The sequence below is a fragment of the Anopheles marshallii genome, chromosome 3, assembly GCF_943734725.1.
Source record: "Anopheles marshallii chromosome 3, idAnoMarsDA_429_01, whole genome shotgun sequence".
Lineage (NCBI taxonomy): Eukaryota > Metazoa > Arthropoda > Insecta > Diptera > Culicidae > Anopheles > Anopheles marshallii.
Window position 1 is genome coordinate 30,169,574 of NC_071327.1, and position 285,887 is coordinate 30,455,460.

The 285,887-nt window shown below is 42.1% G+C and overlaps 31 protein-coding genes and 1 non-coding gene across 32 annotated transcripts in view; 16 read left to right on the top strand and 16 right to left on the bottom strand.

Moving 5' to 3' along the window:
- Nucleotides 1-17,889: 17,889 nt before the first annotated feature.
- LOC128712465 (uncharacterized) lies at nt 17,890-18,200 on the bottom strand. Its single transcript, XM_053807357.1, has 2 exons — nt 17,995-18,200; nt 17,890-17,893 (listed from the first exon to the last, which is right to left on the bottom strand). Exons 1-2 carry the CDS (start codon nt 18,198-18,200, stop codon nt 17,890-17,892), a joined length of 210 nt encoding a protein of 69 aa, XP_053663332.1.
- Nucleotides 18,201-23,130: 4,930 nt separating this feature from the next.
- Nucleotides 23,131-24,596, bottom strand: LOC128712171 (actin-like protein 6B). Its single transcript, XM_053807066.1, has 4 exons — nt 24,386-24,596; nt 24,195-24,328; nt 23,914-24,135; nt 23,131-23,844 (listed from the first exon to the last, which is right to left on the bottom strand). The coding sequence occupies exons 1-4, from the start codon at nt 24,594-24,596 to the stop codon at nt 23,131-23,133; spliced, it is 1,281 nt and encodes a 426-aa protein (XP_053663041.1).
- A 470-nt stretch (nt 24,597-25,066) lies between these two features.
- Nucleotides 25,067-40,249, top strand: LOC128716115 (adenylate cyclase type 10-like). The gene is given in 21 exon segments (XM_053811035.1): nt 25,067-25,079; nt 25,151-25,245; nt 25,315-25,546; nt 32,800-33,225; nt 33,282-33,482; nt 33,550-33,769; nt 33,836-34,267; nt 34,338-34,662; nt 34,664-34,921; nt 35,036-35,304; nt 36,399-36,889; nt 37,207-37,347; nt 37,422-37,575; nt 37,645-37,774; nt 37,853-37,877; nt 37,936-38,201; nt 38,265-38,425; nt 38,501-38,778; nt 38,843-38,981; nt 39,047-39,812; nt 39,993-40,249. Coding segments are annotated over 21 exon segments (5,241 nt in total). The 3' UTR covers nt 40,212-40,249.
- Nucleotides 25,600-27,228, bottom strand: LOC128716117 (juvenile hormone epoxide hydrolase 1-like). Its single transcript, XM_053811037.1, has 2 exons — nt 26,472-27,228; nt 25,600-26,231 (listed from the first exon to the last, which is right to left on the bottom strand). Exons 1-2 carry the CDS (start codon nt 27,226-27,228, stop codon nt 25,600-25,602), a joined length of 1,389 nt encoding a protein of 462 aa, XP_053667012.1.
- LOC128716116 (juvenile hormone epoxide hydrolase 1-like) lies at nt 27,539-28,993 on the bottom strand. The gene is made up of 2 exons (XM_053811036.1): nt 28,237-28,993; nt 27,539-28,173 (listed from the first exon to the last, which is right to left on the bottom strand). Exons 1-2 carry the CDS (start codon nt 28,991-28,993, stop codon nt 27,539-27,541), a joined length of 1,392 nt encoding a protein of 463 aa, XP_053667011.1.
- On the bottom strand, nt 29,528-30,970 carry LOC128716119 (juvenile hormone epoxide hydrolase 2-like). The gene is made up of 2 exons (XM_053811038.1): nt 30,220-30,970; nt 29,528-30,153 (listed from the first exon to the last, which is right to left on the bottom strand). The coding sequence occupies exons 1-2, from the start codon at nt 30,968-30,970 to the stop codon at nt 29,528-29,530; spliced, it is 1,377 nt and encodes a 458-aa protein (XP_053667013.1).
- A 13,348-nt stretch (nt 40,250-53,597) lies between the features above and the next one.
- On the top strand, nt 53,598-55,341 carry LOC128716094 (cytochrome P450 307a1-like). Its single transcript, XM_053811015.1, has 3 exons — nt 53,598-54,066; nt 54,152-54,943; nt 55,007-55,341. The coding sequence occupies exons 1-3, from the start codon at nt 53,598-53,600 to the stop codon at nt 55,339-55,341; spliced, it is 1,596 nt and encodes a 531-aa protein (XP_053666990.1).
- A 5,113-nt stretch (nt 55,342-60,454) lies between these two features.
- On the top strand, nt 60,455-70,530 carry LOC128716058 (ubiquitin-conjugating enzyme E2 R2). Its single transcript, XM_053810981.1, has 5 exons — nt 60,455-60,631; nt 64,494-64,580; nt 64,653-64,885; nt 64,965-65,079; nt 70,417-70,530. The coding sequence occupies exons 1-5, from the start codon at nt 60,455-60,457 to the stop codon at nt 70,528-70,530; spliced, it is 726 nt and encodes a 241-aa protein (XP_053666956.1).
- Nucleotides 70,531-107,035: 36,505 nt separating this feature from the next.
- On the top strand, nt 107,036-109,256 carry LOC128715985 (protein Wnt-1-like). Its single transcript, XM_053810906.1, has 6 exons — nt 107,036-107,320; nt 107,392-107,512; nt 107,740-108,005; nt 108,239-108,385; nt 108,460-108,581; nt 109,055-109,256. Exons 1-6 carry the CDS (start codon nt 107,036-107,038, stop codon nt 109,254-109,256), a joined length of 1,143 nt encoding a protein of 380 aa, XP_053666881.1.
- Nucleotides 109,257-117,213: 7,957 nt separating this feature from the next.
- LOC128713563 (CREB-regulated transcription coactivator 3-like) lies at nt 117,214-142,469 on the bottom strand. The gene is made up of 16 exons (XM_053808424.1): nt 142,356-142,469; nt 125,079-125,183; nt 124,053-124,179; nt 123,833-123,993; nt 123,489-123,721; nt 123,254-123,413; nt 122,776-123,168; nt 122,167-122,214; nt 121,353-121,592; nt 121,153-121,283; nt 121,000-121,078; nt 119,687-119,749; nt 118,085-118,126; nt 117,748-118,009; nt 117,605-117,619; nt 117,214-117,335 (listed from the first exon to the last, which is right to left on the bottom strand). The coding sequence occupies exons 1-16, from the start codon at nt 142,467-142,469 to the stop codon at nt 117,214-117,216; spliced, it is 2,295 nt and encodes a 764-aa protein (XP_053664399.1).
- A 5,880-nt stretch (nt 142,470-148,349) lies between these two features.
- Nucleotides 148,350-150,226, bottom strand: LOC128712466 (uncharacterized). Its single transcript, XM_053807358.1, has 3 exons — nt 150,144-150,226; nt 149,234-150,071; nt 148,350-149,162 (listed from the first exon to the last, which is right to left on the bottom strand). Exons 1-3 carry the CDS (start codon nt 150,224-150,226, stop codon nt 148,350-148,352), a joined length of 1,734 nt encoding a protein of 577 aa, XP_053663333.1.
- Nucleotides 150,227-151,685: 1,459 nt separating this feature from the next.
- Nucleotides 151,686-155,458, top strand: LOC128713921 (transcription factor TFIIIB component B'' homolog). The gene is made up of 5 exons (XM_053808793.1): nt 151,686-151,962; nt 152,041-152,715; nt 152,782-152,933; nt 153,006-153,196; nt 153,262-155,458. Exons 1-5 carry the CDS (start codon nt 151,686-151,688, stop codon nt 155,456-155,458), a joined length of 3,492 nt encoding a protein of 1,163 aa, XP_053664768.1.
- A 421-nt stretch (nt 155,459-155,879) lies between these two features.
- On the bottom strand, nt 155,880-157,744 carry LOC128712467 (uncharacterized). The gene is made up of 3 exons (XM_053807359.1): nt 157,659-157,744; nt 156,758-157,595; nt 155,880-156,686 (listed from the first exon to the last, which is right to left on the bottom strand). The coding sequence occupies exons 1-3, from the start codon at nt 157,739-157,741 to the stop codon at nt 155,880-155,882; spliced, it is 1,728 nt and encodes a 575-aa protein (XP_053663334.1). The 5' UTR covers nt 157,742-157,744.
- Nucleotides 157,745-158,797: 1,053 nt separating this feature from the next.
- Nucleotides 158,798-160,397, top strand: LOC128713718 (cell cycle checkpoint protein RAD17). Its single transcript, XM_053808581.1, has 4 exons — nt 158,798-159,758; nt 159,834-160,024; nt 160,092-160,213; nt 160,277-160,397. The coding sequence occupies exons 1-4, from the start codon at nt 158,798-158,800 to the stop codon at nt 160,395-160,397; spliced, it is 1,395 nt and encodes a 464-aa protein (XP_053664556.1).
- Nucleotides 160,398-160,796: 399 nt separating this feature from the next.
- On the top strand, nt 160,797-165,304 carry LOC128714655 (structural maintenance of chromosomes protein 3-like). Its single transcript, XM_053809530.1, has 6 exons — nt 160,797-160,811; nt 160,891-161,005; nt 161,138-161,277; nt 161,800-164,192; nt 164,262-164,493; nt 164,582-165,304. Exons 1-6 carry the CDS (start codon nt 160,797-160,799, stop codon nt 165,302-165,304), a joined length of 3,618 nt encoding a protein of 1,205 aa, XP_053665505.1.
- A 545-nt stretch (nt 165,305-165,849) lies between these two features.
- On the top strand, nt 165,850-166,442 carry LOC128714141 (protein JTB). The gene is made up of 3 exons (XM_053809016.1): nt 165,850-165,905; nt 165,990-166,223; nt 166,286-166,442. Exons 1-3 carry the CDS (start codon nt 165,850-165,852, stop codon nt 166,440-166,442), a joined length of 447 nt encoding a protein of 148 aa, XP_053664991.1.
- A 29-nt stretch (nt 166,443-166,471) lies between these two features.
- Nucleotides 166,472-168,307, top strand: LOC128712468 (glutathione S-transferase C-terminal domain-containing protein homolog). The gene has a single exon (XM_053807360.1). It carries the CDS (start codon nt 166,472-166,474, stop codon nt 168,305-168,307), a length of 1,836 nt encoding a protein of 611 aa, XP_053663335.1.
- A 558-nt stretch (nt 168,308-168,865) lies between these two features.
- Nucleotides 168,866-170,095, bottom strand: LOC128712470 (ribosome biogenesis protein NOP53). The gene has a single exon (XM_053807361.1). The coding sequence runs from the start codon at nt 170,093-170,095 to the stop codon at nt 168,866-168,868; it is 1,230 nt and encodes a 409-aa protein (XP_053663336.1).
- A 1,123-nt stretch (nt 170,096-171,218) lies between these two features.
- Nucleotides 171,219-173,298, top strand: LOC128712471 (peroxisomal multifunctional enzyme type 2). Its single transcript, XM_053807362.1, has 4 exons — nt 171,219-171,873; nt 171,961-172,475; nt 172,543-173,140; nt 173,219-173,298. Exons 1-4 carry the CDS (start codon nt 171,219-171,221, stop codon nt 173,296-173,298), a joined length of 1,848 nt encoding a protein of 615 aa, XP_053663337.1.
- A 1,395-nt stretch (nt 173,299-174,693) lies between these two features.
- LOC128712472 (peroxisomal multifunctional enzyme type 2) lies at nt 174,694-175,301 on the top strand. The gene is made up of 3 exons (XM_053807363.1): nt 174,694-174,700; nt 174,831-175,016; nt 175,090-175,301. Exons 1-3 carry the CDS (start codon nt 174,694-174,696, stop codon nt 175,299-175,301), a joined length of 405 nt encoding a protein of 134 aa, XP_053663338.1.
- Nucleotides 175,302-177,128: 1,827 nt separating this feature from the next.
- Nucleotides 177,129-204,258, bottom strand: LOC128712272 (phospholipid phosphatase 1-like). Its single transcript, XM_053807167.1, has 6 exons — nt 204,168-204,258; nt 184,582-184,736; nt 180,925-181,083; nt 180,766-180,836; nt 177,370-177,667; nt 177,129-177,296 (listed from the first exon to the last, which is right to left on the bottom strand). Exons 1-6 carry the CDS (start codon nt 204,256-204,258, stop codon nt 177,129-177,131), a joined length of 942 nt encoding a protein of 313 aa, XP_053663142.1.
- A 10,564-nt stretch (nt 204,259-214,822) lies between these two features.
- On the top strand, nt 214,823-216,055 carry LOC128714820 (N(6)-adenine-specific methyltransferase METTL4). Its single transcript, XM_053809699.1, has 3 exons — nt 214,823-215,065; nt 215,126-215,819; nt 215,904-216,055. The coding sequence occupies exons 1-3, from the start codon at nt 214,823-214,825 to the stop codon at nt 216,053-216,055; spliced, it is 1,089 nt and encodes a 362-aa protein (XP_053665674.1).
- A 77-nt stretch (nt 216,056-216,132) lies between these two features.
- LOC128713435 (UDP-glucose 4-epimerase-like) lies at nt 216,133-221,029 on the bottom strand. Its single transcript, XM_053808295.1, has 4 exons — nt 220,875-221,029; nt 216,540-217,365; nt 216,281-216,473; nt 216,133-216,206 (listed from the first exon to the last, which is right to left on the bottom strand). Exons 1-4 carry the CDS (start codon nt 221,027-221,029, stop codon nt 216,133-216,135), a joined length of 1,248 nt encoding a protein of 415 aa, XP_053664270.1.
- A 1,801-nt stretch (nt 221,030-222,830) lies between these two features.
- On the bottom strand, nt 222,831-227,900 carry LOC128714361 (store-operated calcium entry regulator STIMATE-like). The gene is made up of 6 exons (XM_053809235.1): nt 227,729-227,900; nt 226,331-226,475; nt 226,114-226,235; nt 224,238-224,425; nt 224,055-224,171; nt 222,831-223,244 (listed from the first exon to the last, which is right to left on the bottom strand). Exons 1-6 carry the CDS (start codon nt 227,898-227,900, stop codon nt 222,831-222,833), a joined length of 1,158 nt encoding a protein of 385 aa, XP_053665210.1.
- Trnaq-cug (transfer RNA glutamine (anticodon CUG)) lies at nt 224,585-224,656 on the top strand. The gene has a single exon. It is a non-coding gene; the product is annotated as a tRNA-Gln (tRNA).
- Nucleotides 227,901-229,130: 1,230 nt separating the features above from the next.
- LOC128712473 (guanine nucleotide-binding protein-like 1) lies at nt 229,131-231,147 on the bottom strand. The gene is made up of 4 exons (XM_053807365.1): nt 231,048-231,147; nt 230,608-230,960; nt 230,399-230,545; nt 229,131-230,315 (listed from the first exon to the last, which is right to left on the bottom strand). Exons 1-4 carry the CDS (start codon nt 231,145-231,147, stop codon nt 229,131-229,133), a joined length of 1,785 nt encoding a protein of 594 aa, XP_053663340.1.
- A 499-nt stretch (nt 231,148-231,646) lies between these two features.
- On the top strand, nt 231,647-236,151 carry LOC128714129 (GATOR complex protein Wdr59). The gene is made up of 5 exons (XM_053809004.1): nt 231,647-233,518; nt 233,591-233,889; nt 233,959-234,091; nt 234,729-234,758; nt 235,591-236,151. Exons 1-5 carry the CDS (start codon nt 231,647-231,649, stop codon nt 236,149-236,151), a joined length of 2,895 nt encoding a protein of 964 aa, XP_053664979.1.
- Nucleotides 236,152-236,521: 370 nt separating this feature from the next.
- LOC128712474 (uncharacterized) lies at nt 236,522-237,379 on the bottom strand. Its single transcript, XM_053807366.1, has one exon. It carries the CDS (start codon nt 237,377-237,379, stop codon nt 236,522-236,524), a length of 858 nt encoding a protein of 285 aa, XP_053663341.1.
- Nucleotides 237,380-238,001: 622 nt separating this feature from the next.
- Nucleotides 238,002-239,028, bottom strand: LOC128716032 (replication protein A 32 kDa subunit). Its single transcript, XM_053810955.1, has 4 exons — nt 238,952-239,028; nt 238,655-238,867; nt 238,152-238,578; nt 238,002-238,083 (listed from the first exon to the last, which is right to left on the bottom strand). The coding sequence occupies exons 1-4, from the start codon at nt 238,962-238,964 to the stop codon at nt 238,002-238,004; spliced, it is 735 nt and encodes a 244-aa protein (XP_053666930.1). The 5' UTR covers nt 238,965-239,028.
- A 4,349-nt stretch (nt 239,029-243,377) lies between these two features.
- On the bottom strand, nt 243,378-244,481 carry LOC128712475 (uncharacterized). Its single transcript, XM_053807367.1, has 3 exons — nt 243,580-244,481; nt 243,453-243,460; nt 243,378-243,385 (listed from the first exon to the last, which is right to left on the bottom strand). The coding sequence occupies exons 1-3, from the start codon at nt 244,479-244,481 to the stop codon at nt 243,378-243,380; spliced, it is 918 nt and encodes a 305-aa protein (XP_053663342.1).
- A 1,422-nt stretch (nt 244,482-245,903) lies between these two features.
- On the top strand, nt 245,904-247,007 carry LOC128712476 (uncharacterized). The gene is made up of 3 exons (XM_053807368.1): nt 245,904-246,805; nt 246,925-246,932; nt 247,000-247,007. The coding sequence occupies exons 1-3, from the start codon at nt 245,904-245,906 to the stop codon at nt 247,005-247,007; spliced, it is 918 nt and encodes a 305-aa protein (XP_053663343.1).
- A 34,065-nt stretch (nt 247,008-281,072) lies between these two features.
- LOC128712477 (odorant receptor Or1-like) overlaps nt 281,073-285,887 on the top strand; it is a 7,763-nt gene continuing 2,948 nt past the window's right edge. Inside the window, exon 1 of the mRNA XM_053807369.1 lies at nt 281,073-281,191. Within this exon, the coding sequence (XP_053663344.1) occupies nt 281,073-281,191 (119 nt within the window). The remainder of the gene's footprint in view (nt 281,192-285,887) is intronic.

The window sequence follows — 285,887 nt, forward strand, 5'->3', positions numbered from 1 at the left end:
AACCTCGGTCGCTGTTAACGATTGTTCGATAAAAGAAAAACGCACCGCGAAAGAAACCCATGACGTGCCCTGTACGAATCAGATTTCGGCCAAGCTTTTCCGTCTTCGCAGCTGCATCCTAATCTGGTTGATCCAATCTTTCACGAACGAACAACAAACTTTACAGACAATGAACGACCATCGGTAGGCGGGGAGGAGTTTCCGCTCTTATTTACCCATTTTAAAGCAGCGGCGAACAAATGGAAAAGGCTTTGCGTAATGCGAAACATCGGAAGCTCATGGCTCGTACCCATCCTGAGCCGGGTCGGCTTGTTTTCTTTTATTTATCCCGGGTGAAGAAAATGGGTAGGAGTAGGAGTTTGTGGACCGATGGTTTCCCTCCACCAATACCAGCGCAAAACCCACGGATGCGAAACAAAACAAAAGCCCTCGGTACGTCGGCCACATTCAGCTGATGACAACAGATAAATCATCACATAATGGATTTCATTTTATATTTGAAAAGTTTTCCAGAATTTTCCCCCCATTCCGGTGAACCCAGCCATCCTGGCCAATCCAATCATCCGGATGGGAAGGAAAGGTACAAAATTATTGTTTTATTCATATTTCTCCGTTTATATATATTTTTCTGCTCCATTTTATTCTCTGTTTTCTATGGTTATTTACGTTTTTCTTTTGAGTCCCAAGCCCATGCGCCATAATCGGATTGCACCGTTGCTTTTACACGAACCATTTGCCTGTTTGCATATTGTTTGGATCACTATTGTGTTTTATCACTTTTTCTTCATTCATTTTACGCTCACCATCACAACAAGGACCGTATCAGATCCAGACAATGCCATAAACTTGCAATGCCATATTGCATTAGATGTTATGGTAAAACAAAACAAAACAAAAATATGCGTCCATAAATTACATTCATCTTTCGTTGTGATTTTACAAGCGAAGGAGAGAAAGTAATTAGACACAATATCGCATCATTAAGATCTGCTGAAAAAAGGTCATCTGAACGCTGTAATAAAGTGTGATCTTAAAGGAATTTTATTAGAATTAGCCTAGCTAACGGACCGAGCTACCACCGATGGATTAGCGGTAGAGCTCTTCAAGATGACCCCGACGAAGCTTACCGGCATAATGTATCGGCTGATTTTGGAAGGTTTGGGATCGAAAAAATGGAAACAAGCTGTTGTACACGAAATGTCCTGCGAAAGAAGGACGACAAACTGTACCGAGCCAACAATTCGAGGCCATCTCAGTATTAAACACCGCCTTGCGTCCTTTGCTACAGATTTCTTTAAAAACGATTGAGTTGGGTTTTAATGGAGAAAAATCCTCTGTTCTGCGGCGGATCATCTAGAAAAGCGGAGAGAATCACGTTTTCATCGACTTCAAGGCGGCTCCCGTTACCATGGATCAGAACGAGCTTTGGAGGGTTGGTCCAGCACGAAATCCCACTGCAATTAGTGTAGCTGTTGGGGACTACAATGGATGGAGGATTGTGCACAGCGGGTATATTGTATATGCTGTCGGAATCGTTTGAATCCCACAGGGGAATAAGGCCAATGAACAGACTCTCTCGTTTGTTATTCAACACAGCGCTGGATGGTGTCATGTGAAATGTCTCTCCAATTTCTTGGTTTCGCTGATGACATACGCAACATCAGATGGACGTTTTCAACGGACGTAGGAGCGGATTTGAAACGGAGGCTCCTAAGAATTTGACTAAGGATATTCAACAGTAACGCAAGCTCTTAAGAAATTGACTACGGATCAACGCGTCGAATAAAGTGCAATGGTCCAATAAGATCCAATTTCCAGAGATTCTCACCATACTAGACCCCGATTGGGAAGTAAAGCATCGATTGATGGAGATGATCTCGAGGTAATTATCAAAATCAATTATCAAAGTCTTATAAAGCAAGATTTACGTCCCAAGATAAACAAACTACTTAAGCAGCGAAATCCGAGTGCACATTGCAGTGGATTATCCTGCGTACTATTCGTCCCACAAACTCTCACGATTTTCAAAGCTCTAACATGACACGAAATGTACCATATATCGCATGCTGATACTTGCAGTAGTTATCTGTGGGACTTTCTGGCAGAGATTTCTAATGTACTCGAAGACGGTCTTTGACGGACGGTTGAACCAACAATGATCTCATTTTACAACAAATAGCCACTTTAAACATCTATAAGTGCGACAACTATTAAAAATTGTATGATATGCTATGAATTTAAATATGTTGATGCTTTAAATATTATTCACTAATCAACGCTATTTATTTCTATTCTATCTTTCTATTCTATTTTGCATATTCTTAAGCATGATTTTCGAAATATTTCGGAGCATATCCTAAATGCAGCCATGCTTCCAAGACAAAAATGGAAACCAAAACTGACGTCTCAAAAATTCTGCAACAGATGTAAACTACGTAACGTAGCTGTTTTAAAATGCTGATTAAATGTTGTAAGTCATGACAACATCGCACATTTTCCATAACACTTGGAGCTGAATGTTCCACAAAGCTCCAGGATGAAACTCGCAACGTAATCCAGAACTCACCTACGGTACGGTATGAACGAGTGCTAAACGGCGAAATAAAGTACAGTACTATGCCTTTATAAAGGCTCCAAGTTTAATCGACCACGTCAGCATCATAAGCTTAGTAAGTACGGGCCTTCCGCCTTGTATTACTTTAGTGGCACGGTCAGGCTCTCTCTGCACCAGATGAAGTTACTTTTTGGTTGTACTTCAATGCCATTTTCCCCCAAACGCACCACTGCACATACATGTGAGCTTCGTAACCAATGAGCCTCGTCGCATGTTCGTTACTTACGCAGCTTTACTTTTACTGTGACCATGTATCCTCTCGTAACACGTCACATTACCCCGCCTGGCAATATGACACCCAAAATTCCATCCTGAACATGATGGCGATCCAGCTTTGAACCAAGTAACCAGCAAAAAAAATGGAAAGAAAGCTAAAAATGTTGTAGAAAAAGTTTTCCCATCTGCCCGCGTTACAATCGTCCCGCAGCATTGCCTCGAATGAAACATCCACCGGGTGCTGGTGTGCCTACAGAGCTGCCGTTCGAAAGAGGAAGAACTAAAGCCTCATAAAACCGACCAATGATGTCATTACTAACCATAACTTCATTTGCTGCCGACATTTCCGTGCGCATAAAACTAAGCACAATAAACGACGCTCGGTTCCCTGGTACCCCGGGTACGGTCAGGATAGTATATTCCGTTGGACGCTTGGACACACTTTGATGGGGTGGCCATCAAGCGGAGGACGGCCATGGCAGGGAGGAAGGAAAGTAACTCCAAAGCAACTACACACACACACGGATCACCAACCAAAGATGCCCACAACGGAGCGTGCTATATATATTTTGTATCTGCGTGCCACAAATTCCCAACAGTGTAGAGTCCCTGTACACTAAAGAGGAAAGTTTGAGAAAACAGGACGTTGTTTTTTGTGTCCATTCTCTTCGTTATTACTTCGTGTTATTGAGTGGTAAAAAACAAAATATCCACATCGAAACAAACCAACCATGCGTCCCCATTCATCGCCACTGCCAGCATTCGATCAATCGTCACGAATTTGCGTCGTAACCGGAACTCCGCAACAAAACTCCAACGGCAACCCTTTCTGCCGTTCATGCCTTTTTAATGTCGATGCAATGCGGTTCGGGCCCGCATCGCAACAATAAATTCTGCAACAAGTGTGCTTTTCCGTGCCTTCCAAGTGGAAAATGACGGCAGAGGAAAACAAAGCGTACGCCACACCAAGGTATGATGATGCAGAGCAGCCACTAAAGGAGGGCTTTAATGTGAGCTTTCCAGTACGTGGAAACGATTATGAGGGAAAAATAAAGGAAAGTTAGAAGACAAACAAGACCAACCGCAACCAATCGAAAGAAACGGGAACCGGGAGCTGTGGTATAATTCGTACACATATCGCTTCACTACCACCGCGTAAAATGGGAAAAGAAATGTGAAAACAAAGCAAAGAATGTAACCATAATTAACCTCCCGCTTGGAGAAAAAAAAATCACCCGTCCAACCTGTCTTTGATTGTTTTCCACCGCGTGCAAAAACTTCGGTCCTTTTAAAGGTTGTTTCCGCGATTATAATTTATCGCGCGGCACCACGACACCGGAAGGTTGAAGAGAAAAATCAATGTTCGCACGCTTTGGGCGCACTCTCGCCGTTATGCTTGCCACTTAACGACATTAAATTTACGATTTTGAGGAGTGCCTAACGACGATGAGTGCGGAAGAAATTTGCTCCTCTATTTAACATTGGAAAATATTTGTGCTAACTTTACGGCGCAAGTGAACAAGAGAGGAAACGGGTTTGGGACGTTGCATAAAAAAAAGAGCTGTCGGCCCCGTTGATCCTAACGCGCGCGCCATAAACTTCATCGTTGGCATTCTTTCACTATTTCTGACAGATCATAATTTTGCGCAAATTTCGCTTCTGGAGCGGAAGCAAATAAATTCTCCCCAAAGAATGTGTACCATCGGCGGAAGGAAATGCTAAAGTTTTTTTAAATTAAAAGTGACATGCATGCTCTTTTCACGGGAACGAAGAATGGCGAGAAAGCGTCCGAGAGCCAGATACACACCTGGTATTCTACGAATTTGCAGCAAACAAAAAAACTTTTTCAAATTGAATCAGGTACCACTTCGGTAAACAAATTGAATGGACGAATGGACTAAGGAAAAATAGGTCACATTTCAATTTTTCAATAAACAATAAAATTATGACTAACAGTATACAAACCACTATGACTCAAGTAGAATGTGAGTGAGTAATGGTTGCTACATTTGCTTCCAAAACGGCCATCTTCAACCGATAGACATTGTGGAATGGTGGAGCTTTTAATGCAGGACACTGACAGCACAATTCATAAGATTCACAAGGGCAATTTTCACTTTGAAGTACGAAGAACGTGCCGTACGACCACCAAAAAAGTTTGAAGACAAAGTAATTGAGGTCAACATTGCAACTAATAATTCTGCAAGGGTTGATAACTCTTCCACTGTTTCCCATTGCACTAGTTCCATGTCGAAGGCTCAGCTAAATTTCCGGGATCAATAATCTGCTATATTGCAGGTGAAACCAAATGGATCTTGTATAATAATACGACAGGACCAATATTGGAAAAGGAAAAATACAGGAAAGGAAAAGGAAATACAGGAAAAATTGGACCAATACAGGAAAATTATGTTGTCATTAGGAAAAGAAGAACGCTTACTGAAGTATATTGTGAACTAGCAATACTTCGCATCCCAATAGTGTTGTGCTTGAAATAAATGTATTGGGATGAGCCATTCGTATGAATCTTTAGTGATGTGCTGACATAAACATGACGGACAAGCACATAAATGCAGGTTATAAATCATGGACGACTCATGATTCTTTGGAAAAAATATTCAAATTTAATCATTCAGCTCAAAGATGCATTCAGATACATCAATCTGAACCAGATTTACCCAACACTATATCCCAACTATCATTTAAAAATTATAAACTTCGCATATGGTGGGATCAAATTGGGGTTATTTACTACGAGCTACTAATATCCAATGAAACCAGCACAATCTTGTCAGCTAATGCACAATGTTTATAGTGCGACTGAAATATGTGTCCACTTTTACAACAAGTTTTTCTTGTAGGAAAACTTTAAATTTTTGTGTTTGAAATGAAATTACCCACAAAGTGCATTTCATACTAATGAACAACCCATGCTGGTTCAGAAGAAATGTTCATTAAAGCACCAATGTAACCAATCAATGCGGGTTGACCGGTGACACGATGGTAGTTGATAAATATTATTCACTGTGAAAAAAAAAAAATATATCCATTCCTCGATCAATATCGTATCAAACACATTTAAACAAGAATGTCCATAAAGTTTGTCGAATCGTTGTTGGATTCATTATACATCTACGCTCACAAAAAAACAACAGTTCAACTGCTGCACCACACGCTACGCCGAAAAGTCAGCAAAAAGGGCCAGAAGGAGTAAACATTAATGGTAAAAATATGTTAATTAATCAACACGGAAGTAATGCCATGTACGGTAAAGGTAGTTCGATTTGCATAGCGTACACATTTCCATATTGCTGATGCAGTTCCAATGAGTAGAATTTATGTAAGATGCCTCCGAGTTGGGGTCCATAATTCATTCGATAACAAAAATTCAGAAAGAGCACCTTCCTACACACTAAATCGTTGCTTGTTACATTATGTTAAATATGCAATCTCACACAAATTCTCACAAACATATTCAACCGTTCGGATTTACCTTTTGATTCCCTTCAACCAACACCAAACCACGAAGTATCTAAACCACAGCAGATAACTTTTATACACCACCTGTTTTTTTTTTTTGTTTGCTCAGTTACTATACTCCTGCAAATCTGATACAAGAAAGCAAAAGTAAACACACGACGAACGGCACGAAGTTTCCAACAATCAAGCAAGTTAATGTTTAATGTTTCATACAAACTATCCACACCGTACGGACAGCCACACTGCCACGGAACCAGCGGAAGCACCGGGACCGAAACGGGCAAAAACTTTTAAAAGCCCGATCGTTTCACCACAGATAGCAGAACTGGACTGGAAAAAATATGAAAACTAATCTACGATCACCGTCGTCGTCCCGCGGCCGCCCGTCACCGTCCCCTATCGCACCCCACTCACTTCCACCCAGCCCGCCAAGGGTGACTCCGGACACTAAAATCGGGCGTACCTTGTTGCACAAGCACCAAACGAATCGGGCTAGGCTTTTTTTTTGGCGCGATGCGCGGGTTAGAAGGCCAGTTTGTGGGTGGTTTTTGGGAGAAGAAAATCGTTCCTTCTCACTCGCCCACCAAAACGGACGCACGGAGGCGCAAGCAACTATTTCACCCTGTTTTTTTTTTTTTGGCAGGAATAAAAAAAAACTTTTGTTTACAATTTGCCAAACAACCGACTGAAATGGGACAGGATCATCCATGGTTCGCCTACAAACAAGGTAAAGGGGGATACACAATGGAAGGTGGTGCGGAAAAGCTTTCATTTTCCGTCAACCTTGATGTTTCTGCAGGCAACAGCAACATGGAGCACCCCCAAACACTCCGCCTCCACTCGCAAAGGGAAACGGACTATGCCTGTGTGTTTTCATAGGACTGTGTCTGTGTGTGTGTGTGTGGGAGGGAATTATTAGTTTTTTTTTCTTTCTACACTCAAAAATAGTTCATCATGCAGTGATTTATAAATCCAACCGAACGAAGCGAACTACGTGATTGGCTTTTCGTAGCCATTCGGTAAGTTTCATTCAAAGCGGCTTCAGTTGAATAAAAAGGCTAAATTGATTGTCTTCCGCCGAACCGAGGGTTGCGCTGCAAATCAAAACTTGTTTCGCAAAGATAGACACGTGGCGTTTAGTAGCATGCAACTATCAATGCGCACGGCACTGCTGGATGGTGGACGCGGCTGTAGCATGCAACTTTAATTAAAACGGGAAAATTATACTGCCCAATAAAGTTAAAGTTTGTGCCTGTACGTGTCTTAGGGCGAACGTTTAGTTATCATAATTTTAAATTGCATTGCGAAATTTGAGTAATAAATGAAACCCAGCAAAAAGGGGATTTTTGGAAATGGTATGCGTAAACGTAGAATATAATTTATAATACACAGAAGGGTACTAGTTGCATACTCCATCGAATTATTTGATTAACTCATTCTAAATTACTTCGGTGTAAGCATATAAGTAAAGTTAAGCTATTATTAATAGGTTAGATCACTTGAACTACTAATAAACATGATGTATTTAAATTATTACATCTTAAGTTTTCTGTTATTAAATCTCTGTTTTTCTCTTCAATTCTCTTATCTATTCTATTCTCGTATCTCTTCAAATCTGAATTTAATCAAAGTTCAAAATATACTACAAAAAATTGAAAAGTAAAGTAGAAATTTTGAAGAATTAGCACTCGACCTTAAATTTTTTTTCTACCGTGTAATGCGAATCTCCATCAATCCATTCTCGTTTCATATGTTTCTGTTGAGTCGTTAACCTAGCTTAAGCCAGCCTTTGCTGTCCCCTGACTTTAATCGTACATTACGAGCTATCAGCTGTCGTCAAAAAGCATAGTTAAAAAAGGTTTTTGATAGCTTAATTTTACAATCGATTAAGCACATAACAATTTAGCAAAGTAAAAACTAATGCAATGACAAGTATTACACCATCAAATTTATGGGAAAATTTAATCAACTTCATTAAAATTAAGAATTCCAATGGCACACCTTCATCAAATTATTATAATTCCCTATTATATTTCCTACTAACGTTAGTCAAATAATTAAAACCGGAGCTTTACGACAATTGGTGCTTAATTGTGTGCACTAGTCATTTCCTCGTGTAATAACTGCAACACCCAAAACTCTCGCTGACATTCCATGCGACGGGGAAAACTTTTCCCGGTACCTTATAGGATCAAGCAATATGTAACAGTCTCCGCGTGTTCCTCGCGCTGTATTCCACGCCGCTTATCATCATTGGACCAGACGCAAAACAGCCCGCAGTCAGAATGAAGTTTCCACCGACATCCGGGTAAAACATACACTGTACGTCTTCCGTCAGCTGGCAAGACTGCTTCCAACCGTGTACACCAAATCAGCCGGAAACCAAAAACTTCCAGACAGATAACAAAAAAAAGCCCACGAATCCCAGCCGTCACGCTCCATTACATAAGCGTTTATACCATGAAGAAAAAGCATCTGGCCCAGTTTATGAAGTGGCGTCGCGAAATGTCGCCAACGGAAATCCGAAAGTTCAACGACGTCATTAGGCCCGAAAAAAGTGGAAATTGGAAAGGAAGTCACCAAACAAAAAAAAGAGGGAAACCCATCCATCTCCCCCCGTCAATTGCTGAGCAGCAGGCTAATCAATACGGTAATGTCCTGGAATCATGCGACACCACGCGGCTTGGTTCAACGGATTATTGTACAACTTAAAAAAGCCCCATAACTCAGCCTTTTCTGATCTGGTGGAACACGGCTCAGTTACATTACTGCTGGTCCATCATTTTCCTGGTGAGTGTCTTACTCCACCCAACACTTCACATTTATAACCCCTTTTTGTTTACATTACCCGGGTTTTGCTAAAAATATACAAAGTACAGTTTAGAGAAAAGAACAAAACAGTTTTCCACCACAAAACTATTCCTACACGACAAAAATTTACAAACACCGATTGCACGTACCGTGTTACGTCGCTTGAGCGGCATCGTTGTGGAGTTTCGTTGGTGTTGGTCGCTTCTGCCGTATGATTCCTCCCTGTCTCTCGGGCCTTTTGTGAATTATCAGAAACAGCGGGTTGAAGGACCGGGGTGCCCCTGGTTTTCACGTCGTTGGCGGTTGATACCGGTTGGCTAATTAATCAACCCGTCAACTGGACCACTTCCACCCTCGGTTGCTTCGTTCTGGCCAGGTCGGGTATGCCAAATTTGCCTCAAGGCTTCTGCCGTAATCCTATCCGTGACAGCTAAAATACTAACACGCTCGCCTACTACGTTACACTATCGATTCGCGACGGAGCGCGAAAAATGGGCGATCGAAATAAATGAAATTTATATAGCACATTCGCCACCCCAACAGGCACGGTTGGCAGTTGTTTTGAAAAATGCCGAATTTGTTTTTCGTTGTTTTGTTTGCAAATTAGCGTTAAACTTCCGTGCTGAACAACCGATCTAGACAGAACGAAACGACGAAAACGCGGAGCGGGGGTCTGGGAATTTCCAACAAACCCCTAGAAGGCACGCTCGATGACGGTTCGTATTGATACACCGGATTGCCTATCTACCAGGCGCTTAAAAATACGATCAACAACACTAATCAGATCACAGCAACCGTTAGTTGTTTTTTTTTTCCTTTTTCAACCACTCGCTTACTCGAGGCACAATGATTACAATTTGTTCGACGATTGCCCCGTAGGATAAATTTAGATAACCGGATTTCGATCGCTTTTTTAACACTGCCACGTATAGCTACGTCGTTTTCTGCTTTCGCTTGGCTTTAATTATTTTACGCTTTAGTTTTGGGCCTCGGAAAAACTTTCAAGTGCTCCAAGCGGTACCAACTTCTCAGTAGTTTAAGAAACTTCTCTACTTCAATCAACCGCTGTATATTGCTCTCTCACTTTAGCCAAGTGCACATACACGCACGCACACACACCTCATTGAAGGGTAGCTCGATTTCTGTTTATTGCAGGTAAATAGCGACCGGTCGCCGTTCGTAGGGTAACCTGATGGAAAATTTTCCTTCAATGGGGTAACCATGGATTCGATTACAATCGATGGCTACTTCGCTGTTTGCTGCTGCCGAAAGAGGCCATCACCCAGCCAAGGTGAAGCACGGGCATCATTGAGCGTTCAGTTCCAGTGTGTTTGAAGATAAAACTAAGCATCTAACAAACGGTGTGAACAATCGGTATGGAAAGCAATTAAAAGGTGTAAAAATTGTCGCTTTATTCAATGCGCTCACATGTGTATATAATACTTAGGTATAAGAATGTACAAAAATTGGTGTCAAAATATCATCATCGTTCTTCGCGGGGTATAAATCAAACTTTCAATCTTTCTTTCATTTAAGGCACTCGTTCCAATATTGAAGCGTTGTGATGGAGGCGCTTCGCCGTTCTGTTGCTTTGCGCTTTCTAATGTAGAAAAATTCATCAGCCTTGAAATACAGTGCCGAACGCTCACTGGATAGGACTCGCTTGTGCATTGCCAACGCTTGCTCATCGTATATGCGACGGATTAATTCTGGTGTGTCTTTTAAGAATGAGGATATTGCAGGATGAAAATATCAGCCAGCCTCGTCCAGCAGTAGATTACATTATTACGACGATGTTATTACGTTGAGAATGCAGATGTACCAGTAATGAGCCTGTAGCGTACAGCAAAATTAAGTTTAATTACGCTAATGGCCTCCGGGGACGACAGGTACGTACGGTCCAACGCACATAAACACAGGAGAATTGCATAGGCACTTTTTCGTGCGTCTCAAGCATGACGCGTGTTATCCAACCTATTCTTAGCTATCACTTCAATCCTGCCCTTTTGTCCTTCTTCTTACCGATAAATTAATTTATCTGTCTTTGTATTGTCTCACTAGAATAAATAAGCAGTCTCTGAGAAGTGTGTGTGTGTCCCTGGTTTCCTTTCTCGCACTTCCGCACAAGGCACCGATCAGACCGAAGCCGATACAAAGCTAGCCGCCCACATACCTACCAAACAGGATCGAAGAAGCTACTCATGTCCCCTAATCTATCCATGCGTGCTATTAACCTTGCTGCCTACTGCTAAACCTTTGTGCCTGCACCTTTTTCTCTCCTCCCCCCGGAGCCATTGGCGATCAAACGGAATCGAACGGGATGTAATGCAGCCGTCTAATGAGCAATAAGGGCAACTCCGGCAGACATACGCTCACCACGAACAGGACCGGGCTGAAAACGAGCAGCAAACCGGCCCAGATTGCCATCATCCAGACCGTGTTGGCACCTAGCAGCGATAGTGACATTATATTGTTCAGCAGTTCACTTTGATCCGGTCGCCCGCCCGGTGTACGTTCTTCCAGCGAAAGGCGCAGCCGATTTGCACGAACGGTATGTTTATGTGTAGGTGTGGCGAATAGATGTGTACGTAGAAAGGTTAATATCTCGGCACTTTCAAGTAGCTGTGTCGTTGAAGCGAGACTTGTCAGGAAGTAGAGTTTAAACCGTTCCTCTTTACGAAACTAGGAACGCCACCTGTAAGTTGAAAGATAAGAAAGGAAAGAGAAAGAGTGAGAGAAGGAAACGACAGGATTAGAAAAACAGCAAAATCAGCACATGATAATGGGAGGAGTAAAATGTTTATGGAAATTAAAGTTTTTAATTAATTCACTAACACGTATCACCGCGCCGAGAGTGAAAATGCTTAACTGCAAATTTTAATTGGAACCACTCTAAAAAACTTCAAGTAAACATGGTAGAGATATGATCTTTTCTTACATATTAGCATCTTTATCTTCATGAATTGCACGTAGAATAGAGTAAAAAATACACACCTAGTGTATTTTTGTTAAAGATAATACCATACACATGTAGCTAGGCAATATTTTCACCCAAAACAGTCCAATGTAATCGTGTCTGACGGATATTTAATATCTTTGCCTTAAAAAACATCCCTACCCACATACATAAAAATTCTTCCTTTTGCATAAAGCGAATTTCCATCGCCCTGCGAGAAAGATCCTTCAAAGACACACCACACTTCGAAATCAATACCGTAAGAGGATTCTTAAGATGGCCTCACACTTCTGGAAGGAAGAGAACTTCAAGTGATAAGGATAAGCACACCTTGTGCTGACACATCCGTAAAATGTCATCTACTGCTAAGAAAAGGTAGCTTGCGTGAATGAACTCGGTATTCTATCATCTTCATGCCTGCTTGCTACAGCTCACTTTTCACAAACCACTCTTGGGCCACAAACCAACCATAGAATTAGGGAGAGCTTTTCCTATGGCCCCGAAGCGAACAGACATGAAAAATGGAAAAGTCATCAATTCCCGTCGCCCGGCATTCTGGATTTTGTACGTGCTGTCATTCACAGTGACCCGGCTATCCGGTGTCGCTCTGGGACACTTATCCTCCAAAAATTCCCACTCCCCACCGCAAGTTGGCGGGACAGCAATTTATCGGACGGAACATCTTCGTTCGGGTGAACCATCGCTATCACCCGCGTTATGATGGATTTAACGTGCACGTTTCCCTGCCTGAGAAACAGTGCGTGTTTTCGCACGTACATCTAAATGGACCACAACTGACAGCAGTTTAGGTGCTTTCTATCATGATTTCGTTGGTTGGGGTGTTGGTGCAAAACATGTAACACGGTCCACCCGTTCACTCGGGCTCCGTTTCGAGATGTTTGTGTGCGCATTTGATTAATCATCGCGTCTGCTTGCCACGGTCTTTCATGGATCCAATAGTTACGCAGCTCGACCATTGCTTACCCTGACCTGACGCGACCCCCCCCCTCACATAACGTGCGGATGCTGAGGGGAAGCGACACGATTGCACGCAGCACCACCACATTAAATATCAAAAAAACAACATCTCTACGCGTAGGCTCCCGCGTGCCATTCATACGCAGTGGTCACTCATTATGCGACCTTCACCAATCGTCGATTACTGTCTGAACAACGGTGGCGGTGGTAACGACGGTATGCCGCTTGAGAAACTTGACCAACTTATGAAAATGAGGCGCCACGCAATTAAAGCTTTTATTGCTGCTACGTCAGCTCAGTTTCAATGTCCCTAAAAATCCTCCAAATAATTCACAAAAAGCAGTCCGCTAATAAAACAGAGGAAAAACATGAGAAATATCAATGGTATCCTTGTGGCTATCAATGATCCTCTCAGACGATCAACCCGAAAACTAAACGTTGGCTACATTCCATTAAAGCTTGAAGTGAACCACAAACAAAACCCATCACAACAGTTGGTTAGTTATGCTAGACTTGTTCTACAGTCATTGAACCGTAACTACCATGAAGGAAGGTGTGCGCTCAAGCTTAAGAACTATAAGCCTTTACACCCATTGCCTAATGCTGCCGTCTCGCGGAGAACAGCTAATCTGCGTCACGCATTCACGACCAAGAAACAGCATTCAGCACGAATCACCTTGGAGGACTTCCCCCGATTTTATTTTTGATGGCCACAGCAGGAAGCTAGTTTGACGAGTTCTGTGGGAGATTTGAAATCAAATGACATCAGTTTGGTTTGGCTTTTTTCGGGGTGGAATTTCCGCACATTATTCATAACATTATTTCCCGATGATTGTACCGAAAGCAACACAGAAACCCTCTTGCCGAACGTGCCAATACAATAAAACGGAAAGTATATAACGCTACGGTTGATCCGGTACGGCGCGCGAACGCATCCGCATAGTAAATTACAACAATAATAGCGCCAAATGGTCGAAATCTTTACGGAATCGGGAGACACAGATGACGAAAACCTGTTCGTATAATGCAGTGGTAGGCAAAGTCAGTTGAGTTTATAAAATTTACAGCATAAACTCATAACAGCTTCGAAGATACCAAGGCGGAACATTGAGAAACTGGCTGGTCTGGCCATAATATAACACAACGATACTTCCACTGTTTCTAACATGTATAATGTATAATTATTAAAAAGTAGTAATAATTATAATTATTAAAAATGTATTATTATTAGCTCAAATAATATAAATATAAAGCTATCGTATAATACCTTTGGACAAATAGTCTCTTAACCAGCAACAAGAGCACAAAATTAGGAATTAATGAACAAGATCTCAAACAGGAACAACTCTAACAAGATGTAATTACTTAATTGAAGGTTAATATTGATCATTTTATCATTTTGGCCACTATTGTTAAAAATTGAACATTTTTCGCTAAATTTCCCGAAATGGTAAACAATTTTAATTTTCTTCAGTTAACAGTCTGCCGATCCCTGACATAACTGTATACATATACTGAATTCGACCAACGCGAAATATCGGAGAGCAACGGTTTTCGGTGTTAGCGAATTTCATTCGCACATACTATGTCGAAAAACCACCTTTCTATTTCTGTTCCATTTTTGCTGTCTTCTTGGTCGACAGTCAGCTTTAGTACACGGAACACAGGTTTGTTTTCTCTTCCGACCAAAATTAACAAACGTGAATAACACAACTTTTCATACCTTTTAGAAAAGGTATTTTTTAATATTTTTAAATTATCTGTGAACTTTCCAAGTCGTCACCAGTCGATTGTCGAAGCCTTTGGAAATACACTTTTCTTACGGGACTTATTCATTCCAGATATCTACTGCTTGGGGATATTCACATGGCTGGTAGCAGTAACTCGGTGAAAGGGATCCCAATGGCATTCGAGAATGACGTTCACATATGTAACTTTACCGCTGTAACCCAGCTTGTAACGCACCCGGCGGTGTTGAATTATTAAAATTCTTAATTGTTACCACATGACCCTCGTGGGACACATCGGAATACAACTCCACCGGTACCCCCAATAACTTTGTCGGCTTGTGAATATGAACAACGTACAATATTTATGGCCACCCTTCCATTCACAGACCAATCGATACATATTCGTCCTTTCTAATGAAAAGGACAGCCAGCCGTTGTGGTAAATTAGTAAGTTTCCCAACATTTTATACCACTCCCTTTCGTTTCGAAAGGGAGCATTACTTCTTCGCCAGCCTTAGCCAAACTGTTATCTTCCACAAGCTTTTTCACGGAACTGATTCTATCCAAATGCCAGTGACGATGATATAACTTCAGTAGTCGTTTCGACGTGGCCCATTCAATGCAGCCAACCGGTACACAAGCAGAAACCGATCGTCTTTCGGGAAAGTCATCTAACCACCATCCAGAAGTAGTGGGGGTCTTTTTGTCTCAATTTAGTCTAAGAAACTGTTGCACTATTTCAAACACTTTAGAGCATCTTCAAATACGTACTTCTGGAAGTTGAACATGAGATATTTAGCCGCAATGAAGCTTCTTCTTCACTGAGGATGAGCCAATGCAACCGGATCGCAATTGTGTTGCGTTCTTCTCACGCTCAGACGATTAACGCGATCACCACTGCACCGAGCAACGCACGCAGCTCTCTTATCTCCCTGCACTGATCGTTTGATATTGATGATGGAGTTCCAATCGATCGCTTCCCACTAACGTTTCCTATGAGCAAACGACCGCATACATTGATTTCAAACCAATCGTAACACTCGAGCTGCCTAGTAGCTTGCGAGCTCTGACATAAAACCACCGTCCACCGTGAATGGAGTTCGATTCGATTACACCACACTTCCCACTGACGACTAGGGACTGTAAGTCTGTTTGGTTGGTAGAGCGTGGGCTCGGCTAGGCCGCGTGCTGCTCGTGGCCAGTGTCGCGAAACAACTGAACCTAACCTGCATCACCATACCATCGACTAAGCCTTTCCGTGTGCCCGCAGCGGTGGGGAATTTGTGAGTTGTGTGCCAGCCCAGCACAACGCAAAAAAGGTTGCTGTCCGCCGATATGATCGCCAGTATTACGCACACCGTGACGCGTATGATGAGGACGAGAACTGGTTCTCTACATGGTTCCGAGCAAAACGAGAAGAACGCAACTTGGAAGCAACGATCGCTACGCGTACGATCGCACGCTGACCATGTTTGTTTTGCTTCTTGTTGTATGCCTTTACCACGTTCATATGTAGTGGTTTCGTTTGGATTTTTCTCCTCTCTATCTGCCATTTCTTTTATCGCTATCTTTCGTGATTTTTCTATTATTCTCGGTTGCTTTTACTCCCATTTATATGTTTCCTTTTGTTGTTTACAAACAATCTTAGGCGAGCGCTCTTTTTTCTCTAAGTTGTAGAATAGATATTAATCAATTATAATTCACTCACATCCAATGTGATGTGAGAAACAGGTTTGTGTTATATTTAATATCAATAAAACGAAGCAAAGAGAAGAATCGACAAGTAAAGTCAAATCAATCTTATTTTTAGAACCAGCCCAGCTCTTTAATCTATCTCCATCAAGCTCATAGTTAACGATCGACATCTAACGCATGTCAAGCTGATTACTTCATCCACAAAGGAAGGCTCTTAAATGCAAAGCAAAAAAAACAGCACATCACTCAACAGAGATTCAGTACCGGGCCCACCGGTTGAAGGTAAACCGGTAAGAGTTGAAGGTCTCCGGGCATGTAGATGAAAACATTGTAATTGTTGTGGAGGGAGACAAGTACAAATGCATGTTGGGGCGCGATAAAGACGTGAGTCGGGAGCGTGTCTTGAATTAAGGGAAAAACATGCCATTGCTAGTAGTATGCGGTGTGATGTACCGGTGAACTAATTAATCATTAAAGAACTACACGTTCCATCCGAGTTAAATGGATGGACGAGGAAAAACGCAACTTGTTTTCTTTGGATTGTTTTGTTGTTTGTTAGATAAACGCTTTGTTATGATTTTTTTTTTTAATGTACACCTTATAATTTTTAATATTTACATCAAGTCCAAAATCTTTACCCTGTACAATCAATGTTGCCGGATATAGATGCACAGGATACTCGTTCATGATCAGTCAAACGAAAACACAAATATGTATAAATAAATTACTCAACTCTTTTTGAGTCTGGCGCAAGCAATAAGGGAAATTTAAAATCACGTTTTACAACTGTACGAAATTCACCACAAAACCCACATCGTGTTGAGTTTGAACAGAGAGCAATGCGGATTGCATACCGTTAGGCGCATTACAGAAGCTCACCACTTCGTGGGATGGGTGAATCTAATTGACATTCATGAATATAAATGTATCATTAAACCAAACATGGACTCTTGCACTGTATTATAACAAAAAAATCATTGAAAGTTTGTAATTCCTTTCAATGAACAAACTGACGAAACCTTCCACAGCTGACAGCGAAACTATAAACGGTTTACACCCTTATCCTTAACCACTTCCAATACTCTTTCAAATGTTTGGATTAATTTAAAGATTCATACGGATCTCCACAGATTATTAATTCTTTAAGTTTTATGAAACATTCGAAACTCGACAAATGATTTAAATGACTCTTCACTGAATGACTCTTCTAATACAAATCACGTTGCATATAAAAAAACGTGAGTGAAGATGAAAAATCCATTCAAAAAATATGTTGCAAGGAGAATTGGCAATATTGCAAATTAATCAATCCAGTTTGCTATTAACAAAGATTTATTTTACAAGGACTCCTAGAAGTCATAATTCATTGATTGGTCTAATACCAATACTTTAACGGAAACGTAGTCTCATCAACTACAAAAACCGGCACACAAGAACTAACTTTAGATCCGTTGCGCGCTTTACATCCATTCGTAATCCCCTTACTGCACATTCTCATAAAACTGGCTACTTACATGATGTAGTAGTAACTATCCCGATCGGCCGCTTTATGAGTTCTCATGGTCCCATTGACTCCTCCGCCAACAGAACCGGATCGGCTGCCGGGCCCACCGCTACCACCCGCCGAAGACGACGTCGCCGAAAACGAGGGGCTCGCCGTTGATGGTTTCATTGACGTCATGGCAGACACTTGGCCGAACAGATTTCGCAAGTTGTCCATGGTCAACCAGTGTTGAATAATGTGACGTGTGTGATGATGTTCTTCTGGCGAACTCAGGCGTGTAGGCTCGAATTTGGTTGCGTGGTGCCAACGAGACGGTCACTCAAACAACTGTACGACTATTTCCGACGCAATAACAATAAAACGACCAATACTGAACTATTCTCCTCTCGTTCGCTGGCTGATAGGCCTGATGACAGTCCTTTGTGTAGTTCAGGTTTAAGCTCTCTTCAGATGGGACGCAGCAATATGCTACTGTGGTACCACTTTCCGGGTATGATCGACAAATCCAAGCGGGGTGCACAGAATCTTCTTGTTTATCAAGTGTGTTCCGTGTGTGTTGTCCGCACTGGGAAGCAGCAAAAAGAAACACACGCACACTGGGAGACAGCTTCAGCAAAACAATCTGCAAATAAGAGCAAAGAAACGCATTATTGTGTGAAGACGCGCCGGCCCCGGTTCGTATGGTGGGGATGGTTCGTGGAAGCCCGTTGTGTTGTGTTTGATAATTCAATTTTGGAGGCCCGAACAGGTCTTATCAGCGCCGGTCTATTGCGCGACGCTGGTACGGTGGGAGTTGGGGCACCGAATGCCATTTATTTGTGTCGCTTTGTGCGATCTTCACCCCGCTAACTTCTTGTTGGGGGTAAACCAAACCACCAAACATGGTTCGAAATGGACTGTTACCAAGGCCACACAACATACTGCAGTACAATGCGGGTCAATCGATTTCGATAGTGACGCTCCTCCAATTCTCGAACTTTTCTTCATGCTTTAGACAGCTATGATGATTGGTTAGATTGAATTAAGGCAATTTGAAGGACCGAATTGGTACATTATCAACCTTTCTTTTGATTTTTTGTTATAGAAATCAGTGTGCCATAATTCTTTAAATGAAATATATTAGATTACGAATTTTCAACATTTCCGTTTGGTAATTCAATTTAGCAGTTGCAAGAATCTTTACACCCTTTGAGTGAAATTGTACAGTAAAAAGCACTTTACAAATTTCGGTACCTTCTAGTACGAAGCACGGGAAGGTCAATCTGTTTGCTGTTGAAATAAAAACCCTACTCTTAACACTCTTCTACAGCTATCCAACCTTACCACTCAACGCCGGCTCTAAGCTGTGCCCTTTCGTAACCAAGAAGCGGACAGGCTAGTCAATGAAAACGTCCCACTCACACGCATCAAAGTGGGCAAAGTCGAAGTGGCTCATTTTATAGTTTCGCTGCAACGTTTGCTGCGATCGAAACGGGGTACAAAGTACAGCGCGTCCGAACACAGACGCGAACGGGTGGTTTTCACGGTGACCCTGTTCAACTGGGTGAAGTGGACGGGGGTTGGCAGTGTACGGCCAGAGACATACATGCTGCCAGTTCTCATCCTTCTTCCGGTCAGTTATATACCGTGTGTTCAATGGCGTTCGTTGAGACAAATCGCTCAAATGGCGTCAAGTCGTTCACTTTGCGCTGCCCTTCATTGAAAATAGCTTTACCAACAGTTATCCGCTCTTAGGATAATAAGATAGACGTGAGTGAGGAGTTATTTATGGGCTTTGTGATAATAAACTCATTTGAGGTTGCCAAGCTCCACCAAATAGCCGATAAGATCAGAGATAAGATCACAAAATTGCCGATTATTTTCTAAGACTTTCGGTTCAAGTTTTTGTTTCCAGACAATGCGATAACAGACACCACGGAACACCTACAAGAGGAACAAAAAACGAAAGTATTAAAAAACAGGTTTAAATGCGAAACCGTACAATTTAAAATCCTATTTGGATTGGGGATAAACCAGGGCTCGACAAAGCATAAGTTATGTGAAATTTTGTGCATACAAACTGAGCGTTAGTAAGCTAAATAAAGGTATTGCTTTAAACAACAAACCATATCACACATTACAAATTAACTAGAAAAAATGATAAAAAATGCGTACTTTTGTGAAATAATTATTCATTCCATCTTTCGAACACTGAAGCAGCCCTGCATGTGCGTATGTTTGTGTGGGTATTTATCTTACGAATCAAAACAAAAACATTCGCTGTCTCTGGTTTTCTTGCGCATTCCTTTTATCTTCGAAGAATTTATCACTTCATTCGCTTCTTTGTGGATTTTTTTTTTGCTTGCGACGTGGTTTATTTCCACTTGAACTCCACATCACGAAATGCGTAATTGTTTTCTGCTAATCCACTAAAATTGCAACCCCCAAAACAAAGCCATAACACATTTGCTTTGGCCGTAGCATGCCGGCAAAGCGGCAAGAATTGGTTGATGATGGGGAGAACCAGTCGGCACATTTATTATCTCTTTTATGAGCTATTTTTGGCACACGGCCTACTACACTGATGCTGGTGGTGGTGCCGTTCTGATCATACGATGGTTTCCATGTTGTGTTTTACCATAATCTCATAAGCAACATAGCAACATTCTTCTCCACCCATCATCATCATCATAATCAGCACCATTCAATATTTGGCAAACGGTTTGAAGAAAACATGGACACTTTTCACCGGAACGAGACAATTGCCTTATCATACCCTACCCGAAGAGTCCGCAATATGGGGTGTGGAATTTTCTAATCGACAGTTCCGAAAAGCATTTCAGATTTTTGATGACTTTTGACAGATTTTTTGTACGTACTTTACACAACAAACAATAAAAAAAACCTACACGCGTCCATTTCTGCACAAGCGTTACCGCTTCATCTTCATGCGTAGCCCACCAGCTCAGGGCACAACTTTTAATTAAATTTACACCACCACTGGTTGCGACTGTTGAATAAAACCCACCTTTATTCTGGAGTCACCGTCACTTTTGTTTCACACAACGTACACGAATTGCTGCTTGTTTGTTTCGTAGCAAAACTTTTTCGGGGTTATAATTTTTTTTGCACACTTTAAAACTGACGACCGTCGGAGTAAACGTACCCAGCAAAGCGTGAAGTGCGAGCGTGTTGTGTTTCGGAACAGTGCGAGAGCAAAACTGGAATTGAAAAGCTTCCACCAGTGCACTGGACGGGGCCCTTTATACTGTGGGAAATACATACAGTGCGTTGAGCAGTAGTTTGTACCAAAGAAGGCTTAACTTTTGAATGAAAGAAATGAATTTGATTAAAAGTAAATTATTCGTAGGATTACACTTTACTCGTCCAGTGATAGAATTTTAAATCATTTGGTGAAATCTTCTGTTTTCTTGAAAAATAGTTTTCCACAAAAAAACGATGCTCACTGTGCGAAATTATCCCTCCCTCACTGTAAATGCATTAGCGAAGAAGTGGTTGTGTGTTTGCTGAGATAGACGCACCCACCGTGGAGCGAGCAGGATGGAAAACAAACAAACAAGCTATTCATACACTAGTGGACATCAAAATTCGGACAAGAGAAAGATTTGTGCTATTGTTGATTTCAAGTTAAAAGTTTACAAAACACGAACTGCAATAGTTTAAGGTAATGAAAGTAACCATACTTTAAAATTAAATGAAAATATTTTTTTATATAAGCAGAGATAATGAAAAAAAGCCAAACATTGGAAAAACACTCAGCAAATAGGTGATGGAAAATTCCTCAAGAGCACACAAGAATAACACACAAAGTGGACCCTTTACCAAATTCCCTTTTGCTGTATCTTTCTCTTTGGTAAAAAAGAATAATGACTTCTTTTCGGGTGTCGCTTGTACTGCAGCATGGTGGCCTAACTACCTGTGTCCGCTATGGAAAATTTCCAAAACTCGTTAATGTCGAAAATGTTACCCTTGCAGTTTGGAAAATTATCAGAAGCGTAACAGACTTCTGGTTTTGGGGTGTCTTTTTAGAGCACCGGTTGTTCTAGTCCAAAGCCTAGAGTTCTAGATGTGCGCATCCGTTTTTGAATTGGAACCATTTACCCAATCAAAATGAGTTCTAATTGATATGAAAAATATGCAGTTCACTTCAGTGGAGATCATGCTTTCTTGTACCAGAGTTCACAAAAGATCAAAGCTAGTAGAAATGGGATTTTTAAATAGTTTCCTTTCGAATGTTTGATTTAAGCTGGATTTTCCTAGGTTCTATTGAGTTCCGTATGTAAATCTGAAGAATATTGGGAATGTCCAAGGAACACAAATGTAAAGTGCTGTACAGTATCGTTAGTGCCTCATAGAAATAGTACGCCGTAATCATTCCGAGCATCTCCAATAGTAATAGAATTCAACAGCCTTGTCTTACAGACCGGTACAGCAGGAGCTCCACGCGAAAAGATGATTACTCGTCCATAAACCACCAGTTCTAACCAGTTCGAAGCAAACCTGAATACCCATTCCTACATTTGCTCACAGACGCCACAGGCTGATCGTATGACCCCTATAAAAGTATCTACAAACCGATCGATCGCTCTAAGATGCTACGATTTCATTAAGTGCCGGGTGTAAAAAGTGCAAACAATTTTAACTTCCAACGACGGATAGATTTCCCTGGTCAGATGCGCAATAACCCGCAACCGGCCAATGTTTCTTCACACGCCGCTCGAGTGGGTGAAGTGATTAGAGGTGGATGACGAGTGCCACTCGTGGGATCGATTATCAAGCATCCAATCAAATCGTATCACAGTTGCTGTTAAACGCGATTACATTCTCTCTGCTCGTCCCTGCTACTCTGCTATTTCAAGAATGTGATGTATTAGTTTGTATACTTCTTGCTTTAAATGTTGTACATCTTACACTGTTCAGCGAGAAGTGCACGATGCTATCAGATGGAAATCTTTGTGAGGCAAACGATTGGAACAATTGAACAAGAAACAACTTTAGCGTTCGAGGTCATGCTCTACCATACTGGCAATGTTATTATTTTGCAGCTTGTCACATCGAGGAAGTTGAAATGCGTGGATTACACAATATGTTTGTTTAAAATAAAAGAAAATTCACACGTTTACGGCTCCTTTGCCTCTCTGAGCGCCTAGGGACACTTGCGCTCGACCTGACTTTTGCCCGATTCTTCGTACTCCTGCGAGGAGATCCACATCTGCTGGAATGTACCGATGCTACCGAGAATCGAACCTCCAATCCATGCACCGAACCTTCGCTCGACTGAACCATTTGCCGAAATCATCTTCAACCGTGTGTTCGAGGGTGCTCGATGCTGCAGGTCTCGGTTGAGTCGTTCGGCAAACCCAGGCAGCAAAGAATTGCCACCGGTTACCACCACTGAACCATATAACGACAAACGAACGTCCGCATCGCACATGCCCACACTTGCCGAAGCCAGCTGGCCAGCACCCAGCATGTTGTGATCGAACAGACTTTCCGCTAGCTTGAACCGTTCCGGACCGAAATCCTGATGGTAGCCGTTCGGGAATTCGTAATGTACGGCGGGTATTGCAGCGGCCGTGCGCTCATCGTACGGTGTTTCCAGTACCTGCACCGCGGACATTTGAAAGTCCTGCAGCAATCCCTTGAGCATGTACTGTTGCCATGAAGCGGTCAGCTTTTCGGGTAATTCCTTCGGAGTAAACCGAGCCGTATCGCGCTCCTTAATGACGTCCTTCGATGCGATCGCGTACGTTGGTGTGAGGTCGATGTTTTGACTTTCGAGATAATGGCGGCACTGGAGGGAAAGGTAATCGCCGCCGAGGGGCGATTTGACTACCGCTTGGCTCAGAACATATCCTTCCTAAGTGAAACAAAAACAAAGATATTTGAACCTTACAGAAGATACCGTTTAACATTTAAACAAACGCACATGAACCGGAACGGCCGAGGTATGTGTTGCACCACTATCGACTACCAATGCGGTAGCACGACCATTTGCAAACGCCGCCAAAACTGCATTTTTCACGAGAAAGAATGCCGGAACGTTGTACTTCTCTAGCATCAGCTCGGTTAGGCGCTCACGATTATTGCGCACGTTCCAGGCAGATTCTGAAAATAGTACCGGATGGTACATCGATTCCGATTGTACAACCTACAGAACGATCGGTCTGTTAATTTGCAGCTTTAGTTGGATTGGTGTGTAGTTGTTACCTTGGCGTAAACGTAGTCAATGACCTTCTCGAACAGATCCCAATTTTCAATCATTCCATCCTTCATATACGATTGAATTTCCATGTTTGGCCGTGCGACATTGATGTGTGTTGTGTCGACGTAATATTTATTGGCTACAAAGAAAACATGCTTTTAAGGTATTGATTTCATCCAGAGGACTTTTTCGATGCATCGATGCGTACTGCTCCCTATGTTGTTGTCCGCCTTCGTCTCCAGATCCGAATTCATTACCGGATCTGCCGGACCAACGCCGACAACGGAAGGGATGTCGGCTTTCGGTGTGTCATCCTGCGCGTATCCTACACGCAACGAATGATGACCAGGGTCAAAGACGAGCGCACCGATTTCATCGCCACCGTACAGCATACCACTGCCACTCATCGTTCCGTTGTAATTTGCACAGTGTAACCTTTTAAACCTAGCAGAGTTTGCAATATAAAATCACGACAAAATTAGGGACATCAACAAAACGCAAACAATTCCCGGCGTCACTTTTCGTTTTGACAGCAGGGAAGCCGACTTGACAACCGAAGTGACAGCTGGGTTGACACCCGCGTATTTTATGGCTTGCGCGGAATTGTTGCTATAAAAATGTAAAATAACAAACATTTAATTCCTTCGTTATTTCTTCATCTATTATCAACTTTGTTCAATTTAGTTTGTATTATAACACGCTCTATTTATGAGAAACAACAAATTACTACGATATTTGGAGTTAAAATCAAGCTAAAGACTCTGTTGTGCAAATTTTGTACCTAGTATGCATAGATTTTTACCTGTGTCAATTCTCCACATCAAAGTTCGTCGTCTCGTAGCAAACAACATCGGTGTATCTTGCCGTCCGAACCGCAATGCTGGAATTAAGTATGGCCATTTGTTTACTATTCTAGTTCTACTAAAGATAAATCATAATATGTACTCTTCGTTAATTGTAGTGCCTTCATCTATAGTGGATGTCGGATCAGCCCGACTGAAGAAAGCGGTTGACAAAGAACTGTTCATTTCACGATGTCGAAATCGATTAAAAGGGGTAATGTGATCTAATGCACTCAATTAAGAGAGATTATTCGTTCAAGTTCAATTTGTTTTCTTTCTACAGAAAAAGAACTTGAAGAAATACCTTCCAGAGCGGTTCAGCTTCCTGTATCAGTTTCTATGGAACCAGATGCCGTCCAACCTGTACGAGAACATCATCGGAAAGCTAAACAAATCGCACCAGCAGTTCAAAACAAAGGTGATCAGTTCGATGGTACCGGACGAGGTGCTTTACAGCCCGGACAACTACAAGACGAGCCAATTTATGACCGCGATTATGTTTGTCGATGTTTCCGGTAAGTAATATTCTGTGCATTACTTTTCTTTTATTGAGTTATCACCTTTCACTTCAACGCACGTAAAGTCGGTTCACGAATTGAACGATATCCTTATAAAGCACGTCGGGGAGTTGCATCGCGGCAAAATGACCTCCGTCGTTGTAGTGATTACTTTGCATCAAGTTCGTAAAATGTTCCTTCAATATCCAATCGGGATATTGGAACAATTCATGACGAAATTTGGCACATGCCGCCGGGACATTGGTGGGAATGTTTTCGTACTCTTTCGCCAGCTCTGCTGCATTGAAAGATTCCGCATACAATCTTTGGGATGTCGTTATGCTGTTGGTAAGGTAATAGATCATCACGTTGTCTAGCAGTGCGTCAAGCGAGTAGTGTCGTTCTAGACCACCATCCTTCCGGTTTCGATTGGAAGGGTCGGTCCATGTTGAAAACTTTTCCAGTATGTAAGCCGCTAATCCTACTGGGTTGTTTTGAAGTACTGTGCCGATCGTATCCGGTTTGGTAGCCTGTAGATGCATATAGCCTCCCTCGAGAATCAGCTCTGCAATTCTCGGCCAGGTAGGATGGTAAAACTCGATGAACTGCTTTTCAATGAAATAACTCGGCACCAGGTTCGACAGGACCATTTTCCCCATGGTAAGAGGGCTTTCGCTTGCCACACACATATTGAGATGAACACCTGGAATGAAAATTGATCTTAAAACGATCTCTTGGACCATAGACTCCATAGTATCCTCTTCTTTCCCAGCACAACAACCTCAAGCGGTCGAGGCCTGCTATTTCTGACTTTCTTAGACTGTATTTACCCGTAGCCGGATAGTCTCTCCTGTGGGCGGGAGTTCGGTCCGGATGGGTTTTTGAACCAGCACCGCTACCAATGCCGGCTATCGGGTCGCCCCGGTCCTCATAGTATACATACCCAAAATGTCCTTCTCAAACATAATGGCCATCAAATTGCCAATGATGGCACCCCAATCTCCGCCCTGGATGTAAAACCTTTTGTATCCTAAGCGTGCCATTAAATTTTTCATTATTACCGCTACTTTGGACGCACTCAGGCCCGGTTTCGGTGATCCCTGCGACCATCCGTACCCAGGCAAACTCGGTACAATCACATCGAAGACGTATTCTTTGTCACTTGTTCGATTGCTCAGCATCGGAATAATGTCGTAGAACTCGCGCACCGATCCAGGCCAACCGTGCAACATCAGCAACGGTACGAATCGCTTCGGATTGACGACCGTTTCCGTTTTTTCGCGTATGAAATGAATATCAAGTCCCTGAATTTGGGTTTTGAAGTGCTTAAAGCGATTCAGGTACGCTTCCCGTTCATCCCAGCGGTCCAAATAATCGGTACGCCAGTACTGTACGATTTCCCGCAAACGATCACTGTTGAATCCGTACTGAAATGCGGTATCTTCGAGTGGGACGGTTAGCGATGGGCCATCGTGTAACTGTTTTCGCAAACGTTCTATCACTTCCGGCGAATACGATACGTGAAACGGCACTATCTCCAAACGGTCCCCATATGGGTCACCACCCTCCGGACCCCAGTATTCGAAAAACTCAATATCATTCGGTACACGTGGCGTCTCGGACAATTTATCGTAGAGTCTGTAGCTGAGTGCGATAAGTATACCTAGCAGAACTAAACCGACGCGTGCTATTAAACCCATTGCCGCTGCATGGAAGCAATCCGAAATGCTACTGAACTCATTCGACACCCTGGCCCGGAGGATTTTTGATAAATGCAACCTCTTATCAATAGGAATTAGATAAAACCAGTTATTGTGGATCATGTTGATAATGTGTAAGGCAGTGTAAGTGAGGGGTTTCCAATCTTGGGGTTCACCTGAGCTAGTTTGTAACAGGTGTATTCATTCTGCACGAAGACTAGCATAATTTTTAAAGCCATTTGGACATTCAACATGAAAAATTGTACGTATAGAAATATTTATTTTATGTGCCACATCTTACAAAGTGATCTCAGCTTGCCTGCAACACTTTATTAACAAACTGTACTAAATCCCGATATACAACTACCGGCAGCTCCATTACCGAAAAGTGGCCACCTTCATCGAAGTGATTGCTCTGTACAAGATTCGTATAATGGCCCCGCAAAGCCCAGTCAATCGTTTGCAGTACATCATGTTTAAATTTCGCACACGCCGTCGGTACCGTGTTGGGAATTCGCTCAAGCTCGCCGGCAAACAGTTCCCGCCTGCTAAACGCTTCCATGTAAATTCTTTGCGATGTAGTAATGCTATCGGTCAAATAGTATATCATAAGATTATCCAACAGAGCATCGAGACTGAAAGCCCTTTCAAGACCACCGTCCGCAAGCATACGGAAGGCCCGATTTGTTTGTGTGGAAAACTTCTCCAGGATGTAGGCCGCTAGTCCGACCGGGTTGCCAACTAGTACCGCACCGATTGTGTCCGGTTTCGTAGCCTGAAGGTGCATGTAGCCGGACTCGAGCAGGATTTCCTTGAAGTAGGATTGGAGTGGGAAATAGTATGGAATGTACCGCTCCTCCAGGAAGATCCACGGAACCAAGCTAGCGATCATGGTTTTCCATGTTGCCAGGGTGCCGATTACGCCACAACCAGACTGATGAATTCCTGTTTGGAATATAGGTGGTGTTAGAAAAGAGGCATAATGTCTTGCGCCGTTCCTTGGCTTACCGATGACGTTCAACGGAAAGTATGTCCCCATCACATCCGTAATGAGCGCACCCCAATCACCTCCATGCACGAAGAATCGTTGGTGGCCTATGCGTTCCATAAGATTCTTCATGATGATCGCCATTTTTTGACCACCCAATCCTACCCTTGCACCTCCTTGTGACCATCCGAATCCGGGCAAACTCGGTACGATCACCTCGAAAGTGAACTCCCTGTCGTTGGAGGAATCGCACAGCAGAGGAATGATGTCGTAGAACTCTCTGACTGACCCAGGCCAACCGTGCAGAAGCAGCAAAGGGAGTACTGTTTTCTGCCCATCGGCATTGGGTAGCACGTGGATGTAATGAATGTCCAAACCTTGAATTTGCGTCTTGAAGTGTGGGAAGCGATTAAGATACGGTTCACGCTCCGCGCTCCATTTCGGAAGGTAATGTTCGCGCCAGTAACGTATTATTTCTTGCAAGCGATTACTATTAAACCCATACACAAACGCACCAGCACCTTCAAGTGGAGCAGCTAGACGAGGCAGATCTGTTAGCTGTCTGATAAGCTTCTCTATCACTGATGTGTTGTAGGAAACGTTGAATGGTCGTATTGAAGTGTCTTCCCGATAAGTCGCTGCATCTCCAGGCCCCCAGTATTCGTTCAGATTAAACGTTGGCACTGGTAATGGTTCAGTAATCTGTCGATAGTATTGATATCCCGTCAAACCGACACATCCGACAAACAGGCAAAGAAATTGTGTCCCGAGACCCATTGCTCAAATGGTACTGGTGTGTTGTTCCCCCAATTGTTCTCGGTGTGTTCTCAACGGCCCGAGTGGGGTTCTATTTGCGGAGCACAATAATGCAGCGTCATCGCTCAGAGGTGTGTTAAGATAAGGGTGAGAGAAGTTGTGATAGTTAATTGAACCTTGCTGAACTTACTATGGGAGGAACCAGTAACAGTGGTTGGCCGCAATCAAAATGATAAAATGGTTATGTTCCGAAGCATGATTCCATTTTGTCGTCCGTCATATATCGAAGCTTGGTCCCATAGTGTAACCTTTGCTCATTGAATTATGTTTGTTTGTATTCAAAGCAAGATAAGAAACTTTTTTATCAGCAATGAGAATTAAAGGTGAAACATCGGCTTCTTTCAATCCCTATTTCATTCGCATTTGTTCATGGTAAAAGGAACTGTTTATTTCTACCTTTTTTTTATATAGTACAACAGTGGCACAAAGATAACTTTATTTCTAATTAAAAAAACACCAAATTATCCCTGCCTAGTGCACTTTACGCAATGTTGCTCACTTTTGAAGCGAGGCAATAAATGTAACAAAGTCTTTGTACAACACTTCCGGCAGCTGCATAGCCGCAAAGTGACCGCCATCGCTGAAATGATTACTCTGTACCAGATTGGTAAAGTGATCCTTCAATATCCAGTCGATTTGTTGCATCAGCTCGTATCGGAACTTTGCACAGGCTGCCGGGACCGCGGTCGGTATGCGATCAATATCTTTCTTCAGTTCATCGGCTGCAAATGCTTCGGCATAAATTCGCTGCGAGGTTGTGATGGTATCGGTCAGATAGTAGATCATCACATTGTCCAACAAGCTGTCTAGCTTGAAATACTTTTCCAACCCACCATCGGGCAGATTGCGATAGGCCGGATTGGTCCAGGTGGAGAACTTTTCCAGAATGTAGGCCGCCAACCCGACCGGATTGCCCTGCAGTGCCGTGCCAATGGTGTCTGGTTTCGTTGCCTGAATGTGCATGTAACCGGTTTCTTCGATAATGTCGGCGAATTTACTACCGAGCGGGAAGTAATAATCAGTGTACTGTTCATCAATGAACAAAGATGGACGCAGAGAAGCCAGGAATGTTTTCGGGTACGAAAGAGCGGTGTTGACGGAACACATGTTAAGATGCACACCTGAAACGGGGAAACAATTCATAGATAAGTCAACACGATCTGCACTCTCAACATTCGGATATTTACCAAGCACATTGCCCTGGAAGTAGGTGGCAATATAATTTCCGATTAACGATCCCCAATCACCACCCTGGATGTAGAACTTTTCGAATCCAACGCGACTCATAAGATTTTTCATCACGATTGCCACCTCGGAGGGACTGAGACCCTTTTTGGCGCTGGCCTGCGACCAACCGTACCCGGGTAGACTCGGTACGATCACTTCGAACACAAAGTCTTTATCTTTCGATTTGGTCGTTAGCATCGGAATAATGTCATAGAACTCGCGAACCGAGCCGGGCCATCCGTGGAGCAGGAGCAGAGGTAACACCTTCGTGCCGGCCGGAACTTTCGGTTTCACGTGAATGAAATGCATGTTGAGCCCTTGAATTTGGGTATGGAAGTGTGGGAATTTGTTGAGTAATTTCTCCCGCTCGCTCCAGCTGTCCAGGTACGTGGTTCGCCAGTACTTGATGATCTCCTTCAGCCGGTTGGTGTTAAATCCATACTCAAAGGCAACTCCCTCGAGCGGTGCCGTCAGTGTGGGAACATCGTTCAATTTTGTTCGTAGCTTCTCGATTACAGGGGCATCGTATGACACCTTGAACGGTTTAATGCTGGTATCCTCTTTGTACTGCTTCACATCTCCCGGGCCCCAGTATTGTTTTAGGTTGAGTTCTGGGACTGGCAACGGTGCAGTCAGTCCACGGTATTGCTTCAATACCACGGCAACGGTGAGGGATATCACCACGAACACAACTCTTATCATGAAACCCATCATGCACGGACACGAACTGAGGGATCTTTCACCTGGAATGAGGATAAATGGATAACTATATAGCACGGCACGCGATGAACGCCGCCTTTGACCTGCTATTTTCGTGGATAAGACGCACTGATAAGCTGATATGCGTTTTGAGAAACTTCGACCCAGGTGGAATAAACGATAAGCGACAAATGATAATGCTGCTTATAATGGCGATCATGATGACATTGCTTGAAAAATGCAACATGCAACACCATTTAAATCGTCTGTATGTTATGTAATGGCACACAACTTCACCGCACAATAATGAAGTTATTGTATCTTCGAAAATGATTTCATTCTCGATATGACTCAGCAACCTACGGCATGTAACCGTGATTTATCAAACATCGGGGAAAAATAAACAAAACAAATTCACACTGCTGAGGGTGTTTTCGTTATTCTTCCCCACTTAACTTATTGATAGCAGCTGAAGCGATGCGATGGCGATGGGCTTTGGCCTTGACAACGGGAATATTGTTTGCCACCAACAAAAGGCGCGCCACGGTTCAGCTATGAGTTTCGCCGAATGATAGTTTCGCTCGAAACGCACGGAGAATAACGTGAACGCACAAACTCTCACTCAAAGCTAAAAGATAGCCAAAGCGGCAATTTGACCCGCGATAGCGATCGTTTCGTTCTATCGAATGAAAAGAGGCGCGAAACACCGAAACACCATGCTTACCGTTCCAGCTCCGAAGTGGTAGTAACAAAGCAGCTCGCTTCGTACGCGTTTGCCGGCATTAGAAAAATGATTGAGGGTTGATCGAAAAGTTCTTCGCGCATGTCGTTGAATGTTATGTACTAATTAAATGTGGTAAAGTTTTGTTATGTGGATTGAAAGAATTGCTTGACTATAATAAGTGAAAATTTGGTTGAAATAATTGTGTTTAAACTCTCGGTTTGTATTTTTTAATATTATTAAAAGTTTATTTTTGCGATTCCTTGAAGTATTTGCGTAATATTTAATAAAATTTAATAAAATTACATCAATTTTAATATGAGTTAGGTTTGCAGTGGAATCTTTCTGTTTCACCTACCGTAAACATACAGCCGAGATTTAACCAATACACTGGCAATCTCGGCATGGGAGAATAATTTGCGTTCCAGCTAATGTTTCGAGTACGTTGATATTATGCAAATTGAATGAGCAATCGTTGCATCGATCAGAGTATCAGATCCACAAATGATTTGTAGTTATTCACTGCTTTCTTATGCAAAATGGACTTATCGCAGTTGTTTTTGCACAAGTCATTGCGAGGCTACACCAATACTGTCTCAATTGTGTGCGATGCGTAACCGCACAACGCGGTTATTCATAGCTTATGCTTCTTTGATTGCTTCGTTCGATTGCTTCGCCTTGATCTAACCTCCAATTTTTCACTCTTCTCAATGTCTTGTTGATCGAGGCAACACTTCTTCACGGTGGGATATGAGTCCGGGGTTAGTTCCCATGGGATGCCCTTTTCCAACATCTGAATATGTCCACTTCCACTAAGGCATCTTCTAAGCGTCAATGGCAGGTGATTATTTTTGTAGGCCACAGGAAAAGCTTATTTTTGAATAATAACACTATCGACGATCATGCCTTCATCAAAAAGGATATTCCGGAATATCACTGAGTTGTTCTACGTCATTTTTGCGACGATATCAGCTTGGTCAGTCATATGCGCTGTACAATATTTAGGTCATTTAGAAAACTTTTACTTCATCAGTGTACAGGGAACCAGTCTTGCTCAACATACAGACAAAAGGAAAATTAGATGTGTTAATGTTAATACCATCCCTTTGACTATTTCCAGGTTTTACCGATCTTTCCGAGCTGTACAACAATCCGGAAAACGGTGGAGCATCCAAGCTGTCACAAGTCCTAAATACCTACCTTGGTGGGATCGTGCATGAAATATTAGGCCATGGCGGAGACATTCTTAAATTCTCCGGCGATGCCATCCTGGTGCTGTTCAAGGCAAACACTTCCGTATCCTTACCCGATGCGATTCATCGGGCGATCGACACGGCAATCATTATACAGCTATCCTATGGCCGCTACAAGACCGACGTCGGTGTTACGCTGCGGATCAAGGTCGCAATTTCGGCCGGTGAGGTGCACTTTTCGCTGGTGGGAGATGAGACCTTTTCCCATTACGTCGTTGCCGGAGAGCCTGTATGGAAGGTGAAGCTGGCGGAACGGATGGCACTGGCGGGTGACATCATTGTGACTTACTATGGTAAGGAAATTGCTTTGCTGGAATGCATTTATTTTGGTTTTGTACAAAACTTCCAGCATGGAGCTATATTCACGACAATGAATATGTTTGGGTGTCGTGTGCGGACCGAATGCATCTTAAAATTAAAGGTTTCACCAGCTATTGGCGATCGACGAAACGTTTAAATTTTGTGGATGCTTCCTACCGGGAAGATCAGGATGGCGAATGCCCTTCGGAGCAAGATGAAGCAATCAAAATTGATAGTGAAATGCTTGCCAGTAAGTTTCACCACATCCCAAACTTTGAAGATGTCTCTTTCAATGTTTATTTTTTATTCTATTTCAGTTCGTCCTCGTCTTAAACATGTAACGCCACACGTTGTGTCATCGTCATTGCAAAAGTTCCTCATCAAACCCGTTCTGCTTGCAGTCGAAAACAATGAACCGCTTGAGCTGCTGACCGAAATGCGACAAATTGTGACGGTGTTTTTAAACATCGTACTCAAACCCCGGGACGTCGTTCCAATGATCGAGGAAATTAATTCCATTTTTACCACCGTTTGCAAGTACAAAACTGCGAGTTTAGGTGTGTGCTCAGAACGAAAGATTTATTTTTTTCCTCTCAATTTTAGGATCGTCGAAGGCTATGAAGGAATCGTCAACAAACTTTCACTGTTCGACAAGGATGTAATGTTTCTAATTATCTTTGGACTGCGCGGGCTGAAGCATGAAATGGACAGTCAAATCGCGTTGCACTGTGCGTGTGAAATACAGGAGACGTACGCCAAAAATCCTTCGATCATTTCTGCCTCGATTGGGATTACGACCGGCATTGCGTACTGCGGCATCGTGGGACATACAGTGCGGCGTGAATATTCTGCAATTGGAGTTCACGTCAACAAAGCGGCCCGTTTGATGATGGCTTATCCGCACAAGGTGACGTGCGACAAGAGCACGTTTATGATGAGTAAACTGGACCCCGCTCATTTCACGTTGCAAGATGCAATACAACTGAAGGGATTGCACAACGTAGGACCTATCTATGAGTTCCGGGAATTTATTGCGTAAGTTTTGTTCGATCGCTACTTGGAGAAGTAAGATCAGTCTACTGAAACTAATCGATTTCTTTCACAGAGAACGCGAATTGCTGAAACCGATGGTATACAACTATCCATTAGTCGATCGGGATCAATTTGTTGAAATCTTTCAAGAAATGATCGACGATGGTATGGTGATTGCCCAACAATGCACTCGGGCCGACTTCTCAAACGATCAGTGGATTCAAAATTGCCTGTTAATACGCGGCGAAGCGCAGATGGGGAAAACTCGTCTAGTGAATGAGTTTTTCTACATTGCACTACGCAACAAACACATAAGCTCGTTATGCTTTTCGCTCAATCTGAAGGATTCGAAGGTAAGCGAAAGCGTTTTGCAAACTCGAACGAATTACGAATACTCTTCTCTTTCTCTGCTAGAAACCATACTCCGCGGCTAGCCTTTGCATCACCCGACCGCTTGGATTCACCGAAACAATAACGACCGTTACGAGACAAAACCGCATGAAGTTGTACCTACGAGAGCACAAAATGGAACAACATTTGTCGCTTTTGAACGAAATTCTAGGTACGAATTTCAGTGAAACGGAGGCAACGGTCAGTTTAAACCAAACAGAGAGAGATTCTGCTAGAAAAGAATTGTTCCGGTTTCTCTGTCAAAAGGTAGGGCTATAGCGTTACGCGTTACATGTGTGCTACGTTTTGCATACCTACTAGGCGCATAGGTGCGTTTTCGAATTTTAACTCTATTCACGTTTGCACCCTAATTTGGTCTAGACTTTTCAAAACCTTTGGGTGCTGATAATCGACGATGCTGAGTTCATAGACGACGAATCGTTCGATCTGTTTGACGTCATCTGGGAAATGCCACAGATCATTACCGTGCTAACGGTGGGCTATCAGAAGCGCCTGAGCCCGATGCGTGTTCGCGTTCTCGACAGCCCCAATGTGTGCCAGGTAAAGCTGCCGCCCATAGAAACATTGCTACACAAAGCAGTCGCTTGCCAATTTCTGAACGTTAATGCTATTCCGCTGGATCTGGAACGGTAGGTAGGAAGGATCACGCAAAGGTTTGTGGGCGGGTGGGTGTGCACGGGCGCTAACCGGGTTTGGTCGCGTTTGAATGGGGACGTACATCACGTGTCGACAGTGGGCTCGTTGTATAAGAAGGCATTTGAAAATTGTTTTGTTTTCATCTCGAATCGTGTTTGTGGAACAGCTGGACAGCAATTCGCCCATGTGCTGGGATCACGCCGCACGTGACGGTTCGGAACAGTGTATACGGTTGGCTTGTTTTATAATCGCCTATTTACCTCTTTCTGACCCCCGGGGCAGAAGGGAACTCATACAGACATACAGAGGCACGCAGGCAGGCAATGCAAAACGGCCGCAGAGTCTGATTGGCAGAAAGCGAGAGGATAGTTATTGAGAACGTGAACGCATAGATTTGCACGCAATTAAAAACGGATGCGCGTTTGTTTCGTCACCATCGGTACGATCAGGATGCCCCCGAAGCCTTATGGCATGCTAGCATCCTCACATAACATTTGCACTAGCAAACTAGTTCAATTTGGTGAAGTGTGAAGATTTCACCGGTAGACGGTTCATAACAGAGTGCAACCGTCACCGTTACTTGAGGCATATATTAGACGAGCCTGAATGCGCACTTGGCGGTGCAATGGAGCGTTGCAGTTTGATCGAACTTGACAAAGCACCGTTTTGGTTATTAACATAGAACCGATCTGGTAGCGCAGCGCGTATTAGCTAGGTACAGTTACGGTTTAGGCAAATGAGATACAGCTGTTGTTTTGCACTGCAATATGCAAAAGGTGGCAAAAGTGCACTATTGATGAGGGTAACCCGGTCCGTTTTTATTGTTCTGATGTAAGTGACGCATGTTCAACAAGGAAACGAAAGTTGCAGCTGTCAATACGAGATGCGTTGTGCAATAGGATCAGGAAAGTCGAGATGTGCGTAAGAGCCCATTACATGCACATAGGGGTTTGGACAAGGATTGCTGTTGTATAAGACTGGATTGGTAATGTGTGACGATCGTGATGTAACCGTTCCCTCTTGACGTATACAGTGTTATTCCATCCACCAGGAAGTAGTTACTAAAGTATTTAGTTCCACTAATTAGGCTGCTGCACACCATCAGCAACGGGAATCCGGGATGGATCAACACATTTCTGCTATGCTTACGCCAGAGCGGTACCCTGCGCGTGAAACGCACTGGCTACTGTGAAGCCCAAACCGATGGCTATGTATTCTGCGATGCGTCGTTCCTGCAGCGGGACAGCATCAAATCCAGCACCACACTGCGGCCAAGCCTTTCCGACTGGCGGCTGTTCGAATCGTCGTTCGACGTTGGCGACCCTCTGCTCTATCCGGTCGACCAGACACCTTCACTGTTCAACAAGATCGTGGACGTGGCGTACCTGACGGATACGGTCGACACGAAGGATTACCACACCTCCCGCAATCTGGAAGCGTTTCATCTGATGCTGTACGATTCGCTGTCCGCATTCGAGCAGCTGGTATGCAAATGTGCCGCCTTTTTGGGGCAGAAGTTTCTGCGCGCCTCGCTAATGTACACGATGGCAATGGAGAGTGAATGGGATGTAGCAATTGGTAAGTATGTTGTTACGGTTTTTTCCGGCTGATTTTGTGTGGGGTAAGACGAAAACTTCGCGGAAGTTGTGCAGGAATACAGGAGCAAACAAGTACGCATAAGAGGTACGCTCGTTTGCAATTCGTCTAGCGTGCTGAATGCAGATGCAGTAGACGGTAGAGCCCGGGCTACAAATTCGTTTGGGTAGAGCAATTACCATTGCTGATCCGTTTGGAGTACCCGAAATTTTCTAACTACACCAGCCGTTTGCGACCACCGTAATGTTTTCCCTGCCAAATTTTTTCCTTCCCCTTTTCGCCAAATTCTCTTGGCAAAGCAATGAAGAAACTGTTTGACCTTCAAATCCTGTCGTGCGCGATCGGAGACTTCAGCGACGGTTTCCGGTTAGCGCAGAGGAATGTTAATAGCAGCTGGTTGGGGCGTGGTGAATGCGCCTGCATCGCCCTAGACGTAGATCGTAAGTATTCGTAACTCGTGAAAGGCATTAGCAAGTTGTTGAAGATTTCCTAAATGTTGGTCTATTTCTACTAGGAAGTTGCAAAGATTTGCCGAAGTACGCGGTCTGTGGGTACTCTAAGTTCAATTCGAGTGAGTTCCACAGCACGGTGTACAATTTGGTAACAGTGGAGCAGAAAAAGCAATACCACAGCAATGCGCTGGAGTTCATTGAAAGTGAAACTAAAAAGTAAGACATGCTGTGTTGTTGAGAATTCCGACAATCTTGTACTGAGCTGGGTTTTCTGTAACGTTGCAGATGTAACTCGTGCGGAGCAGTGCCGTTCAAAAATTTAATGAGCTGTGAAGAAACGTACGAAGTGCAGGTTGGTTGTCAAAGATCGGATGAACCGGATGCCAATGAAATGTTACTTCAGCACAGTGCTAGTGTAAGTATGGTAGTGTAGTGTACCCAAAACACTTGTTTGACTACCACTAATTGTCATTTTTTGTCCTCCATTCTGCAGCGTTTTTCGTTGTACTCCTCTCAACGTAAGACAAAGTTTCGTGGTCGTGACTGCTTGTTGCTGATAAGGTTTATTTCTTTCAGAATCAATGATATTCGAGTGCTTCAGACGGAGGCGGAGTTCAACACGACGTGGACCGGTGCTCAGCTATGGGGCATACAATTTCATCACCTGCAACTGTAACATGATTCTGTACAGTACGTTCAGTGAGATAGTCCTCCATAGCAAAGGTGCGGGATTGCTGGAGAAATGTGTTGAGGCCAATATCGAATGGGCACGGATATGCATTAAATTATCCAACATTCCTAAAGCGATCTCAATTCTTGAGGATGCCAGTAAACTGATGACGGTGAGTAGTCGTTGTAGTTGCATAAAGAGAGGGAATGTTTAGAGATGATGTATTTTTTTATAGCAAATTGATACTTCAGAAAACGTAGCTCTCGTTACCTACCTGAAGGGTCGACTCTACACGTTACAGGCGAAGGGAAAGTATTGTTTGGAGCAGTTTGAGCGCGCTCTGGAATTGTATTATCGTGCCTCACTTACATTAGGCATGAGTTTTCCACGTCATCGGTAAGCTTCCCAAAAATTGTGGGCCCTACATCGGTTCTATAATAACGTAATTTTCCCTTCTTTTTCTGTAAACAGATCTTTGGTTCGGTTGAAGAGCAGATATTATTTGTCGAAGGTGAAACAATATCTTGATCCTGACTACAAGGAAAAGTCTTCCACCAGCAAAAGTCTTTACTATAGCTTGATCGTATCGCAGATCGCTAGCTGCTTCAATGGGATGCATAAACTGTTCGTTAAGTTGCGCGATTGGGATCGTGCAACGTTAGCTGCAGTCTGGGGTTTGAACCATGCCCTGCGCCACCGGAAGAGTAGTACAGTTTTGGTGAAGTCATTTGCCAACTTTTTCCATACAGGTAAGCTTTCCCGCTGAAGGGAATTTCAACAGGAAAACTAAACCTCTGTTTGGGTTTCTTTCAGCCTACCATGTTGGATTCTCGGAAAGCACTGCCTGGATGCAGGAACGTTCATTGCAGATAGTGGCCGAAAACGTGCATAGGATTGATGCGGACTATCTGGATGCGGTGGTCCGCTATTATACCGCTCTGTTTCTTTGCCAGTAAGATCGTTTTTGGTGTGTTTTGTTATCCCAACTATATTACACTGCTTTATCAACCACTTCAGAACCATTCGTTCGAAGAAAATTCTATCGATCGAACTTGGCAAGGTTGTGCTGCACATAAACGATAGGCTGCAGTACCAATCGTGCGAATGGGACATCATTCCCATTCTCTGCGAGGTGCTGCTCTCGAACCGGCGCATCGGTGAAACGGTACAGACGCTTTGGACGCTGCAGAAGCTCATCGTCCATCAGCAGTACCGTACCGGACAGATATGGTATTATGCGATCTGTCTCGACGTTCTGCTCGATACGAGCTGTTGCATCGAGTCGTACCGGCGGTGTGAGAATTTTTACTTCAAAAACCGTGAATCCTTCCGGGCGCAACGGAACGGCTTTGCCAGTGCGCGATTGTTTGCCAACCTGTGGCTTTGGTGCGTCCGGTACGGTGCGTGGGTAGCGGCCGACAACTGGTTGGTGCTGTTGCGTGAAAATTTCGTGCTCGGTGTGCACGATTCCACGATCAACATTAACACGGCGATCCGCATCGTGGAGGGTATGGTGCTGACGCTGATCAACCACATAGAGGCGCGCAATACGGCCCAGATACGGCGGGTACGAGCCAGCATCGAGACGCTGCTGGGCAGCGTGAAACAGGCGCTATCCATCAACCGGAATCACGTGGCTCGTTTCGAGCTGATGCGCATCTACTACCGGCAAGTGGTGGACCCGGATGGTGGTAACGTTCGCCGACGGTTGGGCGCGGCCGCCAAACGGGCCCAGCGCAGGAACGATCATCTCTGCCACGATCATATCCAGCACACGGCCAAGGTTTGTAGACGTTATGTGACGTGGATGCGGCGTAATGTCTTAGGCAATGTCTGTTACGTATTATTAAGGAGCTTTCCTGTGTCTCTCTCTCCTTTCCATTATTTCCCATACGATTGTTGCGTGTTTTCTCCTTTTTTTCCGGCCCTACTCCCCCCTACACAAACACACTCACCAATTCAGTTTTGGCACCGGGAGTTACCGCCGGCGCTGGAAACCTTCTGGCTGGATCACGCTGCCGGAAGTGATCGTATCGACGGGGCGAGCCGAAGCCAGAGCTTTGCTGCCGGCACACTGTTTGACAACAGCAACGAGCAGCTGTACGATTATGGGAGCTGTATAATGAATCACGAACGAATCTACCCTTTTTCAATGCCATTGCCAAGAGCTCGGTTCCGATGAATGAATATGCAATCGGGTTGTCCGGAAGATGTCATGCCCGAAACCATCACCCTAAACCGCGCCACAACCCTCCCTTCTATTGTGGCATGCCAGGAGACGGTGGTGAGGGGGGGAGTGGGGGGTGGTTTCGTTTGCTTATGTGAGTGTGGATCACGGTGCGGATCGCGCAGAGTGGGAGAATAATTTGAATTTTTATCAATGCGTGTGTGGTGCTTAGCTGATTGAGCAGCGGGATAGGATGAAACCAGAACGGTGGACGAATTGTATCCGTTGGCGTTGGTGTTGGTAACGGTTCTACCGGAGCCTCCCGAACCAGCAGGCCGAAATTAGACATTGCCAGCCTCCAATGTCCCAGAATTTGCGAAGCAGTGGTGTGGCGATAAATTTTCATGAGTGACAAGCAGCAGTCTCCGCATTTCGTCCGGGGTTTTGTTTCTTTTATTTCGCTTCCTTTCCCTACTCTGCATTCTGTATGCATGCGTTCTTCTTCGTCGATTTGGCCGCTTTGGTGTAATTATTTATCTTTATCCCTTCGACCCCGTAAATCCGCGTGATCCCCTAGTTCCCGCGCTGGCTTATCATCAATTGGGTGGTTTGAATCATAATTAAATGCAAAACAAGAACTCACCCAACACCGTTTCAGCTTGCACCATCGTCCGTGCTCGTAGCGCTCGATTCAGTCGGGTTATGCGTTACGCATGACTCCCGGGATGGTTCTCCAACTGTGCGCATTAGCCATACGGCACGCAACTCGCTTTAGGTGTCGCGCAAAGTTTAAGTGCGTATATATTGACTTTGAAAATTGTAAAGCAGCATCCATTTCTTCCCCCTGGGTCCGGTTGACCCCTATTCCCCATGCTTCTCCTTCCGCGATCCCAACGTAAAATATCGCCGACTTGAGATACTTGGGAGTTGACACATTTGAACGTTTTTTTTTGGGGCCGTTGTCAACGCTAACCCATTGAGTTGGCGCCCGGATGTGTGTGTGTGTGTGAGCATGTGACTTGAATTGGAGTGTAGGTTGTATAAATTACACCTGGACCAATTGAGCCCTTCACAATGGTGTTTCGGGGCGATATGTAAGGTACATTTGGCCTTGTCCTCTGGAGCGTCCCTACTTCCGCAGTCAACCCTAGTGACCGTCGAACACTTAGCCTACTTTGCCCAGGCAGGTAGTATGCGTGTGTGTAAGCTGCTTACATCAACAGCAAATCACGCGGAGATCAACGCCATTAACGCACCCAACTGCGATCAAATTAGAATCGTTGAGCGCGTCTTTATAGGGATGTGATTTGTATTGTTTAGAATCGTCCCAAACCGGATGCATACGTACGCATGCACGCGCCAAGTGCGTCCCAAAGTGCCACAGCGCCACCTCATTTACTCGTTCATCATATTCCAAGGATACTACTCACGAGCCGGATCGGGTACTGGAGTGAACTCTGGCACAACATAGTGGCGGGTAACTCGCTGCTTTCCTTCCCGCACTCTGCATGCGTACCATCTCCGTCATAGTAGAACCAACCCTTAATAATAAAGCTCGCAGGCAGTGAATAACACACCAACCAACCAAAACAAAAAATCGAAACAAAACGGAAGGAAGTGTACGCGCGTGTGCGAGACCACTTCGAAGCTGCATTGAATTATTTAAATGCGCCTGTGGTCTGATCAAGGATTCAAGGATTTCTGAATGAGTTACTCCTCCAGATGTGAGGTATAAGCGTTGGGTAGATAAAGGGGGTGAGGCGGCTCGCGTTTGCGCTGATCGCGATCGTACATTCGTGATCCGGATCGTGAAAGTTGTGCTGCTGTGTGCATTGTTTGCGGAAGACTTGCATGATGCCATCGCTATGGAGGAGGGTGTCGTACAGTATGAATGGCGGCACACGGGTGAGGAAATAATTCAGCAACCAGATGCAACCGTGCCTCCAAGCGGCTGTTGTCATCTTTGGTGCAAACGTTCCCTGGCCGACGTATGCTGTTCCTTTCGGAATGGATGTAATGGAAGGTTGGAAGCCTCGGAAGGCTTCCAATAGAAATGAAATTAAGCTTATTGTTCAATCGAGAGTGTGGTTTACTATCAACCTTGATACTAGCGATTATACAACACGTGCTAATGTTACAGTTGCATGTATAAACAAGCATTGATTTTGATCGTACGTTCTGTTGGAATCATTAAATCCCAAACGACGTTCCTATGTAAGTGCAAAAAACTCATGATCATGGTTTACAACGTACCACGTGCCAGGAAAGTAATTCTTGAACTGAAGGAAATGTAGCTGAACCAAGATCACTGTATGCGAACTGGCGAAGCAATGTTTATTCTGGTTTGCTCTACTATAACGCAATCCACGAGATCTTCGGGAGTTGTTCCAATTACTGGACATGCAGGTTGTAGGTGAGATTTAATATAATATACGTTATTTGTTCCAAATAGATCGATGTAGTACGTTTCTAAATTGTACAATATACTCAAGACAACATATTATTATAACACGGATTATTGATGTCTAGGATATCATTTTCTGATACTCTCAGACATCTTATTCATATCACTAACTTAATGAAGTTACACGTTTGAAGCAATCGTCGAAATGCATACGAGTTCTCAAAAAAGTGGTCAAATAACTAGCAAAAAGAGGGTTCTTTTCTATTTATCAGAACAACGACCGGACCTGACCGTGAGTTAATGATGAGTCCCATCAGGTATATCCCCCCAGATTATATAAAACACTTAAAATGCGTAACAAGAAATTCAGAAATTGTCTATAAGTGGGTTGTTGTTTATTATTTTTAATAGAGACTTTGAGCTGGGCTGCTTCATTCGCCTATTATCTATAAATGGGTTCTTATATGCTCTAAAATATGATAAACGTTTGATAACTTTTTAGTTTTTCCTAAAAATAGGGTATCTTGGGTTTGATGTATCTTTTTTAGAACATAATATTTAATCTTGAGATGTCGCGGGTTTCCGATCCAAGTTCCGATCCGTTCCTCCGTTGCAAGAGTTGACTATCCGGCGCTGGTTAAATAGGCCTAGTATTCAAAAAGTAGTTCTCATGAAAAAAAAGTTGTCCAATTTGTGAGTTTCTACAGCCAAAGCTTTGGACCGGACGACAGGACCGGTACAAAATCCCAACCGGACCAGGCATTATCTGATTATTATGCTATAGGTAATCAAAATCAAAGAATGCCAGTAATATCAAGCCTAAACCAGACCTCTTGAGGTGTCTGATGTCTAACGTTACCACGAATTCGAATACGATACAATATCCTGCGCACGAGAAGAAATGTCCGGATGGGATTTAGTATCGGTCCTATCGTGTGAAGTCATTAGTAAATCACTGGAAATGATTATGAAGTTATTTTCAACCAGTATTGTTCGTCAGCAGTGAAATAGCTTTTATTGTAAAACAGTGGTAATTCCTATCTTCTATTGTCGTTTTATACAAGTAAGTATAAGCAATAAAACAAGCGGCCTATTAAAACTATCTTTACTCTAGAAATTGACGTCAGCTTACAACGGACCGTTGGAGGTAAGCTCACGAAACCGCGCGCTATTCAACATCGGTTACATATCCTTTTTTGCTCCTTTTTTTTGCAACACGTTCTGTCAGCTTTGCCTTTGCTAGCCCTAGCTCAATATCAAAGTTGTATAATCGTGTGTCAATTAATGCAGGCTCTGGCCGGGTCGGGTTTTGGGTATGCGATCGTGGCAAAGCGAGCCTTCCCAACACACTGAAACCCCGGGAATGGCAAGCAGTGGCCAGCGCTATCAGCAGCAACATCATTGTCATTTAGAATAAGTGTGGCTAATTTACATCCTTATGCAAAATGTATTTTGATTCCTGAATCGAATGTACCACCTTCATCATCGCTTCACCGGTTCTATCCACCCGGTTGCCCCGTCTCCCGATAGATACCCCGCGTCCAGACCGTTTCGACTGTCGGTCACTCTTCCAGAACACGCAACGGGCACAGCCACAAGGGATCGATCAATTCTCGAGTTGACGACGGTGGTCGCGTTTTCGGCCCATATGTTATGGGGGGTTGTTTGCAAAGGGAAGTTTGGGGCTTTAGGGGCGGATTTCATGATCTTGACGGGTGATTTCTTCGAGTTGTTTCTTGTTTTTTTTTTTTCGTGAATGAGAGACGCCACTAACGGTTTAGCTAGGTACCGGTTTGCGGGTGTCCCGTGCCGACCGAGCACGTTCGTCGGCTCTGATCTTACAGCAAAGCTAACGGGACGCGACGGATCCAATGATCGGCATCGACGTGCGCGGCACACACGCCCAATCGCTGCATTCGAGGGTGCATTTACCGCTTTCGGCGTAAAGTGAGCCGCCCAATCCAAGCACTGCACCTTCATCCTTCATCTTCCCCAGGAAAAAAAATCAGTATAATGCAAATGTTTGTAACGGACTACGCGGAACGCAGAAGCGAGATAACATTAGCTCCCGCATCTTCCGTGGCACGTTACGTAGAAGTAGTGGATTATGTTTAATCGACGGATTGTTCGCGATCGTGATCTTGATCGTTGAACAGGGGTTTTATGTAAAACACATTAGCTACCCTTTGCCGTTACGAGTAGACCGTTGTTTCCAACATTGAATAGTAACTGTTGTTGTTGTTTTTTTTTGCTAACGGCGAGGGCGAGGTTGACATATCGGAACAATACCGTTTTCGGTCACTACCGTTATGCAAGTGCCGCGTGACTCATTGATTACGATGGAGGATGGATGCGACCGATACCGTTCCGTCAACTAAGACGAAAAAGGGTACACGCGCCTACCACAGAGGAAATAAGAATAAATAACATGAGCTTTCAAGAAGATAGGCGAAAATGGTAAATTTCCAACAAACAACACGTAATGGACAAGAATCGAGCGCCAGAGGTAGAAACGCGAGATAAAAGCGAAACGTGAAACTTATGCGAATCCGGTGTCGGATTCGGATGAACTACCGTCACGCTAAACGTATACCGGACCGACCGCTTCCAAGGTGAAAAGGACGAAATTCGGAAATGGTAATTAAGAAAAGAAGTGCAACTCACCCTGGTTCGATCGGTCGATACGCGGGATATACCGGGTTTTCGGTGCTCGGGTGCATTCGGGTGAAAGTTTAGTACAACCAGCAGTACAAATGCTAATCAACACGTGAGTGGGCGGTTACCCATCGGGAAGCATTATCGAACGCTGTATTATGCTAATGCAATGCGGTACGAATGGGTCTGGTTTGTTGCAGGCGAAGGAGAAAGCGTCCATCTTCAGTGTGTTGTTCGTTGTGCGGTAGTGTTTTTCGTAGCACCGTACTGGGCGGCGTTACAATGACTTCCTAGAAAAACGACTAGTGATGGAATGGGCATGCAGATTCGCTTGATGAAGTAGGTGGTTCATATTCAACAGCCAATGGAAAGTGTTTTCCCATTGCGATTTGTGTGTCTTGTAGGCCAGAGAGCGATAAAAAACAACACACATTCAGTTCGCGGGGTGTCCATGGCAAATGATCGGCAGTAAGAACTGTGTTGTTTTAGTTTAGGCCAACAAATGACGTTGTTAGGGCTCTACCTATTCAACTCTAACCAGAGAGAAGAAGTGTTTATAGTGTAAAAAAACTACCAACTCTAAGTATACACAATGTTTGGATATCGAATATTCGATATCTTTTGTCATTCTATTTCTGAAGTGTGTTCCTACAGCAGTATAGGCCGTAGATCAGCAGGGGATCAGCAAAGAGAATTGTAGGATGTATTTTTGTTGGTTAGTTTATGGTCCTTGGAACTAATAGACTAGTCTGTTTGTTCTCGAAATGACTATCTGACCCTTCGCTGGGGCTATACTATAAGGACTTCCTCTTCAACACACATAGAGGAGAAGAACTATTCTAAGTGGCAGATAACTGTCATAAGGTTCATGAAATATATGATGTTTGAATATCCAATTCCCAACATCATCTGTTATGCCAAAAGCAACGTAGATGGGACAGTGATGTCCTAATGCGGAAATCTTTGATCCCAATTCTAACACCTTTATGATGTTAATTCATTCATCATTCCTACAACGGATCATCATTGAGATTGGGTTAAGAAACTTCATCCGGAAAGATACTTCGTATCAATGTTCGTCTATTCTGGTGCTGGTCCAAACTGATCAAATTAAGACACCAGACCAATCTAATCAAGTAATCACAAAGCGACGTCGAGACCGGAACTCTTGGGCTTTATCGTCTGTACATTTCATTTCAAGCATGGCAACTTAAAACTCATGAAATAGAATACCCCTTGAAGTTCATATTGCTTTTTTATCTACCAATTAGATTTTTTTACACCTCTGAGACATTGACTTTGTCCAAAACTGACGAAACCCTCTTAGCCGTGTTCGAGAGGAAGATGCTCAGAAGAATGTTTGAAGAATGCCCCGTATGTGTGGAAGGACAATGGAGGAGCCGCTGCAATTACGAGCTGAATGAGTTGTACGGCGAACTTACTGTCGTACAGCGGATTAGACTCGCCATGAAAATGATACCGGACGACCCAGCCCGCAAAGTCCTTTTAGATCGTCCATACGGACAGCAGAGGCGTGGTACGCCCAAATTGCGATTGGAGTGATAGAGTTGATGCGTCCGCCAAAAAGGCCGGGATAATGGATTGGTAGACGAAGGCACTCGACCGTGAGTGGTTTAGAGGACTGCTGCAGCAGGACCAAGACCGCTAAGTACTTGTAGCGCCGGATAAGTAAGTAAGAATTTTATTCGACTTGACCTAACAACTTACTAGGTCCTCTGCATCTTAAATTAACAATCTACTACTTGGTCATATGTACAATATAATACCTCCCAAGACTTACTTGACACAACTTACTGAATTGCGTAGAAGCTATCCAGGAATTGATAGCTAAGTCCTCTGATGCTGTAATACCATAAAGAAACAGAAACTACACAAAGCTTACTTTTTAGTTGACACGATGGGTTAGATCATCTCGCTCAGAATCCTTATTCTCGCAGATCTCTATGTAAATTAAGGTCGATCCGTATCTATTTCAAATTCTAAACAACGATCAATTGTTAAGTGATTTACTATTACGAAACTCACTCGTCTGTAACCACAGCGTGTTTAGATCATGTAATCCGGTTAAAATACAGACATTTATGTCGTTGTTTTTGGTTCATAGAAAAGGGAATAAGTTATTAAGTAACACAAAGAATTTACCGACTAAACCAAAAAAGAATTAAGAACACCAAGAAAAAAAACGTAAGGAAAACGATCAAAGAGAATCCATTTCAGCCGATTCGGTAAGAATAAGATCTGCATTGATTGTCTTTGACAGTGTCAAACCATGTGCCATTCAAATGTTTCGCATACGATCGCATGCTAAGATCATGCTGGCATGCTAATAGTAACACGTTTATCCGAGTGTTACGTGAAGTCACTCTGGTAGATGGTAGATAGCACCACCGTTTAGTGTTGTCATGCATCGAGCAACGTGGTTGTGGGTTGTGAACATAACTAGCCTAAGCCGCCGGGATCCTGAAGGATGCTGACATAACGAAGCTAGCTGATAGCCATGTGATTATGTAGATTTCGATTCGTTTCGGGGGCGGCAAGCGCATGACAAAAGCGATTACTAGGAGACGCTTTTACATGCGTTGAATGTTTGATATGACTTTGGAGTTCCGGACGGGAAGTTAAAGGTGCCACTAATACCCATCCATTCACGCTTATGTGGCACCATCAGCGTAGCCTGAATGTGGACTGGAAATGGTATAAATAAAATATAACATGCCATAAATTATAGATAAATACACTTATCAGACGTGCATACTTGCGACTGTAGGTCAGTGTATCACGTAACATAAGGTAATAAGAATTACTTTATTATGTAAGCAAGGAAATCTATAGTCTATTTATGAGTATCTTAAAGAATTATCTTAAATTGGACGTTGAAGTTTGTTAGAGAGTGCTTTATCAACAATAAAGTATGAGGTTTTTGTTGAGTTCTCAATTTCTCTGTAATTTCGAAGGTCCTCGGAGGCTATAATTTCTGAGAACGTGGCCTCTTGGATCGTTTACATACGGAGAAGAATAGGGAGAATGCTGCTTATAGTATTTTACTACAGCTCTTTTACTTCAGCTTCATCTCTAGGCTTTCCATTTCAGAATATTGTACAATCATAAACAATTCAATCCGTAAAAAAACGTGGCCCAAAACGAGATATTTCTCATCGCAAACCTCATAAATAGTTCATCGATAAAGTTCAAAACAAGTTCTCACGTGAAATCGTTGCGACCAAAACAAAACTGAAACAAACCCAGAAAAACCGATTATGAAACGAAACGAATCAGTATGGAGGTAAACAAGACACAACCACCACAACGAGGGGAAAGAAACCATAACCCGAAGAACAGAACAGAATTAGGGCGAGAGAGCAAAACAAAAGTGACAAAACAAAAATTTCCCCAAGATGGGATGATGGGTGGGGGGGAAGGAACCCGTCCCACAAAAAAAAACCCACATCATCACACGCACATGGTATTTAAATCGCATCCAAAGCGAACACCTTCCAAAACCATTGCGCGGTTCGAACTCTGGACCAAAGAACCAGCTAACAGATCTCCAATTTTAACCGGCGACGCAGTTACCGGCCCAAGGGGCCCAATTTATGGATTGGGGTTTTGACCCAGCGCACCCCACATCTGGTTGTTGTGTGTGCGGTGTGGATGCTTGATTCTTGCCACCCTACCCGCTTCTTACCACCCTACCCAGTGGAGGTATAGGTCAGCTCGGTAGCAGTACGGTACCGTGGCGCGCATCCCCGGGCAAAGGGTTGCTGTAGGGGGGCTGCATGTTTTGCGCTGGTGTGCGTATGTCCATTCCGGTGGCCAGCCAACACCAACTCAAAGGTCAACGATATGCAGCTTCTAGAAGCCAGCTGCCAGCCCGGTACAGCACACCGAACGGAACACCTGAAGACGACCTGAATCCGTTACCGTGCATAAGCCACTCATGCAAATGTGGATGGCGTTAGTTGTTTTTAGACCAAAAAGGGTCATTTGATCGTTTTGTCTGTTCATCCCTAGAGAGATCTCCTCTTCAATCCCGATTGCACTCTGGGAATCCGTGCTGTAAATGTGGCCCTCCATAATTAAGTTGTGCTCCTGATCAAACGCTCGTTTCCATAGCCGTACTCACGTACTGCCGGCATAAGACGTGCGGGTGCAACCCGTGCTGTAGGGTTAGTTTCCGTGTTTGCATTTAGTTGCACGGGGCGCGGGGCGAACCATCATTATTGGCATTATTGATTTAGCGGTGCCCTCAAAACTGCACACGCGACACTACCCATCGGAAAGAGGTCGACACCGGCCAGAACTTGACTTGGATCGTTTTTCTCGATCTTTCGCTTTTAGTGGGGTGAATCAGATGCAACAAGCGATACCGGATTCGCCCGGCTGGCATCTCCGGGTTGGAGTCCCGACGAGGAGGTGGTGCCCCCTGGCGGTGAATATATGTATAATCTTATATGAAGTCGCGGGGCCGAGCTCATGATTCAGGCACACTTTCTCCATCATCTCGATCGTGTCGGTTTCGGTGGGCGGTGGTGGTTCGGGAGGACACTTTACACCCCGAGCCGTGTCTCGTAGCCTTCTTTTTTTTTGTAGCGTGAGCCCTTTACATCGGACGAACGTCACGGTTTGTGGGTTGCCGGATTTTGTTCGAGCGGTTCATTAATAATGGACGAATTTTAGCTGCTGGCCATACGATTACCGGCCGGTTGTGGCCGGTGTTCGCTCCGTACTTTGTGGAGAGTAGACAGAGTAGGCACTCCCTCCTTCCACCGCCCTCCGCTTGTGCCCTCTAATCCCATATTATCTTACCCATGTGTCATCACGGATGCAAATAGGTTAGGTTCAGTGAAAACAATTCCACTGACCGTTGGCCGACTGGGGACAGCCCACAGGCCTGCTGAATCAATCTGGACTGCGTTGCACCCGTTGCATCGGCGCCAGTGGCCAACGGGGTTAGTGGAAAAAAAGCTTCAAACACACACACACACACCGGACAACTTTCGACGACGGCGCTTCAACGTGTTGAGTGATATTCGATCCTCCGATCCACTCCGAGCGGAATGGAACAGCGAGAGGGGTGACACAGCGGTGGAAGGGGTGACGGTAAATCACGGTTACATACGTGCGGATCTGTCGTCGTCAGCGGTCAACAAAGCGGTTCAATCAGATACGGAAGCCGGACCTCATTTTAATTCTAATAAGCGTAAGATCGTGCTGGTACCGGGTGAGGAGGTGCCGGGACTGTCCGTTGGGTACGTGCCGCAAGAGAAAACAAACTCCAGCTAACCGATTGGATTGGTTTCGGTGTTGAAAGTAGATCACACCGAAAAAATATTACCTTTTCAACCCCAACAGCGCCCAAGTACTGCACGGTGCAGTCGAATGGAGACGCCTGGTTGCCCGTACGGTGTTGGAGCATTTTGCGGTTGAAAATCACATGTGCGTCAGGTAGTGTTCAGAGCGGGGCGAAAACCGTGGAGAAGGGGAGACGAGGGGGGGATTGGAAAGCCAACATCCAGAACCGTTAAGAATGCGCGTAACGAAAGAACACAACCGATTACACGCTCAAACAGATCGATTTGATTGTGGAAAATGGGGAAGGTGGGTTGAGAGGTTTTGGGACGCGCTGCCCCTTATATGATTTTGGGTGATCCTCAACCGTGGTATCGATCGCAGTGAAGGGGACAGAGGCTACACAAACAAAAAAAAAAACCTCGCTCACTTTACATTGCAAATTCCCAACTGTTGTTCGTTTGGATTCGCAACAGTTACTTTCGATTTGCATGTGCAACGGAGTATTTCAAGCGTCATGGCGACATAAAGTGTTTCGCGACGTGCATAGAGAATGCTGTCAGTGTGGGTATCATTTCTCCGCTAACTGTGCATTCGTTCCGTCAGTTTGGCATAAAGTTCGCCCACATTGGATTGGGGACAGGTGAAGTCAATAGAGGCACTGCAAGCAAACAGTCGCCAACAAACTGCTGACAAGAAGGTTATTGGATATAAATGGTGGAGAAAACGTCTAATAATTCACTTTTAATGCTAATTTTATACATGTCAAATCCATTTACTGTAAGCTTGACGTTCATACGATGATAATTAGTTAAAAAATAGTACATTTTGTAATGTTTTGTGAATTTACATCATGAATTATAATATTATTTAATGTTATTTATTTCTTATTTATTTGCCTGTGACTGCTGATAGACATTGATTCGTTTCTGAATTAACATTCCAAATAGTTTAACCAAACAATATACATCAGCCATGTTCCATGTCCTCAAATTGATAACGAAGAGTGAAGACTTGCAATAATTGGAAAGATTGCATGATCTTGGAAGATGTTACCCATGAATTTGCAAGGACTTGTCTGGCAGTAGCATACCTTAGAATGGCTGTGAAAGCTCAGAAGAGCTCTTTAACTCGATGAGAGACCCTAGAGACTCGATGTCTCGATGGATGGTTACGACATGTGTGTAAGTTGAAAGATGATATTGTTTCCAAAATAACAATTGTGATCCGGTGACAAAGGTTCTAGTTCGCATTTATCTCAAGAGTCACGAATTAATTATTGCAGGGATTGCATCAGCATTCTCCAAAATTTGGTGCAGAGAATTATTCCTCGAGTTTAAAGTGGCGGAATTTGGGCCAAATTCAAAAGTCTGGAAAATGTTTACCTTTCTAAGCCAGATTAGTCAAAGTATACTGATTGGATATATTACCTATCCAACATTAACTCTGCTCTGTCCTGTAAATTCTATGGTTCAGTCTTCTATGAGGAGTCTTCTTCTAAGAGCTCTTCAGAGCTTTGATAGCTATCCGTTTTCTGGTTGCTTTGTTGTCGCTTTCAGGCTTTTTGGTAAAGATAGTTCTTGTAAGGTATCATATGACAGAACCTAGCTGATCGATGTGCCAAGTAGATAATTATTTGACGTAAAGTTATTTTGGGACGTTGGAGGACCCGCAACAATGAGCAGCTCTATGAACTGTACGGAGAACCTACTGTCGTACAGCGGATTTGACACGCCAGGTGGGTCACGTCATGAGAATGACACTAGATGACCCAGCTCGTAAATTCTTTTTTGGGCCGTCCACATGGAGGCGTGGTACGCCCAAATTGCGATTGGAGTTACGGCGTTGATGCGTCCGCCAGAAAGGCCGGAATAACGGATTGGCTGACGAAGGCGCTCGACCGTGAGCGGTTTAGAGGACTCCTACAGAAGTTCAAGACCTCGAAGCCTCCTTTATATGTTCTTTATTTATACATGCTTTACCTTAAAAATGGTTTGTGAAATCGCATTTCCACGTTATTCGACATCCGGTTATAAAACAGAGTGGCCTTCTTTGCTTTAATTTCAATAATACCCTTGACAAGAATGCAAACTGATCGTCTGCACATCCTTGTTATATTTGTTTGATGTTACACAACGTGCTGCAAAATGTCGAGAAACACGAGAGTGTGGACCTTCGGGTCATCCTTTTCCATTAAGTGCCTTGATATATGAAGTTAGTACCCAAATTATGCAATGCTTCACAATTCATCTATTCAATCAAATACTCATTCCAATAGATATTTGATGAAGTTCAGGGTAATGTGATATTTTCCCTGCATTTGAACACCTTAAAAGATTGTAAACTCTATCCATTCAAAACAAGACTTCCCCGGCGGTGTGCAGTCTCGAGATCAACAAGTATGTCCGTATTGGGACGCCGAATTTTTGGGTCGACCGAATCCATAATGCATCGTTGATCGACTACAGTATCGGTGCCCTGCAACCTACGTCATCATCACCGTCACCGCGCCCGAAATTCAATCGCACCGTAAAAAAGTCTTACAATTTCCGGCACCCACCGTACGGTACACAGAAGTAGGTTCCGGAGGAAAACATACCAGCAGAGAGCAACAAAAAAAAATGGTCGATTGGATGTGATTGGTCCATCTTAGTAACGCTCATGCTCGCAAAGGGGTTCGTCCTGCTCGTTCTTTCATCCGGCCGTGAAGCGAACGGAGCATCAATTTGCATACAATCTTCAGTATAAAAGGGTGCCGGATCGATCGAGGAGTGTATCAAATCGATTCGAAGCCTACTGCCGTGAACAGTACCTCGATTGCAGCTTCCCGTTCTCGGAGTATCTCTCGAGATCCTGTGTCTCCGTGCGCTTGTTTTAGTTTTTTTGGTTCGGTAGGGAGTGTTCGTGCGCGTGTATTACAGTGTTTGTGCGTACGTGTTGTGATCTGTCGCTTTTGCACCCGTAAAAGAAGTGCTGATCGTACATTTCTCGTGTAGAACATTGAGCCGTGTGATCTACAACTTCGTACAGCAATGGATCGTGTAAGCGAAACGTGGTTGAGCTCTAGCAGCACGGCTTACCTGATGGTGAGCTGCTTTCTGCTGACACTGCTGATGCTGCTGCCCGAGCGAAAGCAGAAAGTGTTCGTAGGCAGTGAGGTGCTGCAGGCACTCCGACAGCTGATCGGCAGTGTCGGAGTAACGTTCGGATCGGATGGTGTGACGGAGGGCGAGCTAGACAAACCAGCACCCGGTCCCAAAAACTATCCCATCATCGGTGCGCTGAAGGAGCTGAACGGGTACGAGGTACCGTACCAGGCGTTCAGCGAGTTTGGTCTGCGTTACGGCCCCGTCACGGCATTGCGCCTCGGTTCGGTGAATGCAGTGGTCGTGAACGGGATCGACAGCATCAAGGAGGTGCTGATCAACAAGGGTCAGCACTTTGACAGTCGGCCCAACTTCCGCCGCTATCAGCTGTTGTTTTCCGGCAATAAGGAGAACTGTAAGTAGTGCACCTTTCACCCGTTGCGCTGCAACTGTGCGACCGTTCAGTACAAAGTGTCGCTTCTCTTCCTCTCTTCCTGCAGCACTTGCTTTTTGCGACTGGTCGGAGGTACAGAAAGCCCGCCGTGATATGCTCGTACCGCACACCTTCCCACGTAACTTCAGCGGTCGGTTCGAGGAGCTGAACACGATCGTTGTGGACGAGATCGGCCATATGCTCGGCACGGTACGTGATGCTACCACGATCGAAATTAAGCCACTGGTGCTCGCGATCTGCGCGAATGCATTCTCGCAGTACTTTGGCAGCCATCGGTTTGAGGTGGAAGATAAACGCTTCCAGCAGCTGGTGCGTAACTTCGATCAGATCTTCTACGAGGTGAACCAGGGCTATGCGGCCGACTTTCTGCCCTTCCTGCTGCCACTGCACCGTCAAAACCTGCGCCGCATGGACCGTCTGGCGGAGGAGATACGGACGATCATCCTCGAGACGATCATTGGCGATCGGTATGAGCGGTGGGGCGAAGGTAGCGAACCCAGCGATTACGTTGACAGTCTGATCGAACACGTCAAGGCGGGTCGCGGTCCGGCCCTCGAGTGGGAGACGGCACTGTTCGCGCTGGAGGATATCGTCGGTGGACATTCGGCCGTCGGCAACTTCCTGGTGAAGGCGTTCGGGTATATCGTGCAGCACCCGGAGGTACAGCAGCGCATTCAGGCCGAGGCAGACGATGTGCTCGAGCGGCACGGTCGGCAGGTGGTCGAGTTAACCGATCGTGCCGAGATGCCGTACACGGAAGCGGTTATCATGGAGGCGCTACGTTTGATCGCGTCCCCGATCGTACCGCACGTGGCCAACCAGGACAGCCAGATTGGAGGTAAATATTTCTTTTCGTTTTATAAGGCGGTTTGCACTTCTAAAACCAAAATAAATATTTAAGGTTTCACCGTGGCGAAGGATACGCTCATCTTCCTGAACAACTACGATCTCAGCATGTCGCCCCAGCTATGGGATGCGCCGGAATGCTTCCGGCCGGAGCGGTTCCTGCAGCAGGGCCGTGTGGTGAAGCCGGATTTCTTCATACCGTTCGGTGCCGGGCGGCGTTCCTGCATGGGCTACCGGATGACGCAACTGCTCAGCTTCTCCATCATTGCGAACCTGCTGCGAGCATACACAATTGCACCGATCGAGGGACAGGATTACCGTGTGCCGGTTGGGTCGCTGGCAATGCCAGAGCAGTCCTACACCTTTAACGTGTCGGCACGCAGCTGCTGAACGGTGGGCAGACCGCCAACACCACTATTAGCACCACTGCTATTCCTGCTACTAGACAGCCCATCCTCAATACTCAAAACACCGTGACGGATCGATTAATCAAAGGGCAGTAGTGGAGACCAGGGATGGTCTCTTCCGGGAAAGGATGCCCATTTGCGGATTTCTGCACTATCGACGACACAGAACTGATTAGTCGTCGAGAGGGAGAAAGACTCGCTGAGGTTTGCTGATGCTCGAGGTCACGGACAACTTGAGGACGAGCCACCAGACCGGAGTTGAGGTTGAATTGTGGAATTTTGTTAGTATTTTTTTTTTACTTTTACTTTTACTACTTCCACTCCACTGCGTGTATTTATATTGATCAAGTGTGTATGTGCGTGTATATTACGAATATCTGAGCGGTACCACAGCAGGTGCACTCTAAACAGCGCACAAGTGCTCCGCACGTTGCGGTATAGTGCTCATTTTTTTTGTTCAATTGCCATTGCTTTGCTGTGATGTAGTAGAGAAAATGCTTCCTCCACGCGTAGGAAGATTGTGACGAATTGGGGAAACATTACGAGCTTAGGAAGAGGAATCGGTAAGGTTAGAATAGCAAGCTGCACAATGTAGGACAGGTCGGCAGGCTAACCCGGCAAAATGTGTCCTGCGTCTTAGCGACAAAACTGATTAGCGTGTAAGAATAGGCTGATGAAACGGAGTGACTGAGTGTTGCAGTGCGTCAAACAGAAGTTGACTCTGCTGCCCTACACACCACATGTGCATGGCCCCATAGAGCGCACCAGTAAGAACCAGGGTCAACTTTCTCTAGATAATCCGGTATGACTGCCAAAGAACTTGTACGGCCTGCTTGACAAATCCATGATATTGTTTCCGTCACAGTAGGAAGGAACGATTTGGTGCACATTAGGAAGGAAATTAATTTACGGAAATGGGCGAAAATCTTCTCACGTACCACAGAGAAATGACCGTGGAGGAGCAGTGGAGTCCATCTGTAATGTTACTTCAATTAGGAAATGCTAGATCAAATGTATCATCTTTAGAATAGTAGAAGTCATTTCAATAATACATATGCTACAACAATTAATTCGCATGTTTTGTGTTTTTATTATTATTCAATTGCTTATTATATTGTTACTTAACTTTTCTCCAGAATTAAAGCCTTAACAACTTAACATAAAAGGGTCATACAATTATAGAAAAAAGGTTCTTTATCATTCATCATGTACTCCAGATCGTCTAATTCTTCACTCAATCTAACATGGTGTGTGCAATTGATAATGTTCTCACAAATTGCATTCTCATTTACAATCTTTCTTCTTCATTGATCAGCTAAAGATCTTTCTTCCAGCAGTTAAAAATTGCAAATGAAATTCATTGAGCAGCTTCGGAGTTCATGGAACCTCTAAGCAACACTTAATCAGCATTGCTGTTACAATCATCGTACAATTAACGCTTCAATCACCTTTAAACCGTATATCGTGCAGGCAATCCTCGAGATCAGCGGTTCCTCTTAGGCCGACTCCACCCAGGCTGTGGCCGCCGCGGTACCGCGGAAAACGCGTATAACTTTCGTTATATTGACAACGAAAGTCTTCGGCTCTGCTCGGCTCGGCTCAGCTCGGTTTGGGACGGCTTTCAAATCTTCCGCGGCAGATTGTCAAATCTTCCGCGGTAGGCTGTAAAATCTTCCGCGCTTGCTGTTCCGCAGTTGTTTGTGTTGTACAAACATCCGCTGCGTATCCGCGCCAGCGCCTTCCGCCGAACACCGTCGAGGTGGCATACAAGTTGTTGCCGCGGTACTGCGGCGGCCGCGGTCCGTGTGAAGGCGACCTTATACGTGGAAACCTTATACGTAGTTTTTGGAAATTTGACAACTGAGGTAATTTACAGTGCATAATCTAAGCAAAACAGTGAAAAATTGGTCGAATATGACTTCCTTTGTCGTTTAAAACATGTGTTTTTAATTTATTTTAATGTATTATTTTTAAAAATTGCCTGATGTCCAAATAAATTAAGTGCAGAAAAGAAACGCTGTACGAGTTACGCAAATTTTGCCGGGTAATAGCGGTCCGCTATAATAGCATATGTCGCAGATCGCCTGCACTAATATATTTAAAAGTCTAAGGCCGTGCTCTGGGATTTGTCGTATACGGCTAAAGTTTCCACAACGAATCTAAACTCGTTGAGAAAGAGCCAAGACAGGAGGATTTACCGTCCGACTTGGCGAGAACAGTCAAACGCTAGTTCTTGTTGAGCTCTGGTTTGAAAGTCGCTTTATTAAAGATTTATTCTAGTTTATATACTAATTTTCTGCTGACCGATCGTGGTCAGCAGTTTTATACAATTTTCAGTTTTGCTTAACTTAATGCTCACCGATCGCGGTCAGCATTTTTATCCTGCTCGATATCGTTTATTTTTTAAAGTTGTCTTGCATGCATTTTGTTCCGTCGATCGGCCGTGTTGACCCAATCATGCGGTGCTGTCGTCAACAACGACCAACGACAACGACATGTTTTACGGGTGCTCTAGGAGTTGTCGTATACGACAAGCTGTCAAAGCGCGATGTTTAAATTTTTATTGACGGTTGAACGGATTTGTTTTGATTTTACCCCTTGAAACGCTTGTCAGATGTTTTAAACACTCAAGATCCACATATGCTAGCTGTGCGAACGACAAGTTTTACGTGGTTTATAGAAAAAACAAATTGATTTGTATGACGACATATGTTTTACCAAGTCTGATCGGATTTCAGAGCACATCCATAGAGCGCCATACGTTTGTATTTGTCGTTGGTCGTATACGACAAATCCCAGAGCACGGCCTAACACTGAGTATCCTTCATATTCATGAACGAATCTGAAGTTCATTCTGTAGCTGATTTACGGTACCAATGACTTCAAAACAGCGTTGAAGTTCATATTTATTTTTGGTATTTGGGTGCAAAAAAAATATAGACAAGTTATTTCAAATTTGATCATATTTTGTTTCTTATTGCTCTTTCGACGCGAAATTGGCTGATAAAAGCTTAGCAAGATGTCGTAGAGGCAATTTAAAATCATTTAAATTTCATGCAAATCAATGAAATTGAGTGTTATCTCAATTATCAGATTAAATCCGTCTAATGAAGATAAATATGGTGTTTGAAAAAAAAACAGTTTTGTTGAATTTTTAGAGATATAAAGTTAATTACAAAATCGGATTTACATAACTTCCAGTAAATTTGATAGAAAATTTAAATGACAGCGCATTCATGTGTCAAAGCTCAATAATGTTACTTGGGGGGAACTAGTTCGGTGCGGATTACCAAGCGCCCATCACTAGCTCCATTGTTGTCAAAATAAAGCGATCAAGGAGCACCTACATTCGAGAGTTTTCTCACAACACATTTTACTTTTTTACCTGTTCAGCAGAAAGAAAAACAAATTTCCAATTTCGGACCAACCAGCTCGCGTAGTCGCACGTGCAGTGTAGCAAAATTAATATTGCCCATCTAGAGGAGCCAGATTATTCGTTGCTACCGTAGGCTGTCTAATCGTTCCGTGCTGTGCTGTCCTCTGTGTACGAGTGTGTGTGTGTGGTTGTGTGTGGTGTTGGGCCACATTGTGTTCGAGAACAAACAGACCAACGGGGTACGAAAAATCGAGTGTTGCTTCCTTGTGGGAGGTTGTGCGCGTTTTTCTTTTGTTTGTAACTTTGCTCTCAACGCTCGTTGCTGTTGTGTTGCGACTTTCGAGGTCGCGTACCATTGTATATGAGTGCGTGGTGTGTATCCAAAACCTACCCAGGAAGTGTGCGTGTGCAACAAAAACAGTGTGCGAAGCGTAGTAGAGCTGCGTGCGTGCGTGATTGTGTGTGTGTGTGGACGGGGTTTGTGCAATCCTTTGCGAAAAAGGGAACGTTTTAAATTAAAAGGCATCGACGCATCGAACTAATCAAAATTTACCTGTGTGAACGCTATCATTCAGGTAGCCAGTTGGATCGATCATCCCGCAACCCCAACGTTTGCTACGTTTTCCATCCGCGAAAACAGGGCTTAAGAAAGACTCGTAAAAGGGAAGGAGCAGGAAAGCGTGACGTACGGGTGCAGAGAGAAAAAGCGAGACATAGCACGATCCAAGTCAGCAGGTAAAATGTCCGCCATTGTTTTTATTTTTATTTCGCACACACACAGATACCAATTCGGATTTTATGCATCGCGGTACACAGAATGAAACGATTTGAACAGCTTCCATCCCAACACCCGAGATGATGACGATGATGGTGATGATGATGGGGTTTTCCGTTGTTCAATATTTCGCCTTTTCCACCGAGCTACCTATATCTCTGGATGCATTTTTCATCGTAACCTTGAGCTCAATGAAATTTGCAACGTTTGCAACAGCATCTGAATCATCGAAAAGCGACCATCACCATCATCAATGCTAGCATTTTCTTACATTTTCCACTCGTTCGATTGTCATCCCCGCACTTCACCCAAGTCCCATCCGTGCACATTCCCCGTGCAAGAACGCGTGTATAGTTGGTCGTGTAGAAAAAAACACCACACACAGCTCTTTGTCCTATCCGTCATGCGAAAATCGTCCATTGCTGGGTTGGAAAATGTGGTTAAATGGCACAGCGTTGCAAAAACAAAGCAAAGCAAAAGCATTGTGTACCGTCGTAAGTAATACCACTCTCCATCTTCTTGCGACATTGATCTCGTTTTAGATAGACACAAGGAAGACACAAAATACGCGGTCATCTTCGCGCTGCGTCACCAATTGGACGGGTTCAGCGGATCATAAAGGAAACAAACAAACGGATCGCGGCCCTACACACACAAAAACGGGCGGAAGTGCATCGCGCGTGCAATTTATTTCGAGAGTGTGAATCCATCGTGCAGAACTAAACTGCAGCTGTTCGTATCGGCGAGCTGCGAAGCACACCGCGTGTGAAAACACAAACAGTCCGATCTGTGCAGCGGTCACAGCGATAAGTGCCGAGTGTTTGGACTGGCTTAAAGCGGTTCGGTGCAAGCGATAAGAAGGAAGGAAGGAGCATTCCTTTTCCTTTGGAGCATCTTTAGCTTCGTTCTTACGTGAAAATCGTATCACACACACACACATCCACGATGTCCGCCACACCGTCCAGTTCGGCTGTCCGTGCCCTGTCGCTGGAGTACAAAAGCCTGCAGGAGGAACCGGTCGAGGGCTTCCGCGTGAAGCTACTGAACGAGGATAATCTGTTCGAGTGGGAAGTGGCCATCTTCGGTCCACCGGATACGCTCTACCAGGGCGGCTACTTCAAGGTGAGCCCAGGGAAGAACGGGAATGTTCAAGTGATCGCGGGAGTGAAGTGATCGTGTTTTTGACACAAAATACAACACAAACTGTGACACATGGCACCAGAGTGAGAAGTGTCGATCGACGTTAAGGTCCTCTGTGTTGCAATCGAAATGTGATGGTTTTGAGAAAAAATAACCCAAAAAATACTTTCTTAAAATCCACATGTGCGCCAATGGTTCATTACGCAGCGTAATCTTTCACCTAAAATGAATTTTCTTCACCATTGTGTCCTTCCGAGCGCGATCGATGATCGACAGGAAATGATTTTATACTTCCATTCTGTGATCTTGAACGCTACTCTCGGGTCCGACACACGGAACGGTTAGCCAAAAAAGGCAATCATTTAACCGAACAACCGAAGAGACGGCTAGATTAATCGGCTGCTCATACGCGTAAGTTTCATAAAGCATGTGAGTTATGCCGCCAAACCACTAGCGTTTATAGTGTGTGTGTTTGCGGTTTTTTTTTACTTTACACCGATCACCATCGACCATCGACTTACAATTTGATCGTCGGCGAATAATCATGCACGATCGAGTGATCGAGCTACTACGAGTGAGCAAATGAGCGACGCTGGGCTGGTTGCACCGAAACAACCTTGGAGCATGGCGTCGAACAACGTTGCGTTACTGACGGTCGTTTATCTCCGTCGCCCTCCTCCAGCCGTTCAGCCGCCACCGCACCTATGATCGATACACACGGCGAGGGCTCACGGTAGCGTATATACCACCGTTGCTTCTTCGCGACTTGTGTAATGGCTCACGGCTTCCCACGGCAAAGCAGCGCCGTTTGCTTTTAGGTGGGGTCAGTTCGGGTTTATGTTTTGGGTTGGTAATGGTTTTATGTGGCTTTCTCGTTTCGTTGCTTCACCACCAGCCGGAGGATAGCGTTAGCGCATTTCAATGCTATATGTTTTTGCCAAAGGAAACATTTTTGTTTGTGAGGTAACCGAAAACTGGCTTGATACGATTCAAAAGGCGCCTGTTGATTTCACACCTGCCGAATGTTAGAATTATAAGTAGTAAACATTTCTTTAGCAGATGAGTAGCTATTTAAACTTTGTTGACAATAAAATGAACTCCTTTGGCAGCTACATCAGATGAGCAGTGTGATTCTTCTGACGATAACCTGCTAAATTGGTGAACATCAAAGAGAACGCACCGTTTGACCCAGAGTAAAACCAATATTTTTCCCTTACTCTCTCCGATAAATTTGCTGCCATCGTATGTAGGATTTCAAAAATCACTATTACAAATTAAATATCAACAACATATTGAAGAAAAAACCGGTATTAAAAATATATTTCGATGGGATTTCTGACTAAAGTAAAGCTTTTTTACATTGATATAGGAATGGTGGTTTGGCCACTTTGCTTACATCATCCACTACTACGCCTTTAAGATAAGAAAACTATTGCGTTCTTTGTCAAGATGCAGCTGGACATTGTAGGGCGTATTGTAACGATAATGATTGCTCTCCACTCCCTGGACACTGCAACAGAGATTAAAGTTTGCTTATAAATTAGAACTTTTTTTATAAGTAAGATAACTTTTGCCTTATTTATAAACTGATCGGACCAATCCCCCGTAGCAAGGACTGACTACCCGTCTTCGTGGCAATATAAGGCGATACGGTCTGGCCGAGGAGGATGTCGGAGGAAAACAAAAAAAACTTTTGCAGAGCACGATTTGTTGTGTACAACGCATGTAAAACATTTACAACAAAATTATTTTTCATTTACATTTTTCGGTGCTATTTGTAGGTGTTCCGTTGTATCGTTCCTGCTGTGAAAATGCATTACAAACATGCTGTGAGACGAACCACTGCGAGACACAGTTCAGTTTGTTTATTGGATCGATCATCATAAGGCATATTGTAACACCATCGATAGCAATACACCTGCCATCGATTTTAGTGCTGATGTGCCAAACTCTTAGTGTTTGACGAAAAAAAAACAAAGAAACCTGCTTGAAACATGCAAACGGGACTTGTTGCACATGTAACATTCACGCGGGGGTTTTCTTTTTTCCCCTCTCCGCTGCACCCAGTGCAGCATATCGTGAACGGCAGAATGGGTGGCCAGAGACGGAAGTGTCACATATTTAATCACACGATTGCCAACACTAGCGTTGTGATTGTCCACTTCCGTTACCGGTCGCTAGAACGGGTCGTCCGATCAGTCAGTCAAAAAATGGTCTCTCTGCTGTTGTTCCTCATCTCCCGTGTGTATCGGTTTACTCGCCCGCTAGCGAACGAACGAAGTACGCGAGCCCGCGAAAAAGGGCCTATTTTTAGCGTGTTAATTGATTATTCTGGTTGGCAGTATTTTACCCGCCCTTCGTGTACCTTCATCGGCCGTTTGTTTCTCGGCTCGGTTCTATTCCTACATAGCCCGCGGATTGACGTTTTGTCATCAGCATATGCATGTGAATGCATGTACTACCCCCCGCTGCACGTAATGCACTCCTACATATCCGGAACGGTTGTTTTTTTTCTCTTCTCATTCTTGTGTAACGTTTGTTCCTTTTTTCTCTGTTCCACCCATTAGGGGTAGTTCGGTCGTTCCAATGTTTATTGGAGCAATCGACAATAATCGATCGTGTGAACACTGCGGTGTTGCTCCATGTACGGCAAGAAGCTGAGTGTCTATCGTAAACCTATCGCGTCATACTGCCGCTTATCTCTGTACGTCGATGAAATCGATGCACCCATGCATCGCTGTTTGTTTCCCGAAAACCGTGTCATGCAATGCCGGTTAAGGTTCCCGATTGGCCTTTGAAGTATGGAAAGAGCGTCGGTATTTTGTCGCTTTTTGCAATCAAGGTCCTTCGTTTCGCTTACGGATGCGGTCTCTGGATTGGGGTTTATAGAACGGACGGGGGTAAGCTGATAAGAAGGAACACGTCAAACATAAACAATTTCATAAACATTACATTACTTGTCTGTGAGGTGGTCTCTTGTTGCGTTATGATAGATAGAATCCAAATGATTGAATTGAAGTTGTGCTTGTTGAAGTAGAAGAGAATTAAACCATATCTATTTGAGGCTTTATAGAAAAAAAACAGTTAATTAACTGAATCTTTTTTGCTTTGGTGTCCAATTTGCAAAAGAGCGTTTTCCGAGTAGTGAGCGAATCATAAACAATTTAAAGGATTTGCATTAACGAAACAGACAATAATTGTAGTGATCTTTACGGGTCGATCATTCTCATGGTGTTGCACTATTCAAGACAAGACAGCGAGTAAGAAGAAAATGAAGGATGTAAGAAATATAATATTCTTTGTTATTCGTTTTTGTGACTTGCAAAATTATTACAACTTTTACACCATTACATTATTATCTTCATAATTTGCACAATGTTCCAATGTCCAATGATTTTTGAAGAACATTCTTGATCTTCCCAAGAATTTAAAGAATTATCAGAATAAATCCATCGATAGGATTCATACTTTATCACTGTAACAGTGACACATTGACAGTCTGATTAGCAAGCTCATTAATCTAATGCAGTTGATGCAACGTCGGTTCATACAATCTGCATCATACCATCCATGCTACACTGTAGTCGAAATCTTATCAACGATTCGTAATACGCGTCATTCAAGCTGTCAGTCTTGTGATAGAAAGTTCGCACGTGTGCGAACTTTGTGAGGGGCCATAACCGTAGTTATAGACAAATGTTCGAGTTCCCTATCACTACTCGTAGCATGAGAATGTGTAATGTGGGATTTCTATTATGGTTCGATCTTATCACCATTGATGATGGACAGTTGATTGAAATGGCAAAACATCTAATGTGAGTGCTTTTTTCTTATTTCATTTAAGGCGCACATGAAATTTCCACCGGACTATCCATACTCTCCGCCATCGATAAGATTTTTAACAAAAGTCTGGCACCCGAACGTGTACGAAGTAAGTATATGCGGCACTGTGATCGTTAAATCGTTCGATTATTTATAAACAATTTGCTTTGTTGATTTCTAGAACGGTGATCTCTGCATATCGATCCTACATCCACCGGTTGACGATCCGCAGAGTGGTGAACTACCATGCGAACGATGGAACCCGACGCAGAACGTACGAACCATCCTGCTATCCGTGATTTCCTTGCTCAACGAGCCAAACACCTACTCACCAGCAAATGTGGATGCGTCCGTCATGTACCGAAGATGGCGAGATTCGCACGGCAAGGACAATGAGTATCCCAACATAATTAGGTGAGGTTACGAGCAAAAAGATGGTTGATGATATGGATTATACAGTGTTTTCTAAAACGGCAAATGTATCTACTTTTAGACGACAAGCGCAAGCTGCCAAGGCTGAAGCCGAAAAGGAAGGCATCATCGTACCACTAACGCTAGAAGAGTATTGCATCAAGTCGAAAACGAAACCTACCGGTCAGGAGCCTCAGGTGAGTTTCCGTACCATGCAACATCGTTAATAGTATAATCCCAATACTGCCAATCAAATATTTGCACGGAAATATGCTTGAGTTACCAGTTACCATTCATTATTGCATGATACGATGGTGAGCAAAACTAGAAACGTCGAAATCTATACGCTCATGCGCTAATCTCGCTGCTGAGGATTTTATATTAAAGCTTTTGGAGCAATAGATGCATTCCTACCTAAGAGGTTATCGAACATATAATGAATGAAAAAAGACGTGATCAAGTACACCATACTAGGTCCAGGTGCGCTTGTTTTGTTCGCTCGGTACAATGGCATATTTGTTTCTTGTGCATATTAATACGTTAGTGTAATTGGTGTTCTACCCGGGAAACAACGATCGTGCTACGTTCACGTTTTGCTTTTGTTTTGTTTTCACTTTTCGCCTACCACAAGGTCAAATTGTAATCAATCAAACGGTAGTTGACCCGGTAGAAATTGAATAATACATACACCTGTCCAGGGACGATCATACGCTTTGCTCGAAATTGAGTTATTCATTTTCATGTGATTTTTTGTGTGATAATTGCAAAAATGGTTAAGTTTCTTACACCAGGTAATATTGGGTTTTAAAGACGATAAGAAAAATACGGTAATGAAAAAGTTTTATTTCATTTAAACAATAAAAATATAATATCTCTTCATATTCGACGAGTACTGTTAAAACAACAACATATCCAGTTAACATTCCAATCTCTCCAACTATCCAAGTTCAAGGATGTAGGCTGACAGATACTTTCCAATAGTTGTATTTGTATTGTCTACAATTGGTTCGTATTTACATCAGCTCCTTCATAATGTGATTGATTTGCTTCACAGCAGTCATGTTTGTTTGGTCCATGCGCTGTTGATGATGCCTTCCGTTTTAATACCGTAGCATCATGTTACTGCAACATTGTTCTTGATTTTACGAGACCACGGTAAAGCGAAACTTTTTTTCCCCGGAGTCCTCTTAACGTCCCGGTACCCCCATGCACGCAACGTCAGTCGTCGGGGTGTGTGAATCGGTTTACAAATAAATCATTGGGCAAATAATAACTCAACTGTTGTTTATTGAAAATCGAATCGCGTACATCGTTATTATACTTTCAGCTTTAGCATAATCTTTCTTTGACCCACCCGCTTCCTGTAAGGCCCGATTTGTACTTAGACTTTTAGTTGTGGAGGGCTAGCTGGAGGTAAAACATGAGGAAAGACTGAGAGGACATAAACGAGGGCTCCTCTCGGTCATTATCGTGAGGTTGAATGAATGGGCCCAGACATGTTTACGCGGTATCACAATATCAATATTGGTAGAATGGTGTAAGACGCTTACGTTACCGTACATAAGATCGATTACGTGGCGTGGGACTCGTTATTTGATACTGCAAGAATGTCTCCAACAATTGCGGGAGCAGAATGTCAGCAGCGAGAAAATGTTAAGCTTACCGTACATACAACATGCTTTTCTGCAAAATCTCTCTATCTCTCGACACTTGTGCTATTTTCTTCAGACAGACAGTGAAAGCAGTGAATTCTGCTTAAAACACGGTTTTCCTTCTTTTACCACGAATTAAAAACAACGACCATTCGGTGTTGCAGAAAACGCACAAACGGACGACGGCTGGTCAATAACAATAATCGTTTCCACGTCTAGGATTGGTAATGCTACGTTTGCCTTAAAGACGGTCGAAAAAGAATAAATGTTACTATTCTGGTAGTCGGAATCACAAGGCTCGCCACGTTTCCCGTTTCCATTAAGGCTCCGTTTGTTTGAATGTAGGCACTCAACAACTTCCTTGTTGACTACTGTTTCTGATGGTTTTTTTCTCCGATGGAATATTTATATAATGCGAGTTATATCGTTTTTATTTCGCTTTGTCTAGCGACATAATTGTACTTATCGATTAACGATGTTCGATGGAACACACTGGCCAATTACCGTTTGAATAACCCAAAATCTATCCAAAATCAATCCCATGACTACCGATTGTAAATAAATGAGCACTTTTGATGCTAAATCAAGTAATATGTGGGAATTAAAGACACTAAACAGCTGCGAGGTATTCATCTCATTCCTATAATCGAATACATATTTTTGTATTATATGATACATGATAACAGTTTTAAGCTGTTTTTGCACATTATTTATGTCTTTTATTGATAACTTTTAATAATACATAGAAAATGTCATCGGTGTGCTTAGTCCTTAACGTCTTTCCTTATAAGAAATCACAATCAAAGAGGAAAGGAGAATATTTTTCTATATACTATAAAAATTTTTGAATAAGATTCAAATTTTGAAACAAAATTTACAAATCGTTTGATTGTATTCCACATTCCATAGGATAGAATTTTAGAACTTCCTTCGTACTAGAAGTGTTTCAATGACTTTCTGTGTTGTTGTACACACATGTACTGTATGCGCCATTGAAACCACCATCAGTCATCGATGCTACCATTTATCCATCCTTGTAAGTTCCAAATTTGGAAGGTAATAAATTTACCTCTGGTTAGCAAAAACCATAATCACCAACCCGAAACGATTGCGGCGCGATCCCATTGCATCTTAGGCTGTTTGCTTTTAGCCTTTGAACTTTACGAATCAACCATCTCATCCGTCTCGGCTGTTTGGCGAACATGTTGTTGAGGCTCGGTCAAACGAGGATGATTTTGAGTAAGATGATGATGATGATGCATTATGCACTATGTAGCCATTCATCTCTTCCATGAAGAAAGTTTGATCTTTCCTCGTGTACATGATAACACAGCGTAACTCCTGTCTTTTCGCTAATTGTGATCCGTTTCTGTTCGCTCGATTCGCTAAACTGGCACCGGTGTCAGAGCACTACTGGGAAGACTATAAATCCGGATCGTCATAACAGGCGGAGCGAAGGTGCAGGGAGCATACAGTTGAAAAGCTGAGCTTCTACACGAATATCGGGACCTTCTACTCCTGCAGCCGCGCGTGTACACAGATTCCTCGCGAATTGGAAGGAAGTAAGTGGCAACAGAAGCTCGGCAGTGCGAAGCGCTCATGAAGAGCATGAAAAATGGCAGTATATTTATATTAATTATAGAAATAACTTCTTCTGAAAAATATCTCACGCCACGCCAAGCCAATGGTGATGGCCAAACGAGAATTACGTGTGCGTGTGTGCGGAAAGAGTTGCTTGCGTTGGTTGTTTAGCCTGTTTAGCCGCTCGATGCAGCGGCACATTGGGTGAAGGTGGCAGTATGTGGTACCTCTGCAAGCACTAATAAGATTTGTTTCCACACATCACTTATCGCGAGTTTTGCCATTTCTTTTCACATGCTTAGTGTGGGATATCCTTATGGGAAGAGGTACCATAAGGAAGTGGTTTATTTTCTTACCGTCCTGGGATTGCATACATTTGATTGATTTAATTAAATGTTTTTATTATGAACATATTTATATAAATCCTGATTTAGTCAATTTAAACTATTGGTAATCTAAAAGCCTATTGTGGAGAATCAAGAAGCTTTAATAAATTACTGAGAAATTTATATCAAACCTTCATATCAATATTACAGTTAAAGTTAACAATCAAACGAATCACTTTGAATGTAATGTTTAAACTTTAATAATTTATGTTTGCCATTGTTCTTAATAAGTGCATACGGATTGTTTACATAAGAATCCAAAATAGGACGTAATATATCAATGCTAAATAATGAAGCTTCTATATTAATGAAAAAGTAGAAAATTGACATCTTGTACAGGTATTGGTGTTATATTTTTAACCTTTTCATTTGAATCAATATTGCAGCATAGTTAAACTTTGAAATAGACACAGCAAGAAGCACCCCAAGAAAAACGCCGATGAGATCTTGTACTGGGGGAAAGGAAAAAAAGTCTTACCAACTGTTATCGCGCTCCTACAGAAGTGGGTCGTGCTGTGAGGATGCATGCAGGCCATTGTCATATGCGCTGAAATCAATCTCATTCTGCTTACGAAGTTGCCATCATAAATTACCCTATCGTAAACTTCCTCACGCCCCTCGATGGGCAAAACACATCCTCTGCTTTTGAAAGAATCCCCTGTAAATCGTAAATTGGAATCAACCAACCACCGCCATCGTTCCGAATGGCAACAGGAATGCGAATGTGGTTCCCTCGGTTGTTTTTCGCAGTGGCCAACACATATGCACGTAGTGTGCTTAAGAAGAAACATACACATTCCTTCCGTACTCATCCTGCACGGTACCCAGTTCCCTCGTCTGTACCAGATCTCTGCTGCAAATGACTCCCAAAGGAATTATAGAGTAGAGCAGCTAAACCCCGAGCCGCAACTACCGAGTCTGCCCCGGGGGTTGTGAATGGTCCCACCTCCCCCCTCCCTCCCTGTCCGTCACCGTTTATTCCATTCCATTGTAGCCGTTATACAAATAGCTACACATTTATTAGTGACTTTGCCAAGCGTGCGGGGTAATATTATGGCTTGCATTTTCACGCATCATATGTCACAGACGCGCGCGCCCGTACTGTGTATTATCGTGCACCGGTTTCGGGTTTTGTTGTCTCCTCTGGGTTTGCCTTTTCCACTGTTGCAAATTCACGGTGCCCAGTTTCTTTTTGCACCACACGTTTCGTTTAACTTCCTCGGGAGCGATTTCTTCCGATGTCAGGAAAAGACGCGAAACTCTGTAACTTCGTTTATTTTTTCATGGTTCTCACACGGATGAATGAAGGTTGGTGGCCTTTGTTGGTTGGGTTTGGAAAAATGTCCACTCATTAGTAAAATGCGAGAACGAGAACGAGTTCTGATCCGTTGCCATTTGCATGCCTTTACCACAGGTTCATGTTTGATTGGTTTAAATTGTTTGTTTTGTATCAGTTTTTAAGATTAAGTTTGAGTTTTGATTCGACCAGGAAAAATTCGATTTCAGGTGTTATTTATTAATTAGACATAGTTTTGCAATGCTGTCTCATTAGACTTTGCCTAGTTATTTGTCCGTTCCCACATAAAATAAAATACGGTTAGTATGTGTCATTTTGCTCAAGGAAATTTGTGTAGTAGAATGTATGATAACTCAAAACTCATAACATTCATACGCCAAATTCGGAAAACTTATTCAGATGATGGGATTAGAAGAGTATCACGAGCTAATTTGCTAATTAATCATGACAATGCCCATCACTCCGACCGACATCCGATTTCTTTCTAGTAGAAACGTTCACAAATTAGCACGATAATTTGAAATAGTTCAATATGCTTATACATCATACAAAACTAATTTAACACAATAGTAATAATGTTTCTTTTGCATTTTTTCTTTGTTTTTTTTTCTGGTGCAGCTCGATATGACCGACTTCTACGATGATGATTACGATCTCGACACGGAGGATGACGATAACGCATCGGTGGAATCGTACGCCGACGGTGATGACAGTGGCAACGGTGAATCCTAACGAGCTTATCCTCGCAGACGTAAGGCAGCATCAGCGAACGCGGTACAGTAACCAAACCCGTCACACAAACCATCCCACTATTGGCGACCAGCGGAGGCGTGATGATGGGACACACATTGTTAGGTTAAAGATTGTCGGGTATATGATAGTGACGAGAGATGTGGGGAACTTCCCCTCTTCAACTCGAGGGATGTGAGAGTTGCGTTATCAAACACTCGCCGGAACCCGTCGTGCCACGCTGTCGTGGGAAATGTTCGTATTGTTGATGAGTGCCAGCAGCCCAGATTGAGCCAGATCGTGGCATTGTTTGTCGCTAGGCCACTTTATTGTTTTGCCCGCAAGAGGAAGTAGTGCAACAACCATCGTCACCCGCACGGAGAGAGTGGTGTGGAGATGGAACCCCCGGGAGATCGCCGGGAAAGTAGTATTTAAAAAAAGGAAGAAAACCCACGAGAACTGAAAGCCCTGCTCAAATCAATGCAATCATCCATTGGCGGCGTGATTGTAGCTGAAGAAAGAGAGAAGCTTCGAACGCATATCTCTTGCGTATGAAATTATGTATTGAGTGATAGTGTTTTTTTTTTAAAGAAATTATGCTTCTGTATGCGTGGAAAAACGGTAAAAGAAAGAAACAGACAGAAAGAATCGAAATTATGAACAGAAGGATCGTCAACGCAACGGACACACGGAACGCGTAAAGCTAAATTTTTGTTGTAAACATTAGCACTATTAATGCAATACCTCCCCTCCCCCCATTAAAGAAAAAGAATAAACATTTGCGTATAGATTTTTTTCTTCTATTTGTTTTTTCAATTGCTTAGTTAGCGTACAAGCTCATCTGATTTTTCTTTTCGCTTGTTGCTCCACTCGTATGACGTTTAGAAATCTGATCGCGCGAGAAAGGAAGATGCTAGCAAAAATGCGAATCAAGGCACGAACGATGTTGCTTGCGAGCAATACTTTAAGCTTAACTAATTACGTTCAATTACTGTCCAATAAGTGCAGGATATGGAACATACGTGAGGGTGTAAAGGATGAGAAAATATACGCAAAACACAGGTTGGGCCCGTCACATCTCTCCGTAACATCTCGGCTTGCTGAACGCGAAGACGAAGAGTTGCGCCTAACAATGTTTTGTTCGAAAGGGATATGCAATAGTTTGTAGTTTTACGCAGACCGAGAGAGAGAGAGAGAGAGAGCGGGACCCGTAGAGGAAAAACGAATTATGATGCAAAATGTAATGGAAAAACTGGAAAACCACACTGCGTATTATTAATGATATAGGAATGTAATAAAACCAAGCCCTGGTTGAGTTTTTTAAAGCCACCTGAGCCAACCGCAACATCATTGAATGCTATTTTCGAAGGTGGAATTAACAGGTGGTAATTACATACTTTACTATAGAAGCGTTTAGGAATCGACAAATTCGCGATCTCTGAACCCCTTCGGGGAACAATAGGTTCAGTCGGGGGCAATTCTACAGGCGTACGATATCTAACTAGCGACAGCGTTCGTTTCTTTATTTATTTAATTAAAATTTGTTCATTTAGCTTACTTTTTATATTTTAAAGTTATCTCTTTTTTTCAAAACGCTCATTACAAAAACAAAATAAACGTCCAACATCTCTTCTAATCGCGACAGTAGATTGTAAATACATATATAAACAATGGTAGAACAATTTTTGTTTGTGTGTGTGTTTTTCTTCTTCGTTTATCAGCTGTTTCGTTGCTGTTTTATTTTGTTGTTTCGCTTACTGAGAAGAAAGTTTTCCTTTTTGTGATTTGTTTCGATGCACGTCGATTTATATGTATGTCCTAAGCGGATATCACCGGTTTTGGAATGGGTATTATAAGTGATTTCTATTAGGTTGGACGTTGGTTATTCCTTTCTTCGAGTCGAGCGTTTTTTGCGTGCCAATTGCAGTAAGATTTTCGCCACAAATGTCTAATAGCACACCCTTGCCCGACTGGCGAGAGAGACAGAGACGGTTAGCGTAGTGTAAACAACCAACAAAACAGAGGAAAAATACGAACTTACATACATACTTACATTTATCATAAAACCTGCTATACCAGTATGTTAAAAAGGTTATGAAAGAAATTGGGTAAAAACAAATTAAATTAGCTGATCGTGTTAGAACCGTTTCGTACCGCCAATGTGCGCCAATCGAAATGAACAGGCGGAGCTTGCGAGAGGCGGGTAACTCTTCCGGGGAGACTTTGAGGGAACCTCCCAAGATGAGGAGGGCTCGTTATAACATACCAAAATACCAAAAAGCAATACAAAAAGGAGTACCCAAACTTTTTGAGGTTGATACAGAACGTTGTTGCTTCTTTCGGTTGTTTCGGCTTTTGTTTTGGCTTTCGGACCATATTCGTCTCGAAAATGGGATGTAATTAGAAAAGGGCAGATGCGATAGAAAATACTGGGACAAAAAAAACAACAATAAATCTTAGATTGTGAAAACATAAAAATGCGCTTACATGGCGGGAATTTATTCTGGAGAAATTGGTACATTAACCCCACTGCCCTGGCCGGTGCACGTGGACATAGGTGCAGTGGAAGAGTTGTGCGAAATGTGTAAACAAAATAAACTAACAAATTTATCACAAAAAAATACATGCTTGGTTGGGAGATGACAAACCAACAACCGTGCAGAAAATAAATGTACTGTATAAAATACTTTTCTGTGTCTATGTTTTAATGAAGAGAGATGGTAAATGAATGAGCATTCGAATTCGTAATTAAATAACATTAATTAATAGTTTACAAATTGCGAAATATTGAATATTATTTCAGTATCAGTCTACATTGTTTTGATCACGGTTTGGTTAGTTAAAGTTATACAAAATTACGTATAGCTTCCATTTATTTTTATTATTTTTTAGATTTTACTTTAATTTACTTTTAGTTTGCTTGTTTTATTAATTTGTTATCATTGTTTTAACATTATTCTTTTATTTATTTATTACAGTCTTTGTTAGTCTTTATAGTTAGTTAGCCATAGTTTCTTACGTGAGTTATTGTTTGCAAGCGTATTAAATTTCCCTTTTCTGTGAAACATGTTACTCAAATGCATAAGTTGAGTTAATAAGTAAGAACTGAAGAAAACATTAAACAATACTAATTAAAACCTGCGAAGCTGTATCCACGGTGGCGTACCACCGTACCGAAGGGATTAAGTACAACTGCAAGCGGAAAACATTATTTTTTCACAAGATCGCTACTAGGGCCCGCGGTTCGTTTCAAGCCGTTTCAACTTTGGTGCATAATGTAAACAGTGAAGCGAACGGGTATGCCCTTTTAATTAACCTAAGCTGGAAAAGAAAAACATACAGGCCGCATTCAAAGAAAACCCGCCCGGCACACTGTGGTACCGTCGGTGAAAAGTTGTTACGGTTTCCATGGGGTGATGGAAATCGAAGCAGGCGTCAAAAGCGATGCCGCGCTTCGCTTTGAGGTGACTCTTGGTGATGATTGCATCACACGTTGATGTAATTTGTGTATCACGAGAAAAGTGCAATTAGCATTGTGATGCATTTTTAGATTTTTTTGTACAACCTGGTAAGTAGTAATACTAGGCTGCAGGGCTACATTAAAAAGCGTTTTGCGTGACCTGTTTATCCTTAAGTTCAACACTCTTTCGTCTTTTTAAAACATAAAAAAAATCATTTTATTTTTAATATAATGTAGGATAAAGGAAGTTAGTGCTTATCATTCTAATTATTTTCTATTTAAATTTCATATGGTTTAATTTATATTTCGTATCTTTCTAAATTTCTTCATTTGCATCATATGGTTTAACATCTTGGTGATTTTTTAACCAATTTGTACGCTCCTGTCTGTTAAATTTATCCTTCAATCTGTTTTTATCTTATTACACAACCTAGCTAATCAAGGAATTCGATTACCGGACATCTTTCTCAGTGCTTTTCCAATTTAAAATTCGAAGAAAAGCAACCACCTACCCCCTTGATTTCCCTAACCGAAACATTTGAGGAACAATGCCCCAAGGGTGACCTTTCCAGGTCAGCTCCGATTGCAATCGATCTATGGATCGATCTTATCGTCAGGATAAACATGCAACCCCATGCCAAACAAACCAAAACCACCGCAATGCAAGAGGATCAGGGCGTGCGAATGGCCGCGGTTATAATGCGGACAGAAGAACCAGAAGGAGAGCGAGCGCTCGCCAAATGTTTACTTCTACCGCAAGTCCCACCAACCGAACGGGTGGGTCGCAACCAGATATACCACATTAATCTCCATTACTCAGCACTTGAAGCCAATCGAACAGGTCGAACAGAATCAATCCCCGATGGTGCCGTCCGCTCAAGGAACGATTGCGTTCCAAGAGACTCGGCCCAGTTTCACCCGGAGTGAGTGTATTTGTTTCGTGTTCCGTATGTAGAATCTGCCATCTGTCTGGGGCAGTCCAGGGTGCTTCGGGAAAGGTTGATGGGTTTAAAATAGCACCCCGAAACTGACGAAAGTTGTTTATTGCGATGAACTTTAGCTTTCCACTCGCGATGCGATCGGTGAGACGGAGTGAAAATCCATTACGAGATTTTTATCGTACCCGCCAACGTTAAACAGATATCATCACCATATGTGGATGGCACCGTCGAGAACACCGGAGACACCGGGAGCGGTGTAAGTCGATGTGTGTGGCGCTGCTCCGTTCGCCACACTCAGTTATCAGTTTTCAGTGTGAGGTTCAGCTTCATTCATAAACATTCAACCGTGGAAAGCGTGAACCAATTGAAGTTTGGATGAATGTTTCGTTAGAATGGAGAAGGATTTCCTGTAAAATGACCATACCACGAACGTCCTTTCCGGCACCATCAATGAGAGAAGTATTCCCGAGGAAATACCAACAAAATGATCCTTGCGGTGCAAATCTAGCGTTGTAGATGGTAAAAACGGATGATAATAAATATTACTCACTTACTTACTTACTTACTTACTTACTTACTTACTTACTTACTTACTTACTTACTTACTTACTTACTTACTTACTTACTTACTTACTTACTTACTTACTTACTTACTTACTTACTTACTTACTTACTTACTTACTTACTTACTTACTTACTTACTTACTTACTTACTTACTTACTTACTTACTTTGCACTACTCATTGGATTACATTATTTATGTTACATCTTTTTTCCCCATCTTCTTTTACCTTTTCACGTCTAACGTTTTACTTTAACCCACAAGTAGGTGAAGGAATCATAAGGATTGGGGATGTTTTTAATAACACCATATTACTCATGATGGTTTCAAATTATTTAATAGTTTGCTAGGCTTAGCCGCTCATCACTACCACCAGAGGATTAAATGGTGGAGTTCACTCCATTCGGTATGCATAAAAAAGACCTATCTCATAAATCGTACCCACTTTGGGAAATTTCGAACTACCTTGGTGGGTTGACTATTTCCACCCATAAGACACTGTTGCGGCTCTTCTTCAAACATTTTGCATCCTTGCTGAAACCGGGAGATATGGTTCTCCTTCTGATAGCTTTTATCCCGAACGCTGGGGTAGTGATTAGTTTAAGATCTATGCAGACCATGAGTGTGTTGACTGGACGGATATCATCCTCCCAATCCACAGCCACTGTTGACCACCATAAGCCTTAAGCCACATAACAAAGGACCACTTAACCGTTCGCTCGTAAAAGGTAAGCACCTTGCAGCACTACCGTATACGCCAAAGGCCTTTTGTTTTCTCTTTGTTCTATTATTAATTGCTCGTTGTGACGACGGTAGTATTTTGCTGGCTTTTTTGTTACGCTTCCGTTGCAGGTTGAACGGCTTTATCGTTCATTCGGAGCATCTAAACTAAGTTAAATCTGGAGACGAATAATATTGTCTTTTAGAGTGTAGCATTTAACCAATACAGGCATTAATTTCATGGTCGTTATTAACCAAGCTCAGAGCTGCTACAAAGCTCTATGCCCTTCAATAAATTGTAATTATATCATTTATCTCACCACATTGCCTGATGATACTTAACCAAACACATCACCCATTCAAAAGGCGAAAAAGAAAATCCTGCATCGTTTGATCTTTGCCTGCAAGTGAACATCAATTACCAGTTTGCTTTTCTAGCGTACCAGCGTTTACAACAAACGGGGTTCGGGCACGGCATACAGCCGTAAATAATCGCTGCATCAAACGGAAGTCCGAACGGGAAATCAGTTGCCCTCAGGACGGCAAAGATTTAATGCATCATCGTAAAACAATTTACTGCCCCGTACGATGCTGGATGCACTTTCGGCCCCTTAATAAATAGCCATCTTCGCGTTTGGCGCGGGTTGCGAAGTAGCCAATTGAATAATTCATCCGGTTTCAAGCGCTATGATCAGGTGTACCAGGGATCAACTGCACTGTACGATTCCAACGGAACGCTCAATTGTGAACCACTCATTAGATGGCCACTCTGCAAAGAGGATCGGTCATCGCCGACGTAAGGATCGACGAACGAGATTGCAATAGAAAAAAACCCCTGGCAGCAATTGCAATGTGGCAAAAGCGTTTAATGAATGGTTTTGTGGGGAGGGGAGGAACTGCGATGGTCAATAATTTTTCAACGCTGGGTTAATGTGTCATCAGATCAGGTGGGCGCAATGATAAAACATGGCACTTGGCTACTTATTGTCGATGAGTATCCATGTGGAAGAATCATGAAGACTTTACCGGGCTGAGCGGTACGGTGTCATTTTAATGACATGAGCTGCGGTGGATAGTTGAGCTCCTGCATTGGCCGTCCACACATCTTTTTCTGACAGCCATTTCTGGCTTCCTTTGACTTTCTGTACCCCTAGGTGGATAGTAAGTCGCGTGGATTACGAGCTGGATAGGGAGATTAGTACGGATGGGAACTTAGACCGGTCCTGTTGTGTGAAAGCTAACGCCGCCACCAAACAAACCATTCCTTCCTGTCACACATACAGAGTGAAAAGCCAATCTAAGTATCTTCCACCTCGAATGGCGGCTAGGAGAGGGTTTTGAAGAGAGACCATTCTCAACTTAACGAATTTTAGAATAGTTCAGTTTAACGAATATATTAAAGTTCAGTTATGTCTTATTTTTCCATACAGGCATTAATTTCATGGTCGTTATTAACCAAGCTCAGAGCTGCTACAAAGCTCTATGCCCTTCAATAAATTGTAATTATATCATTTATCTCACCAATTATATCATTTATCCCACCACACCACCACAAAATCCCAGCTCGGGTTTCCCTAAATTATTATTCCTGATAGAAATTAATGATCGACTTCGCTACATATTCTGCCCTCATTTCGCTTATTGGAGTTACTTTAGTTTGGCGACTTGCTTCCCTAACTGAAAACAATAATAATTTAGGAGAAACGGAAACGTGTCCTAATATCTTAATCGAAGTTAAGCGAAACAACATCCATTGTAATGCTAAAACAAGAAAGTAGAAAGTACACTTACTTACGTAGAAATAATATACCTATATAAAAGTGAAAAGAAAAGTTTCCAATTCCATGAAAAGCACGTCTTAATATTTTTGTTGAAAGAAACAAATATCTAACATTAAAATTATTTGCACTTCTGTATGTTAAATTTCAATTTAATTTACAGACATTTTTACATATAAGGATATTGAAAAATACCCACTTCTTTCTAGTTTATTGTATTTTCCATAATTACAGTTTTCCTTTAATTAAATAGTTTCCTTTAATTTAATTAAAGTAATTTCCTATTTCCCATTTAACTTTAATCTCCACCGTCACATTTTTTAATTCCTCTCAAGCTACATTATTTTCTCAAACAATCGCTCCATTTTCCCATTGTTGCACACTGTCCTTTATACGATCCCAGCCCGTTCTATTCGAGTGAAACACACTGTCCTTTCCACAAGAATAAAAAAACGCACACACACACACAATTTTTATCCTTCTTCATTGCATAAATCGTGCCTCTTCGGTGGTGAACGGTGGCCAACTCCTTGCAGCGATCCTTCGCCCATAAGTGGGCTTCCTTTGTCGTTCCCCATTTGCTGTGACGGCACTCAATTATGCGCGCGTTGGTGCGCCTTCAAGCATGCCGGGTACTTCAGCGCGAATAGCGAATGAATGAAATGGATAACTGTACGGTACCGGCTCAGGGCGGCCACGACACGAATCCGGTGAGCAGAATCAAAACCGAGAGACACACAAATAGTTCCTTCCCGCCAACGTAACCGGAAACTCCCTTTCCACAATTACCGCACAAAACGCACACACTCATTCGCATATGTTTGTATATCCTGCAGAAGGTTAATCGCAGGAGGCCATGAACAGGCTAATGACGATGGCGATGGGGTTCTTTAGCACACACACACACACACACACATAAACCGTGAAAAAGAAGGGTTCTTCAATGCTTGCTCTCGAGCCTGGTGCTTATGGTTTTATTGGTTGATTAGGCACTTCATCATTCCCGCCGGCTGTTCCGGGCGGCGGCGTTGTCGCCATCATGCAAACTCTGATAGACAGGGCTGGATACTATCGCCCGGTAGCTGCACGACAGGATTGGTCTGAAAGGATGCAGCGTGCACGAACGGCATCGTAGGATAAGCGTGCCTAGAAGACCACTAAATGGGCCACAAAATCCCGGGAGTAACAGTTTCGCCTCCAGCTTGCAATTGGAGAGGGGAGGAGGAGTATTATGTCTATTGTTGCACCGTTTCTATTGCACTTTGTTGTGAAAATGCACGTGCGCAGGGAAATGAAAATTAAAAATCTGCTTGTGGGGTAAAATTCAGACAGATTTAACTTGTCTCTTTTCTTCTTTCTTTAACAAAAAGTCAGCGCATCTGTTAAAGCTGCTGATGGATTTTAATTGGATGCAAGTTTTTTTTTGTATTCAAATTCATTTCACTCGTTGATGAATTGTTTTCTGGTGATTTTTAAAAATGAAGAATAGTTCATCAACATTTTATACCATTTTTATTTTAATTCCATTTTGTTCACTTATACACACTGCATTACTAGCATATATCAACCATCTTGCAAATCATTCCTCATTCATCTATGTCGTACAAAATGGTGCTCTATACTAATTAAGACATCTTCGTGAAATGTATTGCACCAACCATTGGAAGAGAAAAGACATGGAAAAAACGTACAAAATGCAAAACCAGAATCAAATGGAACAGAAAAGAGGTAGAAAAGATGCAAATAAAGGGCAATAGTTAAACAACAAAACCAAAAAATGAGCACACAACACAAATGGCGGTGCTTATAACGTACAAAATGAAACCCCTACCAATATTCAAACACACTGCGGTGTGCGTTCTAGTAGGCGTTGACTGTAACTTGTAGTGTAAATGTTTCTGGAATGTTTCCGTGAATGACACGCATGGGGAGTGACTGAGGGCATCATTCTTTAACCTCAATTTTAGGTAACTATTTGTAAAAAAAATATATATTTTTGATATATATTTCTCTTTGCTCTTTTCTCTCTTTTATTTTTCTCTTTACTCTTAGTTAAATTGTTCCGGAAATAAATATTAAACCATATATATAATGCATCGGCAGAATGTTTGTACCTTGTAAACAAAAACAATAATACTCTTTCCAACTCTAGAACGCTAGTCGCTTGTTCCCCGACGCCAATTACCTACAATTACAACAGTTTAGCTCCAAATTGTTTCACCTGTCCCGGTGGTCTCCGTCGCAACTAATTGTTAAACGACTTCATTAGCGACCACTAAACGGAGTTGTGCCACAGTTTAACTTTTCTTCTGGCTAACCGCCCTTGGGCAGGGATGGATCGGGTTCAGACGTGCCGTGAGAATAACTACAAAATGGAGTAAAGAACTCATTGAAAATTACTCCGCCGAAGAGTAATTTAAACTTTCAACATGCATTACTAGCCACATTAGGCCGTCTGTTATGGGTTAACTGTACGAAACCATGTGCAGAAGGACATTCTCCGTCGAATGATGTGACAGCAAGTGTTTTGTGTTCATCTTTAACCGATATGTATTATAAAATTATTGCAAAATTTTATATGGTTTATAAGTTTTCTTAAATTTATGATTCATTTAAATAAAGTTCGTTGCTCTAAACCATAAGTTAAGCCTTTCCAATCATCCAATCATGAATGTGTTTTATAAAACGACTCAAATTTTTAATAAAACAATTATAAAAACTAATGAAATTTAAACCAATTGCCTTACACAAGCATCAAAAGAGTAAGTTTCAATTTTCAAGGCTTTCGATTTTCTTCGCCCATGTTATACCTGTAAGTTTAACCGCTCGAAGTGAACTGATGTACTTCGTTCATGTTCCTTTGGAAATCCTACTCCACAAGAATCGGCCCCCGAAGGCAGTAAAGACTGTTTTCCGCTAACTAAAACAACGGCGGCATGCTCAGTCGGTAGTTCCAAGAACACAACGCAACATATTTGTTTTGCTGCTGTTGTTTCGTTCTTTGCATCTACCTTTCATTCCATTTTAACTCGTTTTTCTCGCTTTTTGCATTTTTATATAGACCCGTTTGATCCGTGCCCGTTTAGGTTGTTTTAATTCGTTCCCTTATGCTCCCGATTTATGCTTCCCGTGCATGATCTTCAACCTGGTAGAATGTTGCGCGAGCATCGGTAAGAAAACTGACACAAACCTCCAGCAGCCGCAAACCCACCGGCATTGAAAATGGTTCCTGTGTGTGTGTGTGTGTGCGCGCGCCAAAAAATGGGTGGAAAATGGGGGTTCGGAAAAACAAACCACCAACGAAACACGCAATGCTTCCAGGGCTTACGATGTACGTTTGAGTTTACCTAGTAAAAGATGAAATGAATGGTAATAATAACGCACCGTCGCAACGGAGATTCGGAACGGTCTGTACGAGTACGCCTTGGTGTGGGGGGAGGGGTGGGGAAATATACAACGTGAGCATAAAACGCCATTCGCCTGGAGGCGATTTTTCTTTCCGTCTCTCCGACATATCAGCACAACGGTTTCCCGGTTTCCGTGTTGGCTCGTTCTAGCCGTGGGATAAAGGGATGCTTTTGTACTTATTCCTTGGCCAGGTACAGAGCAAAACAGTGCATGAAACTGACATGGTACTTGATGACATCATCAGAACCTAATGTGTTTTTACTGGATTAATGTGTGCCTATTTGGACTGATTGTTTATTTTTATACGGAACTGACTCCAAAAAAAAATGTGTTGGGAACAATTTACTCGACTTTCCTAGGGCCCAAAATAAGACACCCAAACAATATTCAAGATTTTCTTAATAATTCAAGAGTAGACAAAAGATATAATTATATATATAATTCTAATTCGAACTAATCTGTCGATCTACTAAAAGTGGATAACGTAACACAGTAGTTCAATATAACAAAGCAACGACTTTCACATTCTTGTTCTTGTTGTTTATTTTTAATTCATTATATCAATTTCGAAAGATATTATTGATCTTTGATACTAACTTATAAAAGAAGGAAAATACAAAACATGTACAAATTGCTAATTGCAAAGTAAGGGGTCGTAGAAAAGAATCCATAAACTTGAGTTTAAGGAATCTTAAACAAACAAATAATCAAAATGAATGTGAAGCAACTAACAGAACATTGAAGAAATCAAAAATGATAAAATATACAACAAGAAAAAATATAAATTTGATAATACGGCAAAGATCTGTCAAAATGTAATTATAAATAAATAAATAAGAAATAGAAGTAAAGCATATACAAAAACACAATAACAAAACAAAAAACAATCATTTTGCAGTGCTTTACGATTTTAATAACTCTCGTCAATTTCTCGATTTTTTTAAGCAATACCTCCGGTGGCTTGCCACCACTAATGATCTTATTTCAAAAGCTTTTGAAGTCGGGATCAAATGGGCCAACCCATTTCCGGCCAGAACAATCCCATGTGTGAACGGTTGCGACTCCATTGGACAGTTTCAGCTGTTAGTCTTTGGGAGTCATACACAGGCAAACGAGCTTGTAGCGAAACAGATGGATAACGACCAACGATTCCAGAACACCCTGCTGGCAAGACCAAGTTCGGCTGTCGTCAAAATATGCTGGAGGTAACTGTGCCAGACGTAAATAAAAAAAAATGAAACGAAAGTAAAGCTATCTACTCGGCGGCACACGGATCGTATGCTGAGCACGCGAGCCAGGAAAACGCATCAAAAGAAACGATCGTCGTAACGGCTTACTTTGATTTTGCAACCAGCACGTGCGATCGGATACACCGTGTGTACACGGGATATGCGAACACGGAGAACGATAATAGCTGTTCACATTTGAGAATTTCTTGATGTGTTTTGTTTGTGTGTAGTGGTGCAACATTTAAATGTAATGTTAAATGTAATTTGTGTGCGATTTCTGGCAACTTTAAATTACGGTTTCAATCTCCAAATACAACCGTGCCGCTTCCGAACCGTAAGCTAACACCGTTTTTACAGACAAAATTTCACCTTTTCAAAAGCATTTTTCTCCACGGCAGTTTTGTCTGTCCCCAGCCCTTTTGATTGTCACACCCGTTCGCCATTGTGAAAGGCGAGAAAAAGTCACGTATTCACCTTAACCATTAGATTGAAGATGACGGAGCCTGCAGCCTGCCGCTACCTTGCTTGGTGTTACGTTTGACTTCCACCACCCAAAAAGACACTTTCAGACCGGTGATAGTAATAATAATAAACATACACACACCGACATCCGAAAGCAATAGTTTCCTCCCTTTCCCCTCTCAACATAATGTGCTCTTGCCATGCTAGGCATTCGCATATGAATGGCGGTCATCGACTGAAGCTCGGCTGAACATTGGACGACAAAGACATTCCCCAACGTCTTCAAACCGTAACGCAAACTTCTCTCTGTGTGTCATCATGAGACCGTCTGTATGCAGTTGGGATTTTTTTTAAAGATTAATGTTTAGTTTTGCTTTTTCTTGATGTTTTCTTTCACGTTAGAATGTTGCGCCAACGTACTCCGGTTGCTTTTTCGTTGGATAATTAGAGAATTAATAAGTATTCTTGAAGACTTTGTTGCTAAATTTATAATAAACTCATGTTAAATTCGTTCCCTTCCATGAAATTCTCGTAGATGCGGTGTGGAGGGAATGTCATAATTTGTTTTTCGTTTGCCAGAGCTCTAGCAGGGACTATCTGGAATCTTTTTATTTATGAGAAAAGTGATTTTAATAAAAAAAAAACCCGCTATAACCGCGGAGATCTTGGACACAACAACCCAGTGTTACTTAACTGAAGCTCTGATAGATTAAATGTTCACAAACTAAATTAATTTGATGCAATACTAGAAAATTAGAATGTAGAAACCTAATGTTAATTAAATTAGAACGTAGACAAATATGACTTCGCGATTATTTCTAAAATCTCTACTCGATGTAGGCATTCTGGGTGGGAACGCAATCAACTTTGGAATATTCATTGTTGAACACGAAAACCTAAATAAAAACTAATAACACTTAGTGCAATTCTTCATCGCATTTATTCTATACTACATTCAATAACATTCAATACAACTTCTTCAAGAAATATGGCCTAGCCACATACACCTTCCTTCAAATGGATATCAATTGAAAAGAATTCAAATTATTCAGCACTTTCGCAATACAAAAAAAAACATTCGCTCGCGAAAAGCTTAAACGGAAAAGATACAACGCACAGAAACAAAATGAATGCACCGCGATCTTTAACGATCATTTGACAAATTGTTTTTCTTCGCCATTTACGACGCCCGATGATCGACCCCCATCTATCAGCATCATCAGCACCATCCGCCAGTTCAATCTGTGGTCCTGCGTAGAGCGCGATATAATATTAAAATGCATTATGTGCCGATCCATTCCATCGGCTTCATACGCCTGCAACTCCGGCATTGCAGCCCGTCTGTCGCACTCCATCCACATCGTCCGTCCCGTTCTGTTCTGCACTGTACGGCAAACGCATCTAATCTTCGCAAGCGCGATAATCGCGCGTATCGTGCGAAAACCCGAAGAGCAAACCTCCGTTTGTTGGTGCGGTTGCACCTCCGTGAACCCCGGCGAAGGGAAACGGTTCCAGAAAACGGAGAAAATACGAAGATTTAGCTCCCCCATTTGGTTCTTCGGCACCCCAAAACTACCCCTTTCGGTGCGGGGATCGGCCAGATGGAGCGTTGATACTGAAGAAGTATATTCCCAGCTCACTTTCGCACTCCCGTTCACTTCATCTCACTGCATTACATCTCTTTTTACTCACGCGTCCCCAAGGCAACGGCACAGTGGTTCGGTTACCGCGCTTCGGACACGAACGTGAGATGGCACCTGCGTAAAAGTGTGCTCGCTCCATCCCGTTCCCACTCGCGCGCGCATTACAAAAGGGATGCCGCGGCGCGTGTGAAAAAGAACATCGCTTCGCCACGGAAACCTGAACCGAACGGCAACAAGGAACGAACCAGAAGGCGAACCCGCAAAAACCCAAAACGTGCCCGCTCGGGAAACAACCGACGGTTGTTTTCCACTGGCATTCGAGTCGTTTGGGTGTGCAGTGCCACTGTGCTTACAAAACAATTACCACAGTTGTTGCGGCGTCTGTGTTGTTGCTGGGGTCGAAACTATCAGCAACAACTCCGTGTTCAAGCATCGCTAAAACCAATTGCAATCGGTGAAAAAAAGGGTGTGTTTTATAGGAAAAGAAAAACTATATAAAAGTGAGTGTGTAGTGCGGTTGTTTATGTCCCAATAGGTTGCCAAATGTGTTGATAAGATATACAGCAAAGCAGCAACAAAATTAAGCGAAAAAAAACCCGCCAACTTCGATTGGTTGGATGCTGCCAGCTCTGGTGCTCTGACGCGTTTGTGTGCGGTTTTCTTTTATGTTCGTGCGTTGCGAGCTTGTACAGTGTGTGAGCAGCAAAACGGTGTCCAAATGTGCAACACATTTCCTCAAGATTGTGCAAGATTAAGTTGTAACGCGCGTTTTGCGTTGCTACACCCGCCGAAATGTACTCCGCCGGCAGTCGAGTTGAAAGGCCGATCATCGCAAGCATCGTTCAAGACTTCGCGAAAGATAGAAAGGAACCTCGGGAAGGTGCCGGGTTTTTTGCTCTTTAGCTTAATTCTTCCACCATGATCGCCTGCGAATACTCGAAACAGGGGGGGGGGGGAGGGGAACGTGATGATGGGTGTCCCGTGCCGTGTGCCCCAAAGGCAATTTCGCGATCAGTTGCGCTCGGTTCGCCCTGATCGAGTGAAGGAAGGCGCATAAGAAAAAGGGCGCATTTTATTTCGGGTTCAAGTGTGAAAGTGTTATTATTGCACGCGCAGCCTTCGCCGCCAAAGATATTAGAGCCGCGAGTGGTTGGTTTGGTGCAGTAAATGACAACTAGTGCCGCATGAACATGGCTTGCCTTTTAGCACACAAAGAACCAAATTCAAACCCTCAGACAAAGTGAAGCGGACAAAAGCGACAAGAGTTAAAAAAAAAAAACAATCACACCGTGTGACGAATGAATTGGCGGAAATTAATGGTGGCGTGGGATTTTCGACTCACAGCTTTTTACTTTGTGCTGCGATAATGCCCACCCACTCGTTGTCCAACAGCACAAACATAACGATCCGATCTGCTTCTTTCGCATCTGCATCTGTCTTCTGGCAGCAGCGCGAAAAGCGTTCGATTAGAGGATCGCGATATGGTAGGTGTGAGAATGATAAATTCTCGGTCCAAATTCGCTACGGTTCACGCGGGCTTTTAGGTGACTCCAGGCGTGATCTAATTTTGCGTTAATTTCGCACCGGACACTTTTGGTCTGGACGGGTTTTTTTTCTTTTGCGTATTTCAAATCGTTAACCTTTTCCGAAACTGGCCACCGTAAATGATTGGCCACCCGGTGACGACTGGACGAATTAAACTGTTTTCGGTGTAAAATGTGCCACACTAATTGGTGGTTTTGTTGATTGTCGTTTTTTAGTTTTGGTTTTATTTTATGCATTGAACCTAATTTATGAATTGCTGTTATACATTTTGCTTGCATTGTTCACTAAAAGCACATGGTTGGCTAACGTAGAACCATAAAAAAACATTTTAATAATTCTATTTCTTAAACCGATGAACCTGATTTATTATTCAGAGAAAAGGTTTATGAAACTTGTTCTTTCCAAAAAAAGAAATCACAAAAATTTAAATATATTCAACCAACAAACCTCGTAATACAAATTTAAAAAAAGATCACGCAAATTTTACCTTTGATTTTATTTTATTAATACGAGTAAACTTTAAATCTGTTTAATTGTAAATACAAATAAGGTTAAAGCTAGATTTTTATTAGTATAAAATAATAACAATCATATTAATAGCAATTTAAAATTGCAGTATGAAGTTAATGCAACACTTAGCATTGAATTTATTGAAGTATGTATTTTAATTGCACGATTAATAAACATTCGATTTGGATTTTGTGGATCGATAAACATTCAAAACTGTTTAAGAAAAGTCCAGCTTGTTAAGCTAAAATTAAGCTTTTATTGTACATAATAGTAATAATGATTATGAAGAATTGATTTTTTTGTAAACTATTCTGAATACTGGGTTTTGATGAAAAAAACAGCTCTTATAATAGTTTTTATGTGTGCAATTGTTAAATTTTATTCTTCGTCCAGAGCATGTATAATGAAAAGCAGCGTTTATCAGCAAAGTTTTACACGCACGCTTAACAGCAAGATAAAACATTTTGTAACCCTACCCTGCAGCTACATAAATTATCAGTTACTACAGTTCTCATTTGGGTCCAATATCAACCTTTCTTGGCACGATATTAATTACATTATTCTCGATAGCGATAGCTGTAATTAAGTCGAATTATTTCTGCTTCACTGAGGCGGCCAGACGGGCATGCTGGGAGGCTTCGTTCTATCACACCCTTATTATCGTCACCGGTGTACGCTGATTAATTTGCACAATTATCGTTACATTAAGACACCCGTAAAACGATCGAAACCGATGTACGATCATGAGAAGTATGTGTGTGTGTGTAAAACGCGGCACCAACCAACTTGCTGCGGGATCGGCATCTTCGTTTCAGGGACGACAATTAACATCGATTAAGACACATTTCATGGTTATCGATGTTAATTTTTAACCAGCGGTAAATGAAGAAATGCGTGTGAAAGGAAGTGATAGAGAGCTTATCGTTAGGGGTTTTCGATGAAGAAATAAAAAAAAAACAGATGATGAAGGAAAACAGACCTACAAAATCATTGAAGGTGTTTGTAACTGTTTTTGGGTCGTTATTTTTTTCTCTCTCCTTCGCTTCAGGAAAATCTCAAACAAGTGATCGTGTAGTGGATTGATTTTGTTCGACGGGAACAGGACGAGACAGCCAGTGGACGCTTGGTGTATAACACGTCCTGTAAAATGTTATGATGTGAGAGCAAATGTTGACGGTGATGTCCCGTGTGCGTGAGTTGAATGTCTGAATGTGATCGTAACCGTGGTGTCATTTGTAAAAACGGGCTCCTATCGTATCGTACGAGTGTAATTCCGACGGGGAAGCGGTTGGTGGAAGAATTTAGAAATAGCAACAACACAAAAAAACCATCCCACGTCATTAAACCGTGCTAGAGGATAATATTTATTGGTGGTGTTAAGGTTGGTGAAAAGGAGCAAAAAGTGGGAATCAGTGATCCAGTGCACATCCCGTGCCGTAAGGGTGAAGATCATACCGACAGCGTGCTGACGTTCCAGGCAGCCTTTGCGAGCAGTCGAACCTAGCCACCCGGAGCCTAGGAAAGGAACGGTGTAAAAAGGCAACGAAACCAACATACGCCGCGCGTACGTAGAGTTAAAGGTAAGGAGAAGGTTTGTGTTAATTAATGGCATTTAAATTTTCCCCGTTACTATCTCGTACCTTGTAAAAGTGTGTGTTTTGAAGGTAATGGTACGGTGATCGCAAAGGGATTCTCTTCCCATTCCGTGTACCTTGGAAGACGAACTATTGCCCACGAACCTTCTGGGACGTTCCCACCGTTTGAGAACGCACCAAAGGAATGCATCAACCCGGACGAATGGTTCGTCGTGATTTTTTTTTTCTCTCTCCGTTCATCTTATTATTGTTCCCGCCATGATCGTACGGGGTACACTCTACTACCCCTTTTTTTTCTCTCGCTGTCTCTCTTTGGTAAACCCTTTCCACTGTCAGGGCTTCACCCGGAAATCTAACCGATCGTCCCGGGCAGGCGAACGCCAATCGATTCCAGCTCCCGCTCAAGCTCAAGCCAACCCAAAACCCGCTATTTACACTGGCATTATGTTCCCGTGGCCGCGTAATGCACGTTTCATGTCGCGTGTTTTTTTTTTTGTGACCCAACTTTTCTTCCCTTCTGGCTGTTTGGTGGTGACGCGAGGCGTTTGTTTATCTTGCCTTTCTAATATGTCGCCTTACCGCCTCCGGACTGGCCGTGCCTCCTTCCTCCCGGGGGTGGTCACAATAGTGCGGTAGGATTTAATTAGTTTTCGGTTTCGTCTTGCTTTTTAAACGACCATTACCGGGATGGATGCACACACAATGAAGTTCCCAATCTTCCGTGGACACAAAGAACGGGTCCGATTTTGTTGATAAAAAGGATCATAGCGGGTTTGGTTGATCGATTGTTCGGATGGATGGGTTAAGAATGCAACTCTTTTTTAACTGGTACGCTGTTTAAACTTTATGAAGAGTTATACAACTTGATGCGAGTCTTGTTTTTAAAACGGTTCCCACTGTATATCTTACAATATTTCGATGTCCAAACGAAATATAAAATGAATTCTAGAACAAATTCAATGAAATGAATATCTGGAACTCGAAATCACACTTAAAAAATCATGTTTAAAAGGATGTCTTCAATATTCTGTTGTGTATATTTAAATAATTTGTTTGAGCTGTGAGTATTTGAGAAAGTTTGGATACGAACAGCCTTTTTTAATTATCAGGATTTATCCTATTTATTATCATACTTAGGTTTATTTAGTAAGTTTAGTTGAGTCAGTTATTCTTCTTTAATTTTCCTCTCTTTATGATATTTATACTAGTTTTTCTAAGCGATGTAATGGAAGTGATAGCCATTCGATCGATACCCAAAGGCACAAACAGTGTTTCTTTGTGTGACTCATCGAAAGAATCCTGCAACGAGGTGTTGCAGGTGAATCATTCGCCAAGAACACACTTTTGCATTCCGCTTCTTCAATACCACAATATCTGAAGCACCTTCCATAAAACGTTTAGTGTATTTCCGACCAGTCGTACGCTCGACGGCCGGAGTGAATGGAGCGATGCGAATCGACAATCCTTACCATTCCGCACAAACACACACACACACACACTCGTATCCTCCAAACATCTCACCGGATGGAGTAATTTTTCATGCATCACTGCATGTATTTAATTACCATAAATCCCAAAACTCATCGACCAACTCCGCACCTACGGTTTTGTTTGGTCACCCCGGACCGCCGGCGAAATCCCCAACCTCGCATCCACAATGCCCAAAAGCTACCGCTAGTGGAACAACGATAAAAGCAGCGCCCCGGGAACGGGAAAAATCCCCCCCTTTCGGCCTCCACCGGAATAACAGCGGAATGAGCGGTTTTATGCTGTAAAAATATTAATTACCACATTTATTTACAGTAAATTAAGCCACAAAGCTACGTTTTATGGCGCATTCGGTTGAGTTTTCTGTGCGGTGATGATGAGAGCTCTGGCAAAGGTTTGCAAGGGCAGGCATCTTTCGCGGGGAATGGGTGATACGGCGAAGTTCTGCCCAGACCAAGGGCCTCCTTGGTTGAGGTCGGTTTCCACGGGTGCGACAAAAACGTTGACTCGAGTTAAATCTCGCTGGTAAAAGGGAAGAACAAATTGATCGGCCAGAGGTTTCACCACGAGTTGCCCGCCTGTTTAATGAAGGTAACAAAGTGGATAACGGCAGGTCACCAGCATCAGCATCAACCCACTACAGTGATGTGCCTTCGGTTGGCTTGTGCCAGGTAGTTTGCCGGGGAGTAAGAAGCCCGTACGGATCTTACTGCCACGCTAGGTTATCTGTTGTGAGCAACAGTGGGCAATAGTTGTGCGACAAAATGTCCAAACTAGTATGTCCTATGTTATATTTTGGAGAACTAAATGTCAATAGGGTTTTAGAATCCATCACCATTAATGGTTAGAGTACATATAAAACGGATATTGAGAGATTTTCCCTTGTTCTGTCTATTTGAATTAAAAGTCAAATACCTCACGGGTCTTAATCAACAAATGTTAAGTCTCTTAATGTTAATCGCATTCAACGATTCTGGGAGCCACCATAATAATATTCATCTCAGCTTCCTTTTGTGATTAGTACATTGTTGGATGTAGTAATTTCAGATGGTTTTCAAACTTTAGACATCAAATGGCAATTCTTACAGCAATATTGATACATTTTTGGGTGTTGTTTGAACATGTGTTTGATCGTGTGGGAATTTGAGAACAATATTTGTTAATTTGGATCTATTCTGAATGTATGTTGGAGTTTGGTGTGGACATATCTACAGGTTTTTCACATCGGTTATCCTATGCTATATCTTCGAATTGTCTGGATCATTAATGAGCTACAAGCCCTTAAAGTTTGATGCTCAGTTTTCAAACTCAACCAGCCATGAACTATAGAATACCTTAAAGATTTTAATGTAAACTCGCTTTTTTCCAATAACATATATCATGTGAATATAAGCATCTAAGCAATAATAATTTCCAATAACCGATGAAGGCGAGTGAGCGATTTCAGTTCTTTTTTTTGTGCTTTCGTTAATTTGCTTCTGCTTCCGTTAAAATAAAAAAAATTCTAATAAAATAAGTAAAATCTTTAATCACACACCAACTCATTTCTATCCCACTGTGCCCTTTATCTTGCTGAAACGTACAGATCCTGCATTGCACTCCCAAACGCCAACGCCTATCGGGAACTCGACCGGACTGCCGAGTCGGAAGGAAACTAACATGCCTCCCGTGCTGCGTATGATGCACCCAGACAGTTTGATGGGTTTCTCACGGTCAGCAAAATTTCTGCACACAACAACCTTCACCCCCACAACGCCACCCGACCAGCACCACGGCCAATACGCAACCTGATACGGGCTCTGTTGCTGTTATTGCCTTGTCGGGGCAGCTGAAAATTAGCATGTTCATTACACCAATCATCCGTCTCTCAAGCAGCCGGTAATGAATGTTTAAGGGTGAATCGGATTGCTCTCGGCATTATGATTGTCATTACCGTGGCTCATAACCGAAGCTAAACGGGGTGGATGAATTTTAAAACGAAACCCGCCACATACACTATCCATTCAGCGGATACCGCTTTAACGCGGTACGCATTACGGATGATCTTAGCGCTAATGGCCAGATTTTAATGATCAATTTATGTAGGAAGCAGGTTGTAAAACTGAAACTAATTATCACTTCAGTGTATGCGTGCATGTGTTCACAATATTGCACCATCAAGTAATGTGATGACTGCTCGTCCTAAAAGAAACAAAGGGAAAAAAGAAACTTGTTATAATTTGTTTTATTTACTTATTGTTTAATATGAGGGCATTTAGAGTCAATCAAAATTAATTACATATTTCAATACTCTTGCCGTAATCGGGTGAAATGATCACATGATCTTTCGAATGACTGAAAAATGCACCCAAGATCGCTTATCACGCTTCCAACTTTGCATCAAATTTAGTTTATGAATGTTTGTTAAAATGTGTGTCCTTCTGCAAGCATTCCATAATTCATTTAGGATTATTTTAAAGATTAACCAAGGAGGACAAAAGGATTATCTCCATGTCTAAGTGCTACCAAACTTCAATATAGATTTCATAACGAACAAAAAATGCTTCACATTCCAAATTGAAGTTTTCCACATTGCGTGGATTATTCTCCTGTCTGCCATTACACCACCCAAACAGCGACAAATCGTCATCATTGGAAAAGGCAGGAGCAGAAGAAAAAGAGCAACCATCCAAACATCGATGAGCCGTCAAATAGCGTACCAGGGGCCGGTTCAGAGACTTATCAGGAAAATGTGTTGAAATTTATTTCCAAACTCACTGACTGGTCTCTCTCCCTCTCTCTCTCTCGCTCCATTCTTTCTCCTTTTCAGGGTGATTTCTTTCTTCGAAATCCCCCCGAACACCGTACAAGATGCTGCCGAGTTTTCCACCGCTGGAACCGGTACACACCGCTGACTGGGTGGGCCTAAATTATGGCCGAAAGTTTTGTTTGTTTCGAGTTTTATTTTTACGATGTCTGGTTTGTTCGGCAAAGTTTCCATATGTGCTGTGTGGTGCCGATGTGCAGCTTCTGGAAAATGAGCCGCCAGTCCAGCACCGGGCACTGCACGCAGTTCCTGTGTTTGCCTTTCCGTGTCGCTCCAGTCCGTTCGGTCTTCGGTACAAATTATCCGACACCGGTTGTGGTGGGATTTTCCACCCTGTGATACTTACCCGGCTTACAGTACAAAAACCTTCGGCCAGTAGCTCATTTTTCGATAAAGTGGGGGACACATAAGTGGGGGACCTTTGGATGTTTGGGTGAAAGAAAAAAAAATGCAGGAAGCAAGGAAAAACATAATCGTGCGGAAAAAGTGTTATTAGTTATGCTATTGATCGTGTAAAGGGTCGAGACGATAACGATTGCAGCACTTAGCTTAATCAATCTGCAGATTAGACCGGCTTAGGAAGTTTCGTTGGGAAGAAATTGCTCCTTGAAGCACTTATTTGTTTCTTTCAATCAAGCTAATATGATTTGATTTTTGTTTAGTAGGCTTTTTCGTTTAAATTATTCCAGCACGTTCATGTTTCTTTGTTTCATACCTAATTTATTATGCATTATTATTTATTTATTATGTTTTTAGTTATTTATGTATTTCTATTGTATTTATTTTAATCATACAATTAACATTTTTGGTCTTATATCGTGATCTTATTTCTGGTTTTGATACATTTTAATTATTTACATGTTTTTCGCTTTTTATATAGCATGGTGCCCTTTCTTCGTGTAACACATAAGACAAATTAGTAAAATCTCTTCATCAATGTACGAAAATTTAAGAAAATTCAAATGTCCTCCTAACCAGAAAGGGAGATTGTAAACAAGCGTTCAGCAAAGTAATCCAATTCACCAATTAATAAATATTTTACGGCTGCTCTATAACTAATATAAGGACCCGAACTTCATATGCTGATTTTTCGTTTAAAATTATAGATATTTTCCTTCTGAAAAATCATCATTTGTCAAATAATTAACCAAAGGTTGTTGTTTACATGTAATGAATTTTTCAGCTGGTCTATAATAATTTAGTTATAGTGTATGGGAACTTGGAGCTCTTTGGAACATGAAACGTAATAAGGTATTATCTGAAGAAAATTATAACATGAAACAATTTAGCTAACCTTACCAATCGCGATAGTTTAATGGAAAGTAAAAAAGGTACAAAACATGTAGAAAAGTAATTAAATTTAATTGTTTGATTGTTAAAATGAATTACAAATCATTTAATATTAGTAGCTAACCGAGTATGCCCGGTATCAAGCAATTTGCAACAAGGAAATGATTTGTAAAATTTGTATAAAACTTAACACGATGTTGATAATAATATAAAAATAAATAAAATTAGTATCCCAGATATTTTAAAGTATTTTTGAACAGATTCTCTTCACCTTTATAAATTTTACGTAAAAAATATAAAGATCGTTTTTGCAACATTGGATGCCTGGTTAGTATAGATAGTATGCTGTTTTAAAATAGATTTGAACTGCAAACCTAAACAAAATAGCACAAAGATCGAAAGATTTTGCACGAGACGCGGCATCCGTTAACATCTCCCGGTGGCAACAAGTGCACCGCGCTCAACTCCCCGGGATGCGACTTAATCGTACAAGTGCATCTGCTCGGGCCAGATCGACCGCCTAGACACGATACGCGACGCGTATGCATTCACGACGGCACTAATTAGCTCTTGGTCGATGAATAAATTTTGCGCCCGTTCTTCCAGATGGGCAGTGGTTGTTTGTTTGCGCCGCTTGCCCTACGGCCCTGGTGACATATGGACGGAATGTGCCCCCCCCCCCCCTCCCCTCTCTCTTCTCGCCAACAACCCCCGCTGTGGGGGGTTTGCGGAAAATGTATCGATGTCACCGTCAGCCTCTAGAGACTGTATTCGGCATGTTGGCTTTACTACCTATGCACATCTCTAGTACTCCACCACGATGCAAACGCTCATGAATATGCACGCCCGGATGACCCTTCCCAATGGTTATTCTTTTTTTTTTTGTCGCTTACCGAGGGCAGTCTGCAACGAACGGCAGGAAAGGAAACGCGGAAAACAAGGGCCACAGAAAAAGCTTCGCGTAAAAGCAAACGCTTTGCCGATGCTCATTCGCGGCAGACTTTCAAAAAGCTACTTAGGACACTGCTCTCAGATACTGCCGATCGTTGCACTTTTTTCCCCCCCTGACTTTCTTTTGCAATCGCGTCAGTCAAGTGTGCGCATCATTACTCTTCGTCTGTGGGGTGAGAGACGCTTGACGGAAGGTCTCTTCAGACACTTCTGGGTTATTGGCACAAGCATCGCTGTAAACCGGGGGGGGGCTATCGGTTGAAGGGGGTTTTTATGAATCTTATCGGTGATTTGTGGTGAATTGAAAATGATTTAAAATGTGCAATTTTGCACACTTACATCGGTTTTGTTGGAAAGTGGGACGGCAAGGAAATCATATGTTTGTCGCCGACAAACCGTGCTTTATGGCACTGGGTGTAAAATTACCACAGTATAATTGTCAGTACCGGTGATAAAATTACATGCTGAAAATTTATCGCTTAATTTCTGGCATCATTTTCTGTGTTTGGAACAGAACTTTCTAGGAACAATGTGCACCGTTCCTTTTTTGGGGAACATCGAACAAGCGATCCATTCAAATTAAATTAAGAATCGTGGACTATGGTGGTTTGTGGACCGAATAGGTCGTTGTGTGAATAAGATTTTATGCCACTCTTGCCATGGATGTGACACTCGTCCTATATCTTCCAAGTCACTTATCTATGTGTATCTATGTCAAAAAGACACTGTTGTGTGTACTATAGTCGACTAGGCCCTTATTAAACTGAAAAAAATAAGTATCAATAACGCACATTTTAAATATTTGCGACTCGATATCTAGTCTATTCATGAGTATAATTTGAATTTTGTTCACCAATAGGCGCATAACTTAAGGATAAGTTTTTAAGGATAGTTTTTATTACCATTATAAATCATCGAAAGATTAAAGAAGAGAAATGAACCAAAGCAAGAACAACAGTGAACAAACAAAGCAAAAGGCTGGATCGAGCCTTAGAAAGTGTCCCAAAGTGATCAAAACAACCAAATGATTTAAGATAGTACAGTAATATTGATTGCGACTAAGAAACTAACATAAGAACTTGTTTTATCGATCGCAAGCAGAACAAGACGGTTTCGGTAGCAACATATGCTACCTGTTTAGATTAAAAATTGTTAAAAAATATTTTACACAACGCTATTTCCTGGCTTTTTTACTACGCAAGGTACATGAAATTGCTATTTTATTAGCATTTTTTGTAACATTTTTTTATGTCTAACTTTTTAATAAAAAAATCAATAAACAAATTATTCTAAAACTTTTCGATGTAAGGTCCTTTGTTCAAACTATCCTTACAACTTGCCGTAGAGACATACTGTTCGTTATGGTCTTAACGATTTAGATATCAAGGACATTATTAGGTGTTAGACACACACTTAACACTTTCCACTTACAGTTACACTTACATACCAAAGAAAACCTTGAAACTACTGGGGGTATGAGTTTTTGGGCAAATAGACTAGGTTATATAGCAATGACCTAGTCGTGTTTCGCACTTGAAGACGACTCAGGAAGACATGCGCTAAAAAGAAATATTGGATTATTTAAAACTATATTAAACATGAACTTATAAGCTATTCAAACTGTATCTATGTGGTCGGTGCGGGTTCTAATATGTATAATATGTCTAATATGTCTAATATGTTTAGTAAGTATCAAGTTGCTTCTCGTCTACAACCGTTAAAATGATTGTGGAATGTGAAAAAAAAGCTGCTGTGCAGTCAAAATTCTGATCAGGTCTGAAGTTAATAGAACAATATTTAAACGCAAATTAAATTAATTAACTTCACTAAGACTAACATTCCATTGGCTATGAAAATATGATCAAAACATTGTATTAATAAACGGTGTTCACAGATAGGGCACAGTTGGTGTCGATGATTAGTCACAAGAAATACATTTGAAAGGATGTGTTTTTGAAAGAGACTCCATATTTTTCAGCCGGAATAATTGCCAACTGACCGGGCTCTGTCAAACATTAGTATATCCCACTATTTTGAATATTTATCATGAATATTTTTACTAAATCATCTAATAATGGCTTATTAAAAATGTTCGATTTAGTTCACAGCTGTAATGATCGACATCAAACTGCTGGTTTACAGTATGCCCTATATGGCCTTGTACTCTTTACGACATCTCCGTCTCGCGTATATCTTCTAACGACGCACTTTGCCGTAAGTGTTTTTTGCCCCAAAAGTTCTATTTTTGCACTCACGTGCACAAACCTTGGCTCATCTCGCACAAGGAGTTCTACTTCACCCCACTGGACCGAGTGGATCGGATATATTATTCTTGCCATTTCAAATCATTTCGTGTTTTTTTTTTTTTTGGTATCCCTCCTTAGCTCCCCCCTTAGTCCCTTCCCTCACGTCTAAAACGCATTTGTTGCTGGCGATTGAAGAAAATCAGGTTTCAGGCTTCTTTTCGATTCGGTTCCTTCCCTTTGATCTGCGCCCCACAAAGCGTTCCGGAAGGGGTTTTTTTGATGCAGGATTTGATCGCACAGCATCCACAAACCGGCATCTAAATGGCAGACAGCGAAACAGGCGGCAGCCAAACCGCTTCCATATCCGGGGGCAATATTGCTGTGATAATTTGTGTTAACGATCGCGGCGGCAGTGGATATGCGCGGTCCATTTCGAAATATTTCTCCCGCCGCTGCTGCCTGTTCCGGGGTGTACATCATGGCGGTGTTGATTGGATATCGACAAAACGCATGAGGAAGCGCACGAGAAATTGATTTCCCGGCCCGATTTCGTAAAATGGCAACAAAACAGCAACCGTATCGATGTTCTTGGCCACACGCGGGCTTCTCTGGGTGGACCACCGGGGCTAATTAGTTGCGTTCTTTCATTTTTTTGTTGTTGCAAAACGATTGACCATGCGCGTCTGAACAGGTTCCAGCGCAAAATGTCAACGGCACCGTGACACGGTTGGCACAGTTTTGTATTGAAATTTATGCGATTCCTTGCTTTCGGTTTTGCCGGAACCCGGTCGGGACGGGACCAGGTTGGGCAGAAAATTTTTAGCAGCCGCAGGTGCCATCGAGTAGAAGGTAAATTAAGATGTATGGTTTAAATTGAAATGGTCTCCTTTTTTTGCCATGCGTCGGAACCAGAAACAGGAATAAGTTTTTCTCCGACTGCAACATTGTACCAAGGGGGTTTTTTTTATCTTGTGTCACTCAAAAATAATGACAACGGCGAGGAAAAGTAATGGTTATGATTGGTTGAATTTATTTGCGATTAAAAGCAAACTGTTTCAAATTATTTACGATTAATAGCCAGTTGATATTATGACGAAAATTCATCAAAATACGAACATTTATTTTAATGGTATATTTTTACGATAAAATGTCGCATAATGTGATTCTTTATTAATTATTTCCATGTATTGTAATCCCCTCGCTCCAATCCATCCAAACTAGTGATGTGCATAACGAGTAAGTGAACGAGACTGAGTGAGGTAATTCTAATTTTGACAAATAATCGTTACGACTCACTTGCGCTTATATTTACTCGCGGAGGTAAAAGTCACAAATGAATTATTTTCGTCACCACGTATAACAGTGTGTGGCGTCTATCAACTGTCATGGCTAAAACATCACACACATTTCATTTTCTTTTCTGTAATTTATATTTTGTTGTCCTCCTGACTCCTTTGTTGTCCTTTTAATGAAAAAAAAGAGCTCTGTAATGTAACTCTCTCACTCATTCTGAGTCAATTCAGCTCAGTGAGCTGTTATTACCTTCACTCTAATAATCATTCACTCTTATCTAATCGTTTGAACTAACACCTATTAATGTCGTTTATATATTTTATATATTTTTTGCATTATTCATCCTATTTTTGTGTTACTTTTTCCATAATTTGCTACACCAACAAAACATTTCTTATTTTCTTTATTTATTTATTTCTTAATTGTGACAAACGATACAGTGCTTTATTTTCGATATTTGTTGTAAATATTCGTAAGAAAGGTATGCTCTTTTCACGTTTTTATGCAACAGAATCAAGTTGTCAGATTCATCGTCTAAACTGTGGGTTGTGGGTCAATCCGTGCTCTTTGTTACTAATGAAACAAAACACTTATGGTTACTGTATATTGTAATAATAGTAAGTTATCATATTTATATTATGTACATTCTTGTGTTACACTCTGCACGCTGCAGAAGGCGCCAAAAGATGTCAAGAAGGCGTGTCCAAACGATACAAATGCCTATTGCAGCTCTCTAACTGCCATCGCATCGATTTGCGATTGCTGATTGGCAAACTTTGGTTTACGCATTGAGAGTCCTTCCTAAAATTAAACACACTCCATTCCATCTTCCACGATACTCCATCGTGTTCGCAATGTGTTTGTCTACAGTACTTCCGAGCGAACACACACATTAACCAACCCTGGTTTGGGTGGCCGGGGATTTGGGGGGGGTTTGCACTAGTAGCATAAGTAGCCGCAGTAGGAGCGAACCGAATTTAAAAAAAAAAGCACAAGCAAATTACGCCCCGACCGACGTCAGCGTCTCTCGGTGATGGAGAAATATTTTTATGATTTTGGATAATCGTAAATATAAACAAAGCACACCACAGCAACTCCGAAACGTTCCACGTCCGGAACGGGTTCGCATTGAGTAGCGATCGGTGCAGATTGTATGCTAGCGACGAAATGAAGCAAAACGCTTGCAACAACCCTAACATCAACTTGCTAAGAATTACGGATTTGATTGAAGTCATCAACTCGAATGCCTACAGCAGCACAACATTCAAAAGTCTGCACCACCGTACCGTGTACGAGATTTGCTGCAGAAGGTTCGGTCCAGAGCTTCGGGACGACGAACCACCGGCTCAATTATCCTTGGCAACATTTTCACCGCATGATGCTGCCCTGCCTGGCCAGCCTCTGCCGTAATTATTTAATCACTTTGCCGTATAGAAATTATTTAAAATTAATTAACATTCATTACAGCGTTTAATTAACGGACTGTTTGCGGAGGCCGGGGTTTTGCGGAACAGAGCCGCCTAATGGAGCTGCTGCTCCAGCTTAATGCTTTCTGAGCTTAGCATCAATGCGCACTGTGGCAGGCTGTAGTGGACATAATTCCATTTCTTTTCACTCCCCCCCCCCCCCATCCCTCCCTCCCTCCGCCCCTTGGGAAAAGTGCACCGTAAACTGCAAATGCGTGCGTTTTATCCTTCTTAAGCCGCTTTGCGCTGTCGACAAGCATTAAACCGGGAACCGGGTCGTGTACCGGGTCGTCGGATAGGGAAGATAAACAACGCAACGTACTAGTGGCCACCCTCAAAACATTCACAATGATGATGATGTCGATGATGCTGTCGATGCTAATTTATGAAACATTGCTTATAAATAAGCCACAAATTAGCTCATTATGACATCGCACCGATGCCAATCAATGGGCAGGGAAACGGTTTTGGCACACGACACGCACGGGACGCACGTGTGCACCGGGTTGGTGTGCACCGTATGGCTCTATGTGTGTGGTGGTCAACCGATGCACTTATGCTTATGGCAGAAGGGAGGCACTAACAGTTAACGAGCGTGTTGTTTCATCGGCCCGACGGAAAACCTCCCACAATGCATCGGAAATCGTTCAAAATGGTTGATGCCGCTTCTGATGCGAAGTGCACATTTAATGCATCGTACGGATTAACGAGTCAAGAGTGCTGTGTGTGCGTAGCCATTAAAAGCTATTTCCAGCCTATCCCGGCACTGTGGATGGGATGTTGGGAAACCCCGGTATGGAACCGCTATGATATATGTTATGCACACTGGAAGTTGGAAGTTTGCAGTACAAACCATGTTCAAATCGGTTCAATCAGCATAATGTGGAACAGTCTGTGTGTGTTTGCTAATTTTCATCATAAACTTTTCCGTTTAATGTCCGAGTGTTGATGTGTTTGCTTGCATTCAAGCGGTTGACAAGGTTACTAATGAACAAGGAGTGTACTACGATTTTGGGTTTTGGGGATTTGGATATGATTATGAAATCATATTCTTAAACCACCTTAAACGATTCAAGCAGAAATTGAGTTCTTAGAAAAATAAATAAATACAAAACAAGTTATTCAATTTACTTTAAAAAATATTAATTTTCGTCTTTAATTCGCTTCACATAACAACTCATGATGATATGGAAAATTAGATAGTTATTAACACAACAGTATCATTAAGTTAAAAGACTTGAAGGATAGCTAAGGCGGTCTAAAAATGAAGAACGAGAGAATGTTGTTTATTGTTTTTATAAAGACTTTGAGCTGGGCAGCTTCGTTCACCTCTAAGAACGAGAGAAAAGTGATTTATTCCTCTATTCCTTCCTTTTGAAGGTTGAGAGAAACGAACAAGCACCTGGACAAGATGGATCTTCGTTACACGGCTTGTTTGCTTTAAACAGCATTTTATCTTCCAGCTTAAATTACACAAGCTTGCCAACATTAGAAATCTTATCATTGTTTTGTGACAAAAAATACTTCTTAATTAACTTATTTAAGGTTTTTTTTTGTATAAAAATTAATTTAGTATTAACAAACCATTATCGAGAATACACAGTAAATTGATAGACCTCTTGTTCCTGTGTGAGCTAAATTAACCAATGATCCGGAATGAACCAAACCAAAAAAAAATAATACCATTAAGCGTAATGAATTAACAATTAATTATTCCCTAGAAATTCTCAAAGTAAATTCTTCGCACAACATCATTTCGTCTGTTCAGTTCGTCACTTAAAAACATCTCCCTTTACAATGGAAATGCTTGTTCTTCAATGTTGACAAGCTTACAAGTTAATTATCATCTCACAATTGAACCTCACCAACCAGGGATTGTTTGTAAATCCTGCGTTTATCCGAATGCCTGACTACGAATTTCATTCAAAATTAACCACCATAATACCCCGTACCACCTTTTCCTCGCCATTCTCCCGCAAGACCCTTCCCATGGACACAATAAAACGGCCCTAATTTGTTAAACAATCCAAATTACCCTCATTACATCGACGCCTCCTTCAAACGCGAAGTACAGCATGCAAACATGGCCCAAGGATAATGGGGCGCCCCATCCTGGGTTCAGTTCTTCAGATAGGGTGGAAAATAGAGAGAAAGAGAGAGAGAGAGAACTAATGCAAGGAGAAAAAAAAACCTCCTCACAATAGAGACCCTTCCGGGGAGGGCCGTGATTTGTCGACATGGCTCGCGGCTTTCTGCCAATTATTTCGCAAATAATGGAAACGCTTCCTAAACGGTTGTTGTTGTTGTGTGTGTGTGTGTGTGTGTACCAGCTTTTGTTTTTCTGTACTCCATCTTTCATTTTGCTCTCCCGCGTTGGTGAAGTGTAATGTATGGAAAAATGGAAACGAAAACTGAACGCCCCCTCCGGGCGCGAGCAGTGCCAAACAATATGCGGGCAGAGCATTCGAGAGATTTCTTAAAATCACAATCCACGCTTATGGATGTTTCCTTGTTTTGTTTTCCGATCCCTTCGCGTTTTTTGCTTTCCTTTTACAACATTGTTTATGCTGCGTGGAAGAACGCATATTATTTGTGTATGCGTGTGGTGTTGTGGGGCGTTTTATGCTGCGCCATGCATCCCGCGATATGTTTATTCGTCCTTACCCCTCCGTGCACCCGCTTGTTGCCGGAACACGGTACCATGGATTTTGGTGGATTTTAGCCGCCTAATAATAACCGAGCCCACAGCACAAACCGACATAAACTGAGCGTCATAAAAATTTTTGCCTGAAATCTGATATTTTATTTCTGCCACACAGTGGCCCATCCATCTCGACCGAGATGAGATCGCCATGGCAACCGAACAGAACCTTGCATTGAGAGCCTGTGTGTGTGTGTTGGTTTTTTGGAGATTGTTGTTTCTGTTTTTCATACCTCGTGTCGTTCGTCAGTTCCCTTATTTGATCTTATCCTGTACCTTTTTTCCAAAACGATGCAGTGAATGTGCCAGTTTATGCGTTGATGTGTAAGTTCGTGTTCATTTTTTTGTTTTTGTATTTCTTCCCTGCTTTAATTTCATAAAACCAAAAGTATAATTTAGCAAGTAATGTTTAGTTATGCCGCTTATGTGTTCAAATTTAATTAGAAAGAATGTCACATTTTTGTGACATTTTTACACACCACCCGTGCCCTTGGTGACGGGAATTTTGCTCCCAATGCACATCGAACACATCATGTTTAATTTTATCAAACATTTCTATCTATTTTCGCAATGGGTTTCATTTGCAGGAAACGAGTCACTTAATCACACCAATGAAATATCATTCCATCTTTCTTACTAATCGTTGCAGTGTGATCAACGGTTGCATGTGAATGCACCGATCACAGCCCGCTGGAGAAGCACTTACAGTCTTTCCTTCGAAAACAGTTTCAATCAAAATGAATATGTTTAAAATTATGTACAACCCAGTTAAATTTTAATAAACTACTTTACTTCACAGTTTTCGAATAAATTCAACGCCCTACAGTATGCAATCCTCGTAACAATATGACTTTATTTATGTTTCGTCAGCAATTTGTTTGTTAAGTTTTACCGATTTCAAGCAGATTGATGACGATTTAAGCAAATTTAAATTATCAATCCTTTCTTCGTTGAATTCTATGCAATCTATGCAACTCTATTCTTCTGTTTGGGTAATATGCAATTTAATTCATCTTTACCATTTTTAACCTTAAGCATACAAGACCACAGTTAAAATAGCAGCTGTCAATATTGTACCAAACATTCAAATACTCTCCAAAAGCATCTCTCATGAAGACCCTACGGTAGATCACGTAGCAAACCTCAAATCCGAAGTGACTTCAACGGTTCCAATTCTTGCCAAAAGACATCAGTGTTTAAATATTCATATCCACCCGCAGCTGCCATCAAATATTCCCATCTCTTTACGCACAGCATTACATTTCTTGTACTAAGCCCCATTTTTATCACAGAAAACCACAACCACCCGAAAAGCTACCGCGTATAAATACTTTATTAAACGCTTCGCTTGCACAACGTACTCGTCCGGTCCGTTTTCTGAGCCTGTTGCATAAATCATCGCCACCGATTGACTGGCAAAAATCGTATCGGAACTGGGTTGGGAACACCCACATTTAGTGATGGTGGGGGGTTTTGTGACTTCAATTTGTGAGAATCCGGCATGCATGCAGTAAACATGAGTGTAATCGACACAACCAAACAGCATCTGGTGCTTGCGATGTTTTCAGGGCGGTTTATCGTTGGCTTATCTTTGTGCTAGAAAACGCTTCACATCCGTGTTCGACACGGGGCGCTCCAAAGCCTAGCATTACATCTGGTGTCTATCGTTACGTTTGAATCGCTGTAAGCGCTTGCTAAACTGATTCTACAGCCTGCACATGCCACACCGCACGATGAGTTTATTCCTTTCGGCTTAGCTTCTAACCTTTTGCTCCCAACATGCTTTGTCGAAGCGACAAAAGGAAGCGCACGTGTTGTCGTTTACCCCCTGTCTCACGAAAGGGCCAACAAAACTACCGCACAAAACCAAACCTGCGACTCAAGTTTAGAATCGGGAAGTATATATACGATTCGTTCCGTTTTGTCGATGTGTTTTCAAACATTGCCCGATCCTCTTTACGCAATCGAGAGCCAAAAAGGAGAGCGAAGAACATCTTCATATCCGCGAAACATCCAAGCAACCACTCTCCCCTCCAAGCGAACTGACAACATCACCGCACACACTATTATCGACTTTACACGCGCGCAAGTTGTCGCCGTCGTTGTTTGTCGTCAAAACGCTGAACTGATATTTTATTTATTGTCACCGCGCGGCAGTACGTCTGCCCTTTTTTCGTTTTTGTTTGACATCCATTCCCGGGACCATGGGAACCCTTAAGGTTTAAGGCGGGTTCTGCTTGTTTATAGCCCGTATCCCAAAGTAACGCCAGCTTCGTTCACCACCTTTGCCTGGGTTCCATTTTAGGCGCCGGCAATGTGACACGACTTACCGGGCCCGCACCCCCCCTTGGGCCAAATAAAACCCACGCACCGTATCCTTTCTCGTGCGTCTTCGGTACTCGATTGTTTTGCTCTGCCTATCTTACTTGCACGCTGGCAGGCAAACAGCACGGGAGAACCCGTACAGCCGAGCACATAAAACACATCTAATCTGTCTAATGTTATTACGGCGTATTACGTTCTCCTCCCCGGAGGGTACAGTCCCGAACAGTTACACGGAGAATCCTTATTTCTGTTTTCCCCCATGGGTTTTTTTTTGTCTTCTCTGCCCTTCTAGCCTGAAGAGACAGCATCCCTAGTGTTGTTTTGTTTGCTGTTCATAGGCATCATAGGCTCGATTTCTCATTTCATCACGATTCAGGGCAGAGGCCTAATGGAAGGGTGGTGATGTGGTTTGAAGATATTAACATCTTGGTTTGATAAACAAACTCTTCATACGGCTCATTACTCTTCTGTTTTTACGTTCAGTAATGCAGATCAGTCCATCATTTGAGCGTGTAGGTATTTTGAGTGTTTTCAATACGGGTCCCAATACTCTTACATAAAACACCCCACATTCTTAACTTCACTGGTTTCCATATTTCGTTTACAACCTTTTTTTTTGCTTAACACATTTGTTAACTATTTGTAATTCAAAATTATCAAAAAGAGATATTTTCTTTAAAGTTAAATTCTGTTAAATGTGATCGTTTTAGTTGGAGTCTGATTTTGTGCGTAAAGAAAAAAATTCATTTCTTTTTCTCCCAGCTCTTCCTTCATAAGTAGTCAGTTAAATAAGTATTAAAATGCAATTGTATACTTTTAGGCGTTTCCGTACCAAAGACACAAACCATTGTACTTCACAAGTATGGGTAATAATTGGGGAAATTTTGTTCAGTAGAATGGATTTGAAATGAAATTAACAAACCAGTGGAATTATACAGTTTAATTTAGTAATAATTAAATAACAGGAGTTATTTAGGAACCTTATTAGAAATCTTAGAAACACATTTTTTCATTATATTTGCATAAGATAATGTAGGACATATTTTTGCATTGGTTCGAACTTTATTTTTGCAAAGAAAAATGCAATCAATAATTCCCAAATAAACATTATTCGTTTAATTTAAATATCCTTTATTAATAAATTTTGCTTCAACTGGACAAAAGGGAAGCAATTTCTTCTTCATGCTTTTACTATTCTTCATGAAAATGATATGGAATATGATGTTGATTTTACGATGCTGAAATAAGATTTTTCATATTGTAAAAGTTCACTCTAATGTTCATTTTTTCCGTTTTTTCTAGCGCTTACTGAGCAAATTTTCAATAACCATTCATATTTATTTAGTGCCATCAAACATTGATCCTTCGAGAACATTTCCATCGTCACCATCGTTGACTCGTCGCGCACCTTACCAGCCCATTTCCGATTCATTTCCACCCAATCATTCGACGCCCTTTTTGCTCCCTGGCGGATGGTCAATTTTTGATTGCATTTTTACGACCAAAAGTCAGCGAAGGTACCGTGTGTCGAACGGTTTTATAGGATAACCATCTGTGGTTGTAGCCAACCAACTAACACGACCGGACGGTGAGGTCGTTTACGGGCGCACGAAAATGCATTTGGTTTCGCTTTCCAATTCTGTCCACAAGGAGAAGAGAAGGAGCGAAAACTTTACGTTGCAAACCAGCAAACGCTGAGCGAAATGATGAACGGAACGATGTTATTAAAAATCGCTGCACGGTGATTTTATCCCACACCCTATACAGTGCTTCCCGTTTGTACCGCTTGGACGGGGTTCACCCGACGAAACCGAGCGCCCCGTTACGGGTGGCAATTCATTAACTTTTACGAACTTAAAATCCACCGTCCATTTGGGCACGGCTCGCATCTAACGAGCGTCGTATAACGTCCCGTTTTTCACAATTTTCCCTTCATTTTGACAGGATTAACACGGAATCAATTCATTCACCCCTTATGCGGCTCGCAACGATGAGCGGCGGGAACTAGAAGGCCGTCCGTAATCCTCGCCAAAAAACCAATCTACCCGACCCCACTACACGACCATCGAACGTCGAACTGCTTCAAACCATGGTCCAGCAAGCGGAGGTTCGTTCGTTTGGCTTCCGGCTCCCACACTCCACGTGCCATCTGGCGGCGGACCATGTCCTACCGAGGCGAATGCTGCAACTGCTGCTTTTGCTGCTGCTCTACTGCAGCGGGTTTGCCGATGGTAGCTGGTGGCGCATTGCCGACCTATCGCTAGATCCAGCACACTTCCATCGGGACAATCGGAGCTATGAGCTGTGTGGCGATACGACCTTTTTCACCGAAAACCAACGGGACACCTGTTACAACAATCCGGAACTGTTGAAGGTAAGGTGACTTTGGTGACCATTTGTTTCCGCCACGTAGTTAGTACTGCTACAGCGTACCACTTCTTACAGGTGATCGTGCATGCTGCCAACACAGCGAAATATGAGTGCCAATCGTACTTCCAAAACAATCGCTGGAACTGCTCGGCGAAACGCGGTTCCGCCATTTACTACGGGAATTTCGACGACAAGGGTAGGTGTAACACAATGCTAAAATAACATCTGATCTTTAAAGTTATTGGGAGTTATATGGAGTTGCTCCATCAGACATCATAAAACAATTGTAACATATAATCGAACAGGATAGCATGATTCCACCGATCTTGTAGAAATGATTTTTTTCTTTTTGATAGGTTTAGATAAACTTGACAATCATTTATGCTGTATTATATTACTGATCGCAATTTCATCCACTTGCAGGCAACCGTGAGACTGCATACTTAAGCGCAATCAATTCTGCGTCGCTTGCCTGGACGATCACTCGTTTCTGTACGAAGGGTGAACTGACAACGTGCCAGTGTGATCGCATTATACGCAGCAAGCACAGCAACAAATGGACCTGGGGCGGTTGCTCCGAGGATATCAAGTATGGCCTCAAGCAGGCACGCACGTTTACCGACCCGCAGGAGAACCGTACCACGAGCTTTGGGCTGATGAACCTACACAATAATGAAGCAGCACGACGAGTACGTAAGTTTATGTGTCTCATGTGCTTGAGGTAACGATCTGGTTGTTTTTTATTTGATGAACATCCATTTAAATATCGACATTGATCGTTGTAAATATCGCTGACTTAGTTAATAACGACAATGAATTCTTATTGCGTAAAAAAAAAATTTAGAATGTCTTACATTTTTTCTATAAACAAAAATCGATAAGTTCGTATAAATTGTATCTCTTTTTTCTTTGTTTTTGTCAGATATTACGGTCTAGAATGGAGAAAGTGTGCAAATGCCACGGAATGTCCGGATCGTGTACGACGCGTGTCTGCTGGCGACGACTACCCTCCATGAAGCTGATCGCCGACACGCTCGGTTCGATGTTCGATGCAGCGGCACAAGTAAAGGTATCTATTGCACCTTTCGTTCCGTCACACGTAGAGCAATACTACACATTTGCTGATTAATCCTTTCGCTACAGCCAGTTGAAAAGAATAGCATTATTAAGAAGTTGACGCGCATGGATCTCAACTACAAGAGGGTGAACAAGTCCGATTTGGTGTATATTGCGGAATCGCCTAACTACTGCGAGGAAAATGAAAGGTGTGTTGAAACCCCCGTTTCTTTAAATGTGTATTTGTTGATATAAGTATTGTTGAACTTTCTAAGCAGCAAAACGCACCTAGATGCTTATTTTATTCAAGTCGTGTTATTATTTTTAAATATGTTCTTCGTGTTACTCGATATTAGAGAGAATATTAAGGTTTAGTAGTAGTTCAGAAAGCATAAATAAAGGCAATACGTAACTTTGCTTTAAATATGGCAAGCCGAAGTGTGTAGAACTCATCGATTAACACATTCAACGCCAGGTCTCTCATTTGTCAATATTAGCTATTGATCGGAATTTATGATCCTATTCCTCGTTGAATTAACAAATTAATTATTAATTATAGAGATTTTCCTAAACCACGACACATAAAACGTTTCATACAAGAACATAGGTAGCAACAAATACATTTCCATAACAATCAACTGGATTTCCTCTCATGCTGTACGTGTCCTCTCTTCTCCATTAGCTTGGGCATCTTCAGTACACGTGGCCGTTTCTGCAACCGAACATCGTACGGTATCGAAGGATGTCGGCTACTGTGCTGTGGCCGAGGCTACCAGACACGCGTACGCAATGTGGAGGAAAAGTGCAACTGCAAGTTCGTCTGGTGCTGCTCGGTCAAGTGTGACACATGCAGCATGCGCAAGGACGAACACATCTGCAACTAAAAAACAAAACTCCCTGTGCACATCACGGCGCCGTGTTCACATTGCCGAAACGAGCTGCCGCAACACCCTCGCTTCGCTTTGGCAGAGCTAGAATCACCGGGAGAACACGTACGAAGCAGTACGATGTTACGAAGGAAACAAATAATAAGAAATGTGTAACTATTTATTCAAAACATCGAGCCATTTACATCGTCCACATCCAGCGACATCATCGATCATCATCGTCACCATACTCATCGTTCGATTAATTAATTATCTCTTGGATAATGGAACCTAATTAATCCATTGCACAAGATGCTAGTGTGACAACCAGACAGCAGGGGGAGATAAAAAAAAACAACGCGCACATCAAAGATAACTTTTCCCCGATCATGAGTGCATTTCACTCATCCATTCGATGTACGATCACTCTAGGATTCCTAAGTACATTAGTACTGGTGTACATTAGTTACTACACCTGTCGAACCACCATACCGACCAAAAAAAACCATTGGAATCCACCAGAAAAAAATGAAGAATTCGCTTACAAGAGTCTCATGTGTGTGCGCATCCTTTCTTCACCTATCCCCGGCTGGTGTTACAGTGAAAATGGGTAATAGCATACCAGGAGAACGCATTTTGAATTTCTGTGATTTGATTTTAGAAGAGCTTTTTTATTTTATTTAGTAATAAATCGTAGCCAACACACCCATGCACACACCCACACACACACTCGCCAGTAAGGTGTTGAGTGTATTTTTAGCTTATTGTTTCGGTTTACTTTAGTGTAAGAAAGCAGCGTAGTAATAACCATATTCAAACAAAACCCCTCTTATTCTGTTCCCTCTACGATTGGCAACCGATTCGTTCACTGATTTCAATACGGAAACAGCTCCCAAATATTGGTATTATAATAAACTTTTGGAGCACGTTTTTTCAAACATAAAACATAAGCTGTGGCGATAAAAATTACCGTTCTTGTCTCTACTGCCATTCCTCTCTACGTAGCACCACCCACTATCGGTATATGCAAATTGGGAAAAATCGGTGTCTCAACGGTGAATCCACCCCCTGCCATTTTATTAGCGTGTTCAGGTCCGTTTTTGTAAGCTATTTTGTAATGTAATGTAATGTAATGTATGGCCCCAACAACCAACATCAACAGTAAAATGCAAACAACCGCAAAAGAAAACACTCTCAGTATGGAAAATAAAGTAATTGCCCTTTCAAACAAACCAATCTACACTTGAGCTGTGTTTACTTTATGTTGTGCTTTACGTGTAAAATCACTTACTTTCGTCGGTTTTACCATCGTTGCAGTCACCGGGTAAGTTATGTACTGTGTGGTAGGAAAGATTTCAATTATTGAACAAGCAAGGAACATCTTTAATTGCATATGAGCGATAAGTGAGCAAGCGGAACTATAAAAAAAATAGTAAGCTTTATTTATCAACTTTATCAATCTAAATTCCACATTTTCCCCCTTGAGTAAACTCTTTAACAGAAAAAAAAAATATATATTTCATCAGTGCAATCATATTTGCCAAGGCACAATAAAAGAAAATCTCAATTGAAAATGTTATCGTTGAATAACAATTAATACCTTTATTATTTGATGGATAAAGAGCAAACCAAATAAATTACCCAAATAGTTGATGATGATAACATAATAATAGTAAATAAGCATGTGGTGAGTGTACAGTAGATGAGAAAGGATAGGCATAATAATGACTATTTCTTTAAAAACCATGTAATTGAAACAAGAAACAAAAAATGTTTATTCCATTTTTTTTATTATTTGTGATAAGTAGTATTTTACAGGGCTTCCGATGATTTTTTTACCATATCCAACATCGCTTTTCTAGATTTTTTTTGTGTTGTTCTTGCTTCTTCTTCTATTTCATAGCACCCGCATTGTTCGACGACTGTTTTCTTTGCACTACCTTGCAAATAATTGGGTTGAATTTATTTATCTGCTTTCATCGTGATTTTTTTTTATCTATCACACACTTAAACACGCTTAGATGCAGCTGTATACGTCCGTTTTGGTAAAGAAAGTGCATTGGCATTGGTTGCGCTGCTTGTATGCGTTATTTAGTATTTCATTGTTTCTATGTCTCGCATAATGGAGTAATGGTTTAATGCTGTTGTTGTTTGTTTCGGTTCACTTCTATTCTAATTAATCACATAATTCAGCCATCATATTGTTGACGTCAAGTAGGATGAAGATGGATAAAAAGTGGTAAACTGTATGAAATGAAGCGAACGTTGCATTGGTTCTGGTTTTGTAACTATTTTTACATGTTCGTGGATCGCTAATTTTTGTTCCGATTTCTTTTTTGTATTTTTAACTTTTAAATTTGTAACACTGTGCGCGATAAAAATACACAATTGTAGTGTAAATGTTCAAATGACGCTGGATTGGATAAAGATTTTTCCGCACATCACACCACGAATGTTTTTTTTTCTATTTTGTCCTATGTCTTTTTACTCTTGTTTACTGTTCGGTGCATTCTTCTGCAAACGCAACCACATTCATACGTACACACATCCTAATTGACTGTTCTATACAACGCATCCTTGCATTCGAAGTGCATCGATACTCTCCTCTTTTTCTATACAGTAAATCGTCCAAGTTACCATGGCAACGGTGGATGATCGATACACCATATGAAGGTGTATCACACTATCCTTTGTTATCGAACTGCGTCTTCCTTTTTTCAATTTTACTCCATTTCTATTACGAAACGTTTTCATTTTGATTACCTCACATAATTTCTTCACATTTGTATTTTTCTTCCTTCTCTTCCGAACCGTTTTACAGGTAACAAACACACACATACACATGCAACACTGGATACTTCTTACACTATAGAAACAATTACCAGCTTTGTTTTTTGGTTGTCGTAAAATCAGGTCAACGTGCGTAAAAATATTCTTTAATCTTAATCCAATTTTCCCAATTTGCCTAAAATCTGTGTAACAAACATAACCGTTCTACTAGCACTAGGAGCGTCTCGCTAGCACATATTATTCAGATACGTTTCATCACACTGAATGCGTAAATATGTGTCGCTTTAAAAATATGGTAAAACGCATACTCTAAAACAATCGTGCAATCTGCACTTAACCCTCGAAAAGCATGCTCACATACTCCTTTACATCCATTTTATCGAAAGACACCAAACACTACCTACAAAACACACATTTAAAATGTGCACCCACACAATTAAACCGTGTGTTTTAACATTAAATAGTTATTTGATGGTGAGTTTTGTTTCTGTGTTGCGCAATAACTATTAACATTTCATGTGGGGGCATTCGAGATTTCCAAACCAAAAACTCTTTCAAAGTTATAGGGGAACTTTAAAGTTCTGCAAAGTAAGGCATCGGAGTGTGAGTGAATCAGACGGTCATTGGTGGTGGTAAATGGGACATCGGTAAATGGTACTCACTGCAATCAGTATCGCAACTATCAAAAAGGAAAAAAAACTAGGGATTTAATTCCCTTTATATTAGCATTAAAATTCTATCTATTTGCACTCTGGGTTTCGTTTCGTTTTTTCGCTCCTCTAAATTACATGTGCTCTCTTCTAGATATCGTGTGCTTTTATGTACTTTCCAACGTAATTTAGAATCTGTACAAAAACGAAAACAAACAAGGTACATACTCACATACTTAAAGCAAATAATTTACCTATTTAGTCACCTTCCGTCCATAGTTATCTTACACACTTACTTTCCACATTCTCACTTTCATGCACTCATCACTGTCTAACATCATCGTCTAGACGCGCTACACACATTTCACAGATTGCTTCTACAAGGCGCACACTACTTGTGTTGGCTTGTGCGAAAGCTGTTCCTTTACTTAGTTCATTCGTTATGTCAGTTTTTATGTTCTCTATCGGGTTTCAAGTTGTGATTAAACAAAAGATTGAATTCTTCTCTTTTAAATTGTTTCGTCTATTCTATCTATTTTAGTTTGCATATTTTGTTTTACCGCTTGTTATATTTTTGATAGATGCTCGCATCGAAAACAAAAAATGAATCTTAGAATAACAACAATAACTCAAAATAATAACACATCAGACCAAAACAGGTTATTGTAAAATTTAAAATTTTTCTACAAAATAATTTCATAGTACAGAGTTTGGCACATGTAAGAATGGTGGCGTGTTAGTGCAACTGGTTCGATTTGTATGCACATGATTAATTCCGAAACTCGCGTTTATGTACAAAACAAATGCAGATGATAAAGAAACAAAACAAAACTCAGTATTGAAAATATAGTATACAGTCAATAACCGAGTTACGCGTTTCACAACTTACGCGGATTCGGAGATGCGTGATTTTTAACAATTTGACATTTTACGGAGTTTTGTATGCAAAATTCAATTTAAAATTTGTAAATTTCAAATAATCTCAGAAATAAGTTACATTTGATTATAATAAAAAAAATCATAATATTTTATTGCAATTTTTGAAATAAACGTATAAATATCAATTCTGAATGTGAAGTATGCGATAAGTATTCCCTTAATACGACATATAAACGAAGATTTAGAGAAAACACGAGATACGCGGATTTTTCTAGAACGCATTATACGCGTATCTCGGGTAACGATTGTATTGATTTTTCATTCTTGTTTGAAACAACACTACCATTTTTTGTTCCCCGAGATCGATAGGGTTGTTTGTTGTGTGAACTAACGACCAAATGGTGTAAACTTTTCGAATACCAAATCAAACTAAGTATCTCATAAATTATAAAATCTATTCAACAACACTTAACTTGCTGTCCCAATCCAAACACGCTTGTAGATTTTGTTTCTTTTGGTGAATTCGCCTGGGTTCTGGACCCCGAAATGGGATTGTTGTTAAATCTCATCTATACTGCCTATAATGTAGGACCAATCTGAAAATTTATGTATGTGTTCTGTAACGTTAACATCTCAAAGGCCATTCTTTGTCCCTTTTGCTTCGGAATACATCCCATAGCTGTTTTTTTTTCAAACCCTTGTTCTGTTTCGTCATGAGAGATTATATAAATATTTGCGATTGAAGGTTAGAAAAAGAATTAAATTAGCAAACTGGTTCACCAGTTCAAAAGCACATTGAATTTCATCGCTGTGCGACAGTAAGATAGTAACATGCGTTCTTCTTAGTTGAAAAAAGTAAGCGTTGTCTGCAGTACAAGTCACAAGTAATAGGGGAGAGAAAGAGAAGGCGTGGAAAGAGGGAGAGAAAGGCAGAGTAATGAAGAATTTTTAAGACGTTATGAGACGAGGGCAAAGATTTATTTTAGCCTTGATAAGTATGCAGTAAGTTTTGTACAGAGTAGAAAGGTTTTCACTTATTCGTCACGCATTAATAGTTGCTCTGTCATCACTGTATAATTACCATGTATTAAAACAGTAAATAATAAAACCCATGTTTTCAATCACAAGATAGTGTGACAATTTCCATTACTCGAATGATGCCTTAGTCGCAAGCGAGAGAGTAATAACACGGACATAAAGAATCGTTTTAGGAACACTGAGTTCTTCATAGTGAAACACAGAAAATGCGCAACGTGTACTGGACAAGGGAGAGATATTTATATTATTTACGATGATTCCTTCCCCTGGTATACACTTTCAAACATTCGAATTCATCTAAAAGATTTAAGCATGTTTTCTTGCTTTTTGTACTTCAACATTATCTACTTAATCGACTGATCCATGATCTAACCGACTGATCCGTGGTCCAACTTCGCGCAATGGATTTTGATTTCGTTATTTCCGGTATCAGGGTGATCGTATTGATCGTGATGCATACTTGTTTGCTGAAGCTAGCATATAACAAATCATCTCGCAATCGATCACTATCGTAAGTTTTTATTATCATCGCTTACGGGAGAAGATTGGATAAAGCTAACATACAATTTCCGTACAGTTTGATATGTTACGATATTTTTACATTCAAATTATTCCCACTTTCAGCTTCCGTTACTGTTTTTCATCACAACACCAAAACGGTCACTGCGCGCTCCGTAATTCGCAATATCTATCTATCGTTCGTTTTTATTCGTTCTTTGTGATTCTTGAATTTTGTCATTTCTATCGTTTTCCCTTTTCCGGGCAAAATTCATGCACAGCCGAACGCTCTATTATTTCACTATTAAGTTATTTACCGTTCATACAGGAACGCAATAACGAATAGCTTCAATAGTAATGCGTAAAAATCAAGCATTTGTGTTGCATTTGGAGAGATTTCTGCTCAGTTGTTATGACCTGCGGCCCACACTTGCTCTATTTCCAGTGAAATTTGTTAAGTATGATCATCTTCCATGTATTGTTCGGGTACCGGATATAGTTAGATCTTTATCCTTCATGTTAAAGTAAAGGTCTCTCTTCACCATCCATTTTTATTGTTCACAAACTTTATTATCCTTTTTTCCATTCGTTTTTTTCTCTATCTGCTGTTTTCGTTTCCTACCTAAACTTGCATTAAACCTTAGCTACATTTTATCCTAACTTATCATCCCGTTTTATTATCAGTAAATAGCACAATGTTTTTCGTTTTTAACTGCTAAGAGACATTTAAAACAGAGCATTACACAGAGAACATTACTGTCGTTTTTCCCCACCAACCTGCAGCAATCCACTCCTCTTGAATAATGGGGTTACTTTCGTATGGTAAAAAGATTTACATCTACTCGAGTGGTTCCGTTTTTTTTCTTTCTTTCCATTCCATCCGATGATGTTTCCCACCTCGAATTGAAACATGATTTTTATTAGTATAGACTAATGCTGTTATTTAACAAATCCCTCTCTACCTGTTTCCTTTTGCTCTTTGTTATTGAGAGCTAGCACTTTTCTTAACTCTTCACTCAAATTCGATCACAAAACACGATGAAACATAATAATAAAAAAAAAACATTTCGTCAAATTATATCGTCATGCAAATATCATTTCGAGATAATGAATAACGGCACAAGATTTTAACGAGCAGTTTTAAATTTAATCAAATGAAGCGTACTGTTACAAATCGTAAAATCGAGCATCTGTAGGGGGAGATATTTTCAAAACCCGCATTGAAACGAATTTGAAGCAAAAAAAAAGTACAATAGCCCATGGATCATGCCAATGATTTTTAATCAAATTTTGTGCTACATGACAATTAATTATGCCTACCCTTTAATTCACCAAGTTTTGGCGTTAATTTGAAAATCCCCTTCTTACCCGTTAAGGAAACACAAACTTCAAAAGCTATGTGTTTGCCATTTATCAAAACCAATAACATTATCCATTTGATAAACGTAAAATAAATCCAGTTATTAAAAGCTCCTCCATAAGGATAGTAAAGGAAATGCAAACAGAATGAAACAATTGTTAACTTCTGATGAAATGTATTTCCACATCTTCTAATAGTTTGTTTGCCAACATGAAACAAAACAAGTAACACAAATCTTTTAACAAACCAACGTTAACAAAGAAAACTCATTTACGTTTGAAATCGTAGCATAAATCAGAAAAACCATAGCTCGGTATGCGAAGAACATTTTTCAAAATTAAAAGCTCATTTAACCCATCCGGTATTAAGATAAAACAGCTTAATGTCAACTAGTTCTAAAAATGAAAACATCTAGGTAATGTAACATGTCAATGCGCGTATTGTAGGCAAAGGTTTAACTGAACCTTAAAACATAACCATTTACAGCTCGCTAACGCTAGAGATGCAGGTATGCTAGACTTTACAATCAATTCGCATCGTTTAATTTTACATTTTGTCGTCCCATCTTATGTTTTACCACGTACGCGGTCAGCCTCGAATAACAGCTATCATCAACTATTTCCCGCCACCCACCCAACCAACAGTGATTTCTATGTTTTGGTTTTACGCCCAGTACTGTGTAACGTTGAACTGCCGATCAACAAACAACTATGCGGCTAACGGACACATATTCGATAGGCCCTGCGCATGTTGGTTCGCTCTACTGTAAGTCTCGTCGAAAACTGTCCTCATCCATTGGGTCTATCATCGTGCTGGTGTCTGAAAGCATTTGAATGCTTTGAAAATCCATATGACCAAGCCCAAGATCAGCTTCAAAATCGTCTAAAAGAGATAAAATGAATGACACACGTTAAACTACATATAAACCGAATGTGAAAAACGAAACAACCAATGGCGAATGAGCACAAAGCTCACCCATTAGCAGTTATTTTGAAGTAAGCCGCACAGAACCGAGATATGGATATCTATCTAGAATACTCCTGCTATTTGACGTTATTTGAAGGATGACATGAACTACTATTAACTTATTAAAGCAAATATGAAACATCCTTTGAAACATAATTTGATCTAAGTTATGACGGATTACTTACCTCTGGTCGAATAATCTGTAAATGAATGAAGAATGAATAACAACCATTAGCAAGTTAGCAGATGAGATATGCAGCATTCGTGAAATTTCACATTACTAACGTGAATAGAAACACAAAAGGATATAGTAAGTAAGTATATATACCTGTAAACACGATCTCCGGTATCGTTGGTGTTTGCGGCTCGATAAGCGATTGTGTGTTGGGCAGGCTTAGTAGAGGTTCTGTCGTTCCATTGAACATGTTGTTCATGTTGGTATTCTGCATATTCTGCAAATTCTGACAGTTGATCGAATTAAGCTGGTTTGTCTGCTGGGTCGTAGTCTGCTGTATTTGAGAATGCCCATTACCATGGCCGGTATGAGTTCGTATACCAAGGCCATTGTTCATCAAGTAGGGTTCATCAAACTAAAACATGAAAGCAAAAATATTATCTCAATGTTTTACCTAAAATGGTAACATACAAGAAACAGAAAAACTTACCCCACTAAAGACCATTTGATTTGTAGTAAAATCGGTGTCACCCTGTCCGTTAGCAAGCGATGAACGGTAATAAAATAAAACCAATGCAAAAGAAAAAAAGAACAAATTCTAATCAGTAATTATTTTCAAAAAACTTTCTATAAACATACACGAAATGAAAATGAACGAACAACCGTAAGCCGTAAACAGACTAGAAAAATACTGAAACTAAACAAGATATATGATACATGACCAAACAACGATAAAGAGGAATATGATAGTATATGAAAAAAGAATTGAAGAAATTTTAAAGTATCGTCTACCATAATGACACTGAGTATGTTGGTGCAAACTTATCAGCGAATGAAAGCTACCGTCGCATAGAAAGCAAATAATATTAGAACACGTAACAGCAAGCAAACACCTTGAAAAGGCAAAACTGATTCAAGAGAATAAAAAGTCGATAAAACTAAAAGACATCAAACAGATGTATGAAGAGAAGCATATCACGACAGAAAATGTTAAATTGGAAGAATAACAACACACATGCGTAATTGGACTTAATAATGAACAAACCTATGGAAATGAAAAACAAATAATACATATTACTTAAACTACAAAACGTATTATTCTTTATCATCCTGGACAAGATGAATCAGAATGTAAAAAGTTGCTTTTTTTGCAATTTTAAGCCGATAAGAATATAATTATCTTAACACAGTCGCAACTGACAAAGAAGCAAAATCGATAGTGAATGCATTATTTTGTTTGTTTGTGGATATGTTGCCAATCATTGGTATAATGGTATAATATATACTCGTTTTGAGAGTACTAAATGAGTTATCTTCGGTTTCGATAATTTAAGATTTTTAACTTAATTCGTTTGGCGTAGAAATGACGAAATTATGTTTTGTGGCTTTATGAACTAGCTACAAAACAACTCAATGTTATGATGCCTACAACGTTTTGTAGGGTGTAACGTAAGTTGTCGATTCTTAAATCATTGATTAATTCATGGAGTCCCACCAGCTTAAAGCCGCTAGATAGATAAATCACAATCATACAGTGATGAAAAGGAAGGAAATTCGAATAGATTGCATATTTCAAACTCGATGATTTCATAATCTAAAGAAGCAGCACCTGATATAGAAGGTGGTATATCATAGACAAGTAAAATATGTGGGTGTGCTCCAACTTGAATACTAGGGCAATGTTCCTGCTTTGGTAGACTCAATTAGGAATTGGTTAATACCAACTACTAAAACTTTTACCCCTACAATGCTCTAACATGATTTATACTTTTAAAAATATTTCCAAACTTCATTCATACTTGAAAAGAGCTTATCCAAAAATAAAAAAATAATATGTAGCAGAAAATAGAAGGAACTGGCACGTTGAGTTATTGTTGCTAAAAAAACTGACGAATTAAGTTAAACACCCGGGATAATGGAAAATGTTGCATTAAATTTACAGCAAAGCAAAATGCTTAACTAATAAGGTCACAAGTGGAGCGAAGAAAAATACCACAATTAAAAAACGCAGCAATAAACTATACGTTAAACTTTACATTCTATAACTCTCATGAAAAAAGAAGTAAGTAAGTGGAAGAAAAAAGTTATCAACCTGCACTTGCGCGGTTAATGTACATCCGGACTCTACTAAACTCTGAACCAGCGTAGTCCAGTCCTGAGGTAAGATGATGCAGAACGGTTGAGCGCGGTTTGATGTTTGAGTATTGTATTGTATTTGTTTTGTTTTTATCGTTAGTGGTTTCGTTTTGTGTTATTCAAATTGCAATAGTTTATATTTCGGCGATCACAGGCGTTTTCGAAATGAAAGAGGGGGAGAAGGTAAACAGTAGCGTTGCGTTAATCAAGCGTTATTTAGTACATCGTAGCCAAAGATGAAGAGCTTCACAAATACGTCGGAGTAGACAGTGAAAAAGACAAACTCAAAACAGAGTATGAAAGATATAGTACACAGGTGGGGAACAAAAAGACACAAAACAGTGTTCTAGTGTAAGAGGACTAATTATTTAATTTTAACCTTTCATCTTAAAAACCGCATCAACACTTTCCTGGAGAATAGTTGCGGAAGCAAAAGAATTGATTTCATGGTACTATTTCTCCTTTCTCTTACGAACCTTTAAAATGATTGCTAATTAATTGGGTTACTAATTCTAAAAGGAAGTTGTTCTATTTCATTCTCCACTCTGTTAATCTGAATAAAAAAATGTGCCTTATATTTTCATAAGAAGTGACAGTTTATAGTTGAATTTTATCATAAATAACTGTAGTATGTTGACAATAAAACGGTGTATTCTTATATTCTGAGCTATGTTATTTTGCTGGTGATTATTTTCATAAATGAACAATCTATTTAATAATATAAATAATCAATAAATGTATTGAGTGTTCAAAGCTTATAGTTTAAAGCAAATCATTTCTTTTAGTAAAACTTGTATTAGCACTACTCATTCCGAATCATGAAAACCTATTCCTGTATCTTGTAGGCATTATCCCGTAACATTTCTTCTTCTTCTTTGTTGACATCTCTTAAATTAACGGCAGGGGAATGAGTGGAAGGAAAATGATAAAGCAGTTATTTTAAAAGAATAAGAATAATAAAGAGTAACTCAAAAAACGATATATCCGTAAGAAAATAACAAGACAGCACAGTATATTTCCAATCGATAGAAGAAGTAGTGTGATGAAGATGTAAAATCTAACGAAACGAAAGAAACCCGTAACAATGACAATGGTAATGATTATATCTATACACGCGTGTGTAGATGAATAGAGTATTCAATTTGGCAATGGAGCACAGACGGAGAGTGGAAGATGGAGGATGCATGGATCAGATAACTTAAAATTAACCACATTTACATCCGATAGTTCATGGTAACTGGTTCCGCAACCGTTGAATGTCATACTCACCAATGTTATGTGTTCCAAATACTGTGGTAGGGTGTTTTGCACGTAAACATCATTAGGCGGATATTTGTCGTAGTTTGGTCTGCAAAAAAGAGTACAGGTAAGCTGTGTTACACATACCGATCTGTAGATCGGCTTGTCTTCTTGCAGACTTACCCATTGTTGCATCCCACGGTATGGGACACTGGACTACAAGGTGCACTGGAATTGGAGTCGGGATTATTCACTAACGCAAGCCCAGGACTTGAACCGGGACTAGGTCGGGTTCGGTAGTCAGACATAATTTGCTACAATTAATGAGGATGGTATATCGTTAAAGTTATATCATTTTTGAGAAAGCAAGCGAATAAACATACCGGGGACATATTTCCATGAGATCCGTACAGTATGCTTTCGGGAGAGTTCTGGTTAGGTGATGCCAGACCGTCTGTGATCTGCGTGAAGCTATCGTAGTTGATTTGATCTAGGGTTGGTATTCGTTGCTGCTGTTGCGCTTGTTGTTGCTGCTGCTGTGGAGACTGTGCCTGCGATTGCTGGTGTTGATGCTGCTGTTGCACTGACTGTTGCTGTTGGTTAGTGTCATAAGTATTGTTGACCTAATGAGACAAAATATAGCGTGCAAGAAATTGTTTCATTAAACGGTTACTGGGGTTTCAATTGGAAAATCAATTTTATGAACATCTTAAACTGATGAAAAGATAAAATAAAACAATGTCCATCGCATTGTAGGTTGATGTTGCAATATATTGTTATAATTCATTTCATAGATCAGAATACACTGACGAATTTGGAACATTTCTTTTTAGCAGAGCGTATATTCGACTAGCAATTTCATTAGATTAGTTGATATAAAATTTAGCAGATAGCGCAGAATTTGCAGAGCTGACTTTCATTCTACTGTGCGTGCGTTTTATGCGTTCTAACAAATTTTCCTTTTGATTTAGTTCACTATTTCATACGGTATGTTTGTTTGACATACCATTGTGAAAACAAGTAATAAAAACTACACAATAACATCAACACTTATATCAATCAAACAAAACATTTACATTTCAATTGAATTTACGAACAATAAATATTTTAATACATGAAACGGAAAATTTGATTGCGAGATGGAGAAAAGAAGGATTCGGTATGAAAATAAAAAAAATAATAAATAAAATTATATACCTTCGACATAAACGAATATCTATTACTATCTGGTACAGATAAAAAAGGCTGCAAAAAATTAACGATGAAAGAAAAAAAAACAATAGTAAATATAACACAACACGTTCACAGGCAAGCTGCAATTGAGAAGGAAAGATAAATGCATATGTGTATGTTTGTGTATGTGTGATTATGGAGAGAAATAGATGATTGGGGTGTTTATGTGTGCTGTGAACAATGATGAGGAAGCAACAGTAAAATCATTACCAAATAAATGTTTCGCAAAGTGAACAGGTGCAGAACGGAATCATTAATGGTGAAGAGATATTACACAAAGATAGAAGCAAGAAAATAATGGTTAGAATCAGTGGTAAAACAGTGCAACAGAAGAAGCACTAGCGATATAAGAAATAAGACTAGAATGTTGGGTTGTTTATAAACATGGCTAGGTGACTCACTACATCAAATTTCGAAAAATTTCCAAATTCTTCACTAGAAACCCATTAACAATTTTGATTTTAAATTGTTTTCATCGCTTCGCTGTACGGTAGGAATGTATTTAAAGTGATTCTTTGACACTATCTCAATTTTCCGCCCAATTATCCCAATCGAACGGTCCGCATCGCTTACCTGACTAGAGATGGTTTGCGGTTTGGTTTTCTTCCCCTTGATACCATTATTAAGATTTGCGCCATTGTTGTGATTAACAGCGTTCACCAAATTCACATTATTGATTGCGATTGGGGCTACAGACGCACTAGGACTACAGCTGATACCGCTACCCGTTGGGCTGACGGAACCACTGTTCGAATGGCTAGTAGGAATGGGGTACCCGCCAACACCGTTGCCACCACTTCCTCCTCCTCCACCGCTACCACCACCACCGCCGGAGCCGTTCCCTCCACCTGCACTGCTTCCGCTGACACCGCCACTGAAGCTGTTGGCCCTCGGATGTGGATGGTGGTGGTGGTTCTGAATAGCAGAGGTTGGTGAAAGCGACGAAGGTGAGGTACCAAGAGGACTCTGCAATCAAAGAGGAATAATAATTACACAGAATTAGTCACATTACGATATACTGAGATTGTATTGCAAAACTATTGTTACTTACCGGACAGTAGCTGTGATTCTGTCCGTTGGGATCGTACTCTTGATCCAACGTTGCCGGATACATGGAGGGATAACCGACGGAAGTTAAATCCGGTAACGAACCAGTGTTGCTCGGTATCGGAATCTGTATACTGTCGGGATGGTTTTGCGATGGATAGATACTATCGCGAAGAAGAAAAAAAACAGGAATTCATTGCAATGCTTTCTCTGTTACGATGCCTGTGCAGATGACTCACTTGATTCCGGGTAACCTCGGCAGGGCCGTAGAGGAGCGTGACCGTATATCTTGCGTTGATCCATTGTCGTGATGATTACTAGGATGGTGGTGGTGATGATGATGATTATGATGATTGTTGGTCATGTGGTTGTTGTGTACTTTCGAAATGTGTTGAGCATTTGAAATCTTTCTTTGCACTGTTGGACTTAGCGTTAGGGGTGTGTGAGTGGTAAGAAGGGTGCCGTCCTGTTGCTAAAAATAAACCAAACAGCAAACAGCGGGGGAAAACCCCGCCACAGTTTGCCAAACACAGCGTTAGCGCACATTTATTACACAGCTATTGACATATTGCATTAGAATTACCTGATTTTGACAGAGACTCTGATGAATTGCCGAATCCGAGATCGAACGGTGCCAGTTGTTTTCCATCGGAGGAATTAAGTGAACCGTACTGTTACCGTACGGTGACGTGTCATGGTTGCGACTCGCCTGCCGATTGCGCATCGGACCGCCGGGCGTTCGACCTGCAAACCAATTAACATCTAGTTAATCGTATATCGATAAATGCATCTAACAAACAAACCTTCTTTACCTCTAGACTCTCTCGTGTGGCTTGGTGTGCTGGTTTTAGGCGTTATTTCCTTTTTCACCTTGATCGTTTCCGGCTGCGAGTACGGTTTCAGTTCGGTTAAGTTAGAACCATCGTCCGTCTGAAATAGAGAAAAGTTTGGCTTTAATTTCTGCATCACAACACATGCTTGTAAGTTGTATTATAAGGTACACAATTAAATAAACTTCCATCAAAAAGTAGAAAGTGGAACAAGACAAAACACTTAGAAGAGTGCACCACGATGGGGAAATCGTAATCGAAATGCTAACACCTTACACTATTCTAAAATGATGTTTCTTCTTTGCTATTCTATGTCACCATGCAGTAAAAGGATGAAAATTTAATACTCAAAAAATAAACACCATGCGCCTCCATCGCATGAACGTCTTGTAAACACTACCGGTCCCCAAACAAAATATGATGAACGAATTGTTGCGTTCAACATATTTTTTTTTACAAAAACCACATACTATTCTAACGCTAACGCTAACGATTTATTAGAAACAATCAGTACAATTCCGTTAAATTATTTTTGATGTTCAATCATCCAATGGTGATGCTTGAGAATAAAATTTATGTTTCAGGAATTATATTTTATTTTGTAAGTTTTCGGAAAATGTAATATCATATTGATTTTGTTAACATGCAGCTAAGAAACATTTGTCAAAAGTAAAAAAATGCTATGCTAAATGGGGATGTCTTGATTTGGTTATAACAAAACAGAAAGGAAGCGTAAATAAAATGTTGATCAGTTGAAAGGAATGAAAAGTATAACTATTATCTACGTAGGAATCAGATAATTCAAACGAAAACACACAGCTAACAAGCCGAAAAACAGAGGTAGACAAAACTTTGGGAGCGAAACTTGTTCACGGCTAATTCTACCCTCTAAAACTACTGCATAACGCATGGAAATGAACATCAACATCAATAAACGAAGGACCAAATAAGCGAAATGAGCCGCCGGTTGGGCATTCGGTAAAAAAAAACGATAAAAACCTTTTCCTGGTACTGTTTGTTTTCATTATTGACGTTGGGCAGGGAACCGCCTCGAAACGTGCCCAGGGTGCCCGTCGTCGGTGACAGGTTAACACTCTTGGACGCCTGGGATGATGTAGGTGACACGCACAACGCACGAACGCGACAAAAGCGGACAGTGTCAAATGGTGTTTGGTTGATGATCAAGAAAAAGGTGACGACGACCATGACGATGATGATGATGATGGGGCGCGCGCGGCAAGGCACGGTCAAAAAGACAAGATGGGCGATGTTTGCCCACGTAGAGACGGGCGCATGGTGACCGTACCCCGGTAACAGAATTATTCAAATTGTTGATGCATTGCGATTTCCATTGGTCGAGTGAGATGACGAGATGGTCGTGGAATTCCGGAAGCCGGCGTGACGCAAGATAATCAAAAAAGGCGAGTAAATAATCAATTATCAAACAGGTGCGGTTGGGAATTCGGAAGAATATGTACGTAAAACAAGACATCAATTGAAAACGCTTTGGGTAACAGATTGTCAACGAAATAGTGACACCGGAACTATCGTAAACACTTATATGTATAGTTGTTGTAGCTTTTATAGATGTAAAAAAGTAAGACCAATGTAAATCACACTAATCACGAAACAAAAATTTCTAAAAATAATGCAACGTTGCAGATTTTAGTTATAACATTATTTGGAAATAAAACATTAACATGATTAGAACTGGCAATTTCGGGACAAACCACAAGCAAACAAGCTCCCTGACGTTGCACAACCTTAATCGTTGATATTGCATTCTTGAACGTCTCCCGCATTTGGCAATCTTAATGCCGTTAGAAGCTGATTAAAATTTCAAAACAGTGCGACGAAACTCCAATTCGGCATAAATCTTTAAATAGTTCATATACCCATCTAACCGCCCAACATAATTATTTGCGGACGAGCTAGCCGCTCACACACAGTTTCATCAGCTTCTTGCTGCCGAGCGATACGACCGACAAGCCTGACAACAGCAGTGTTGACAGATAGTGTAACCGGCGGAAAAACATAAGACTATGGTGTCCTGATCCCCAAACTGTAGAGAAGCGCGGTTTGACATTTTAAAGCATGGCTTAAGATTAATTAGCTTTCAACACCTTGCCGTAACACTAGTGCCGTAAGAAAAGGGGTAAAATTTGCTATCTTCACGCCATTTGCACCACTTTGAGACGCTCATCGTTTATCTCACAACCAAAGCGAGATAGCGGAATCCATTTTCGTCACAAGCTCCCCCAATGCCAGTGCCAGACGCATGTTTCCAACGCAACTTCATTAGCAATTCCATACACCGGGGCTGAAAAGTTGATTGATGTTCTGCCCCGTGTAGCCCCGATGGGGATAAGAAAAACAGCCCCAAAGAGGAGGCAAACCGATGGAGAGTTTATTTTTTGATAATTGGAAATTTCACAAAAAGCACACTTGAATCGAAAACTAAGCAACTGAAAAGTGTTGAATAATAAACTTGTCTACCAACCGTCTTTTTAGTTCTGAGAATCAATACCATTGCTACAAACTCACAGAGGTGAGAATATGGATGATTTTATTCGAGATGAATTTGTTAAATCGAAACACATGGTGGTTAAATCGAAACACATGATAACGCAAGTTTGGACTATATAGGTCTTATATATAGTTTCAGTGCTCACACAAGCCCACTTAACCCACTTAGCCACATGAAAAAGGAAGATGCTTTTTCATATTTCAGAAGACTTTTTCAGCAGGGTATTTGGTCCCGGATGTCATTGGAATGACATCGAGTAACGTTACGATAATTTAGTAATTTCCAAGCTAAGCATTCTTTTCAAGAAGTCCTAGACATCGTAGCTTATAATTAAAAAGAAAATCATTTGAAAATTAACATAAACGAAAAGATGTGATGATGTTTGGAGAAACAACTAAGTTCAATTCACTGTTTATTCAATAGATAAAATTATATTTAAATTTTAATGCAAAACGTTCATGAAAAATGGAAAAAAAATTGAAGTTTTAAGAACAAATATTCTTGAAGTACAGTTGCTAGTTTGATGAATCTACCGCACATTCTTCTTCTATTTTCCCATCAAATAATCCCATGGCATACTATCGGCATTGTATGCTCGGATTACTGTTCCAACATGTAGTTTTTTAGAACTTCGACCGCCATTTTCCCCGTTTACTTATTGTCTACTACTAAGGTGCGTTACTACAAAGCTTCACACCTTTCCACCCTTTGCCGGGAGATCCTCCTCATTTGCCACTGATCACCGATTATCGCATTTCAATAATTGCTACGATACGATCAATTTAGTCGAGTGAACAACCGAATAACACGTTCCGCGTCGTGTATCAACGCGCAGTAATACATAAACATATTAAGAGTACACATTAATTGCATTACCATTATAGCCCCAGTATGGTATGGAACACGTTTGTTTTTTCGTGTGGGAAACTGCGAAGTGCTATTCATCTGACAATGATGGCTCTCGACCGTTAGCAACGCGTTGTATCAGTTGGTAGCTGAATTGAACAGTGTACTGTTTGGAGTAGCACCGTAATCCGTCACAATGTACAGTGAGGCGGCGTTGCAGTTCCCTTTTGTTCCCCACAAATTGGATAATTAAATAACACTAAAGCTGAAAGCAAATAGATGCTTTTCATTTTCCCAACAAAACTCCTCAGTCTGTTTTTCTCGGTATCTCTCTTTCTCTCTTTGTGTCACACTTTCAGAATCTCTTCTATTTTGCAAATCCCTATTATTTGTAGATGGAAAACAGTGGAAAAAACAGGATTTCGCAACAAAGAAGCTTAAAAAAACGCTCAGTTCCCAGAGTGCCAACATTATGCCACTCCATGTTGCGTCTGTTGTTATGGACATTTTTCGTTGCGGTGCAACAGACCCATCACACGCACACAACCGTAGCGCAACCGCGGGAGGTCCTTCACAACAAACAAAACCGAGGGCTCGGCAATATGTTGGAGGGGTTTTTTTTTTGCTTGGTACTCCGCTTACAGGGATACCCGCCACATAGTGTTCAGGTGTTCTGATGCTCAATGTCTACCACACACACACACACACGCCATTATCACAAATGCCTCCTCCATCATCAACACAACACAGCTCGAGGTAAACAAAAACCGACGCACGCGCGCGCTTTTTTGCTTTCCGTTGGCTCGAAGTGCGTCGTGGGTTATGAAGCTTTGTTGCTTCCGTTATAACAGAACCGCATACAGGCTCAACTCAATGAGGCTGTTCTTCGCCTGCTCCTGCTTTTGCATCGCTATACAAATTCAATATTACAGAGAGGGCGAGAGAGTCTGTTTGCGAATCAACATGGAACGCAACAAGAGACGCTTCTTACCACTCAAATGCAAATTATATTATTGACGCCTGTGTGTATCTTCCCGCTTCACTCACATTCGCTCGCAACCGCATTGAGCTGTGTTGGCATGCGGGTGTGTGTGTGTGTGACGACTGGTTGTGACTGTGTGTGGTTGAGTATAGATCGATCGAAACCGTAGATACTTAGCGTGACGAAAAACGAGTTCCACGCGGGCATGAAATGAGTGACACGCGTAACGAATGAAGTGGAACCGCGGTGGACCTTTTTTTCTGTTTCAATACCTTCAATATGGAAATTGATTTCTACCACTAGACGAAAGGTGCCGTTTGCGTACGGTGAGTGTTCTAAGTGCGTACAGGCATGTTTGCTGTGTTGTCCTTAACTTTGTTTACTTTGCTCAACAGGTCAAAGCGCGGTACATGGCCAGTTCAAACAGGGGTTGATGGTATGGTTAAACAACATTAATTAACCATATCCACACACCCCGCTTCTAGTTCTGATTCCGGGTTTTTCTAACACTATAGTATAAAGTGTGCGACACACGCTGCAACTCAGAGACTGTTGCTAAACTTTGCACACTTTATGTTGTATAGGAGTAAAGTGTTTAAGAATATACAAGATATTTTAAATAATTTATCCATATAAGTTTCAGAACTAATTACTTTTTGATAATAACACCACAAGTACTAGGCGTCTCCATCGATCGCGCAAAGCACAGGATCAACAAAATTGTTGTATTCATAGCTAGTTTTCACCATTACACGCACATCTGGTTCAAGTGAGCCACGGCACGAGAGTGATTAAATTATAGACACACACACAAAATTGGTCATTTGTGGAAAATTCACATATTTTTATATTTTGTTCGGTAAATTTTACTCATTCTCTTGCGACCTTACTAGCAGTATTGTAGAGTATTATAGTAAAAAGCTTCCTTTTGTAACATCTTTTTGTTGTTAATCAAGAATTGTTGTTGCAATAATATTTAGGTTCCCACCACTATTAAGGTTCAATAATTGATGATTCTGATTTTGATGTATTTAACCACACAATTTAGCATCACCATTACACAGGAATCGTTAATTAAACAACATCAGAAGACACCCCTTCCCGAAAGCAATTAGCACAATGTGAATCTTTGGTTCAATATTGGCATGGTATTAAACGTATTCGGTTAAAGGCGTGTGTATTTTGATTTTCTTTGTAAATGTATTACTTTTTAAAACAGCCTTATATGAATCTTTTGCACAAATTTATACCTACTAAATGTGGTATGCTTGAGTGAGCATTGCTTAGTTCAACTTCATTTAAGGTCCAGTTAGACTTTAACTGAATATTTGTGCAAAAACATTATCCACCTTTCACCAAAAAAATAAACCAAATTGCCCGTTATTCCAACTCCACTCCATGTCTGATTCAATTATAAACGCGCTGATAACCAAACCAAATGAAAAGTTTTGTAGCAACAGCTGATTAATTATCTCGCCCCGTTCGGTAGAGTCTGTAGACCCGAAACGAACGAGGTATGCAATTAGCATCATTAGTGGATGTTTCGCTAACATTTTACTTAACTTTGGCTTATTAAATCACACATACACACTAACATTTGCGAAAGCCACACGGCAGCTCCACGCCAAACGTTCGGTGAGCTGTGCCATGTAGAAGTCAACCATGAGTGAACAATCGTTTTTCTTAAACATTTTAAATCTTTTAAAGCTTAAAAAAAGATATACAATAACGGGATGGAAACGAAACGACAATACAAAAAATCATTGTCTGAACCAAGGCCCATTTTTCTGTGCCATAAGCAAGACGAAATATAAGCTATTGGAAAGATTACAAAAAAAAAGCATGGATAACAAATGAAACAAAAATTTACCATCCAATTGCGGGACGCAACAAACAATCAACAAAAAATTGTCTAAAATTATAAAGAAAAGTAGTAAAACTTGTCCTGAAATATGTTCTACTAACATATCTTCCGATGGCACATATGAAAACCAGTCAATGAGTCAATTGACATTGTATTGCAGTACATTCAAATGGTGTAGGTAGTATAGCATATCCCCTTAAAGTGTAGCAGTAACGCATGTTTCAAGATGGAATGGTTGTTGTATGAATTTGTGTAGAAAACACTACAAACTACCGTCCCATTTAGTATTGCTGTGTAATGATTCACCGAACGGCGCAGTTTGCTGTTTTGCTCCATTGTTTGTAGATGGCTTTTTTTATGTGTTTCGTGTTTGTAACTGCGTCCTTTCCTAATTGCTCAATATTGCAGAGGGAGAGATAGAGTTCAAGAGACTGAATAAACGAAAAACCTTAGCACTTTTTCCTTCATCCCTTCAAGTGATTCGCCGTCTTTCCGTTCCAAGATGATGGTCCCTCATCCGTCGGGGCGCCATTGATAGTACAGACACCGATCGGCATCTCTCTGTTCACTTGACTTCCCTAGCTTCTTCCAATAGCTCCAGCATCCCCCAGCGCCCAACGGAAACCCCACAGATGGTGGCGAAAAAGTATATAAATAAACACATTGTGACCGAACGTAGCACAACACGCAACGTAAACAATTTTTGTGCCACGAAAGTAGTGTGCCACATACACCACCCGTCAGCAGCAATAGCACTCAGTACTGGGATTCGTGTCCGTGAGTGAAGTATACGCGCGCATACAAAGAAAAGTCCCATCCACTGCACTGCAAAACGTTGCCGGTGTGGCACATTCGTACAGCGAGGTTTTGCCGAACACAGTCGGGCCAAAGAAACACCACAGAGATCGGAAGACGCAAAAAGTCCTGGCCGCAAATTAAAAAAAAAAATGTTCCAACCCCGCTTCTCGGGGCGCCCTCGACGCGAATCGAAGGATCGAACCGAATCAAAACACAAAAACAAAAACACGATCGCACGATCGCAACAAAATCCACCAGCCCGGACTGCGGAACGTCGTGTTCAAGCATCTCCTACTACTTCCCTGTTTTGGTCTGGCCTTTTTTTTGTTTTAGTTCCATGTGCCACTTCGGGTGACGTTGAGTTTCTATTTTGTCTCACCTGATCCGACCCATGCAACTACGGACCGTTCGTAACGCTGCTGCTACTGGCTCACTCTTGAAAGCAAATTTACGTTGGCATTGAGTGAGTCCGCAATGGCCGGCAAGCAGTATCGGTTAGCTACACAAATAGGTTATGCCGAAACGAAGGAGTCGTGAGCGTACGGTTACGGGTTTTTTTGCTATTCTAACACACCGAAAAGTGTCTGTCTCGCTGTAGGGTTCGGCTGGATGACCTAGACATGACTAGAAGTTGATGGTTTGAAGGATATCTTTATAAGGTTCAGGTTACGCTACAATAATTACATCATATCGTGCGAGATACCTTTGAAGACAAAATAGAACCAAAACCCATTGGGGTTTTTGGGAAACCTCGTCTTACAATAGTCTTACACTTGCCATATTCATTAACATATGTAGACACGCCTCTAAAAGTTTGCTAACCTTAATCAAAACAAAAACTCTACGCAAATACAGCACGCCATTTCCTGCTTTGCTGTTGGCAAATATGTAAAAACCAAACCAACGCCTTTGCACTCACAAATCACCTAACTCGCCATACCAACAAGTTTGTCCCAAAAAGTCTGGTTTTCCAAGACGCTGGCAGCAAAAAAAAAACCCACTTTCGTCAAAATGATCAACCTTACCCACAAACAACATCGTTAATCGCATCCGCTAAAAATTGAAGTAGATATCAACGAGACACACCATTCTTTTCACCACACCAAGCCGAAAACTGGATTTTAAGCTGGGCCTTCCACCGTCCAACCGTTCCGGTTCCATCCATTTCATGCTCAACCAAACAGCTCTGAAATACCTCAAGAACTTCGCAACACACCACTAATGTATCGTGCGGTGCCCAACTTAACGCGCCTCCAAACTGCGCCTGCCAGTGGAGAACTTCTTCTGGATAAGCGGACTCTTCTTCCCGGGGGTGTACGGGTGATGAGCTCCGGGGCGGCACAAAACCGGTCCGGTGGATTTCGATCGCTACTAACCGAACCACCGGTACACGACTGAAGGTCAAGCTCGATTACGTCGTTTAGAATTTTTTCGTACTTCCCAACAACAAAAAAATATGACGCGCACGACGAGAAGCCATCCGCGACTTAATGGGCCGAACGGATGGAGCATAGACTGTTTGGGGGGGGGGCTTTGAAAATGGACGATGATGATCACGCACTTTCCGATGACGCGTACCTTCCGCGCCTCTCGAAGGAAGCGAGCGGAACTCCGGGAGATGCGAAGAGCAGGGAATTGGTTCTACCTTCTTTATTTTTGGGTGCAAAGAACACCCGTACTCGGGACATTTACCCTGCGATCGAAGATCGGTGACACTTCCAGCATTGTGCGCTCGAATTCCTGCTGCTGAAGCTTCATCTTTTCCTCCTGGATCTTGATCTTGTCGCGGTACTTTCGCGGGTTCGTCATGTTGCCGGTGCTGCACCTAGTGCCGAGCACCTTTTCCACCGCACTGGACGCAATCTTGAGGCCAATCGAGAAGCCTTTTTGTTGATGAATAGAGAGCGAGAGCAGATATTATGACTCCTAAGGGAGGTATGGACAATGAACACCACACCTCCGTAGCAATTACACTTTCTGTTTAAGAGATTATTCACTAAACAAACGAACAAACTAAGCACAATGCTACTAATGCTGGATGCACCGTTGGCCTATTATGGCTCTTTTTTCACTTCAAGAGAAACCACCGCACAAGTTAGCATTCAACAACACAACAACACTAGCTAAACCATCCAATTCAGTATATAATGAGCGAACCAATGTGCTGCTTGTCAAAAAAAACACACACGCGCTGTCGCGTACGCACTAAGAGAACTCGATCCGCGAAGACGCCACAATTGAATAAAACTCTATCCAAGCCGCCTGCCAGCACTGCCTAGCTGAGCTCAGCTTAAACGGCACTCACGGAACGGAACTCACCAACCGACGGACACACGGTGCTTAAAAGCTGCGCGTGGTGGACGTAACACGCGCTGAAACAACAAAACGACGAACCAGCGAACCGCGAGTGCTCCTACACGACGGCGCGTTTCTCAAACTGTTGCTGTGTGCGGTAAGATCGCGCTGAAACCCGAACTAGACCCGCACCCGGTAGTGGGGAGAAACATCGCCATCGCCGATGACATACATTCTCGTGTTTGTGTCCCTTCCCGGGTGTTGCTTGCTTCAAATGCTGCAATTAATGCGTCTCGTCGGTCGCGATCTTCGGAGCACCCACCGGAGGTTTCCGGATTCCAGACAGGCAGGTTGTGGCCCGATACATGTGCGTATGCGAGGAGGAGTGTTTTCCCCCCACAACCCCATCAACGACTCTCGCAAAACGAGACGGCTATAGACAGAAGAATGAAGGTAAGAACCTTTGCGCGAACTGCGCGTGTTTCGCGCGTACGTTCAAATTCAGGTGTGTCCCGGGCCGAGGGAGTTCGGGGCTGATTTGTTTGTCTCTGCTGAGCAGGTGAGATACGTGAGTGTGGATTTTTGACACATATACCAATGTTGTTCAAGTTGCGCGTTGGCGAAAATGTGGACGTTCCCAGGAAGACCAACAGGATGGATCTTTACCACACCGACAACGGCGAACGGAGCACGAGGGCTTCATATTCACAAGCCGCTGACGCCATTCTTTGCGTGCGCACACGCGGATCAATATTTGAGTTAGTCGTAGCTGTTCGAATCGTGTTTTTTTCTTTTTTAATTTTTTCTGTAAAAAAAAGGTACGATCGACAATACTGGGGTTTAAAGAATTGAAGCTATGCGGGACAAAATATACCTCACTTTTAATGTCACATTTAGGGTGATAAAAGTCGTACAATAAAATAGCATGATCCAATCTCTGTTGTTGTCTTCCAAGCGTGATGGTCTACTAGGTCATGTCTGCCAAAACTGGCCAGACCAGACCTGGTTATAATATGCAGCCGGATATTCATGCCTAACTATTGAGGAACAGTCCAAACGAGTTAAGGTACCTGTCCTGATGTCTAAGGTTCTGATAACGATGCCATTTTAGACATTTTAAAACAGGGAATTTTTGAATTGAAGATGACGCAGAAACAGGCAAACCTCTACCAACGCTTATGGATTAATACTATTTTATATTGACGATTTTAATAGGATTCGAATCACGACTTAAGTCTTAAGGTATATAAAGTACAAATCAACCAAATCATGCGCCGTAATTGATGTATAAACGCAACCACACCTAAGAATTCAATTCTTGATTGATTTGCTGCGGATTGGCCAATGTAGCACACGATTTAAAAAAACCGTGCAACTGAAAAATATGTCAACATTTCTGGAAATCATTCACAATTCAACGCATACTGATGCAACATAAACGTCAATGGCTGGGCCAGCTGCGGCTCCAGGCCAAGGTTTACGATGTTGGCAAACTCGTTCTAGACAAAATCAAAGCCAGGAGGGGCGTGGAATTCTACAACGTGTTTTGGTACACAATCGCACCCTGCTTATTTCCATGCCTTCTGCCAAAGCAAGCCTCAAATACCAAACCCCTCAGTGGTATCAGCTGCTAACTACCTACCGAAACCATTCACGGGACCCACGTCTCAAGCGATAAGCTCACATTTTGCCGATTAATAAGAAAGTGCCAAGTCTCAATCAACAGCATATACACGGACACGCTCACCAACATGGATTGAATTATTGGCAGCGTGAGATGAGATATGAGACGATGTTGTGTTGTGATAGAGGAGGGAGAGAGAGATCGAGAGGATGTGGACGCTTGTTTATTTGATAAGTCCAGCCGTTAAAGAATCTAGCGTGTTCGATAAAAGTCCAGAAATTTACCAAGGAGGTACAGTTGATCACACTCCAATAAGAGACCCAAGTGGAAGGAGTCACGGGAGCTCGAATTCTAATTGCCACCACCGAATCAATCACACCAAATCGAAGTAAAACAGCGACACAGGCAAGAATTTGTATGCACGCAGACGCATTCTTATGAAATGCCATGACTTCCGCTCAACAAACGCAAGGCACACACAGCCTCTGCACACCACGATAAGGCACGATATAATCACGTACAATAATTTCGCCATAAACGAAGGAGGTCTAGAGCTGTGAGTAGTAACACACCCTACTGTTCTGCTGCTAAATATGCACCACCGTTCTCGGAGTGGAACGGAACTGCAAGACCATAAACTAAAACCTCACCACCTCAATCGGAAGGTAGTGGCAGGCAAAGAAGGAATCAAGTTCAAATGGCTATTCCAGCAGTAACGACAAGAAAAAAATGAAATCTCGTTCAACAAATTGATAGCCTTTCCGTATGCCTGACCATACACCATCGCCGTGAGTCATATCCCGATACCCCGGTTTTGGAATCGCACTCGCACCCACTATGATGTATGGCGGGCAATTCGTTCGCGAGGGAAGCTCATAAATTATTAAAATTATATGCACCTGACCAAAACCCCCAAAGTCATCGTGTGTTTCCACTGCGTCACCGCGCTGTGTTCAAACAATCTTGATCCTCGTTAATGCAAACATTATGTAAAGCTCGAGCGAACGGAATTGGGGAGAAATCGTCCAATCTAACGTGTTGAACATTCTAAGCACAAAATATTAAAATTATTCGAGGTAATTTGCTTTGGAGGAACAACGACATTGGTAAAAAAAAAACTTTTATTCCCTTGACACTTTGAATTTGATTAATGCACATCGTAACTATTCAAATGCGCAACATGGGTAGTGTGGTCCCATAAACACGAAACTGCATACTACCGGGACTAAAAGTATGTGTCAAAGTGCATTTGTACAGCCCAAATGTATGCAACACGCTAGACATCTAGGCGCACCTCTAACGAAGATCGATGATCGAAACAAACATAAAGCAAGGACAGAAAAGAAACGTTTTGAAATTTAATTCAAGTGGATTATGTGCTCATTAGAAAGTATCGTGTTAATATGTTTAATCTATTTCCAATTAATAAATTTCTCCACTTCCTTCGGGGCTACAACTAACATTCATTTGAGTGACAGCTAAACCAACCGTATCATACGGGTCTGAAGAGTATCAACATTACAGCGCTGCTATTTTTAGTTCCAACAATCTGCTCCATGACTTCGGACGAAGCAACTTGTGTAGTAATGAGTAATAAAATAATATTTGTTTCACGGTACCAAATACTTCAGCATAACACACCACCACATAACAGCAGGTCAAAGAGTTATGGACACATTTCATTGGCGTGACTGGCTGTGTGACGCAGTCATGTCCAGCCCGTCCAAAACAGGTATCTTAAGTTTCGAAGTATATTATTAGAATGACGCTAGCAACAAAAAAAAAACACGCATTACAAACCGGATTAAGTTCCAAATGCTGCTCGCCCATACCTGGCACGTATGGGGCCGCATCTGGCTACAGCGAAACAAACAACAAAAAAACAAGCGAGCATAATGAGTTCAAACAGCTATGCTACGGTACTTGTGCAAACCGGTTTGTAATTTTGGCGAAGCAGAAAAATCGTCCAACCGTACACGATAGACGATGAATAGACCTTTCTTTCGTGAGGGAAGTGGCTCCACGTGAAAATACACACTTAGCAGATACGGCAAAGACACTGAAGAAGAACGTTAAAGAAATATATAGAGAAAGCATTTCGAATTTCCATCCACTTCACTGGGCGGTCAATGTGGCAAAAGAAGTTTAATTGGTTATAGAGCAACGAAACCACGCAAATATCGTTCGACATCACGCTCGATGGTCATAAAATTCTGCATATAATGATAACAAAATTCTGCGATTGTTTTTTTACGATCAGTGGCAAATAAATAAAACAAGTTATAAATTTCAATGTCGATAAACTTTATACAAATAATTTTTTTTTTATAAAAAGTCACTTGTCAAAAAAACTAGCCAAAGCTTTACAGGGATCAATATACTCGATATTACTAAAATAGTTATGTAACATCAGTACTTGTGGAGCCGGTCTGCACATATTTCAATTTAAGACAAAATGTCAAACATTTCAGGTTTGAAAAATAATTTGTGACGCAAAATTAATCACTACTTTGTCAATAAATCAATTTATATAAATGAAAGTGTACGTCAGGTACGTCAGGTCCGGTACAGAAAAATTGATAAATATGGCCGTTTTACACGATGGCTTTCTGGCTGATTATTTTCTGTCAAATCGCGTTTGACAGATTTTAGCCAACCCGAAAAAAGAGTGATCATTGTGTCAAAGTAAGGATTTTGACAGAAAATAACCAGCCAAAAAGCCCTCGTGTAATACGGGTTGTATCGGATGAACGTTTATTAAGAAATATGATTCAAAAATAAGATTTTAGAGAAGAATAGCTGTTTACTTTTTACTTTTTGAGTTTACTTTTTGCTCTGTAATGTAAAAATTTGTCGAATGAATCAATTTCAATTTTGATATTCAGATATTCGTATCTTAAATTGTATAAAAATGCAGTAAAAATTGCTTAGAGTTTTTAATTAATTTGAACAACAGATCCAGAAGAAATTTTAGAAAATCTTTATAGTTTGATAATAAACCAAAATTTTCCTTTGCTTAAATAAAACCTAATGAAAATAAGGTAAGGTTAACATTTAAGCATTCTAAAACGATTCTTCAAGTGCAACCCCTGCATGAAGCTGCACCCTCATCCCGTTTGTCGCTAATGTCATCACCACCCACAGTTCCGTACCCTCTAGCGTACGTTTACCTTTCAACAAAACGTAAACAACACGCGCAAACGCAACAACGTCAATAGACCCACGACGACCACACGATAGAATTGACAATTTTGGTTTATTTTTTCAAAGAAAAAAAGGCCAGTACGCCTGTACGAGTTTGTGTGCGTGTGTGTTGCCGCTGTTCGTGGACGCTTATCAATGCGTTAAGATGCTAAGCCGAGAGGAGTTGGACAATACAGCGATCATGGAGGATTGTTGCTCTCGCTCTCAAAAGTATAAGGGAAGCTAGTTCTTATCATGCGCTCCAGTTGCTTCAGTTCGCTGCTTGCCCGTCGCCCTGCACGAGATCAAGCTTCGAGCATCATTCAGGTCGTAATCGAATCGAAACGCGCGCGCAACAAACGCCATTTAATTGGCAGTCGAGTGGCACTGAAGGAGGGAAACGGGGAGACGGAGAGCGCGGGAAATGGTGGGAAGCAGGTTTTTAACGCCCCTATCTTGACCAAGTTTCCGCCGCACAGTGGTACCCACTATCATTGCCCAGCTTTTGAGAAATGATGCCGGTTCAATCAAACGGTCCCACACATTATGATTGGCGACGCGCGGTTCCGGGAATATCCGCACCGCACCGAACAAATGCATCCGTTTTGCTTCTCTTACGTACACCAAGAGAGTGCCAACAGCAGACAAGCAGCTGCTGCTGGTGCGGTACATCGCTGTCGCTAAAAGTTGGCCCCCTTGTCAAGCAGCAGGCCCAAGATGTTGTGTCGGAAGGGGTTGTTTGCTCAGCACCAACAAACCGAAACATGGTTCGCACATATACAAGGTTCTAGCACCATATGTAAATATGGACCACACACACATACACGCCTTCCAATTACCTCCCCAGTGACTAGCGACAACAGCAGTTTCCTCCTATCATCACCCACTTCTACCACACCACGGTATGGCTCCATCTTGGGCGAACCGAACAGGGATTGCTGCTTTGTCGCTGACATTCAACTTGGTCACTCACCAAGGGATTAATGCATTCTAGAGCGATGCACCTCGGTCGAACTGCGGCAAGGAGAACAAACGCTACTAGGTTACTTTTCCTTTCAAACACTTCCATCTTTACCGTGCACAGGTGTATCGGAAAACGGGACACACACACTCGCAGAGATCGCAGTAAAGATTGCAATGGGCAGCAGTAGTCTCTTGGCAGGCAAAAATTGTACGTTGGCCGTTGTTTTAGTAGCGGAGCGGTGTGAGACACGAAACAGGGATCGCGATTGCTGCTAAACACGTTATTTATAAATACCGACAGGCACGAACCGTAAGCACTCAGCACACCCGGCCCATAGACTACCTCTCCCTAGCCTCAAATCATCGACAACACCCAGTCCTGGCCCGAGAATTGTGAAACGGGTTACAATCCGGTAACGGCGGTTAATAAAAACCTCTCGAAGCACTGTGCGAACAAGTGTTACTATTTGCACGAACTTTGCAGTATTCAATGTGGAAAGGTGAATCTTTTGACAAGAGTAACTTCTGTGAATCTTTGGTGAAGAATAAATTGAATCATAGGTCACAGAAAGGTCTAGCATCTTCTTAGATCTCCTAATCCAAGATTCAGAATTTCAAATCCAATCCAAGATTACTAGAGATTTGCGAAGATTCAAGAAACGCCGAAAGAGGTTCTAAAAGTTGCGTGAATCTCCTTAATGTAGAATCGGAACTATTTATACGTTTTGCTAAATTCAAACAGATTGTCGAAACCGAAAAAGGTTTACAAAATTCCTACCCAACTTCAACTAACCAATTGAAGATTTGGTTCCAAATGAATTACGCTCCAGATTACTTCATGCCGACCATTTTTCCAGATAAGCCTTTAAAAAGACTCAATTAAAGTCTTTTTAAAGCATAAAAAAAAATTGCACGCACACACTTTGAATATCATCGTGAGGGTTTGCAACAATTTCAAAACACTAACAATAATCTATCGTACCGATCGCATCGCGAACCCGCGAACTGATCGTTGGTAATTAATGCCTTTAAACGATTACCTGATGACGTTAGCATAAATTAACACCGTAAGGTTTGTGGCGGGGATATCAGCCAAGGTATGTTTCGGTATTGTTGATGTTTAGTAGTTAAAGTTAAACAAATTATAGTATTTCCAGATTATGTTATAAAAATAAAATTTCAAGTTGTCTAGTAACAATTCCTATCCACTATATTGGTCTGCGTCCAGTGGCGGGTTTAGCTCATTGTAGACCCTGAGCAGAGTTGGAGACAATTTTAGTTGGGAGCTGTAAGGTTACCATTGAAAATAATGTAATGCATACAATCATAATGCAATAGAATGAAATCTATAGAAGCAATATCGGATGGCCATACCCAAACTGCCCAGAACCATTTTTCGTAGCCATTTACAGTCTGCTCTTGCCTAGAAGTTATTGCATTTGATTCTCGGTTTGAGTTTTGTCAATTGCTTCTGAGTGTTATTATGAATGTTGGTGGCCTGTGGCATGCGTTATCCTTAACCACTTCAAAATATTTTTAGTATCAGAACGTTCAGTTCAGCTTTTTCTAGGATATTCCCTACTGGTAGAATACTGCTGGTCTCGTTTGAAAAAATAATAAATTCAATTTTGTTCAGTTACTTCTTAATTGTTTGGCCGATTGTGTCAACCTACATGGTCTTAGGTCTTCGGATCGCTTTACCTTAAGATACTGTTGTCAGTTACCCCCCAAACCGAACCCCAATTTCGGTACAATAAAGATCAACGACGACAACGCCATCTACCGTGAAAATATTGCCAGTTTCGATGTTAATATTTATTAACAGATGGGTAACCCGGAATAAGGTGACCTTTCACTGTTTGGAGAAGGAAATGTCTTCAAACGATAGTGAATTGTATCTTAGATTAAGCTACCCCATTAGTTGTAAGCAATACGGCCTGGCCGTCCTTATTGAAGATAAAAAAAAATATTGCAGGCACCAGAGTGCTGTTATGACGAATCGTTAAAATCAGTCCTTTCAGAACTGATCAGAATAGTTGGGAGACCCCTGCCCTGGACAACAGATCCTTGGTGGCCATCCAAAAATGTTGTCTAAATGCATGATAATCCATCACGATGTACATACTCCCACTTTGGCTTAGTTCGTTTCCTGGAGAAAGTTAAGATTTAGCTTAGGACCTCATCGGCTCGGAGTCCTATTCAGCTCGGGGCCCCCCGCAACCGCTTAGTTTGCTTACCATTAAACGCGGCACAGGGGTTTTCGAAGACGTACTAGTGTAAAGTGAGTGCCACACCGAATCAGAGAAAGGGTATTTTCAAATTCCATTTCAACTTTCAAATTTCTCCCCAGAATGTCAAAGTAGTTTACTAGTAACTCCTGTAACTATAGTGGACGGGTAATCTTTAATCGGGCCGCAAATTGTTTTTTTTTTATATTGAGAAACGTATAAAATATATTAAATGAACAGAAAAAAATCATACTCAAGTCTACAGAGTGTAATGACTCTGACCGCTTCCATCGAACCTTTGTCGTCAGGGGATGATCCGGGACATTGTTCAATCAGTATCACAGAATTCATCACCAACAATCAAGAAAAGCCGGCTCTAAAACTATGAAGTATAAACGATACAAGTGCAATAGATTCGATGTGCTGTACCCTCAGATGCAGACAATCCTTTTTATGGAATTATTGATGATCGATTCGTTTACTAACGTATGCAATGGAAAGATCTAACTTTCCTTACCAAACGAAAGAGCAAATAGTTGTTGGATGTCTGAATAAAACCGTAACTAAATTGTAGGATAGCCGATTATTCAAGTCATTTTAGTTGACACATCCCCATGATAAAAGGTCAACTCTCTTATCGGTCAGTGTAAACGACCAATCGTTTTTCGTATTGGAGTAGACCGAACATTGAAACAATGGCCCTGTGTTGCGGAAGAAAATGTATAAATTCACACACGCATGCTTTGGGATCCCATATGCACTCAAATACATATTTCACGCTGCTGAACTTTTAAGTCCACGAAATACAGCGTAAGTGAGTGGTGCTTGTATGAGATGATTTTGGTATTTAAAAAAAAAAAAAGAAAAACCAACCACCACACGGGTGGGATAACAAGGAAAACCAAAAAGAAATACAGAAAGAAAACCGTCCATTACAGAAACCCCGTCCATGATTGCTCCTCTCACCTTTGACGTGACGTCCAACACCTCCCGCATGATTCTTTCGAACTCGGCCGTCTCTTCCGCCTGTTTTTGATTGTGCAGCGCAATCTTCTCGCTAAATTTTCTTGGGTTTGCCATTTTTTCACCGATTCCTTTAACCTCGCGAGATGAATTTCCACAATGCCCGGTAGTTGTACCGCGGTCGAGCCACACACGCACGTGCGCGTGTATGTCTGTCACTCCTTTTATTGTTGCGCTTACTGTTATTGTTGCCGTTTCACTTCCGTTCACACACAAACACACACACAATTTTACTCCTTCCTTTCCGGTTCAGCTGTCGATTTTCCACGAGTTTTTCACACCCAACGGAACGGGTTTGCTTGTGTGCGTGTGGGTAAGAAACGCAAATTATTGTTGCAACAGCATGGCGACTGATACCGATGCCTTCTTTGACCGACAGTAAAACAAATGCCTGCGCTGATGCTTCACTTTTTTACATTGAGATGTTTCTCGCTTTTTTTTTCTTCACTCTCGATCCATTTTCCTCCGCTATAGAACGGAAAAACTGATCAAGTCTCACTCACACACACTGCACAAAAAGCACCTTGGGGGACACAAAAGCACAAAGTGCACGAATGCACTCTCAGCAGTGTGAAAAGCAGAAACTCTCCGGCGACGTATCGTATTATTTATTTTTTCACACAACAAACACTGCTTTCATTTCATCTTTCTTATCCTATTTCCGGCTTCTGGTGCTGTGATTTTCCCGGAAACGGCAACTAGAAGCTTTAGATATATTTCTCAATTCTTCAACACACGGTTGCACGCTTGTTTGTGCTTGCGCGGAAAATGATTGCAGCATTCAAACCCTTCGCCAGCACTATACACATCTTTAGAACGCAACGAACTTATACGTACACGCACACACACACATAATTATATATACAAATGGGATGCTGGTGTGAACAACGGCGATGCAGCTAACACGGGGACGATTGCGTTAATAGTGAAAATCGCCTGCTTTGTTTTTCCCATCCATTTTCTCTCGACGATACATTTAACGTGTTGGGTTCCCCAATCACTTTTCTCAGTGCAAAAGGTTCACTGTTTTTCACGCAAAAAAACCACACACACACTTTCTTAAGCTCCACATGCACACTCTCTGGTATTCTCTCGCGACACTTTTGGAGGACACATCTGCTGAGCACAAATGTACCGCGGGCACTACCGTTGCGAGACTTTTATCTATTGCGACATGGTTTGGGACACTTTTTAATCTAACTGCTGTTCACACCGGGGATTTTTTTTCTTCTTGTTGCGGAAAGCTGCGCGTGGCGGAGGTACTTCGTGATCAACCGGGAACTGACACTCGTCGAAACGAAAGCACACATCGGTATTGCATGCATCAACCAAATTCACAATTTCCGGGTAGGGACATTCTCTCGCTGCTTTTCTTTCGCGAAACAAAACGGCTCTTGTCTCACGCGGGTAGCAGAGCTAGCAGAAGCTCATCCTGAAAATAACAAAATAAAATTGCATATTAGACAAACGGAACGAAATGATGAACTCTTAAGGCGCAGATGAAGTAGATGATGCTGTTGGAGGTGTTCGAGGAAACTAATCAATACCCCCAATAACCTCTAGTAACTAGTACTCCCCAATAACCGCTCATGTTGTTGATATATCTCAACCAATTTCCCAATGTTTTTTCTCCAGGATCACTCAAACATTTCTACCATTAAAATTCTTCAAAATTGTAGCTAGTTTGTTAAGATTACTTTCAAAAAATATTCCAAAGATAAATAGATCTCACTGCTCAAGAAAGTAAATCTTAAAACACGATATGACATCTAGTAACTTTGACCACATTCAACAATTTTGACACACTTTATAGCCACTTTTCCTGTTTTTTTTCTATATCCTGCTCCTTTGCCGAGGTATTGTGACAGTACCAAGCAGGAATCCAGCACGCATTCCTTCATTGTTGAGGATGAGTTGCACCACCAAGATTACTTTACGTACAGGCTACTAACAACATAAATCCTCATTATTTATGTATCTACTCACATTGCCTGTGTTTTCCTGAGTATCTGAGTAGAGTTCATTTGACAGTTCAATAGTCGCAATCTAGCCTTTCTTATCAACCATCAACTGTAGTAACTAAACTACCACGGACTACACAATTCTTGCCTATTTTGGTTGATTTGCAACGTATCTCCGGCAAGAATTGCTGAGGGAGAAACCTTAAAAATGCAGCAGAGCTCAAACACCATCGACGTAAATATCACATCCGTTGTCATTGCTCCTCCACAACAACCAATCCCTCTATTCCAGATCAATCACAAGAACAGATGTTGACGTTTGCACTCATGGCCTGCTCTGTTTCTCGTAGGGGTGGGAGTGAGGGGGTGAGAAAAAAGGTGAAAATTACTAACAGAATCAACTGCATACAACTGTATTCGCTACCGGATCGAGTAGCAATGGATAGGGCAGGCAAGACGAAATCATTCAAAAACACCGTCGTGTCACACGTTAAATGAAGACGCAAAACACTCCGTTAGACACCGATCAAATATCGCGCAAGGGACAAGGATGAGTTTTTCCCGTTTAGCAAAGGTGCGTTCGTTGGTATTTTCCCTCCATAGGACACTGGATCGTTAGACTCCTTAGATCGTGTGCGGTGTAAGGAAAAACATATCACGACGATTGCACAACTCGCGCACAACACGCACCAACACGATGGAAGGGAAACCGCGAGCTCGATCTCGCGCGCTCTTAAAGACGCACACACACATGAATGCGCGCGGGCGCGCGCGCGTACTCCGTTCACATGTACCACGTCGTCGGGCGAAGCGATGGAAGTTGTATGTTCCCTACTGTTGTGCTGTATTTTGTACGTGCGGTTTGAAATAACTACTACTCTTTAGCTGCTGAGACGGCCCTGCGTATATCTCGCGCGCACCGTCATTAAAATCTTCGCACACACACACGTCGCAATACGGAAGGAGGGGGTGATAGTAGTTTGTATGTTGACCTAAGCAAGCAGCTGGTGCTGCGTTCGAGTGAATGTGTGAGCGAAAACGCGACTACTGCGCGACTATGGCGCGCGGCAATCTAGAAGAAAAGCAGGCATACGAAAAAAAACACTCATACACGATCTAATCCCAATATGATTTTGAAAAACGATTATACCACACTCGTACCAAGTGCGAAAAGCGCGTCGAGCAGAGAGAGAAAGAGGGAGAACGAATGCATCAAAAGAGAAGGAGAGTAGCGTGAACAGGGGGTGGGGTGGTGTATGGTGAAGAAAAATACACAAACCCCACTGATAGCTGATAACACACAGCCAACGCTCAGTGTTGTAGGAAATCGAACGAATTATATTATTGCTGCGAAGTAAAGGCCCGTGCCGCAACCAGGGACCAAAAAGCTACACAATTCTTTCCATTCTTTTCCACACACACCACCCATTTCGTGTTTCACGCTCACCCTCCTCCTGCCCCTATGCATACCCCTTTTTCACCCTCACCCATTCCGTTTCCTCACGAGTTCAGCAAGCACGGACGCATAGACACACACAAACACACGCATTTAGACGCACACACATACACTTCTGCGCTCTCGCGATGTGGGAAGTGGGAGGCTATTTTTCTTCGCGTTTTCCTGTATCGGTATTTTTTTCCTCCCCGTTAACTTTTTCACACCAGCTCGAATTACCACCGTTTTTCTCTGCAGGAAAAATGATGGCGATAAATGAGCTCGCGGCAGCTTTGTTTTCGTGCAAATACACCAAGGGAAATCTGCAGGAAAATTCACTACACCAAACTTACTGTGATCGAATAAGAAAATGTGGTCCCATTGCGCTACAAAAGCCAAGAGACAGAAAACTAGAGCAGGCTATGGAAATGGGTTAGTTAATCAACCCCCATCACTGAATAGCAAAAGTTACTTTATGTGTTAATGAAAAGCCACTTTCCAACCTATTCTTGATTAATTCAAACGTTTTTAATGCACCCCGATTATTTTTCAGTCCTCCAATCAGATTTTCCTCCTTCGGAACCGTAGGTCACCAAATCACTTTCGTGCGATATGTGTGTGCATTTTTTTATTTCTTCTTTCCTCACTTGTGCAAGCTTACCGAGAAACAAACACCGTACCGAGAAACACTGGCAAACAGTTTACAAACTCTTCGTGTGGTAAAAGTGAATTGGATTTTCCTCCCGATTGGCCGCGGCCGTTGGCTATTTACGTAGCTGTAAATTTTTACTGTTTAGGAAATAGTTTCGCTGTTTTCTAGAGTCGCAACGATTCTTTGACAGTGATGCAAGAGAGTGAGAGAAACTCACACACTACTACAGAGCGAAGGGTGCAAGAGAGCGAACAAGCTGGGGTGCACTGTTGTCTGCCCTAGCTGGTCAAAGCAGTTGACAGTTGAGGAAATGGTTCTATTTATTCGCTGTGTTTACTAATCGCAAAGCGTGACCTTGTTGAAAATGGCTAAAAATACATCTCAATAAAATTTCATCTCTACTCCGGAATATGGTTTATAAAAATGAAGGTATTCTATTCCAATCTATTGACAAATACAGCATGCACTAACAAATACAACATACAATAACTGAAAAAACTTGAGATTAGAATATCGTCGACCCGCACTGGTAGTGTTTATTTTAGTTGGGTTACTCGATGGTTGGCACCTCAATAATTGGGTTGCACTCCCAACCAGCGAGGTTGTCATTTTTAATAAATCTGGTCTACTAAGCATTCTTTTTTTTACCGTTAATACCTCATGCTCGGTTCATGTTTCATTCGGTTAATTTCGCGATTTTCATAAGTATCAAATTACCCTACCATCATCGAATGCGGTCTCACTAGTTTACAAGGCTCACTATGTTGCGTTCTGTTGCGCCAAAGAGCTGTTTGACAGAAAGAAGATGAAATCTCTTGACAATGTCAATTTTGGTTTAAATTATAAATAAAAAATGGCAGCTTAAACATTTATTGAGCTCAGATTATTTCAAATTAAAATCAATCCTTTAAAAAAAAAATTGTAAACTGCATTAAATATTTTGACACTGCGATTATTTAGGGTATTTGGGAATTTTGGGGTTTCATTGAGTGTGATTTTTCATCGGGCCTGCGAGTTATCAGATGTGTAGAAGGAAAACAAAGCGTAATTAATAAACCACATGCTTTGTTACGCAAGGCGTTCTTTGTTGCCTACGATCGTTGTATGACAAAAATATTCGCGTTTAATTGTATTTTAATCAACTAACTAACAAAACACTATGAAATGTCGCAGGGCATCCGAATGGGATAAAAAAAAGGGCTGATCAAAGCGGGAAGTCAACCGTTGTTGCTCGTTTGGAACATTCTACGAAACTACGTTAAGCATGCGGCCTCCGAACATCTAGATCAGGGGACTCCAAACATTTGAGCCTTCGGGCTGCATTAGTTGAAACTACGATAGCGTGGGAACCTCGAACATATTATCTAACGGGTAATTTACACAGATGTTGCGCTCGCGATAATTTTTTTTTTTTTACAATTTCTGGTATGGAATGTAACTGACTATTGCAAAAATTAATACTTGAACAGTAAAAAACATATTACAGCTTTTTGTATTTAGACAACCTTTTAAAATGGTAACAACAGCGACAGCGTCGCGGGCCGCACAGGGGGCTCTCGAAGGCCGCATGCGGCCGTAGATTAGTGACCCCTGATCTACATAAAAAACCACATACGATCCGTTAAACAGAAATACCGAACCATAGTTGGATTAAATCGTTCAATAAATCCCATCGCAGCATCAACTCAAACCTATATTATTACAGCAGATAAAATCGACATGGTAGAAACATGATGGTAATATAAATGGTAGTATCAAAAGATAATGTTTGCATTAGTAAGCCATTGATCATTCGATGAGAATGAAACGACTAGAATCATTTTTCTTTTGGACATTGTTCTGCATGTAGGGAAATGATTTTGATGGGGTTTGACACGTGTCCTGTATCATTATTTTTTTATATGCTTATACAAACGCCAATCTGCGATCGTTTCAATGTGATGTGGCTCAATGCGCATACTAGTCCACACTCTGTAGTGATTGTGAAATCGAAGTCCATCGAACGGTGCCGTAGGACGGTACTCTTCCGGCAGGCCCAGCGCTTCGGCAATCCGTTCGAAGTGTGAGTATACTTTCTGAAATAGAAACGCTAATCGAAAGGCACGGGATATCAACCGTTTCGGGTACGGTTCTTCCGCTGGATCAAACAGCTCCATCGTAACCTGATGTGCAATCAGAAGAAGCAAATCTGCTTCAAACATACGTATTGCTCCATATTGACGCAGCCTGTACAGCACCAACACAGTTAGCAAAAACGACGAAGGGATAGAATTTAATTCCTCGTGGTCTATTAAATCATCCGAACAAACCCAACGCAGTAGCTGCAGTTTGCGTTGCAGTAGAGAGATCTTCAAATCTGCGTCCGTTGATATTAGATCCTTTACTTGAGGAGGCGTAAGGGTACTCGGCAATATGAGAGGCACGGTAAAGAAGCTGAGCGATTCGTGATGGTTTCGCTTTGCAACCACCGTTATATGTTGTCGTTCCTGCTGACGGTGGTATAACAAGATGCCCCCAATACGTGCAATGAGCGGTTCGATAATCTCAAAGTAATTTCCAAACTCCGTCGAGCGGTAGTCAAAGAAAAAGAGAGTACAATTGAACGGTGCTCCCGTTAATACCGTGTGCGCAAATTCCTGTTCTACTTGCAGCAAAAAATAAAATTGATCTTCATCTATTTGCGTGGCTGCGCTCGGAGGTTCCTATAAAAAGAATAGGGAAGTAACGTTATAGAAATGGTAACAAAGATATGCAAAAGAGCGGTACTACATACGATTTGATAAAAAGCTACACTTTGCTGAAACCATTCGAAAGCCTCCTCTGGTAGACGTCTGTTCTTGTACACCCGTTCCAGAATAGATTGTACCGTTCCAGCATCCAGCTGCTTCGTTATCGGCAGCCTGCGCACATACTCCGCCAGTTTCGTAAACTTCTGATGATGCGGACCAAGATCATTCAAGAAGGGTTCCAATTCGTCATATTTGAAGAAATCGTTTCCAGCTAATGTAGCCCATACAGCCATCTGTTGCCATTGCAAACCAAGCGTTTGCAATAGCGCCTGCCTGTTGAACGCTTGTGCAACTAAAGTAGTTGGATTAATCCGGTTCGCATGCCAGAGTTGCCACTTTCCCGCGAAGATCAAAAAATCCGTATCATGCGTTATAACCGCTAATGCGTTATGTTTTGTTGCGTAAATAGCTAACGCCTGATCACACTCCAACTGGGTCGAAACGATTACCTTACCGTACCGCTTAGCAACTCGACGTAGCTTAAGGCAAGTATTGGTTGGAATGGTTTTCTCATACTTTGCTGCTACCTTCTCCAACGGCTCACGTGCATCGATTGCGTTCAGAATTTCGATCATAAGCTCGTACTTGTTATTTTGACGAGTGATCCAAGTATCATACTTGTTCATTTGCAGCTGTCCATCGTAGAAAAATACCAGATCGGCGCCCGCATCGGTCAGGCGCTCGAAAAACATACCGACCAAACGCTCCACTAGTCTTACCTGTGTACCGCACAGCAGACCACGTACGTCGGAGCAAAATAAACCAAACATAGCCATAAGGTCGATCACTACCAAAGGTTTCTCGGTGATATTCTTCGCATTCCTGAAAGTGTTGGATAATGTTAGTTGAGAATTGTGTTTCTTATCACACTCGATTTTACATCCAAACACCTGCCTAATTTCCCGATCCATTCGAACCGTGTACGTGCCATTCCTTACTTTCCTATCCATAAACGTTTGTAGATGTCGAACTCCCATTTTGCTGCCGGTTTGCAATCTATAAAGATAGTTGACAATTCAAAATAACCGAAGTAATGTCTGCAGGCTGAAGTTGGTCATTCTTTCGAGTATTATATGATAATAATTTATTTACAGTGCTGTGCTTTCCGGCGTATGTTTGGCTGTCATTATGACAGCAGTCAAGGCATATATACGTAGGATGGATAAGGTGGTCAAGTTTTATAATTTTAAACACTTTTAACACTACACTTTATTTTACTACATCTCACTTTTTTAACTTGCTGACACAGCTAGAGTATATTTTTCACCAATAATGACTTCAAACTTATAACGACGTTGGCAGTAATAAAAGAGATTTTATCAGAGTCAAAACAAACATTGCTGAGAATTCAACAACCCAAGCAGTAAATTTAAAAAAACGTCTTCGTTTGAGGCACACTCAAGGGGCACACGCAACAAGCCTAGCCTACCATTTTTAGGTTTCATTGTCTTTATTACCACGTAGCTGGGTACTCCTGCGTCCTGCGTACGGAAAATTGATTCGGATGGGATGGTCTCTTCGTGTGAAACTGGTGGCCCTACCAAATACACCAGCGCGCTCAGTGCCTCCATGCCAAATACAAAGGCGACAAAATGTGATCGTTTGGCGAGGCTAAAAGGCGATTAAAAGACATATTCCGATAGTGTGCGGATCAGCAATGGGGCTTATGGTTCATTTCGCGAACCGTCCCATAATCCAATGCTAGATTATCGGCATCGATTCTAATCCTCGGGTGCTGTGAGTTCAGGTCGGAATAGGGTCGACGTAGATTCAGTAGATCCAGTGGGTAGGTAACGATTTCGATAGGTAGAAAAGGTTCCTACCACGTCCACTTCGAAAACAAAACAAAGCATGGCTACTAAAGATTTTTTACACACACATGGATATTCCATGAGCTCCAACTCCACGAGCTACATACACAATGCAGACGGTACAATGCACAATCGTTAACTGTGTAGAGACAGTCTAATAACGGGTGTTGGAAGTGGGTGAACCGCAGAGAAACGCATGAAAGCTTGCCCGCTGGGCGGTCACTCGGTCACATTTGTTACTTGAGAAAGGAGCATTGCATTATGTGCGATTTTTCATCGGGTCAAAAATGTATAAGCTTGCGTCAAAAAGAACGTCACCAATAAAAAACATGCCTGTTTTATCCAAGAAAATCATGTCTCTGCTAGATCGATGTTAATTGTAATTGTGCAAAAGTTCCGTTCTCTCTCAGCCAATTTACAGACACCCAATGAACGTAGGAAGCACCGAACGTTACGAAATATCGCAAGGCAACGGAATCGGATATACCAAGTATTGATCGATCCGGAACGGCACGGCGATAAATTACACGAGTGTATAGTCGTCGCCTATAGTTTATAAAGCTTAAGTGCTTTTATAACTGATTTTCAACTTATACAATGTGCCGAGGGTAAGGTACAGTGTGTTATGGCTACCCGACGACCACGCGTTAAAGTTGCGGCTAATCTTAGCATTCGTCGACCACCAAAACAAAATACGACCAATGCTGCTGTAGACTCAATCAAACAGGAGGTTCCAGTAACTCTACAAGAGCCGGTTAAGGAACACGATGTGCAGAATGCCGCAACAACTATATCAGCGTCCATAGATGTAGTGACTGTAGAAATTGCTCCAAAAGGCACACTTCTGACCCCTAAACCGGAAGTACCGCGTGAAGAACCGTTCCAGGATTTTAAACTACCGAGTATGTGTTTATTTAATTGCAGAATAGTATGAAGGCTAATTAATACCATCCCTTAATTGTTTTTTTTTATCTGATCAGAACCGGTAGATGATGCTGCGAAGCAGAGCTGTTCCGATTCAACCGCAAGCTTGGCCAGCACCTTCCACAATGGCGAAGAACCAATGTCCCCACGAAAGCAGGATTCTCGTTCCATCTTCACTCTACCGCTGGCACGTAAAAGAAACCGCACCGAGTCACTCACCTCGAACAAATCCCTTCCGGAGGGGGTTACTGTCAACAAGGTAACCAGGAAGCTGGCAACCAAGCAGGAAGAATCCCAACGCACTCAGGAGAACAAGAAAGAGATCCGCAAACGCTTAACCAACATCGAAAATGTAAACAAACAGAACCTAACCATGTTTGACATGATCTACTACAATCCGATCAACAACCCGATGACGCCGCCCGCACTCAGTAAGCGTGGTTCGCTGGAAAATATACCCAAAAGTGTCGATGGTCGTGAGAGGGATGGAGAGCGTAGCCGCAGCGTAAGTAAATCCCGTTCGCCTACACCGGCTCCGTCCGGTTCGATGCCAGTAACGGCCACCGAAAAACCATTAGCCCCGGTTCAGTTAACACCCCAACTGAAGCTGGGTCCAAACGGTGAAATGATACTCGATGAGGCTAGTCTAGTGATTGAGAATGAGCGCGAAAAGGAAATGCGTGAAACACTAGCCAATACGGATATAGTGTACCAGGACGAGTACAGCGGCAGTAAGTGTGGACATTGTTTTCTTTGGAAAAGAAGAGTGTATAATAATAATTGTTGTTGTTCCCCAGATTCCGGTTACTACAGCCGTATACGAAGGACGAAAGATTGGACTGATGAAGAAACGGTTCGCTTCTACCGCTGTCTACACACGATTGGGACAGATTTCTCCATGATGTTACCGCTGTTTCCCCAACGATCTCGCCGTGATCTCAAACTTAAGGTAAAGCAAAACAGGCAGATTTAAAGGCTCCAGGAAGCGAATTATAGCTACTGATGAGCTTCATCGTTTCAGTTTAAAAAGGAAGAGCGTATCAATCTTACGCTGGTAAACAAAGCGCTACTCCATCCGAAGGAATTTAATGTGGATGAGTTGCGGCAACAGTTTGCGAAGGAAGATGAACTGCTCGAAAAGCAAAGAGAAGAGGAAAAGCAACGCAAAATGGAATCGATTGAACAGCAGCAAAAGGAGCAATTGCGCAAAAAGTATTATTATCAATTGTCCACTAGCAAATTGTTTTTACTATGTATTGCGTTTTCTTACCTTGCAGACTCCTGTTGCAAAAGTCCATCAGTAGTAACCCTCAAAGACGAATCAGCAAATCAGAGCGTGTGCTGACGGACGTTTCGGAACCATTGGGAGAAGAGGTAAAGAAACCGAAACGTAAATCGCCCTCGAAGAAGCGATCTACCACGAAACCAATTATCGTAACGCTTCCATCGATTGTGGAAGCAGAGCAAGAGAAGGAACAGGCTCAACAACAAGAGTTTGGAACCGTTTCCGAGGTCAACAACGCCATGATTTTGCTGTGCAATTCACCAGATACTATAACGATGGATGTTGTCCCTAAGGAAAGCTTAAAGCAACGGAAACGTGCCCCAGTGCCAAAGAAAACAGGTACAGCAACACTGGATACGAGCACCAACATTGCTGAACTGAAGGTTGCACAGCAGGTTGAGTCTGTTCACGATATCGTTAAATGTTCCTTTGCTGGTACGGTGAATACACCCGAAAGCTTCCCAGTTGATGTAGCAGCGTCTAAATACTCGAAACGAGTCCCTGCATCGAAGAAACTTGATACTACGATGCTGGTTTCTACCAACGTTACCTCTAAAATGCCCCCGGAACAACAACAACAACAACAACACCAGTCTGAATTCGTTCCTGGGCATGACATTTTACCTAACTGTACACCTGCCAATGCAAACAAGGTACCAGTGAACTTCGCATTGGATAATGCGACCGGTGGATGCTCCACAAAATCATCTTCATCCGGTCAACCCAACAGAAATACATCACCTGTTCCGGCTTCTTCAAATGTTGTCGAAATGCCCGAACAGCTACCGGTTGAGACTGTCTCAGAAGAAAACGTGCTGGTAATAATGGACCCACCGAAGAACAAATCTACTCTCCGAACTCCTATGAATAGAGGCGCGAAGAAGCCTTGGAGGCGTATGAAACGTAAATTCAAGCAAAAGAAACAAGCTTATCGTAAATCCACGTCCGTATCGGCCGCTTTAAAGAACACTGAAACCAAAGGGCAAGCAGATTGTGCTGTTGTAATTAAAAAGGACATTACTGAAGAAGTTCCAGTGGACGGTAATATTTCTAACGCGTCCGTCCCGAACAATCCCAATGAACCGTTTGTTTCGTACGAACCTGCTGCAGTAACCTACGACAATGCCAACTTAGATTTACCGATCGTCAAGTACCAGTGTATGGATGATATGGAGATGGATGGTTATCAGATTTCGGATGACATCATGGATACTGCTGATTATGATGCTGATGGTGCGGGTGATGCTGCTGCTGTGGTTGCTTCTGCTTCTACCGACAACATCGTGCCGGACCAGGAAGATGATTCTATCACTGTGATAACGCTGCAAAACCTCGACGATCAAACTCACACGACCTGTATCCGCACGGACGTTGGGCAGTCAGTGCAGCCTACTATGATCAATGAGCTAACACCGGTGGAGATCAAGTACGACGAGTACGAATCGGGTTGCCAGCAGCTGGTGCTGTCTTGTGCAGCAACCACGACAAAGCAAGAGCTGTGCAGTGTTGAGAATCCTAAAGCGAATGCAAACATCGAAACGAGTACCGGCCGGATTGGGGCTATTAATATGCAAATGATTAATTGGCCACCGGCGACTGTGCCGACAACAGAATCGATCTCGTATATGGTATATGAAAAATTAGAATACGGCTCGTCCAGCGGAACCGTCATCATTCCCGACATTTTGCCCGATAAAGTGACAGCGTTCGCGGGAGAGTCGGCTGAATACGCTTCTGCTGCGCAAGGTGCTAGCAATGTACCGAAGCCAGAGCAGCAAAATTCAACAGATGCTGTGGATGACATGCGAAATAGGATGAGCTGCTACAAAACGGTCACTAACAGCAGCCCTAAGCATGTGACGCAATCAAATGCATCGCGACGCGAAAACCAAGACCTGCAAAAGTACACACTGTTTGATACGGGCATTTCTGCCAAGGAGATTGAAGAAGAACCAGAGGAGGAGGAGGATGCGGAAGAGGACGATGGTGGGTTTTCGCTTGAGGATATAGATATCAATTCGTTGGTGCTGGTCGAAAGTCACGATAGCGTTGATCCGTCCAAAACTTTCTACGAAATTTACGTATCGCACCCAGATACGGGCCAACTAAGCGAAAAGCCGCTCGATGTGCCGGCGGACGTGATTGAAAACATTCGGCAAATATTGGAGGCTGGTGGGACCGAACGGTAACGATACGTTGTGCGGATGCGGAGGTGTGCGTAGCAATTGCATGGAATTAATTCTCATTAGTAAGTTATGGAAGTTCATATATTTCTGGCCGAATGTATGTTTGGCATTTATTTAACTATGTTATTTTACTATAAGGATTTCGAATAATAAATTTTTTTCGCCTTTTTTGCCGTTCGAAAAACAAGAGTTCAATTATTGTTTTGAACATTCAACCGAACTTCACAGAGAGAGACGTGATCGCTCGCAAAACTATAAACGAACGATCCGTATGTATAATGTAATATAAATGTTTTACAGTTGTACCAATTGTTCATAGGAAGGTAAGGCACGACGTTATGAATATAAACCGAAACTTGAATAATATTTATGGTAGTCAAGTGATGAGGGATGGCGATGCGAAATAAAACAATTATCAGTCGTTTTATGCTAGTTGTTTAAAACGCCAGCCCTCGATTATTTCCATGTGGCATGGTTCAATGTGCGCATTGGTCCACAAGGTGTAATAGTTGTGATACCGTAGTCCATCGTACGGTGCCGAAGGACGATACTCTTCCGGCAGGCCAAGTGCTTTGGTAACCCGTTCGAATTGTTCGTATAATTTCTGAAACAGAAACCCTACACGGAAGGCACGGGAGTTCAACCGTTCCGGGTACGGTTCCTTTGCCGGATCGAACTTATCGATCGAAACCTGATGTGCAATGCATAGTAGGAGATTTACCTCGAAAATGCTTATTGCTCCGTACTGACGTAGTCGGTACAGGACCAATACGGTTAACAAAAGCGATGAAGGGGTAGAATTTAATTGCTCCTGGTCGATTAAATCATCCGAACATACCCAACGTAGCAGCTGCAGCTTGCGTTTTAACAGTGAATTCACTAATGTTGGGTCCTTTGAGATTAAATCCTCTACCTTGGGAGGTGTAATGGTACTCGGAAATACGACCGGTACGTCAACGAAACCGTGCGAATCGTAATGATTTCGCTTTACAACCAATGTTACGTGTTGACGTTCCTGGCGATGGTGATACAGTAGCACGCCCCCCCAACGTGCAAAGATTGGTGCGATGATGTCAAAATAATTTCCTAGCTCGGCCGAACGGTAGTCGAAGAACAGCAGTGTGCAGTTCATTGGTATTCCGGTCAATATCCGGTACGCAAACATTTGTTGAGCCTGGAGCAAAAAAGAAAATGGATCTTCATCTGTTTGCGTGGCTTCGCTCGGAGGTTCCTATAAAAAGAATAGGGAAGTAACGTTATAGAAATGGTAACAAAGATATGCAAAAGAGCGGTACTACATACGATTTGATAAAAAGCTACACTTTGCTGAAACCATTCGAAAGCCTCCTCTGGTAGACGTCTGTTCTTGTACACCCGTTCCAGAATGGATTGTACCGTTCCAGCATCCAGCTGCTTCGTTATCGGCAGACTGCGCACATACTCCGCCAGTTTCGTAAACTTCTGATGATGCGGACCAAGATCATTCAAGAAGGGTTCCAATTCGTCATATTTGAAGAAATCGTTTCCAGCTAATGTAGCCCATACTGCCATCTGTTGCCATTGCAAACCAAGCTTTTGCAATAGCGCCTGCCTGTTGAACGCTTGTGCAACTAAAGTAGTTGGATTAATCCGGTTCGCATGCCAGAGTTGCCACTTTCCCGCGAAGATCAAAAAATCCGTATCATGCGTTATAACCGCTAATGCGTTATGTTTTGTTGCGTAACTTGCTAGCGCCTGATCAGACTCCAACTCGGTCGGCACAATTAGCTTACCGCTCAGTCTTGCCTTTCGACGTAACTTAAGGTTGGTGTTGGTAGGTATGGTTTTCTCAAACTTAACGACAATCCGATCTAGCGACATGCGTGAGTTGATTGCGTCCACAATATGGATCATGGCATTGTATTTTTCATTTTGACTAGTGATCCAAATGTCACGCTTGGTCGGATGTGTATGGCCATTATAGAAAAACACCAGCTCAGCGCCCGCATCGGTCAGGCGCTCGAAAAACATGTCGATTGTATGCTCCGTTCGTTTGATCTGCGTACCACACAGGGCGCCACGTAAGTCGGAACAAAATATAGAAAACAGTGCCGTAAGATCGATCACTATCAAAGGTTTCTCCATGTTCTTCTTCGCATTGCTGAAAAGTTAGCGTTGGAATTGATTTGATTGGAATTGATGTTTGTTAAATGCACATACTAACCATATTTCCTGTTCCATTTGAACAACGTATGTACCATTCCTCAAATTCTTATCCATAAAGCTTTGTAGATGTCGAATTCCCATTTTGTTACCGGTATCCAATATGCGTTGTGCTTCCTGATTTGGATGGAACGATTGTGTCAACCATCAGCTGTAGAGCACTTTAATCTACGAGATTTCCTGGATAACAACAGCACACTGTCGCTATACAAACATCTTCTTCTATGTAGGTTCGGAGATGTAGGAAAAGAGAGGACAGATGTGTCCATTTCTAAGAAAGTTTGCTTATGTTTTTCATTGTTTAAAGTGCCCGGTTAGTTTCTTGATCCGTTGTGTGAGGTTCTACATGTTCTTGTTTGTGCATATTGTTTCTTAGGGCCCCTTTTATTTTGATTATTGTTTTGTATGTTGTTTATTAGGTTGTAGTTTATTTTTTTTGCATGAGTGTTTTTGAGCGTTTTGCTTGTATTATTTGTTTTTTTGTTATGTGTGGTTTGGGGTTGTTTGTTTCTTTAATGTTGCTTATTTCATTTGATTTTTTTATTGTCTGTTTTAGAGTCCCAGGTGGCAGCCCAACCCAATAAGGTGAACATAGTGCAATGTAGAATAGAAATAGACATTACAGCCGAACTTTTTGTGCGATGAAACAACTGACCATAGTTGTTTGATATTTTCATAGAGAATTTTAGCTGGATAACTTCATTCTCCTCTTTGTCCATAGTTGCTCGTGCTCATATCCATAAATGTTAAAAATAAATTGAGAAGTAGCGCAAATAAGCCCTGAATACTGGATTCTAGTGCTGTGTCGTGGAATATCTCTCCGTAGATTTTGTTGAGCACCTCCTTGCATTGGTTTGTTTTTGTCGCGTGTCTTGTTTGTTGCAAGGTCATCTGTAGATCAGCGAACCCTGTACTTTGCTGTGCTGAATTCAAAATTTGACATCTCCTGCGCTGATGACAGAAATCGCTCGAGACAAATTAAATTTACAAAACAACAAAACAGTTGGAAAAACATTTCCACGTTCCTGGGGAAAATTGGCATTTTCTCGTAAGTAAAGGGAACTTACAAGAAAGCAATACACAATCATAATTATAGTTTAATAGTGTTCTGCTAATGCAATCGATTTCTTCACGCAGAACATGCAAACGAAGAGAGATGGAAGTTCGGCCGATTTGTTGGAACACTTCAAACCATTAGAAGAAACGGACCTAGCAATTCACGTGAAAAAGATAGAGGAATTGAAGCAATGGTTAACAGAAGCACAAAAGCCGCACAAAAACCCCGCGACACAGTTCCTGCTGCTCACGGGTCCGTCCGGCAGCGGTAAAAGTGTTTGCATCAAAACACTCGCACAAGCAATGAAATACGACATCAGCGAATGGACAACTCCCGTCGATGTTGAACTTTTCTTCGACGATAGGTTCGATTTCGATGACCGGGAAGAAAGGAAGGGACGACGTCCTCAGAAGGCACTGTTTGATGATTTCCTGTACAAAACATCACGCTACTGTTCGCTGTTTAGCACCGCGGCCGAAAGCATTAAATTGCTGCTCGTGAAGGATTTTCCCAACTCTATGCTTCGTTCGCCGGAAGAGTTTCACCAATCACTGGAGCGATATCGGGATAGCAGCACGGATCCAATCGTTTTCATTGCTACGGATACGGCTAGCAAATCACTTGATGTAGCGTACAATTTGTTTCCGTCACATATTGTGGAGAATTTTCAGATACATCAGATTAAATTCAACGCCGTCTCTGCCTCTTTGCTGAAGAAAGCGATCAAACGTATCGGTGGCATTATAAAGGCAGACAAAGAAATATCCAAGCAGTATCAAGCAGCACCATCAAAGGCGGTGGAAGAGGACATCATAGCTTCGTCTCAAGGGGATTTAAGGAATTGCTGCCTGAACTATTTATTTACGTGCATGAAATCTGAAGCCGTTGTATTGTCCAAACGTTTGCGGCTGGATAGCGACACTAGCTGTACTGACAAAAAAGCAAAATCCAACGTTTCTAAGTTGAAAAAGGAAACCAAGCAGCTAGGACTGAACGAAAATTTAACGGTCATGCATGGACTTGGCCGCATCTTCCACCCTAAGTGTAAGTAAATGGAATTAAAATAACGTACAAAAGCGAATATGTTTGGTTAACAACTGACCACTTATTTTGTTGCAGTCGTTAAACAAGACGAAAGCGTGAGGTTCGTACATTCCCCGGAAAGCATTGCAGAATGTTTTTTGACTCAACCATCGAGCATCGTGTCACTGCTTCATTCAAACTACGTAACGAGATGTGCGGATATCCAAAACGTGTGCCGAGCATCCGATACGCTTACCGTAGTAGATGCCATCATGAACGAGTTCAGGGTATGGGAGACTTTGCTTTAGTATGAAAATGTTTCGATACTTCATAAAATGGTGCTTCCTTTTGTAGATGGACCAACTGGCAACGTACGGCATATACATAGCTGTACGCAGCATGATGGTTAATAACGAACAAACCGCGCATGGTTTTCAACCGATAAGGAAGAAAATTAAGGTTCAGCTGCAAGAAAGGTATGCGTGAGCTGTTAGATGTTAAACCATCACAGAAATTAACACCAACTCTTGTATTTCTAGTACCAAATCGTACGAAGAGCAGCTCAAAAGGTTGGGATTAATACTGCGTCCGGTTCCGGCAAGGTTGTTAGCCACGGAGTACAAGGGTTATGTATCAATCATTCGAAAATCAAAACATTAAACGCAGAAAGATGCTGTTACTCTATAAAACATTAATTTAAAAAAAAAACCTTTGCTAACTCTCCAATAAAACGTATTTGGCGTCATGGATATCGATAGAATGAAATTTTATCAAATAGAATGTACACGGCGCTTTTTACTTAGTTCCACTTTGGATCTATTCAATTCACATGACCCGAAAACTTTGCTGAACGCAAGAAAACAAAAGGTAAGTAACGATTGCTGGCTGATTAAAAAATCCAAGCAAGCGTCGGCCATGTTGGATAAGCTTCTGTTACCATGGAAACCTTGGAGTGGCAGATTCAGTTGAAACCTTAGTAACCGTACCATGCCAGTTACGCGTTGGCGGTTGAATCGTTTAGACGCATGGTTAGGTGTGTGGTTCAGGTTTGGTGTTGCAATGTATTTGAAAGAGGTAAGCAAGTGTTGTTATGCAGTATGCAAATGGCAAATTATACAAATTGTTCGTAACCTCAAATACATCTCCACTGCAGATAATAATTAATGGCTTTAAAAGCTACACGCATGAAACCGTTGTTGAACAGCTCGATCCAAGACATAACGTCGTGGTGGGAAGAAATGGTTCGGGTAAAAGTAATTTCTTTAGTGGTAAGTTTAAAATTTCTATTTGATAAATTCGCATCTTGGAGATTGGATTTCACATTGGCACATTTTCTTGTGGAAATAGGATAAATAGATGTGTAAATGATTCAGTACTGACGAAACTGTTTACCTTTTCAGCAATCGAGTTTGTACTTAGCGATGAGTATAATAACCTGCGACAGTCAGAACGCGTTGGATTAATCAACAAAGGCGCCTCTAAGACGCGTACAAGCTTTGCGTTTGTTGAGATTGTGCTCGAAAAGACATCAATTCCATCGGTAAGTTATTTTACTTAAATTAAAATCGTCGTTGAAAGTATATTTGCATTACAGCAACGTTGTTGCTTGACCATTATTTGTGTTGTAACAAAGTAATTGTATGCATATCCGTTGAACCTAGAGAGAGCATATGAATAGGGCTATTTCATGACCCGCGTTGGTTATGATTGTGTGTGTCGTTTTATTTTCCGTGCAATTTGTTGTGAATAGAGTGCAGTGATACCAGTGGTTGTCATACAACGATTCAACGTATATCAATTGACTCGTTCTGAAAATCGTGTCGATCTGTTCACGGCGTAAAACGAATAGTACTCCTTTGGATCTGTTGAATATGACAAGACATTATAGTTAATAACGTACTTCAAATGTCGTATTTTGCACACCAGAACAAAAAGAGAACGATAATGTTAACCCTGCGTACTTAAAAGACACTCCCATTCATTTTTCACACCACCTCACAGACCACAAGCAACAAAATAAATAATCAAAGATATTAATAAATTTATATTTTGTATGTTGTAGGAAAACAATCCATCAGAAGTGCGAATTCGTCGAATCATTTCGGCTACTAAAGATCAATATAAACTGAATGGACGCAATGCAACACGCAAAGAGGTTGTAGAAACGCTTGATTCAATCGGTGTATCAACCTGTATCCCGTACTACATTGTTAAGCAGGGCAAAATCAACCAGCTGGCAATGGCACGCCCACCTCAACTGCTGCAAGTGCTTCTCGAGATTGGAGGCATACGGGTCTATGATGAAAAACTCAAGGAAACCATGAAACTCATGCAGGATGCGGACAAATGTCTGAACCAAACACGTATTGAATGTGCTTCGCTTGCTGAACGGCTTAAGTTTTTAACTACGGAACGAAAAGAGCAGGAAAAGTTTGAACAACTTGAAAAGAAACAACGCAAACTTACCTTTATGGTGCTCCAAAAACAGCGAACCGTTTCTGCGACTGCACTCCAAGAACTTCGACAAATGGAAAATGCATGGGAGGAGAAACAACGTCTATACGTACTACAAAAATCGGAAGCATTTGAGAATGCAAATGTTTTAAAGACGAACCGCAAAGAAAATCAGATCGCCCTCAGAAACGCCCTATCCCAGCAGTCCTGCTTAAACGAAAAACATTGTTCTCTTCAGAAGCAAAAAGCTCAATTGGAACTGCAGATCAAAGATCTGGAACATAAACAGTCTTACGAAAGCTACGACCAGAAAAGCAAACAAACGCAGTTGGATACGCTGGTAGCAGATATAGCACAGGTGCAGCAAGACCTGAAACAAGTTTCGGATGAATTGAAATTAACACAAGAACGAATAGATGAGTATAAAAGTCAATTGCTGAAGAAAAGAGAAATGCGTAACGAAATAATAGACAAACAACGGCGTGGCATACAATTTTCCAACCGTAAAGATCGTGACCATTTTCTAAAACAAGAGATCGATTACGTCCTGGATCAGATCGACAAGAAACATGAAATTTTGCTGGAAACGGACAAAGAACACGACATCGTTTTGGTATCGCTGGAAAGTGAAAAAAATAATGGAGCCCAGGAAGAGGCCGAGCTGGCATTGCTGTTGAAGAAGGAACAAACGTACAAGGAACGCATAATGCAGATAAGAAGCCGTTTGCAAGAAAGTAAGATTCTGTTGGAGGAACTGTTTGGCGATGAAATTAAACTAAAGGAAGACTTGCAATATTTCGAAGCGCAACGTACAGATCAGGAACAAACGATACGAAAACAAATTGGAGCTAGAGCTTTTCAAGGATCGCAATCAGTTAGCAAGATATTAGATATGCTTAAAACGCAAGCCGGAGAGAATCATCCCGTGGTTAGTGGGTACTACGGTCAAGTTTGGGAAACTTTTCAGTGTGAAGAGGCCATCTACCAAGCGGTCGAAACAACAGCTGGCAACAAACTGTACTATCATATCGTAGAATCGGATACGGTTGCAAATGAGATCATCGCGTTGTACAATAAGAACAAGTTACCGGGTGAATTTAATTTTTTGCCTTTAAATCGTTTGGAAGCGAAACCACTGGCTGCAACGCGCGATGAAGATAAAGCGGTACAATCTTTAATTCATTTGCTCGGGTTCAAACCAAAGTACGAGCTTGCTTTCCGGCACATTTTTGGAAAAACGTTACTGTGCGATGGGTTGGAAGTAGCGACAAATGCTAGCAAGCAGTATCGGCAGCCGTGTGTCACCAGAGAAGGTGATTTAATTTCCAGCGGGACCATTACAGGTGGCTACCGCGCACCGGGCTCATCAAAAGTTCGCGAATTGTTACATATGCGCGGATTGAATGAAAAGATTTCTCTGCTGAAAAACAAATTACAGTCCACATCGAAACACATCAGGGAGATTCAAACATTTATATATAATGATGAAACTCAACGTACAGCAGAGGAAACGAAGCTTCGCAGATTATCGCAAAAAATAGAACAGATACAAATACGCGTGAGTACGTTTTCAGAACGATGTCGTAAGCTGGAAGAGAAATGCGAGGAGAAGGAACGTAAAATACGTGCTCTTAAAACTGATCTGGAAATTCTATCAACAAAAGAGAACAGTCTCAAGCGTGAACTTTCTACCCAGTTTGTCAGTGTCTTATCGGAAGAGGATGAACTAATTATTGCACAATTAGACAACGAAATTAGAATCCTCAAACAGCAGCAGAACGAAGCATTTATTGCGGAACTGCATGTACAAAAACGAAAGCACAAGCTGGAGAACAAATTAAACTCGAAACTTATTCCCACGCGTGACGCACTGATTGCATCTTTGAAGTGTTTGGATTGCGCCACACTTAAGCAGCAAATGGAACTGTATCAGCAGCAGCAAGATACGTTGACTGCCAAGATCAATTCTCTCCTTCAAGATATAACCGTTGCTGAAAAACAGTAAGAAGATGACCATTAGGATTAACTATAAAATGAATTACTTCAATAAACGCTGTTTTTTCTTTGCAGAGTGCATGAAATGACGGACAAGGAGGAAAAGTTGATCCAAGAATTGGATTATTGGCTTCAAAAGCTTAAAAAGGCTGAGGAAGTAATTGCCATCAAGGATCCACATTTGATAAAGTACGAAACACGCAAATCGAAAATAGAACAAGATATTTCCCAGTACGCTGAGCAAATCAACGCACTGGGTGTTTTACCAGCAGTTGAGCCAATTTACCAAAAAATGTCATTACCGAAGGTACGTGAATTGGAAATAATTTTACCCTAAATTTTGTTTTTTTTCTAACAAATGAATTTTCGAACGAATATTTCGTTACTTCCTACAGCTAATGAAAGAACTAGACCAGACGAACAGGCAGATAGGCAAGTTTAGCTCCGTGAACAGAGCAGCAGTTAATGAACATATGAAGGTTTCGCAGGCATTCAAAGCTTTGAATCAGAAATTGAAGGAAACAGAAGATTCACGGGCACTGCACGAAACAAGCATTCAACATCTGCGAGCGCAGCGTGTTGACTGCATTGAAAATATTTTTACCAAAGTGAATGCAAACTTTAGCGCAACATTCTCTAAGTTCGTTCCCACCGGTTGCGGAAGGTTGATCCTGCAAACAACGGACAATGTCGAGGAAGAGGAAAACGACGAGCACAGAAATGATGCCGTACCGGATCGTTACGTGGGACTTGAATTGAAGGTTTCGTTTATGTCTAGCAAGGGAGCATTGAACGACATGCAATCTTTATCGGGAGGCCAGAAAACGTTAGTGGCAGTTGCACTCATATTCGCTCTGCAGCAGTATAATCCCGCCCCATTCTACTTGTTCGATGAGCTTGATCAGGCGTTGGACAGCCAGTATCGCAAGGTGATTGCCAACGAAATACACACGCTAAGTGAAAATTCGCAATTCATTACGATCACGTTTCGGCGAGAATTGCTGGAACATGCGGACAAGTTTTTTGGTGTGCGATACCAAAACAATTTTAGCCATATCGGTCCCGTATCGAAACAGCAAGCGTTCAACTTTGTCGTCGATGATGCGATTGAAAAGTAATAATTTAAGTATTTTTTTCTGAATGTAAATAAACTAATGATGTGCCATTTTGTTACTAGCGATAATTGCAGTTTACCAATTTTAAATATTAAATATAACTGCTAGTATTTTACATACACGTACATAGTACAATCGTTCTTACGGGTGAATAGAAGTTATTATTGAATGCTAATGACGGTACCGACCAATTATTTGTTTCTATTCGTTTAAATTCGTCCATCATTCATAAAGCAGTATATCAATAACTGGTTAAACATAGTATGCGAAGTAGTATTTTGGTTATCTTGGATCATGTTCCAACTAGGGTGGGAAATTCGTGGATTAATTTGAACCGATTTTAATGTTTTGTTCCTTGGGCAGTGCCATTCATGGCAGTGACAGCGTTGACGTGACAAAAAAATCATCCGAAACACGAAAAAAGAAAACATCGATTACACATCGTGCTTTCTAGCTGATCCGCAAAAGTTGGATATACAATCAAATTTTAATGAAACTGCTGTACCAGCATCTGTAAAATTGTTACGAGTATCATCTGCGACACAAACATGATAGAGAACCTGTCGAAGAAACGTATGGTGTTTGGAATCAGCTGCCTTATTCTGTAAGTGTTTGGCTACTCATGCTGGCTATCGATCCTAACATTCGTACGAATTCCATACACATATCCAACCTGCCTTACTGCCAGACTAACCATAGTTGTACTGATCATCGAATCCAAATGGATGAAGGCAGGCTCTCGGCGACAGGAGTTTGTGATTGAAAATAATTCCACCTGCTGGCAGCGCGAAACGTACGAGGTGATCAAGGATTGTCATCCGTGCACTGCGTTCGAGATTGCGAGCAAATCCCAGGGTGTTTGTGTGCACACGCACAACAAAGAAGTTTTGAAGTGTATTGGCGGAGAAATCGTTACTAGGAGGTAAGCTAAATGCTAAATAGTTGAGTAATGTAAGCATCCTTCATTTGTATACTTCTTTGCAGTTGTGATCGGGTTGCTTGGCTGGATGAACGCCATTACTGGTCATTCCAAATTTCATTGACTATTATCGGTACGCTATCGGCAGCGATATCGTTTCTACGACAGAAAACTCTTAATCGACGAACAATTTTAAAGATACAGCGGGAACTAGGCGCATAAGAATAGTTGTGCATTTATTCACCTTCACGATGAAGCTCTACGTCAAGTACTATCGAGTAGCGCACGAGCCCGCAATTAGCTGTCTTAAGGAAACTGGCGCACTACACCTTCTGGATGTCCCTTTCGAAAGTTACATAGTATTGGCGCTGTATCGCTACCTAGAAATTAACCAATCGAACGTTGTGGTACATTTTGTGCAATGCAAAGCAACTTCAAACGTTCTAAGTGTAGCGGTTCCTAGTTCGATCCTGGATTGGTCCATATTTTTCCCTGACGACAAGCCGTTATCGAATGATCCGGCTCTATTTTGCCAGTTGCCATCGATCTCCATCGAACGAATTGATACGATTGTGTCCGGACTCTGCGGCGTATGTCGTCGTTTAACGAAGGAACACGTTTCGGTATCGCCAGAATCTAGCGGATTGCTAGGTTTTAAGGGAAATACGTTAGTAGCACCAGCAGATGCCTCTCTTTGGACGAAGTTTTGTGAAATTGATATGATACGGTGCGTGGAAGATTTGCTTACATTCGGAGCAAAAGACGACTGTATTCTTCCCTTTGAGTTGGGGCAGTTTGAAAGCCATCTGCTGCAACCGTTGAAATCGCACAACATCTACAAACTGATCAATATGGTAAACAATGTGCGTATATCTTCGGACGAAGAACACCGGAAGCTGGTAGACGTTGATCAACGGTTTGATTTCCACGCCAACCACAAATTTGCGGAAGGATACGAGAAAACACTAGCAGATCTAATACTGTTCATATGTTTCGACGTGGTTGAGCGTCGCCTGACGAAAGATTTTATGCGATCAAAGATGTCTAGCATTAGCGAGTGGATGGAGCGCATTGCCAAACACGACGATGGTAAACTGGCCCGAGTTTGTAAAGAAGTGATGCCTACTGTGGCTAATGATTCCGCACTGTGTGCAATACCGTGTTCAATTCTGGTGGCGCAGCAGATTATCATTCCGCAGGAATTTAGTCTGTACAAATCGGACACGAAAAAGTTGAACTTGAAGGGAGATCAAATACTCACGACAAACCAGGCCGAGGTGCTGGAAATTTTGCGCAAAGTTAGCCGCATATCTACCGACATAGGTAGCACAGTAAACGATTGGGAGACGAATCTATTCGACTGGGACGCGGTACCGATGGATGCCAGACCGGAGGGAGGAAAGTTGCCACCCGCTCGGATCCTCCGCAAGCGCCATCAACTGGAAAGTTTGGTAAATGAAGTAATGCGACTAGCCAATGATGGGAATAAAACCATTGTAGACTTTTGCTCTGGTACCGGACACCTCGGCATACTGCTTGCGTACCTTTTGCCACGCTGCACGGTTTATCTGTTAGAAAACAAGGAAGAATCACAGCAACGCGCGATGGAACGCGTAGAACGGCTTGCTCTTCGCAATGTTGTATTTTTCCAGTGCAACTTGGATTATTTTACGGCTCGCTTTGATATCGGCGTATCGTTGCATGCGTGTGGTGTTGCGACTGACATCGTACTAGAGAAGTGCTTTGCACAGCGAGCACACTTTGTTAGCTGTCCGTGCTGTTACGGGAAGCTGTACAACATCGAGCAAGTAACGTACCCGAGAAGCGGTCTATTTCAGCAGTCCGATTTGTTGTTGAAAGAATACTTCTGTATTGCGCACTGTGCAGACCAAACACATGATCTGACCAGTGATAGGACGAATGTGGCAAAAGCTCACCAAGGCTTTTACTGCATGGATGTAATCGATCGTGACCGAGCACTGCGGGCCGAGGAGCTTGGATATGGTGTGTTACGGAAGCGTCTGAAGGATGAGAGCTGCACGCCAAAGAACCGACTATTGGTAGGTATCTATGGCGGGTGTGCGTGAACATGTGTGCTTGGAACACGCTGGACGGCACGGTATGGCAATAAATAACTAATTTTTATAGAGAAATATAAGATTTTGTAATTGATTTGTGGTTGAATTGATTGCAAAGTATTCAACGACAAAGTAATTCATTTATTTAGCGTCCCATGTAAAGCCAGAACTAAGGCTGAACCGTTAAGTGGCCCAGGCCGGAAAGATGCAATGGTTAGGACACGTGATGGAGATACCAGACTAATACCCTTCCAGAAAGATGTTCGTTAGCGACCCATTCGGCATGAGACTAAAAGGAGCAAAGCGAACTCTTTGTCTGGATCAAGTGGAGCTAAATATGTGGGAAATTGAAGAGAAACAGCGTTCGGATTAGTATTTCTACTTCTTCGAACGAAACGTCGGAAAAGCTCAACACTTTTCCATACATTTTGTTTGCTATAGCGTTTTATTCCTCTACTATTTTGTTCCGATCGAAAAGAAAATGTTTCGCTAGTTGTACCTTTCCGATAGTTACAGAATAAGCAACCGCCAGCAAGTATCCATTTATTTCGCTTAGTATTTTAATGATCATATCGCAGTTTCTGGCATCAATTCCTTGTGTGAACTGCGCTTGTAACGTACTGTGAGCACGCGACGCTTTTTACGCTGGGCTTCAGAGCGTGTCTTCTTCAGGATGCTGACTTTCCGTATTTTGGGCAGACCCGTTGCTAGCAGATTGTTGAGTGGTTTGATCGTTCGCAAGCTACCCGACAATTGTTCCGGTTCGACAAAATCAATCGGCAAGTTGATTTTCTCTCGCAATGCCTGCTTCTTTTTCACCCTTTGCTTAGCTTTATAGATAGTTTTGCGCTCTTTCTGTCTTATTTCTTTCTTAATCGCACCTAAACGATCAATCTCCATCAGTTTGTTTAATTCTACCTGAATGAGCTTTTCTTTCTGCTCTTGCAGTTCACGCGCTCGTTTCTTCGCTCTCGTTATGGGCTTCTTGCGCTTCGCTACAACTGCTGCGGGTCCAGCATCTTCAGTACTATGTTCATCTTCTGACTCGCCCTTTTCCGCATTAAGCAAGCCTTCCGACATTTCTTTTAAAGCCGTTTGCTGCTTTTCCTCTCGAGTTGTCTTTACGAACATTTTCGTTACAACTCGATCAAAATGTTGCTCCTTCCTGATGATGGCTTGCTCCTGCTTGACCACTTTATTTTTCAGGTGCAGGTAATCGTCGATTGCTGGATTGTAACTGATGCCTTCGTTTGGTAGTTTTTTGTCCAGCGGTATATGACGCTGGAGTTTATCCATCCGTGCCGGTAAATTCGTTACCAACGGTTTGCCAACGTGCCGAAGTGTATGATTTACCACATCTTGCGAGATCCATTCGTTTTTCAGCTCCTCAGGCACGGTGTCTTTCGCCCAGATATCTTCTGGAGTAGCTGCAGCTATACCACTCGCTCGGCCCTTTCTTTTTATCCGCACCGGGGCTGGTGTTACCGGGATTCTAGTATCTCGGTTTTTCTTAATATTGCGCTTAACAATCGGGTCACCAACATTTGATGTATTCACGAGCGGCAAAAGCGATCGAGGCAGTTCATCAAACTTTTTCTTCCTTATTTCACGCAGCGATGCTTTCGGTTTGGTCGGTTTCTTTTCCTCGCGGAACAGCTCCACACTGGGCTTCTCCGCCAGTTGACTACCGACACGTTCATCTTGTCGCTGTTCTTCGAGAAATTGGTCAACATCCGAAATATCTATATGTTTGCGCCAAGCTGATTTGAGTTTACGCGATACGTGCTTTTTGCTCATTGTTACCAATCAGTCGAACGATTTGCTACAAATTCACCTTATTGCTTGCTGAAGCACGTGTATTTTTAACAAGAAATAAACACGTAGAAATATCGCCCCGTAGACTTCTGTCAAAAACATACATGTGTGTTGGTAGAAAAAGAGCAGAGGGAAATACCGCTGGCAAAACAGGGTTGTCAACGTAGTTAATTTGTTTTTTACAAATCTGGAAAATGCGTTCAGCAATGTAAAAATGGTTTTATGGCTTCAAAAAGAAGGTTGCTTTTTTGATTTGTTGTTCCGAATTAGAAACGAAGCGTTTGATTGGAAGAAAAGGTATATAGATTTAGAATTTTTTTTTCAAAACCTAAGAGTCGCTTTAAAAACCATGTATCATTATATCTCCTTCCATTCTTCAAACTTCCATCCGCAATACCAAAGCCCAGTGTTTGTCAAGTCTAGTTCCTCAAGTCAAATTCCTTCGGAAAGATTCTACAGTCTAGTATGTATATATCTTGCTCCAATATGGAGGATGTACGAATAGTGTCGTGAGCCAACCTTGCGTTGTCGACTGTCTGTCCCTCATTCGTAGTTGTCGTTTGTTTTGGAGTGGACGTGTTGCGGGGGTCGTCAGTTGTTTTGTTATTTGTTATTTCTTTTTATGCAGTGGATTCGGATAAATTAAATAATCTGCAGAACCAATCTTCAAAGACTGTCAGTGTGGAGTGATAGATTTATTGAATATATTATTAACGGTAAGTTGACCCATGGCATATTACGAGCCTTCTTCTGGTGGGGGATCCTTTGCATTTTTTCGCGAAATTGCTGTGCTATCTGAATCTTGATGAGCTACCAGAAAGCAGCGATTGTAATGACTTGCAAATGTGCAACTTTGGGTCGTTGTTTTTCCGTTGCCGGTTTTTTAATGTTATCAGTTAAGATAAGTCGACGATTTATTTATTGTTCTTGTTTGTACGACTTTATCAGCGCACCGTAAGCCATCGGGCGACTGAAGCGCTGAAAGTGAAATGAAATTACATTTCCATAGTGAAACGTTGACCGGTTTGGAAGCGTTTCTTTTTGTCTCCTTAGCTCACTTGGATTACTTCCTTTCAGCAGCAGTGCTACTTGAATCGCGCTCACCATGGTTGCACCGAAGGAACCTGCACAAAAGCTACGCTACGATGGACGTGTCGTGGTGGTAACCGGAGCAGGCGCTGGATTGGGTCGCGAGTACGCACTGCTGTTCGCATCGCGGGGTGCAAAGGTCGTTGTGAATGACCTGGGCGGTAATTTCAATGGCCAGGGCAAATCGAACGCAGCGGACAAGGTGGTGGAAGAGATTCGGGCCGCCGGTGGTGTCGCCGTACCGGACTACAACTCGGTCGTCGAGGGCGATAAGATCGTCCAGACGGCACTGGAAAACTTTGGACGTATCGATGTGCTGGTGAACAATGCGGGAATATTGCGCGATCGTAGCCTGGCGCGCATTTCCGACGAAGATTGGAATTTGATCCACGATGTGCATTTGAAGGGTAGCTTCCTAACGACCCGTGCGGCCTGGCCGGTGATGAAGAAGCAAAACTATGGACGCATCATAATGACGTCGAGCAATTCGGGTGTTTATGGTAACTTCGGTCAAGCGAATTACAGTGCGGCTAAGCTGGGTTTGGTTGGTTTGGCCAACACTGTTGCTATCGAGGGGGCGAAGAACAATATCCACTGCAACGTGATCGTACCGACGGCGGCCTCTCGCATGACCGAGGGCATTTTACCGGAGATCTTGTTCAATGAGCTTAGTAAGTACCTATTTGTTCAGATCCGGAATACCTACCAATCTGAAGTCATTCAGAAATTTGAATTTATCTTTTGTTATTCCTTTTTAGAACCGAAATTGATTGCTCCAGTGGTTGCGTACCTTTGCCACGAATCGTGCGATGACACGGGGGCCATCATCGAAAGTGCGGCCGGTTGGGCGACCAAGGTACACTTTGTGCGCGGCAGAGGCTGTGTGCTGCGTACCGCCATCGACGAAGATGTTTCACCCGAATACGTCGAAAAGGTGTGGAACCGTGTCACGGACATGTCCGAGGCGCGTCATCTCAATGCAATCGGTGAAGCGAGCCTAAGCCTGGTGGGAGTGTTGGAAAAGTTGCGCGATGGCAAAAACAACGAAAACTCTGTCACCGAAACATTCCGCTACGGGTTTAAGGACGTTATTCTGTACGCACTCGGTGTTGGTGCGTCCGTAACTGATCCAACCGACTTAAAGTTTCTATACGAAAACAATCCGGATTTTGGTGTGTTGCCAACGTTTTTCGTCCTTCCTGGGCTACTGGCCGTGATGGGATCCAGCCTGACCGCTTCTGCTATCACACACACCACATTTGACCTAACGAATGTAAGCACATATTTGAGCGCAAACGGTTTAGCAAGGCTTTGATGTGTTTTTTTCTTCTCAATTTTAGATTCTTCATGGTGAGCAATATCTGGAGCTGTTCGAAGCTCCTCCAACGGAGGGCGTCCTTACGACCACATCTACCGTACTGGACGTGGTAGATAAAAAATCTGGCGCATTGGTTATCACTCAGTCCGACTCGTATGACGAGCAGGGTACTCTGATTGCACGCAATCAAAGCTCCACGTTCGTTGTTGGTGCGGGTAACTTCAACGGCAAAACGAAGGCAGGCCCCGAGGTTAAACCGCTCGTACCGAACCCGAAACGTTCGCCAGATGCTTCCGTGGAAGTTCCGACAAACAAAGACCAAGCTGCCGTGTATAGGTTGTCGGGTGATTTGAACCCAATGCATATCGATCCCAGCTTTTCGGCTATTGCTGGGTATAAGGTGCCGATTCTGCACGGACTCTGTACGATGGGTGTCTCGGTGAAGGCAGTGTTGAAGCAGTTCGGTGGTGATGATCCAAGTCTTTTCCGCGCGGCCAAGGTACGCTTCTCCAAACCAGTGTTGCCGGGTCAAACGCTGCGTGTCGACATGTGGAAGGAACCGAACAATCGGGTTTGCTTCCGTACGGTAGTGGTCGAGACAAATGCGGAGGTGCTATCGGGTAAGTTAAATCTTGCATATTTTTAATTTAAGGTATCTTTAGCTGAGTTTTGACGTAATGCGCAATGTTTGTCGGTAGTTGTGCGTAAAGATGGTTGTGCAATGCCACCTTGCGTCGTTTGGTTCGAGCCGTTTACGATGACGGGTATACGCGTATGACTGTGGAGGGGATTAATTGCAGTCTAGCTTTGGAAGTGGTGGAGATATTTGTGGTACACGCTGTCTAATTACGATAGTCACTTCGTTGCACGGAACCACGAAGCACGATTTAGTTGTCGGGTAAAAATTGTGGACTTTCATAAAGAAAAAGGTACCTTTAAGTAAATTGTCTTGACAAAGTGTACATGTTTGGCCACTAATACAATATTGCATATTTTTCTTGTGAACTATAGCATAGATAGTATGTAAACTCACATTTTCATGTAACATTTGGAAGGTAATCTGACTTTCATAAAATGAAGTCGGTAAGACATTCTTTTAAGTGATATAATATGAAGGAATTGATAAGACTGTTTTATCTAATCTCTCGAATGGCCTGTGACCCCATACACAGCCGTATTTGTTGCTAATCATATTAGCATGTATTTATTCCCTAGATTGAACAAGCTTACCAAGCATCATTTTAAAAGAGAAAATGTAAAATTAGCTTATCGTTTTCTAATCAATAATTTTTAAACTTATCAGCACCACACCACTTTTTGATACACCCCATTATTCTACGAGCGAAATTGGAGCGAAATAGTTGGGGTTTCTAGATCTGTCAAACGAGCAACCGTCTGTCACAACAAACACGCACACCGCAAAGCTCGGGAAAAAGTGTTGTTTCTGGAAGGTTTCTCCATAATTTATTCCACTTGGAACGTAGTAATCGTTGGGTCAAAGCTCAAAATAACTTGTGCTTCGCTTGCCCCGGGTGAGTAAGAGCGTTTGATGTACGCTACTGGTTGTAAATTTGAAGAATGCTGTGTTTCGAAATATTTTTTCACGTTTACATTACTTTTTTCGCAATGCTTTTATCATTGTGATAAAGTGTGATTAAGGAATCAGTCCTTATAAACATAGGAATATAAAACCCTACCACCAAAGAAGAAGAAGAAGAAGAAGATAAAGTGTGACGTTTCGGCAAATAAACAGTTGTTGACCTTTATTCCTTCTGTCGTGTTGATAAGGGACATGAGCTCGATTAAAAGGGATGAAGTGTGTGATGCCCTTCGCCCCTTGAATACGAAAATGGGGGAAAGGTTCGGTTGCAGGTTTCATCTTCATCAAGGGAACCGGCAGTTCAGGGTAGAGTGTTGTTGTAGAAATCGATAAAGCAATCAACGGGATTAAGCCGCGGTTACGTTACTCTTTTGTTGAACCGATAAGACAGGACCATATAAACCTGCTCCAGCCAATAACTCCCCAAGAGGTGATGAGGCATTTATTTAAAGTAGTGACTTTTGACTTAACCACCACCAGACTCGGGTAGGAACAAAATACGTAAAGAACACACCTATACATAGGTGTCCCCCCACTACACCCGATTATCATGCACGAAAGAGGTTGATAAGCATGGGGTGTAATATCATTGGGAAGTTGTGCAGTCGCGTGCGATATCAATACATTCAGTTTGGCATACTCAGCTGGCCGTTCGTTCAGCAAGGAACGTTTCGAACTAACCACTCCTTTGTGCTTGTGACCCTCCCCAGGTGCGTACGTGGACTTCAAGCAGATCATCATCAAACCGAACATGACTGCCTCCGTTGACCTGCAGAGCGATGCCGTTTTCGCCGGCATCAAGGACCGCGTGGCTGAGAACGAAGCCAAGGCGAAGGCTATTAATGCCGTCTTCTTGTACAAAATCACCAGTGGTGGCAAGGTGGCCAAGGAGTGGGGTAAGTGCTCACAGCCGAACCTGTTCATCGATCCAGTGCATAATGGAGGACTTTCTTTTTGCTTGCCTTCCAGTGCTTGACCTAAAGAACGCGAAAGTGTACGAAGGGCCGGTACAGGGCAAAGCCGACACGACCATGACGATAGCCGACGGAGATATGCTCGAGCTGGCACTCGGCAAACTGCAGCCTCAGACTGCATTCATGAAGGGCAAGCTGAAGATCACCGGTAACATTATGCTGGCGCAGAAGTTGGCACCGCTGCTGAAGACGGAAGCAAAACTGTAAAGCGGCATCTTCTTAACTACGCATCCGGCGGGGGGTGATGTTGCTTCTGATGAGTGTTGAGAGGAGTACCGGATCGATAGCGATCCGGTTGCGTACATACATTTCCAAAGTTAAACATTGTTCTTTTTTAAAGTGAATACACCACACAAACATGCGTACGTACTCTAGCAAAGGAATTACAATTTGGGCTATATCAACAACTGAACAGCACAGTGGACTGGGTTTCTTACAGCCACGGCGAAGATTAGAATGATGTGCGGGCATGACTGGGCACGATTTTCTACATGGTATAAACCCCTTTTTCTTTTATTAATCTTTACTGATAAGCCAGTTCGATTCATAGTCCTGCAAAGGAAGGACTGCAACGAACGAATGTATTTTCCATTTCGCATTTTGGTTTTAATTGTTTTAAAGCGTTTTCCTAGTTCCGCTGTGACTGTATGTACTGTACGCTTTATGTAACTCTGTTATTATTACGACACTAAACATCATGATGATGGCATGTTAAATCATAAATTCACGAAATCCGGGGCTATGGGCAATAAAACGAAAGGAAAGTAAATATTTTTACAAAACGATATCTTTACGTTGTTTCGTTATTGCACGATGACATATCAGGATCGGTCGAACTTAGGTTTAATTTGAAATTTCATGATTTGAAAGACATCTTGTAGCCGGTCAACCATTGTTTTATTTAACAACAGTTAATTTTTCATCACTTGTATATTATATATCGTTAAAAAGTTCAAGAATTACATTTCTGTTGATTCTGACAATACCGAACGACGTCACGTGAGAACATGCGTATCTTTGGATTGAATTTTCTGATACAAGGACCCACATTAAGTGATTGAATGTGAATACAAATAAACACGGTGGTCTATATCAGTTAGATTGAGTTGATGAAATTGGATGAATTTGTTTAAAAACCACGCTAAACTATTAAAGCAGAATCACACAGTGCCTTCATATAACTGTTTTTTACCATAAAAAGCTTTTGGGTTTTATTTCTTCAACTTCACTGCCCAAACAGACAAACTTTCGAGCTTGTTTGTTTCGTCGTGAATGTTTATAAATAATACAAATACAAATATAATTTCTCATAATATTGTCTGTAAAATAATATAATAAAATCCCTTTTTCCAGCGTGCTCCCTCTAACCCCAGTATGGTTGTAGTGACTACTATCGCTTGTTTTAACTTTCGTAGTAAAAGCTGACTTTCAATATCTATCTGTTTGTATTTACTATAACGCTACATTACTACATCTGTTTGATTAATTTAGTCTTTCATCTAATTTATCCTATTGCATTTAGATTGTCGTTCGACAGATTGACCTTCGGTTTTGGCACATGTTTTTGCTTCAACGCACTACGACTGAAGACGATTGTTTAAGGATACTTTAAGCTTTTGCGAGATATTTTCCCTTTTTTGTGACTATTTGTTTAAAGGTGACTTCCGAGGGGGTTTGGATGTGTATGTGTATAAGATTATGACTTATGGAATAATATCACAATACCGTCGCCGCTCGACAGCGCGCGGGAAGAAGTTCGAATGTTCTCTACCTACGATAAGAGAATGTATGAGTTCTCCAGCACATAACATGGCGGAGCAGTTTGCCATATTATTTCTACTCTCTTCCCATTGCAATGGTGCGTGAAAGTTGGCTAAATTCTGCAGCGAACATACAACAACATGTCCCCACATCTAACAACGCAACGAATCGTCATACAATACATAGCGCAAAATACTGTTTCTGTGGAATACGGGCAGCGGGAACTATAGGCCCCGCCTGCTTCTGGCCCAAAGCTCTCCTCCAACCGTGCGGTCAGGCATGGATCACGTTGTTCAGATTGATCTCCTCCTTGTGCAACGGTGTACTGATGGTCGCTGCATTTCCGCTACCAGTGTTGATCAGTTTGTGATCGTGATCGGTGTACACGGAACTCTTCCGTTTCCGCTTGCTCGTGTCAAAGTTGTGACATCCGAAAAGACACTGTAAGAAGAGAAAGGGAGAGTTTTGATTGACAAAGCACAATAGTGTATTGCAAGGAAAAAGGTACACTTACCGTCATAAAGGCAGCAATAAAACCTGCCACCGTACCGGCCAGTACGTCCCACCAGTGATGCCGATGATCGGTGATGCGCGAAAGCGAGCAAAACACTGCCCAGCACATGAAGACCATCTGCAGCAACGGTACGGTGAACAGTGTCCGCAACCGGGGCACCCGCTTCTCCAGATACCAGATGAGAAAGATTGCCTCAAACACGGACATGGCGGAATGACCCGAGGGGAAGGATTTGCTGGCATCACGCACGAAGTACAAACTTTCCTCATTGTTGGTACATGTGTACGAGCTGACGTAACTGCGGGGAGGGATGGAAGAAATTCAGATTGGTTAGTATGACGACCCTTTCATGCATTTGCAGGATTAGTGAATCTTAATATAAGAAGAGAGATAACCTGGAACGCAGAAACCATTGACGTATTACAGTGTTGTGTCTTACTGCCTTTAAGACATTTTGTAGGATTGACTAGTAAACGAGATCGTTGGAGGCTCTCGTCTCGAATATCTGAGAGATTATTCTGGAGGCTAGCATCAGATTCTGGTGAATAAAGCGGAACCTATGCTCTACTGCTACCCACACATCTTATTCCACTCCTGTTTACATATTTATAAGCCTTATATAATAGTATAACCGAGGTTAAATGCGACATAATGAGCTTGTTTTGAAATTCTACCCAGATTACCCAAATATCTCATAACAATAATGATGAAGAGATGAAGGTACAGGTGGAAGAGGAGCTTTCATAAAACCGCTTGCTACTACCAAGGTTCTTGTAGATCGGTTTCAACGTCTCCGCTTCAATATAGCGCTGGAAAAAGCACTTCGAGACTGGAGAGAGAAGATTACGGGCAAGTCATTATTAATGTCCTTATACTAATATAGCATATGGTGATGACTTAGACATCATTAGATTATGGCTGCGTAGTAGATCTTTGTTAAAGGCTATGGGATGGGTTAAACCTCGGGTTGGAAATTAATTAACTACCGACAAATGATGGTCGCACCTCCAGCGGTACTGGTCCGAGTGATGATCATACTGATAGGTGACCACATTAGTTATTGTAGAACTCGATACACTGAACAGATGGACCTTGGTCATCTCAATCTCTAAAGTACATTAATGGTCCTCAAACTACTTGCGACAATGACTCCGGATGGAGTCTTTACTAAAATCCTTCTTCTCAGCTAGCTTTGGTCGACTGATTGAAGAATCGAATTCTATAGTATTATTGAAAGCAGTCAATATATTCTCTGTAAACTAGTCTAGTCTATAATATATTTCTTTCGTGTATAAAATATTAATATCACACGCCATTATTTTAAAATGGTAGTACGACATTCTATAACATATAAACCATAATTTATGACTATCGTTATACCACCAGCAATGCTGCTTTATTCTGGTGAGTTTGCAGAACTGCGATATTGCCATCATCGACAAACAAATAACCTAGTACCACATATTTGGTGCAAAGTAATCAGATCCAGTAAAGTGCAAGAGTCGGGATAAGGAGCAGATTACAATTAAATTAGGTTGTGCACTCTGTGTATCCGAAGGGGGACCTGAAATAAACTATTTCCGTGCACTTAACACTCAATGACAATCTAGCCAACGGGCAGCGAATGGTGTGAGCATAAAGCTTTATTAGCCGTGTTGGCGGATGGCTTTATTAAAGTTTGCTTCATACGCGCGTGTGGACTTTACAAGTTTCTAGGGGAAAGATAAACATGGACAAATATGATCGTTAACAGGTCAACGACGAATCAAAGCACGCAGAGCTATACGCAGAGATTGTCACAAAAAGAATGTTAAAGCGTGATTGACACCGATGGTGAAGATAGTCCATACATGTATTTTTGTGTTTTGATAGTGGATAGACGTGACAAGCATATTTTAATATAACCATAAATAATAGTTAATGGGTACAAATAACCATAGAGCACAGAGTTCGATCAGACTGAAGAGTTCATATGTCTAATACTGCCTCAGAAGATGTACCACAGACAACATATTGCAGTGCGTGTCCAGTCTGTGAACCGTGTCAGTTTTACGTTCGTAGAAAAAGCGTCTTTAAATTTTCAATATTAAATTAAAATAGTCTCAGTTCATCTGATCCCGAACGTTCACTACGCAAGAAAACACCATAACAGATTCGGCCAACGATCGTCGCTCTCGGTTAGCGCTGTGGTCTAATAAGGATTAATTTTACGACTGCTCTAAAATCCAGTGAGAACATAAATTTCGCTGCAAATTGCCAACCACACACCGGTTCGTGAGGCTATCTCAGATCACCGATAACATCATCTTCGACATATGATATGGATTTTTTTTCATCAACCATGTAATAATCATCAATTACGGTGAAGAAAGAAGCTTAACTCCATGCCCGCCAGTCGGCCAGACCGCGGCTCGACTGCCTGCGTAAAGTCCGTTCATTCCCCCGATTCGGTCATCTTATTTACGCATTTATATCACAAGAGGGCACTCGTCGCGGAACAGCACTGAGCCGCCGCACAGTTATTAAAATATTCCACTTTTAAATCATTACCAACCGGAACTTCCCCGGGGGCAGAATACTTCAACCGGGGGCTATCTTTACGGATCCTCAAGAATCAAGGCCTCTCCAGAGATCATGAGCGAGGTAAATCGTCGTTCAATTGACATACGTGCCGCTTGTAAGGAATTTCGCGGACACCTCTCCTCGCTAGCGCATACACAGGGCGCGAGCAAATTTTACAAACATAACGACAAAATTGTTTACCGAACAAAGCGGAAAATACAGAACTGTTATTGACCGTCGGTATTGATTTTTTGAACGACAAGATGATGCTAAAACAAAAGGCATCACAACATTTATCGAAACAACAATGACACAGGTACTGGAAGAATAATTATTCAACCGTATCGTTTTTTTATGTACTTACAGTGATTGAGATGGGGGAAAGACTATTTTCGAAACTAATTGTACAATACATTCGAGTTAGAAGAAGAGTTAGTGTAGACTCAGATGTTTTTTTTTTTTACTTTAACCATGAAGTTTCTTTGCTTGTTTGTTTGTTTGTTTGTTATTGATTTATCATATATTAAACACTACATCCTTTTCAAATCTATTTTGACCTACTACTACTACTACTACTATCTATTTTGATCTACTGCAAGAGGTGCGTTCCATTTTGCGACGAGAACATCATTGTTGAGCTAACATAAGTAGTATGTTAGGAAAATACATATATCCAAGCGTATACCGTGGTAGGAAGTACCGTGGTCAACCATGAAATTTAAAATCTTAAAATCTTGCAAAGTTTAACGATTACGAGCTAGTGGAAACATCACGGTAAAGCAGCTTTTGTTTAGTTTGCTAGACCGCAGTTCCTAATATAACGTGAATACTTACTCGGTGCCCTGGCATTCGACGTCCGGTCGGCAGGTGTTTATAAAGTGGGGTCGTAATTCGCCAAGGAAAATCTGGAATAGAGTCATTAGTGGATATGTACATTTAATAGATCGTTTTGATTATTCCACCACGTGAAGAACTACGGTAAATAATACTAACCTTTATTGTACCGATGATGACGAGCATGGTAATAAGCCCGCGGACATACTTCTTCGACCAGTACCAAGCTTCCCGCCACGAACCACGGCACCGCGATTCGGTTTCGGTTTTGCTCAGACTGATCGATGGCGTGTAGAAGAGTGCTTCCGTCAACCATATCTGCAAATAGAAATAGGGCGTAGAAAATCCGATGAAAAATAAGCTACTGATAATGGACGAGTTGCGACAGAGACCACAACAACAAAACCGCAGTGAAATATAGCCACACGGGTGGACCATATCTGTCACCATAAAACAAAATCACACCTTTCTTCGAGATACGATGCAAAACACACACCCGAGAGTCATAGCGGATGATAGCTGATTAATAGCTGCACCTGAGACGAAGTGCACGGAACTTTCTTGGCCATTTTATCAAACAACCGGTACATTCCTAAGAGGTACTTCAAGAATTGTTACTGGCTCCAGATAATTTCTTCCCCCCCCCCCCCCCCCCCCCTTAGAGACCCTTTAAAACGAGGTAATGAAAACTTGAGCTGAAGCTTAGGATGGGTGTTGTAGTTCTTGTTGAAGGGCACGGTACACCGATTACTGCTGTTATCAACCGTGTCTAGGTGTGATGGTGCCAATTGCGGGCGACTATTCCGGATCTTATCAGATACGGTTCGAAGTTCTTGAAAACAGTCGCCGTAAGATAAATAAACCACGCCATTTGTGAATTGCGGTGCTTGGGAGATGTTTTTTTTTTTCAGGTAAACTACTGTTGGCAGAGGACGAAGTGTCGCGTCTATTGAATGCTGTCCACAGTGCCAAAGTGCAATCACAATGACTGGCACAGGTGGTTTTTCCTGTCAGCCTCTTTAGAAGAGTCACCTATGAATCACGTGGTATTTCTTATCAAAACCATATTTTTTTCATTTCTTGGCTTAAGAACAATCTACTAGATAATGGACTTTACGTAGTAATGCCTTCGTAAGTTTATTTGTATAGACTCACACTATAAAGCCTTATGGACCAATATGAGATTTTTAGATTTATAGACACTGGACTTATTATCCAACGAAGGGGGATTCTGAAATCGGAGTTAATATCTGGAGCTGCAGTTTAAGAATTCAAAGGTAGCAATGTGGACCAAGTCTAAATGTGGTCCGATCTACGACTTTCGGTTTATCAAAACTTAGGAGAATTGGTATTTAAAATTCACATTATGGAAACTGTCGTTAAGGAATTTACGTACTTTTTATTATAAATTGCATCTCCCTTCACCAAAACGAAAGGGCCCTTCCTGCATTATGATAAAGTCATTTAGTGATACAACCATTCATTATCTTGCCACGATTAGATTTGAATATGTTAAAGCTCAATCAACTCAATTAATACACGTCAGAGAGTTATAAATTTGTTGTAATTTAATCTGAAAACATGAACTTGGCTATATGTTGCTCAATGCTATCGACTCATCCAATGAATTTCACACCCGTCCCAATCATATGCATGAATCTAACGCTCCACACACTCCAGCTAGTGCCACATATCAGTGTTGTTAACAAAAGGTTGAAACACCGATGAGCAAGAAATAAATTGTCATCTCATGCACGTTATGTGGCGAGAGTGAAAGATTGTGAAGAGGATATCCAAGACCGATAGCGAGACTCATAAAAAACATTAAGGTTGATTTAATTATACCACCCAACCAGGTAATTGGTTGTGGAATTGTGGGGTGTGTAATTGGTTGTGGTTGTGGGGACAAAATTTACGACCGAACCGTTTTAATTCGACAAAAGTGATAATCAACCAGCCCAGGTCCGTCAATCGTGCGTGCCGGCTTTAATTAATTCATCTTCGCAACAGTGTCGCGCCTAAGCACTCGATCAACGATCGAACAAACACCCGGTAATGAAAGGGCCTCCCCGGCGAAGGGTCTGAATGTAAATGCTGCTCTGCTAAACCGACAGCTTACGATCTTAATCTCCACACCTTTGGGGCGTTGAAAATACCCATCTCGGGTGGTGACTGGTGGTGACTGATCGAAGATATTCACTTTATTGCACACGATCACCCATCGCGGCACGGGTCGGAATTGGAGGGCTAATTCTTCGATGACTGCCCATCATTGATGCTTTGCCCTGTTCGATCACCCACCCTGGAGAAACTAACCCATTTGCCAAGGGAGGTCAAAATATTTAAATCACACCAGGCATGGAAGAACCGTACACAAATCGCGTTTGATTTATATGAGCGTCGTACCAACGCTGCCGCCCTACGGTCACCTATCACAAGAAAGAAACGTGTTTTAATTATGGATTTTCTTTCTTCTATTGATTCACCAGCAGTCCGCCGCTACGGTCTGCCCACACATGCGTGCGAAGGTGTTCCGATAGCTGTACAGTACAAATGGACCAGTCGGACAGGCTAATCTGACCGTACGGGATCAGAATGCGCACTCGAATGAAATGCTTACACGAATGCTCATCCGGATCATGTCCAGCAGGCGTTAGTGGGCTGGTATATCGTGTTCGTTTGGTAGCCTTTCGATTCTAACCTCACTCTGCCGGTGACTCTCGTTCGAAAAGTTGTTCACATTTGCATCATCCGAGTGGCTGCTCGCGGCGGGTGGTTTCGTTTGACGGTTCGCTACATTGTTTGCCGGATCGGGCCCGGGAACCGATGCAAAGTTCATTTTGATAACAACACGTGGATTAGCAAATTATTTAATTCCAACCGTGGATGATAGCTTTTAACCGTTTACGCTTAACCGTGGCATGGTGGTTTTTTAATTATACTCAATGTGTTTAACGAAATGTCAGCTCTCAAATTATTGCTATGCAAAAATACGGCGATACTATTAATAATTCATAATCCACAGTCCGTCCCACTTGGGGAAGGCAGTTGGCTAGGTGACAAGGAACAGGAATATGAGGCCATACACTACAAGGTCGCATCAAGCGGGTTTGAGACAGGAAAACATGTGTCAATACGACGGTATTTGTTGGAAGTAATAAATTTAAGCTTTTGATTTGTGGATTTTGTTGCAACAACTTAAAAAAAAGCTTCAAATAAATTTATCTGCCGGTTAATTTGCACAGCAATGTCGATTTACTGTCGTTGTGAAGCATTCGTTGAGGTATCGAAAACAATGATAATTAGCTTACAAAAATGGAAAATTAAATCCTTTATATTGGTACTTATAAATCTTGAAGAAGTTTCTTGTTGACGATCAACATTGGTGGGGTCTTTTTTATTAAACTGTTGTTAGAATATGACGTATGATCGGCAATAGATCTTTAACGATCGGCAACTGAATGGCTAGACCTGAAGCCCCCCTCCTTGGATTTTTTTTTTTAATTAAGGGCCTCAACTACCTTTAATTTGATTAGGGCCTCCAAGAGGATTGATCCCCCACAGTTCCTAACTATGACTTTCGTATTAAGTTCGGAGAGTTTTCAATCTTTCGTACTCATTACACTTATGCTTATTCAGCAAACATGTACGACAAAAAAACAATCATTATCGCAAACAATTTAGCACACACATGGCACGATTCCCCGAACCGCTACACACCTTAATCGTGCGGAATTTTAATTCCTCACCTCAAAAGGGCTTACAATCTTATCGTGACGATTTAGCGCATGTGCGACTTGGCGCGGTGGGACTTACCAGCACGATGGGTACCAGACCGCTCAGCAGTATGGTGACGGTTGATATCGTATCGCCCGTGTACTTATGCTGGATCGATTGATCGTTGCAGTAGTAGCCGCGCTTTACCACTTGCGGCAGCAGCCCCAGTTCGGTCAGTATCAGAAAACAGGCGACTATAATTGTGGGGAAAAGGAAAGAAAACAAAGCGAGAAAAAAATGGATTATCATTTGGGTGATAAATGTTGTTCCTTTTTGGTGCGGCATTGTGTCATAAAACCCATTTTCATTACAAAATGCGTATTTAGTTAGACGAACGTATCGAGAAGCTGTGGCACTTTAAATACGCCCCATGCTCCCTATCTCGTTCGCTGCTTATTATGCTAGGCTGGCGGGTTATTCTAGCGGCAGTAAGTGATTGTTTATTTTACATTATTATTGCGCAAGTGATCCAACTAATGTACGTCGTCGGTCGGGGAACACTAACAAGCAACGATCAAGCGCCATGCCGGCTTTACGGCAATAAAAACGTGCCCAGTACAAATGTTTGCAGCCTTAATGAAACGGGCAGCTTCCTTAGGAGCGGCACTGTAGGCTACAGCTGCCGCTGAAGTTGGGTGCTGTGTTTTGAAGACGAACAAGCACAATCTTCCGCACCCAACTTGCACTCGGTGACCCGTTCGAGGCGACGCCAGCAGCGGGGTTGAGCAATTGGGATCGATTTTTCATTGCATGATTTATTTGTCACACTGCGGCAACACATGGAATGGGGAAAGAATGTTTTCCATGGGTAACAAACCGACATGAATATAGAGCAAGCTCAATGAACTACGACTTGGGCGGACATAATTCTTACGGTAGGTTAACAGCGTTTAGAAGTTTCTACACGCATGGAACGAAAAGAAACAACACAAAACCCTGCAGTACGGCAATAGGAAGCTTCTTTTAATGGGTTTCAAGCCCAAACCTCATGATTTCACACACAATCGTTAAGAAATCGATTTGTTATGCGCACTGAGCAAACACGGCTGTGGACGTTACAAATATGGCACCTTTCGATACGAAAGGAAACACGTTTGTTTGGGAAAACACGGGGTGACATAACGATGTTTAACGCCTGCCCTTTTAAGGGTTTATTTTATTTAAATTCAAATTTCCGTTCATTTTACGATGCGTTTAATGTGCGCTTGCTAGGATGTTCAAAATTCACCACTTTGCGCAAGGAAACAGTGACGTTGTTCCGTAAGGTCCGAAGGGTCAATAAAAGTCTTAAAATCAATTATGCGGAAGCAATTGATTACTGCGCCTATATAAGGTGCATGATTCACCAGATTAAAGCATGTACTTATACAGTGAGCAATTAAGCTTGCACTGTAAGCTTGGCAGCCAAGGCAAATGACCTCAAGCCCTCAACTCCTCGTAGGTACAGCGTGCGATTGTGCCCTTATCAAAGCACCATTTGACTGCGGGACTTTGTTGATACAGCACAAAAAACCGTTTGTGTTCACAGGACCCCAGGGGGAACAAAAACAGTGATAAAACAACGCAACCTAGGTTGTGAAGAACTTCGTATGGAAGTAATTGAATCTGATGTCTATTTGGAATGACTGGACTCATCATGAGGTTGGGACGGTTCACGTGAAGGTTTTAACGATAAGAACTGTAGATGATCAACCTTACCCAAAGTGAGTTCTCCGATAAAGCGGCAACAAAGTTCCGCTTACCATGAGCATGAGTGCATGTTTGGTTGACTTATTGAAAATTAAAACCCTCCTTCCTTCAGGTTCATCTGCCTCCTCACACCTGGTTCTAATATTAAACCAGAATTAAAAACATCACCAAAGATGAACCCAAATCCTTTGACGCCATTTACAAAACGAGCAGAATTCTGTCTGGCATTGCCATTGCCTTTGCGATATGCAAAGGTGTGTAATTGTCCGCTTCGCGCACCTTGAACCTGACCGGTTTTCCATGTAGCACACCTGGCCTTTTGGCAGGAAGCGGGAATAATGCAGCAAAAAAGGGTGCAATACTGGCCCTTTTCGCGTCATCCTAGGTCCATCTGTCCATGTGTCGGCGAGTGACATTGGAAACGTGTTACGTTGTGCGAACTCGGCATTATCTATTACACACGTTTTCGTAACGGGAGCCAAGAAGCCAGCGCTCTGCGGAGACCGGTATTGGAAGACCCGGCACAACGGGCAAGCTATTCTGATTTTCTGGTTCAGTGTTACGTTGCGTTAGATTTTCACTCACCGACGAGGAAGAGGAGGAAGTACAGGGTATTGGTGGCTGATGTAATGTTATTAAATAACTGCTTAAAGGTACCCATCCATTCTTACTTTGTGTTACAATGCAGTAGAACCGTTTAGACGACACCCATTATGGTCACTTCATAAGAGTTCTAAACTTTTAACATCTTCAGGGTTTGGTAATTGGGTTTAGTTTAAAAAATCCAAACTAATAAAAACTCGTTAAAACATAGAGTTCATAATGCGCTTGCAACCTTAATTGAGATACATTCCTGAACACCTCGCGCACCAATCACCGATCGTTAAATTTTGCACCTCATCATGCCAACATATAAAAGCTGGCGATCGTAATTAATTAACGTAGTCCGGTTGGCACCACGAACACAATCAGGATGCGGGCAAGGAAAGGATTTTATTCACCGCGAAAGAAACTGTTTTTGTTTCTGTTGCTTTTTTTTTGCAAAATTACAAATTGACGGCGACCGTCGGTGCGTTCTGCGCGATGGCTTCATTATCGTCACGACCTTTATGGCTTGTTTGTCACCCGAGCATCGGCAGCGGCAGAATTAATGATCCCCGTGTGAAATATATCGTTTCGATCGCGCCACTACTAATGAAAACTGTAAACGATCCATTCGGCGTTACGATTATTTTGAGTCGATTTTTCTGTTGTTGCTTTAAGTCGTGCGATCGAGAAGAGGCGGTGAAAAATGATGATAATAATTATTAATATCTTTTGCGAGATTTGCTTTCCTGGTTATAACTAAAAGAGCAGCGCGTTTCATTCAGGCTCGGAGGTGTTCCTTCCGCCCTAGGAATGTATTGCGAAACGTTGTTTTATTGCTAAACATTACCAAAGAACACTGCTGACAGGTAAAATAGACATAATTTTAAATGTCCTACTTACATCGACTGGTTGGCAGTGGATATATACGAGAATATGTTTTATGTACTGCTGCCTGTAACCGAAGCTGTAACCACATGTTCACTTTAAACATCTTGTAATACTATTTCATGCGGAAGAATTTTTATGTCGACTCGAGGAATGTACAATTCCCTTCCGAATCGATTAATCCTGCCAGCGTCTGATGGATGGTCTGTCGAAGTATCTTCTTTCGCTGTCGGATTTCGAAACTTCGGCGTATGCTTACACTTAAATCCTCTCAACTCATTTGGTGGATTGTCTAAACCCCTGATACAAGGAACGATCACTCCACGCACACAAAAAAAAAAACGCAGAGGAATAAAAAACTAACACCAAATGTCACATAAATCCACCCAGCAGAAAAAAACAACAACCATTGTTTTGGGCGCGCTTCGATGTTAGAGAATTGTTTATAAGCACTTCGTTTCTTGCTTCTAATCCCTAGCACGAATTTCCCCGAGCAGCGGCCGTTTATCACGTCCAAGCGGTGGCGCATCATTTGCTTTGGTCCCGAATGTCGCGAACTGCATACGAATGGTCGAAATTAGAAGCAGATGCCAAGATTTTGATGCCAAATGGTTAGCGATTATGGCATTTAATGAAGACCGATTTATGCGCTGTTCCGTCCCCGATAGGCGGCTCGATCGCACACGATCGCTTCATGATGTTGCAAAACTATTGTAGAGGATTTTTTTTTTCGTTGCTTTGTGTGATGGTTTATACATGTTTTGATCAGCGCGGATTAAAAACATTGAAATGTCGCGAGTTCTTCGCCTGTCGAATGGTGGTTAATATTGGTTGTGGTAGGGGATTTGCAGTAATATATTAATAGGAAAAAATATATTAATTTTATTCTAGCTACAATGGAATAAATGACCGCCGATTAGCAGATTGCCGTCAAAGGTGGTAGGAAATCTTCAATGTGACAAAAGAAAAAAGAGAATAGTAGCTAAAAAAAAGGAATATTTATTCCATTTCCTCCCTACATTTATAGTTATCTTTTGAATAAATCCCAAAAAATCATCACTTGGAATGTACTACTCCCAGTAAAAACAACTTCTCACAGTAGTGAACACACATTTTCTAATGAAATTCATGACAGGAAATAATCATACATTCGAATGAATACAGTGGAGCACTGATTATCCGTGCCTATCGGGATTTGACGGTTGCTGGATAATCGGATAACACGGATAACAGGCTCATCTCCTTTTTATAATACATTCTGACTAGGGCCTTTTAAATGCTAAATAATTTATTTTTCCTTTATGTTTTACTGTTGTGGAAGAAACGTCAGCTGGTTTTTTTTTATTTGAGTCCTTTATCTTAGAAACTCCAGTTATTTTTTAAATTTAATTGAACTCTTTTATCTTATGAAATTTGGTTTTTCATTCTTCTGTCATCGGAGTTGCCTGGAATATGTCAAATTTTCTTCTTTTAACTATCATTTTTGAGCTGCACGGATAATCAGACACCCGGTTAAATGACACTCGGATAATCAGTGCTCCACTGTAATTCACTTTAATGGTTCTTCTCCCCGTAATTCTTAGCATCTGTCTCGAAAACAACAGTTCATTAAACTGTCCCAAACCAGCACACATTTACGCACTCGCTCAAACCGATTTCCAAATGTTTGGTATGGAAATGGAGAATCGCCTTAGAAATCTGACAAACCTAACCACAGTAGCCGCTGGTAGACATTTATTCTTTTGGCAATCTACTACAGACAGACAGACATTGTTATGGCATTTCGTTTTGCTTTCCATAAATAAGCACGGTGAACGAGCTTCCCGTCAGCCGGGATTGATTTATGCGACAATACTGATGTTTTTTTCTCCTCTCACTATTTCAATAATCGCTCCTTCCTTTAGCGCATAATGCACACGTCTGTCTGGTTTGGATGCTTTCGCCGCTTAAATGACACTGTCAACATGGCTTTCACGCAGGCAAGCAAAGATCACACACGGCGCGAATCAGCAACTTCTGCTTAGCGTAATGTTTTATCTATGAAGCGCATGTTTGCCCAAGAATGAGAAAAAACAGGCTTCTGTTTTGTATTTTGCGGAAATAATTTACGATAATCGCTCATCGGTTCATAAACGGTTTTACACACTTCTCGAGAGTGGGTCAGCAAAAGAATGAGGATCGTAGTTTAGAGTTTTGGCCTTTTGATTCCATGGATGGATGGATACCGACGGAACAGGTTGGGCATGTAAAACCCAACGGTTGATTCACCCTAACTGGGGTCTTATGAAGGGATCTCCCAGATGTGAGAAGACATTTTTAATACAGTGGAAATTACACAGCAAGAGTATTATCATTTGCAACAGAAGGGGATGTTATTCCATTGAATCATACAAAATACCAGCCAATGGTAGTCAATTAACCATGAACGATTCGTGCTTCAGATCATCCCCTATGATATGACTCATCGATAAAATATGTGTTAAGCATAAGGAACAGTTATGAGTCATGCGAGGTTTCAAACGGTTGAGCCTTTCATTTTAAGTAAAAACGAACACTTTTTTCGTCTTCCATTTCAGCTTCAAACTTTGGTTGTTCATTGGTCCGTAGCCGAAGCTACTCCACATAAATACCAGCACAATAACCTTAAATCAAACTGCAATCACAAATTGCATACCGCGCTGCAGTTTCAATTAACGTAAACAAATATCAATTAAACGGCAAACTCATTTCTACGGCCTGCCGTAAATTATTTCATCGTACACACCATTAAATAAATCATAATTGTAATGCACAGGCTGGTACGTGTTCGCAATCTCCGATACTTTACCCATTTTAATGCTAATGAGTGCGAGCGATCTTTCCTCTTGTTTTATTCCGTGCAGATGTGCAAATAATCTTAAAGAGCATAAAAAATAATGTGCAGCGCGTTTTGTTTTGTTGTGTGGATGTGTATGTGTGAGAAGTGAAATTTTTCATTGATTTATTATCTCTGTTGGAGCTGGGATGCGAAGTGAAGTACCTTTTAGTCCATTGGGTCGCTTTTGATTCGAAAAGAAAATAAACAAATGTGTAATGGGATGGGCCATCAGCTAGGTGTGCTGATTAGTGCAGAACCAGAAAAAAGCATGAAAGTATCCCGGTTGATGGGTCTATGTTGTGTCGAAACATACGGATAATGGCAACCTTGACATTGCCCCGCAGGTGGAGCAGATTTTATTTTTAGGGACCAACAGAACAAGCACACCCTTGGAGGCCAACTGTGGGAAACATCCCAGGGTGTCTGCTGTTCAGTATGGAACTGGCACAAGGTGAGTCTTGAATTTGTAAAATTCAATTTTTGAAAAAATATTAGATTTTTATGTTTAGTGTATCTTATGCGTTATGTTGTTTTTGGGGTAGAGAAATAACAAAACCAACTGAAAAAATATTTTAGTTGTTTACACTACGCAAACATTTTGTGGCACTAATTCTATTGCTTTGTAAATCATAACTTAATCAGTGCTCGTTCATGCAATACAGTGGTGGTCATTAAAATAAGGTCATTTATTAACGCAATGCAATATGCATAAACAATTTGTTCCTCCGAAAGATATTCTTTACAAATGCAGATTCATTAAAAATCCAAATTAAGACCATAAATTGCAAGATCAGCATAACACACTTCTGTAAGTTAAGGTAAACCCACTTTTCGTTTCTAAAGAGAGTTTTAACAGAACAACGCAGAAAAAAACAATTCGTTTATGTACAAATTATCGTTTAGCTTTTTGACGGACAAAACCTTATTTGTTTTAAAAACAAACTTGACATCTTTCATATCGAATTTTCATTTCAAACAATTGTAAGAATTCACTTGTTTATTGTAGTTATAACTGTATACTACAGCTTATATCTAACAATCAAGAGGAAGTTGTTTATTTTTAATGTTAGAAAAAACATATATGTGGTTATCCAGTGGTCTTACTCCACTGACCGTCATTGTATACGACACGCCAATACAATTTAATAAAAAGATATAATTTTGTCAGAGGAGTATTATGGGAAGCAATAAGGCAATAAGGTGTATTGGTAGTGGCGCCGGTCTTCACACGACAGGACTGCTCCAAAAGCTTATCCGGACCAATCCTTCGTACGCAGGACTTGACTATCCGGCTACGGGTCAATTAAGACGAAGAAAGCCAGAAATGGCAGGACTAGACCTTTTGAGGATGTTGTGCCGATAAGGAAGAAGGAATAGTATGGATAAATTGTTCGAATAAAAAAAACATCGTCACCAAACGACAAAACATTGGAAACCCCAGACTAAGACCAACATCGGTTGCAGAGCTTAGTAACAAGCTGAAGAATTAAAAGAATATATTTGCAGCGGGGCAGAACGTTTGCACACAATTAACTGCATATGCAAATTTTCATAATTTGCATTCTAAGGACTTGTGACTCTTCAGCCAGCCCAAAACATCTCTATAAAATGGTTCAGCAACTCGTTCAGTTGATCTGCATCTTGATGCGAATTGAAACCGTTTTTCGAAACAGCCATAATTTTTCATCAATGGATAATTTATTCATAATTTTGGATTAAGTTTGATTGGATATTTTGGGATGGGGAGCTACTTTTTTCTCTATTTGAGAAAACCTGTACGAAACAGCGCGAAGCTGTTGATGTTTGCTAGTGGTGCATTTTTGCGAGGTATGCAAAAATTAATATTGAATCAGAATTATTAATTGGTATACTGGCCCATCGAACGTATAATCTGATGATAAACTGAAGAAACCGCGAGCGTATGACTAGTTTATGGCAAATTTAATCCTAACCGCCGGTGGTATGCTTATTTCTACGACCGTAACGCTCCTATTTGATTCCTTCTTTCCAATCTCAAATGGCGTGGTATGCAGATGTCAACGTTTGTTGTAGATTCGAGAGTGTATCTTTGAGATTTCCTGCCCACCTCTTAATGATCGTTCCTTTAAGAGGAAGCTTAAGGGAAACTTTATCTGCAATGACTGCGCATCGGTAATCAGTAGTTTCCAATCAACAAAGCTCAAAACACCGTCGTCCCATGCTGAGCATTTAATTTATGAGAACCGTACAAATATGTCATTCATTCGCGAATATACACACATGTACGCTCCAGTTTAATCGTTCGTGAGCGCTAAAAAACGAAAAAAAAAACGCTATTTCGCGGCTATTATGTACGTTTACCCGGCTAGCCTATAATTTTCTGCCCCATACCGGCACCTTTGTTCGATTTACTTTGATCGTGACGTGGTCCTTGCCGGTTTCCCGCAGAACACACCGGGGAAGTAATACGCACTGATGTTGTGCCGTCTTTTGCTCCGTGAGAAATTGTTGATTGCATACATGTTTATGAAAAGCCCGCAAACTCTTGAGGGCACAGCTGATTATGTGCTTTGTTTCAAGAAACAGAAAAAAACTATTTAAAGCTACAGGAAATTGATCCATTGTAAAGCGGTCCCATTGATTGGAGCGATCGGAATGGGTTGCGCATTTATTGACGCGGAAAAGGTATAATCTTGGGAGATTAGTATGGCGGTTGTGAAATATAGCGATCGCATCATTATATATATTTATTTAAGACAAAATGTTTCCCTTGCGTAGGTGCCTTGAAGATCTAGTTCCATAACAAATAATTGTGGGACGTAACAATCATTCAGCAAACATCCAGTTTACCGAACGATGTTGAGTTGAAACGCTTTTCTAATAGGAACCGAAAACTCTATAAATTGTCTTGGAATTTGGAACTAACATCAATTAGCACCAGTAGTTAGAGAAAGAAATGGGGTTCTTTTAGCCGAACTATGTTAATTGCAACCCAACACAACTTTTACAAACCTATCGTTTTTGAAGTGTTCCGCTTACAAAACATAAACAGAGCTCGTTGTACCTTCTGTTTGCTTTTTGTTTTAACAAGCATACGATACATCGATCATTAAGAAGGGAACATATAACATCCCTACATCAAGAATATTTTAGATACTTGAACCGAAGAATGAGAATTTGAGAAGAAAAGAGTCCTTATCTTAAATAACCAAAATGTGCGAGAACTGAAGGGTTTATCAGCACTTTACAGCTCTTAAGCAGCGCGTCGGATTGTGTGATTCATAATTCACACAGCTTACACTACATGCTAATCGTATTATTATCATAAGTTGAAGGAAAAACAAAGTTCTCGTCAGAACAATGCTATTCCCAATGCTAATGGTACAAGAAAAAGTACGGCGTCATTCTGGAGTAGGCCTCGGAGAACTCACCATGATTAGGACCGAGTTAAGAGCCTTTTTCTTCTCAAATTTGTTTCGCTGCAGATCAAGTTTCGCCACGGATCTTGTTCGTTTACAACCCCTTTCAAATTTAGCGCTTTCAGTAGGTAAATCAGAAAAAGAAATAAATAAAAAAAGAAACTCTTCGAAAAGGAAGGAAGCGAAATAAATAAAAAAAGGAAAAAGGAAACCTCCTCGAACTCACTGTCCAAGGTGAGAAGGGGATGAAATTATTACACATAGGATATGAACAATTGTTTAACTGTCTTCCTCATCATAAATACGCAATTTTTTGAATACGTGCAACAGGGTGGTGACAGAGTGAAGAATGGATCTTGCATGACCCTTATTTTCCTCGATCAAACCGGTATGGGTCAAAGCACCCTTTAAGATAATGAAAAAGGGTAAAATATTGTAAGAAATAGGACGTTTAAGGGTAGTGAAATAATCGCAAAACTTAAAAATTCGTTTCAGTTTGAACACATCACAAGTTGCATTTAACAGTTTTAGAACAGACAACTATTATTTCTATTTGAAGGGAAGATACTGAGTAATATTTTATTAAGACGGTGTGTGTATGTGTGGAACAATAGTGAAAAAGAAGCTGTAATTTTGAGATGTATTTGTTGTAGATTAAAGTTCTCAAGCTCTTGGGTTCTAGGTACTAGAGATTTTAAATCAACTCTGCCCGAGATCGAGCTCAACTCTGGATACTTCAGATTAGCAATCAAAATTCGTAAAAAGATCGTAATGCTTCAAATGTAAGTAATATTTAAAACCTCAATGATATTAGATTCCTTGAAATAACTAGAGATTTTAAAAATGTATCTTCGATAATCGAAAAATATTTCAAACTTATTTCTCATTTCTTTACTGAAAGAAACTCCTATTTCGAAGCACAGCATATCAATTTCACTATTCAAGGCTGATCGAACCAATTTGTACAAGTGTACTGCCTGCTATACCCACTAATAACCGGTTCGTTCAGAACGACATGCCGATTGTTGATTTCCACCGAACAAAACTGTGATCTACACACATCGCGCACATCATCGGTGCCGACACGCGTGTCCTAACTTCTATAAGATTGTAATTTTAGCTGCAGTGGCACACAGCTGCGGTCGGAACGCCGCAACGAAAGTATCACCAACATGTGATTCATTCGTTAGCTTTGTAACGGGCGCTTATCCACGGGTGAAACACAATCTTCTCGCCCATGCGTAACAGGTAAGATGGGGTTGTGGAAGATGAAGATTAAACGAAGGAAGTGGCGTTACGAGGTCAGGAATCATGCCATTACTCATGATCCACTCACGATCGCCCGCGTCACGATACAGGCTGATCATCACAGAAGGAAGCATCATGATAAAAAGATGAATTCCACAGGACAATCGCTGCATCTGTGAGTGAATCACCATAAAGAATGCATGGACAATTCCTATTAGCGACATAACCAATGCCGTTGCCCATTACATCGCAGCCGGCAGCGTGCAGGAGCGTCTGCAACAACGTCGCTGATTCTTCTCCCGGTAGTAAAAACAGAAACGTACGAGGGTACAAGCAACAAGCAAGCTAAACTATTCAAACAGAAGACAAGAGCATATGTTCTTTCCCTTAGGATGAGGTGCATAACAACACCCGGCCAAAGAACGGGTTGGGAAGAATACAAAATAAATCAAACATTTCTATTTGTTTGTTCACTCAGAACCCTGCCGTGCTGCGGTGCTCCGCTATCATTCCCGGTGGTTTCGTGGACCATTTGCGCTGGTTCCGTATTCATACACACACACACACACCTTTTCTCTTTCCTCTACTGTGGCAATAAAAAAAAGTGAAACGAACTAGTTTCTTCGCACGATCTTCGACAAGATGCAACGGTGCATGTCACCGGGTGCGCTCGTGCGCGCGTGTTCCAATGTGGCTTCCCAGTTCAATGCGCAACGGGACACATATGCTCCGGTCGGGCTTGACACATGCTTTATTTGTCGTATACGATGGATAAGCGATGCGCAAACATAAATTGCATTTTAGGCAGCGGGTGTTAACCTTTTTCGCGGGCTAAAGTTTATGTTTGGTGTGTGCGAAATATTTTCGAACTGATCATATCACAATATTTTTTTAACCATGAAAAACCCAAGCTAGCCAATGGGGTTTAAGGATTTAGGAGCAACAGATTAAAACAAAAATTTACGAAGATGTTTTGAAGAGCAAAATCACCGCAGTGTTCTTATAATTATGTTACGCACTGTATAAAACGTCACTAAACTGGTACAGCATTAAGAACCGCTGACATTCACATCCCTCACAGAACAATGACATTTGTTACATTTCAACCATTACCCAAACAAGCTAATTAGCAAGAAACCTAGAGCCATCGTCGTCGCCAACGATCGATTCGGTACGCGCGGCTATGTCCGCTCCTTAATAGTAAAGGCTCACAAATTCCAAACCCTAGTCCCAGATGGCCGCGACCGCGTGTACCACCAGTTCCGATGCACTTATGCGGATTGTTCCGTCTGCTGCTTCGGAGTGCTCTGGCATGCGACAACACTCACTACTTTGTTCCAGGAATTCCTGGTGCTTGTCGTCGTCGACGGTGTATCTTCTCGGGATCTACCGAGTTCTGAGCGCGTGGAATCATTCCACTGGAATGCGTTTCACCTCCGGTGCATGGTGCACCAATCACTCGTGGTAATTACGTGGCAATGTGCATTTCCCGGCTTTTCCCACTTTCCTTACCGCCACACGATCCTTAAATGTACCAAGAGTTTGATTGATGAATTGCTGACACGTCTGTCATTTGTTTTGGAACTACGAGTCTTTTCTTCTATTTTCAATGAACATTACTGCAGATCTTCGACGGGTAGGAACACAGACCATGAGCTGGAAATAAGTTCGGATGTCTGCAATGAAGATACCCCTTTGTTTTACGACCTTGCTCAGTCCGTAGCTCTGTCGCGTCGTTCGGAGTTTCTCGTCTTGTCTGTGGTGCAGTCTAATGAGTGTGCCATATCGTATGAGTACAACAGAAAATTCCGGCACCCAAAAACCACAAACATGTTCCCACTGTTCCGGTCGCATCGGCTACAAGCAGGGTGCATTCCCTCCGTCTGGCATGCATCAGCGTCGAGGGACGTCGTGGTAAAGGGCTTTTAGAAAGGGATTTTGTTTAGCTGTTACGGCCTCACGGAACACGGAAAACCCATCACTCTAATCACCAGCTAATGTCTTTGGACACTTTTTTCCCTGTATTTTCAACTCAATTGATTCCCATTCACCGTCCCAATGATGGATGGATCATCCGGTGTCCTAAAAACGTCCCAAAAGCCTTATCAACCACGGTTCGATATCAGCAAAGCGATTAGAGGACTGTAAAGGGTTCATGGTTTTATGGTCAACCATCAACGGGCAATGAAAGGCAAACGATTTGAAAGCGTCCACAAACAAGCGTGTGTCATTTGGTAACGTAATGACTCTCTCAATACTCTACCATAGTACTGGAGGTTTTAAAAATGAAACTATGCGGTTATAAACAAAATTAGCATCGTAAAAGCATTTATTTACAACATGTCCAACTATTGCTGAACTTTCAATCGGCAAATTCGATTAACACTCTAATGGAATTTTTTATCGATGTTTAATCGAAAAAATTGTGAGCTTCGAAAGGAAATTTTCATCAGCATTCGATTTTTCTAAATGATTCACAATAGCTACAAATAAAACGGAAGCTTACTTCCGTGTTGGTCATGAAATATACCGCATAAAGCTATTTACTATTCATGTAAAAATTTAAATAAACACTATCAACGCCCCATGGACATGCACGAAACAAAGCAATTAACATAAGTAACTTGCACTACGAACCAGGATTAGTCACCACCGTACGCTGACACACACGCACACACACGTGAACGAGCCATCCGCCAAGCTTTCTAGCCGCGCCGGCCACAATGCCCATGATGCACAATGAATGCGCCGCATTGCAGCTTGCATCTGTGGCAAATTGCAGCGAAAAGGGAAATAAACGCAATTTGCTACACCGCTCGCAGACATGCATATAAAAAGCAACCGGAACCAATTTTTACGCCTTGCAGTCACTTTTCCAAAACGGGGAAAAATAGGCCCCATATTTCATCTTGGGCGCTTGGACAATTTCATGTGGTAATTTTTTTTTCTCTCCGGGAGAAGTAATACCATCCTTGGATAGCGCAGTCGTTTGCAAAAGAAGTGCCCCGTAATGTCGTGTCTGCGTGCCTCGTGACTGGAAGGTTACATAAATTAAAGTTTTCGCTAGACAAGCGCATCTATTCTGCACCATTGCTGAGCGGGTGCAGTGTGTAGAGATGGGACTTTCTTGCTGTTACGTTCAAGCAACCAAACCTCACTACAAATCGTGATTGCATTTTGCCACAGCGCAGCTAATCCGGCGCAATACATTCTCCCGGACTGTACTGTTCAGTGAACCGGATTGATAAGCAAAACACACTTGTATCCTCCTGCCTAGTCGTGCCAAAGCTGAGCAATACACGGCCAGCAAATGCAATGCTGCCAATGACAAACGCATTCGAAACGCATCATTAGCGTTCTGAGTGGTACTGAGGCGGTCCGTGCGGGAAGGCGGTCCGTGGTCGAGTTTCTTCACCTCGAGTGACTTAACCGAAACGCGAGAGGGACGACGACGGCGATGCCGAAGGGGAAAAGATGAAAGGGACCGGCATAGAACTCGCCGAACTCTGCAAATCTTGTGTGAGCTTTCCTGCCATTCGCACGGAGGCTGCAGGATTAATGATGGCTTATTTGCTTATATTTGTGCTGCGATCGTCTACCCGAGACGACCGTTTTCCCCGCTCGGCGATCGGGTTACACGTGCTGGGTCGCTTCCGAACCGGGCAGTATACGTATCATCAAAGATCGCACCAAATCCGCGGAACCGGCACTCAGGTTACAGTTCGCCGCTGCACCCGTTGGGAACATAGGCCGCTGCTTTCATCGGGTAAGCGCAACCACCGAACGGTATATTGTCGCCCCGGGACCTTGAGAACGCGGGTTCGCACACTTGTTGATATAGCAAACTTTGTCAACCCGGGTGGTATACCGGTTCGGCTGTCCCGGGGTGTACACCGACACCGGCTGCATCTAGTCGCTTATGTTTTCGTGATCCTCGGCGATTGTTTTGACCGAAAAGAAACGTAAACCCTTTTGCGTAAGAGCGTCAGTTAACGAACAAGAGAGGCTCTCGCCCTTGCCTTTTGCTAGTTCTATCACAAAAAAACCCTTCGGTGTACGTGTGTTTGCCGAAGGGTTGGACTGGGCGAAATACGCCGAATCATTTGCGAAATATAACGTCTGCAGAGGGTTGGAAAGGTGTTAAGTCATCTAAAGAATTGACTGTGTCTCACATCAATCTTTGGCTTGACATTTAGATCACCGCTATTTGTAGAAGAGTTCTGTTTATTCTTGCATTTTTCAAATTGCATCATGATAATTGATTACAATTTCTTATTTTGCTTACGGTGATGTACTGTGGCATTGAGCTGAAGTTGAGTTAAGTTAAGTTAGAATTGCTGTCCGATTTATTACACGTTGAATAGGCAAATTTATGTTAGGTTGAAAGTTTAAAATTGGAAGCTACTGAGCGAATTAGTTTTCATTTGCGTTATATGACCATCACCTGCCAGCCCTATTGTAGTTAAGAGGTATTTGTAGCACCTTAGCCTTAACACTGAGGAATAACTAGGGAAGGGAAGGGAAGGAAGTTGGATTCCCCAGTCATACTGGAGGAACACCTCGCAGAGATCAGCAGAAGAAGAAGTTTTCATTTAATAAACAAGATGCAAAAAATAATTAAAGCTTCGCATAAATTCACGAGAAATATGGAAAGAATTCCAGATGTACCCTTACATATTCTGCTTACGATCCTACTTACGATGAAAATCTTTTAATAGTCCACCTTAATCTCTAAAGAATTGTGAGTTTCAAACTTTCACATTTCACATTTTAAGAAGAAAAAACTCTGTAAAGTTAATACATTTTGAGATGATCTCTCCAATAAAACAGAACTTTATTTAGTTTAGACGAAAAATTAATCAAACCATTCGCTTCATAAAGTATCACAAAAACACCAAAGGGTTGACGGAAACCTACACCATTTCACTTCCTACGCTCATACCCCACTTTTTACACCAAGCCAAGGTTTCATTCATTTCCTAACCGGCAAGTTGCAATGTTGGTAAAACAAAACAAAAAAAAAAAAAAAACAGAACCATAGATAAACCTTCACGCTTCAGCATAACTTGCGTGGCGGTGTATGCATGATGAATTCATTTCACTGTTCTAGTGGCGTCTAAGGTGCAGACAATTAGGTAAGCCAGTTTTTGGTACCGGCCAATTCCGTGCACGTTGGAAGCAATGGCAATGGCCAGGGGGTTTAGGGCGGCACAGAGCCAAGGTGCCAAATGTGGGCGTCGTATAGCCCATCGTGATAATATCTCTTTCTTTAGCACGGTTTGATGTAAATCCGACCTGTAACGCGCAATTTTTCTTGTATTATTGTAGTTGTGCTTTTGGGCATTCACAAAACCCAACGAAGATAAATGGATAAGCATTAGTGGGCTGTGTTGCGAAATGTTCTCAAGTGGTGCGCTAAATGGTATAACACCTTGGTCTGCCTGTTCAGGTCCAATTTTTCTACACGAGTTGGCCGGGAAATGGTGCAAAACTGCACGCACGTTTGTTTGCAGATGGGGCGAGTAATATAAATGGCCGATTAAAACAGTCGGTGGGCGTTTCGATGCCAGTGTTTTGTCTTGGAAAAAGGCGACACAGAGGGATTAGCATAGATAGTGATCGACAACTTACAAGTGATGCTTCTAACACTGCTGCTCCGCCGGTAAAGCAACCATCTTTACCAACAGCCATCTTTTTTTTAAGTCAAATGTTTCTGCTGGCGATCAGGAACTATGGCAGCGAATGCAGTCAAAGAGGCGGGTTAAGATTGATCTTAACCAAAACGAAGATAGCAGACGGAGGAAGCGGTTTAACTTTCGTCGGGATGAAATTATGAGGTTTGTTATTCTGGGTTTTGTAAATATGAACCGTCCGGGGAAAAAAGATGGCCAGAAGTCACTCATTCCCCATCAACGGATTCTCATGAAACACAAGTGAGAGAGCAAAAAAAAAATACTTCAACTTCCATCGGACGCCTTCCCGTCAGGAAGCTACAGAGGGAAAACGTTTTAAAACATGATCCAACGTCGATGGCGAGTTCAGACCACACCGCACTGCCGGGACTTTGATTTACACGCTGAACCACAGTGTCGGGTGGGTTAGCATTCACACATATATATTTCAAGCTCATAAAGTCATAAAGTTGCAAAACGGAACCCGAACCCAAACCGCGGGATGTTTGAAATAAAATAAAAATAGTCGACCCTACCGTTACACGGGCAAACGAAAAAAAAAACACAAAACCAGGGGCAGTTAAACGGTGAGTGTAAAATGTGTACGAAAAAAAAACGAAAATAATACAACGCATAATAACACCAAAACCTGCGCAACTCCCCGAAAAAAGAAAAGCGATCTTCCTACCGCGGAAACGATAGTTTTCGGGCAGGGAAAAAATAATGCCCAACACGAATCAAGATAGAATGCGTTCCGACGCACGGTGTGTATGGTGATGGTGCGTCATAAACAAAAGCACACGTAGAAACACCGTTTGGTGCCGTAACACACACACACACACACATAATCAAACAAAACCAACCTTTGAAGGGAGAATAACGATGTAACAAAAATCGAACATGACTTCTTCCCAATCGCAACCGATCGGTTTTTGTTGTTGTATTGTGATCTTCGATTATCTTCGAAGGGTCCAAATCATTTAGCCATAAACTGAAGAAACAAAAAGAACAAAACCGTTTCCCCTTCTGGAGGTGACTATAAACGATTGTAAAAAAAAAACGATGTCGACCCAACACAGCCCCCGGGATACAAAGGCTAAACAATAGCATCCCATCGGTTCGCAGATCGAACATCAGCTTCCGAGGATCGCGAAGATGTTGAATTAATGCAACGGCATCGCGATGCCGACGGGCATGATCGACGAAGAATTAGCACTACAGGGGTAAAAACGGAGAACAATCAAATGCCAATACGTCAAACAGAGACACTCAATGTCTTCCGAGTCAAAGTTATTCTTGTTGGTTGGGCACTCTCTTTAACTTCCGTGCCGAGAATGATGATGATATGGTGGCACAAAAAAAGAATCAAGACACTTTGATAAACATTCGGCCGAAAAGGGGCACAAATTCGGCCAAAAGCGAAGAATGTGCGAAATAAAAACCTAAAACGAAAACCTCCCGTTGGTCGTATCATAAAAATTGAACAGATTGATTTCACGATACACGCGAAGCGACAGTTACAACGGCGCAAGAAGATCACAGTTTAACGATTGATGTCATAAAAATTAGCAACAAACATGAATGGGGCTGACATGAGGTACATCTTGTTTTTTGTTTGTCTTAATTACTTACACCCAAGGAAAAGCGGTTCTGTGCTGCACTGTAGTTGAGTATTAAATTAAAACGAATGCGCGATTCGTACGTTTTGCACCAAATGGACTGGACAACAGCGAACACGAACGTATCATCCTCGAAAACACGACCGTATCATCCATAAAAAAGGGAAAACAGGCAGTATCAGATAATAGTCGCACCGAATGGGAGGACAAAACGTTACGCTCCAGACTTGGACGGCTTGGATGATAAGCGGGCCATGAGACAACGAAAATATCACGATCACTAACCAGCCAACACACCACCCCGGGGGTACGTAATAGGTATTAAGGCGCGCGTGTGATAGTCGGTTTGTCTTCTATGGCAAAAAAGGCATCCCGACTGTTACGAAACACCAAGGCTCCATTGACGTTCCCTCCGGGTGGATAAGCTTGATACGATACTGAATAAAAGCAAACAGTTCTACTTAAAGTTCTTACATTTTGGAATGTTACTTAACGCCTGCAGTTGCTTAAATATCAATGAGAATGGTTTTCTCTCACAGTGAAAGAAACAAATTGTTCAACCCATTGCTGGATTGTCTCACATCGGATGAAGAGATCGGTTTACATCGCATTACAAATGAGTCCGCTGACAGCGAGCTGTCACTGTCACAAACCGACCGGTTGGATGCTCAATTTATTGATCCCATTACAGTCGTATCAAGTGGTTGAAATAATCAGTCCTAAGGCGTATGAAGCTGAAGAACCGACAGATGAAGTCGTCGGTACAATCACATCATGGTCCGGAGCAAGAGTCCTATGTGATTCATACTGTCACATACGGGAGGTTTTATTTTTGGAAGTACCACAGTGGTGGACATTAAAAAAAACGTGCCGTTGATAAGATTCTACTACTTCTGTTTCGGTGACTGTTCTGAATGAAGTTATTACTAGCGTTTGCAATTAGGTTGGTTTGGTTGGAGAGTTTGTCACCAGAAGCAATAGTGTTAACATTGGAAGTTTAAGATTTGCAATGTCTGGTTACATTATGCCTTTCCTGCACATCCGCCATGGATAGCTCAAGTTACAGATAGCTAACGATGAAACGAAGTTAATACGTTTAAAACGAGCATGTCCTCCACGTTGGAATCTCAACATAGGACATCTTTAAGAATTGAACCATGTGATCGCTAAGCAGAGCCACCTTATCATTTTGATGTATTTTGTTCTGCGGAAGTACTTAATCACAATGAACCAACAATTATTTAAACTGCACAGTTACCATTGCACCCATTCACGTTCGATTAGATCTGAGTGTCTATGGCTATTCGTATCAGCTGATTTTCCCGCGTTTTTTTCACGTTTGTTTTTATATTCCTATGCTACGGTACTGCACGATCCCAAACAAAAAATCACACCCTGTTCGACGGGCGCTTTTTTACCAATGGAAGTTTATTTCGACAGAGGTGAGAATGTGCACGTATCTCACCATTCGTCACTGAAAATGCATGTGATCCTTATCAGATCGGAGTAATCGATGACAGCTCGAACTACTTGCCATGCGACACGAGACAACCGATCGCGACAGGCGAAAGAAAGTAAACACGGTCCGTATCGATAACCCCGTTCGGGACCCCGAACGGTAAAGGTAACTAGAACTAGCTGGAGGGCTTGTACAAAGATGAACATTTACCTAGCACCAATATCAACGCGTCGATGGCTACGGGAAACGTGATCTTGGACTTTGCTTTGACGCATATCTTCTGCGACTCGACGTCCGCCATTTTCGGGGTAGCACTTGATGCAGATCAGGTTTTTCACACCGATGATGATGTTGTTTGAAGAAATCTAGTGCTGAACTTGAAGTTTTTTATTCTATTCCACAATCACTAAATGTTGGATTTGTAGTTTGAAGCACATTGCCTCTTTCCAAAATTCGTGGTCTAAGTGCTTCCGACTGCACTGAGGAACACCGTTTGACAGTTTGATTCACCACGCAAGATTTCTCTCTAGCTCACATGCTCTGCAGCCTACTATGCAGATAACAACGAAACTGCTGAGCAACTATTTAAAATTTCCTTTATCATGCCACCGAGTCGTTTTCTTTTATTTGAAGTTGTATTAGACATATGACGCACTCAGCACACCTAGCCACTCAATCACAGTTGCAGTGACAACGATTCTGCACAATCATACGCTTCCCTTTTGGCAACCCTTGTGGACACTTTTCGAACACCGCCACGGAAGAGCCTGCATCAACCTGCCCAGCTCACTACAATGGCGGGGGTGGAGACACGGCTACCTCACTTTACAATTGACAGTTGTCAACTTTCCAACGGGAGGCTGTGAAACGCACAGGGCAACTGTTGTGATTGTGCCAATAAACGTTTATTCCGCGGTTGTGTTTTGATTACCCGCCACGAGGGGGAATGATACTGAGCGAACAAAATAATCTCACTACACTACACACTACACTGCGAGAGGCATCGCGTCAGGCGCACCACACTAGGCCACTCGTCCACTGTCACAATTGTCAAAAGTGATTCCAGCGGCAATAAACAATTCGCATAACCGGAACAACCAATTGGTGTTGGTATGGTTCGCCAGCGGCTAAGTATATTAGCCGTTGCAACAATTGTAAGATTAACGGAAATTAGGTATTAAATACAATCCGCCCGTCCATGCTCCAGTTGTGTCTGGTGTCTCACTAGCAGCATTCAAATCAATTTAAATCGTTGCAGCATGATTTTGTTGTTTCGCTGCGTCTTTATGACGGATTGTCGGCCAGCCAGTTAGTGCCCGTTTGGGGACCGTTTTTATTTCCCCGTTTCACTCGTTGCAGTTCCACTCCGCCGTTACCCCCGATTGTCGATTAGAACAACGCGCTGGACGTTGGTATTAATTAATTAACAAAATGTTTCCCGCGGTTCCAATTTAAGGCGCCGAAATAACTTATCTCCACGCTGCGTTCGGAACAGCGTTGCCTTGGCTTGAACGAGCTTGGTTGTTTTACGAGATCGTACCACGGCGCTCGGGATTAGTTAGGCTTCACTTAGTCAATCTGCCAAACTACGGCTTTAGCGGGGGGTTTAAACTATCGACGAAATGGGCACGAGTTTGTTGTTTTGCTTTTATTTTCCCAATTCCTTTCCGGTTTCGGTTCCAAGATTGCGCAGTTTCTATACACTCCTAGAGCGTGCATACGTGTATGATGACCATAAAATGAGTTTAAATTACGTTAATCACTGCTCGGTAATCTACAGCTCCCTAGGCTTGCCCACGATTGCGTCGCCACCCGCCGGTTTTGCTTCGAATTTTGTGCTTAAATCACACGCACACATCAAGCGGCACTGATAGATTGTGGACGAAAGCAAAATAAAAACACACCACCGTCTGATTTCCGCAACAACAACGAACGAACCCGACCAGAGCAACAAGCGAATCGATCAGTGTCGATCGATCTATCGATCAAATCAGCAGCTAAGTTTAAGCAGAAAACCGACACCGAAACAAACGAAGTATGAAAACACCCGAGTCCTCGGGTTTGAAGGATCGCGGTTAGACGTCTTTTGTAAAATGATTTGAGAGCGCGTGCACACGTGTTTACCGCTAGACTTCACGCACGAGAATGAACGAGGGAATGAATCGGCTAGCCACTCATTTGCTAGTGAGGCATTTCACTGACGATTGTTAATCCAGGGTCGTCAAACCTTTGAATTAAATGATGTTCTATACATGAGGTTATTTATTGAATTTTTGTGTAAAACGGTTAATGAATGCTGACAATACGGCAAACGTCGACAGACTCGATAAAATTAAAAAAAAATAATAATTTTAATAACTAAAAATATATTTCTTAGAAGAAGCAGAGCGTAACCCAGTATGAAGAAGGCAAACGACTAAAGAGAAATGCATTGAAAAAGTGTACCATCTTCAGCCTATCGAGCTTTTATTTGGGCGAAGATCCATCATTATGCAATAATAATAATAATAATAAGAAGCGGTTATACAACCACAACCGGTCCCACTCGACAGGAACTCTCTTTGAATGATTGAAAAAATGGTAAAGACAGCTTACGATATTTATTGATTTCAGTCTCTCATCTGAATCGTTCCCCCGTAGCAAGGATTGACTATACGACTACTTGGTAAATTAAGTCTAGTAAGCCAAAAATACCGGGCATGGTCCACACACCAATAAGAAGAAGAAGCAGAAACAAGCAAAGAAGCATTTTAAAAATTGAAATTGTTAGTTTTTATTAAGAAAAAAGAATTTTAGAAGATAATTGTCCTTATTTAACTTAGTTTAACCTTTGAATCTCACAATATTTTATGGTACTTAATGATGAAAATATCACTCACCGAAGTGGGTTTGACATGCCTGTACACTATGCTACATATCAATCGTTTTCGTTTATCCTTGAGTTCCCGTTACATGCGCAAGTGTCATTCTTCAGCGGCAAAATGTTAGTAACACGTGCGATGTTGTTTTGAGTAGGATTACGAATAGAATGTACAAACACTTAACTATTCCATGTAGTATGAACAAATATTTCAAGGGTAATTTTCAATTAAGTGTTGTTTCTGAAATTGTTTAACATTTTTGCTACATTTATGAAGTGCACGAATTATTTACCAATTTTTCACGTTTAGCTATATACCATTATAGTATAATTCAATAATGGTCTTTACGCTTCCTATAACAAACAAGATCTTGTGGCTAAAGCAGACCTAACGAAGAAACTATACGAATCATACAATAAAAATGTATTCTAGTAATGAGATGAACGTAGTTCCTAATGCATACATATTGTCCTATTTGCACACACTGCACACTGACGCTGCAGTAACAGTGTCAAGGCACTTGTACCATAAATTAGTTGTCCTAATCTAGGTGAATGTTTGCGTGGGACAAATATTGTGGGTTGACTGCGCGAGATGACAGTACGGTGCATATCCAGATAAAAGTGATGGTCGTGCACTATCAACCACCTCTCTGCAAGATTATTTTCCTGAAGACATCTCGTCACCTTATCCAGTTTTGTCCGGCCAAAACAAACCGTTTGATCTTGGCGCTTTTCCCTACCGTAAGGACCCTTGAGCTTCCTTTTCTCGGGGTGTTGGCTACCTGAGCTAACCTGGTGACCTGCGATTATCGCTAGGCATGAAGCAGACGGAATACGGTAGAGCAAGAAGATGTATGAAAAGAAAACAAATCATCTTTTCCAAAAGAGATCATTTATGCTTGATCCATTATTGCACGTAACGTTTCACTGACTTTCCCATGGAGGGTTTGGCAAGCGATCGCCTGCGAACATCCCTCGGATGATGATGCACTGTTCATTCTTCCTTCCCTTTTCAAGCAACAAAAATGGGAGGAAAATAGGGGGAAAAAGCATCACAAAGAATGTCATTACATATCTACTGGGTCTGCAGTAAAGAGGGCTTTTGGAAGCTGGAAGCTTTTCAATCCCAACCTATATGCACCATAAGAAGGCGTGGATCAAGTTAAGAAAGGCCAAAAACCATCAACTGTTATGAACGCGAACAGAAAATAGATCTAACAGCCTTGTCGTCCTCGTTGAAGGTTGATTTACGACACAAATATCCACCGGGCTAATAACAACTTTCAGTTGAATCGGGTAATCTGTTTGGAAATATGATCGAACGCGATGGATCGAACGGATTGGGTAAGGGAAAAATGGAAAAGACAGCTTACGATATTTATTGATAAACGAAGAATGGGTTTCATTCTGTTACGCTCGAATGTATTCGGATAATAAGATCCATTCGTGTAATCGTCATCATCCGCTGCTAAACAACACATCACATTTTTCACACATGTATGCATTTAAGTCGGTGAATAGATAGGATAAAATAAAATTATCGAATGTCGAACGGCAGCACACATCATTACAGCACGATACGGAACGATCATCATCATCTATGGGATCAACGGGTATTCTGAATTTTCAGTGTCATCTTCCACTCGAATAGACAAGAGTATGCCATTTTCACAATCACTTCCAGCTGTGGAGCAGTGTGATCTTGTTGTGGAGGATAAATGTCCCCATCGATTCACACTCTAAACTCTAGTGGCCCATTAAACTGGCACTCGAGTGACCGTTTCCGGATCGATGTTACTGTTGACACTTGAATGCAATTGCAAGCGGACGGACACTCGCGTACACCGAACCGGTGCACTCTTCCAGCCGGTGGAAAATTGTACGACGCTACCGGTTTAATAGCAACTGACACCGGCCATCTATTATTTCGTCCTCAACGCCTCGCGTTAGCGATTAAACACAGCACCGGTTACTGCGGGTTGTGAAATGAAACTCGCTAAATGGTTCTCCATTAGAAGATGCGGGAAAAGAAAAACACATTTCTGCTGAAAGCTGAAAGGATGCATACTGGATCGTAAAACGGTGTCGCAATTAGTCTTGTAAGTAAGGACAAAACCGGTGTTGCAATGTGATACACCCTCAGCATGACTTCAATGGAATATAACGATGCGAATATAAAAAGTGTAACCCACAATGAATGACCAATCGAACGGTGTTTTATAGCAAGACATTTATAACTTAATCATAGGAAACATAGCTAATTAATTCAATTATATAAACATAAAACAAGACTTGAAACTTAAAATTAAATTATTATAAACATATAACAAATATAAACATTAGGGAAAAATGGCAAAATTACAATTACAAACATATAACACAAAAAAAAAGAATGAATAATGAAGAATTTATTGAAAAAAAAATAAAAATTAAAAATTTAACGAAAAACTAAAGTGCGCAGTAGGTAACTGATTATGGAGTGAAGTGAATTGTGAAACAAAACAATACATAAAATGCGGAAGAGCAAATAATGCAATAAAATTAATGCATTGTATTTATGTACTAACAATATACATCAAAATTGAATTATGAAAACATGGCTGTTCTTCATGAATAAAAAGAACATAAGAACAAACGCATGTCAAAACATAGAGGAATAATAAACAAACTCATCGTGGAATGCACAATGCTACACGAAAAGTGCCTTGTGGAGAGATGTAAATGAGTGTTAATAAATGATTATTTATAAAAAAATATGAATTGTACAGGACAAGCATCTGTTATTCAACAGATTAACGTTTACCCAGCAAGATTCCGCATTAGTAATGCAATTTATTAACACCTGAAGCTTATGGGAGACATTCCTTTATGGCACAGGTTTTAAAAATGGAAACGAAATACAACCGCTCACAACAAAACACAACCACCAGAAATGCGAAACAATCGTTTCACATTTTTGTAGCACATTAATCAGTTTTCTTTCATGTTTTCCTCCCTATTTTCTTACTCAACAGGTACAACAAACCTTCCGACATTATAAACACTTTACTGCATGTTGAGCGAATTTGTCGTGTACTCATCAACGGGAGCAATAAATTTGAAGCTGACATGAAATAATCAAAATCATTGCCTCCCCAACGAAGGGACCGAGACACGAAGACTAACAAACCGAAACTAAAAACCCTACAGATTATAGCCAACCAACCGCAGCATAAGAAATAAAAAAAAACCGTGTAGTCCTCTTTTTTCAGTTGAAAACACTGATCCGCTTACGACCCACAGTTGGTTGATGCTTATCTGGTCGCGGGTCGAAAGAAATGGTTTACTTTTTTGTACTGCTTTATTCGGCTGCTTCTCGGCGATACGCGCTAAACAAATTGCTACTACCGTCCCCCCCGTTCAGCTGTGCGTCCAACGCCATAGCGCCCTTAACCGGTTCGTTCTTTCACTGGAGATTTTCAGAAGATCTCGGTTACGATCACAATCTCCAGCCGAGGAAGTCGACCGTTTTGGGGTGACTTCATGGAGCGACCTGGACCTCGGGATGGTGTTGGCTGCCAGCGGTCCAATTAAAAACCCCCAACGCCGTAATGGAATAATAAGGGTCTAGTCGAGTGGCTTGACTTCTAACCTCGGGCTGACATTCCAGCCCGAGTGTGCCTTGCTCGGTTCGGATCGGAATGGGTAGGCAGCGCGTAAGCTGGTAAACCGATGGTGACCATGTCATTTTTCATGTGATTAAAATAAACTCATCCCGAGCATGACCTTCCCTGTGTTCCTGTGGATGTGTCGCCCGTGAGGAAATTAAGAAAGGAAGAGAAAATAGACGATGACTTGCTGTTGACAGCTGGTAGTGTACTTGTAAGCGGAAAATGAACATGAAGCACGAGTGCGTCTAAGATCCTTTTTTGTTCGCTTGTCGCTTGTACTTTTGTCACAGTTCAAATCAATCGTAACAAACAATTGCATACGGTACATGTACAGTGTAATGTATTTTGATACTTTGAACATAAGAAACCCCCAAAAATAACACAGAATACATGACATGTTTTAGGAACATTCATACTCGATTATGAATAAAATCAGCTGAATATCAATTACTGAGCTCCTCGCTTTAGGTCACTCGCATAATAGAAGGATACTTAGACGATCGTAATGAACCATTCTAATCTTGCCACTCGGAAGCGATTTCTTAACACCGTACATCTGGTCTTACTGCGTAAGCGCGTTTCGTAATGCACACGCAGACGAGGTTATTGATTACGCGCTAACATGTCAGCAAAAACAACAACGAAAACCAGAACGAACCTCATATTGTCAATCAATATGGTCGTGGTTTTGCTCTTCTGTGTGAATGAAACTCGAAGCGGGTCTCGCAATATGTGGAGGGCCTGCTCCTAACCACAACGATGGCTTTACAAGGACGAGATCGCACCGAACCGTGTAGCTAGAGTTACAACTTATATGTTGTGTTATTGTTAATTTCTTGCAAACGCAACCTATTGCAAGTTAATTAAACAATCTGGGGCTTAAAATTATGGTCAAAAGTAAATAAAAACATAAATAATCTTGACCCTCGTGTGCCGATATGGACAAGAACTTAGTACCCTTAGATATCGATGGCTATGGTTATGGTTATGTTTTATGGTATCGTGCAATGGCGTTCGCTCTAATTCACATTAGTATAGCCTCATCACGTCTCAAAAAGAATTGAATATTCTTCGAAAAGAGTTTCATTTTGCACCAGATAAGAACAGATGTCTAGTCTGTCAGTCCGAAACAATTGTCTTGAATTTAAATTAATTTGTAGACAGCTCTAAACATAATTATTTATTTTCATAAAAAAAATCAACATATAAAGAATACCTTCTCTTTAAATTATAAAGAACTTCTCATCAATGAAGAACTGCCACAAATCGCTGCAAATTTACATAAATAAGCATCCGTAAAATTAAAGCCACAAAATAAAAAATCATCAATTTCAATTTCATTATCGATAAATCATCGCAGAGCAAACAATTACATCAGTAGCCGCCAAGTGAATCGATTATGAAGCGGCTACTCCAACCATCCCATAGCTTCATCCATCTCTCAGCCAGCAATAAATTCTATGCACTTTATGCACTCAGTCCAGCAGCGATCATGATTGGAGCCGGAATCGATAGCACCGTGTTTCATCTCGGAGTGAGCGAAACCGAGCTCGTAAATTATTAAATTAATCAACCGATGCGTTGGTAAAGTGCACTCTTTAATGTGTTTCTTGTGGCAATAGGAAACGCGTCTATTCTAATGGCGCAGAGCTAGAAAAGTGAAGAGGGGATTAGAGAGCATAATTGTTGCGCACTCCAAAAACCAACACACTAGAAGAAGGAAATGGATTAGATAATTGAATTGTTGCCGGCACTAGGGGCAGCTCCGGTCATGCTTGTAAGACCAGAGACGGTTTATCTTGCTGCTTGTGCTTCTGGCTGGTTCTTTGTACAGAACCGATGGTGAATCTCGTCAGCCGTATCTCAAACGACGACTCGACGACGCCAGACAAAGCCATACAAATAATCGTTATTGTATCAAAAACCCATTACCGATCAAGTAAGATGAATGGCAAACAGGACACTCGATCGGCTCTTGATGCATTGATTGAATGCATTAGTGCACTGGCGAGTTCATTGATCGAGTGGATTCAGGTTCGAGATCGAAATCTAGAGCTGTTGTTTCCCTATTTTCTATGATCCCCAGGCCATTCTGCTTGAAGAGAAGCACCAATCTTGTGTTCAACACAGAAAAGAGATACTATTTCCTGTTCCCAGTGTTGCCCTTGTCAGCAGGGGAGCGTTACAAAGTATGCTTGGCCACAGCTTCATACACGCTTTCCACCGTAGGAGTTTTAATATTCCCTTCTCGGTGGGCTCCTGCTGGGCAACGCTTGGGGACATCTTTCGATGCGATACACATCTCAGATGTCCATTTATGATGCTAATAGGTGAAGATGACAAACGATAGTTAAACACCCAAAACCAATGAAAACAATCCAAACACCCAGGGTCACCGTTTGATGTCCGATAAAGTTTTTCAATTTATTTCCCTACAAATGACACTAAATTTGAAACGTATGCTTGCGGACGGCTCTAAGATATTGTTTTCTTTGGCACGCACTTCCACGTCGACTATTGGGGTTTGATGATGTACGATCGTTATGGGTGTTTGATATGGGCGTAAGATTTGCATACAAATCTCATACGAGTATCCATTAAAAGTCCATGTAAATAATCAGAAAATGACTAATGTTTTAAGGGGACTTAAACGATATACATAAAATGATGATGCACGATAGATTATTATCTAATATTTGATTAATAACCAGAGAATCGTTATATTTTCCGCAACCAGCCTGTGTGTAAAAATGAAAGCGGATTGTGAATATTTGTTGTAATGTTCGCATTCTGTCGATCTTGTTTGCGATGACTTGTTCAGTTCAGACTAACTAAACAAAAATGGAAAAACGATCCTACATATTCTGTGTAAATGTACAACATGTAACGTGGAGAATAAACCACCTGCTAGTCTAAATTATTCACTATACACCAGGATCAATGTGTTGGTTGAACTGTCTGAAAGTTATCATTCAACCATGCTGCGGTTCATTTGTTTTCCAGTTCAATGCAAACACACAACGGGACATTCGAGGCGCGATGTGAATAAAAGCAAAAAAGAAACACGTGTATGCTACAGCACGTATTGAAGGCCACCGCAATTGCCTAATAAACCACCACAAGCGCATAGGCATCCGAACGAAACGATCTTAATGGATTTCTTCTCGCCCATCTCGCCATTGAACGGTGGTAATATTAGTGAGCCGATTTCTGTCCACCGTAGTTTATTCTTTGCGGCTCGATGATTTCTAATGATCTTTCTTTCTTTTTTTTTGCATGACGATCAACCATCATCCCGCCGAACGAGGTTAATAACATCCTCGATTATGCTTTCACCGGTTGGGGGATGATGCTTTGTTTAAAAACCGGTCATTTGTACCGAAAAAGAAGCATCCCCACACTCACACCAAGAAGAACATTCAAGAATAGTACATTAGACACATCATAGATCAGATTTAATCAAAGAAAATGCATGTTTTTGGTTCAATCAATGCGTTGTAGGTACATTGCGCTTAGAATATGTTCCGGTATGAACACTGGTGATATGAAGATGTCGTCATTTTTCGTCGGTTGTTGATGGTTATCAAGTACGATAACAACACGCGAATCGATATTGCTCGCTTCTCGCAAGTCATGCTTACGGTCGACAACTAAATTTGTTTTTGTACACACGTTTCATATGAAAAAAGGCAAAATACTGACAATTATCTTACCTGCATAGAACGATCGTCTTAATATCTTCACCTGTAGCATTTTGAACTGCATTCAAACAAACACGCACCACGTTGACTATTGCACTTATAGCACCGGCTAAAAGGGTATTACGAAGGGGCGTAGAACGATAGCCCTTCCAACAACTATCGATGCAGAAAGGAACTTGTCGATTGAACTAAATCCACATCAGGTGAAGGAGTGAATACTTATTTCGCCATAAACTTTGCGTAATCGCGGCACTAAACTCCAAATCATTTTGATTTGGCTCGCGAAATACGCGAAAATTTCGTTCACCAACACACACGTACCGATCATTTGACAGATCAACTTGCAGGGGTGCTCAGTGCAGTGTAGAATGCAGTATGGTGGGCAATATGCATTTGATTTTATGCCTATTTCGCTCATTTTTGTATGCTAAGTGTTCTATTCAATATCATAGAAATACTACTTAAATTCTAAGCTATGTTGTTTGCGCTTGAAGTATAAAATGAAGAAATTATTGAAATAATAAAGTATTAGACCGTAAGAGCTAAACAAATCGTCAAATGTCACAAAAGCTGAGCGCGATTTGTTTACATCTGATTTGTTTATTGTGGATTTTACGCGGGTTTTAGTTTTTAGGTTTATTCGGTGCAATAATGGAAAGTTGGGAAGAAATAAGTGAACATTCGTACCTTTTGAATCATGCACAAAGTGTGGAAAAGATCTACAATCATAATTTTATGAATGAAAACATAAAAAAGGCGTCTTTCAATAAAACGCTCTTCAACATAAACGTTCCGTACGATCATCGTGAGGAGACGAAGAACGATGAAAACCGGAGTGCTAAAAAACGAAAACGTATGAAAACGATCGGAACTTTTGACGAAATAACTCAAAGGGTAAGTGTTTGATGGCGATTAAGTGTATTTCATTTAGCTAAAAATTTAATATTTCTACAGGTTTTCGAAAATCATTCTTCTGTTCAACATAAACTGAAAAGAAATGCAAATCAATTAAACACAAACAACAAGCAAGCTCTTGAATTTGTGGATCAGTTCAACAGCTCAACCAATTACGATGGTGAAAAACGTTTTCGGGGGCAAAACACAACGGATTGTACCATTGTCACCGAGATGGATGGTGAACAGTATCTGATACCTCCCCGAGTATCGTTCATCAATTCCTCTGTCGACAGATTCGCGGAATACATCGAGCAGAACGAAACATTTGATCTAATCGTTCTCGATCCTCCGTGGTGGAACAAATACATTAGACGTGTGAAAGCTGTTAACAGTAAAGCTAGCTACCGAATGCTCACAAATGAGGACATAAAAGCGATCCCCTTGGAAAGACATCTGCACCAGAACACTTTAGTGGTTGTCTGGTGCACCAATGCACCTTCCCATATTGAGGCGGTGTCGACAGATTTTTTCTCCAAATGGGGAGTAGAATTAGTAGCTTGCTGGTACTGGATAAAGATTACCACCTCAGGCGCACCGGTTTGCAAATTTAATGAACCGCACCAGAAACAACCATACGAGCGTATCTTTATCGGTTTGCCGGCCGATTCAGCCATGGCCAAAACATTTCCTCGCGAACGGTTCCTTTACTCGGTACCAAGTGCAATACATTCACACAAACCACCGCTTCATGGTAAATGATTGAATATATTAGTCGTAATAATTTCAACAATTGAACTGTTCACATTATAGCGACCACTCCGGCATTTCATTTCAGATTTATTCACATCGAAATATTTACCGCAACAGGCCACCTGCTTAGAGCTATTCGCACGCAGCCTCTATTCGGGCTGCACCTCGTACGGAATGGAAGTGTTAAAATTGCAAAACAAACGCCTATACGAACTGGCCATTGAAGACGAAGATTGAAAGACGGACGGTTGCGTTGCATTTGAATAAATATATGATAAAACTGTCAATTGGGAGCACCAGCACACACGTCCACGTTAATGGTGACCATTAGCTTGCTCCGTTTTGTAGCCGTTCGGGTTCATGGTTTGCCATCGCCAAAAATCTTCACCTGAAAGGGATGAACGAATGACACATGGTATGAAGTTGAATGGGCTAAGTCTACACCGTTCGGGGTTTACTTACACATCTCATCGACGCTATGCACCGCTTTCCATCCGAGCTCTCGTTCGGCGAGCGTTGCATTAGCATACATGGATGATATATCGCCAGCTCGCCGTTCCTGAATTACGTACGGGATTTTGACCTTGTTCACTCGTTCGAAGGTTTGTATGAGCTCCATGACGGAAATTCCTTTTCCAGTACCGAGATTGTACATCTAAAGCAGGAAAAAAATAAACCGAATCAGTTTTTCTGTTCTCTTTTCAGCTTCCAAACATCATACCTTTAAGCCAAGGTGTTCTTTGTCCAGTTTATGTAATGCTGCCACATGTCCGGTGGCCAAATCCATGACATGCACATAGTCTCGTACACCCGTACCGTCCGGTGTATCATAATCATTCCCGAAGATGGTCAGCACATCCTTCTTTCCGATCGCTACCTGGCTAATGTACGGCATTAGGTTTGTAAACTGCTTCGTCGGATCTTCCCCGATGCGTCCGGATTTGTGTGCACCAACCGGATTAAAGTAGCGCAGCGCAATAATGTTCCACTTCGAATCGGCCCGTACCGCATCTTTAAGCATTTCCTCGATAAAGTACTTCGTGCGTCCGTAAACGTTCGTCACGTTGCCGGTGGGATTTTCCTCGGTTATCGGTAACCGTTCCGGTTCGCCATACACCGTGCAAGAGCTCGAGAAGACCATCTTGTAAATACCGAGACTGTCCATGACCTCGAGCAAGTTGATCATGCCGATCATATTGTTTTTGTAATAAAGCAACGGATTGGTCATCGATTCACCGACCGCTTTCAACGCGGCAAAATGAATAACCGAATCGATACGATGCGCCTTGAAGATGCGTTCGAGCGCATCCTTGTCGAGCAGATCGCATCGGTAGAAGTGCACCTTCTTGCCGGTGATCTCTTCAACGCGCTTCAACGCGACAGATTCATTCTTGGAAGAGTTGACGGAGTTGGTGAAGTTGTCCAGCGCTACTACACCATAGCCAGCCTCGAGCAGTGATACGACCGTGTGGGAACCGATGTATCCGGCACCACCGGTTACCAGGACCGTTCCCTTCTGTTCACCCGTCATGTCGATAACAGTGGAGCTAAAAAATGAACGGGAAAGCCAAATGTTAAATACATATATTTGATGTCATTGCTATAGCAAGGTTTTAATCAAAACATTTACACAGACTTATTAGAGAAAATACACTCTCAGGTGAGTAGTGATTTATTCGTTTCATTATTAAATTACTTTTTCGTTATTTAACATTCATTGTAGGTCAGAAAGGATGTTGAAGTTAATATAATAAGATGCCTTTTTGGAATTCATTTCTCGAAATAAAATGGCATCCCCATTTAATTAGCTTAAAGTTCTGTGTTCTGTATATATAAAATATATAAAACGGTTTGTACTTAATGTCCTTCAAGCAGAGAACACGAATTTGAAGCTATTTCAATTCACCATTCAACAAGTGGTGGTGGACTATTCAATAACAAATAAAGCATTATTCGAGCCAACAATGATCATAGACATCAAAGCTCACGGTTACAAATAACCCAATGTTGTGATGTTCGAACACTTGTTTTGTGCGGCGAATAGACCTCAAATCTAACTAAACCTTGTTGAGGCATCTCTCGTGAAGTCTAATAGTATAATTTCTGAACTCTTTGTCTGGGATTGTATCTGACGTAATTCTGCTTTATGCGCAACTCCATTACATGTGTCCATAGAATGTTAACCCTGCAATATGGATGAGTACTAATCATCACCGCAAACATACCGTTTTTGAGCTCCATCAAGCGGGAGAAATGTAAGATGAACAAACAGGTTTCAGAATTGGATACGCGCTTCGTCCAGTGAACCTGGTTGTCAATGAACTTGCTACTGATTTCCGTTTGTGTGCGTACGCTTTTGTCTGTTCCACCGGACGTAGCCGTCGATTGCGTAAGAGTAGTGAACTTCACCTTGCGCAAGATGTTGAAGATAACATTCTTTGTGATGATGGAAATGATGTTACTACTCTGCATAGTGGAAATTGTTTCATCTAACTTGCACCATACCTATGCCCTTTTTGTGTGCTCAAAGTCAAGGTTGATGCATCGCGCGAGAAATGCATGAACAGCCGACGCTCGTGGCTTATTTTCAGACAAGGTAAACTGTAGCGTTAGTTCACTGAAAGACCTTCGTGATATTGACTCATTAGCTTACCGCACAAAGCAATCGATCATGTGATGTTGCCATCTAATAGTCTTCCATTATGTCTAGCAAATTATTTTCCTACGCTAATGTAGGAAGTGTTCTTTGTTGATAGTGTTGGTAAGATAGCGTTAATTAAATAATTTGACTATCTCAAGAAAACATAAAAAACAACATTCCAATGGAGAGGAATGGATCTTTATGTAAATGTTTCCTAAAGCCATTCCGGGTTGAAGGTATTCATCCGCAACAGAGACACTTGCATACAGCGGTGTGACATTTGAATTTTTAGGTCAAATTATGCCATGATAGCGTGGACGTGGTTGGTTTTTACGTAAGCGTGTTGGCAAGCTGTCACCATTTACTAAAGGTTAGAGAGATCCTTGTACTTGTACAACGTGTTTCCAGGTTTCTCTTTACTTAACAACCTTTTTTGTCTAATTCGTCCCACTCTTCAAGGTCACCCGGCATTCTGAGGAATAAACTGAATGCCACGTTGCCAGACGCAGATCACTCAGCTTCGCAGGCATTGTTGATTCTTTCAACGTCCTGCAAGATCGCGTGACATGAATTCAAACCCCACACCACAAGGAGATGATCGTTCCCTCGGTCAGAACTGTTTCACGATGAAAGTGGAAACCCTCCAACATGCTGAAGGTGGAGCGCATGACGTAGAAATAAATCGCCAAGAACAGGTTGTTGTTGCGCCGTGAAATCTCGCGGTTGTGGCGCTGTTTTTTTTTCTTCCCCTACGCTTCACATCCCGAAGCACCGTTATCGGACCCCGTTTCACATTATTATTGTTATAAAGATGGTTCTGCATCTATTTACTGCAGGCATCATCCACAGAAAAGGGGGAAGAACTTCTTTTATAGGTTGTTAATTCGGGACAGATCACCAACAACTTCCACTCCACTTTGGTTTGCTTTGGGAAACATTTCACTGATGGTTGTACGCGAACATGAACGTGATTGAAATGTGTTGGAACATGGGTTGGAGCTTGTTATTTGCTTGTCACTTATACTCGATTGATTTTTTGTTCCGCCGATAAACAAGACACCGACACCGCCCGCTAATGCACTTATCAGGGTTTGGAAGCACGGGTACAGCGTTCGTACCCCCTTATTTCGTACACAACACGCCAGAATAAGCGGCAATATACCTTCTTCCCCTGGAGGCGACACACAGCCACGGCTGGAGGCACAGATCGACACTACTGACGCACAACCGACGTGGCCGTTGGCTGAGCGCTGAATGAAGAAGACCCAACAGGTTTTCACCAAGTACCCGCCAAGTTGTTAGAGAACTCCCCGCATCTACGAACTTCCACACTAACACGCATATAGACACACAACACAACCATCATCCAACTCATTTCAACCGGTCTCTCCGGCTCATTTCCGGACGACTTTATGCGGATTTCGGTTGTGGGTTGTGGTGGTTATTGGAGCGGGGTGCCCGCTTTCGCTATCGCACAAATCTTCCATTCTTCGAACGTGAGTTGTGATGGTTTGGGACGGACAGCATTTGCTGTGCATCGGCGAGATCCCTCACGCGGTACCGCTATGGGTCGAAGTCTTGCTACTTGAAGATCGTTTGATCGTACGATGGAAAGAGCGTGAGCGAGATTGAGAGACACGATCGATGCCCACGTGGAGACACAAGACCGGAGAAGGGGGAGCATTTACTGTGAGTCACACTAAGCATTCACACACCGTACGTGGGGTGAATCATGTTGTGGAATTAGACACAAAAAAGCCTAGAAAATTACCTGACCCATTATATCCCGATGACCTTCAGTGATTGCAAACAAATTAAGGATGATTTCGGTTTGTTTAAATGTGCAGAGTAAATAACATTATTGCAATTATTTCCAAAATAAATATAATAACATCGCATCCGTATTAGTCTCCTAACTCTTCACTTACGGACGCAACAATTTCACGCAGCAGTTGGCCAAAATTCCCCAGTGCCGTTTTAATATCTGCACCCAAGGCATTTGGATAAAATGGTACACACATGCTTTTAATATGGTGTCTTCCGTCCTCATGTATTGTGTTCCCATGTTTGTTACTTTGTCACTGGAGGAATTTGTGTCTGTTGATCGTAATGCGAGAATGATACTGTGATCTTCCCGTCATTCAAGAATCCCCGTATGAAATTATTCTTTTTACCCTTTACGCGCTATACTTTGCCTCACGCCCAAAAAGAACTGTATTTGGATCGTTTAAACGAAGCTAAATGTTACACACTGAACTTCAACACAAAGTTCCTAACGTGGAGAGCTGGTAAAGAAAACTGAGCGGCAAGTATTGCCGCTTCTGAAATAGTTTTTTTATGTTTGCTTAAGGAAAATTTTGTCATCCTTCGTTTAGCGCAATGGGAATAAAATTAAAACAGAAAACGAGTACTCACTTTGTTTCATCCGAGAGCTCCAGTTCATTCGGGATTTGAATACAAACATTAGCATCAACGTTAGACGAGTGTATCGAACCGTTTTTACCATTTCTTTTGGCACACTCTAAACCATTGTGGCGTTCGTAATTAACGAAAACACTACTTCCAACCATAGCTACTCGCTCAAGAAAAGTACGTCCTATCACCACGAGCCACTACAAAACAATAAACTCGAATGTATGTTGAGTTTCATCCTCATCCGGCCATTCCCTCGCCAAAGAGAACGGCTTTCTCCTTTCACTATAGACACGATCTGAAAATGGTTCTGATCGTATTTCCTTTTTCGATCGCGATCGCAAACTCTGTTGAACTGATTACGGGTTGTTTGCAAAAAAAAAGCAAACAAAAAAACGGAAAAAATAACCCAACGAAAAACCGTTATGAAATTATAATTAACTAGCAAAATACTTTCGGATCACAAATACGGTGGGAGGATGCGACTAGGCCGCTGTTATGATGCTAATTTCGTAGCGGTTCACCGTTCTTGCGTATAAAAATTCACTAGCTTCCTTTATTTTCCATCCACTGTGGGCAAGCGACGTGTCATCTCGTGCTTGAGAAGGGAATAAACACGCCAAACATTATGCCTTTCCGGTCCAATTCGTTGCTTTTTTTTTGTTTCGATTTCTGATTGTATACATAATATGTAGCCTATAGTTTTCGTCCGCTTTCACCTTAATTGCTACTCGTTGTATAATTATGTATAAAATAGAACATTAATAGTAGCGCGCGCGTGTGTGTGTATATGTATATATATATATATATTTTTTTTAATGACCAGCAGGGCCAGCTAAGGTAAAACGCAACTGCACTGCTGCTACCTCCCAGTTCTAACAGTAAGTTCTTCTCACCTTATGGTCATATTTCGTTGCCTTGATTTCCTGCTCCTATTGCTCGTTTGCTACTTCTCATTGTGGCGTACTTAATTCTTTAAAAGACGTGACGAAATTTTTTTTCTGTTACTTTTAATCGCTTCCTGTCCCATCGCTAGCTTCTTTCATTGCGTGCCTCTTTCTTGTTTCATTCATTACCAATTGTGTAGTCATCACAAAATTGTATCGACTGCATCCACTCACTACAATACGAATTATGTCTTTTTTCAGTTCTCATCGGAGGTTTACGTTGCTTTTTTTTTATCTTCTTACGGAAATGGAAGCATTTAAACTGATTCTCTCCATCCCTCTGGACACTTCATCATCAGCCCAGTGACTTAGGCTATAGTATAGATTTCTCATTCATCGAATATCATGTGAGCAAATTGTTTTATACTGCTACGAAACCTTCTCAACGCGTACATCACACACTGCTGGCACAGGTTCACTGGCAGTTGCATTAAAACCCTCAGTTCCTTTTGCTGCAAAGGCGGTTGGACGAGTTTGTGAAACTTGTGTTCCTTACACTCTTTATCACAATTTTCTCCACGCTCCACGCCTGGATATGCGTGCCATTCTGGTTGGATCAACAAAGCACTATTATCTGCAGGATCCTCATCTGTCTTTTCAATCGGTAAACAACAATCAACAACAGCTGAACGTGGCGGCAGTTCCGAACTGCACCAAACACCATTCGCGCAAATCTCAAAGCATTTCCATTGCACCTTCTTGATTCAGTAACATTAAACAACTGCTGATCTGCTGGCTTCTTTGGGATGCCTTATCAGTTGGGGGGGTTCATTTATGTTAATTGTTCAGACTTTCTAGTTTGAATGCGTTGCTTCAAGGTACGTTTTGTTGGAACACAGGAAAACGGTCCTAATGTGGCAATCTTCCTAGTAACGACGTGATTGGAAAGGATTTATGAAACACTGTTCATTGTGACCATTTGTCCTTTTACCATTTTCTACGGCTCGTTGGAAACATATTGCTACCTTTGTATTAGTACACAGTACGATATGTGAATATAGGTGTTTCGTTTTTAAATGTTAATGACACTGGTGCGCTGCTGTACTGTGCTTTGCCGGTTGGTGGGACCGGGTGATGTCCGCGTGGAGGTCAGTATAATTGCCGTGTCCATATCTAGCGGGGTTAGCAGGGAGGATGTTCCTCCACCACCTCCGCCACCCCCCGTTGGCTGCATTGTGGACGATCCGTCCGCGATCGACGTCGTCTGCAGATATGCGTGATGATGTTGATGATGGTGGAAAGCAGTCGGGTGGGTGTGGTGATAGTGGCGTCCCATTACCGATCGGTTACTGGCAATACCATGTCCACCACCACCACCGCCACCACCGTTGGGCGGACTGAAGCTTAAAATTTCTTCATCGCCTGACAAAAGAGTATCAGATTCTGAGTCATTTGGTTTGGTTTTGTGTATCATTTTGTATTTTACCTGCAAAAAGATGATGGGGTTTCATGTCAGAGAGCTCGGTTACTCGGGTTTTGTTTGTTTGGCGAAAGCGACAAAATGTTTAAGAGCGGGCGCATTTATTTACTGGATGGAGGGAATGATTCCGGGTGGATTGTGTATTGGATGGGAAGGAGATTCGAATAAAACTAAAACCCCTGCTATGCACTCTACCAAGGACATAGGCGTAGGGAATGAATGTTTCTAACCTCGTCTAGAAGTCTAGATCATTTTGCGGTGATATACTACAGCCAGTGGTGAAGTCGCTACTATGCAATATCAACAACATCGAACATGTACTGTTTGATACTTTGCCCTGTGCACTGGTTCTCTCACTATCTTCGTTGCATGGTGGGTGTACTAAATTCGTCGAATCGTAATCGAAACTTGTTTAAATTCGTTTACGAAATCAAATGATTGAGCAATTGATTGGCTTAACAGCTAGCTAAGGCACTAAAATTCCCAACAAATCTAATATCATAACATCGTTAAGTGTGGAATAATGGTCTTTTCTGTGAGTGGTATCTCTAGAATTCCATACGACAAAAGGTTCATCATAACAATATATAATACTAAGCACCGATAAGCTTGAAAGACAAAAGTTGCATCTTATTAAACCTTACTATTCTACTGGCGGGAACTGGCGGGAACCGTACGAAAGGAAAAACAAAACATAAGAAAAACCACACACAACACACATACAAATCCTAGCTATGCTACTTGAACGTTATACGTCACAACGTCAAGAGATGGCGATTAGAGTTCGTTAGTTTTTTGCTGAAAATGGCCCCTTACTTTTTGTAGTAAACTGTGCTCGCGACCATGAGCGTGATGGGAGCTGCTGGCCGCCGTATTGCGCTTTTTGCGCGTGTGTCTCATCAGGAAGTTATCTGTTACCCAAAAGATAAGAATCTACAACGAGAGCATACATTTTATAAACGAGACTTGATCAAACTGTTCAAACCCAAAACCACTTACATTGACAAAGAACGGTATAACAAGCATCACGACGGCTAGCTCTATTCGTGGATCTTTGAACGGAGATAAAACAAAGTTTTTCACGTTGTCCCAAACGTCGAGCTGAATGATTAGGGTCGTTATGAGCTTAACGACCACCATCAGGCACACGTAGATACACGTTTGATAAAACCAAGATTTTGGGGCACCTGAAAGAGGAAACAAAACGTTATCTCGATTAGTAAACTCAATGCTGTGATGGATAAAGATTTGACGGATTCATTTTGCCCCTATAATTGATGGCGCCTAAATGCACGCAATTTGCATTACATATTCTTGTTTCGTCAAATGCGACCTGCTCCCAGCTTGGTTCCATGGTGTAATGGTTAGCACTTTGGACTCTGAATCCAACGATCCGAGTTCAAGTCTCGGTGGAACCTTTGAATCTGCTGGCAAAATGCATATTTCCTTCTTTTTTTCATGCCTCTGCTACAGTCATGCGTACATTAAACCTTGTACTTTCGTCATGTCGATGTTTTTAGTTGATATTTGTTTCACTTATGGTGGGTAAAATTGCTTCAAAAATACAATAATATTCAAATGTGCTCGTTTTGTGGAAATTTAAATGTTATTTGGAGGCAGTGGTATTTCACTTAACAGCTTTTCGGGCAGGATATGCCAACACGTTGATTTCCTTTTTCGAATTACGAAACGGGAGAAACCCGTAAGCTAACATTGATATACGACAGACCTATGAACCACCGGCAGATAGCTTGAACCAACCACTCCAATCCTGGTAGCCAGGTAGCCAATGTAAATAGTGTCTGCGTCATCGTGGTCCGCGCCACCACCCGTGATATAAACAATGCTATTGCATGCCCTTATCAACCCGCCGCGTATCAACGTGCCTTTTAAGTGTTACTGTGATGCGGTGAATTCAGATAAGCTGCAACAGCAGGATGAGGAATGCCCGGCGATAACGGTCGTTAGATAGGTGCAATCGGTTAACCGACAACAAGAGTGTTTGAATATCGAAACGATGGATTCGATTAAAAGATGAATTTTTGTAACCCAACGTGGGTACATTAGAGACTTTGTACTAGTGCCTATTGATATCGGCTTTTTGTTCTGTTTGCCTACTGTTTATCGTTTTAACGCTTCGATAATATGCCCATGTGAGCTCATTTCACGATTACTTCTGCCTGATTTCGAACATGAACCGTATATAAGTATTATAAAGCTGTTTGCCAAGCTTGCTGCACCCTACAGCCTATCTCCGAGCCTGTATAGCGTAATCAAATGAGTACGGCGTTAGCGTTGATTCATATGCCGCCTTCAGCACAGTACCGCTTTAGGCCACCAGTGTAACATACATCTTTGTGCCATTACGGGGTTTGTTTTTTCACCGCATCAATTCCCTCGCAAGCTTTTTCGTGAACTTAACCAACAGAGAGAAGAAAACACAGCTGACCACTTTCTATTTCATAATCATACAACCGCCAATAGGCTATGCATCTTTCCCTCACAGCTGTTTGCAGCGTTGCAGTTCGATGACGGAAGGCGGGTGGGTTAGGTTTTGCACACACACTTCAACCGCAACCACCTCCTAGCTGCTGCTTCTGTGTGTAATTAAGAGGGTTTTTTACGAACACATCGTATGTCGATCGCTTCATGAACGATCGATCCATCGATTCCCTTGCAGTGGTGTGCGAGATCGAGACCTATATTGGCTTGTGGCCTGCTTATGGGCATATGCTAGACAACTCGTCTGTGGCAGGCATGGTTTAATTATGTTACACCGGCTTTTCAAGCCTATTGGTCGGCGTCATAAGCCACGTTTTGCCCACTTTGATGTTCTTGTTCGTCATAACTTGTTCCAATATTTTATACAACTCACCATATTCACCGAAATTGATGGCATCCCATTTCTTTTTCCGCGCCAAATACTGACAGGTTTTAATGCCGATGTAAATAATGAACAACCCGATCGTGGAGTCCAACAGGAAGTTGATAATGTACCTATATGATGGGGGAGAATTAAGTAAGAAAAGACAAAACACATTAGTAAACGTAGTTCTCGATTGTTGTTGACGCTCAAAAACAGGAACACATACCAGGTACAGGGGTCTCCTTGAAATAATGGGGCCAAGTAAACGTTGGCCATGTGGATCACCAAGGCACCGATACCCTGCTTGGATGTGTCGTACCACCAGGTCTCCCATGAGCGTCGATTGTACTGAGGTTCGCAGAAACGTTTAGCTGTGGATTAAGGAAAAGATTGGTTAAATCATTTCGGCGCTATATTTGCAAAACATTTAAAACGAGTGTTGTAGTTAATGCATCTTTTGAGCAGAGTCATTCACATGAATCTGCAGTTATTATGAAGTGTCTAGTCTCAACAGTCGCTAATTCTTTGTAGATCCAAGAATCCTCATAGGAGTCCTGATTTTTAGAAAATTCTTATAGCTACAAAATATATACTCAGAATTATACCGGTACACTTAATGATCTCATTTTTCTACTCGATATCCCTGTAGGTAGTATGTTCTAAACAAGCAAATGTTTCATAAAAGCACTCATTTATTTTTAATCTAACATCCGAGACGTCTGGTCAAAAAGCTACATAATAAGATTTCTGCAATCTTCTCTCGAACCTTCTGCCTCATTACAACATTAACGAGCTAACACAACAACAGTGCAACAGATTGCCTAATCGGTCGAGAACGGTGCGCTTATCGTACATCTGACTAGGTAAAGTACTGGGTGAGTGGGAATGGATGTTGCGCGGTGGGAGGTCGCTATTTTTTCTCACGCACTTGAAATAATATGTAATGTTTAGTTTGATCAAGCATGCAAAGGGAGGTGATTTCCGTCGAAGTACCATATCTCTACTGTACCAAATTCAGCTTCTTTAGTTTTCAGTTTCAATTCCTTTTCAGTAATATCTTTAACAGCAAGTGAGATTCTCTGGTCCATCGAAGCTTCAGTTTTGCCGAGTTTTCTTTATACAGTTTTTTTTATTCTTCAAAGTTGATTTTTCCATGCAAAACACTTCCAATGTCTGAATAATGTTCAGATCAGTAACTAAATTGTTATCTTCTTCTTGTATGGTACTACAACTTTGGAGCTCTCAGGTAGCTATTATTGGATTTTCTTGATTTTCATGAACCCGTACACCTGGATGGTAATAACTTATTCAAATACTGATAAAGAAGCATTCCTGGGGTGGTTTGACATACGTTTATGGTCTACAAACAACAAAGAAACGGACAAAGAGTACATCATAATAGATCGGATCCTTTCGTACGTGCGTTGTTGCAAAGCCTACTGCTCCTCCTTCGTGCCAATAGTTTCACCATTTCACCTGTCATGGTTTTCTTTCCTGACACCTGTCCTATAGACCGCTCGCACCATGCCCCGGGTAAGCTGTACCCAGCGCTGTTGCTCTCTTTCACAAATAATCCAATTAGCAAACGGTAAAGCTTTAATGAGGCGCCGTAACTGCTACTCACCGATAAGGCAGGTAAAGGCGAGAGTGGCCAGTATGCCCTGCAGGAACCAGCCGAACAAATCCGTCAGCGCATCTTTGCTGCAATGTAACGTCTGCCATTCGGTATTACCCTCCCCGGCAAGGCCCGTTCCTGGGTCAGCCGCCTGCCCCAGGATCACGGCGGAACTATTCATTGAATCCCCGGGTATGTGCAGCGCAGCTAACTGAAGGAACACGCTTCCACAGGCTGTTGTTGCTATGGCGCGTATATTTTAGATCGCAACGCTTCCGCTTGTGGTTCAAGTCGGGTACGACATGCATAAATTTTATCACTGATTTCACTTTCGAAACAAAACACTCGGAGACTTGGGCCACAAAACAACAGGACAGGCAAGGCGAATATGATAACTACATAGGGGAGATGCACGATTTTCCGATACACGAAATAGCTTTAACACTTCGGAATAACGGAAGAGAAGATCACAGCAAAGACACGGCACACTATGTTTTTACGATGAGGCTGGTTGGACGTACGTCCACCTCCTCCCCTTTTCTTTCTGTGCTATCCAACCTTCTGCACGATGCACGACTGCATTCGAAGTGTTGTGGGCAGCAGTAGTTTACGTGGTTTGTGTTGCTGCTGCTGCCGTCGAATGCCAACCATTTGGGAAGATGACGACACGCGTTTTTTGGCTGGTAATCCCGGGCACAAACGAAAAAAGAACGCAAAACACAAAAGCTTTAAACTGCGTGGCCTTCGTGCACACAACAAACGCGTTGCGAAACTTCGACGTCAGCACATACGGGACGGGGTTTCGTTCAGCTGAACAAATTTAGCCGTGATACACGATCGCTCGTCACTAAACTATTACCGTCGAACAATGCACATTTTCAATAGGGGAAGATGACGCGGAGTTTCGATGGTGGAATCGGGCACTACACGTCTCTTGGGATTGGCAATAAGTTGTGGAATTAACAACACAAAATAAATTTCCCAGCCTACATCCTTTGACAGGTTTGACAAACTGTTGGATGAGTTTTGACCAAAAGCAACTCCCATAGTTTGTTTTGGCCAGGCAAGTTTGGCGCTGGTGTAAATTCGAAGATCGAGCGAAAAAGGAGCAGAAATGATTGAAATTTAAGTTCAAAATTTTGAAATGTTTGGTTGAAGGTGAATAAAATGCAGAAAAACGACATTCAACGTGAAGCGCATTGAAACTCCAAGCAAACGTGTCGCGTAGTGCCACAAAGGAGTTTGAATTGAAAAGCCCCAACCACTATGTAAGAGCTCCAAATTATTATATTCAGGCACGGAAAGAAAACAAAATGTAGGCAACTTCAACATATTTATTAAAAGCGGACCAGTATGATGTAAAACACGATTTACACAATATCAAACATTTATCTTCATTCTCTGTTCATTCTTACTCCGGACTGCCGAGTAGTTCGAACGGATTCACTGACCGTGAGCTTCCCGGTGGTGAAAGTGTGCTGTTGGGGTCTTCATCCTCCTCATTATCACCATCATTGCTCACACCGGCCACATCTTCCGTATCCGTGTCCGAAAAACAATCGTCCTCATCATCGTGGCCATCATTCTCGACGATTGCTTGAATTTCTTTCACCCTCAACAGGCCCGGATCGGTGGACAGTTTCTCTTTCTCCTGGTGAAAGCCGATAGGTTTAAGGGAAAGCGTGATTCTGCCTTCCAGTGCCATCCGGAGAATACTGTTTGCCGCTCGGTACGTGTCGGGTCGGGCCGCTTTCGCCGTTAGGAATCCGCGTTTGATTGCCCATGCGTCACAAATATCGATCGGTGACCAATCGTCATTATCGCTTTCCGGATGCTTCAGCGAGAGAAGCTGTACCAAATCGAGCCGTTCGGAAAGAAACCGTATCGAACCGTACGGTTCACGCAGTTGAGCGATCGGGTAACTTCCCATTAGGACTTGCAAACGACGCGGGGTCGAGGAAGGAAACACCAAACCCGGACAATCGCACAGACGTACGGTGTTGGTTAGAAATATCGTTTGAAAGTGTTTCGTGTGGCCCGGCGTACGACTTACGCTTACCACCTTCCGACCCATGACGGCATTCAGCAGAGATGATTTACCAACGTTCGGAAAACCGACGCATCCGATCGTCAGCACACCGTTATTAAATTTTACATGCTCTTCAAATGTGAAATCCTTCTCCTCCTCGTGCGTTCGCTCCGAAACTAGCTTCTCATCTTCGTCCACGTCCACGTCCATGGGAGCGTTACGTTCCTCAAGAATCTTTTGCTCCCAAGAACCCAAATCTACCTCATCTCCAACGTATTTGCGGCAAACGTCGTAGATCTGTTGTGCTCCTTCCGCCGCCATTCGCATACGCCCACGACGGCGACGGATTTTTAGCCCATGCTTGTTTTCCTGCTTACCGCGAAGATTGTACGAAGGATAGGACGTGAACAGCACCACTTTGATGTGAGGATACTTTTGTTCGAAGTATTGCTTCCAGGCGAGCACTGCTTCGGCTTCCACCAGGTCAATCTTGTTGATGATTAATATCATACCTTTGCCAAGCTCCTCCGTGACGTACTTGTACAGCGAAGGAGGAAACATTAGTGTCTAGAAAGGGGAAATAAAATAAAACGTTAATTGATTCGTTTCGGTTCCATTAATAAACACTAGGGTTGCAACGATGTACGTACAGGGAAACGAGCATCCACAATGATTAAAACTATGTCCGACAACTCCAGTACGCGCCACAGCTGTCGCCACGTTTCAAGATTCAACTCACAGAAGCTTAAGGACTTCATATCATCGTAATGATCTTTCTCCAACTTTGTAACGTATTTCTGCAAAAAAAAAATCCATTTTTTTGAAATAGATACTCTAAACCCCGTTTAATCAAACTTACAAAGAAGTAGCGATGTTCATTGCCATCCAGCTGTTCCTTGGACATCTCGTAGCACCATTTGGGCCGTGTGGGAAAGTCATACTGCTGGAAATAATTATCGCCCAACTCCATTTCCTGCTCGCTGCGATAAACTAACCCCTTCCGGGCTTCTTCCTTCAGTTCGCGCAACTCCTTGGGAGTTTCCCGATGAAACTGCAGCACGTACCGGTTTGTTTTGCTGCGTGGATCCTTCATCGGTTGCATATTGATCTTTTCGATATTTTGACCAAACGTTCTCGCCATATCACTGTCCTCGCTGATATCGCTCGATTCTTCATCGTTAAGATTTCTGATTAAATTGTGCGATGTGCTGCCTGGCAGGATAAAGAAATAAAACAAATCAATTAATGCCACTAGCGCACCACGCATCTAGAACCTTCGCCGTGCGAGCATTAGTTTACTTTTGGCTTGTTTTTTCGCTAGCAATTGTTGTTTCTTCTGTTTTCCACTATACGGAACCTTGCGCCTGGTCGCATATCCGCCTTGCGCCTTGCGGGGCATGATGAATCTTCGCGCAAGCTGGTTAAAATCACTTAATAACAATTGCGATTCCAAAATAATCGTCCTCCCGGCACCTTTTCACGTGTTTGCTTTTGGTTGAAAAAAGAAAGCTGTCAGTACGCTTGCTTAGGCAGCGGTAATCGCTCGAGCTTAAAACGCGGCGTATTCTGAAAATGTATGGATTTTGACATACGACATAAAAAAAGCTCACGGAAGCTCAGAGATCAGTAAATGAGGATAATATAATTTGAATAATGAAACATTAGTCAATATGTTAGCCGTGTTAGCCGTAATTATAGGATAAAACTAAATTTATGTGTCCATCAAAGCAATACAAACTGCTACACCACACTGCGTTGTAGCTCCAATTGTCCAAAGAAATGTCATTGCTGTCATCCAATCATCGATAAAAATATAAACAATACCCCAACAAGTAGAGATAATTTTGTGCTTTTCACTACGAAAATGAGTTTAGTAAAGGTTGTGTAAATAAAAGAAAATGTCTTCGTTTAACGAATCCAGAGTCGGGGGAAGTTTGTCCGGTTTGATCGGTGTTGGTGGGGCGGGTGCCGTCGGTAGTGAACCATTGTGTCTGCAGCGCAAAAGTTCCTGGGTACGGGAGTACCGAGATCTGCAAGCAAACGTAATGTCCGTCGATTGGACCGGATCGTGGATACTGTTGGCAGGTCGGCGTTTGCTCGCCCTGCAGTCGTTGCGTGACTATGAAGCGACGGACGCCAGTAATCCACGGATGGATGATACGATTGATTGCGGTTTGCGAAAGTTCCAGCGCCACTCGAAATATGAAGTAACGGCGGCCGAATGGGCCATCTGCCAGAACAGTCAGGAGTACTGTGCGATCGCAACCTGCCAGCAGATCGAGGTCGTCACGTGGCGGTCCGGCGAGCCAACCCTGCAGCACTCGCTTCGAGCGCACACCCGAATGATAACGGACATCGATTGGCACTCGAAGGTGCCGCACCTTCTGGCCAGTTGCTCGATCGACACGTTCACGCATCTGTGGGATCTGCGGGACCCCCGGAAGCCTGTACTGTCGCTGAGTGCGGTCTGTATGTCCGGTGCCAGTCAGGTGGGTTTTAATCGGGTCTCGGGGAACCTGGTCGCCACGGCCCACGATGGCGACCTGCGCATCTGGGACCAGCGCAAAGGTTCGTGTCCGATACAGTACATCACGGCACACCTGTCGCGTATCCACGGTATCAACTGGAGCCACGATCACGAGACGAGCCTGTCCACCGCTAGCCAGGACGGTACGGTGAAGTACTTCGACATTAATAACCCGCGCCGGGCGGAGAAAATCATCACGACGTCCTGTCCAGTGTGGCGGGCCCGATATACCCCGTTCGCGGACGGTTTGGTCACGACCAGCGTTCCGCAGCAGGGACGCGGCGAGAACAGTCTCCTGATGTGGAATAACTCCAAGCAGGACGCACCCATTTGCGCGTTGGTCGGGCATACGGACGTGGTGCTAGACTTTGCCTGGGGCCGTAAGAACATACACGATCCGGAACTGATTACGTGGTCGCGCGATCAAACCATACGGATATGGCGCATCGACGAGGAAGTTCGGAAGTTGTGCGAACGCTACCCGCCGGACGATGACGACGGATTTATGATCGAGGAGGGCGGCAGCAACGCTGGTAGTGTTGGGCTTCCTCCAGGTGGCAAGTTTGCCATGTCGGGCTGCCCGAAGAGTCCGATGCGCGAAAAGCAACCGTCGGTTTCGTTGCAGCACGAATTTTCACTGCTAAATCCAAACATTCCGCATATCGACATTGAGGTGTTGGATCCCATCAAGCGTACCGCTACGGTACGAATCTCCGTGAATGGGTACGTGATAATGTTGCAGGTAAACTTCCCGGCCCTCTACCCAAACAATGGCACCGTGCCGGAGTTCCACTACTGCCAAGGAACGTCACTGGACGACGCACTTTCGGTGACGCTGATGAAGGTTCTTCGGACCACTGCTAGTCAGCGGGTGAAGAAGGGCCGTACGTGTCTCGAGCAGTGTTTACGTGCGCTGGTGAATCAGCTGAAGAAATCGTTCAATAATGGCGATCGTCATCTGCGGTTACAGTCACCCCGATTGGAAGGTGCACTGAGCAGTGCACTGCATGATGCTTGTGTGCCATTTCCTAAAACCTCTGGGGTTAGGTTTAGTCAGGTGGGAATTCTCGTGACGTTCTCACGGCCACTAAATACGAAGCGCATTAGCTTGAAGCAACAAAATACCACTCCGAGAGCACTTTCCGCATTGAGCGGTGGTTATCTGGGCAATGTTATGGGTTCGCAACCGATTCTTTATGCTCATCGAGATCCTAGTACATCTTCGTTTTATCTACCGGATAGGGTAAAGTTTTTTGGACATCTCATCGTGCGCATAAACGCGGGCTTAGGATCGTTTTTTTCTGTTTGCCTTTAGAAATCTTCTCGACATCGAGGATCGTCGGTTAAAATCAACGTGTCTCCCGTGCACGTGTACGACGTGTCGAAGATACTGTACGTTAGCCGTGAGCTAGCCGAGAACTACATCATCAGCACGACGAATGTGGCCGAAATGTGTCGCCATAATCGTGCGGCAGCAGAAAAATACGGTCGCCCGGATCTGGTACAGTGTTGGTCCCTCGCTGAAATGATCGCTCAGCCGAGCACGGAGTTCGAAACTGATGACGACATGCTGTGTGCACAGAACCCATTCGCTAAGAGTCTTCTCGAGTCACTGTAAGAGCAAAGGTAGCTTATAAAGGTATCTTTGGGATCTTACTAACGATTTGCGCTATATTTTCTTAGGATTCATCACTTTGCACGCATACACGATGTGCAGACGGCAGCAATGCTTTGCTGCGCGTTCGGTCGGCACTGTCCATCGGCGCTGGAGCTTTCGATGAGTTCCAGTTCGAGCAGCAAATCAATTAACCAAAGTGTAAGTGAATCCATTCCACCAAAAGAAATAAGAAAGCCCATTCCTAATCGAATTTCATTCGCTTGGCTCGGAAGAAATGCTATGAAACCAAGCAAAATCCAAGATAGATGTTAGTGATTATTACCGTACTGCACTCGTACGATTAGCTCTTCCAAACCATGAGTTTATGGCGCATGTTATGGATTCCGCGGGTCTAATTGATAACTCATTATAGCATCAGCTAACCGGATCGTCCGGTGTGGGTTATTCCCTGCCCGATTTTTCATTATTTGCATTCATTGGTTTGTTATTTGTTTTAAATAGAGAAAAGGAAAACATTTAACTAACTTATTTTTCTATAAAAGCATTTCAAAATTAAGGTTTTAAACAGAAAAAAGATATACTAACTAATGAATTCATCGAATTGAGAGCTCTCACACGCATTTTCAACAGTCCTACAAACCGTTCCGTTCCTTCGTTCCATTCCTTCCTTTTCCCATCCGCTTCTGGTAGTATCCATTTGGTTCTGGATTCTTCGGTGGGTAGATTGTGGGAAAACAGAGAGGGAAGGGAGAAAGGGGGAGTATCAGCCTGAGTAAGCGGTAGACATTCTTCCGTTAGCTTTTTAATTGTTTCTTTCCCCTTCAACTCATTATAGCACTTACTTAGCGGTCATCGAAAAATTAAGGTAAATCCAGGTATAATTCTACAATTCCGGATGTGATTGTTATCAAACGCCAAAAAGCAAAACAAAACTTTCCCCCCAAAATTCCCTTTCGCACCCCCAAAAACTGAAACAAATTTACCTTTTGCCTCGTTTTAACTAAATGCTTCTAACGTTGAAGCCCACGTGTCCTGTGTGTGCCAGCCATTCCCGCCCGAGTGCGCGTTTGTGTATATGTACGTCTGATGTGTGTATGTGTGGGACTGGAAGAAGGAAACACGTGATGTCGGATGGATGTGCTTTTCTATTTTCGTTCCGCTTCTACTCCCGATTGTTGAAATGAATCGTTGTTTCGTTTTTTGTACCTTTCTGTTACTTCTATGTGCTTTATGTTATTCCCCAGTTATATTATGTCCTGTGTATATGGCTTCCTTCTTTTGGGAGGGTCCTTTATTCCATATTCCCTATTCCCAGCAAAGCATCCTGCAGCTTGCGCTTGCGCCCATCGCGCCATAGTGGTCATCGCTCATATTGGAATGCCGCTAACCACATTGTATGTACATAAAATAAACCCGGACTTACAGGTTCACTCTTGCGCTAGAACCTGCGATTTACGACCTGTACAGATACCATTGGTTCTGGATGTACCGCCTGGGAAAGCTAGCTGTGCGTTGTGCGCTTGTCCCCCATTTGTGTATTCTGTACGTGTGTTGGAAATGCTGTTGGCATTTTCGTTCCTTCATGTCTGTGAACGATTATTTCGGCATTTGTTACTTTTCCCGCTCCGAATCGTTTAATAATATCTGTACATTTGTTTTGTTCCCATTCTTTTTGCGTTCCTTGCTTCTGATGGCAGCCTAGCGGATCACCTTACCACACGATACTGCCGGTGGATCCGTCTTCCAACCAGGGCTGGATATTGGCCCAGCAGCTCAAGCATCTGCGCAGCAACTCGTGGTCCGATTCGCTGGACGACATACGACTCGGTCCAAGCGCGTCGGTCGGGTTCGGCGGTGACATCAACAAAAGTTTGCTGGGCGATAGCAATCGCTATCTGTACGATAACTTCAAGCGCAGCTACGCGGAAATGTTGTACCGTTGGGGTTTACTGGTGCAGCGGGCCAAGGTGCTGAAATACCTTTCGAACTACGTCGATACGCCCCGTTGCGTAGAGTTTGTGACGGAATGCTTAAACTGCTGTCGGGTCGGTGCACCGGCCTGTGCGTCCTGTAAGAAACCGGTGCTGTATTGCAGCCTGTGCCGGTTGCCCGTAAGGGGTGCGGCTAACGCTTGTCTCCACTGTGGCCACGGTGGTCACACGGAGCATATGCGGATATGGTTCGAAAGGCACGACGTTTGTGCGACCGGATGCGGATGTCCGTGTTTGAGCAAAAGCTCAAAGCTTTGTAATTTGTAGAGTAGGGGAACGATGATGTTTTATACAGCTTGTTACCAAGGAAGGAAAATCGTATGAAATTTGTTAGTAAATGAGAAGTCAATACGTATCTATTCTTAGTGCGGTTTTTGGACGGCTGATCGTATGATTTTCGGTTCGGTATGAGATACAGAAAGAAAAGTCTGTTTCGAAATATTTTCAGTTTCCGCCCTGTGGAAATGAAAATGATGAAATCTTTTAAATATTCATTTGGCTCTTATTCCGGTATACGACAAAATGCTTACACAATGTCTAACCTTACTTTAATGTCATTTTGAATTCTCTTTAACTTTACGAATATATTTTCATCTATACATACTACTCTTATGCACGTATGTTTCACCTTCTTACACTAGACGTAAACCTCCAGCCTTTCATAGATGTAGGAACGGCACAGCGGACACTTGGGATCGTAGTAAATTAAGATTCTGGCACATACTTTACATACGCAGAGATGTTCACAGGGAATAAAGGCAACGGTGCGTTCATTTTCTTGGCATATGATGCAAATTCCAACCGTCGATGGGGTTGGCGTTCTATCGCGCACTGTTTCAACTCGTCTGGCTCGTCTCGCAAGCAATACCGTTTCGAGCGCTTTGTACATAAATTCGACACCAGTGCGAACCTTTTCCTTCATAAAATTGTACACCAGTTTCACCTGTTCGGTGTCAGCGTGCTGGTAGATGAGCACTGCCAATACCACCACTATAACGGCTGATACCACAAGTTCATTGCTAATGAAGCGCATCATCTGGAACAGTCCATCATTTTGGAAAAACAAGTGTACATCGCACAGTAGGCTATAGCAAAATAGCAGCAGTTGATACGGTGCGGTGATCAGCAAACATACGGCATCTCCGAACAGCACTATGCTTTGTTTAGCAGACAAAACGATCAATTTCAATAGCGACACAGCTGCGACCGTTCCATCATAAACCGCCGTACCGATGAATTTGACGGCATTGTAAACCTTCCCGATGTTGGCGATGAAGAAGTCGGATGTTCCAACGATGAATGCTTTTGAATCCTGGATGAAGTGGTGATTGTCTTCGTAGACGATTCGCGCGAAAATCGTTACATTCTGCATGACCCATGCTGCTTTGCAGATGATGTAGTACACCAAATAGCCGATATAGGATATAAATGTAACTACGCTGTGCAGGAAACTGTAAAACTCGTATATGAAGTCGGCTATCGCGGCTAGGACCATCGTGGATGATTTAGTGACGTTTCAGATTCGTTGAGATGAAAAGTTGCAGCTACTCCACTCTGGTGGAATTGTTATTGCTACATTCTACATAAGAATTTCTTGGATAACGTTGAGGCAACCTTCACAGCGATAGCAGAAGAAACCCAAACAAATCTTGTCCAATGAAAAACTGAGATGCGTTTGTTGTGACATTTATCGCACCGGTTCATAGTGGGCGCACGATAGGGCGTCGATAATGACAGCTGTGCCATTGAATAGCCCACCTTATGCAGGGGTTTTAAAAGGAAGACTGAAATTAATATTTAAAGAATAGATAAATAACTGGAAGCTTTCCATTAGCTAAGCTCTGAAGGACTAGGACATTTCCATTTGCTTCCACGTAGTATTTCGGATTTAGTGGATTTAGGTCGTCTACATGGAAGCGTGAAATTGGATCTGCAGACAACTTCGCTTGACCGTGAGCGATTGGGAGGACTCCTCCAGCCAAGACAGCGAATACTACAGAAGTATTGTGGGTGTAATAGCACCACGATTTGCTTAAGAGAGTAATAATTCAATCTTTATTATATCAGTGATGGGAATGAGAAAGATGAATGAGTAGACGCGTAAAAACAAGTGCGCTTTATGCGTCAACGCAAAAGAAATGTTCCGTATCGACTGTGGTGTATATCATTCCTTCATTCCCCATGTGGTCAATTATGCTCCTGGAAATAAAAAGATCGATCGATTAAAGCTGCCACCGAGCCATAGATGGAATAATCATAACACTTACTGCATCTCGGAAGGATTGATGTGAGAAAATTTAGCTTGTAATTCCTTGCGACTGATACCGATATCAGAGACGTGACTTTTAATTGCCTTGTACACCGCCAACTGCTTCCCGTTCAAACCCAACGAGGCACCAACCGAATCCGATTCCATGAATCCACCGTTCGAGGTGGCATTAGCGTTCGTATCGAAGCCAGGTTCCGTCTTGCGCTTACTGTTCTCCTCTCCCTTGTACCGGGAGTGCAATACCTCTAGCAGATGCGTGGTAACTTCGTTCGGGGAGTTGACCTGATCTATCTTGAAGATCATGATCGCCTTCGAACCACCCTGATTACGGACGGAACCAACGACGCGAGCGTATGAATGTGGCGCAATGTTCGGAGTGTTGGCAGCACCATCATCTTCCAACCAGAAGTGTGCATCAATTTGGCCTGTATCAAGAAGAAAGGGATGGATATAACAAGGGTCCGATCTTCTATCCACCTTGAACTCATTGCCTGTACCTACCTGTATGATCTTCCAGCTGGTATGTGACTTTGGTTGATGAATATTCGACGTTCCGTGTGATTGCGACAACCGTAATCATCGCATATTGGTGTCCGAATAAAGTTATACCGTCGTCTGCCGATTCCAGGACTTGCTGAATGACGAGCGGCAGGACGCCTTCTGCTTTGTTCTCGGAACCACCGGATGTGGTCGTGTTAAAACCACCTGCACCAACTGAGAGTAAAAACGATCCGGAAGGTAAGAAACATTGTACGGTTAGCAGATAAATTAGATAAACTCAACAAATTTAACACTTACAGCTATCGTTCATTTTCGTGGAGATGCAGAAAACAACACAACAAGGATTTACATGAATTGGCGCTCAAACATAAGTTCGGTAAGGAAACAGGTCGGACCGTACCGTATATTTTGACAGCGTCAATTTGGCCGACAGTTCGGATTTGACAGTTGGGATTGGGAGGAAATTTTTCAACAATTGGAGCATCTCTTTTTGCCAGAAATAATTGAAATAAATGTAATTGCGAAGTCCTCCAATACAATACGAATTATTCGGTAAAAGATTTTTATAGTCCCCCCCCATAGGGTTCGAAGCTACCCTGAAACGTTTCACGCACATCAAAGGGTGGTTCGGTCATGCGATGTGACAAATTAAATGTCAACATGGTTTGTTTACATTTACGTTTTAATAAATATCGGCGGTTTAAAGCGGAAATTTAAAAGCAACAGAGTGTATTACTTATGCAAATTTATTGCGTGCCACAAATTACGAGAGGTATTTTATTTTAAAATTGCATGCTCAATTAACGCGGCTTGTGGTGAAAATAAGTGACTCGTTTTTAACGCATGTAATGCATTTTCTTTCAGCATTGGGTGTAGCAATGTGTTTTATATCCGAGCACGGTCAAACCGAGAAAACCTGCTTGCGCAAAATGACTTGGCTAATGTTTATGCTAACATATCAGGAAGAGATATAGCTTCAGGTCACCGGCTGTTAGCCAACGCTCGACGACGGGATGCTGCTGAATCTGTGAAGAAATTAAACTGAAAAGTTCTGCGTGAAGGATCCTAGCGGTTGATGGTCACCAGACCAGCACCGATCGATCGATCGCTATTGTACTGCTCTAGAAATGCCCCTACCGCGATATCCGATGAGCCGGAAATAAGCCTTTGGAGTTCTTTAACGGATCCGTTCCGCTACAAGCCATATTCGTTTGGACAAATTAAGGTAAGTTAACACGGATAAGAGCTTTAGCCAAATTTTCCTTGCATCCGGTGAAGTTTACGTATAACGTTTTATTTTTTTAAATTTCGACGCACTAAACAGACACAGCACGCAGTTGTTTCAAAGAGAATGCATTGCGAATAAAGACAAGTGCGGCGGAAAATCTTCGCAGTTCTAACAATGCAGGACGACCATAATCAACTGTAGTCGGCTAACACTTTTGTAAGTTCAGTACATGGCCGTTCGATTTGAGATGCCAAAACCGAATTATAACAAGTTTCGATGCTCATTTTCAGTGGAGGAAGCAAACATCATCAACAAACACCACCAGAACATTGAGATTTGCTAATATACCGTCCATGAAGCGCTCAAATGGCTGGGTTGCGTCGCACAATCCAAATTGTATCATCGTGAATTCGAAAATCCTGAACGGAGTAATACCGGCAACCTTGAAATGGACACTTTCTTCGACCGGAACGAAGTGGTATGTAAATCATGGGTATTTGCAACGGGTCTCGAGTTATTTTTAAGCGTTTTCCAGCGATTGGTGGACCAGTGGTTTCAATGTGATGCAGCCTGATGATGTGGCCTAGCATTGGAAATTATTTACTTACCGTAATTCGATTACACACTTCCAGGTTAACGGATGATTCAGGCTTGGTTCAAATCTTGCCTGTTTCATATTACGCATGCACAGGGGACATATACACAGAGTAACACTTATTTATACTCTATATGAAGACAGGTCTTTTCGCTTTAGATCGGTCCTCCGATGGCCGACAGGCATCTTATAGCTTGCGTCGGTGTTCCGCCATTTCGCATTGCTCAAAAAAACAGTTGCTGTTTGCTCCAAAAAGAAAACAAACTCGCAAAAAACATTTAATACTCCTTTACTGTAGGAAACTGATGAAAAACTGTACGCTTGGTTGAAAAATCTTAGAAGGTGTTTTAAAAATTAGAAGTCATAATTGCACACTAATGGAAGAAAAAGTGATCGCAGTAGTGGTACAATGGTTCACGAAATTGAAGGATGTTTATTATTAGCGTAGTACTTGTTTTACTTTTTTTCTCTAAGTGTTCCAAAGCTACAATCTTACTGCTTTATGTTAGCACTAATCTCTTTCGACAATTACAGGTATTACAAATTACAAATATTACATGGCGTAACATCACATTTTTCCTGAAGTGTACCGAGTATCGATCTAGCCATTTGATGAGCATAAGGATGTATCAGGGAAGTATCAAAATTGGTCTTGTCCTTAGGAGTGTAAATCAAAGTCAAAGGAAAAAAGGTAAGGAAACACGATTACTCGTTCGGAATGTTGAATAATACTAATTCTTTATTCATGGTTATACGTAGCCACGCGGGTGCGATGCAGGTTTAGCTGCGTCGATACTACTGATACGCTGATGGAGAAGAGCGGTCTCGAGCTTAATCCGATACGATGTACTGGTGCTGCAGATCTTCAACTTGATCTCGATTTCATCTCCATTATTACTTCGTTTATGAATGTCGAAGTATAGCTTTAAAACGGTAGGAAGCTGCTGCTATGTATTTATAGCGTGTAATGTGTTTAAACTATCAGCTACTGTTTGTCTGTAATGTATTGTATTGTATGGACTGTCTTTCCTTGGGATGAAGTTAATAATTAAGCTAAATCTTTAATTGCATTATCAAAAGACAATTTGTAACATGATAATTTGATTTGACCGTTTTTTACCATTTAAATGTTAATTTAACAATATTTGAATATATATTTAGCTTGTAGCTATCACTCTCGTGGCTTTGGTACAATGAAATTATTTTTGATACAATCCATAATTCGAATTTGCATTTTACATCCGAAATATTCTAAACTCACGCAATCTTCCATACCATCCTTGATGTAAATTTTTAATCAAAGAGCATGTGCAGAATACTATGCAGAGTATAATTTTGCAAATAACATTCATGATGACATGCATTGTAGCCCTGGGTATTCCATCCTTTAGTACTGTCTGGTATGGGAAACATTGTTAGATTTTAAGGATTGAATGAATTAATTTCAAACTCTACCGCTACATATGGTCCGTCATCGAATAATATGTCTGATATCTCTGGATTGTGCAAATATTGTTATATAAGCGTTTTTTTCTTCATATATCGTCTTGGTTGATAGTGTCACTTATCCGCCCAGTTACCTTGCTCTCTATCGATTGATAGTACATCGGAAATGCTGCGTCCGCGTGCGTGCTTACATACGTCTACTTTATGGGGATAGCAAACTAGTTCATATGATATGATATGATAGGATTGCAAAATTCTCATACTAGGACTGGTAGTTTCAAACGAACAGTATTGTATTAGGGTGTGCCAACAGGGCAAGCTAGGATCGGTTGTAATATGTTCAATTAGACTATGAAACTATGACAAAATATGAGAAGAAAATAAATTAAAAAAAACATAAATTATTTCCCTTAATTTTCTGAACTAATGTCGCATCCCCAACCATAGGCCCGGCGGAGTTATAGATCTTTACTTTCAAATGTGATAGGTGAATCTCGTCGCTAGTTGTTCTTTGCTGCATATAATATATTCCGCAAGATGGAGTACTCAGATGTAATGTTGTGTTTTCAATATTTTATTACGCTTTTTTACGAAAAGCTACGAACAGCTGAAAGGCATTCCCATTGACAAGTGGTATTATCTTAAGCTTAATTCTTCCTATTGATAAACGCTATGTACCGTAAAAAAACCCGTTTTGGATAGACACAGCCCGCGTACTGCGGACGTCCACAATTTAAATACCTGGATGTTCAGTTTTTGTTTTGCCAACGCATGGAAATTCGTACCTCGTCAACCGATGAATGCTCTCGCGGAGAACACACGTGAGTGCTTGGTTGCATAACGCATCCAACAACAAGGTGTGGTACCGCTCCTTAATAGGATCAATACGCATCCGATTCGATGTTCGATTCGAACCAGATACCGCCTTTTGGAATTGTACGCTACCGGAATTGCTGTGCTGCTAACTTCTTGTTATCTGTAAGTATTTTTTAATTTTCAAATAAAAAACAACTTAAGGGAAATATACACGGTCCGTTGAATTTAATGATAACTGTGAAAATATATACAATTTGCGTTATTGGTCTACATTATAAGTACCTGCATAGCTATATGGCCTGGACGTCTTTCTAAAAGTAAAAAAGAATCTTCACAAGTAGGTAGGATTAAAATTTAAAAGTGTTGATAAACAAACAGATAAGACCATGGTACTTGTTTGAATATGTGTTGCAACCTGTGGAACTATTGAACTGTGATTGAAGCCTGTAAAGAGCAGATAAATAGAAAAAGTACAAAAATAAAATCGTTTTCCCCCGATCCTGTTAGTATATGATGGCCGGTAGCACACATCATATTCCAGCCAGCACCACGAGGAGGTAGGATACGGAGTTCCAAGATAGCGGATGTATTACATGTAAACGCTAAGGCATATAGAATACATTCGCTCTTGGCATTAGCTAGCCACCTTGAAGATAGTTGATGTATTAAAAATGTTTACGGAAGAGTAAATGAACAATTGATGGAAAACTTACCCATGTTCCTGTGTGACCGACGGTTGGATGGATGAGCACATTATCTGAAGAGAAATAGAAACATACAAATTACAAACATCTCTCTGGCATTCGGTAATCAGATAATCGGCATTAACAGAAAACTTACCCAAAGTCCTGGACAGCTTTGATTGCGCGCAACACACTCAGGAAGCCGTTCTGGTTCCGCCGCTTCATTTGGTACTCCCGTAGGTACGCGATAAGGGCTCCTCGGTTGGTGCCCTTAGATCTTAAAAAGGGCTTTACCCAACGCCACAGGTTTTCGATATTTTGTGTGTGCACAAAGCCATCGTCCGGATCCACGAAATTTTCGGAGTGATTGACCGCTACGTGAACATATCCGTACTGTTCGATGCCGTTGTAGGCCCTCCAACCATCAGTCACTAACGTTGTTCCCGGAGCCACATGCTGCACAATGATGCCATGCAATGTGCCAGCATCCCGTTGCTGCACCAGCTCCAGAAACACTTCCCGTGTCTCGCGGCAGATACCGCCGACCAACCAGACTTGGTTGCCTTCCGCGAAGCGTCCGCGGTTATACTTCCGCTTGGTGACGACAGATTCGTCAATCTCGACGGTCATTCCATCGCCACCAATTGGAGCCTGGTTAGTTTCGATGTATTCCGCGGATACTGCTCGAAGTATAGCGTACCATTTCGATATGGCACTTTTGCCGGCACTGCACTCCAATGCTGCGTCCGTCCGCTTCGCATCCCGCGACCACTCGAAGGTTATTTCTATCAGCTTCGATAGGGGTAGATGCGAGTTCTTGAATATACTGTCCGTACGGACAGTACACTCCCACCCGGTACAGCTGGTCGTCGGCTTGCATATCCATTTATACGAATTAGCTTTTTTGGTCGCTTTCATCTTCATGCGCCGGTTACACTTGTTGCACATTTGCTCCGACGGCAATATACCGGCTTCCTGCAACAATAGCACCAAACGCTGCTCATCCTCGGTGATTTTCTTCAATTCACTCAAACTTCGCACTGCACCCAAAGTTTCCATCGTTTTAGCTTCAAACTCGCTTGTTGGAAAATCTCGGTCTCGATCCGATATTGGTGTATGTAAGGGTTCATTCAATTATTACGAAACGCTGTTAGGAGGGGGAGGGGGTTCCTTCAAACGTTACGGTTTGTTACATTGGGGGAGGGGGGGGGGGGGGGGGGTTCAATTTATATTACGTAACATAGAATAAGTTGTTCAGATGGCTAAATTATTGATGATTCTATTTTTCGTCATTCATCATTGCCACTGCTGCAGAGTTTCGACCTCACTGGTTGGGTCTATTTTAGTTGTGTGATTTGTATTCGCACCTTTATACATTATACACTAAGTATAAATTCCTCTATAAATTTAGTCTCAGATTCTTCATTTCATATCATTATTGTTTGAATTTGTATTTGGAAAGAAGATTGGCGCCATTGTCTCGAGAATTGTCAGGCCTTGTTCTACCTCATGATCATTACGGAACGCATCATGATGAAAGACTTCGAACTATTGATTTGGAATTAGAGAAAAAGAATTTTAATTCTTTTCGAAAGAATTTTATGCAGGTGAAACGGCTACAGAAATATGGAACGATATAACATTCGATGGATTCCCCGTAGTTTCGGATTATATTGACCCAAGTTCCTCCGAGTTATCGTTTGATTCCATACTTAGCTGTGATGCAGAATGGTGTTCAGCACATGTACGCACTTCACAGTACTTTCAGCAGATAGTGAAATGTTCAAATCGCAAATGTTGCAGCACACCCAGAAGCAGCTATTTCGATATAATGCCAACGCAATTTATGTCTGCTCCGATTCGCATCAATCAAACTGCAGATGGGATTAAAGCCGAGTACCCAAGTTTGTCCAAAACGAGTGGATCGTTTGTTTCACTCTTCCTTAATAGCTCGATTAACACTGCAAAGATCCTACCTAAATCTCTTCCATCATACAAAGAGCTGCCATATGACCTATATTGCCCTTCATTACAAAAGGCGTTACAAAGCAGAGTTTGTAAAATTTGCGAAATATATTTTGCTTCACAAGTTTTGCTGAACCGTAACCAAATTTATTCCACAAAGGATCGGTTGTTAGAATCGTCGTCAGTGTCCAAACACGACGTAAATAAAAGTAAAAAGAAGGTGATTACGATCAAGGATCAGGAGGATATATGTTTGGGTTCCGATGATGAAGATTTGGGACATTTTTGCGTTACGTAATAATTGAACGGCCTCTAACTACTAGTTTGCGCGCCAATTGGCAAAGCAAGAAGGCATGACATTTGTCCGTTGGAATACAATGAAGACGATGGGCACACCTACCATCAATGAAACCCAATGTACCCACTGTACCCAATTGGCGCGCAAATTAGTAGTTACATACACCAATATCGGATCGAGACCGAGATTTTCCAACAAGCGAGTTTGAAGCTAAAACGATGGAAACTTTGGGTGCAGTGCGAAGTTTGAGTGAATTGAAGAAAATCACCGAGGATGAGCAGCGTTTGGTGCTATTGTTGCAGGAAGCCGGTATATTGCCGTCGGAGCAAATGTGCAACAAGTGTAACCGGCGCATGAAGATGAAAGCGACCAAAAAAGCTAATTCGTATAAATGGATATGCAAGCCGACGACCAGCTGTACCGGGTGGGAGTGTACTGTCCGTACGGACAGTATATTCAAGAACTCGCATCTACCCCTATCGAAGCTGATAGAAATAACCTTCGAGTGGTCGCGGGATGCGAAGCGGACGGACGCAGCATTGGAGTGCAGTGCCGGCAAAAGTGCCATATCGAAATGGTACGCTATACTTCGAGCAGTATCCGCGGAATACATCGAAACTAACCAGGCTCCAATTGGTGGCGATGGAATGACCGTCGAGATTGACGAATCTGTCGTCACCAAGCGGAAGTATAACCGCGGACGCTTCGCGGAAGGCAACCAAGTCTGGTTGGTCGGCGGTATCTGCCGCGAGACACGGGAAGTGTTTCTGGAGCTGGTGCAGCAACGGGATGCTGGCACATTGCATGGCATCATTGTGCAGCATGTGGCTCCGGGAACAACGTTAGTGACTGATGGTTGGAGGGCCTACAACGGCATCGAACAGTACGGATATGTTCACGTAGCGGTCAATCACTCCGAAAATTTCGTGGATCCGGACGATGGCTTTGTGCACACACAAAATATCGAAAACCTGTGGCGTTGGGTAAAGCCCTTTTTAAGATCTAAGGGCACCAACCGAGGAGCCCTTATCGCGTACCTACGGGAGTACCAAATGAAGCGGCGGAACCAGAACGGCTTCCTGAGTGTGTTGCGCGCAATCAAAGCTGTCCAGGACTTTGGGTAAGTTTTCTGTTAATGCCGATTATCTGATTACCGAATGCCAGAGAGATGTTTGTAATTTGTATGTTTCTATTTCTCTTCAGATAATGTGCTCATCCATCCAACCGTCGGTCACACAGGAACATGGGTAAGTTTTCCATCAATTGTTCATTTACTCTTCCGTAAACATTTTTAATACATCAACTATCTTCAAGGTGGCTAGCTAATGCCAAGAGCGAATGTATTCTATATGCCTTAGCGTTTACATGTAATACATCCGCTATCTTGGAACTCCGTATCCTACCTCCTCGTGGTGCTGGCTGGAATATGATGTGTGCTACCGGCCATCATATACTAACAGGATCGGGGGAAAACGATTTTATTTTTGTACTTTTTCTATTTATCTGCTCTTTACAGGCTTCAATCACAGTTCAATAGTTCCACAGGTTGCAACACATATTCAAACAAGTACCATGGTCTTATCTGTTTGTTTATCAACACTTTTAAATTTTAATCCTACCTACTTGTGAAGATTCTTTTTTACTTTTAGAAAGACGTCCAGGCCATATAGCTATGCAGGTACTTATAATGTAGACCAATAACGCAAATTGTATATATTTTCACAGTTATCATTAAATTCAACGGACCGTGTATATTTCCCTTAAGTTGTTTTTTATTTGAAAATTAAAAAATACTTACAGATAACAAGAAGTTAGCAGCACAGCAATTCCGGTAGCGTACAATTCCAAAAGGCGGTATCTGGTTCGAATCGAACATCGAATCGGATGCGTATTGATCCTATTAAGGAGCGGTACCACACCTTGTTGTTGGATGCGTTATGCAACCAAGCACTCACGTGTGTTCTCCGCGAGAGCATTCATCGGTTGACGAGGTACGAATTTCCATGCGTTGGCAAAACAAAAACTGAACATCCAGGTATTTAAATTGTGGACGTCCGCAGTACGCGGGCTGTGTCTATCCAAAACGGGTTTTTTTACGGTACATAGCGTTTATCAATAGGAAGAATTAAGCTTAAGATAATACCACTTGTCAATGGGAATGCCTTTCAGCTGTTCGTAGCTTTTCGTAAAAAAGCGTAATAAAATATTGAAAACACAACATTACATCTGAGTACTCCATCTTGCGGAATATATTATATGCAGCAAAGAACAACTAGCGACGAGATTCACCTATCACATTTGAAAGTAAAGATCTATAACTCCGCCGGGCCTATGGTTGGGGATGCGACATTAGTTCAGAAAATTAAGGGAAATAATTTATGTTTTTTTTAATTTATTTTCTTCTCATATTTTGTCATAGTTTCATAGTCTAATTGAACATATTACAACCGATCCTAGCTTGCCCTGTTGGCACACCCTAATACAATACTGTTCGTTTGAAACTACCAGTCCTAGTATGAGAATTTTGCAATCCTATCATATCATATCATATGAACTAGTTTGCTATCCCCATAAAGTAGACGTATGTAAGCACGCACGCGGACGCAGCATTTCCGATGTACTATCAATCGATAGAGAGCAAGGTAACTGGGCGGATAAGTGACACTATCAACCAAGACGATATATGAAGAAAAAAACGCTTATATAACAATATTTGCACAATCCAGAGATATCAGACATATTATTCGATGACGGACCATATGTAGCGGTAGAGTTTGAAATTAATTCATTCAATCCTTAAAATCTAACAATGTTTCCCATACCAGACAGTACTAAAGGATGGAATACCCAGGGCTACAATGCATGTCATCATGAATGTTATTTGCAAAATTATACTCTGCATAGTATTCTGCACATGCTCTTTGATTAAAAATTTACATCAAGGATGGTATGGAAGATTGCGTGAGTTTAGAATATTTCGGATGTAAAATGCAAATTCGAATTATGGATTGTATCAAAAATAATTTCATTGTACCAAAGCCACGAGAGTGATAGCTACAAGCTAAATATATATTCAAATATTGTTAAATTAACATTTAAATGGTAAAAAACGGTCAAATCAAATTATCATGTTACAAATTGTCTTTTGATAATGCAATTAAAGATTTAGCTTAATTATTAACTTCATCCCAAGGAAAGACAGTCCATACAATACAATACATTACAGACAAACAGTAGCTGATAGTTTAAACACATTACACGCTATAAATACATAGCAGCAGCTTCCTACCGTTTTAAAGCTATACTTCGACATTCATAAACGAAGTAATAATGGAGATGAAATCGAGATCAAGTTGAAGATCTGCAGCACCAGTACATCGTATCGGATTAAGCTCGAGACCGCTCTTCTCCATCAGCGTATCAGTAGTATCGACGCAGCTAAACCTGCATCGCACCCGCGTGGCTACGTATAACCATGAATAAAGAATTAGTATTATTCAACATTCCGAACGAGTAATCGTGTTTCCTTACCTTTTTTCCTTTGACTTTGATTTACACTCCTAAGGACAAGACCAATTTTGATACTTCCCTGATACATCCTTATGCTCATCAAATGGCTAGATCGATACTCGGTACACTTCAGGAAAAATGTGATGTTACGCCATGTAATATTTGTAATTTGTAATACCTGTAATTGTCGAAAGAGATTAGTGCTAACATAAAGCAGTAAGATTGTAGCTTTGGAACACTTAGAGAAAAAAAGTAAAACAAGTACTACGCTAATAATAAACATCCTTCAATTTCGTGAACCATTGTACCACTACTGCGATCACTTTTTCTTCCATTAGTGTGCAATTATGACTTCTAATTTTTAAAACACCTTCTAAGATTTTTCAACCAAGCGTACAGTTTTTCATCAGTTTCCTACAGTAAAGGAGTATTAAATGTTTTTTGCGAGTTTGTTTTCTTTTTGGAGCAAACAGCAACTGTTTTTTTGAGCAATGCGAAATGGCGGAACACCGACGCAAGCTATAAGATGCCTGTCGGCCATCGGAGGACCGATCTAAAGCGAAAAGACCTGTCTTCATATAGAGTATAAATAAGTGTTACTCTGTGTATATGTCCCCTGTGCATGCGTAATATGAAACAGGCAAGATTTGAACCAAGCCTGAATCATCCGTTAACCTGGAAGTGTGTAATCGAATTACGGTAAGTAAATAATTTCCAATGCTAGGCCACATCATCAGGCTGCATCACATTGAAACCACTGGTCCACCAATCGCTGGAAAACGCTTAAAAATAACTCGAGACCCGTTGCAAATACCCATGATTTACATACCACTTCGTTCCGGTCGAAGAAAGTGTCCATTTCAAGGTTGCCGGTATTACTCCGTTCAGGATTTTCGAATTCACGATGATACAATTTGGATTGTGCGACGCAACCCAGCCATTTGAGCGCTTCATGGACGGTATATTAGCAAATCTCAATGTTCTGGTGGTGTTTGTTGATGATGTTTGCTTCCTCCACTGAAAATGAGCATCGAAACTTGTTATAATTCGGTTTTGGCATCTCAAATCGAACGGCCATGTACTGAACTTACAAAAGTGTTAGCCGACTACAGTTGATTATGGTCGTCCTGCATTGTTAGAACTGCGACGATTTTCCGCCGCACTTGTCTTCATTCGCAATGCATTCTCTTTGAAACAACTGCGTGCTGTGTCTGTTTAGTGCGTCGAAATTTAAAAAAATAAAACGTTATACGTAAACTTCACCGGATCCAAGGAAAATTTGGCTAAAGCTCTTATCCGTGTCAACTTACCTTAATTTGTCCAAACGAATGTGGCTTGTAGCGGAACGGATCCGTTAAAGAACTCCAAAGGCTTATTTCCGGCTCATCGGATATCGCGGTAGGGGCATTTCTACAGTACAATAGCGATCGATCGATCGGTGCTGGTCTGGTGACCATCAACCGCTAGGATCCTTCACGCAGAACTTTTCAGTTTAATTTTTTCACAGATTCAGCAGCATCCCGTCGTCGAGCGTTGGCTAACAGCCGGTGACCTGAAGCTATATCTCTTCCTGATATGTTAGCATAAACATTAGCCAAGTCATTTTGCGCAAGCAGGTTTTCTCGGTTTGACCGTGCTCGGATATAAAACACATTGCTACACCCAATGCTGAAAGAAAATGCATTACATGCGTTAAAAACGAGTCACTTTAATTTCACCACAAGCCGCGTTAATTGAGCATGCAATTTGAAAATAAAATACCTCTCGTAATTTGTGGCACGCAATAAATTTTCATAAGTAATACACTCTGTTGCTTTTAAATTTCCGCTTTAAACCGCCGATATTTATTAAAACGTAAATGTAAACAAACCATGTTGACATTTAATTTGTCACATCGCATGACCGAACCACCCTTTGATGTGCGTGAAACGTTTCAGGGTAGCTTCGAACCCTATGGGGGGGGACTATAAAAATCTTTTACCAATTATTCTATTTCATTGTTTACACATACATGAACAAACAGTTCATAAGCAATAGAAACAGAAAAATTGCTTGAAAGTTGAAAAATTGCTTGAAAGAGTTTGAAAGCGCGGGAATCTGGCGAATCGTTCCAAACCGGTGTTCCAACGTGGTAATGATTAATTCCACGAGTAAAGTTTCGGGTTTGCCGACCATGAGTCAAATTTGGGATTGTATCTTGTGAACCTGAAGGCAACCGCGACTGCTTCCATTCTGTCTGGTAGTGGCGGCTAATCAACCGATGACGTTGGTATGTAATATTGGAAAATTATTTATAACATCTCACAGCACAATCCACCACTAGGAAGTTGCAGGTGTGAAGGCAACGATACGATGTAGTCTGAGTGTCTGATGGTATCACCAGCGACAGTCGGGTGGTTGTTTGCGGAAGGATCCCCTCCGGGTCGGTTACATTAGAATGTCGCGTCATTAGCGTAATACATTTCGAGTGAGATTAATTTATGGCGATCGGTCTTCATGCAAGCAGTAGGAAAATCGAGCAAAAGGAAAAGGAAGCACTTCCAAGCCAGACAAAATCGGCACGCTACTCTCTCTTGCTGTTGATCGCGAAGTGATCGCGCTTTTCTCGTACCGTCCCTTTGGGACGAATGTGAATGTTCGATCGAAACGAGGTGGGAACATACGCATTACATACATACATTTGCGAATGTTTCTCGTGTATCTTCATTCCGCTCTGGCAGGGGAAGCTACCCTGAGCAGTCAGCAGGCGATATTTATATGGGAACCAGAAGGAATCTTCCGGGCCTGGCGAGGGAGATCCTACAACCTTTGCTCCACTTTGTTCGATTGCTTTGCCGTTTGCAGATACGGCGGTTTGATCAATTCCTATTCCACGCTTTGCAAGCATTTAATCACGTTGCTATTAATTTTATCCCGGTGCTCTCTCGCATGTCCGATGAGTTTGCGGAGTTGCAGCCGTAGGGATGCAGAGCTGGACGCATAATGATGTATAATAGTGCAATTACGCAGAGACGATAATGATGTTTAAGCTTGTGACACAATATCTTACCATTAGCGGCTTTGGTGTGGGGTTATACAGCGTCGGAAGTAATTTATGTCAGGTGGAAACACATCTAATTCTCGTACGATGATTTGGGTACGAGGTTCGAGAACTTTAGAAAGAAGATGTACACCATTGATCTTTTTAGTATTATAAAGGATTCTAATGTTTATGATGGGACTACTAGACTTTTTCCAACCTGCGTTTCAGATGTGAAAGGCAATTTCTCATGAGCATCTTGTGATCATAATGTTGCATCATTTCTTTTCTCTCCTCCCATGTTTAATTCGCAACAGTCACAGAAGGGAACGGCATGGATACAGTGTAATGGAGCCATCGAGGAGGCAAATTACTCACACGATGACATGATCTCGGTGACACACAACATGAACGGTTCGGTTGATAAATTGTTGGCAGCTTCTTCTCTGAGCTTAGTTATCGGCAGTTCGTTTGATCCGGGTTTGATTTGCTCGGTTGATCTGTTTCTATTCCTGTTTAGCTTGTTGGGTTTGATGTTGCGTGTCGTATTTGAGGAAGTGTAGCAGTCTTTGTCATGTATGGCATGTCAAAGAGAGCACCAAATAAACTGCCACAAATTCTTAAAATATTTTGATTGTGGTTTATCTTTCTTAAAATTGATTTCGTACCGACCGAATAATGAACACTATTTATTGTTTTTTTTTACCATTTCCAATAGATGGCGCCACTGATGACAAGATGTAAAATTCAAACCAAGTACAGGTAGAAATAGCTACCGCTGTAGAGATCTGACAGTGCTATACTTTTATCCACCTCGCATCTTTTACGTCTGGCCAGAGCGGCCAGAGGTTCATTCACATTCTTATCCATAACATTATGCTTCTTTGTCGACACACTATACGCGCTCCATAGTGCAGCAAAATCGCGATCAAAAGCCGATAATTCAATGCCTAATTGACTTGTTTTTCAGCTCCACCACCGGTCCGGCCTCATTTCAGCGACAATCTCTTCACCGCACCGTACCGCACGGGATGCCACGGGTTCTGTCCAGCTTTTCCCATTTTGCAGACAACCCGCTGAAGGCACCGCAGGCAAATTAAACGTCATCCGTAAATGGACGTCAGGCGCGGTCGGGCGCGAATTCGCCGTCCTGCACTGGTGCCGTTTCCCGGCAGTTTTCAAGGTAACGACAGAGCAACACCAAACCTCCCGATGGTGTAGTAATGGAGATTTTGCAGGCTTTGCTTTGTGTGAGAGCAGCAGCAATAGCTGTAACCTGCGGTAAATGGGTTCAATCTGTGAAATTCGTTCCGTACGCTCGTGGAAGAATGAATATTTTGCGTTCGTGCCGCTTCCTTCCAGGCCTGTTAAAGGCTGTCGGGTGGGATGAAAAATGTGGAATCAATTAGCGTCCCCAGTTGGAGCCTTGAAATTCGGACGTTCTGTGTGTCGTCACTTGGTGCGCTTTTTTTCAACTTGTTGCAAGTTGAATTGAAGTCACCGCCTAAAAGGAACACCGAGGAGTGTACTCAAAGTGAAGACCATTAGCCATACTGGGTGTATTTAATCAAATGAAGGAAGGACGGGATCAGATACTCCCAGCAATGGTAAGAATACCGATACTGGAATAGTGCTGTTAAAATGTTTAAAAAATTCTGTCACCTTTAATGCTTTGGTGATTCTTGGTAGTAATCAATTTGACCGTAGCGTAGCAATGAAGACTATTCATACCCAAATAAGGTACCGCTGTGCAAAAAAAAAAGGTGTAAAAGGTGTACCTTGAGATGGAGCTCTTCCATATTAATTACAAAACCGAAGTACCACGTTTGGTTCCATCTTGAACCATTCTTCTACACACCGGTCGATCACGATCGGCATTCATAATGCGGTGCGTAATGGGTGTGTGAACGTGTTTCACATTACTCGCGGTCGCAACTTTTCGGCAACTCGGAAGTTAGTTGCTGCGTGTGGACGGTGTGCACCAATCGATTAAAGGAAATGTGGCGGTTATACAACCATACCCACCGCACTCCAGAACACGGTAGTAAATAATCAACCAGCCAATTAACAATAACTTATCGGGTGTGGGGGTATACGAACTGGTGGTCGAGGTGCGGTTTTGTAGCACAGAAGGACCATGTGCGTGATGCGGTGATTATTTGCACCGACCACCCTGTGCGAGAAGTCATGCAGGGAAGTTGGGCATCCCGTTTTTGGGTGAGGATATTCAATTATGTTGCTGCTGCTTGAGCGGGGCGGGATGGTATTTTTTAAATTGCGCTTCACTATAATGCCGTTGGAATGGAAACATTAAATCATTAAAACTTTGGAGGCCTGTCTTAGTCGCTTTTGTAATCAAATTTGTAATTCTGTTTCCTATGTCTTAAGCCACTGTATTACAAAATTAAGGAAAAATAGCTTAAATCATACAACCATAGGACTTTAAAGTGGGAGTATATGCAAAAAAACGCCATACTTATACTACGTCATGTTGTTTAATAATTATAGTTGTAGTTTCGAGATTTGACAGATAGATGGCGCTACATTTTAACATCAATTTACGAGATAGAAGAACATGATTATTTTAGTAGAGTTCAATAGACTTTTTAGGATTTGAAGATACTTAAATATGTAGTATTGATAACTGTGGGATAATTAAATAACCTTGAAAGACAAAAGACCTTTTTTTGTTTGACATAACCTTATATCACACATTTCAATATCCATGTCTTAATTCATCAAGACACTTATTCAATTCGATGTATTTGTTTGCTTTCCCTGTACGGAGCAATTCTTCTAGAGCACCCGATATAATCCTATCCATTATTCGGTTCATCAAGAATGCACAAAACGAAACGAGATGCTCGCGGGACGGGACCATAATTCCCGCGTCTTTCACGCATTGTAACATGTCCACCCCGTTCAACGGACGCAGCTGCATCGTGCGCGCGGGAAGAAAAATCAAGAAAGGTTGTTTGCACCATAAATCAGTCTGTAGCAGTTAGGCCGGTGGGTTAGGACAAAAAAGGGAAGGTTGGAAAATTTGCAATCACTAATTGACACAATAAACTTTTCATGATAGTAATAGAGCATGCACCGAGCCACGTCAGTCGTTTACTGGTTTTTTGGGGCGTTTTGTCGTTCCGTTCCGCACACTCTGTTTAACGCAAACATTGACGAGCCGGTTACGGTGCCGGTTGGCTGATGGATACATAGAATTGTGCCAAAACATAATGATCGCCCCACCCCAAACCCCAGTTGGAAAGGAAGACCCGGGTGTGACATAATCACAACAAATAATCCGGGAAATGTGACGTCCGTGTCGGGGAGTGTTCCTGTGTTGTGCACATGATGGTTGATGGTCTATATTTAGAACGGCCGATGCATTCGTAGGACGTGCAGGCCGTTGTAGATGTGCATCGTCGATTTGTCGATTGGTTTGTTAGTTAATAACTAATGCATTTCAACATGTACCACCGCGTAAACCGGAGGGGTTTGGACGATGGGTTTGATTCTCCCCCAAGGTGGGGGACCCTGGTCAGGCAGGTGCGCTTGCCATTGGGGTTGCATTGAAAAACCTCCTTCCTTTTGTGGAAACATTTTCATTTCCCGCCCCGGGAACCTTCCATTACATGGACACGGACAGGCAACGATCCCGTTTACCGACTGCGGTGGCCGAACGCGCAAAGATGATCTATCGATGTGGCGATAAGAACCGATCGGTTGGTCTAACTTTTACTCCCTTCTCGACGGAGGAGATAGAGAGCAGGAAGTGGAAAAGATTATCGGATCCGTTTGTGTATCGACCTCGCTACGAATTGGTCCCTTCCCGTGGGCTATGGGTGGATCCCAGCCGCTCCACCAATGGTTTGCTTGTTCTTCCCTTGTTCTGCCCTGCGGCGGCAAAGTACCAGCTCGATTCACCGGACAGGCACCGGACCCATTCAGCATGCTTTCATCGCAAGGGTGGATTAAAGTTGCGCTTTCTTTCCGATCGGTGCTGTACACTATCGGTTGGATTCGATCTTAAGTAAATAAAAGCGCTTATCTTTGTCGGGTCGCCTTCCGACGCCTTCGTCTTGACTGTACCGTCTGACAGAGGATCGTTTCGGTGGAGGTAAATTTGTAAATAGAGTTATAAAAATCAATGAACCGGAAAATGGATTGTTGGTTTTTGTTTGCTGCAGCAGTATAAAGAAAAGGGATGAAGCAATGCAATGCATGGGGGTGGAAATTGATTTAGAAAGCATTTATTTGCGTAGATTGCTGCAGCAAATGTTGCAAAATGAGCGTACGGGATGGTTGGGACGCGATTTATGCAATAAAATTATGGTCTATTTGTTGCTAATATACTGTTATTTACGTTGCACTTGATTGGCTAGTGCTTCGGGGGGAGGAATTTTCTTACATAAGAATCTATCTGAGAAATGCACTGCGTACTTTTCAGTGGATCTCTATACCGTCGAGTATATGTTTATAAATATACATCATAATATGGTTTTAATGTGTGTTTAATTTATCCTAAATATTCCTTAGACAATTGATTATGCTTAATGTTTAATAATCGAAAAATTAAAAACTTTTAATTAATTTTCCCATATTGCTAAACATGCTGATTCAAAAATTTGCAGTACTTTATTTGTTGTTTTTTTATTTAAAATTAGTAAATTTTAGGCTAGGAGAATGGTTAGGTTAGGTTGGGAGGAAATGTAAAATTAATTGAATGGTATGACAAATTACTTTTGGAAACTTTGGCTTTGTTACTTTATTTTAAGGTCTTTTATTTGTTTGACGTTTTGATAGTCTGTCTGTGACAAATTTAGAAATTACCGATTGATACCTCAGAGATTTGCCTAGAAAATAAATCCCTCAATATAAATTTTTAACGTCGTATGGGCAAACATATGATTTAGATTCAAATTTGAGTTACTCAAATTTCTTCGGAGCGCATTAAAGTTGGAAAAAGACTATGCATAAAAAAATAAACTAAAGAATAAAATTACCAATTTGTTCTTATAAACCGCTAAGTGTACTCTAAAAACGCAAACAAATATAATACAGCGAAAGCACAGCTGTCCTACAAGAAAAGAAAGTAAAGCTCGATTCAAAAACAAAGAAAATATCAAACCTTACAAACGGTCAAACCGATTCGATTCGTTTCGGTATCATCCTAACCTTTCGCCTACGGACAACTGCTTGGGCTGGAGGCAAAATTTTGCAAAACGTTTCGATCAACTATTCACGGCAAGAGCGCGTGGACATAGGGATAAGCGTTGGGCTGTGGAACGCGGGCGGAATGGAAAACAACCCTGATTTGCTGAGAATGAGGCGTCCTTTTCGGTGTTTCAAGCCACGATATGCCGTTGTCGACGCAAAAAGAGGCACGATTTTGTACCATCCACAATGTCGACTGATCGTCGAACGATCGCCTCCTCCATCGGCTGACTGCACCAACTTTTACGCCTTTCTCCCGCGTTGCCTGCCTGCGTGTATGTGTTCGTGTGCCACAACATAGTCCATGCAGACCACCTCCCGGCAAAGATTTGTAAAACGATTTGTTTGTTTTTACCGTTGTGCTTTTGCGTATGTGTGACTCGAGCCACCCGTCATTAGCCGAGGTGGAAAAGTAACCACGGTAGTCGGATAGTTTACATGCGTTTTGCGTAAACCGAGCTGTCCTGGAGACAGGGCGGGTGAAGCGAACAGTCGTGGTGGTCTGTTAGATGCTATACGCATCCTCCATGCGTTTCTTTCGACGGTAGAAGATGCGGACGATCGCATGGTTAGTAGCAAAAATTGGGTGTCCCATCGGCAAGGAGGAGCCCCGGGTAGAAATGGCAATCCCGTGTTCTCGACGACAACCACCAGGCAGACAACTACGAACAAGATGCACATTTATAGCCCTTTTTTGCAAAGAAGAGCAAACCGCGTGGAAAAAGGGAAAGGATGGCAATTGCATAAGGAGACGATCGTACCGTTTCTAGCCGGTGATATTTCTTCTGGATCGTCTTCCATTCCGCGGGAGTTGATCGGGTACGTGGTCACCGCAAATAAATATGGTAAAACGTGTGGCCATAAACACTCGTTTTCATTAATTTTTATTTGGTCTCCGGATTGGAAGTTCTTTGCCTTCGCCTGATGCCGCACCATGGAGCCCAAAGACCCAGAACTGAACCGAACAGTTGTGTGAGACACGGTACACCACAAACGGTAATGTGCCTTTGGACAGGAATCTAAGTCCGACTGTCCACCGGACTTTACTCGTTGCAGTGGTGCAGCGTAAAGAGAGTGTTACCCGGTGCCCTTTTTTCCCACTCAAAGTCCCTCGACGGTCCTCCTTTGCCGGCACTCGCGTTCCCGGCGGTAGTTATACTTTAATAACAATAAAACTAACGATAATGGTCTCTAGATGCAAAGGCACACAAAAAGGGTGGGTAAAATTAAGCTAAAATTTTCGATCGTATTGCTGCGGGCTTTTAGCGGGGGACGGGCGATGATAGCGAAGGAAAGTGCAAAACGTATTTTATTTTCACGCCCAAGCAATACTGAACGCTTCGAATGGGCTAGGCAATGGTTTGTCGGTGTGTATTGCTAGGCAATGGGATGAGAATTTCGGGATGGGGAGACTTTCCATTTAGCTTTGAATATATTTATATTGATCTTTGTTTTTGCATTGGCGCGATGTCGAGTGGTACGGTATGGGGCGCGTAGCGGATGATGATGATGGCGTTTCTGACTACTAATTTGTTCCGCACGGTTCGTCACTTAGGCGCCCGATTAAATCTTTTGAAGGTTTTGGTGGTGGTACACCTCTTGAGCTGCTGCATACATACCGTGGGATTTGGTCAGTTTAACAAAAGATAAGAAGAAATAAAAGTGACACTACTATTGAAATAGTGAAACGCATAAGTGAAAATCGTGCATGTTGCTAAATTCGCTAAATTTCTTACACATCACTATTAATAGTGTTTTGCTGGAATGAGCTGGGTTCATATATAATGGGGTTATGTTTCCCTGATTTAAAGTATTCATTCTAGTGCAAAACTCTCCATTTTGCATGCATTTCTCCAATAAATATGGAGGGTAAACCTTAATGGTAAAGAGACATGCTCAAAACGTTGCTTGAATTTCGTGCGTCACTCATCGTTTATGCAGCATGGGATGACTGAGTCATAAGATGGTGAATTTGTGCTGAATTAACTCCTGGTTTGTAGGGTGGCCCAGTGGTGTATTGGTAGCGGCGACGGTCTTCACACGACATGATCGTTCTAAAATCCCATCCGGACCAATCCTCCGTACGCAGGACTAACTATCCAGCTACGGGTAAATAAAGTCAAGGAATGGCCGGAATCATACTATAAGCCAGTTTTTTTGTATACGTTTGTTTTGACGTTTTTGTTTTGACGTTTCCAGGTTTATCCGCTTACAGCTCGCCATACAAATGGCAAGCCAAGTTAAGCCCGGAAAAGTAGGATTAGATTGGTTTCCCAATGAATGCAGCTAACCCAAGCTCGACAAATGTCATAACAAAGAATTTTGTAGCCAGGTTGGGCATGTTTCCCGTGTGCGAAAAATGAGAACAAATTTTTTTACCGAAAACAACTGAAAAGGATTATTTTAATAATCAGACATATGTATTATTTCAAATGAATAGAAATTAAAAATAATTTTCTAAACTTTAATCCACTTTTCTCAAATTGGAGTTTCACAAAAATGATCCCTTGTGTCATTCTTTATGTAAAAATGCAATGTCCTTTACGAAACTGTACAGAATGATACAGCCCGGTACCTGTATTATTTGACAGATACAGGCTAAAAGCTTAAGGTTTCTAACTTAGAGTATGATCTGCCCCAATGCCAGAAATGGCAAGCCTGGAGCTCTAGAGGTTGTTGATGCCGATAAAGAAAAAAAAACTCCTGTTCTATTATCAGCAGAGAAATGGATGCAGCGGATGTATAGGAAATCCTAACCTAATAAAACTGTGTCCTGATGACTCATGGTCTCCTAGTCCAATTCGAAGAAATTATTGTCCAAGTAACAGAGTTAAATTCTTGAGCGGGACATATGATGTTTTCATGTACTTCGGGTAGTTGAAGACTTTTGTGTTTTTTGTGTTGAGTTTGAAGCATTCCATTAAATTAGTCTTTATCCATCTTAAGACCACAGAACACAAAGACAAAGTCTTCAAGTGTTTGGTAAGTGTTATTTGAATGAGTATTAATAAGGTTAGCAAAAAGAAAATAATTATACAACCAAGTAAAGTGAGTGTATTATACTTTAAAATCATAAAATTCAATTTAAGAGAACGAACCAGAAACTCAGGTTTTATCTGGTCGTAAATAGATACATTATTTCTGGATCTGGTTTAATAGTCTTGTGTGATTTAATTTGTGGCTTCCATCAATCAACCTGCTTGCCGGGTATCACTCGGTGCAGGCTCGGGGGGTAATCCCTAATTGTTGGTACAGAAAATTGTAGCCAAACGAAGGACATCGAAGGATGACGGTTTTAATTGAGTAGTTAAAAATCATAACCATCGGCAGTGCTTCCTTATGAGGATTCTTCCACCACACACCAAACAGCACCGCATTGAGATAGGTCGGGCTTTGTGTCTTGTGTGTTGTCTCTCAGTCCCTCGGAAAGAACTAATTAAACTGTAAAAGGAAAACGATGAATCCAGTTTCACACGCGTACGCGTTGCAGTTCTGTGTGTACGATCAGTGCCCGGGTCGTACTTATCCTTCACGGCAAGACAAGGGGCAAAATTTATGCACAAGATTTGGATACCAGTTTAGCTAGTGCCGCTGGTGGAAGAAGGGAAAAAAAATATCGAACGATAACTCGATATCAGTATCTGTTACCACCGGTTGTTTCGGTTTGTGCGTGCGTGTGAACAGAAGGGCACACGTGAAAGTCAGCCCCTACGATGAGCCCGACGGGTTCCAGTGCTTCACCGACACGGCACAGATAGCCGTGAGGCCGCCGGTTTAACCCATCGCAACCGATAAATCTTAAGGGCATCGGCATTGCGAAGGCTCGTGGAATCAATTACAGGTCTTATGATTGTTTATTTGGAGCAAAATAAATATCATGTCACATAATTCTCGTTGCGTTTTGACAGTTCTAGGACAGGCCGGGCATCTTGAAATCACACCTCGTGTCCCCATAGGACCTCCATTTTTTTTCTGGTCCCGCTTTTCGATAATGCTCGGTTGTGTCCTCCCTCCATCTTTTTTTCTTATCTTTACACCATCCAGCTCAGTTGCAAGAAGAAAAAGAAAAACTACCAGTAAAATCTGTAAAACAAGATTTACCACCGAAAGTACCCGCGAAGGTTAACGATTGTTTTTGCGGTGTTGTGGTCGCCTTATTCAATTTATTTATTTGCCAAAATTACAGTTCGACGCACACAGGCGCAGCTGGGAAGGATTTATAGGTGTGCTGCATTTAATTGTTTTAATCACACACAACGCATCGCAGTGCTGCGATGGCGAACCGGATGGAATCGATCGCACAAACCGGCGAGCGTTCGGAAATTGATTCGTCCAATACAAACATTTGCTGTGGGGGATGAAAAGAATGGAGACCCTCGACTCAAAGGGATAAGAAATTCACTATCGATGGAAAATGAAATAAAATCTTCCCGTAGGCAAACTGTGCCCGTTGAAGGGGGCAGTAACGGTTTGGGATGGAAATCACACGCCACATAATTCAATCGGAAGGGAGATTATGCGAAAGATGCGTTGGTCACGGAGAAGAAGTATATCAGAAAAGCTAAATAGGTTCCTACCGTTCCGTGTCGCTTTCGGTGGCTGTGAACATTGTGGCGGAGAAAAGAAATCGCCCTTCAGAAGACAGAAACTCCGAAACAGAATTGTTATCAATGGACGACAGAGATGCACCAAAGCGAACTGCACAGTGAAGAGTGCAAGTGAAGTTGCACAAAAATTACACCTCAAAATACATAAATAACCCTTCCGACTTTTTGCATTATTCCACTCGCTTTGCACCCGGTTCGTTCGCATTGGCTTTATTCGGAGCTATGGGTTTTGTCCCTCAAGGATCTCTCCGTGTGCTTAACCATACCCTGCAGGCTGACGGCGTACTGGACACTGGGATGGGGATGGGGTCAAATTTTACGGCCCTTCAATTTACCTTCCGTTATGGTTCAGTTAGCATAATCGAATTATCGGTACTGTAGAATTAATTTTTAAATGCTGCTGTCGTTGTTACTCGTGTACGGTGCTGCTGCTGCTTCCCCAGTGGGTACAACCGTGCCGTGGGTTGTTTGCCATCCTGCAAGCTCAGTTAGATGTATCCTTTTGCTTATCGTTTGTGATGACGTCCTCCAAGTCCACCATCGAAAGGGGATGCGAAGAAGATTTCACTTTAGCCGTACGGTATTGTAACAATAACTCGTTTATACATTTATTTATAACCGTAATTTCAACCGACATGCATTCCATGATATATTGTATACTGCACCGTTATCGTTTACGAACGTACAGGGAAAACTCTGCAAACGAGGCAAGAGCTGAGAAAGCTTCCTGGCGGGGGCCTCGGTCATTCCCGATGGCTGACTGTTGGATTTGACTTGTTCGAAAATTGAAATCCTCAAAATTTACAATTACAACATTCTTCACAAATTAAATTGTGATGTTGTTGTTTTGGGTAGAATTAATATCCCGGAAAGCACACGAACATTTTGTTTAAATGATAGTGTTGGGTTAGCTTTTCATTTCCTGGGATCATCTTCAACAATAGAAGCTGTATTTTAAACTAAGAAATTGTAGAAAAAAAATGAAAAAAAGAAAAGAAGAAATTTAATTAAAAAAAATTGTATTGTTGGAATTGAATTGTAATTGATAAATCTATTTGACGGATCTTTGGAGGGGTTTCAGAACTGGCTATGGTAAATACGCCTGTAGGTATGCAAATGATTTTTATACCCCAATATTTTGACGTAAAACGAAGAATTAAGAAATCTTCAAGTTGTCCGACACTAAATTTCTCAAAACTGTCCATTTGTACCGTGTAGGGCCAGTAAAAGTGACCCTCAAACGTAGTGATTGCATATCATCAGGCGCTATAAAGAATAAACGCTCAAAACACAGTGTTTATGGCAGTAGAATACAAAAAGTTGTTTTGTCCCAAATAAACCCATTCTGTATTCGTTTGTTGTGTACAACCACCACAAACTTCATTAGCAATTCAACAACTCGGAACAGGTTACGTTTCCTTAATCCGAAGGAATCGATAACATTCTCCGATAATATAATTAATTTCAATACGTAATTCAAATTCTCCCATTCTGATTGGAATCCGTTTTACCCGATACACCTTGAGCATATTCGTATTGTCTGGCTCGTTGTCTTTAAACATTCACGATGAGCTTAACATAACCGAAGAATGCAACATCAATTGCCTGTTTTGTTTCGCGTATGTAGACGATGCAGTTTTGGCGATTTTCGTAATTTTACGACCGTATTGTATTTCAACAACAACTTTAAGCTCATCTTGTGCGTGCAATACGTCGAGATATTACTTTTCCGGTTTGCATGAGGTGTATGAATGTATCGAAATGATGTTTTTTTGTTCGTTTGTATAAGTGGTTTTACTGTAAATTATAGGATTTTTTTTGTTTATTTGAAATTTAGTAGTAAATTGGAGATTTTTTCGAAACTAAATGATCTACATTTGCAATAATCGTCTTTGATAGTGGTTTAAATTTTCACGGTAAGGATATCAACATCAACCTTACTAACGAAACCGGTGGTCCCATCTCTTACGGTTAACCTATTTCATAACTTCAGCTTGGTACAGTTTAAAACACCGCCATTAAAAAAAACGTCACGTATTGGCCACGCATAGGACAGCAAAAAAGGGGTGCCCTCGTGCTGGAATGTTTCTGTTCTGCTCAAGCTATATGGCTACGATGCTGCTTTTATTTTCCTCAGTTCACTCCATTTTTTTCGAAATTCGAACTTCATCGCCTCTGGTGAACCTGGGACGGGGTTCCACTTTTCGTAACACAGCATCGTTACAGTACGGGTTGATGTTTTCGTTCGACGGTTTCGGTGTCATAAAATTTAGCATATCAATAACATCAATCAAATGGAATCAATGCAACGCAAAAATGTTGAACTGCGCGCGCGGGTGAACTGCACCAGGGCGAGGTTTTTTTTTTAATGTTGTCGCGAGGGAAAAGGAAAGAATGCCCTATCACACCAAAGCTCCGAAATGCATCTTGGAGAGCGAAAAAAGAGACACAGAAGACGGGATCGTATTGCAGTGAAGGAGCGGAAAAAAGGGCAGTTAACTTGGGGCAACTTGAGTGAGAGTGTGTGTTGGAAAATATTTCCCCGGGAGCGATTTGCCGCGACCAGCGATGGCCCATGGTAGAAGATCCCGTTTCTTCGGGAAGCCCCCAACGGCAATACGGTCCCGACGTCCCTGAATTGCGTTTGGACGTTCGAGCCAGATCGTACACAGCAGATCGTATTGTTTATGCATAAAAATAAAATTTTAAGACTTTATGCTACAACACCAACGGTAAAGAAATATTTTGACATGATTTAATCAAATTTATTTCCCTGCACGAATCCACGAGCCGTTGCGTTTGTGTGCTTTAAGGCAATTCGCGTGTAGTTTCGTTTAGTCCACGGTGGGTTTTTTTTCGTAGCTGCTTCTTATCACAAACAGTACCTACAAGCCGATAAAAACGAATAGCACCACGTGACAAGAGTCAAGGAGGGCTAGGACTTTTATTTGCCCCTTCGGGGTGTGATAATTAAAAAAAGGGATGTAAAAAATGGCGTACATTTTCATATGCACCAGGCGGTTCACTTTCGATCCGCTCGATAAATCCTTGGCACGAAGAAAGTTTCACGCGTGGAAAAAGATTCGTACGAAATGGAAGCGAGTGAGCAAAATCCAACACAAAAAAAACCCACCGTATTCCTGGAAGTGGTTTCACGTAAGGGTGACGATAACGGAAAACAAGAAAAAAAAAGTCGCGATGATCCAACGACAGCCTCACACTCTCGCGCAGAGAGTTCGTGTAATGAAAATAATTAACTGCCAAAGATACCGAGCCGACACCCGATACTCGTGTCCTGAAAAGCTTGAGTGTCCTTAGCAGAAGCAGCAGCAGAAGAGTAATCGGTTCGATAAACTATCATAAATTTATTGACATATCGTACCGAAAAGGGATGTCTTTTTCAACCCTTACGATCGCATTGAAAAAAAGCAACCTCCGCTTGCTTGGTGGTCAAACGGTTGAATAATTTGCCCGTTTTTCATTGGGTACAAATTTGCGCACATTTTCACCGCAGCGGAGGAATGTGTTTTTGGTGCGCCGCAAACTGCCTAGCCACCGATCCGCTCGATCGGTTCCGCTTGATCGGTGATCGATGAAGTACGCACGATAAAAAAAAAAAATGGAAAGACTTCTGCCGGTTTTGCTGCGATGGGAATGGGACGAAGCTGCAGGTTGAAGATAAAGCCGTCGTCGTCAGCCGTTGTTGAAGTCGATGAAGATCAATGAAGATAACGCGCCCTGCGTGGTCATGTTGCGTTGGATAATTGATCGATCTTTTATGTTAATACCGCTGGGCTACTGCGTGGGTACAGAGCTGAACGATGCGGCAAACAACGGGAGGAGGAAGAGGAAAAAAAACGATGCGCGGGCGGGAGGATTATGAGATTTCTCATGAACATGGCCACTGGAATGAGTCGCTGCACTTCCAATGAAATGTCACTAAACTCGCTTGTGGTACGTACGTTACTGACAAAGTGCAGAAGCGCTTTTATTGATCGTCCATACTCGAGCGACATATCGAACTCGTAAAGGCAGATTGTGATCTTCCTGTAGGTGAGACAAATTATTTTCAATTTACCAAGCCACCTTGAGGATGTACTTCAACAATAATTCTTAAAGAGTTCCGTTTAAAGCCATCTTTTCACGACAGCGTCGCAGAGGGATGATTTTCAACCTGCTTCAAATAAGCAATTACTTGACCTTTTGCGCACATTCGGATACCGTTTCGAGTATAAAACAAGCAATTGTTCAATAGAGATTCTAACTTTCCGTAACTTTCAGCTCGAAAGGCACACACAGAATGTACAACTCGACTCGCCGCAACGTTTAATTTGAACCCTTAAATGGCAATAATGTGCCCTCGCTTATGTTCGCCTATTTGGGGCATTAGGCAATCGTTCTACCACCGTTCGATGTTCGCGGGAAATCCCGGCACCCCAAAACCGTATGCAGATGCGAAAGACCCACCGCACGGTTGTCTATCGACCACACAGGTTTGCGGTTTGTGTACCGAAAATCTAATCCTCGTTGGGGTTTCGGGAGGCTGTGCTATTGAGCCTTGTTACATCGGTTAAAGGAGAGCCCTATTCAGTGGGCTGGTCGGGTTGGGAAGTAAAAATCAATAATAGCCCTTGTCTCCGGCTATCAGTCTGAGCGGATCTTAATGGGGTATGTAAGCTAGATTGGGGTTGCAAGAAAGAGAGAGAGACACAGGGGGGCAGATCATTAGGGTAGGGATTCTGTTTTCTCAGGCTTGTTTAGAAATCTGGCATAAGACACTGATTTGCGTTTGCGGTTAAGGGGAGGTTTATGCGAAAACAGAGCTCCGAGCTCGTACCGACTGGTTTCCCGGGGAAGGTGGTTTGGAAAAAAACGCACACACAAAGCTCGCTTAGCAAAGGGTGATAAGCGCCGGGTAATTGGAAAGCCATAACGACGCATTGACGACCGCCATTGACGAGAACGGACCGATCACGATCATTACTGGCGTTCGATACGTTTCGCCTGTTAAGGCCCTTGGTGATGATAGTGTACGATCATAATAATTTTATTTATTGCTGTATTATCCCGTGAGTAGAATCGGAGCGAAAAGTGCCTACCGGTTGTTGGTTACGGGGTTTTTTTCCCCGGGTCTGTCACAATAGGGTAGTAAAACACAATGTTTTGTTTGTTGGGATCGTTTCGTCTAAGTTGCTCCAATTTGGAGCGGAAAAGAAAGGATCTCCTAAGCATTCTAAGCAAGAAATTTTCGCAAAGCGCAAGCATCCTCAACAGTTTCGTCTAGCAGGTTTGTGAGCAGGTAACTGATCATGCTCATTGCGATAGGAGGAAGACGAGCCTGGAAGAGCAACTTGAACTTAATTAAGTCACCTCGCCAATGCACATGCGAACAGCTCCACGATGAAAGCGAAGATATTATAGTCTCACGACCGAAAAAAAGCATTCAGTTCGTGGTGGTACTGCGGCACAGGTTTCAACTTTGTTCTGTGGCATTTCCGTTTGTATCCGTACCCACGGGTTCTGCATTAGTAGGCTTTACTTTTCATCCACCAACTTCGTGTGGCTGAGAGCGCATAGAGCCTGTCTGTTGAAAACCGTCCTTTCTCCACCCGCGTGTACCCGATCTATTGCGGATGGTATTTAAATTTTCATCCCCTCAATCGTTCGATCACAATCAGCGATTTCGGGCATATTGGGCATATTGTTCTGCATCGCCTGGGTAGCGCAATGTTTGCCGAACAATCACGCGGAACCAATCCCGGTTCCGTACCGTTTTTCTACCAACCAAACCTGTTGGCCCATGCTCAGGCAGCGCACCGTTTGGGATTGCGTTCCACCAGACGTGCTGATAAAACAAAAAGATGGTACCGTTCGACGAGTACCTACCGCAACTTACGCTGAGGTCTCAAGATTGGTTTCCTTTCCGATCGCGGGTGCCCATTCGCGCTGTTCCATAGAACGTGTGCATAAATCTCTTGGACGGAGCGGAGTTAACCGGTAGCTCGTACGCGCGCAAAAAACCCCACCAGCAGGACGCATAAAATGGGCAACCAGACAAGAAAGCGCTGGTAGATAATTTTTCCATTCCGCAGTACGCTCGTTTGCTAGAAAGTCTTTTTCGCCAGGTCCTCAGTAGCCGGACCGCTGAACGGCACAAAACTTAATCAATTCGTAATCTTGCCGATGAGTGCTTTTTTGTTTGTTACTATTTTTCTTATGCTTTCTGGTGCATCTGGAATGGGATGGTGTGCGCGCGCGCACTAACGAAAAGTAACTAACCGGCAGAATCAATTTTTGCAATCCATCCAACCGTTCGAGCGCTGCAATTCGTCAGTGAAAAGTAGTAAATCTAAATAAATTCAATTACGCTGATGGATTTACGAAATGGGTTTGCTAGTAGAAAGATAGCTAGGTATTAGAGATCGCGGCATGGAAGAAGAATATTGGGGTAAGTTCCAATACGGTGCGCTTACGGACGGCTGTGTGCACGTTTCTTTCCGCGTGCCGCAGAATGTTCTTGCGGTTGGCAGTTGCATGGCAGACGGAAGCACACGGATCATCATGTCGATCTGTGGGTGATCGTAAGTTATGTACCTTTCGGAAGATGCATCAGAATTAATGTGGGAAGGATGACATCGACGTGAAGATTGATTTTCTTTTCGAGCAGTGAAGGGTGAACGTATCTTTTAAATAAATTGTAATGTAGTTGCTAGTGTGGACGGCGCTGGAAAATATGTTAAAGTAGAGATATGGCCTAATAATCTACTAGAAATAATTAAGTAGAGTAATATTGCTGAAAGCATTGCATAACTTAAGGCGCTCTGTGCTTAAATTCGTTACGATATTTATGTGTGTTACAAGTGAAATAGTACAATCTATCTGCCAGTATGACACTGGACACACATCGCATCAAGCCACAGTGATAGTGTTCCTAGCGAAGAATAATAGGCCACTTCGAAAGAACAAGTTTTGATCATGACACGATTTCTTAATCGGCTTCCTATAAGGACAGCACGATCGTTTGCTTTAATTACCTTTAAATTAGCCTCCATTATTCAGTTTTGTTTTAATAATGTGTGTAATTTCCCGTTCGCACCTCCATACGTAGCTGTTGGCAGGGATGGTCAACAGTAAAAAGGTGTAGGTTTTCCTTTATGTATCTTGCATCCGTGCCATTTTTGGAGTGTGAAAGATTCAGATCTTGTTTCGAATATTTTAGCCACCGTGCATAATATGTCTACACTCTGCTCCAAGCAGAGTCATCTTAGAGTAATCGGTTGCCATCGTATGGACACATAAATTGTACTACAAACATACCTTTTCATTTTAATTTGCTACATAGTTTATGTTTAAAGGGAAGTGCTCAAAAGTGGGTTGGATATTCTCAAACCTTATAGCGACCGTCACCCAAAATAGTATCATATCGATCAAGATCGGTACATTGTAGCTTATCCGAGCGGTAACGCTATCTATGAGAACGGCTTTTGGAAAATGGTACAGTTTGTAAGAGATAAATCAATTGGCACCTTTAGTTCCTAGCTAGTTTACGCTCGTGATCGTAGACACTATTGTTCAGATGAGGTGGACAGGGCTTTCTTGCTAGGGTCATACTCAATACGCTCGACCGGTCGTGATCTCGTTCGGACGATTTGTGCGATGATCGATGCACATATTTATAAGCTTATGATTTAAATTATTTTCTGCCCGGCTCTCCACGGCCATTTTCCACCCCGTTTGGAAGATCCTGTCCTGTACTTGGTACAAGCAGTACGGCAGTGTAGGGCGTAGCTCCGGGACGCCGTACATTTCGTAACAGCTTGCGTTTTAAAGCAACATCCTGCTTTTCTTTTTACCGGAGCAATTTCAATTGACCTTTCGGGCGCAAAAGTCCAAAATTTATAATGTCTTTATAAAACGATCAAAATATATTTCAGAGAGAGACAAAAAAAAAGATAAGAAATGGACCAGCCCAGGGTTGGATGGTGTTGCGAGTGTAGGTTGGATAGTGTGCAAGGTCTTCTGGGTGTTGTAGCTTTCGCTGGCCGGAGCATGAAAGTGGTGCATGGGTTTTGAAGGACTTCGGAACCATCGCTTTACGTTACATCTTCGACATCTTCCAATGAGCTGATTTATCAATGGAAGAGACGACCATTATTGGATGGTTGGTTTGGTTTCTGTTTTTTTTCGCTTCGTGCACATTGTGGCGCTCCAAATTCACCCACATCGTGCTGCTGGCCGAGGCTTTCTCTCCTTCTTGAGCATTGTTCTTGGATGGTCGAACGACTTCAAAATCCATCATTACGCAATGAAGAAACAGGTTTACACCCAGATGATGCCACGCGTAATCGCAGCATGTGAACAGGATGATTTGAGCGTTGCAGAGGCGCCTGACCCACGTACATTTTGCAAAAGGGACAGTGTCTTAATTCTACACTTGTTTTTATGAAGGGAGAATCGGTGGATGTATTTTTTTGGAGAGAGTGTATCGCGAGCCACTGCTCCGAAAGGTTAAGAGAATGTGGTGTCCTCGTAGACATCAACAGGACAGCAGGAAAGTGGTTCTTAAAGTGTCTGTTCCATGCACACTTAAATCAGATCACCTTATCGCCTTCACAACGACGAGTTCTTTGCTGGCCCAAATGAAGAATAAACAATCAACTACACGCTTGACACTTAGTTGCGTGTAAACAGAACGCCAGTAAAAAATGCCATCCACTTGTCAGCGTTCCGTTTGGAAGCTGCGGGAGTTCGCTGACAGCGGAACCATTAAACGATCGATTCGGAGCAGCAACGGCATCTCCTGCATGCTGTTAATTTACTTCCAGTTGCTCCACATTGTGCGATTAAACATATCAAAATAAACGAATTTCACTTCCATTCTTCTGCTGCATTTGTGAACCACTTACATTCGCGAGAAAGCAATTAAAACATAAGGATTGATTGACGGTATAAGGGTTAATCGAGGCAAATTACGAGTGATTTTTAAGAAACCTGCCCACAAACTCTTTGCGATAAGAGATAAAGAGTTTACTTTTTGCGATAAGTTTACAATTGGTTTGAAAAGATATCTTAATTATTGTCTCAAATAACGGAAAAAGGAATGAATGCTGTTGTGATACTCTTTTATTAGCCAGGATGGTGTTTTAATCGCAAAATGAGGCGCTTAAGTCTCGTGTTTCATCGCCATGATATCAAACTATAATCATTTAATTAGTGCCGCAAATAATGGGTGGCGAGTCAACAGCGATCCTTGTAAAAATGGATATTATAGCAGAAAACTTAAGTCTTGTTTTATAAAAAAATAATAATTCTGAGGTTATTGATTTTATAACATTTAAAGGAACTTTAAGTAAAATGATAAACTTAAGCGATTTTTCGAAATATTTTCTGCTGATCGAGGTTTTGTTTAACATCGAAAATTCACCAATAAGATATTGCCTTACACCGACACACATGTTAAGTAATTCTCCTTCTCCCAGTAAAGTAAATTTAAAGTCAATAACACTTCCCTTCTGAGTGACGCGTCTTCACCAATCGCAACTCCGCATGTCGATGCGTAATAAACATTCAAAATTGCGACTAAAAAAACCATCAATATTTACAGCATTTAAATACTGGTTCTCTGAACACCGACACGGGTTGTATCTGATTTTCGGATACCCAAAGTAGACCAAACTGGACGGTGAAGACAGTGTAGAGAAAAAAAGCTCCGAGTAAAGGATGCGCTTGTTGTCTTGTCATACTGCTTGCAAACCCTGCTGCTTCCCGTGGCTAAATGTGTGTAATTAAAGCAGTTGTAATAAAACATAATTCAAGAGGACTGACAAGCGTTCCATCTGACAGCGTGCCCAGAGCAATTGAATAACCGCCAACATGAGGCGGAACGCACCAAGGGAGGAGTCGCCCATTGAAGCCTGTGCCTGTGCCCGCCTTCGAGATTTGGAATGATTTGGGTCCAAGATCGATTGGAGTGGCCACGCGGCCACGGCGAATCGAATCTGAATTCTCCTTAAATTTTATTTTTTTTTTGTTGGGGGACCGATGACAACCGATCGTAAATATTTCATTAAATAAAGAGATAAACATTTGGAGAGCGCCAACCGGGCTCCATGCGAATATCGGTGGGCAGACACTTTTTAATTAACTTTTCCTCACCATCTACAAGTTCAAAAAGCAGCATGCAGGTGAAGAAATTGTTTCAACTTTGAGGGAGATGTGTTTTTGCAAAGGAGTGTTATACGAGAAGAACAACAAAGGACGGCAGTAAAATCACTTCTGTGTGTGGCGAGCTGGAAAGTTCGTGACAATGTCATTATGCTTGATGGTTTTTGCACGCAAAACAGCACGTTTAACTGATCACATGTTACTTCTGCACGAAACAGGAAGGCATCATGATAACGCACATAACGGGTAATACTCTTCAACCAAAAAAAGCGTCGTAGGTGTTACCGATGGGTATGTTACATTCTGCGCACCCGAGTATTGGTTGTCACTCTCCTGCCGTCTCACCCTTGGAGGGTAGGCATTTTTAATGTCTTCATTTAGTTCGTGTGCATTTTGCATTCGAGCAAAAGATGTCAATTAATAATCATTTGAGCTGGGAAATGATAGGGCTGGCGATGCATTGCGCTGCAATTTGCCCGTTGGTGCATCGGGATAAACGATCGTTTAATGAAGCCGGCAGGATGGGCGGTTTGGTCAATTTGGTCAAATTTGGAATGTATATTTTTGTAATAATAGTTATGAGTGTGTGGATTATACTGCCGTACTCTTCGGCTTCCCGATTTTTCGGGGCGCAACCGTATAATTAGATCGCTCCGTGGAAACTCCTGGAAGGAAGATGCAATTGTGCTGCATTTGGGGATGCAGTTCATGAATATATCGAACGTGAAAAATCTACGTATAGATCTTGGTATTTTTTTACTCTCACAAGAAACACACCGTTTCCATACTGTCCTGGGTCTGCACAGCAGGCTATCCGATAGCTTCTCCAAGGTAGCTGGGGTCTCCTATTCATGGGATCACTTACAGTCACACGCTGCGCTGTATGATATGGAAACTAGTTTCACCGCCCTTCTTCTACCTTTATACCTTCCTCAATTCTTTTTGATGATCATTAATGCAGCGGAACAGCGGTGCAGTGCATAGCGCAGTTTGCATTCGTGATGAATGCCTGCACCGCCATTACGATTGAACTGTGGAGAAATATAACAAATGATTTCTTTCGTAGGGCTTGGCCACAGGATAGAACGAATGACGACTCGATCACCACACCTGTGCGACGACGGTGCACGCGAGTGATATCAATCTTCCGCAGCCACATGACCTAGTTGAGGTTGAGAAATTCGTCAACCGGCAGCCAAGACGCTCATGCAGGTGCTGGAGAATCTCTCCCGTAGGATGAATACATGCATTGAGATTTGATGGCTTAGTTTGAGTATCTGCTTTTAAAGTTCTATTAATTGACACATTCTGATAGTTACACCCTGTCCTAATGGCTCACAATGCCCGATATTCATGAACAGCACAGAGATCATGCGGTGTTCGATTTGTGATGTCGTAATCCAAAACCTATCGAGCTGGCCGAGGATATTGGTGTGTTAAACTACGTGCGGCCCTTTTATGTCTACATTAACCGGTAATTTATGACCGAGTCGGGAAATTGTTAACCATGTGGTGCAGTTTTACGTTCGAGTTGGTGGAGAGCTTATTAGAGCGAGATACGTTAAATGATCTGAAACAAAGAAGTTAAGTTCAGGTGGTGATGGTGGTCAATTTTGCTGTCAGTTTAATGAATTTGTCATGAAAAGCAATCACTGTGATGGTGGCAAAGAGCAAAAAGCTGGGACAGAACAATTTTGTAACGGGGAATTAATTTATTTTAGCATGGAGAAGCAAATCGATCTTATGAGAGAACTTTAGTCATGCATGTAAAATGAACAGGGAGTAGTTGTACATGGGAGTCTCACATGACTTGAGGTTTAGTTACCAATGCATATGTATTCACAGTAGTCAAGATCGAGATGAGTTTTGATCCACGGCTTTCGGAGTGTCAGGTCGGACGGCAAACCACAGAACCACAAGAGCTCTTTGAATCCCTATTGATAAATGTCCCAATATAAGCTTTAACTTCAACAGTTTTAAATAGGCTTTAACTTCAATAGTTCGAAACGTTCGTTTAATTATTATTTCTACAAAACGATTCGAACGCTGGTTGCAGATATGTTTTCTCGGGTGTATCAATCTACAAAGGCTAATACAACATTAACGCATTATTGCTGGAGTTGAATTAGCTCCACGACAGGTCTATATAAATCCATCCTCACAGTGAATTAGCTTTCATATGCGAACGTGTATAAGGTCATATGGAAAATATTCCAGGGTCAAATACTGCGCTCATCGCTGTGCACAACTGCCACAATCTGAGAACGCACAGGCAGAAGACAGAATTTATTGTTTTGTGCACAACATCCAACGTAGCTCTCATGCCGACAGGCGTGCATTTGTTCGTTCGCCATTGCCTCGCGCGTATGATACGAAACGGCACGTGGACGTCGGGAAAACGTGTTACCTCGGGCATCTCCGTTACCATTGCAGGCAGCAGCAGAGATAAGCCAGCACCAACAGATTGTGGTGGTGAAAGAAAATTTGTTTCCCAGTGTTTTGTTGTTCAGGGTACGGCAACAAACTGCAAAACACCCGGACCCGGGGAACGCTTTCGGTGGTAAATCGTCCTCAGGGATAATGCGGACCTGTCTCAAACTCGTCCGATCCAACCGATGGTACACATTTCGCTGGGTTGGGCTAGGTTAGGTCGAAAGCATTAAGCAGCAGCGCTTGTCGTGGTGTATTCCCTTTCCTGCTTAGTCCGTGTTTTGTTGCCGCAACACCCACGCGTCCATATGAGGTGGTACAATGGTGATGATGATTATGTCGATGGCTATGCCCATTGTGCAGGTTACGATCGTGTGCACCGAACCCACACTCTCGGCTTTCCCTAGTCTTCGCCTCTCTGCGTGCGGAGCAGGAGTATTTTTGAGCGACCCAAGCTTGAAGTCAATTTTCGCCCGGCGGCATACACGATTTTCTCGGTGGTTTTGCTGTTGGCTTAGGTACTTCCAACCATCCGAAATCCCTTTTACAAAAGGGCTGACAAATTGTGCAGCCGTGCTAAAGTCGAGCAGAGCCGCGGCGATGTGGCCGTGGGATCTATGCTTTTTTGCAAACGCTCGAACCCCGTCCTAGCGGTGCACAAATAGTACACAGTCGGAGGCGTTGATAGGTTCGGCAGAAATGATGGGTGGCGTTTTACCTGCGCTTGGTGAGGCTAATAAATTTACATGTTTCGGTTTTCGATCATTTCACTGATATCGAACGTAGCTTCGTGGCTTAGTATGGTTTGCAGTTAGTATGGAGATTCTCAATGGTAGAGCATCCAGCGTACCGCGTGAAATATGCTTTGAATCGTATTCTTTTTTTAAGTTTTACTAGCCTGGTACACGGTTCAATTGTGTCGAACGTAAGTTTCAACCCAAGATGGGAGTGTGATTCAGGTTGGGGACAGCTAAAGTTTGATTACATACATTTGCCATAAATTGTTCTTGAGATGATATTCAAATAAATGGGTACGGGAAAGGTTGAACTAGACGGTGAGGCCATTTTTGGCAAATATCGCGAATGTTTGCTCAGCAAAGATACCATCTCGATAGTTGGTAGGATTATAACTATATGTTTATGACCCATTTGTTATGATATTTAGCTGCTAAATTATAGCTCAACCAGATCAAATAAGAAGGTCTTAAGTAATCTGTATAAAGCAAAAGCAAGTGATCTTGTGAAAGAGGAATAAAATACCAGCAAGGCAAAGCTTAAATGTCTTAAACAGGATAATTCAATATTTCGTCTACTTTTTTCAATTATTGCTATGACAGAAAACTTGGCGAAAAAGTAATTTAAATCTTGCTTTCTAGTAATTTACCTGCCACCTTAAATTAACCCATCCGGCTGAGCATAACTTGCCAAAGGCACCGTTTTGCGCACCGGAATTTAAATTGACGAAATAATTTACGCCAGCAATGCCACTTAATGCTTGAAATGAAGAGATAACAGCCAAATGCATTGCTCGACGTACTTTACACCACCACCGGCCGTGCTATGTCGCTTCTAACGGATCTGCATACAACACTGCAACACAATCTTCATTCAATTTCGAACGAGATAGCACCGGGGGAATGTTCATGTTTGTCCCGTACCACAGTTGACCAACCGGGGATAATGGGCCGGCCTGTAAAGGAGCGCGACGCTAAATGATCCTTCTTGAAAACACACGAATAGCACAAGGAGAAAGGTTGTCACAATCGCACATTTCTCCGCAGCCGGGTAAATAATACGCATGACAACATCGGTCCCGCGGTGCTGGTTGCGTTTCAGGTTGAAATATTTAAATTAACCGAAATAGTTGAACCTCAGTTGATTTACTGATTTCTTTCTTTGGCAAACGTGGCATTGTTGGAGTGGGAATGAATGTTTTTTCAGGCAGGATAAGCGATATGTGAACAGATCTTCATATGTGAAGAAAAGGATGAAATACTGTCCTAGCGGTACATCAGCTACCTGATGGTGTTATTAATACAGCTGGCCAACTGAAAATGGTGCAGTGCAAATAAATAAAATATTCAAATGAAATGTATGAATCGAAACCACGCCAAATTCTTGCGGAAGAGGAGAACGATCGCAGATCGCAGTTCGGTGATTGTTGTGGCTTAATGCGCTAAATTGTTTCACCGATCGCATTGGCTGCCTACGGAAGCTTGGGTGCTCGTTAGGAGTGTTTTTGAGCTTTTACTGTGCCTCCCTCATTTCGGACTTTGCACAAAACGTGTCCATCTTTAGCCAGCTCCAAATGGGTTCGAAATCCTGCCACCCGTGGCACTACTGGAATGACGCAAAAATTACACCCCATTATGTTGCTTTCTTTGGTCGGGCATCTTAATGTGAAGGCGGCTTCGTGTTCGGCGCGTATGGTTGTAGTCGCGGTGGCGGTTTGGGTTGCACTAGCATTTGCATTGCGCCGGTTTTTTTTTGCGGTGTGCGATATTCAATTCCACGGTCCAAGACCGCTTGGCTGCCGGACCGCGGCGAGATATGTAAAATGCAAATGATTATGTTAAGACGCAAGCACGAAGAACCGCAAGCATCGCATTGCAATCGGAGATAACATTCTATTTTAGACGACTTAATTAGTTCTTCGTCGCGTTGAGCGGTTTGTACGATTTTTGATTTTTTCCCCCGTTTTCTCATATAGAGTATGGAAATTTGTTGAAGCTGATGATCGGATTTTGTTCGATCACGCATACGCATGTCGGATTATGCTTATGTGTGGTTTTAACTGATCCGACTAGCGGTGGTTGTGGTGCGATTTTCGCTTGGCACTAAACAAGCCTAAAAGGTAGGGTTGATGTTGAATAGATAAATTGGCTAAGGAAGCGAATTTGTTAGATTTGCATTTTGAAACTATCGATCGCGGGGTAGATACTGGCTTGGAATAGATTCAAACGTTGGGACCGGCCGCAAATTGAATACCGTGATTGGAGGGCCGATGATCGAGGGAAAATACAGATGTTAATATAATGGAGAAAAAAGATGTAAAGTGTCTTACTCATTTGGAAGATTATGTTGGTAAAGAGCTCTGAAACGATTTTAGTTGAATAAACAAACAATTGAATTTACCAAACCAATGAGTCACATTCGCGCTCGATTCCTGTGGTGTTTCATTGACATCAAGACCAATTTTTGAAGGTTTTATATTTGATGTTTTTGTGCAACCCTCTACCTTCTGCACTCGTGACTTGTTTGCATGTTTTGGGAAAATCCATCATCGCATTATCGAAAGGTGAGCGGTATTGTGGGCACGATCGCGTCAACAGTACGAGGCTACAGTGAATATTGCTTTTATGTTGATTCTCTTTTTTATATCATAACCGGTATTGATCCCTCACCGAGCCGGAAGTCACGGGAAATAGTTCTCTTGGTGATGAAATTAAGCACGTTGTAGTTTCTGGTGGAACGGATCCATTTAGCGACTGAGAGGCTTATCCGAGCTAGTTGATGAGTGATCACTACTAAATAAGAGTATCTGTGACGATGACAAATTATTACCGCGTTATGATACAGTAAGTAAGATAAGAAATGTATGAAATGTAATACGTAACATGGTGTTAAAAATTGTAGTTTTAATGCGCAAACGGTATCAACATCCCCCAGGGCCTCACTCACGTCAATACCAACAACATCAACTGCAATTTTCATTATCACGCGTCACGATGGGATTAAACTCGGCAAACTCGGCACCATTTGCTCGTAGATGCACTTGCCATGGTGCAACTCCACGCCCCAGTCAGCAAGTGGTTGCACTACTGCACTACGCTACAGCCGTTGTTACCAATCGGGAAAACAATTTACCAAACCCCTGTCTTTCATCTCCTCGTTCGCCCGTCTCGCTGTTCCCAATTGCATCTTTCAACGCCCCTGAACTCGGGTGGAGAAATTGAAAACCGAACAAAACAAGGCGATCATCATCGAACATAAAAAAGAACGCACACACAAAAGCGAGCGAAACATGCAGCAGCGTAAGGCGGTAACCTTCGCCGAGCACTTGAAATATCGTAGAAAAATTACTTTCTCAAACCTGAGCACACCACCAGGCACCAGGTTTACATTCTCGCCAGAGACGCAATGGAACCGCGAAGAAGTCGAGTCTAATTTTAGTGTTTTGCTATCAACGAAAAAAACGAGCCAGCTAGCATAAACTAAGCAACCGTGCGATCACGATCGCATCATGATGATCAGTTCCTATCGCGACCCGTTCGTTCTGCACCGAAACAAATTACTTCCCTGATTACGCTTCGTTTTGCGAGGGCAAGCAATAGTGGTAGCAGAGGGAGAAGGGGTCGAATCCCTGAATAAATTGGACGACTGGTTCGATAGTGATAAACCGAGTGGAGTGGGGAAATGGCATAGAATTGGGTGTCGGGAAGATAAAAATTGAATCAACTCTCAGGGATCCGTAGGTAGGCCGACAGCGAGAGGGAGAGAGACATTCATCGAAATGCATTGAACTCCGATGCTCGGTACGGAGGTCACCAGAAGAAAGCCGTGCTACCATTGCACCTTGCAGATGGCACATCGCGGGCGAGACGGTAACCGGGGTCTGGCATCACGGCATTCGTAACGAGCCGAAACCGAAGGCAGGAAATAATGAGGGAATGCACCGAATGGTTGTACGCTTGTGCAGCTGCGGTGCGTGATTGTATCTTCGCGCGTCCCAACATCTATTGCGACGGTCGGACCTTGTCACGCAATGTAGCAAAGCTTCTGGATAATCTGTTCGGCTCAGCTGCTGGCTGCGGGGATGCATGTTTAGCTCAGATCGTTTGCAGCTTCTCTCCGTCGTCCATGCACGTGGTGTGAAATTGTACTCGGTGAAATTTTGCCGTAACGAGATGAGGAGCAATACCGCTTGCCGCGTAAGGGATTTATGGGATAAAAACGATTAGATATTTCGTGAACGTTATTGCGAAGATTTGTGGCGAAGAAAACCATTCAAATGATGTTGTATAAATCCTGTTTTGATATTATTTTACGTCGGGATGCATGATCGGGTTATCCTTAGTGAGTGCAGTTATGATTTGGAGATTTCAATAGACGGGTCTATATTTACATGGGCATTTATTTATTTTTCCAGAGATGTCATACTTTAAAAGGAAGAATTAGAACAAATAGAAATAGATCTAGTGGAGAAATCTAAGTTTTGAACAAATAATATCCCTGTGAGCGATGAAAATTGTTTTTTCGCCGTTTTAATACAATTATAGCATATGTAGAGTATTATTTTTCGCCCAATTGTATGCAATACACATAGCAAAATCAAATTAGAACTTCATTAATGCAACTTTTATCTATTATTCTATTATTATTCGCAGCAAACACACACGACTGATATTTGTTCTTGTTTTGATACAATAAAAATCAACCAATCCGTGTAAGAAAAACGAATAAATACGGTGAAAGAGTTCCTTAGCGTGTTCCCCAAACAAATGACGCTTCGGGAACGGTGGCATGCCGCAACGGTTGATGTAAACCACAACATGCACAATAACGTTACCCTAGCGGGAGTATAATTAGATTTTGATTATTTATAGGGCCGCGGTTTGAAAGCCTGTTTGACAGAACGGTGAGGGCTGCCGGAAAACCCGTCCAACGGAGCATCGTCCCTCCCGTCGGCGGTACAAATGACGACACCGCAGAAACGACATCACGGGGACCGATTGCGACAGGAACCACCCAGCCGGGACGGGTGCAGCGTGTGAATCCGCAAACATCACCAGTAACCGTACCGTGTGTACGTGCGTTTTGATTGTGACGCGTGTTGTTACGGGCTCTGATGGGTGGTGATTTACTTCCAGCGGGCACTGCTGTCCGGCCCAACGCCTAATAAATTGATTCGTTCAGGCTGGCGTTGGTTCAATGAGAGCAGCAGTACGCCAGAAGGAACAGTTGGCGATCACACGCGATCTCGCGTCGTGTTCGAATCCCGATCGCCGTTGTTCGACATGCATAACGATAAGATTAAGTTCACACCGCCAGTGACGTGCGACGGCACGCGAATTAGCACTTTTCCACGAGCGGGTCCACCTTTACGCGCGTTTTTTTCCCACCCCCTAGTCCGTGGTGGATATCAAGATCTTGCGCCTTCCATGATCCGTGAGATCAACGAGCAAACGATGCGAGGAGTAGCGCACGATTTACGCTAAAACTACAAACTTGACTCGGGTCGGCACGGTGCAAAAATTGAACCCGTCGCTTCGACCCGTTTACTAAGTATCTGCCTACGCCGCCTGTTGGTTGGGTTAAAAATTGGTCCACAATTACAATTTATCATTTTCCATAAGTACCGCGAGACAGGGTAATGGTCTGGTACGGGCTGCCCGAAAAAAAAGAAACAAACGGTTGAAGTGTTCCGAAGATGGCTGTGTATCATGGTGTCGGAGGTGTCCGAAGATATTGGTCGCGGTGTGCTGACCTCTGGATTTCCGGGTATGGTAGAAAGCGAGTCGAGCGAGATCGGTTGTTTGGAGATAGGATATAATTTAGAACTGTAACAATTTAATACCGGTGTGAAGGTGGACACATAGGAAATGGACGGGAATAAACAAGGTAGGCGACGAATGCAAGTCGCACGCTTTAGAAGTGAGCTAAGGTTCACAAAGTATCAATTGGTGGACTGGGTACTGGGGGAGATGTTCAATCAAAAAACACGAGAAAAGAGTTCCTGTTCGTGACTATGAAAATCAAACACGTGTCAATACCCCAGTTGTCCCGGTGTGAACCAAAAGGGCGACTTCGATGTCTCTATTTGTTTGTTATCGTTTGGGAAAAGGCCAGATTGCGCCAGTGCACTGCATGGGAAAGTTTGTATGAATATAGTTTAAGTTCTAAAAATAAGCAATCATTGGCACTAGTGATACAGTTGCTCTCTCCCGGCGAGGAGATAGACCGCCAGATCATGTCAGATGCTGAATGAAATTATGTTGCGGAATGTTCTCCTCGTACCCACATTGATGAGTTCACATTTGACGGTGAGGTTTTTCCATTCTGAAAAGTGAAACAAACACAAATAGAAAAAATAAAACCTTACGAAACCCAAAGCCTCCAAATATAAGCGAAACCGCGCTGAACTCTGCGTACTTCACTTTCCGTCTAATTGAACGCCGAGTATTCCTGCTTAATTAACACATTAATTTTCGTCACTTAACCGTCCCGTCGAAACGGCGGGCTGGCGGGAACATCGCCGAAGCGGGATCAACGCCGTTGAACCTGCCGGCGTTGAGCCGTCTGAACTTCTGACACCGTCGTGAAACCTTCGCTGTGACTGCCACTTATCAATTGCCAGAGCTGGGACTGGCAAACGCGTCTGCGGCGATTCATTCATGGTCCGCTTGGCATTGTGAATTGTGAATTGTGTATGTCCTGAACTGGGACCCAGTGTAGGCATCACTGCTGGTGTCATAAATTTGACACCAGTCGCGGGCATCATGACACCAGGTACGGTGTTGCCGGTACCATTTCCGGGTGCCTTGATGACAGAGGGCATACGCTGTTGTCCATCTCGGCCGAGGGGGTGAGCAGATGGGTTTTCCTCATTCCATTCGGCGGGAATTGTGGTCGGTAAGTAACTTTTTTCGTCCCTTCCCAGGGGTCGCATTCTAATTATATACACACACTGCAGCAGTTTTCGCAGATCATAAACCGCTCCTCGACGCGATTACGCCATCTCGGGCGCGCGTGTGTGGGAAAATGTTTGATGTCTCTTCAAAGGTGTCGTGTACTATCATCATGCAATCTGCTCCAATCTGCGGCTCGTTAGTGGAGTCGGTGCATCGGTGAAGCAAAATAATGTAGCATAATTCAATTTGCCATCCTGTTTGATGGAAGCCAGTGCGGTATCGGGTTTACTTTGAAAGGATCGTTCTATCGGGTCTTCCGTTGAGTGAAGGCTTTTCTCACGCACCCGGTACGGTGAGTTTAATTGCATTTTAAATGGTTTACCCTCTTCATGCGCTAGTGGACGTGCTTTGTGTTTCACTCTTTATGATTTGTTATTATTGAAACAACTTGTTGGGATGTAGTTATCTGCAGTGGACGACACTCAACGGCAGGCAAATATTTTTTTTTATATGCTAACGTATTTTTAGTTATAGAAATAGCAAATGAAAACAATGTATTCAAATAATATGAATATCAAAGCAATGAATATTATAACCTCAAAATAGCAAGAGAATATTTGTATTTTAACCTTTTCATTTATAAGCATTGTCGAGGACCAAATTGTGTCCTATCTCCAAATTTCAAATTGAGTTTTTAGTATACTTTACTCATCAAAATATGCATTGAAATGAGTCATACCAAAAGGAACGTGTTGAACATCCATTCATTGATTTATTCATCGCCACGAAATGGGACTCTTCCCACCGGGGGAAAGATCATTGATGTTTCTTTTCATGCGACATCGTATGCAAACGATTTCGGCTAGGCGCTGCCACAGCTCGGTTTAAGGAGTGCCATTTCAATTTAAACCAAGAAGGAACAAATTTATATCTAAGCAAAAAAAAAATCATATATTACCATGAATAGGAATGGATCGAATCAAAAATTTGCAACACGTTTGATGTTAGAGTTCGATGTAATGTGCACCCCAGCTGGGTGGTCTGAACTGAGAAGACAAGGTCAGACGGAATGGGTTGTTTTGCCAAGAGTTCATCCGAGGACATGCATAAATTGCAACGATCGGTATTGTGCTATGGCCGTTTTAAGGTGGAGTACTGCACCGGAGTATCAAATATTGAAAACAGAATATCTTGCGGCTTTACGGCTTCAAAACGCTTAAATAAATGTTTGATTAAAATCCTATCAAATCCGGATTTTAATTTGCACCGAGCGTAGAATCCGCACGCGGATGCACAACATCTATCCCGCTGTGGGCCGAGTGTCGATAATGATACCCCTGTTTAGAATAGTATTAATGAACGTTTATCCGTACCGCCTATTCAAAGGGAGGCCCGGAGAGTCCACTTTACACGCGGCGACCTTACCGCCCATCCACTTCCCTGCTGGGTGGAGCGAATGATTAATGTCTGGGCCTGGGTTGGTGGTAGGTTTTATCCCAACCACCTTAATTACCTTCCTTTCGCATTAGCATGACAGACAGACGTTAGCTCGAACCCATCTGCGGTTCCAGCGTTGCATTGTAGGTCAGTCGGTTAAATCGACACGCGGATGAGACCCGCGAATCTGTGAGGCCTCTGCGAGTGAGTGGAACTTTTTTTGGGAAGGCTAGAGCATAAAGCAATCGATCTCCGTTCGTAGCGGGTTTTTTTTTCTTCGATCACCAGCACTACTCTGCCATAGCCGGAAGTGATCGTTTAAGTTATGCGTATGGTAACATAACAACAACCACAAAATGGCTACCCTTAGATTTGCATTCAATCACAAATTTCTACGCGATTGCAAATATGTATGCAAATATTGTTTACCCCATACGATGCACCAAACGTTTTGTACACACGGCTGTTCCTGTGCGGCAATCTGCTAGACCATTGCCCAGCGTAGACAAATGCTTGTGTTTTTTGATAAGATTAAAATATTCTCCCGACTGGTGGCTCCGATACGGCAAGGGAATCAATTTGGTCAGCGAATTGTCCGGGATGGTGGTTGATTTATTGACCGAGCAATTGTTTTACATAATGATTTATGATCTTTGCAGAGTGAGATGTCATACTGAGAGGAAGCATCCTATTGGTGTTTTTCTTTTGATCGAGATAGTGGTTAGTCTCTGTTTAGTACCTGTGTTAACGATGTTTAGCTGGATTGAAAATGTTTTTCAGTATAATTTGTTAGTGTTTTTGACATTTATTAAAATTGCCCATTTCATACGTATGCTGTACTTTGTGTCTTTTTATAAATATTATATATTTTAACTTACAAAATATTATAAGAATAAATAACTAAATTTATAAGTGAAGTGAAATAAAAAGAGAAAACAATTGAATTTTTCTAAGCAACAAAAACAATAACATAGCAACAAAAACAGAAGAAAATTTGATGCAGAAAGAAGTGATGTATACAAAAATAGTACATCATGAATAACCAGATTATTTCTAAATGCGGTTTATCATTTCTTTGCGACGCCATTTTCTTTTGTCTTTCTTTTTTTATTTTATTAAGCCATTTTAACATTTTCTTCTCTTCCTGTTGTTCAACAATTTATTTTATCAATTTACTAATTATTTATTGTGATATTTCATAACTTAATTTAGTTCTTTAGTTATATTTATTTTGTCTGTGTAAATTTCTCTATATTTTCATAAGTTTAGACAGATTTTTTTCATATGTTATAAAAACATTAGAAAAAGAATGGGCCATCCAAGAAAACATGTTTATGTGGAGTTTTTTTATCCAAATATATTAATAACTACTTAACTATCAGCGATCACCTGTGTTGACGGTGCAAGATGTATCGCTTTGTGTCACGGACACCTGACACTTTTGCGCCACTTTATGTCATTCTTTGCGTTCGTGCTCGCACAGCAAAAACGGCAATAAAATAATGCCACGTACCGAGAGAAATGAAACATGTCATGAAATAAAAACGTTTTGTTGTACGAACGCGATGTTGTTTGTAGCTTACCTGTTTGCCGGTTGCTACAACCTGCTCCAATCTTTCTCCAAGCGGCGTTCGCGGAGTGGAATAAATATTGCAATAAATTTCTACCACTCTGCCCACACGTGTTTATTTGCGCAAATGCGCATGAGAAGTGCGCTTCTCGGTACGCACGCGGTGGTTAAGTGCGCAATCGGTGTGGATCCAGGAGGGTGTGATCGGTTCAGTTTCCGGCTAGGTGGCGATCCAAAGGCTGTGGCGCACGGGCAAGCACCCACGTAGACGTGTACGTCGGTGTGTGCAAGGGGTCATGTCACATACACACACAATCGGCAGTCGTGTGCGAATGATTTACGGGCAGCTTTTAATGTACGTGGTGATTGTTTTAATGTGGCTGGTAATGTGGTGCGATTTGAATAAAGGAAGGAAAAAAAGGTGACTGGTTCAAAGCCATTGGGGAGATGTAATGCACGAACATGGCTTCTTCTGCCAAGGGTTGGTACGTAAGCGTTGAGGTTCGTGCAATCAATGGAAAACACGAAAGCAACAAGCATCAAAATTTGCGCGACTTTTCGGATTCGTCCTGCCGTTTATGATTGCTGCGCAAGCTTTCCTTTTCGGGTTAAGTAGTCCT

Coding starts and splice junctions, on each gene's coding strand:
- LOC128712171 (XM_053807066.1), bottom strand. CDS start 24,596: ATGAGTGGCAGTGGTATGCTGTACGGTGGCGATGAAATCGGTGCGCTC. Junction 24,329..24,385: donor AGGGAGCAGTACGCATCGAT/GCATCGAAAAAG, acceptor TTTTCTTTGTAG/CCAATAAATATTACGTCGAC. Junction 23,845..23,913: donor CCTCGGCCGTTCCGGTTCAT/GTGCGTTTGTTT, acceptor TGTTTCACTTAG/GAAGGATATGTTCTGAGCCA.
- LOC128714361 (XM_053809235.1), bottom strand. CDS start 227,900: ATGAATAGTTCCGCCGTGATCCTGGGGCAGGCGGCTGACCCAGGAACG. Junction 226,236..226,330: donor CAAGGAGACCCCTGTACCTG/GTATGTGTTCCT, acceptor CCCATCATATAG/GTACATTATCAACTTCCTGT. Junction 224,426..226,113: donor CATCAATTTCGGTGAATATG/GTGAGTTGTATA, acceptor TTCCTCTTTCAG/GTGCCCCAAAATCTTGGTTT.
- LOC128716094 (XM_053811015.1), top strand. CDS start 53,598: ATGGATCGTGTAAGCGAAACGTGGTTGAGCTCTAGCAGCACGGCTTAC. Junction 54,067..54,151: donor TTCCGGCAATAAGGAGAACT/GTAAGTAGTGCA, acceptor CTCTTCCTGCAG/CACTTGCTTTTTGCGACTGG. Junction 54,944..55,006: donor CCAGGACAGCCAGATTGGAG/GTAAATATTTCT, acceptor TAAATATTTAAG/GTTTCACCGTGGCGAAGGAT.
- LOC128712465 (XM_053807357.1), bottom strand. CDS start 18,200: ATGGACAACTTGCGAAATCTGTTCGGCCAAGTGTCTGCCATGACGTCA.
- LOC128712476 (XM_053807368.1), top strand. CDS start 245,904: ATGGAAACTTTGGGTGCAGTGCGAAGTTTGAGTGAATTGAAGAAAATC.
- LOC128714129 (XM_053809004.1), top strand. CDS start 231,647: ATGTCTTCGTTTAACGAATCCAGAGTCGGGGGAAGTTTGTCCGGTTTG. Junction 233,890..233,958: donor AAGAGTCTTCTCGAGTCACT/GTAAGAGCAAAG, acceptor ATATTTTCTTAG/GATTCATCACTTTGCACGCA. Junction 234,759..235,590: donor GCGGTCATCGAAAAATTAAG/GTAAATCCAGGT, acceptor TTCTGATGGCAG/CCTAGCGGATCACCTTACCA.
- LOC128714655 (XM_053809530.1), top strand. Junction 161,006..161,137: donor TAAAAGTAATTTCTTTAGTG/GTAAGTTTAAAA, acceptor TTACCTTTTCAG/CAATCGAGTTTGTACTTAGC. Junction 164,193..164,261: donor ATAACCGTTGCTGAAAAACA/GTAAGAAGATGA, acceptor TTTTCTTTGCAG/AGTGCATGAAATGACGGACA.
- LOC128712473 (XM_053807365.1), bottom strand. CDS start 231,147: ATGCCCCGCAAGGCGCAAGGCGGATATGCGACCAGGCGCAAGGTTCCG. Junction 230,961..231,047: donor AGCGAAAAAACAAGCCAAAA/GTAAACTAATGC, acceptor TTATCCTGCCAG/GCAGCACATCGCACAATTTA. Junction 230,546..230,607: donor ATGAACATCGCTACTTCTTT/GTAAGTTTGATT, acceptor TTTTTTTTGCAG/AAATACGTTACAAAGTTGGA.
- LOC128715985 (XM_053810906.1), top strand. CDS start 107,036: ATGGTCCAGCAAGCGGAGGTTCGTTCGTTTGGCTTCCGGCTCCCACAC. Junction 108,006..108,238: donor ATAATGAAGCAGCACGACGA/GTACGTAAGTTT, acceptor TGTTTTTGTCAG/ATATTACGGTCTAGAATGGA. Junction 108,582..109,054: donor TACTGCGAGGAAAATGAAAG/GTGTGTTGAAAC, acceptor CTTCTCCATTAG/CTTGGGCATCTTCAGTACAC.
- LOC128712468 (XM_053807360.1), top strand. CDS start 166,472: ATGAAGCTCTACGTCAAGTACTATCGAGTAGCGCACGAGCCCGCAATT.
- LOC128713718 (XM_053808581.1), top strand. CDS start 158,798: ATGCAAACGAAGAGAGATGGAAGTTCGGCCGATTTGTTGGAACACTTC. Junction 159,759..159,833: donor CCGCATCTTCCACCCTAAGT/GTAAGTAAATGG, acceptor ATTTTGTTGCAG/TCGTTAAACAAGACGAAAGC. Junction 160,214..160,276: donor AAGGTTCAGCTGCAAGAAAG/GTATGCGTGAGC, acceptor TTGTATTTCTAG/TACCAAATCGTACGAAGAGC.
- LOC128713563 (XM_053808424.1), bottom strand. CDS start 142,469: ATGGCAAACCCAAGAAAATTTAGCGAGAAGATTGCGCTGCACAATCAA. Junction 122,215..122,775: donor CGCAAACCATCTCTAGTCAG/GTAAGCGATGCG, acceptor AATTTTTTGCAG/CCTTTTTTATCTGTACCAGA. Junction 118,127..119,686: donor CATTAACCGCGCAAGTGCAG/GTTGATAACTTT, acceptor GCTAACGGACAG/GGTGACACCGATTTTACTAC.
- LOC128713435 (XM_053808295.1), bottom strand. CDS start 221,029: ATGGTTGGAAGTAGTGTTTTCGTTAATTACGAACGCCACAATGGTTTA. Junction 217,366..220,874: donor GAGCTCTCGGATGAAACAAA/GTGAGTACTCGT, acceptor TTCATTTTTTAG/CTCCACTGTTATCGACATGA. Junction 216,207..216,280: donor GCATAGCGTCGATGAGATGT/GTAAGTAAACCC, acceptor CATCCCTTTCAG/GTGAAGATTTTTGGCGATGG.
- LOC128712467 (XM_053807359.1), bottom strand. CDS start 157,741: ATGGGAATTCGACATCTACAAAGCTTTATGGATAAGAATTTGAGGAAT. Junction 157,596..157,658: donor CAAATGGAACAGGAAATATG/GTTAGTATGTGC, acceptor CTAACTTTTCAG/CAATGCGAAGAAGAACATGG. Junction 156,687..156,757: donor GTGTAGCTTTTTATCAAATC/GTATGTAGTACC, acceptor TTCTTTTTATAG/GAACCTCCGAGCGAAGCCAC.
- LOC128712466 (XM_053807358.1), bottom strand. CDS start 150,226: ATGGGAGTTCGACATCTACAAACGTTTATGGATAGGAAAGTAAGGAAT. Junction 150,072..150,143: donor CGAATGGATCGGGAAATTAG/GCAGGTGTTTGG, acceptor CAACACTTTCAG/GAATGCGAAGAATATCACCG. Junction 149,163..149,233: donor GTGTAGCTTTTTATCAAATC/GTATGTAGTACC, acceptor TTCTTTTTATAG/GAACCTCCGAGCGCAGCCAC.
- LOC128712272 (XM_053807167.1), bottom strand. CDS start 204,258: ATGGCGGACGTCGAGTCGCAGAAGATATGCGTCAAAGCAAAGTCCAAG. Junction 184,737..204,167: donor CGCGTTGATATTGGTGCTAG/GTAAATGTTCAT, acceptor CCACAATTATAG/TCGCCTGTTTTCTGATACTG. Junction 180,837..180,924: donor TCATCATCGGTACAATAAAG/GTTAGTATTATT, acceptor ACTCTATTCCAG/ATTTTCCTTGGCGAATTACG.
- LOC128712472 (XM_053807363.1), top strand. Junction 175,017..175,089: donor CAAGGTGGCCAAGGAGTGGG/GTAAGTGCTCAC, acceptor CTTGCCTTCCAG/TGCTTGACCTAAAGAACGCG.
- LOC128716119 (XM_053811038.1), bottom strand. CDS start 30,970: ATGGGTTTCATGATAAGAGTTGTGTTCGTGGTGATATCCCTCACCGTT. Junction 30,154..30,219: donor CTTCCAGGGCAATGTGCTTG/GTAAATATCCGA, acceptor TCCCCGTTTCAG/GTGTGCATCTTAACATGTGT.
- LOC128716116 (XM_053811036.1), bottom strand. CDS start 28,993: ATGGGTCTCGGGACACAATTTCTTTGCCTGTTTGTCGGATGTGTCGGT. Junction 28,174..28,236: donor CTTTCCGTTGAACGTCATCG/GTAAGCCAAGGA, acceptor TATTCCAAACAG/GAATTCATCAGTCTGGTTGT.
- LOC128712470 (XM_053807361.1), bottom strand. CDS start 170,095: ATGAGCAAAAAGCACGTATCGCGTAAACTCAAATCAGCTTGGCGCAAA.
- LOC128712474 (XM_053807366.1), bottom strand. CDS start 237,379: ATGGTCCTAGCCGCGATAGCCGACTTCATATACGAGTTTTACAGTTTC.
- LOC128714820 (XM_053809699.1), top strand. CDS start 214,823: ATGGAAAGTTGGGAAGAAATAAGTGAACATTCGTACCTTTTGAATCAT. Junction 215,066..215,125: donor TTGACGAAATAACTCAAAGG/GTAAGTGTTTGA, acceptor ATATTTCTACAG/GTTTTCGAAAATCATTCTTC. Junction 215,820..215,903: donor ACACAAACCACCGCTTCATG/GTAAATGATTGA, acceptor ATTTCATTTCAG/ATTTATTCACATCGAAATAT.
- LOC128716117 (XM_053811037.1), bottom strand. CDS start 27,228: ATGGGTTTAATAGCACGCGTCGGTTTAGTTCTGCTAGGTATACTTATC. Junction 26,232..26,471: donor GTTTGAGAAGGACATTTTGG/GTATGTATACTA, acceptor TTTTCATTCCAG/GTGTTCATCTCAATATGTGT.
- LOC128713921 (XM_053808793.1), top strand. CDS start 151,686: ATGGCTACCCGACGACCACGCGTTAAAGTTGCGGCTAATCTTAGCATT. Junction 152,934..153,005: donor GCCGTGATCTCAAACTTAAG/GTAAAGCAAAAC, acceptor TCATCGTTTCAG/TTTAAAAAGGAAGAGCGTAT. Junction 153,197..153,261: donor AAGGAGCAATTGCGCAAAAA/GTATTATTATCA, acceptor CTTACCTTGCAG/ACTCCTGTTGCAAAAGTCCA.
- LOC128716032 (XM_053810955.1), bottom strand. Junction 238,579..238,654: donor CCAGCTGGAAGATCATACAG/GTAGGTACAGGC, acceptor TTCTTGATACAG/GCCAAATTGATGCACACTTC. Junction 238,084..238,151: donor ATCAATCCTTCCGAGATGCA/GTAAGTGTTATG, acceptor TTTTATTTCCAG/GAGCATAATTGACCACATGG.
- LOC128712475 (XM_053807367.1), bottom strand. CDS start 244,481: ATGGAAACTTTGGGTGCAGTGCGAAGTTTGAGTGAATTGAAGAAAATC.
- LOC128714141 (XM_053809016.1), top strand. CDS start 165,850: ATGATAGAGAACCTGTCGAAGAAACGTATGGTGTTTGGAATCAGCTGC. Junction 165,906..165,989: donor GGAATCAGCTGCCTTATTCT/GTAAGTGTTTGG, acceptor CCTTACTGCCAG/ACTAACCATAGTTGTACTGA. Junction 166,224..166,285: donor GGAGAAATCGTTACTAGGAG/GTAAGCTAAATG, acceptor ACTTCTTTGCAG/TTGTGATCGGGTTGCTTGGC.
- LOC128716058 (XM_053810981.1), top strand. CDS start 60,455: ATGTCCGCCACACCGTCCAGTTCGGCTGTCCGTGCCCTGTCGCTGGAG. Junction 60,632..64,493: donor ACCAGGGCGGCTACTTCAAG/GTGAGCCCAGGG, acceptor ATTTCATTTAAG/GCGCACATGAAATTTCCACC. Junction 64,581..64,652: donor GGCACCCGAACGTGTACGAA/GTAAGTATATGC, acceptor GTTGATTTCTAG/AACGGTGATCTCTGCATATC.
- LOC128712471 (XM_053807362.1), top strand. CDS start 171,219: ATGGTTGCACCGAAGGAACCTGCACAAAAGCTACGCTACGATGGACGT. Junction 171,874..171,960: donor GATCTTGTTCAATGAGCTTA/GTAAGTACCTAT, acceptor ATTCCTTTTTAG/AACCGAAATTGATTGCTCCA. Junction 172,476..172,542: donor CCACATTTGACCTAACGAAT/GTAAGCACATAT, acceptor TCTCAATTTTAG/ATTCTTCATGGTGAGCAATA.